At 38.9% G+C, this 243,793-nt stretch overlaps 4 protein-coding genes and 1 long non-coding RNA gene across 5 annotated transcripts; 2 read left to right on the top strand and 3 right to left on the bottom strand.

Moving 5' to 3' along the window:
* Positions 1-225: 225 nt before the first annotated feature.
* Positions 226-1,399, top strand: LOC5565923 (KRR1 small subunit processome component homolog). The gene has a single exon (XM_001650195.2). It carries the CDS (start codon positions 332-334, stop codon positions 1,379-1,381), a length of 1,050 nt encoding a protein of 349 aa, XP_001650245.1. The 5' UTR covers positions 226-331; the 3' UTR covers positions 1,382-1,399.
* A 7,054-nt stretch (positions 1,400-8,453) lies between these two features.
* LOC5565878 (NEDD8) lies at positions 8,454-9,150 on the bottom strand. The gene is made up of 3 exons (XM_001650196.2): positions 8,990-9,150; positions 8,802-8,932; positions 8,454-8,742 (listed from the first exon to the last, which is right to left on the bottom strand). Exons 1-3 carry the CDS (start codon positions 9,005-9,007, stop codon positions 8,655-8,657), a joined length of 237 nt encoding a protein of 78 aa, XP_001650246.1. The 5' UTR covers positions 9,008-9,150; the 3' UTR covers positions 8,454-8,654.
* Positions 9,151-16,390: 7,240 nt separating this feature from the next.
* On the top strand, positions 16,391-53,965 carry LOC5565889 (transport and Golgi organization protein 6). The gene is made up of 4 exons (XM_001650197.2): positions 16,391-16,598; positions 16,663-18,098; positions 23,982-24,857; positions 53,183-53,965. Exons 1-4 carry the CDS (start codon positions 16,541-16,543, stop codon positions 53,555-53,557), a joined length of 2,745 nt encoding a protein of 914 aa, XP_001650247.2. The 5' UTR covers positions 16,391-16,540; the 3' UTR covers positions 53,558-53,965.
* Positions 22,144-22,624, bottom strand: LOC110677201. The gene is made up of 2 exons (XR_002501020.1): positions 22,521-22,624; positions 22,144-22,451 (listed from the first exon to the last, which is right to left on the bottom strand). It is a non-coding gene; the product is annotated as an uncharacterized LOC110677201 (long non-coding RNA).
* A 972-nt stretch (positions 53,966-54,937) lies between the features above and the next one.
* On the bottom strand, positions 54,938-214,080 carry LOC5565905. The gene is made up of 4 exons (XM_021848154.1): positions 213,009-214,080; positions 67,115-67,343; positions 66,861-67,045; positions 54,938-56,684 (listed from the first exon to the last, which is right to left on the bottom strand). Exons 1-4 carry the CDS (start codon positions 213,148-213,150, stop codon positions 55,750-55,752), a joined length of 1,491 nt encoding a protein of 496 aa, XP_021703846.1. The 5' UTR covers positions 213,151-214,080; the 3' UTR covers positions 54,938-55,749.
* Between the last annotated feature and the right edge of the window lie 29,713 nt (positions 214,081-243,793).

Raw genomic sequence — 243,793 nt, 5'->3', positions numbered from 1 at the left:
TGCAGTATATGATTGTAGTTTATCAAATAAACTGTTAGGTGAATAAAACTCAATTTGTTTACTTTTGTCAGTTAGGCCGTTGTTCTGGTACTGTATTGATTTGTGCGCGGCTCCGTGAAGAAAGTTTCTGAAGGGCGGCGATGGATTCTGCATGCAGTGCATTTTGCATTTTCACATAAAGTGACATCCAAAATAACTTCACACCATGCTTCACGCCGAATACGGCACATGTAAATAAAAACAACGTGCGCTTCGCGAAGACTTCGTCGGTACTTTTTCCTGAGCTGTTTAAAAAAGTTCTATTCTTGTTAATTAAAAACCTCGTAAAACAATGAGTGACTCGGAATCGGATACCAACGATCAAGCCGGGGACATCGAGCACTTCAGCGGACCGGTGGAGAATGCGTGGCTGCTGAAAATCCCCGAGTTCAAGAAGGAAGATAACCCCCAAGGACTGGCCGAAGAAAGTTCCTTCTCCTGCCTGTTCCCGAAGTATCGGGAAAAGTACATCAAGGAATGTTGGCCACTGGTCGAGAAGGCTCTGGACGGGCACCACCTGAAGGCGGAACTGGATTTGATTCAGGGTAACATGACGGTGAAGACCACCCGAAATACATGGGATCCATTCATCATTCTGAAGGCCAGGGATTTGATTAAGCTGTTGTCCAGATCGGTTCCCTTCGAACAGGCCGTGAAGGTTTTGGACGATGAAATAAGCTGCGACATCATTAAGATTAAGAATCTGGTTCGGAACAAGGCCAAATTTGTTAAGAGACGAAATCGATTGATTGGACCTAACGGATGTACGTTGAAGTCTCTGGAATTACTGACCAATTGTTACGTTTTGGTCCAGGGAGCAACGGTATCTGCTATTGGACCATACAAGGGCCTTCAGTGTGTGAGAAAAGTCGTTGAGGAAACGATGAAGAACATTCACCCAATTTACAACATCAAAGCTCTGATGATAAAACGAGAACTGATGAAGGACGACAAACTGAAGGAGGAGAATTGGGAACGGTTTCTTCCGAAATTCCAGTCCAAGAACACGACCAAACGTAAGAAGCCCAAAGAGCAGAAGAAAAAGAAGGAATACACACCTTTCCCTCCGCCACTGCTTGAAAGTAAAGTCGATAAAGAGTTGGCTTCCGGTGAATATTTCCTCACCGAAGCACAGAAAAAGGCGAAACGGATGCAGGAGCGACGGGAGAAGGAACAGAAAAGCTCCAACGTCCAGAAGCAGCGGCGAGAGAAGGACTTTGTGGCTCCGGATGAGAGCAAACCGAAACCGAAGGGTGATGCGAGGAATAGCGATAAGGTTGATGTGAAAGCGTTGAAGTCCAAAATTGCTAAGGCGAATAAGAAAGCGAAAATGGTTAAATAAAAAGTTATCAGTCTGTAAGTTGTTAGAGATAAAGTAGGTATTTCGTGTGATGACCATCAAAATGTGGAACTATCAGTTTGTTACTCACAGTGGCATTTATGCACTAATGCCAAATTAAAACAAGTTTTTCACAACACCTTGGCTGTCTTGGTACTGTTATTCGAACTAGACACCAAGCCGTTGCCATAGGGGACGTTAACCAGAAAGAGGGACGTTTCAAGTAAGGTACCGCGGGGCAAGTGGGTAAATGGGATAAGTGAAAATAATTGGTATATTTAACTAAATATGCGAATTAACGTTTTAAACTCATGAGTAAACCTTTGAGAACATTACGTTAAGCAAGAGATTTCTGAGATTTTTCAGCCATTTTTGCATAATAGAGAGAAAAATTGTTAGCCTGTCAATTATCACTCCGTAACAAGTTGGTGGCGTGCAATCTTATTTTAATATTTTCAACGGAATATATTTTTCTGTACCACTTCTAAGTTGTCCCTTCTGACAGTATTAAACTGCAATAAAAAAAAGTTTTAGAATTAATTCGACAGAGACCTAAAAATAACTAAATTGAAACACCGTCAATTTTCTACTCACGTGGGGCAAGTGAAAAGTTTCTCATTAGAGACTGAAATTGTGTTTTCGATTTAGGTAGCTATAAGTAAACAAGGTTCGCAATTATCATAGAACAACAGAACGTGCTGATAATTTAAGAAAGACTATACTCAAAGTGTTAAAAGCTATTATCATGGCCAAATCATGGAACTAAAGGAAACCTTACTTACCTTACCCAGTCAGGCTAAGGCCTGGGTGGCCTCTGCTGTACGTAGGAGACGTCTCCATTCGACTCGGTCCATGGCTGCCCGTCGCCAGCCACGCATACTGCGAAGGGTCCGCAGATCGTCCTCAACTTGATCGACCCATCTTGCTCGCTGCGCACCACGTCGTATGGTGCCGGTCGGATTGTTTTCGAGAATTATTTTCACCGGGTTGGTATCCGACATTCTGGTGACATGCCAAGCCCACCGCAGCCTTCCAATTTTTGCGAGGTGAACAATGGTTGGTTCTCCCAGCAGCTGGTGCAAGTCATGGTTCATCCGCCTTCTCCACGTTCCGTCTTCCATCTGCACTCCGCCGTAGATGGTCCACAACACCTTCTGTTCGAAAACACCAAGGCGTTGATCCTCTGCACGTAGGGTCCATGTTTCGTGCCCATAGAGGAGTACCGGTCTAATCAGCGTCTTGTAGATGGCCAACTTCGTGCGATGGCGATCTTTGCTCGATCGGAGCGTTCTGCGGAGTCCAAAGTAGGCACGATTTCCAGCAACGATGCGTCTCTGGATTCCTCTGCTGGTGTCGTTGTCGGCGGTCACCAGTGAGCCCAAGTACACGAATTCTTCGACAACCTCGATTTCATCACCGTCAATATGAACTCGAGGTGGGGGGCGTGCCGTGTCTTCTCCTGAGCCCCTCGCTATCATGTTCTTCGTCTTTGACACATTGATGTTCAGTCCGTGCGTGTTGCGTGCAACAATATCAATGTCGTCGGCGAAACCAAGTAACTGAATGGAGTTTCTGAAAATCGTGCCACTCGTGTCTATCCCCGCTCTTCTTATCACACCCTCTAAAGCAATGTTGAACAGTAAACACGAAAGGCCATCGCCTTGCCGTAACCCTCTGCGAGATTCGAAGGGACTCGAGAGAGTCCCTGATACTCGGACTACGCACATCACTCGCTCCATCGTCGCCTTGATCAATCTTATCAGTTTGTCCGGGAAACCATGGTTGCCAAATATTACGATATTAATATGTTTACTTCGGACAGTCGATTAAAAGGAAGACGTTGATTGAAAAGAATCCCAACTATGCGAAATCCATTACCCACTTGCCCCACGGTACCTTAATATTGTTTCATATGGTATGCCCTCTTCAACATCCCTGCCCTTAGGTGATGGGATTGACGGTGATTTATCAAGCGATTACATATTGTTGATATTGTGAAAAATTACTCTAATGCTAATATATTGATCGCGAAAATAATCGTAATTATAACTTATGAAATGTAAGTTAGTCGAATAGTTTTAAGTTAAATAATGAGCTGTGTTTCAATGCTTAAATATATTTTACACTTGATTTATCACACCTTCAGCATGAGTTTAGTTACTGTCGCATGATCTAACACCAGATAACTACGCGTAATGCTGGAGGGACCGGCAGGGCCTACTACCAGTCTCTACTAACACTCAAATCACTAACAAGACTGGGAAACCAACGATCACCTTCTTCAGCAGCACTATTTCTAATAGTAGTATTAGTTCAATATACATAAATCTTTTTCAGTAGACCACGAGGCGCAAGAGTGGGTGCGGCTGGTCTCTGCGTCTCACAGGTCATTGAAAATAGACATTTATGTTAGGTTTACTAACAATGTAGTAATTATTACCTTAGTAATACCGCAAAGTGCCGTAATTCAGCGCATCGCCTAAATCCGCGTATTTGGTCCAAAATTAGTCAAAATTTAAGAACAATTTTGAAATTTGCCCATACCGCTATTTGTATATGCTGGTAATGCATCATAATTCCAATTAAAATTATCATTAACAATAATTTACGATTTTTGAGAAATATTCCAAAAGGTTTTGAATTACGGCATTTTACGGTATTGCGTTATTTAGCAAGGTAGGTTGTAGCGGTATTAGAGATAGTTTAGTAGTGTTACTGATATATGTATAATAATTAGAAAACTGATGACCCTGTTGTTACTGAAATGTTTCATTTTTAAATATCTTTTATAATATAATATAATATTATTGAACAAAATGCTGTAATTTACACCTTATTTAATTCTCTACGCATTTTTGCACTACTTTGCATTCATTACACCAACACTGGCGACATTAGCGTTCTTTGGGTAGTATTTCTGTTATCTAGTAGTAACCTCAATCGTTTTTATTCTAACGATCATAACATAATTATCGCGAGCGTAGTAGTGGAAATAACATAGAAGTAGCTTTTGTATTTGTAGTTAAGGTATCATGGTTAGTTCTCTGTCCTTTGGTTCAGAAAGGGGTATGGGCGCGTTCTGCCAACTCGGTCGAGGCAGATTTCTTGTGTGAACAAGTTACAACATGGACGTTCTAAAGTTCCAGAATGAAGTGTTGTGCATTTGAAGATGGGATGGATTCACGTTCGTAAGCACTTCTGCTTATCTATAAAGTTATATGCAATAACCTACCCTTAGCTTAACTATTTAAATTAACAGTTGTAAATATAATAATCGTTTTGAGCTTACTAACATGTCGTCGCGTTAATTTTATCATAATGATCTTTTATCTACATCCATCGAACCATTCTGAATGGCCGTTGTGAGAATATCACCAAGAACTTCTCACATGCAATAAAGCTGGATTGTCATACATTGAAACATCAAGGTTCTCGCTCTTTCGGATTCATTTTTTGTTGTTTATCATTAGTTTCAGGGATTGTTATCGTGGGAATCCAAAGAGCGAATTTTGTATGACTTCAATGTACGCCAATACTGCCATAAAGCATGTAACAATCACTAACAGTCCTTCTCTCTTTATCCTTGTTTTCATATCTAACCCGCTTCGCGGAATAATTCATCGAAGAGGAAAGGCAACCTTATCATGGCAGCGTAATGGCCGAGAAAACGTCGGTTTGCGGTCGCATCTCTCCATCCTCGGTTCTGCCCTACGCTCGCCAAATCGATACGCACTTGATCCGCCTACCTAGCTTGCTGCACTCCACGCCTTTGTTAAGTATAAAGTTTCTGTAATCATTGAATACTAATTGAAAGGTAAATCAAATGAACTTATTATTTAACTAATAACAAATTTGTTCCACAGAGCGATTTACAAAACACCACACAAAATCCCTCCTTTCGCATATCCTTAGGCAAAACACTTCACTACCGTTATATGTATGACTGATTCATGTTCTTTCGACCTTGCATCATTCATACGTGTAGGGGAAGTCTAGAGTAAAAGCAAAACTTAAAGAACCTTCTGGTCAAAGATGTTGCGTTGCCTACTTCCCAAACTCCAAAACCCCCGGTGTATTATGGAAGGTCTTCTTCTTCTTCTATGGAAGGTGTGAGTTTTTAAACTTATGCTGGAGACTTGGCCCCTGACCCCCTTGTACATCAATAAAATAAAATAAAATATGGTATGCCCTCTTCAACATCTAAACCAATTTATCTCGCCGTTCCCTTATGGTATCTATCCATTTAATATTTATTGCTTTCTTCTCCATGCTCCTTCTTACAGTTGTCATGTCTACTTATATCAAGTGATAGTCATTACACTACCCTATGACTCTGGTATATTTTACTTGTTCGTACCTACTGGATTTCTGAGCTATAAATACTGGCTGCTGTATGCGCAGAAGGGAGAGACTTCCCGGACTGTGGACAGATTAACATATTATTTTATTCTTTATTTGCAGGATATAAAAGTGGCGACGAGGATCATGGAAACGTGTGTTGAAGATAATCGTTTTTCTTTGGGGTGGCGAATTGCCAATTTCATTTGTTTTTGAAAAGTGTGGTGAAATTGCCGATATGAGTTGAACGAAATTGTTCTTTAGAGCTGACGAAATCGTCGTTTATTGTGAACAAAGTTGTTCTTTAGTAAAGCGATTGCTGTATTGAGATGAACGGAATTGTTCTTTAATGTTGACGAATTTGTCAAATGTAATTTTGAGCAGTGTGAATCCAATGGTTCGAATGTTTTGTTGTAATCAAATTTGTGATTTGAAGATGAAATTGTGGAATTTTCTTGGTATTTTTTCGATTGTTCATTGTATGAATTATTGTAACGTGTAGGTGTCTTTTTAAAAAGTTATTAGAAAGTTTCTAAAGGGGAAAGGACTGTCATGTCTACCTATATCAAGTGATAGTCATTACACTACCCTATGACTCTGGTATATTTTACTTGTTCGTACCTACTGGATTTCTGAGCTATAAATACTGGCTGCTGTATGCGCAGAAGGGAGAGACTTCCCGGACTGTGGACAGATTAACATATTATTTTATTCTTTATTTGCAGGATATAAAAGTGGCGACGAGGATCATGGAAACGTGTGTTGAAGATAATCGTTTTTCTTTGGGGTGGCGAATTGCCAATTTCATTTGTTTTTGAAAAGTGTGGTGAAATTGCCGATATGAGTTGAACGAAATTGTTCTTTAGAGCTGACGAAATCGTCGTTTATTGTGAACAAAGTTGTTCTTTAGTAAAGCGATTGCTGTATTGAGATGAACGGAATTGTTCTTTAATGTTGACGAATTTATCAAATGTAATTTTGAGCAGTGTGAATCCAATGGTTCGAATGTTTTGTTGTAATCAAATTTGTGATTTGAAGATGAAATTGTGGAATTTTCTTGGTATTTTTTCGATTGTTCATTGTATGAATTATTGTAACGTGTAGGTGTCTTTTTAAAAAGTTATTAGAAAGTTTCTAAAGGGGAAAGGACTGTCATGTCTACCTATATCAAGTGATAGTCATTACACTACCCTATGACTCTGGTATATTTTACTTGTTCGTACCTACTGGATTTCTGAGCTATAAATACTGGCTGCTGTATGCGCAGAAGGGAGAGACTTCCCGGACTGTGGACAGATTAACATATTATTTTATTCTTTATTTGCAGGATATAAAAACAGTGAGTAAAATAGACCGATATGCCGGCGAACAAATTAAATAAATATACAATTCGTGCTGTAAAAATCATCTTACTGCAACTTGTTGTGTAAACTATTGCGTTTGCGTTTCGGTTGCTGATAAGTAAGTATTACCTCTGGCGAACAGTTGCAAGTTCAGACGTTGTAAAGTTTGATGGGTCTGCTGTTTTGTGTTGGGTTGCGGTTCTTACAGCAGAGCCCACAGTAGATTGAGGTTGGAAATACACTTGCCGTTGCGCAGATTTTCGCTGATCTACACTGCCCAAGTGCACCCAAGAAAAACGCGATAGAAGTCGTGAACAGTTTCATGCTTACTTTGCTACAATTATATTGAAAATGCGATGTTTTCGCACCCAAATGGTGCAATTAAGGCGACACGGGAGACCGTGTTGTTTTCCCTATCTTTCGTCTCACTCTAGCAATAATCATCAACACTTTGTGAGAGCAAATCTCGAGTTTTAGTGAACCGATGAAGCTGAAAATGTATTGGGATGTGCACTACATATATAGAATCATAGTGATACATTTTCGCATCGATATATGGAATGGTTCTTGGGATTTGCTTCTTGAAATGGATAGGGTGATTATGATGACGTCCCGTGCGGCCTTAACTATTGATTACAGTATTACATACATTTTGTTTAGTAATTTTCTTAAATATTTATTTAAGGTGAAGCTGAATCGAAGCCAAGCCTCAAATTTTCAAGAGCTCAAATCTAGAGTACCGAATATCCGTTTGAGCTAAAAACTTAATCGATCGGTCACTCGCTGGTGGTGACCAATCGATTAACTTCTTCTTCTTTCTGGCGTTACGTCCCCACTGGGACAGAGCCTGCTTCTCAGCTTAGTGTTCTTATAAGCACTTCCACTGTTATTAACTGAGAGCTTACTATGCCAATGACCATTTTTGCATGTGTATATCGTGTGGCAGGTACGAAGATACTCTATGCCCTGGGAAGTCGAGAAAATTTCCAACTCGAAAAGATCCTCGACCGGTGGGATTCGAACCCACGATCCTCAGCTTGGTCTTGCTGAATAGCTGCGCGTTTACCGCTACGGCTATCTGGGCCCCAGTTGCATATCTGAGGTTTTTCTTCCAGTAATGCTCTCCCAGAAATTTTTGAAGAAGCTGAGGGGTTAGTTGTATAAAGATTTCACTGGGACCACTGCAAGAAGAATAAGGAAAAAGTAACTTAAGAAACAATTTTGATTTAGGTTAAAATAGATAATTTAGAACCTTTCATACGAAAGAAAAACTCTTGAGGCTTACATTAAAATAGTGATCAAGTCTTTGAGAAGGGATCTACTTTCAAACCTGGACTGCTAAAAAATACTGAACTAAATTCCAATTAAACATAAATTTAAAAGATAAAGCCGCATTACATTCCAATCGGATCACTTTCGAACATTTTTTATTCTTCAGCAAATTACGATAAAACAATAATTTAACCTTATCAGAAAAGAGAATCAAAGTGAGCTTTCATCTTAGTTCCGGACTTTTAAGTCCTGCTGGCTGTTTCTCACATGCATCACAAATTATTCCCGCTTCCGGCTCCGGACGATTTAACGGCCTTTCGGCTTCACAGATGACCTCCGCGGAGGGCCAGGACCAAGTGGAGCACCGAACCGCCCTGCACTTTGTAATCCTGGGCTGTTTTATCGTCATTCCTGAATTGAATCAAACGATTAACTACAAGGAATCCCCAACCATTATAGAGAATGCTTACATTTGCTTGCCCGAGAAAATGAGACGCTGCTGCTGAGGGGGAATTCCTTCCTTCTCCTCGACTCGTTCCTTGATCCGGTCCACTTTATCCGTGGGCTCGATGTCGATCTCGATTTCCTTTCCGGTAAGGGTCTAAAACGTAAACATTTCACATAAATCCCTCTCTTCTAATAATCAACCGAAACTCACCTTCACTTTGATCAGCATTTTGGAGTATTTTCTGCGCTAAATGTTGGATGAAAAAGCGATTTCTTGCCGATATTTGGGCCGAGTTCGAGTTTTTTGACTGATAGATTTCTGTCGCTTTTATGAAATCAGCGCAAAAGTGACAGTTGTGGCGATGATGGCGCTTTGTGTGCAAATCGAGTCGACATAGGAATGCTCCCTTCAGAATCGTCCCACAACTCAAACTCAAAGTCGACTTACACGCTAACACAAAAGTGCTCATCAAATGGGTTTCTTGGGCTTCTTGTACCCTTTTCTATAGAGGTCCCCAAGCAAACTGCCACGAACACCAACGCACAATCAATCTTACACAAGTCGATTTCCTCAGAATGAAAAGGTATCGATGTTTGTTTGACGTTATTGAGCTTTCGGTCAACAGCAGGCCAACAAGGAAGTAGTTGTTTTGCAGCAATTCTGTTTATATTTGGATTCTCACAGCAAACAAAAGCAATGTTGTGACAGTTCTCACAGCAAACAAAGAAAATTTTGTCAACATTGCACTACTACGCAGGCAACTGGATTGGTCTATAGTCCGTATATGAAGTTGGGGTACATTCACATTCATAACACTGAAAATGACCATTTTTAATACCCACCCACCCCCTTGTAACGCTTTTTGTATGAATATTCTACGAAATTTGTATGAGCTGTAACATTCAGCGTTATGAAATTTGCGAACAGGCCCTTGTCAGAAAAAGAGTTTTTTCAATGATATATCGACATTTCTTGTTGGAAATCGTTGCCGCTCGGTGTATTAAAAAAGCTGTGGAAGTTTCTCCCAATGTGATGGACGAGAATAATCGCATCTCTTCGACACATAGGGTTTTGTTCTTCTTCGTCGTAAGCGCTACTATTCGTCGTATCAAACTTTAAATGTTCCACTACGGCGGATATTCATGTTGAAAGGCTAGTCCGCTATGACCACGCAGATCCTAGCGAGGCTAGCCCGTCCACATCCGATTGCAAATCATAAAGAAATACAATACAGTAGATGTCTCCTTCAACTGGGCAGCTAACTGACTGATACCTCAATCAGCAGCTGCAACTCTCTTTATTCATTCCAGGTATCTATTTTTACAATTCAAAATCCTACACAAATATTATACCTCTCTCAACAAATCTTCCACACTTTTACCTACGACGACGCATGCTTCTCAACCGACGATTCTTCTACCTGAGGTGCGACACTACCTCTATTCCAACACTCCTCCTTAGGGTCGCAACCTCTACTCCCGATCGTCTCCTCCTATCTTGGAACTCCTCCTCGTTCCGAACTTCGTACATGCTCCGTCCTCCATCCGAGCTCCTCCTGACTTCGATCCTGTCCACGAGCTCCTTTGACCAGCCAGCTGCCATCCAGTGGCCTGTATCGCCTACGTTCCCGATAGATCCCGTCCTCCGTTGCGGCCAATCCATCCATCCTGAGGATTCCGTACTGCGCCACGCGGCTTATGCGGCCAATCCTCCTCCAGAACGATACATGCTGTAAGAACACGTTCCTGGGCCCATAACCTGTTGAAAGGCTAGTCCGCTATGACCACGCAGATCCTAGCGAGGCTAGCCCGTCCACATCCGATTGCAAATCATAAAGAAATACAATACAGTAGATGTCTCCTTCAACTGGGCAGCTAACTGACTGATACCTCAATCAGCAGCTGCAACTCTCTTTATTCATTCCAGGTATCTATTTTTACAATTCAAAATCCTACACAAATATTATACCTCTCTCAACAAATCTTCCACACTTTTACCTACGACGACGCATGCTTCTCAACCGACGATTCTTCTACCTGAGGTGCGACACTACCTCTATTCCAACAATTCAAACTTACCTGCAACATAAATTCATTATCCAAGTGTAATTTTGTGAAAGCTGTTATGGTTTGTACACTTGTACACCAAAAATGCAATAAAACTATTGTAGTTCGGTAAATAACTTCAGTTCAATTATCCACTTCGCACTTTTTCACCGAAATCGCATGGACGAACACGATTTGAGAGAAATGCTTAGCGATCGACTGAGCCACACCACTTTCCAACACTAGTTTCTTCCCGCCCTCGTGGGTGACTTACTTCGCCGGGCACTTATTTTCACTATGGAAAACCTTCGTACTTCTTCACTGAAGGATTTCATTCCAATCACACGCCGTAAAACTTCAATAAATCACAAAATTTTACGAAATTTCCTCAACCGCCGCGTATAATTGAGAATGTAAACAAAGTTTAATCCGTCGTACTGAGAAAAAGAAAGCTTGTGCGCATCAATGTGTGAGCGACGCTCGATGTAAAAATACGGTTTCTTTGATTGTGTTGTTTTCGCTGTACTGTGAGCAAATGCCATAATTGTATGGTCATAAGGAATTCTCGCGTAACTTTTCAAAACGTCCTAAGTAACGAATGTAAACAAATCGAGATTATCATTGCAAATCATTTGCGTTGCACCACTTAGCAGCAGACTAGAACACTCGTTCTGATATATTATCAACAAATTAATCTATTAAAAGTTTAACAAAATGACCAATGTTCAAAACTGCATCGCTTTTAATCAATTGTTACATTGGACATTTGATCAGATAACCAACCACATGTCCTTTGTAACATTTATGAATAAACACGATTCTAATGTTACATTGGACATTCCTGAATAAAGCTTTGGAAGGGAGTTTAAAAGGTAGAATGATTTGTAGAAGCGTGTCTGAGACACTACTTAGATGTATAGAATGTCATAATAACTGCTTCTCAATCATTTCAGTCGATATTTTCAGAGTCGCACTGCCTCGCAACATTGAAAACGCTCAAGTGACAAAAGGAGAATGAGTTACACAAAACTGTATTTTGGTCTTTTTGCCAAACCATGTTTTACCGTTTCGCTGGATTGGATCAGTTGCAACTTCTTTTTTCATATTATTAGCGCATTGCGTGCATATAGGGGAATGATATTGAGCACAAGATTGAGCATCATGATGTCATTGTATCAATCTGATTCAGATGCATGGTCGATCAAGCATATAAATATGCTTCCCGGCAGCAACACGAGCAACGTACATGCGCGACTTGCTCACACATAATTGCAGAGCAATCAATCACCGGAGAAGCTGTATGTATATGTTAGGCGTGGGCTCCTTTCTCAAGTTCCTACAACAAGATGGACGGCGTCGTCATCGTCATCATTCCCCACCGCAATTTCTTGTTTCAACCGACGGCTGGTGCTGCTTGCAACACAGCGGTCACCACAAGGGGTGGATCACTTCTGATGCATTGGAATAATTTTATGCATTCAAATGCATTTAAATGCACACTAGACAGATTTTCAGTTCATGGCTTGCTCCAACAATGAACTGTTGACTTTTTTGAAGTGTCAAACTCTTTTTTTCACAAACTCAAGAGGAGTTGCCACCTCACCAGAGTTCAGATTCAAAGTGGGATTGAGACATTATTTACAGCCCCTGTCATATCTAGGACTCTTGCAGATTCGGGAATCGGCCGGCACTTGGGTCATACCAAGAGGCTTCAAATTTCTCCCTAGACAGTAAATCTAGTGAAGCATCGTAAAGGCGGCATTTTGGCGAAAAAGCAAACCTGTCCACAATAGCTTTATTAGTTTGGCGAAACTGTTGTTTCATTGACAGTAGGAGCAGTCTGTATAGGAAGGAGTTCGAAATAGTCTGTACTACGTTTTTTTTTATTTAATTCCAGCCTTTCTGTCAACAACGGCAATGCAACTCCGACATTTAGCAAAATGAAAACGATGTGGGTGCATTGTAGCTCACATTTTTGATAAAAAGACACCGATTACCACTAATTCTATATGTCATGGGTACTCCATCCACATGGAAACCACGCAGATGAATTATGTCCTACCTCGGAGGATAGCTGTAATCGTGTTCACTACAATGAATAAATGAATCAAACCTCAGGAGTTAGTTGTTCCCAATCTGTTCCAAACCCAACCAGAAACTGAAGAGAAAAAAAAAAAACAATTTATTTTAACAAATAATTTCCGAAAAATTTGCATTGATGTTTGGATTTTCAAATTCGATGCGGATTTATAACCGCCAACAGTAATGAGACCAGAAAGGCTGTCCGTTTCTCGGGGAAGAAGTTCCGATGGATCCTGATTCTAAATGGTACTGTCTACGGGGAAGTCAGTCAATGTATTCCCCATTATGTTCACTGTGTGCTCACTGAAATCACTGAGCCGCATTAATCATGCTTCTAATACGAATTAAATGTATCTTCAGTTTTGAAATTCAGCTTGATAACCTAAAATGAACGAAGTTTGTGATTAGCGGCAGAACATCAAAAAAAGTTAATTCTTGTTTGGGAAATTGAACCTTCAGATAAACAGTTTTAAAATTAACAACAAACAATGACTCGTTGCTATAGCTCAATACGCTGGTACAGGTCAAAGGTAAGTTGATGTGTATGTCTAAAAAATGCATTTAATGCAAATCGATGTGCATTTGATGTACACCGAGCAAGTGATCCACCCCTTGGGTCACCACCACCACGTCATGCAGTGGGAAACTCACACATGATCATGTGGGCGAAACCGTCATAAAAACGGGGGGAAAATTGAGGGAGAATCAGTGAGAGAGCAAAATGTCCTACATACAGCTCAACGTTTCCCCTCCTTCTATTGTTACATAGGACACATAGACGGAGGGGAAGAAGTGACATCGTGGGATTGAATGAATCAAAACAAAGCACAGCTGGTGTCTCCGATTAGGGGCGGTCCATTAATTACGTAAGGCAAATTTCGGGGCTTTTCAAACCCCCCCCCTTCCCCATGGTAAGATTTTTTGTATGAAAATCAAAATTAAATTGTATGGTGCGTAAGAATTCTCAGACCCCCCCTGCCCCCATAAACCCTTACGTAATTAATGGACAGCCCCTTAGCACACCGCAACAAAATGTCGATATTTTCAGAGTTGCTCTGCCTCGCAATATTGAATACGCTCAAATAACAAAAAGAGAACGAGGTACACAAAACTGTATTTTGGTCTTTTTGCCAAATCATGTTTTAGGCTTACGCTGGATTGGATCAGCATTCGCTCAGCTGCCAGTTCTCTTTTCATGTTATCAGCGTATTGAGTGCATGTAGGGAAATGATATTGAGCATCAAGATCTTATTGTATCAATCCGATTCAGATCCATGGTATGCTTCACGGCAGCAACATGAGCAACGTGCATGCGCGACTTGCACACATATATTTGCAGAGCAATCATTCACCGAAGAGCGGAGAAGCTGTATGTATTTGTTTGGCATTAGTTTCCTACAACACAATCGACCGCGCCGTCATCGTCATCATTTCCCACCGCTATTTCTTGTTTGTGCCGACGGCTGGTGCCGAATGCAACACAGTCGTCACCACCCGTCGTCCAGTGGGTAACTCACACACGAACAAGTGTGGGCGAAACCAGCATTGAAACGGGGGGAAGATTGAGAGAGAAACAGCGAGAAAGCAAAAAGTCCCAAATACAGCTCAACGTTTCCCCTCTTTCTGTTGTTACATAGGACACATAGACGGAGGGGAAAAAGTGACGGCGTGGCATTAAATGAATCAAATTGATGTTGTTTGTGAGAGACTTTAACCCGAAGGTCATTCGTCCCTTCTTCAAATGAATCAAAACAAAGCACAGCTGGTGCCTGCGATTATCACACCGCGACAAAATGAGCAGTTCAACTTGAATGTTGAAGCAGTTCAACGCACGTGGATACAAAATGAAATAAAACATGCTTGCTGTGTGCTCAAATCAAAATGTCCGATGTTGCTATAACTGAAAAAAAAATGACCGAAGTGAATGTCCAATGTAACAATTGTTGAAACAGAACGACCTATGTGATTTATCCTATGTACATATTTTTGGTCAAAACGTCCTATTTGATGTTTTTATAGATTTCAGTGTAATTTCCAAATAAATTGACAAAATTTCATTTCTTACGTTGAACTCTATTACACTGCTTCCCTCTACAAGCAACACAGTAAGGAAAAATTGTTTCATTTTGATACAGTTTCAAAATATATTTTCACAACCTTCAAGCTCGATTTACTCGAAATGTGTGAATTGTTAGATAGGTCGTTTTGAAAAGTTACGCGAGAATTGTGTTCATATGTTTGGGCTGAATTTTGATAACGAACAATGAATTTTAAAGGAAATTAGTATATTCCATCATGCTGAAGGAATGGAGGGAGATGCCAGTAGATCTATATTCTAGTAAAACATTTTATTATAGCGTTGATATGTTGTGTTTTAACCATTCAATACACACAGTGAGCCGTAAGTTGTGAGACGAATCTGGAAACTGATTGTGACGGAGTTGAAAATGATACGACGGACTGAGAATACGGTAAGATGCATTTTCTTTGCATTATATCCAAAAAGAGATCAAGATTTATCAAAATGTTATTGTACAATGCATAAGCCGTTTTGAGAAAGAATTGTTTGGCATCGGTTTGTGTCAGCATCATTCACTGCAATACTGGGAAAATTGCAGTTCTCACTGATCAATGCTTAAAACGATGGATACTAGCACATCACCCTACAAACTGAAATCAGAATGCTGATCTCAGCTGTGAAAATCTCGTTTAAAGTTCGTTTGCTGACATCTCAGCAAAAGAGACGTTTGATGTCAGTGGCACCCAATGGTGCTGCTAGAAAACAAACTTGATTTTTGCTGACATATCAGTTTAAATCACGCTTAATCTGGGACAACGCCCTAAAAGCCATTGGTAGCCGCGTGTGTAGCTCGTTGTTTCTGGGTATATTAATGAAAAAGCATCCAAACCAACACCACTGGCAGGTTGAGAATGGTCCTTTCTTCTCCATAGCGTTGTTGAATTACGAGTAAATCCATTCAAATGCTCAAAACCAACGAGCTACACACATGGTTACCAATGGCTTTTAGGGCGAGATCATAAATTATGCGAGAAATATACACGCAAAAAAATTGTGCGGTAAAAACTACCATTTTAGGGGGTTAACTTAAGCGCTCGCACCGGCAATTTTCAGCAGACCAGAAATGCGCTTGATTTTACCATGTTTGTAGTCGAAACCAGATTGTTGTAAATTATTTCTGTCAAATGTACCACTAATGTGGTGGGATGTACCGTAAACATAGTAAATTGGTCTGAAATTGCATGGTAGTTTCAAGAATGGGCGTAGTCAGCTAAAATAGTAGTTTTTACCATAGAATTTTTTCCCGTGTAGTTGCTGATCGCTCGACTGTGCGGAACTTGATAAATTTGAACGTTCAATTTATTTCAGTGCAGTCAATTGAACCCTTCAAAAACATCTGCACGCTTGTGTGAATTTCTCCTAACGTGCTCTGTGTAGTACCTCTAAGAAATGGATACCTTGCGCTTCGTTAGTAAACAAACGAGCATGATCGTTCTCTTTGTTCTCTTCACGCAGATTTTACGCGATTTCTTCAAAATTTCATGAAATTTACGTCCTTTTATCAGTGTTTAAAGTGAAGATTCCCTTTCAGTTTGTTCTCCACTGCATTGTACCATGGAACCGAGGGCAATAGTTAAAGTGTTGAACGATCTGGTTGCAGCAAACGTCCAAGGTAAGAGCCCGGCAAATTCTTAATGTCACTTTCCTAATCTGGTCTCACGAATTCCACTTTACAGATTTGAATATCCAGCGACTGCATGGTATCTTGGAACCGATGGAGAAAGATTTGACCTCTTGTGAGGCCGGGGATCGTGATTTCCTATGGAAGTTATCCGTCGGTTATCTGGAAGTTCAACAGCGATTCGTGACCACTTGTCTTATTCAGAAGCGGAACCCTTCCGCAAGTGATGAGGAGCTCATCAATCTTCCCGAACAGCTGGTCTTTTTACAGGCCGTGGACCGCATACGACAATTCACGCTGAATCTTTATTTACCGCTGGAATTACGGGGATTGACCAAATGTGATTTGAAAATGGTCGTCCAGTTAGAAGATGCAGAACGGATCAGACGGTTAAAGTACTGCCTGGAAGCTTTCCGGAAGCTGTTCGAGTTTAAAATCATTGCCCTCCAATCGAAGCTGGAGAATTGCATCCTGGAGTACATCGCCGGAGTATTCAGCTACCATGTTCTAGAAGGAAATTTTACGGAAATGAGGGAGAGTATACTTTTCAAAGGCATCGAAGTGTTTCCTGTGGAGCAAGTTTTCAAAAGTTTACTGATCATCAAAGGTGTTCCGAATCTGGCTCTTGAGCTATCGAAACAGATTCACTTGGAGCTGCTCCGACTGACCGGAGAGCCAGGAGGATTCCCAGTGCTCTGCAGAACCCTCCTAGCAAACGTTCCTTCGGATGAGACTCCCTCTTGGAAGAAAAGCGAAATCATTGCGAAGATTGTGGCCAGCAAAGGCCACACAAAGAAGTTCTATCGTCAGGTGCTGCAGGATGTGTTCCAGTTTTACGAAGCTTCCTTATTTGGCCAAGAACAGGAACAGTTACCCTTTGTGGGTACTTGCATTGAATGCATGAGGCAAATCTATCTGCTTCCTCCCGCTTATCGAGAGCTTCGGGCAACGATAGACCAGTATTTTGTGGGAAGGTTTGACCAACTGGTAGAACCACAAGAGCTTCTGAGTGGGACCATTCTTTTGGAACGCTCACAGTTGCTAACATCGCTTCACATAAATTACATGGCCTTCAGTGGCTCTTCCTGTAGTTCCCTCTGTTCGTCAATTCTAATCCCTTATCTGCACATATTCCTGAAGTTGTACTCCATGATTCCCATCGAAGCAGAAGAGCGAAAATACCTACAGACTTTAATCGTATTTTGTCTATCGAATCGGGAAAAAGCTGAACTCGAATCCCTGTTGGAAGAACTGCTCCTCGAAACTGGAAAACACGCGATGAAGAGAATCCATCCGAGAATCTATCTGAAAGTCGCGCCAAGAGAGGAAGAAACATATTCGCTGCAGATTGGACCCCAGTCCGAAGAAGACAACGACGACGAAGATAGTTTGGCTCCGACGTTGGTCGAGATTCTGAAAGCCTCCAACCGAAATCTGCTGATCTACGATGTGTTCATTGGACTGTTGAAGCTGTTCGAGCGGACTAGTTTAGTAAGTGTTATGTATTCAGGGTTGGTCCCTGGGCACGTAGCGGGTCTCTTTTTAGGGCTGGTAGCGGGTCTCTTTTTAGAGACTTGGTCATTGTGCTAACCCGTATAGGCCTGAGAGAAAGAAAAAAGCTCGTCGAATACTTAATGGATTTTAATTCGAGTTGCTAACAGTGGCCAAAGGATATCGGGAATATTCCTATGGCCTAGATCAAGTCGGGTGAAAATCTATCGATAAATGGCTAAGTTTTCAAACCCTAACATAATTTCGTAACGTTCGCAAAATTTTAGATTTTCAATTGACACCCAGTATATTGTCGTAACGTCAAATGGACAAAATATTGAAATTTTGAGTGTACCTACAATAGTAAAAATTTCCAAATCTGGCTTCCAATAGCAGGGCTGGTAGCAAGTCACTTTTTAGTGACTTGGTTACTTTTTTCGACCTGGTCACTAAAAAGTCACTATTTCCAACAAAAAGTCACTAAAGTCACTTTTTTCAGAAAAATGGTCACTAAAGTCACTTTTTTCGTGATCTTTATGAAATTTAAGGCTGGGATAGCTTTTTTAACACAAACAAAAAGAAATAGATATTTGTTATTATAAAGACAAGAATAGTGTAATTTTGAAATTAAAAAGTCAATATTCTTGACTCAAGAAAAATTGGGATTATATTATTATTGCCTCTTTATTATGGGGAATTTCAGCCATGCATCCCTGCTAACTTTCTGGAAGAATTCAAGTGAATATTTGGTAAACATTTAAAACAGAAAATTTAAAAATTTCCTGGGAAAAGATTTGAAGAACATTCTAGCAACAACATTCTTCTTTTTTTTTTTTTTTTTGTATGGTATTCAGTTGGAGCTGCCTGACAGCTTAACTTGTCAAGGCTGAACCCTCGGTCTGGCTTTTGCCAAGTTTCCCCTCTACCAGGGCCAATACTCAGACGGACTAGGCAATGGCGCCCACATGAACACTGTTTTTTATTAGTATTGTGAAGTGGTAGTTTTTGAAAAGTGCCCATATTCCCTTGCTTCTGAGAAAAGGAAGCATTGTGAAAATCAGCAGCTCCATCAGAATTTGTTTGAAATAGTTGTGTAGTAGTGTCATTACTAATACTGTCTAGTCGAAATGGTTTTGAATAATTTGTCATTCAAGTGCTATTCTGATTACTCCTGTCTTTTACGTAAGATTAGAGTCTTAAATGTCAATTGTCGTCAAGTTTTAACAAAATTAGGCTGTTTAGTAGTAGTTCTAGTTAATTTTATTTTTTGTTGTTAAAAGTGTTTATTGGTCATTACGTTCATATATCCTTAAAGAAAAAAGTCGCTTTCCTTGTCTGTTCAACAATTTTTCGAAACTAGCAAGTGTACCCTAATGATCGATCTCAGCGTCTTACTTTCCATAGTCATTTTATAGTGAATATTGAAGAGTAAAGTTACCTTAGGCTTCTATTACAGTCTCCTACATGATTCACTTTTCGGTGGCAAATGCAATGCTTCACAACGCCTACTTTCTACTTGTAAATTTTGCGAAAATGAAGCTAGAATTAGATTATTTATACCGTTGTTACAAAAGAGGTATTTCTTTTTATGGCAATGTAAAAACCATATTAAAATATGATTGTCGCCACTTATTTCTACTCAGTGAATCTACTAGTCATTTTCCTAAGAGTTCCTAAGTATTCCCTACGTCGTATATGATAACGATGTATCTAACTAGCTAATAGTAAGAGTGGCTACGGATCATTCTGGTTAGCAAAAGGCAAACTGAACGTCACCAATAGTATTAATGTCCACTTCGAATAGATTAATTATTTGAAATGGGCATCAATTCTATCAATGACGCAGAATGTCCGTTGGATCACATCCGAGATATTATTGCGTCTATGCCATATGAATTATGACGCGGCTTTAAGCAAAAAGTGCCAAAATGTGATACCACCACTACAGGTTACGCCTTTGGTTTCCATCATATGGGCTAATGGATTATGCCCTCCCGTCGCGGCAAGGTCGCATAACCAAGGGGAGGGTACATTCTAGCAACAACATTCTGGAGTTTTTACGAAAACCAGAACCAATATCTGATCTGAGTAATCTACGGCTATGGAAGGAATTCAAAACCAGATTTCTGAAAAAACATCATCAAAACTCACCCGGAATATAAGCCAGAGATGACTAGGAATAACAACAAAAAAAAAACAAAGATTTGTCAGAAACTCGTCCAGGACTTCAAAGGAGAGTAATAATTTTGCTGGAACTCATTTCAGACATTACATTAGAAATTCCAACAAATAAACAAAACATGTTTCTATTGATTAACCTTTGACACTGTTTTTTTTAGTCAACTATTTCTATACAAAAAAACATGTTTCTATAATGAATGCTAGAACATTGTTGAACGATAATAATTAAACCCTCTACCGGCAGCTTCATATTTTACCGCAATAAAAATATTCAAACCTCAATAACTTCTTTTGTTTCTCGATATTTTTGCACCATTCTTTTACTAGTTCTCAAAAAACTTTTCTGGGACCAAATCCACCTGTTTATGAATTTCAGCAACAAATATGCAATTTCTATCGTTTACTGTTTAATTTATAATCTAAATTTGCAACATAAGTCATTTTCAGAGTCGCTGATCAGATAATACGTGAGGTTACGAGTCTTCACTGAGTGATATGATTATTTTCAATAATTCATTCATTGAAATGTTTCGTTTAAATATAGATATTTGAAGTACGCATGGAATTAGAACTTTATGCACGACATTCATCTAATTTGTTGCGTCTCGAGTCCGTCAATATTTTATTGTGTTCTGGAGTTATTGTTTATTTAACTTCTCAATTGTACAGAAATTTCACCACAAGTTTAGCATTAGTTTCTACTTTTGATGTTTGAATTATGTCAGGATTTTTTTCAAAATGTTCTGAAATTTGTTCTCGATTTCCGCCATAATTTTGTCTACAACCAAACATTTTCCCTTGATTTATTGCACAGCTTTGTTAAGAAATGTAATTCGTTGTGTACTACCACAGTGAACACTTGATTTGCTATATTGCTATTAGAACAGGTTCGACCCATTAGGTGTACACAACAATCTAAAATATAACATAACAACCTATATAAAGCTAATGATTGTCTCGTAAAAAAATGATAAATGAAATCTCTTTTTTACCATTCATGACAATCAAGTCTCATATCGGACAGATAACTGTTAAGAAAAAAAAAAATGCAGTTCTCTACATTCTAAATTCGCTTAATATGCCCGGATAACTATCAACAATATTATTACTGTTTCCCGTAGTGTGCACAACCATTTGCGACTGTTTCAGAATCGTTTCAAATAACATCGTATCTAACAATAAGCCAACTCTACGGGAAACGATTTTAACCGTTCGGGAAATTGTTATTGGGCAAATAACAATGTGGGAAATGGGCGGTTAAGTTATGTAACCATAAAAAATCGCCGATTTTCCAGAACAAAATTTTTCGTTTACAGTTTGCCAATTAGTCGACAAATTGTACATTTTTTGTCAAATTTCCTATAAGGCAAACAGTTCGGATTTAGTTAAAACAATAAAGATCATGAAAAACGAATAATGTATATGAAATTATTGGTTTATGATACTGTACAGTATTTTAACCCTATGCTGTTTTGCTCTGTTGTATTTATACTATATGTGAAGAAATTGAGAGTGCATTTATGAGAACCAATGAAACAAGTAGTGCGTGTGTTCTAATTGTACTTCTATTGAATCATGTACAGTTCATTAAAGTAAATACTATGCACTTTGAAAATTAACTGTAACTGTTCGTTTCAAGTAAAATTAGAAAGTTGCACTACTTGTTTGTTTCTTTCTTTTTAAAGTAAAAATAACTTGTCAACTAGTTTTGGAATTAGTGTTCTTTTTTTTCATAATCTTAAGATAAATTTGTCTACTTACATGAGTTATAATTTTTTGCCTTATGTTATAAATTGCTTCGATGACTTATCATAAAAAGTGTAGAATTTCGTTGAATAGTTTTGATGCCTTGACTTGCCACTTGCCACTTTTATTTGTCCTCTGATGTTGAAGAAGCGCCTATCCGCCGATCCGGAAATCATTCAGTCTAGCTGGTATGCAGCAGCAAATCCGGCAGAAAATGTAACAGGAACATCGAGAGTCCGATCATCCTTCCAAACGAAACCAGCTTTCCGCGATATGTGTTGCTGGGAGGGGCTGCGAGAGCAGATTCAGCTAGTATTTTCGGTTTCCATTTCCAGTCCCGGACGAGGTCCCGGATACCTTATTAAGTCAGGTCGAATGCGTTGCTTGATGGAGGCTGATCGCTTTGATGGAAGCCGCATCATGCTCCTTTGGTCCGATTAAGTAAAAGAAATGAGTAAAATTGATTGGATTAAAGTTCCACAAGATTACACTCACCAAGTGCCCCGAATCTGGTATCAACTCAGGCCGGAAATTTCCTCACAAAAGGTTTTTTTTAACGATTTGAATTTATTTTGCACCCTGCGGTATATTTTTTTTCTTTTTTTGAAAGCATACTGAGCAATAAACAAACACGCTAAAAAAATAACACGTTAGATGTGTGCACAGCGATTGAACAGTTGTTCGTTTTGCACATATGTTGACCTCGATTTCGCATATAAAATGTTAGCAGTATGATTTTTAGTTCATATTTTTCATGTTAATGACTATAGTCAAGATGATCAAATATATAACAACACTAAAGATTTCCCCATCGAGTTTTAAAATTTACCAACCTCCGTCACTTCTGTGTAACTTTTCAAGCGTGTACACAACAACATATAACTATTTCTCAAACTGTTCAACATGGGTTGAACAGTAAAACGCACATGTGTTGGTGTGCAAATACGTGCACAGCAGCACTAACAATTTCGCAAAAGGTGAGTCCATTGCAACTGTTTCTCGAGTGTTTTAAATATTATACTGTTGAACCTAATCTGGATGGTATAATAATTTGTCACTATTTGATATAGATGACTGAAAACGTAGTTTATGGTCAAGAGCTTTTGATTTCATATCGTCCCCTTAATGCTACAACTAGATAACTCGAAAATCAAAATTTTGAGATGTGCAACTTTGAAAGTATGACCGTTCAACAAGGTGATGGTTAATCGCAGCGATTATGATTTAAAAATAATCTTTAACTTGTGTATTTTGAATCACACGCTTAAGACCTGTGGATATTTTGCAGATCTAATTAAGAAAAATGTTTTGACATATTGAAGTCGAAAATTTCAAATTTCGAGTTATCTAGTTGTAGCATCAAGGGGACGATATTATCCAACATAAATACAACCGCTTGTGATACATTAACCATTACAGCTAAAAGAAGCTTATTGTTTGCAATGTACGACAAACTGTGTTTTTCTATGCGGGTGTAGATTTATTAATATATACATAAAATGTATTTTCATTTCTAGTCATATTTATGACTAATACTTGCAGTTTTTTAGTCACTTTTTTGATCATTTTGGTCACTAAAGTCACTATTATTTTGGTTTCCGACTGCTACCAGCCCTGCAATAGTACTCAACTGGACCCAACCCTGTAGTAGATCACCTCAAATGTTGTTGAGTAATACAGTGCAATTGAACTGAAATTTACGTGATTGATTAACTTTCAAGATACTTTTAGGGCCGATTTCTTCACCTTCGCTTAAGCCGTAAACCACGTTTACCCATACGATTAAACCAGGTTTAAGGCCTAAACGGTGGTGAAGAAACCGCTTATTAGTCACTTTTTTGAAACCCGTAAGTCATTGTTTACCTAAATCTAAAATAACTATTTTTGGCACCACTTTGCTACCAGCCATAATCATTTAATTCCTATTTATTAAATTCAACTTTCCACTCCTTTCAGGGCACTGATCAAAATCTGCTGCTCGGTGCCGATGAGCGGGACGCTTCCCAGTGCAAAGCATTCCTAAGGAAATATGTCATTATTCAAACCCTTATGGAACTGGTCACTCACAAGCACTTCCACAGCCAGCTCTACGAAAACCCTTCGGACGTATTGGCCTTCATAAAATCGCTTCTCACTAGAAGCGTCGACCAGGTGCAAGCCAACGAGAGTTTGATTGAAATAGTCCTCTCGATTTTCCAGGAGTACCTGCAGCGGTTACATTCTCGGGACGATGTTCAGGAAATCCTGAAACTCTTGCAACACTTCAAACGTTCGGCTCAGTGTGGCGACCAACTAAGGGCACAAATCGATCACATTTGCAACGGAAGCAAACCGAAGGACGATTCCGAGCTGACGCCCTACCAGAATGCGTTCAGCTTATGCTCCGATAAGGAACCGTACTGCAAAGTGTACGGAACAACGTTGATGATCGGCTTGCTGCGGCAACGTGACACGGAAACTCTCACGCAGAAGCACGCGGTTCTGATTCTGGCGTTGAACAATCTGCGGAGCGTGGAGAGTTATGCCTTTCTGAATTCGGTTCGGTTATTGGTGGCTTTGTGCGACGCACTGGAAGCGGAAACGATCGAAGCTCTGGTTAGGGAATATCAGAGCACTAGCAACGAAATAGATTACCGGTTGAAGATTGGCGAAGCAACTGTGAAAACGGTGGAAGCGATTGGACCCATCGCATTCAAATATCGTGAGCAATTGATTAACTGTTTCCTGCACGAGTGCAAAAGTCCGGTGGATGAGTTTCGGGCGTCTAGCTTGGCCAATCTGGGGAACGTGTGCAAGATATTGTCCTATCAGGTGCACACGTTCTTCTATGAGGTAGGTCTATTTATTAATTAACTTATTTTATCAAAGATGAGTGTAATCTAAGTGGACGGTCCCCTAAAGTGCCTACAGTCTGCTGTTTTGCTATAAACTGAAAGTCAGGAGCTACAGTTCGATTTTATCCAAAATGGTAGAAAAAAAATAGTTTTGTTTAAATTTAATCTCCATTGAACCTAAATAAAGGAAGGATTATGAACCTTTTTACATAAATCGAAAACTATCATTCACAGGAATAATATTCCTATTTACAGCTACCTGTAAAAATCAGATCACGCTTACGCCTTGAAAATGATGCTACTAAAGGAACAAATATTAAAACGCGCAAGTATAGGCACGTGTAATACTTGTTGTTTAGAAAGCAGAAGCAATTTGAACGGCATTTCCCTACAAATCACCATCACCCCACATAACACACGGATAGACTGCGCAAAGGGTATAAAGTCCCCCTCACACACGGTTGGCAGCAATAACAACAACAGCAGCAGCATCGCACGTCTGTCAAGCTCTACACTCACTGAGCGCCTTCCAGTGAGTGACCAAGCGCATCGCAGTGAGTGACCGTCGCCAGTCCAGCATACACATGCATCATCAATCATCATCGCCGTCATCGTCGTCATCATTTGCGCCTGGAAACAACAGCGGAAATGTTCTACGCGTTTCTAGAACATGTGGTGCGGGATATAAATACGCGTGATGTGCGCGGCTGAAAGTCAGTTATATTTTCAAATTCGAAAAGTGAAGTACAAGTGATATAAGTAAAGTGAAAAGTGTAAAGTGTAAGTTTAAAGTAGTGCAATAAAGTGAAGTGTTTTTGAAAGTAACCTTGCCTAGTGTCTTCTTCGCGTGCGGAAAGTGTCGTTTTCGTACATTTGGTCCTTCGAGCCGGATCGCGCGGATCTAGCAAGTCAGAAGGCAAGGCAAGTTTCGCGTTCGGTCGTAGTGTAAGTAGTCGCGTCGCGAGTCGTTTTAGTGTGCGCGAAAGTGTGATAGTCGCGGGACCGTCGTGACAGTGTCCGTCGCAGTCAGCGGAACTGTGGGTCTCGACCAGTCGACTAGTTCGTCGTTAGTCGGTTTACTTGGTAGCAAGACAGCTACAGTGCCCGATTTAGTGCTTCGGCGCGCGTCAGTCGTCGGTTGTTAATCCAGTCAGACACAAGCAGCTGAGGATTTCAACGGCGTCACCGGCCGGCGGTACATTTGCATTTAGTTTGGAACGACGTATCGCAACAGCTTTCGGCATGGCGGAGCTTAAACGACAGCGTGGAGTTATTCTCGGACGCCTGACACGGATCGAAGTATTCATCCGAGACATCGAATCCAAGCCCGGAATCACAGCAGAGTTGGTTCAGGCACGACTGGATGTCGTCAATCAGTGCTGGGATGAGTACGACACCATACAAACTGCCATCGACGCGGAGGAAGGAGTAAACGTCAAAGAGGAAGAAGAAAAGCGTGCCACCTTTGAAGAAAGGTGCATGAATGCAAGAGCTGCAATGCGTTCCATCATCGAGAGGATGCAGGGTCCAGCAATAGCGGCTGCAAACGTGCACAGAGGCCAGGCCTTGATACCTATTCACCACCAGCAATTCCCCATGGTGCAACAACCAGTAGCTGTACGGCTGCCTACATTGGAATTGCCAACGTTCAGCGGTGATTATCTCGGTTGGCCAGCGTTTCGTGATGCTTTTGAGGCGCTTATCGACAGAAACACGCAGCTGTCTGACGTTCAGAAGTTGTTATACTTAAAGTCGAGCCTCAAAGAGGAAGCAGCGTGCATGTTGGATGCGATGGACATCACCGATGCCAATTACCGAGTGGCCTGGGATTTGCTGATTGAGAGGTTCGAGAATCGCCGGGTAATCAAGCAGAAACATCTGAAGGCATTGTTCACCACGAAGCAAGTGTCACAAGATTCGCCGAAGGAGTTGCGTCGCTTGTTGACTGAGTGCCAGCGAAACATCAATGCACTGAAGCAACTAGGTGAGCCAACTGATCAATGGAGCACGATTTTGGTGTACCTGATCTCCAGCAAACTCGATGGAACATCACGTCGTGATTGGGAAACCCAAACCCAACAAGAGGAGTCACCAAAATACGAAGACATCGTCAAATTCATCAACGGTAGATGTCACACACTAGAGGCGTTGGCAACGGACAAAGAAGAGCTTCGCAAATCCAGTCGTTTCAAGCCACAGCTATCTCATGCTTCTACGAGTTCTACTGGCTGTAAAATCTGTGAGAGTGGTCAAAACCATCCACTGTGGAATTGCAAGAAGTTCATAGCCATGAGTCCAGAAGCTAGATTCGACGAGGTGAGAAAGTGGAAGCTGTGCTACAACTGTTTCTCGTCCAAGCATGTAGTAAGTAAATGCGAATCCAGAGGTTGTAAGTCCTGCAGCGAAAAGCACAACACCTTACTACATGGACAGCAACATCATCAGCAGGAACATCGGCCATCTAGCCGCGTGTCATCGTCGTCAGAATCTGTCCCTCAGGATCAGCGCATCGTTAATGCGAGTATGGCGAGTCAAGCAAATCACACCATGCAATCATCGAGTGATATTTTGGCTACTGCTATGGTCTGCATCTACGATCGAGCTGGGAGCAAATTACCGTGTCGCGTGCTGTTGGATTCCGGATCACAACCGAATTTCATAACGCAAGCTTTTGCTCGGAAACTTCGGTTGAAGGAATGCAATACATCGATCACCGTCCACGGAGTAAGTGGAGTAGAAGCTCAAGTTGGAAGGCAGGTGACGGCTACTATCGAGTCTCGTGTGAACGGAAAGCAGTTTAACGTTCCACTGCTGGTGATGAACAAGATCACGAATGTGTTACCATCTGACAACATTCAATGCGATAGTTTTTCCACTAGAAGAGAAGAGTTGGCAGATCCGACATTCAGCAGACCAGGAAAAATCGATGTTCTACTGGGAGCCAAGCTTTTCTTCAAGCTTTTACTTCCGGAAAAGATTGAAGTTGGTGACTTCATTCTGTGGAACATTGAGCTAGGCTGGGTAGTTTCCGGAAGCTGCAAGCAGTATTCGCGGGATCACGTGCAATCGAATGTGGTTACTTCGATGACTGATGCTGAGCTGCTGCAACAATTGGAAAAGTCCTGGAAAGTAGAGGAGCTGCAAGTTGAAGTAAATGGTGAGGCCAAATTGGATCCAGCGGAAAAACACTATCTCGAACACGTCAGACGCTTATCAGACGGAAGGTACGAGGTGAAGATCCCATTGTCTCAGCCTTCTTCATTGCTTGGTGATTCTAAGGAACAAGCCCTACGAAGATTCCATGCTTTAGAGCGCAGGCTACATGGAAACGACCAACTTCGAGAAATGTATACAGATTTCATGAGAGAGTACGAATCTTCTGGACACATGAGTGTTGTTCCTGACGGCTTGGAAGAGGTGGGTTTGTTAATAAATTACCTCCCTCATCATGCAATCCTTAAGCCAACGAGTACTACAACTAAGCTAAGGACTGTTTTCGACGCATCCAGCAAAACATCATCAGGTTTTTCACTCAACGATATTATGATGACTGGGCCGAACATCCAAGCAGATCAGTTCTCGCTTTTGTTGGGATTCAGATGTTGGAGATATGTTGTCACAGATGACATTGCCAAGATGTATCGGCAGATTCGAGTAGACCAGCAATCATCGAATTTACAGCGAATACTGTGGAGAGAAACACCATCACAACCACTGAAGGTGTATCAGCTGAACACAGTGACATACGGTACACGCGCTGCTCCATTTCTTGCTGTTCGTACGCTGCATCAGCTAGCCGCAGACGAGAAGGACACCTATCCGAATGCCTGTCGTTCTCATTGCAAACGATTCTACGTGGACGACTTGTTACATGGATCAAACAGCAAACAGGCTTTACTGAAAACGAGAGATGAGTTGCTCGCAGTGCTGCATAAGGGCAGTTTCGAGCTGAGGAAGTGGAGTAGTAATGATCCAGAATTGCTGAAGGATTTACCGGAAGGCTTGGTGGAGAAAGGCACAATGTGTGAGATTGACGACGACGAAATCGTCAAGTCTCTGGGATTGAGCTGGGACACCAGGAATGATCAGTTGACATACCGTATCCATCTAAAACAGTTCCAGGTTTACTCTCAACGTACCATTTTTTCTGCGATTGCATCTCTGTATGATCCCGTGGGATTGATAGCACCGATCATCGTATCAGCTAAAACTTTGATGCAGCAACTTTGGCTCTTAAATGTCTCCTGGGATGACCCACTCCCAGACCATATCGTGCAGAAGTGGCAGCAATTCTATGATAGTCTGCGGCATCTTCAAAATCTTCGAATCGACCGATGGACGTTTGGATGTCTACAGCCAATCGCCGTAGAAATACATGGGTTCTCAGACGCTTCCATGGTCGCATATGGAGCCTGCATTTATGTCAAAACCGTCGACGTTTCTGGAAATGCATACGTTCGTCTGCTGTGTGCCAAATCACGCGTAGCACCATTGAAGAAGGTTACACTGCCACGGTTGGAATTATGCGCAGCAGTTTTATTGTCTGAACTCTTGACAAAGGTTCCAGATTCTGTGGAATTGAGCGTCGACAGCTGTTTTTTGTGGACGGACTCCATGCTAACGCTTCAATGGATTACCGCACCTTCAAACCGCTGGAAACAGTTTGAGGCGAATAGAGTCAAGGGAATTCAGAACTCCACTATTGGATGTCACTGGAGATACATCAGTGGAAAAGACAACCCAGCCGACATAGTATCACGCGGACTTGCAGCAGAAGAACTTCTGGAATCAACGCTCTGGTGGAATGGCCCAGCATGGCTTGTGAACCGATCACTTTGGCCTGAACAGCCCGAGCTTCGAAATGAGGATATTCCAGAGGCGCGTAAGGTATGTGGTGTTGTCATAACAGAACCGATATTCTTCGAGAAGTACTCTTCCATGACGAAAATGAAGAATATACACGATCAGTTTCGAAGATATGCCTCCTGCTCGATCCAGACTCACATTGTTGAAGGCGAGCCTTCAAGGCCGGCGGTATGTTTAGAAAGCAGAAGCAATTTGAACGGCATTTCCCTACAAATCACCATCACCCCACATAACACACGGATAGACTGCGCAAAGGGTATAAAGTCCCCCTCACACACGGTTGGCAGCAATAACAACAACAGCAGCAGCATCGCACGTCTGTCAAGCTCTACACTCACTGAGCGCCTTCCAGTGAGTGACCAAGCGCATCGCAGTGAGTGACCGTCGCCAGTCCAGCATACACATGCATCATCAATCATCATCGCCGTCATCGTCGTCATCATTTGCGCCTGGAAACAACAGCGGAAATGTTCTACGCGTTTCTAGAACATGTGGTGCGGGATATAAATACGCGTGATGTGCGCGGCTGAAAGTCAGTTATATTTTCAAATTCGAAAAGTGAAGTACAAGTGATATAAGTAAAGTGAAAAGTGTAAAGTGTAAGTTTAAAGTAGTGCAATAAAGTGAAGTGTTTTTGAAAGTAACCTTGCCTAGTGTCTTCTTCGCGTGCGGAAAGTGTCGTTTTCGTACACTTGTTTTAGTATTTCATTGATGTTTCATAAGAGCTTACTTGCGTAGTTCGATTTTTGTTCATCGTTGCATTATTTTTTTTTTTTTGTACCATAAAAGAACACGAAACTTTGCATCGTGATCTGCAAAAGATTACGGATCTATTTGTTTTGACGAAGTTATTATCGAAAGAGAAGATCGATGAAGAGAAATCGAACAAGTCAGATAAGCTCTTATGGAACAACAGTGTCGATTTGACATACAAACCCGAAATCAAAAGGTCCAAATGACGTGGAAATAATAACCCTGGCTTCATTATTCGATTGTATACAACTAGTTTTTCTTAGCTAATGAGCTATTGCTCCCTGCCCTTCGGTTCAGAAAGGGATATGGATACGTTCTGGCACGGTAAATGGCGTACCATTTGTATCTCGCGTACCTCCAGGAATAAAATATACCCCTTTGTCTGGTCCTTAGCCTCTTGCCCAGCAACTCCTATCCCTACCTCCTCGTGGTACTGGCCGGGGTGCAAATAACCTTAGGGAAGATCGGGTAACCAACCCCCGTTGGGAGCTTTGGTCGTATGCTGACAGAGAAAGGGGGGTTTGCTTCTGCAAACCTGGAGCGTCTGTACTCTATGTTAGGAGCGGCTCACAGCAGTGTCTGTTCCCCATGTCAGGGGCGGCTGATCATCGTCCGAGTGCCAGAGAAGGACTCTAAGCTAAACTGTGCACTATGGTCCTCCGAACATTTAGGGGGAATGGTCCTCCGGAAATCAAGGGGGTTGGTGTCAGGCCCTGCAAGCCAGCCGTAAAAAACATCAAGCAACGAATAATCAACGAGAGAATACGAACCGGGACAATCGGCGAAGACCACAGCGACGTAAAGGGACTAGCGATTGGAAGCTCGGTACGTGGAACTGTAAATCTCTCAACTTCATCGGGAGCACACGCATACTCGCCGACGTGCTGAAGGACCGCGGATTCGGCATCGTAGCGTTGCAGGAAGTGTGTTGGAAGGGATCAATGGTGCGAACGTTTAGAGGTAACCATACCATCTACCAGAGCTGCGGCAACACACACGAGCTGGGAACAGCTTTTATAGTGATGGGTGATATGCAGAGGCGCGTGATCGGGTGGTGGCCGATCAATGAGAGAATGTGCAAGTTGAGGATCAAAGGCCGGTTCTTCAACTTCAGTATAATAAACGTGCACAGCCCTCACTCCGGAAGCACTGATGATGATAAAGACGCTTTTTACGCGCAGCTCGAACGCGAGTACGACAGCTGCCCAAGCCACGACGTCAAAATCATCATAGGAGATCTAAACGCTCAGGTTGGCCAGGAGGAGGAATTCAGACCGACGATTGGAAAGTTCAGCGCCCACCGGCTGACGAACGAAAACGGCCTACGACTAATTGATTTCGCCGCCTCCAAGAATATGGCCATTCGTAGCACCTACTTCCAGCACAGCCTTCCATACCGATACACCTGGAGATCACCACAGCAGACAGAATCGCAAATCGACCACGTTCTGATTGATGGTCGGCACTTCTCCGACATTATCGACGTCAGGACCTATCGTGGCGCTAACATCGACTCCGACCACTATCTGGTGATGGTCAAACTGCGCCCAAAACTCTCCGTCGTTAACAACGTACGGTACCGACGGCCGCCCCGGTATGACCTAGAGCGGCTCAAGCAACCGGATGTCGCAGCGGCATACGCGCAGCACCTCGAGGCTGCATTACCGGAAGAGGGTGAGCTGGACGAAGCCCCTCTTGAGGACTGCTGGAGAACAGTAAAAGCAGCCATCAACGATGCAGCTGAGAGCAACGTCGGGTACGTGGGACGGAGTCGACGGAACGATTGGTTCGACGAGGAGTGCCAGGAGGTTTTGGAGGAGAAGAATGCAGCGCGGGCGGTCATGCTGCAGCAAGGGACCCGGCAGAACGTGGAACGCTATAAACGGAAACGGCAACAGCAGACCCGCCTCTTTCGGGAGAAAAAACGCCGCCTGGAGGAGACGGAGTGCGAGGAGATGGAGCAGCTGTGCCGGTCTCAAGAAACGCGTAAGTTCTATCAGAAGCTCAACGCATCCCGCAACGGCTTCGTGCCGCGAGCCGAGATGTGCAAGGATAAGGATGGGAGCATTCTGACAGTAGAAGCATTAACCTAAGAATGCTAATGTCGCTGCTGTTCGTGTTACCAACATCTAGTTTGCCACGAACTGACAGCCTGAGTACCGGGCATCAAAGTGTCAAATTAATCATAAAAACATAAACAACGACAAAGCATTGAACAAACAATGAAAAACCATAATTAAAGGTAAGAATAATTAAAATCAGTTTTGTGACAACAGCGCTACCAGCGTTCTACTACTAATATTTCTATTATTCTGACGGACGAGCGTGAGGTGATCGAAAGGTGGAAGCAGCACTTCGACGAGCACCTGAATGGCGCTGAGAGCACAGGCAATGAAGGACGGGACAACGGAAGAAATGCCTTCGTCGGTACTGCGGAAGATGGAAACCAACCAGCCCCCACTTTGAGGGAGGTTAAGGATGCCATTCACCAGCTCAAGAACAATAAAGCTGCTGGTAAGGATGGTATCGGAGCTGAACTCATAAAGATGGGTCCGGAGAGGCTGGCCATTTGTCTGCATCAGCTGATAGGCACAATCTGGGAAACAGAACAGCTACCGGAGGAGTGGAAGGAAGGGGTAATATGTCCCATCTACAAGAAAGGCGACAAGTTAGATTGTGAGAACTTTCGAGCGATCACCATTCTAAATGCGGCCTACAAAGTATTATCCCAGATCATCTTTCGTCGTCTGTCACCTGTAGTAAACGAGTTCGTGGGAAGTTTGTCACCTCCCCAGGGGAAAGGTCGCATGAGACGGAGACAAAGATGGTAGAAAGGAGAAGCGGAGACATTGGTTCCTAAACCCATGAACCAATCAACCTTACTACCGGGTTCGAATACAGGGAAACCCGCTGAAATCATTACGAGTCATTCCATGGCAAAATCAAAGCATAAATTTAACATAGTAAAATTAGTGATGGTTTTATTACTTACGGTTAGGGTGTGTACTTAAACCTAGGTGAAATGGGCGTCAGTGTTCTGTGTATCCCTCGGCGACCGCAGAATCAGGAGCTTGTCCGGACAAACCGTATTGCCGGTAGGACAGCAACCACTCCGCGACAAAGCCCACTATGGCCGTCTGGGATGCCCAAGCACTGAGCCATGCTGATGGTCTCCACCGCCATCGATTTAGGGGTTGAAAAGAAAGGCCTGAATAGAGGTAGTTGAAGAAGGGAGCACATAAGTTTCGGCTTAGAAGCACAATTTGGGATATGCCGTAGAACTAATTTCTTCCACGCTTACCGATCTCAAAACAACGTATACGAACTACTCCATCATGGCATGCATCGACATGCAGTTAACTTGGGTGTTCTGGGCATTTAGGCGGCTGTAGAAAACAAGCACTTCTTGTATATCACCTGCAGAACTTCATCGACGAATTTTACCTTTCCAGCCCGCACTTCTAAATTTTCTCACCACACCACAGATGCACTTAATACTCACTACAAATCACAAAAATGCCAGTCAGGCGCAATAGTAATTATGCCTAGGACTTGCCTGACACTGCGGTTCAAGACCATATATGAGCGTAGCTAGACAACAGTTCGGTTATCTGTTGGCTGTGTGGTGATAGCCAAACAAGAATCGGGCTCGGATGCTGTGCTCTCCCTTACCTCTACACAGATCAGTCAGTGGTGTCCAGAGGAGACGGAGATCATGATCAACTATGGTCGATTATCGCTGATCGGAAGATGTGTTGTGTTGTTCTGTTGTGAGTGTGATGAGGTTTTGAACATGGTAAGATAATTTTTGCTCTCATTCATTGTGGTAGACCTTGAGTTCCATAGGTACTCACGCGACACAACAGTGACGGTCATGTGTAAGGTTACAATACCCCCACACCAGACTGCAATACAAGGATTGAATCATTGTATAGCAGTGGTCTTTTCTTACCATGAGCAAATCCACTCATACGATCGACAAATATCGACATAGTAAAGTAGTGTAAGGTGTCGTCAAGTTTTATCTGTTTTCCAACACGAAGATCATTCTTGTCTGGGCAAAATTTTCAACTCTCATATGTGAAAGGATGCTTGTTTACTAGATATATATGCTGTATATAGATATGCTTATTTCTACTGGCTCGATTTCAGCTCAACTTGTCCTTTAAGAACAGGGACTTACTTGGTCCAAGAACAGATCAACGACCATTCGCGATGAACTGCTGTGTGTACATAGAGTTTGATTACATTCCAATTAATTTTGTTTTGCACAGATAACTGAAGGTGGTTCTGGCTTAGCTGAGGAGCTTCAAACATTGGGCAAAGAAAATTATTAAGAATACAAATCGTGCAAGCAACTCTAACATTCATTGATTATAACTATCCACACATTTTCCCTATCAATACATTATAACACAACAAATTCAAACACGGTCATACAATCTAATTGAGTTTCACTCAAACATATACTCTCAGTAACATTTACGCAAATAACAGATCAACTCAAATTAACATTCCTCAAACACTATCTTAAATCTACGCGAAATCTCGTTTACGCTTACGCAAATATCTTATTGACTCAAACTCTCAAATACGAACTTTCTATGCTTAGGCTACGCGAACTCTCGGTTTATTCTACGCAAATATTCTTTCAATTCAAACTTCTACACATACACGAACTTTTTATGCTTAAACTACGCAAACTCTCGGTGATCACCAATTCCTCGAGCATCCTCTACCAATGTATCTCAATTATTCAAACGCACGCGATTTCATTTATACAAACTATTCAACAATTTCTCGGACATTACACGAACTAACATACTAATTTCAGTAAGACATACTTCTCGAACTTATTCTCATACAATCTATTCAGGAATCAAATCTTGTGCCGCAAACACACCTAAATTCCTTCCTTCCTCATCTTCTAGCTCATATGATGTTGCTCCTCTTCTAGCTATAATTTTACAAGGGACATAAACGGGGCCAAGTTTGGCTGAATAGTGATCAACAGCACTTGAAATTTTGAAATTCTTCTTGTAAACTTTTTGACCAATGGTAAAAGTGGGTGGCAGACCTTTGTGCTTGCTGTCATAGTTCTTTTTATACTTTTCAAACTGTTTTTTATTGTTTTTAACTACTTCTTCATACACGGTGCCCATAACTTCAGTCCTGCGTTGGATGAATTGATCTGATGATGGATCAGAAGTGTACCTATCCTGGAGATGGTCCCTTCCATCAACTATCGACTCATAGCCATGCACCAGGAAAAAAGGTGTGAATCCCGTCGATGAATGTTTGGTATTATTGATCGCGAATTCTATTTCAGGGATCCGAGAGTCCCAAATACGGTGATCATTTTGGCAATATGTTCGAATACACGCCAGAATGACTCTGTTTACTCGCTCAACAGGATTGTTTTGACAATGTCTCCTGCTATTTTTAAAATGATGAACATGAAACTTAGACAACAAATCTTGAAACTTATTAGCTAAAAACGTTACAGCGTTATCTGAAATTAACACTTGTGGAGCCCCAAATTTCAAAAACCAATCACACTTAATCAACCGAGTCAAACTTTCAACACTAATCTTTTTAACAGGGAACAGACGAACATATTTAGTGAACACATCCAGACAAACTAACAAATCACTATTTCCAGACTTACTACGCACAAAACCACTAATATAATCCATAGCAATCATTTGAAATGGACGCGTAGCATCCTTTTGCTCCCCCATTGGAGGAACAGTAGCAATCGTCGAATGCTTAGATTGCTTACAAATGCCACACTTAGATAAAATCCTTTTGACATCAGATTTCATCTTAGGCCAATAATATTTTAATTTTATTCGCTCAAGGGTTTTATCTGCTCCAAGATGCATTAGTTTGGCATGTTCCTCATCCACTAGTTGTGTCATTTTGTCAGGTGGCACAACCACTTTCCATTCCAGTCTGCCCATGTCAAGAGAAGATCTGGAAGTGACAAACTTGTACAAGTCGCCATTTTCAATTTTAAAATTCTGGTATTTTTCTGGTGTGTTGCTCACTTTACTTTTCAACTCATTGTACCATTTTGAAGTCGAGTCATCAAAGATGGCACAAACAGCACGACTAAGGGCATCGCAAACTATATTGTCCCGCCCCTTTCTATGCTTGATGGTCATGTCGAATTCTTGTAATTTAACTGACCATCGTGACAATCGTGAACTAGGACGCCACTTCGAATTGCAGATGAACGTCACTGCAGAGCAGTCCGTTACCAGCGTAAAGTGTGCACCCTCCACATAACTTCTGAAATGCTCGATTGCTTCGAGTGCAGCTAAACCTTCCTTGTCGGTGGGCCCATACTTCTTTTCACAAGAGCTCAGCTTCCGTGAAAAATAGGCAATAATGTGCTCTTTACCATCCAACTCCTGCGTCAGTATGCCAGCTATTGCCACATCACTGGCATCGGTTTGAATAGTAAATTCTTTTGCCCAGTCTGGGTTGACTAAGACCGGTTCCGATATCAAACATTCTTTTAGTTTGATAAATGCCTGTTCTGCTTTATCATTCCACCTAATCTTCTTGGGCTTGCCTTTTAACAAGTCAGAGATAGGGGCTGATATACCGCTAAAATTCGGGATGAAGTTGCGGTAGTATCCCGCCATCCCTAAGAATCTGCGAATCTCCTTTGGAGTTTGCGGTCGAGCAAACTTGGAGATCGCAGTAACTCTTTCAGGGTTCGGCTGGTAGCCATTCTCTGAAAGAATAAAACCTAAATATTTTATTCTTTTCAGGCAGAATTTACACTTAGCCAAATTCACAGAGAGGTTAGCTTCTCGTAAGCAATCAGCGACAATTTTTAGATATTTTATGTGATCCTTGAATGTTCTGGTTGCAATTATAATATCATCAAGATAGGAAAATATGAAAGGTTCGTAGAGCCCTTCTTTCAAAACTCTGTCAAGGATACGAGACATGGTAGCACTGCTGTTGATTAAACCAAAGGGAAGTCTTTTGTATTGAAAAAGACCCCTGCCAATTATTTTAAAGCTTGTATATTTCTTGGAGTCTTCGGCAAGCTTTACCTGAAGAAACGATTCTTTCAAGTCCAGCACCGAAAAGTAGCGATTTTTGCCTAAGTTGTTCAAGATTCTCATGGAACTTGCCAAAGGATATGCGTCTCTAACAGTTTTAGCATTTAACTTGCGAGCATCTAAACAAAGCCTCATATCACCATTTTCTTTGGTAACTGGTACAACTTGCAAGGCCCAATTTGAGTTTGAGGGTTCAATTATGTCTAAGTCCAATAATCGATTTATTTCTTCATTGACTTTCTTTTGAATCGTGGGCGACCATGGATGAGGATTCAAATGAATGGCATTATTATCTGTAAGTTCAATGCTATGCTTCATAACATTGCAAGCTTCTAGAGTGCCAGGCTCTGATATTTTGAAAGTACTTTTAACGGATTCTAGTAATTCAGTCTCTTCTGCATCAAGGAGATGAGAGGCTGGCTGAATTTCATTGTTTAATTCCACATTATAGTTAGCCAACGTACCAAACACTTCAACATCTTCGAAAGTAAGCTTAATATTAAATAATTTGAAAAAGTCCATCCCTAGAATGCATCGAGCACCAAGTTCAGGCACAACTAAACAAGGTAAAATTCTAGTGGTTTGCTTGATTGTAAATGGAACGTGAACAAATCCTTTGATCTGCATTGGTTCACCACTGGCAGTTGAGATTTTAACGTTTTTGTTCAGATCTTGAATTTGTAAAAAGTTGGTTAAATTTCCAAAGTGTTCTCCAACTAATGACACATTACTCCCACTATCCAATAATCCATGCAGCTGCAATCCTAAAACACTAAATTTCAAAAAATATCTTGCATCGTTATTTAAATTAACAAAAACTGTTTCAATTTGATGAAAATAACCAACATAATTTGTTATATCATCAGTTTCGTGTTTCTCAATGGTACAATCTGTATCCTGGAATTCTGAAACGATTTGTTGAAATGCACTTATGATTTGAGGGTTACGACTCAAATCTGGAGGAATTTCTGAGGTTGGGGAAACCACCTCCTTTAATCTCCCCTTCTCTGGTTTTTTGCCTCACAGAATGGACATTCCTCGTAATGAAATTCCGGGAGTCCACATATGTAGCAAAATACATTGCGCCTTGAGAAACATTTAGTGAAATGATGACCAAATTTTCTACAATTAAAACAAATTCTGCGATCTGGAACTTTATAGTGCCTCAGAATATTATCCAACGACAACTCCCTCCATCCACAATCTGGTTGGTATTCTTGCTGAATAATTTGATTATTGTTATAATTAGAATTGTTCCTTGGTCTATTGCCTTGCGGGTTGAAATTTTGATTTGAGTTGCTTTGGTTATTTCTACTATTATTTTGATTATGTTGTTGAACTCGTTGTTGATTGGTTTGATTACTATTGTTCGATTGTGGTCCGACAATGGAATGAAGATTAGTTCTAGGATTGCTATTAAAATTGATTTCATTAATTTTTTGATTTTCGAATGAGAGAACAAACTTATTCATGATTGATTCATTATTGTTATCAATTCTAGTGCAAAGTTGTTCAAGAGTGTGTATATCTTTCACGTCCACTAAGGCCAATCGGTCTCGGTAGATGGGCCTCATCGTGTGCCACATTATGTCGAATTTGTCTTCTTCAGACATTGGAGTGGTTCTGCACAAAAAGAACTGTTCCATGCGAACCAAAAAGTTCGAAAATAATTCTGCTTTCGCCTGAAACATTGAAAATGAACGCACTTTGATGTAGTGGTCAATGTTGCTTGGCAAAAACTGGTGTCTCAAGGCTTGGATAAAATAATCCCAGTTCTTGTTGCGTAAAATCGGCCATTTCGCAACAAACCAGTCTTGAGCAGGCCCTACTAAAAGAAAATGGGCTGATTCAAACAATTCTTCTTTTGACATCTTTTCAGATTGTGCAAAGAATTCAACTCTTCGAAGGAAAAGATTCAAACCGATTCCATTGTCATTACCTGCGTACTTGATCGGCCATTGAGAAACCGGAAGCGATTTTCTGTTTTGTGAGCTTCTATTTGGAAGGTTGAAAAATAGGGGATTGTTCGAAAAAGCTGGATTTGAAAACTGAGAAGTAATGTTGAAACCCGGTGGAAGAAATTCAACCGAATCCTTCTGGTCTTCAACTAAAATCACTTCAGGATTGAAATTCAAATCTAAATCAGGAGCACCATTTTGTTCTTGAACTACCGACGAAGTCTTCTTCTTAGTACCCGTGTACTTGTCACCTGCTATTATTGGTTCGCGAATGCTATTTAAATTTTCACCGCGCGTAACTTTTTCACGCTGCATTTCCGGTGGCGGCGGGGGAGGAACAATTTGCCTCTCATTATCCGGATTTTTCTCGCGCTCGCGTTTATCCCGTTGATTTTCCACAACCGAATCCGCAGTTTGCTTCGCTTTTTTCTCATAAACCTCGTTTAATCTGTCCTGAAATGTGGGAGAGATTGTGAGTCTACGAACTTGCCGCTGACTCATTTTATTTATATTCATCACCGGACTAGTTTCACTATCAAAATCGACTAAATTATCCGCGATATCTTCATTTCCTATGCTATGCGCCATTAGTGTCCTTTCACTTTAATTTCACTTTAATTCAATTAACGACAAAACGATTACTTTTGAGATCGGCCAATCTCTTCATTATCCTAAAAACTGAAACTGTGTTAAAATATGGAAAAATGTATGGAAATTCAATGAAACGTAAATAAAAATGGGAAAAAGTACTTATAAATTCTCCACTAAATTCAATTCAATATACTAATTCTATTCATTAATACTAATTATCTATTTACATATTTACAACTCCTTGCCAAAACTCCAAAAATGCAAGGCAAAATTCAAATTTATTTATTAATTCCTTTTAAGAAACTCAACACAAGTTCAAAAGGTTTAATTCAAAGAAAATTATTCTAAAGGTATTTACAAAAGCCATCCACCATTGCACATGAAAATTCAAAACCTGCTTTGTTATAAGCGAATGACTCCATAATTGAAAAACTTCGTCAAGAGGGTAATCCACTGTACAGTTACATTTACGTTGGGCGCCATTTGTCACCTCCCCAGGGGAAAGGTCGCATGAGACGGAGACAAAGATGGTAGAAAGGAGAAGCGGAGACATTGGTTCCTAAACCCATGAACCAATCAACCTTACTATCGGGTTCGAATACAGGGAAACCCGCTGAAATCATTACGAGTCATTCCATGGCAAAATCAAAGCATAAATTTAACATAGTAAAATTAGTGATGGTTTTATTACTTACGGTTAGGGTGTGTACTTAAACCTAGGTGAAATGGGCGTCAGTGTTCTGTGTATCCCTCGGCGACCGCAGAATCAGGAGCTTGTCCGGACAAACCGTATTGCCGGTAGGACAGCAACCACTCCGCGACAAAGCCCACTATGGCCGTCTGGGATGCCCAAGCACTGAGCCATGCTGATGGTCTCCACCGCCATCGATTTAGGGGTTGAAAAGAAAGGCCTGAATAGAGGTAGTTGAAGAAGGGAGCACATAAGTTTCGGCTTAGAAGCACAATTTGGGATATGCCGTAGAACTAATTTCTTCCACGCTTACCGATCTCAAAACAACGTATACGAACTACTCCATCATGGCATGCATCGACATGCAGTTAACTTGGGTGTTCTGGGCATTTAGGCGGCTGTAGAAAACAAGCACTTCTTGTATATCACCTGCAGAACTTCATCGACGAATTTTACCTTTCCAGCCCGCACTTCTAAATTTTCTCACCACACCACAGATGCACTTAATACTCACTACAAATCACAAAAATGCCAGTCAGGCGCAATAGTAATTATGCCTAGGACTTGCCTGCTTTGGGATTAACTGGCTACTGATCGAGACACTGCGGTTCAAGACCATATATGAGCGTAGCTAGACAACAGTTCGGTTATCTGTTGGCTGTGTGGTGATAGCCAAACAAGAATCGGGCTCGGATGCTGTGCTCTCCCTTACCTCTACACAGATCAGTCAGTGGTGTTGACGTCCAGAGGAGACGGAGATCATGATCAACTATGGTCGATTATCGCTGATCGGAAGATGTGTTGTGTTGTTCTGTTGTGAGTGTGATGAGGTTTTGAACATGGTAAGATAATTTTTGCTCTCATTCATTGTGGTAGACCTTGAGTTCCATAGGTACTCACGCGACACAACAGTGACGGTCATGTGTAAGGTTACAAGTTATCAAGCCGGTTTCGTTGACGGCCGATCGACAACGGACCAGATCTTTACTGTACGGCAAATCCTCCAAAAATGCCGTGAATACCAGGTCCCAACGCATCACCTTTTCATCGATTTCAAGGCGGCATACGACAGTATCGACCGCGTAGAGCTATGGAAAATCATGGACGAAAACAGCTTTCCCGGGAAGCTCACGAGACTGATAAGAGCAACGATGGAAGGTGTGCAAAATTGTGTGAAGGTTTCAAGCGAACACTCCAGTTCGTTTGGATCCCACCGGGGACTACGACAAGGTGATGGACTTTCGTGCCTGTTGTTCAACATTGCGCTAGAAGGTGTTATGCGGAGAGCCGGGCTTAACAGCCGGGGTACGATTTTTACGAGATCCAGTCAATTTGTCTGCTTCGCGGATGATATGGACATCGTCGGCCGAACATTTGAAAAGGTGGCAGACCTGTACACCCGCCTGAAACGCGAGGCAGCAAAAGTTGGACTGGTGGTGAATGCGGCCAAGACAAAGTACATGCTAGCTGGTGGGGCCGAGCGCGACAGGGCTCGCCTAGGTAGCAGTGTTACGATAGACGGGGATACTTTCGAGGTGGTCGACGAGTTCGTCTACCTTGGATCCTTGCTGACGGCTGACAATAACGTTAGCCGTGAAATACGGAGGCGCATCATCAGTGGAAGTCGGGCCTACTATAGCCTCCAGAAGAAGCTGCGGTCGAAAAAGATTCACGCCCGCACCAAATGTACCATGTACAAAACGCTCATAAGGCCGGTAGTCCTCTACGGGCATGAAACGTGGACGATGCTCGAGGAGGACCTGCAAGCACTTGGAGTCTTCGAACGTCGGGTGCTTAGGACGATCTTTGGCGGTGTGCAGGAGAACGGTGTGTGGCGGCGAAGGATGAACCACGAGCTCGCCCAACTCTACGGCGAACCCAGTATCCAGAAGGTGGCCAAAGCTGGAAGGATACGATGGGCAGGGCATGTTGCAAGAATGCCGGACAGCAACCCTGCAAAGATGGTGTTCGCCTCGGATCCGGTTGGTACAAGAAGGCGTGGAGCGCAGCGAGCTAGGTGGGCGGATCAAGTGCGTATCGATTTGGCGAGCGTGGGGCAGAACCGAGGATGGAGAGATGCGGCCACGAACCGAGTATTGTGGCGTGAAATTGTTGATTCAGTGTTATCTGTGTAGATGTTAACTAAATAAATGAATGAACTAGTGATCCATAATATGGACCAGGAAATGATCGTTTACCACGGTTATGGATCACTTCCAAAGAATGTAGATTTCTGCTATTTTGTGCATTGGATTCGACATTTTCAGACAATAGCACTAAGGATAAAACTAGTAAAACATCAAGGTTTGTACACAGACAAACAGACGTCACACTCTCATCATTGTCCATCGACCACCTTTTTAACGGTCGATTCAAAAATATGGTAGATGGCCAATCCACCACCCGCAGCGCTCGCATCGTTTTTGTTCGCGTTTGACGTTTACACACTACCGCCATCTGTTGGCCCGTCGGCCAAACACACTAATTTTAGCATTGGGCGTACATGTCCTCGCGACTATGATTTGGATCGAGATTTGTTCTAAGTGTTACGTCTGTTTGTCTGTGGTTTGTAAATTTCATTTTTTAGCAGACAAAAATGGGTGGTAAACTTGGTGTATAGCGAAAACAGTTCATGTCTCAGTTACTACAATGCAGTATCACAAAAAAAGGCCATTTTACCCTTGTTTCCAGCTCTAACACTGCTATTTTTTGCAGTAATATATGACACATTGTTAACTTTCGCTATACCATGCAATACAGATGCATTGAGTTGAAAATCTCTTGATTTTGCGCACTGATCCGTAATATGTCACATTTTGATCCATAATATGAAAATTGATCCATAATATGGTTTTCAGGAACCGATACAATTTTTAATTTTTATGCAATCCTATGTAAATATTACACTCAAAACAGTTTACTAACCGAAGTTCCAATTTGAAACGATTCGATTCGTGCTTTTATATTACAATTTTACGTTTTCCATGTCGTTTTATTGAATTTAATAGGTTGGACTCCACACTATTTGATCCATAACTGTGGGGTCATGGTACATCTCTTAATTTGCTACTCATCGCATCTTGGTTGCACGTGTCTATCTCAAGTAAACACTAGCCTGCTAATTCATCTTTTTGGTCTTATAGTGCAATTATTCGACCAATTAAGCGTGTCCGCTGTATAATGCTAGCACGCAGAGCGAATTAAAGTGCTATTTGGTTACTTGGGATGTACGAAAAAACCCAAAAATCTCAAGTGAAAAATAGTTGTAGGGCGAGTTATTTCGTAAAGCGTCATTTCTCGAGATTGAGAACTTTCCTCAATAATGTATTTGGAACCTATTGGTTGTGCGTAATGATGAAGAATGTGTCAAGAAGAAAAAAAAAAGAAGAAGTATGGAGCCACATAGTCCTCTACCCATCATATAACTATACACGGAGAAAACAAATTTGGGTTGTTTTGACCCAACTCGGCACGTTCGTGCGTTACCCCAAATTTGAGTAAGTAGCCTAGTACTCAAATTTGAGTAGCTGCATTGAATTATATCAGTAGGTGATTTTTACCAAATACAACCTCGGGTGAAAAAAACTCAAAAATGGGTAGTTTGTTAATGGAAAAGCTTTGCTAATGAAAAATATAGTCAAAATATATGAATGTAGTCATGGTTTTGTAATTAATGAAAACGAACAGAGTTAAATCATATTTTATTTTACCTTTACTTCATGATCACATTTTTCTTTTTATTTATTTCATCACATTTGAATCATATTGACTGTAATCAGCTTGTTGATTCCGACAATCATCCACCGGTAACCGCTGCAGGACAGTTCCGGAAGAAAACAACTATTTTTAACCGAAACATTTGCTGATGGATGATGGTGGATGGGTGGTTGGAACGGCAACAAAAACAATTGGAACGGCCGTCTCGTTTTTTCATCGTTCATGACGGGCGGCAACTAACGGGAACAGCTCAGTAATGTTTAGCTGAGACCAGGACCTTTTTAATTCCGACAATCCTGCACCAAGAACAATTGTAGACCCAGGGCAATGGAACTCCTGAAAAAGAAAAGAACCATTGAACAATATTTGTTTCTGCTCACCTAACTCTTCAGTGCACTTTACCTTTGATCAATTTGGAATATTTCCTAGCTGGCTTTCAGAGCTTCCTATAAAACGACGTCATGCAAGTAATTCCACCAACTTTTGGACTTATTTTAAATAAAATTTTGGTTTTTCAGCTGCTACGTCTAACACCGACGACGACTAATTCAAAATGATCAGCGTTGACGTTTCAAAATGGCTGACACATTTTTTCAACCAAAATTGAGTTTAAACAACTCAACGGCTAGTACGCAGCCTAAATGTCGGGCGATGAGTTATTTATACTCAACTTTGGGTTTTCGAAGTGTTTGGCAAATTAATGATCCATTTACATACTTTTGTGATTTACCGGTTTTGGGGAAGTTTAAAATACGCTGAATACCATCAGTAGTATGTATAAACAAAACAATCAAGGTATTTTTGTAACTCGGACAATACACTAGTTCAAAATAGTAATATTTTGTAATTAGGAGTCCAATAAACAAAACAAGTATTTTTTTACTCAAATTTGAGTTTACATTAAACAACTCAAAGGTTGAGTTCAATGTATTGGAAGGAGCAACGATCGAGATGCTCTTACCAACAAGGCTGTGCTGTCAACTGTGACGCACATCAGGCAACACGCGAAAGCATCACCTACTGTTTTGGCGAAAAGCTTGTTAAGCGCATCCAGCGCGCCATTCATCCCCACTCTCATTCATAAGTGAAAGCGCCATTGAAGTGAGAGCATCGTTTCTGAATTTATTCCCGTGTTTATTTCCGTTTAATAAAGTTTATAAGTATTTCTACAGTATTCTCGTGTACTAGTTTCCGTTCTTGAAAGACATTTTCCAATACAATGTACGTATTTGGCAGAACGAAAATTACCCAACTATTCAGTTCGATTGCCTTTACTTAATTTTGAGTATAAAAAAACTTATTTTTGAGTACTTCGTTTCCTCCGTGTAGGGTAATAAGAGTCATTGATGAAACTTCCTCTAAGTAAAAGGGATTCTTCTTTCTGGCATTACGTCCTCACTGGGACAGAGCCTGCTTCTCAGCTTAGTATTCTTATGAGCACTTCCACAGTTATTAACTGAGAGCTTACTGTGCCAATGACCATTTTTGCATGCGTTTATCGTGTGGCAGGTACGAAGATACTCTATGCCCTGGGAAGTCGAGAAAATTTCCAACCCGAAAAGATCCTCGACCGGTGGGATTCGAACCCACGACCCTCAGCTTGGTCTTGCTGAATAGCTGCGCGTTTACCGCTACGGCTATCTGGGCCCCAAGTAAAAGGGATACTCGTGGATAATAATGACACTATCGACATTTACGACTACTAATGATGTATTATGAATCCTACTATAGGTTTTATCTGCCACCACCTGCCACCCGAATAAATACACGGACCTCAAAAATGACTTTTTTTTGTACTTAAATGGTTATAACTGCTTTTCCTTGATCTTTAGAAACTTAGTGTCTTCTAGAGAATGATTCATTTTGACCGTTTACACAATTTTGTAGAACACTGTTGCTACCGGAAACTTCGCATTTTCAAAATATACGAGAAAAACTAGTTTTAGGCGGTCGTTCATAAAATACTCCCGTATTTTGGAAATGCGGCTGAATACACACTAGGTGTCTTTGGCAAAGTTGTTTGTATTTGAATTATCTACAACTTTGCCGAAGACATCATATTTAAAGATTGTCATTTCAAAAAAAATAGTTTCGCAACGCCGCCCGTGGCAAAGTTGCGAACTAACATGTACCGTCAATATATGCGCTATATTTTTAGAAAATTTTCGTCCGAAGACACTATTCCGAAAAAATCACGTTTAAAAGTGCTACAGAATTAAGTTCACGATTTCGGCCGATCGAAATACTGTGCAGCGTCTGTTCCCCATGTCAGGGGCGGCTGATCATCGTCCGAGTGCCAAAGAAGGACTCCAAGCTAAACTGCGCACTAAGGTCCTCTGAACATTTAGAGGGAATGGTCCTCCGGAAATTTAGAAGGTTTGTGTCAGGCCCTGCAAGCCAGCCGTAAGCAATGGATAATCAACAAGAGAATACGAACTGGGACAATCGGCGAAGACCACAGCGATGTAGAGGGACTAGCGATAGGAAGGTTTATGATTATCGCCGTGACCGATAATTTCACTCCCTGGCGGCAACACACACGAGCTGGGAACAGCTTTTATAGTGATGGGTGATATGCAGAGGCGCGAGATCGGATGGTGGCCGATCAATGAGAGAATGTGCAAGCTGAGGCCCAAAGGCCGGTTCTTCAACTTCAGCATAATAAACGTGCACAGCCTTAACACCGGAAGCACTGATGATGATAAAGACGCTTTTAACGCGCAGCTCGAACGCGAGTACGACAGCTGCCCAAACCATGACGTCAAAATTATTATAGGAGATCTAAACGCTCAGGTTGGCCAGGAGGAGGAGTTTAGATCGGCTATTGAAAAGTTCCACCCACTGGCTGACGAACGAAAACGTCTTACGACTAATTGATTTCGCCGCCTCCTAGAATATGGCCATTCGTAGCACCTACTTCCACCACAGCCGTCCATATTGATACACCTGGACTAGAGATCACCACAGCAGACAAAATCACAAATCGACCTGATCGTTCTGATTGATGTACGGCACTTTTCCGACATTATCGACGTCAGGACCTATCGTGGCCACTATCTGGTGATGGTGAAACTGCGCCAAAAACTGTCCGTCGTTAACAACGTACGGTACCGACAGTCGCCCCGGTATACGTGCGGCACCTAGAGGCTGCTTTACCGGAAGAGGATGAGCTGGATGAAGCCTCTTTCAAAGACTGCTAGAGAACAGTGAAAGCAGCCATCAACAATGCAGTTGATAGCAACGTCGGGTACGTGGGACGAAGTTGACGGAACGATTGGTTCGACGAGGAATGTAGGCAGATTCTGGAGGAGAAGAACGCAGTGCGGGCGGTCATGCTGCAGCATGGGACCCTCTTTCGAAAAAAAAAACGCCGCCTGGAGTGGACGGAGTTCGAGGAGATGGAACAGCTGTGCCGGTCTCAAGAAACACATAAGTTCTATCAGAAGCTCAACGCATCCCGCGACGGCTTTCAAGTGCGTATCGATTTGGCGAGCGTGGGGCAGAATCGAAGATGGTGATATGCGACCACGAACCGGGTATTGTGGCGTGAAAATGTTGATTCAGTGTTATCTCTTTAGATGTTAACTCAAAATAAATGAGATGAAGTGCACTAGTGACAAATTTTATTCAATAAGCACAGAGAACAGACATTGAAGCTCGAACAAAATTTCATAACAAGCATGTGTAAAGGTTAGAGTAAATCATCAGCGCCACCAACGCAGACAGCCCGACATACAAACTCGTTTCAACCACACGATGGCACTAGTGAACGTCAACATGCATTGCACACAAAGCAACGCTAGCAATTTTCGAGTATGACACTAGCGCCAAAGTGCATAAAGCGGTAAAATTGAAGCCCTGTTCTAATGCCAACAGGAGGAGCATAACGACATACTTTCAAATGACCAGTACAAAGCTTTAAACACGCTGACGATTAAAGATGAACGTCTGTCCTCTGTGCTATAAGGTTTAGCAGATGGCGGTGGGGAAATGGGAAATGAAAAATGTTGGCGCTAATGTATGGTAGACCAGAAATTATTACCCATGCGATTCAAACAGTTCTGAAGTGTGCCATACCCTAAAGCTGACCATCTTAAAACACTGATCAGATTTGGAATGGCTGTTCAAAACCTGATTGGACACATGACCGTAACAAATCAGCAATAACATGCAACAGTATTGTTGCTCTAGATCTTTATCAGCTAGATGGTTGGAGTCTTATGAACAAATGAGGTAATATTACTAATCATCAATACTCGAAAGAATTAAAGAAAAAAGAAGTTATTTTTTCTATAGAATCCAAAATAATCAATTTTAGCATACCGTTCGTAACCTAAAAGCGAACCAGTTGGATTATTTCAAGCGATTCGCGACGCGGCTCTGAAGGCCAAGTGTTCCGCCTGGTACGTTCAGCGAATCATGAAACGAGCTGGGCTTCGTGTGTTCAAGTTCCGGAAGGCAACGAACCGGCGTGATCAACAAAACACGGTGGCAAAATCCCGCGCAAGGAAGTTAAATCGAGAGTGGTTAACGAAACCGAAATGTGTGGTTATGAATGAAGAAACCCAGTTCTATGTTGCCAAATCACGGTTTGATGTTCCGGAAGCCATAAGGAAGAAAAAATGAACAAATTCGCCAAAAAATACTTGCTCTGGCAGGCCGTATGCCAATGCGGTAAACTGTGTAAATCGCACGTTACAACGGTTACCATCAACAGCGAAATTGACCGCACCGAGTGCCAAAATCGTCTGTTGCCCATCCTGCGATCTCACGAAGGCGAGACATTATTTTGGCCGGATCTGGCATCATTCCATTACGCGCAATCGATACCAATCCAATACAGAGACAATAACGTTGTTTTTGAACCAAAAACCGCCAACCCCCCAAATTCATGAAAATTCGTCCAGTGGAAAAGTTTTGGGCTATAATGAAAGCGAAAATTCGCCAAGGTGTTTAAAAACGAGCTGGAATTGAAGAAAGCATGGATAAAAGTGACCAAAAAGGTTGGCTCCACCATTGCACAAAAAGTAATAAGGGGTCTTAAGGAAAAGGTGCGGGCTTTCAGCGAAGGAAAGGACATTGAATAAAGTAATTATGCCGAAACATAATCTATATGTATTAGTTCGTTTTCTGAAAGTTTCAAGAAAATCCGACTTAAAATAATTGTTTAGCATAAGAAGGTATTTTAAGACTCTTCTCAACCAAAATGGTCTCTAAAGCCACTTTTTTGCTTCTCACTTGCAGTGAATCCTAGTTCTACAGGCTCCAGAGAAAACTGCAGAGACTATTACCCGACTATTCAACCAGAAATCCATTCTCAGAAATTTTTCGAAGATTTATACAGAAGTTCTTACAAGAAAATCCATAGGGGTTCCAGAATTTTAAAAGAAATTCATGTAGAGATTTAACAGGAAACCCCACGAGAGTTTTACGGCAGCTCCAAAATTTGTTTCCGAGAACTTCTTAATGAATACGACCTGGAATTCTCCATAAAGAGCCTTCAAAAATTTTCTTAAAAAGTTCCTTTGAATTCTCACACAGGAAATTATGCCAATTTTTCCTCCGATTATTCATTAACAAACATCTTCAGGAATTCCGCTGTTTTTCAAGGAATCCCTTAAGAAAATATTGCAGGATATTATCACGAAGTAAACCCCATAGGAGAGATCCACGAAAAAAGTACTGGATAAATTCTATGAAGACTTTCTTGGGAAATTTCTCTAGGAATTACTGGAATAATTCATGAATGAATGTATGCAATTTCCGAAGGTATCTTTAGAGAAATACCAGTTTGGAATCTTAAAAAAACTAATCAATAATTTTCGAGGCAATCCTGGTTGAGTCACAGAGTTTCTTGAGATATCCCAAACGATTATCTAGGAAGAAGTTCTAGGGAAATGGATAGAAGAATCACTTTAAAAATCTTTAAATGAATTACTGTTGGAATCTCTGAAGTAATTGCTGAGTTTATCCTTAAACAATATCAAGATGAATTCTTAGAATTCTCATGATTTATAAACGAAAATCTTGGATAATGAATGAACTGCCTAAAAATCTTGGGAATAATATTTGAAGGAAACTTTTGGCAAACATCCAAATTTTTGATGAAATTCTTGAATTCTTGAAAAAATACAGTCGTTACCTCACAAGGAATTAAAAAAAGCTTTTAGAGATGTTTTTTTTATGAAATGCCTTGTTGGATTATCTGATAAAACTTAATGAAGACTCATATCCTGGTTCCGTTTAGTTTCTTTCTGTTGCTTGATTCCTGCTTGGTTTATTCTTGGATTTTTTTCAGGCATTATTATCTCTATTATCTCTAATAGGGATGATCGGGACAATATAATAAATGTTAAAATCAACTTGAAAAAGTTTTAGGAACATTTTTGAAAACCATGTTTGCTAATGATGGTAGAACAGTACAATATTGGAAAGGTTCATTAGCTTTGCTTGAATTAATAATTCTTGGCAGCTTATTTTTGATAGATATATTAGACATAGTAAACAGACCACGTAATTCTAGTATGAAATTGCGGCATTTGGTACAACCTATTTTCTAGCAAAGTGTTTGACTTGTAATGGTGCACCACCAAGATGACTATGTATTAAAAAATAATCTAATATGTTTCGGCAATTGATATTTATGTTCAAAACACTGTTTTGCTCAAATCTAGCTGGCTCATTTTGCCCCGCCAGTTCACTTTTTAAAACAATATTCTGTTTTCCGATAATTTCGTTTACGAGTAAATTTAATTTTGCTCTCGAATTGTTCAGTATTATCAGAAGTTTGAATGGATTTGTAAAATTTAACTGAACAATGAATATGATTCTCTTATAACCTTAATGGAACTGCTAGAATTATAACGGTTTTTATTGTAGTGATTATTGGAAGCATCCGCTAGCAGATCATAATGACACTAGACATTAGTAAACTGTTTTTGATCAAATCCAGTGTGGCTCGTATTGCCCCCAATGTGCCTATTCTAATTTTAACCTTTCGGTCGTCGCGCAAATTTTTGTAACGCGAGTAGTCGCGCGTTGTACTTTGTACAACACCCTTGGTTTTGCGAATATCCCAGGAGTCTGACCACTTAGAAATATGACGTATTCGGCAAAGTTGTTCAGTAGATCAAGGGCTATCATTATTTTAGCCAAGAAACTCGGGATTTTGCCACTAGGCGACGCTAGTGAACATGAAACTTTTGTATCACAGATCTCAGGATCCTGATCATTTAGAAAGATGGCGTCTTCGGCAAAGTTGCTCGGTAACTTATGGACTATCATTGTTAGAGCTAGTTGATTCAAAATTTTGCCATCAGGCGGCGCTAGTGAGCATAAAACATTTGTTTCGCAAATATCTCAGGAGCCTGATCACTTAGAAAGATGGCGTCTTCGACAGAGTTGTTCAGTAGTTCAAATTATTCCTTTGTTCAATCCTTAAAGTTCGAGATTTTGTAAAATAATGATAGTTCTTGAGCTTCTGGACTACTTTGCTGAAGTTGCTGTTCTAAAATTCAATATCCTGCAGTATCCGCAAAACAAAAATTTTATGCTCTCTAGCGCCGCCTGGTGGTAAAATATCCTATTTCTTGCCTCAAATAATGATATTCCTTGAGCTACTGAACTACTTTGCCGAAAACACTATCGTTCTAAGTGGTCAGGCTCCTGAGATATCTGCAAACAAAAGATTCATGCACACTAGCGCCGTTTTGTGGCAAAATTTTTAATCAACTAGCTCGAACAATGATAGTCCTTAACTTACTAAACAACTTTGCCGAGAACGCCATCTTTCTAAATGATCAGGATCCTGAAATATTTGCAAAACAAAAGTAAAACTTCCATGCCCACTAGTGCCACCTAGCGGTCAAATTCTGAATTAAATGCGATACCATCAGATAGCGCTTCACCTCCAAAACAACTTTACTAAAGACCCCAAGTTTCTAAATTATCTGGATTTTGAGATATACCAATTTAAAACTGTGGTTTACTCGAACCGTTTATAGTGCGTTCATTATTATACGACTTTCATGTACATTTGTTAATTTTACTGCATTATGAAGGGTAATACTGTATATAAAAACCGTCGATTATTGTTCTTAAGAAGATTGTTAAAGAATACATTCTGGTTTGGCGTCGATAGATATCTTTGTTGCAAAATGATAGCATAGAAATCACAACTGTTGTACAAAGTACAACAGCGCGACAGCCCGAAGGTTAAAGACACTTAAACGTTACTAGCCCTGGTAAAGCAATATGTAAAATTATTCAAAAAATTCTAGAAATTACTCCAAAGTGAATGAATTTAAAATGTTACTTTTTATTTAAATTTCAATTATATAAATTCATATTATTAAAATTCCCAAACGTGTTGGATAAATGATAGTTAAGTTTTGTTTGAGTTAATAAGAATAAGAATCTGCTCCTGAATTATTCGTTAAATTTGAAAATACTTGAAAATAACATTGAACATTTTATAGTTCCAAAGATTTAGGAAAATGAAGATTTTTTTTCAACATCTTAAACATTTTCTGTTTTAGATTTATAGCCGTTCTAACCCTGATAGGTTTGGAAATGGCATTGATACCTAGCTTTGCACAACGATTAATATATGTACTTTTCTTAGGGGTATGCTGAAATAATTATACCACGTCTTTTTCTCTCTCAGATGTTCCTGGTCATAAAGTCCGTCATCGAGACCGATAGCTACCTCCCCGCCCGACGAGCGGCCATCCTGGTGCTCTCCCAGCTCATCGAAGGCATGGACAACCTTCTGGACCACCAAGAGTACCTGCTGTCGATCTACCGTTTCCTCAAGTTCATAGCAGAGACGGAAAAGGACGACGTCACTCGATTACAGGCTGCCGTCGGACTGGATCACCTAAACGCAAAGGCAAAGGACTTCTTCAACGCGGCCAACACCGCACTCGCTGCCGGGAAGCTCGAGAAGGAGATTCGGATATTTGGCATCAAGGGGCAAGAAGCGGAAGAACGGCGACGGAACGCAAAGGGCGGAAGCATACTGACAAAGATGTTAGACTAAAAAAAATGTTTATTACAATGATCGATTTTTGTTCTTACATAAGGAGGATGAAGATTTAATAAAGTTGTAAAATCATAATCGGCCTAACCCTTGTAGATATGGATTTCACTTATGGGAAATGTATGATAATGTAAGTTTTCATGACAGCAAATTGGTACAATCAATCGACTTTGCTATGAATCTTATTAATAATTAGAATATCACTTCATGATGACGATATAGGAATCAAAATAATTGATTTTGCTATTCTATTCAGTTCATAGATCAAATTGCGGTAGGTGTATTTGTTCTTACGAAAAGCAGTCCTAAATTTTTTGTACACTTTCTTCACAAACACATTGTTGCGTTTAGATTTATTGTGCCGTAAAATAAAAGCTTCAGCTCAGATTCAACACGTTAAAACACAAACTCAAAAAAAAAAAAAAGAAACAGAAGAGAAAGGTTGCTCCGCGCATCGCGTAGCGAAAACCCCTGCCAAACCTCCCTTCGCACGAGAAACTAAAGCTGCTGCACACGACAACCATGCTATTCAGACCAATATCGTCGTCTCTTCTTCGAACGACGACTACGCAGACAAGCTTCGGGAGCAGCGAGCCAAGCCATTGAGAGAAGCAAGGCTTGTCGTCCACAATCGGCAGCACTCACGCCGTTTTCCGTAACCGCAGAGCCGTCGGAGTGGAGAGACAAGTCGTGGTACTGAGAAAGATCAGTTCGGGCTAGTGCGTGAAATCGGTCGGTCGCACGCAGCACGTTATTCCGTGGTCGCCGAATCGAGAGGATTCCCTGAACATTGGTGATTAGAATTTGGAAGAATCCGCCGGTGTGGACGTTTAATTAGTACACGTATCCAAAAATAAGAAAACCTCCTCTCTATCGGGGAGCACCTTGCTGCGAGATACATCGCGCGGTTGGCCGGATTGGATTCCATTGCGAGGCAATCACGTGGATAACAGGTGAGCTCAAATTTTCTGGCGGCTATAGAAATCGACTGAGCGGGCTATCATCAAAGCTAACTTCGGCCATTTTGTTAACCATATAGTTGGAGAGCAAGCCCGATTGACGCACGTTGGGATAGCTGTCCACGTTCACCCAGAACAACCAGGGTGCAACAATAGCGACTTGGTCGCCGACCACACTCTGTGCGGGAAGGAGAGGTACTTCACCAGGTGAGCCAAATCGATTTGACGTTCATTGGAACCTGGCTCTAATTAGCTTCTCTGCTATCGACAGGAGGATAAGCGAAATCACACGTCGTAGATTTAGCGAGCCACGAGGCAAGTCAGGACGATACAGCGGAAGAACGAAAGCCCCTCAAAAGGGTAAGAGAGACAGTAACTACATGACTGCAGGCAGAATTCTCATGTCCAATGCCTGCAGGGCTTTTTTTTTTTTTTTTGAGTTTGTGTTTTAACGTGTTGTAGATACTTAACTCGTCCGAAATAGATTTGCTTTCAGGGATAGCTAGATAAACATGGAAAGTTCTTATTATTGAGTGAAATTTATGCTCAGTCATTTTCAAGAAATTGAAACAAGTACCCAGCAGTTGAGGGTGGCCAACAATTTCGAATGTCACCTAAAGCTAAATAGCAAACTAAATCATCTGCTCATACCACTCAATAGCAGGACTGGTAGCAGGTTTGTTTGTAGAGTCTTGGTCTCTGTTTTAATGTAGATCTCTCAAGTCTCTAGTTTAACCAAAATGATCTCTTTAGTCACATTTTGTTTTATATTATGCTAGCAGTGAGTTCTGATGTAAACTGTTTATAGGTTCTAGATACTAAAACGCGACTATTCAACAAGTTCTTCAAGAATTGCTTCTCAGGTTCCTCGAAGAGCTTCAGAATTATCTCAGAAATTTCATCTGGAACACTTTCAGGGACTTCTACAGGGATCGCAACAGATTTTTTTCTAGAGATTACTCTACCAATTCTCCCTCTCTAAAGTTCCTATTTTCAAAACACTCAGTCGCTACCAGCTCTGCAATAGGCTATCATTTCAATAAAACAAAAGAGCATCAATTTTCTGAACCGTCAAGAGACAAATGCCTATCGATTTCTGCTATTCAGTTTAAAACTTACCAGTCAGGGTTACCGTTTTCAATAAAATTATGCCTATCGTTCGCTTATCCTAACATATAGCTATCACTATTGCGTAAAATATCGTTCATTTATCGCTGTCGACAGAAAACTATATCAAAACGCTGCCATCCGATTCGGCGGTCGTTGCGTCTGTTGCGTTTGAATCTGGTGATGCTGTTGGATTATCCTCTGCTTCTTGTACTCCTTCAGCAGCACATACACGAAAGCACCAATCATTATCACAGCAAGGCAAGCCGAAATCAGCAAACTCGGCAAATCCAAGGATCGCTCCTCACTCCCAACGGATGCCCTGGAGCTGAATCCTTCTTCGTCATCATCGGAAGCTATTTCGCTTATCCCTACCCCATTATCCCCAGCGGCTGCCTTAGTTTCAAACAACCTCGCGTATTTGGCATCGCGGAAAGGTTCGCTCTTATCAGCACGTTGCCGGCTGGTACCCTTTCTCTCTGCTATCTCGTTTTCCTTGGAACTCATCGAAGGCTTCTCTGTTGCAGGGCTACTCTCTGTACCAACCTCTCCTATCACGTCGTTCTCTTCCACCTCCTTGACATGGGCTGGCTGCATATCCTCAACTTCTTCCTCGTCGGAAGCTTTGAGGACCAGGCTACTCTTGTCCACCATGTTGAACTGCCTAACGCGGGCATTTCTTCTAGTGGCCGGCCAGTAATCGCTCATCGGAACCGGAGCTGCCCCTCCACGACCCTTACCAGGCAAAGCCAGTCGTGCCCTGACCGTTAGCGTGTCCGGCTGGAAGGTGCAGACCACTACAAATCTTCTGGTGCTGTGCGTCAGAATTCCCAAGTTCTCCTGGACGGTGATGTACGTCTCGACGGTCAGGTCTTCGGGGCTCACGTGGCTGCCGCAATTCTCGTGTTCGATCCGCATGGTGTAGCTTTCCTGGGGGCTGTTGGCGTCACCCTGAATGTTGCAGTGGCCATTCTCCGAACTGATACGCCCCCCAAAGTATGGTCCGGTTTCGACTTCGATTTCCGACGCGTGCGGCAAGCACTGGGTGGCGTGGGCGGAAACTGGGTGAGAAAGGTGTAAGGAATGAAAATATGTGATTTAATCCATTTTTTTCATAGATTGTGTCTCACAAAATACAGACAGTTTAAGATGAGTAGATAATATCTGAACATGTTTTTCCGACGAAACTAATTGGGCTATATTAACAATGCTGGATGGTTCGAAATAAATAAGATCGGCGCATACAATATTAGGTACTTCGCTATCACAGTGGTCGGTGTGAATTAATATACCTTAAGGTTTGTATGTGCACACTTCGGGGAAATTAAGTGCAACGTTTTGGATCATTGTTAAGGTTTATGGGTTTTATCATGATCTGTCATCACCCCGATACAATCAGAGGTGTAGCAGTAGATGATAAACAGACTGTCATGATGAACCAAAACAAACAACTAGCGGAATGTGAAGGAGAGTCTTCTGGACCTATCAGTAACCGGCTAAGGTTCCTGCCAAGGAAAGAGGCGACCAATATCAACTTTAGTGAAAACAGTGTGGGTAACCGATGGCCCGGGACTAATCGAGGCCATGGATCGCTATAGGGAGTACCTCCCTACAATGCAGGTAGCTGCTGAGCATTTTGATGTCATCATCGAGTTTGTTAAGAGCAAAAGCAATGTCTGCAAAGACTTGAAAACAAGTCTACTGAAATTGCGACAATCAGTCCTAGCTGCAAAGCAGGACTACGAGAAATCCAAGGAACAACTTGGCAAGGTATAAGGCGAAAGAGACACTAAGTCGTGTCAGACCGAAGTGTTTTCCTTCACAAGCAACGCGAATATATCTGATGATATTATTCGATACGCGATGCGAAAGAGGGGACCTTCCGAGGATGAATACGTGGCGAAAAGACATATGGTTGCTAAAGGCCGGTTTGCTACTGACAAGAAAAGGAATCGCCTATCTCGATGCGTGGAAAATTTCTCCCAAGAAATGGTCAAGAAAATCACTTTTTTCTGATCGCAGTACGCAGTTGAGAAGAAATGTCACTTCAAAGGGGGCTCTCCGTAGGAAATTTCTTGACCCTTTCAGTCAAGGAATTTCTTTACTTTTCTTGAGCGAAACAGCATACTTAGCTTAAGGGAAAAGTGACCTACGCGGCCGTCCTCCAGAGCCGAAGAGCTGCCCGAATAAAAAATACAATACAAAAACAATATAACGTATTGTAACAGTACCATTCAATATATTGGAAATACAATACAGTATATGTAAAATGACAATACAATTACAGTACAATATATTGTTTTGAACAGTTCACTGTATGGTATATGAGATTTTTGCAATATAATGTATGAGTGGTTAAGTATCGTAACAATACAAATATAGATATTTTCTCATACAAACATTTTGAAAATACAATACGATATAATGTTCATGTATTGTCTTGATTAGCAATTCGTACAATAACAACAATACGTACAATACAAAAACAATTCAACGAACTGTATCATGGATGCATTCGTCGTTACAGCTAATGTCAAGTGACTTCTAAAAAACTACTTATTTTAATTTTTTGAATATTTTTCACCCAACATTTCTTGCTTTCTAAATTTGTTTTGTTTATTTCTTTCAGCAAAGCTACATAGAAAAAAGCAACAGTTGTTTTACGCGAAAATAGGAATTTGACCAAAATTGTAAGGTATAAAACCAATTAAAAACAATACAATGTTCTGTTACAATATATTGTATTGTTTTTGAATTGTATATCCAAACAAGAATAATATTGCTTCGACATTCAATTACAATACGCTGCATTGTATCCAATACGTTATATTGTACATTAATGGTTTATTCCATTCACTGAATGATACGTTTCTATCCGGGTGGCACGAGCCAAGCCCCGCGATCAAGAAGACATGGCAACAAAGGAGAGACCAACACCAAGCCTAAGGCCAAGAAAGCCAAGAAAAAGGAGCCACGGGATAACCCGAACTAGGCAGTGCGTCCACAGGAATCATGGGCGCAAGGCAACAGTAACCCGTGAATACGAGTTAGAAATTAAGAAAAAACAGAGGAAACCGAAAACCGAGCCCAAGGAGAGCGCTAAACCGAAAACAGCGAAACGTAGGAATTTGGGCGAAGCCCTTGTTATCAAAATGGAGGAAGCGAATACGCCGAGGTTCTGAAGGCGATGCGGAACACGGAGAAGTTATCGCCATTGGGCGCAGACGAGCGGAGCATAAGGCGAACTAGGATTGGTGAAATATTCCTAGTCTTAAACAAAGGACGCCAAGGAAAAGGGTCAGAGTCTACAAAAGGGTGTCTACTTCCTGGAAAAATCTGGAAAACATGGAATTATCAGGAAATTTCATTTAACCTGGAAAAAAAAACTGGAATTCTCAAGGAATTTCGATAACAATCAGAGAAATTATTTTGAGGCAGTAATTTATGATAGAATATGTCACGACAAAGGATTTTTGCGTCATAACCCAGAGTTACCAGAAAACTCAGTTCATTCTGAAAAAAATTCGGCTGCGCCGCTATTTCAGCTGTTCAGTGAGGATCCTTTCGAGTATGAAATTTTATCGACTTATCAGAACATGTTTGATGCTTTTAATATCTCTATATTTAATCAGTGGAAGATTAATACATCTAGGGCTGGTAGCAGATTTTTTTTAGAAACCATTTTTAGGCTGATACAAATATTAAATTTCTTTTATGTCCGAGACCACTTGGAAGGTACGAGGGGGGGGATAAAAATAAATAAGGAACAAAAAATAAAAATGAAAAAAAAGTTATTTTTTCGAAATTTTATTTTTGACGACAATTGTTAAACTTTTTTCAAACGTTTTCTGGATCATTATTTTACTTGTTTTTACTTTAAAAATTGAAAAAACCTAACTGATGTCAAAAAAATGATGATTTTTTTTTTCTCCCCTTTTAAATTTTCGGATTTTCGAAGGGGGGGGTGACATAAAAGAAAATTAATATTTGTATCAGCCTTATGTAGGTCTTTAAAAAGTCTTAATTTTTCATCAATGCATGAAGTCTTTATTTTAACTGAAATGGTATCTAAAGTCTCTTTTTTCCTTATCTTGCTTGCAGATTATTATGATGCAAAATGTTTCTGCAGAACAGCTTCATTCTATCCTAGTGGTTTCCCCAGAGGTTTCATTTAGAATTCTGTCAGGAATTAATACAGGGTTTTATCCAGAAATTCTTCAAGAAATTCATCTACAAATTCTTTTAGTAATTTTTCAAAGGATGCTTACAGGAATTTATCCAGAATTTGATTTTTCTTTGAGCACCCCAACGTTACTATCCCCAGTGTTTTTTTTTTTTTAGAGAATACTTTAAACAATTTTCCATAGACTATTCTAGGACTTCCTCCAGATATTTTTTTTACTTTTCAACCGAATACTCCGGTTGTGACTCTAAGAAAACTTCCAAATATTACCACAGAATTTCTTCCATGAAAACCCTTAAAGGTTAATTCAAGAGTTTTTGGTAAAATTCAAGGATTTTTTTTTTTTCAAGAAACTCGACAAGAATATCTACGACATTTCATCTACGATTATTCAAAAAAAAAATGCTCCAAAAACTCCTCGAGGGGTTATTCGAGTGAATCCATTAAGGAAGCATTCAAAAAGACGTCCATCTTTTGGGGGAGGGTGGGGGGTCTATGAAAGTTTTTCAGTGCATGGAAAATCCGTGAAAGATGGAGGAGGAGGGCTTCAGAAATCCCAAAAAGTGATGGACGTCATATTTGAATCTTTCCTAAGAACATTTAAAAAAAAATTCCTTAAATTCGGCCTGTGTTCCATTATTGAGCTTCTCTAGAATTTTCTCCAGCATTACATCCAAGGATTACTGGAACTCTACCAAATATTTTTCAAGGATTTTCACACAATATACACATCGAATATTGAAAAGTTCATTTAAAGTTTCGCACCAGCATTTTTTTTCAAGAAACACTAGGGCAGATCAAAGTACAAAAAAGTTTGAAAATCCAATCTTCTATATCTTCCTGACCATCCTCATGATGAAAATAGTTCCCTTTGATAGTTTCTGCTTTTTCGGTGGAGATTTAAAGGTGCCTCAAAGTCGATGTAGGTTTATATGGAACTTACTATGAAGAAATTAAAAAAAAAGTTCCATACACGTTTGTACTTACTTTACAGTGTAACTAATGGGGCAGTCTCCTATCTGGCATCAATGAGACCCCCTTCTACACTGCCTCAGGGTCGGAATATGCGCTTGATAAACCGCGACCAAGAAAACACTTCAATATTCGGAAGGATTCCCATTATTCCTGACCAAGGTTAAACGAGCGGAAAAGTGCGAAGCCAACAAGAAGAACAGGCTACACCGAAATAAAAAAAAAAAACTAGCTACCATGCGATCCAAGACGACGGAAAGTAACTGCGTTCCTACTCAGAATGTAGAACCCATTGAAGATTTTGTAGTTAATCGTTCGACGAAGCAGTTCACAGTGGAATAATTAACACACTTCAACAAGGGGTTAGACTACGAAGCCTGACATGGAGAAAATCATCGTAGACATGGAAACAGCGATTATCCAAACCGTACCAATGAAGGACCAGAACACAACAAGGAACATCGTAGGCCATTACAACACGACAACGCAGCAGGGCAGACAAGGATGGGACGAGGGTCATTAAAGAACTTAACGTGAAGATGCATCGAAGCCAAACCTCGAATTTTCAAGAGCACAAATCTAGAGAACCAGACAACCGTTTGTGCTGAAAATGCTACTCACTGGTCACTCGCTGGTGGTGACCAATCGATTAGATTTTCAGCACGAACGGTTGTCAGGTTCTCTAGATCTGTGCTCTTGAAAATTTGAGGTTTGGCTTCGATGCATCTTCACCTTAAGGATAAACCAGTGTTCTTCATCAAGGCGGATAAAGGCAACGCGGTCGTCATCATGGACAAGACGGATTACGTCGAACAAATGGCGAAAAATATAAACGAGGGCCCCTACCGACATTTGAGAGTGGATCCACTACCCGGATTCATCAAGCTTACCGACAAAACCCTGAAGGACTGCAAGGCGATCACTAGCAAGGCTCGCTTGAAAGAGTCAAACCATATTCTTCCACGGATTAAAGGACTTTCGAAGATTCACAAGTCGGGAAAAGAAATGCGAGAAATCATTTCGGCCGACGGATCTCCCACTCATAAACTGGCGAAATGGTTAATCAAGGAATTCCAGAGCATACCGAATCCATTCCCCACTAGGTCAGTTAAAAACACGCAGGAGTTCTCCCAGAAACTATAAGAGTCAGGACACATCGAGGATGACGAGTTGATGGTTTCTTTCGACGTAGCGGTTCTTTTCCCCAGCGTTCCAGTTAAGGATTCCCTAAATCTTCTCGAAGACTGGTTACTACCCCGACGGACAGATGCAGCATTGAAAGGAAAAGTCAGGACATACATGAGGTTGGCAAAATTGTGCATGGACGAGAACTACTTTCAATGGATCATTGAAAGTAACTCTTTCGGCACTCACCGCATCAAAACAGCGGCGCTACCGTATATGGGATTTAACATTGTGATAGCATCCCTGTTATGTTAAACACACAAGACTACGGTGGCGCTATCTGTGCATTTCATAGCGGCCGTTTTGGTTATTTCAATGATCCATTTCGAGGAAACAAGCAGATGAAAGGAGCCCCCATGGGAAACCTTCTCCCCCCCGTTTTTGTGTGAACTATTCATGGTGAATTCATGGTGAAGAAAATTTAAAGAAACATGAAGCATTACCGTATAAATGGTGAAGAGACGTCGACGACATTTTCAGCGTTATCGAGCGAAACGATTTGGCTAGAATGTTGGATACAATCAACAGCGTACACTAGGATATCAAGTTTACCCACGAGGAGGAGAGGGATGGAAAACTATCGTTTTAGGATCCAGAGTTGCTTGCTGTCACTATCAACACGCGAAATTTGCTGATTTGTACAGGCCGACTGCGATACAATTCGGATCATTCCATATCACATCAACGTCATGCTCTCTACTCCATCACCAGTGCATTGATGGCGATAGACTATGGATATCACTGATGGCCCAAGTTTAGCCTTAAATAAGGATATATCCAAAGCAATGATTGATCGTGATCTAGCCTACCGAGTGTGGAAGGTCTCAAAATGTGATACTGACTATTCGTTGTATAAAAGCTTAAGAAATAAGGTCACGGCTTTGATAAATACAGCTAAGAAGGAGTATTGGAACACAAAAGTTTCAAATGCTTCTACCTCAAAAGAATTGTGGAAATATTTTGGACAAATGAACGTCAATTCTAAGAAAACAAACGGTGATACACGTTTTTCGCCTGATGAAATCAATGTTCATTTTTCTAATTGCTACAGCACTAGCAACGATGTTGATGCGAATAATCCGTCTTTGGTTGATTCATTTTTTTCTTTTAGTGCTATTGAATTGAATCAAATAATAAATGCAACTTATGAAATCAAGTCTAATGCAGTCGGTTTAGACGGAATCCCAATAAAATTTGTGAAGTCTTTTTTACCTCTCTTGTTGAAGCCAATGCACCATATTTTCAACAGCATAATAAAACTGGGGGTCGTGCCGATAAATAAAAAATCTAATAGCAATTCTTTGGATAACCTCCGACCCATCAGCATATTGAGTGCCATTTCAAAAATATTCGAAAAGTTGGTTAAGAACCAAATAGTCACCTATATCTCGAATAGTAATTTACTCTCTTCCTCACAATCTGGTTATCGTAAAGGGCATAGTCCAAAAACAGCCATGATTAAAGTATGTGACGACATGGGCTTTGTCCTAGATAGTGGCGGCTCAGTAGTACTTCTGCTGCTAGATTTTTCAAAAGCATTCGACTCAATTTGCCATGAGACTCTGTGTCTCAAGTTAGAGAGTCAGTTTGGGTTCGAATTTGATGCTGTAAGTCTCGTTCGTTCGTATCTGACGAATAGATCGCAGACTGTGTTCGTGAATAATCAGTTTTCAGAATATTTGCCTATTACTTCAGGTGTACCACAGGGCTCAGTACTTGGGCCGATATTATTCACGTTATATATCAACGATCTCCCAATAAGGTTAGCAGGCTGTAATGTCCACCTTTTTGCAGACGACGTACAAGTGTACTTTAATTGCTCAGGGCTTACTACTGACGCTGCTGCACAATAATTTGCAAAGAATTTTGGATTGGGCTGTGGAGAACTATTTAATTCTAAATGCACGTGAAACTCAGGCTTGTTACATCAGCCGTTTTAAAAGGATGGTCGAAAAACCAGAAATAGTTTTGAATGGTAATCGAATTTTGTACTCTGATGTTGTAACGAGTCTGGGAATCATCGTTCAACAAAATTTCGAATGGGATAGTTTCATTCTACACCAGTGTGGGAAAGTTTATGCTGCTTTACGTACTCTTAGATCAAACGCATATTTTTTGAGTTCGGCTACGAAACTTCGATTGTTCAAAAGCTTAATACTCCCACATTTCATAACTTGCGACTTTATTATGACTCAGGCATCCAGAACTACAATGGATCGATTGAAAGTTGCACTTAATTGCTGCATTCGATTTGTCTACAATCTAAATCGCTACTCGCATGTTACTCCGCTACAGAATGCTTTGATCGGTTGCCCTTTTAACAAATTTCCTTCAATTAGATCTGTTTTATTGTTACATAACATAATACGAACTCAATCTCCTAGTTATTTATTCTCAAAATTGATTCCTTTGAGAAGCGTACGAGGTAAAAAATTTGCTAAAACGCGCGTAAGAACTTCTCACTATGCCAGTTCACTCCTAGTTAGATGTATATCTTTATGGAATAATTTATCATCGCATATTCAAAATATGAATTCATCCTTAGGGTTTAAGAAAACATGTTTACAATTCTTTAATCATGAATAGATATTAATTTTCGTAGAAAGTATTTTTTAATGTGTCATCTCATACTATTAATCTACGCTTAACAGAAAAGACTATGTCTTATGTTTATGGAAAATAAAAATGAAATGAAATGAAAATTAAGCATCTAAATTGGCAATTTATCAGTACGATATTCTTGATAGTGCTGCAGAAGGATTGAAACTGTGAAAAACATTAATAGCGTGGGTAATTACCACGTGATCACTCATTCTGCTGTGATTGTGATCTAGAGTGCGATGTCGCATCACAGCTGTTGGTTGTCAGATCTAAGTGATATTGATAGTTCACAACTGATATTGATAGTTTTAGTCCATCAGCCATCAGCTGATATGATCGATATTGTGCAACTCTGTTTGGATCTACTTGTCACCAGGGAAGAAAGATCATCTTACAACTTCGAAATCTATAGGAAGCCTACAAACACCCAGCGAGTCATCCCTTACACATCGAATCATTCTTTCCATGGCAGCGTTTCACCACATGATCCACAGGATGCAGGCTCTACCCCTCAGCGAAGACGGAAAACCCAAGGAACTGGAATATATCTACGAGACGGCAAAGATAAACGGATACAAGGAAAGAACGATAAAAGCAATATTCGACAAAAAGGAAAGACAGCATATTCGGAGTGCTTTGACGACACTCACCCCCTATCGCCGTTCCCATGAAGATAGTCTCCATCCCATACGACAAACACATCAAACAACTTCGCCCAGAGCTAAGGAATTTCGGAAACGATTTGGTGTTTTCCAGTAGAGACAACCAACTTAAGACTTCGTTAGGCTCTACCATGAATCCGGTAAACACACTGGACAAGGCTGGTGTTTACAAAATCAGTTGTTCTCACTGGTTTACGTTCAAGAATGAAGAATGGACAAGAAAGGACCAAATTTTATATAGAAGCAGATATTTGATCAGTACTGATCAGTGAATCAAATTATCATCAAAATAGACGAAAAACAAACAACAAAGCAAGCTCGCTCACAACCGTTTGTCAAAACAATAAGGACAAAATCAAAAGCAGAATTGTCAAGACAATCACAGAGTGCAACATTGTTGCAACCTTCTCAACTCGCGATTAATCTGTAATTTTAAACACAAAACCAAATTTGTTTTATGGATGCTGTTTGATAATGTGTCAATGTTTATCAACACGGAAAAAGTTCTCGAAAATTGCAATGCGAATCCCAAAAAATCGCCGCGCACGTGGTGATCGATCTTTGTCATATTCTGTTCAAGTGACGATAAACTCATGTTGCGGAATAAAATTGTTGCAACAAGAATAGGAGGTGACAATGTCTTTGTTGCTGCATGTCGGGTGACAATTTATTCACTGGTACTGATTGTGGAAAAAACGTAAGGTACATAATTTAAAATAAAAGGGGAGAAAGCAGTAATTAAATTAAGCTAAGTATGCTGTCCGTTTCTTACATTAATAATAAAATACTAATATTTGAATTCCATCAATGGTAAAAATGAAATAATTACTCACTGACGTCAATAATACAAGGAAACACTCAGAGATGACGTGCTTAAAACTTTCTGGCAGAGAGATCAACCGTTCGTACTATGACGCATTCGCAATGGGAATCTTGATATGGTTAAACACATATTCCAGTATAGCCTATTTAACTTGCTCACTAGTTTATGAATGAGTTTGGTTCACCAGTGAACAATGTAATAATTATTATGCAATGCAATTAGGGCTTATTCACAAATTTGATCACCCTTGAGAGTTGATGGAGGTCTTTCGTATGTTGCAGCTTACATAGAATTTGTAAAATATTCATAGGAAAAAGCGTTAATGAAGGTGCGTGGGTGTCATTTTTGGCGTTATGAAATTTGTAAATGAACCAAAATCAAAACAAAGACGCGAAAGTTATTACCGAAGCATGCTGTCAAGCTGATGTGTGAGGTGTGCAAATGTTCACTGTGCAAAAATGTTCTGTGCAGTAGTCTAATAAGGTGCAAAATGCACAATAATTAGCCTAAAAACAACGAGCTACACACTTGGTTACCAATGGCTTTTAGGGCGAGATCATCATGATGATGCGGGAGATACTTCATTATTTTATCAGCATATTTTAGCTGTTTGCTCTTGGGTGCAAATTTTTGCGAAGCTGCCTAAGAATCGTTTTGAAAAATGACTTTCAAAGATTCTAACTATTTGAATTAAGTCCTTTTAGGTCACCTAAGCTAAATCAGGTATTTTAAATTAATCAGGTAATATAATATAACGTATTACTGCAATGGTGATCAAAATATTTCCGTACGCGTTTGGTGTCATACTCACATCCCTTCGTTGGAATGATGATCGTCTGGCCGAGGTTGATTGAGTTCCCGTCAAACTCATCGTCGTCGTGCTCCGATCGGCCACTGACCTTCTGATCTCCCGGTCTGGTTTGAGGCTTCACGTGGAACGAGTACTTGGTGGCCATTCTCAGATTCTTCACTGTCATGGTGTACTGTTTGGTGCTCCTGAAAAAAATGGGACAATATGAAAATTCATCTTCTTCAAACAATTTTCGAATGGTTCTCCAAAATCACCCGCTATCCTCCGAATCGTCCGTCAGAGTTTTGGACCGGCACCGATGGGGTCCCCAGTTCTGCATCTCGCAGTAGTACACGTTGAAGGCCCGCTGCCGACGACCTCCACGAGCTGCCTTGTGCTGCCTGCGCTGTTGATCATCTCGTTCGCTTCCACCGCGCAACGATTCCACCTCCCAGGTGAGGTTGACAGATTTGTAGTCGGGCTCACCGGATAAATATCGTACTTCTGCAATGGAAAAATGGAAGAAAACAAAAAATACGTCAAGGGACGAGGGAAACATTGTGAATGACCTATTCTCAATCAAGTTTATGTGGCATTGTTGGCTTCTTCCGACGCTCCGGTCGTCGGTACTCTTTGTGTCTGTCTGCAACAAATGTGCAGAGGGTCATAGGCATTAGCACAATAATCTAATTAGCAAACACGACGGCATCAATGGCCAATTGTTTTGAAGATCGCAAAGGAAAATCAAGTCCATGTTTTAAGTAGTAAATTATCCGTAAATTTGTGGGTAATCTATTTCCTTTCGTATGGGTATCTACCGTTCACTTTTTCTATATATTTTGTGCCCTCCATGATTATTACATCATGTCTGGTACTGAGTATGCTGCTCAGCTTTGTGCTCTGAGGACTACTGTAGTTATCAACTGAGAGCATAAGATAAGCAGAGCAGCAATTTCAGATTTATCACTAAGATTTTTCACACCAAGCTTCTGTATTCAATCCACGTCAAAAACGGTTATGCTGAAAAAGTTCGGTATGGATCTTGATAGATTGATTACTTGAGATATTTCTATTTAAGTCCAATTGTGAACTGTGAGTAAATAAGGTTAAACGAATAGCTATGCTTCCCAATCGCTTCCACCTTGTTCACTGCAATTATGTATCATTCGGTCAGCCAATGGAATTGAAATTGATTGAATTGTACCGAAAAATTGGGTCCCAGCATCCCATCATGAGAGTAATCGCCGACCGACTTTTCCAACGCCAAGAAGCTACCGCTATGGGTTATTACTCAACTGCGATTTAATTTCCACCAGCCAACCCTCTCGTGGCTCTGCTCTGCTCCTTCTGGTAATATGGTAGGGCAAACAACAATCATCACCAAACAATTCCATTATGCGGGTCGGTACTCATATGCAATCAATTATTTTTGCAAAACCAGGCTGCGTTTTTTCCTTACTTTACTTCCACATTAGGGAGTCCCAATATGGAGGGAACTCTTATAATTGACGTTTAGAGGTTACCCGTTGAAATATTTAAATGATGTTCGATTTTCGCGACTAGTATCAATAAAATATTTGGATTTCAACAAAATTTCGTGGTATGTACCTAATGCAAAATAATCAGAAAAATCGAAACAAATCACGATTAGAATAATATTAGTTCCTCATTTGTCACTCACTAAAAAGTTCATTTTACATTATTCTCATAGGCTGAACAGCTAGAAGAAGTTGTCTTTTTATTTCTGTGTTCACTTACTCTGTGAAATATTCATATTAATACAGTAAATGTTTTTTTTTTTCAGATAGTCTGGACCCTGAAGGATACGCGAAAATGTTAAAATAATAGGTATCACAAAAAGTAGCAGGCCTTGGAATATTGTTTTCTATTATTCACGAAAATAGGACTTTTTTCAAAAATATCAACGGGGCAAATTCTAAACGTAATTTCTCAGTTTTCCATACATACAAATGTTTGATTATCATATCTCTAGCTACCATTTGAAGATTGAGCTCCCAAGTTTTCAGACATAGCTCAATTTTGGAACACCCTATTCCACCTTCATTACGCGTGTGTCTTTTTCGCACAATGAAAAACCATCTAATGAATGAACTTGAACATCCACTCGAATGGGCTCTGCCTCCGTCTTCTGATTTCTGTATCAATTACCGGAGACCATGGCCGGCACATAATACAGGAGGAGGCGGTTCACTCGTCAGTTGACTTGGGGCCTCAATCAATCTGTCGTCGGTCTGCCGGCACGCGATCTTAGGTGTGATGGATGAGATTGAGAGTGGCACAACACAAAACCCCATGTTGCGCAACCGGAGGCGGAAGTGTGGAGAAGAAATGCATCGAAATCTTTTGTGAATGATACCTACTTCCACCAACATTAGCAGTCCCCAATCTTTCCTTTGAAGAGTGGCAATCTGACGCTAACGGGACAACTCACTTAATTTATTTAATGATACAGATCTTTAGGTCGACACGGAGCGAATTTTTACCAGCTCAACCAAATCAGTAAGTATTACCACGATAAACAGACGGAACATTCTACTTATTGGCCATCGATCATGATACTTTTAGAATTGGGCGGTAAGACTGCGGATCACGTTTTTATCTCAATCACCAAAATATCGCTATTTACTTAATTAAGGGTTGCTGAATTTATTTTAACAGCTTGTATGGCAATTTATTTGCTTAATTTGCCACAGAATTCAAACTTCATGTGTAAACCGATTATTATCAACATAGTTGATAATAATTTCGATGCTCAAAAATATTTTTTTTTATGATTCAGAAAAGTTTTGTATTTTTACAAGAGAAACCTATTATGTATGGATTGCAAGCATGGTGAAAAAGTTGAGTAATTTAAATGTTATTATCAAAATTATACCTTAAACGAAAACTTAAGTCCTTGAATGCTTCTTGGATTTAATCACTTAAAAGCTTGATAAATCATACTTTATATTTATTGTAAACATAAATAACAGTGTTATACACAAATTTTGGCGACCGGTAGCTCAAAATTGTAACGTGCTGGAATATTTCTGAGAACGGAAGCAGATTCAGCAATACCAAATCTACTAGAGACACATAATTTGATCCTTAAGACACGCAAAAATGTCATTGTTGTTAAATTGTGTACTGTCATTACAACGATAATTTTGATTGCAGAGTTTTACCTCTGTTTGTATGAAGTATTACTCACGGTGATTCAAAATATTCAAAATATCGTGTTTTCTCCACCCAGTTCATTATATTCTAGGTCAAGTTCTGAGTATCTTTCCAAATTGTTGGCTTTTCTAAGCAGTCTTCATCTTCATCTGGTTTCCATGTACGGCGAAGAACCGTAGCATATGGGATTTAAGCTGATTGGTCACAGACAAGGGATTGAAGATGTTAAAAAAACACGGATCTTTTCACGATTATTCATAAAAGAAAGACATCATGAAGAGTAGGGTTGGTAACCATCAGATTCGTCACTGACCAATGACGAAAAATAAAAAATAAATCAGCGAGTAAAAGATTGTCCTTTTTTCGTCTTCTATGACTATAAGAGACACCTCGACGAAACAGAGCCGTAAAAAGATAACGAGCAATATTTTTCGTCACTCTTCGCGTCACTCCTCCCAAGTAGCACAATAAGGCAGAATAACTCTTATATGACCAGATCTGGTCATATAAGAGCTTTTCTGCCTCAATTACAACATGTGGGCTACTCGGGCTTTGCACTGAACCAACATAAGCTCCTAATCGTCACCAATCGCACAAATGCAGGCAACACGAATCTGAGCTACGAACTGCAAGCCAACAAGAAGTCTTGTATTGGCAATTGAGCAACCACACTCTCAATATGTTGTGTTAGCCGTGTAGGCAGGCCCGGGCTACTAATATTCCAAAGTTTTTTATTCAACTTCCACCTGTTCTACGAAAACGGAGGTAGAGAGAAACGGCATAGATTTTCCGTCGTGACGAGGAGCTTGGTTGATGGTAGTTGAGCGTCATTGGTGGCGCTGAGCTAAGACAGTAACGAAAACTTTTTATTGTTTGTCACCGTCACAAATAGTCTGTCAAATTCGTCGACGTTGATGAAGAGAAATTGGCCTTGTACCTTACAAAAATAAAAATATTCAAGTTTCAATTTAGTGTTAACTGAAGACTACTATAATTTTAACCAAGTCCATGTATTATTACAGCAAGATAAAAATAAAACGAAACCGCACCAATAACTTTTTGAAGCACAAATGCAGCAAAACAAAAGGTTCTCTGCGTTCAAAAATTTGATTGATAGGGTCATCAAGATCTGTACCACAGATAACAGACGTTGAAGTCCGGCTGTAAAACTGTGTAAGACAATCAATGGTCATTTTGAATGGCAACACAAGTGCAACACAATATTCACAACACAAGGCAAACACAATATTCACCACTGATTTACGCAATTCGCTGTGTGGCGGCGCTAGTGATTGCAAGGAGTTTCAATTTGAATATTTACACAGGTTTTCAGATTTTTTTTTGTTCTAGCATAGACATCTGTTATCTGTGTCTGTACCAAACACTTAACACTTAACCTTAGGCCGCCAGAAACACATACTTACTCAGTTTTCAAATTTCCAGGCTACAATGGAGGAGGGGGTGTCAAAAATCTGAAAAAATGCTACGTCATTTATGAAACGTTCCCTTACTAAGAGATCGAAGTGTATTTAATAGGGTCCTGTTCTAATTTTAGTACCAAACGGTTAAGCTTAGGCCAGAAACATATGTTTACACAATTTTTGAATGCTTTTCATTGGTTTACGGCCAAAAAACTTTTTTTTCTGATTCTTGAGATTTTGTCACACCCTTTGGTTTAAACTCAAATTTTGAGTGTGTTTTGTTTCCCGTGTCCCTTCCGAAATGTCAAATAGGAACAACCCCAGTGTTAAAAAGATGAGCCCCTGTGGCGTTTTTGCCGACTCAGTGAATGTCAAACATGATCTAAAATGTCAAGGTTCAAATTTGAACCGATTTTTTAAATTAAAATTTAAATGTGATATAACCGTTATTTTAACAGGAAAAATTGCTAAAGTGGTTGCAAGATCATGGTCTTTCGTCTTATGGAATTAAAACAAGATTTCATTAAAAATTTTAGGACCCTATTGAAGAGACTGCGCATTCCATCGAGTTAGGGGTTAGATTTTACAGATGTTTTTATTTGAGTCACGTCATGTCCTCATGGAAGGAATGTTAGTTAGACTAGCATTGCATATTGGTCCTAAAGCCATATCTAGGAAGATGGAAATGATTGCGCCTAAACCGTCAGTTTCAGATAAATGGTCGACCCATAACTGCATAACAGTCACATTCGATATTTTTGACAAATTGGAGTTAATACCACGGATAGTCATCAAACGATAAATACTTTCGATCAACTTACTAAAATCTGTGAGATTGTTCTAGAAAATTCGAAACAAATACCAAGTTGTTTTGTCACATTGGTAATTATAACCGCATAATAGCCACATTGAAATTATAAAAAGCCTCGTAATGTAATAGCAATGAAATTTCTATCAGGATTATTTTCTGACTATTCACCTCGTATGCGATATGAGTTGTACAAAATATCAGCCTCAAAGAAACACTTTTGAGTTTCTGGTATTTTTTAAAACTTTAGTTTCATCCCATACTGCCATAAAATGCACACTTGGTATCCAATTTACTCAATGCCTACTTTTGTCGAATATTACAAACATGCAGTTACGGGCAGTGGTGTCTTCGGGCAAGTTTTTTCACATATTTCAGTGATGTGAAATTAGAGTGGCATGGCTTACGAGATCAGAATAACAATACATATCAGAATATAAACTGTTTTAGTGATGCATTTAGGCGTATACAATGTTCTACAATGTCTTAGACATTGGCGTAAGAACAGGAAGGGCCAGGGGGTCAGACCAACATCTCCATCCTTGCATGGGACGTATTAAACTATTCATAAAAAATTTTGTAAAAATCTTCCTTAAAACTTTTCTTCAGAAATAGTTGCATCAATTATTGGCAGAATTCATATTCTGAGATTGAATCCTTTTGCAACTGCAAGACGGAATTTCTAGGGGCTTTTTAACAGAGCTCTGGAGAATCCAAAAATATTCTTAATGAACTGCTTGTTATTCAATTCATCAGAGGTTTTAATTATTCTAAAATCATTCACTGGTAGAGAAAAGATTATGAATAATCAATTATTTTTCGTTGTCTCGAAACTTTTGTCAAGAACTTCACATAAAAAAAGAAAAAAACTTAAAATAATCTGAAGGAAAAACAAAGGTAAATTTTTGAAAAACTGCAGAACTCCTATACGTATGGTTTCTGCTTTTTTAAATTCCATTATGAACTCCTCAACAAATTTTCAAAGTATGTATGTATATGTATGTAGGTAGCCACCATCCTAGCTTGAGTCTTGCTCTGCATGCGGTTCCACTTAACAGTACAGTCAATTTTCATTATCAATCTGAATTCAACATACCATTGTATGAAGGGCCAAAATGGGGTGTGGCGGATCCGTAAGCAGAGACACTTACGCGAAACCCGCGGGAAATAGAGAATCTCCTTTCAATAATATGATCCAACGGAAAGAATGATGAAATTTGCAATACCTGTCAAGTTATCCACGGGATGGTTTGTCATAAGAAGGGTGCGTCAAATCCATTACAACTGTTGGGATAGAAGAACCCATCTACAAGGATGTTACGGTTACTTCAACCCTGACTCCGGCTGGCACTCCATTCCATTGTCTAGCTGTAACTTCAATGATGCCCTGATGCACCTTCCTAATATCACCCGTATTATATGGTTCAATTAACTGATTTAAAATATAGGAAATCATGCAATAACTCGATGATTTAGAATCGTTGAATGATAGATGATGAATGCAGAGGTATCTCCTCGGTCTCTAGAAGCAACAATCATTACACCCTAACATTCCTTTCCCTTTCCAACTGACTGTAAGGACTTGGTCGGCGACGTTATTGATATCACTGCTAAAATGTGCACTCCGAAAGTAAGCGAAAAGTCCCATCCCTTATTCATTTGGATCTATGTGCAATTCTTAGCAGTCCTGATCAATCACGGAATAGCAACCATTGACATGTACAGTCAGTTTATGCTATACAATGGACCAATGCACGAGTTCACTATTTGACATTTGAGCGGTGCCGTGTTACTTACGTGACCATGGTAACGAATGAATTCGGCACCGCTCAAACGTCAAATTAGTGAACTCGTGCATTGGTCCATTCATTCAGAGATCCGTTTGAGGATTCTTCTTATTTCTTGTGTTACGTTCGAACTGGGCTCACTTCTCAGCATTGTGTTCATTTGAGTTCTTTCAATAAAGTAATTATTTGAAAGTTTTCATTGTATGGCCATTTGTGGAATTGTATCTATATCGTGTGACAAGCACGGAGATAGTCTATGTTCTGAAAAGTCGAGAGAATTTTCATTACGAAAAGTTCCTCGATCTTGCAACAAGAAATGTTTTCAAAACATGTTTGATACATTTATATCCTCTCTGGTGCAGAATAGTATAAATCTCGGAGGTATGAAAGGAGCAAAGCCATTGAATCGTGTCTGTAGTCCGAGTCTAGAGACTCGCATTTGTCTGGTGCCTGGAATAATTTTATTCAATCAAACGAAAGGAGAGGAAATTTAAGAACCCACGAATCATACCTCGACTCAAAAGGGGTCGTCCATAAATGACGTAGCTTTTTAGGGGGGAGGGGGGTCTTCACGAATTTGTGACGATGTGTGACGAGGGGGAGGGAGGGGTCCTAGCTAGTGGACGTAGCATTTTGAATCACGTCGGTAAAAAGAGAGGCGCTGAAAAAAATGACACACAATTTTTTTTTATCAAACTTCTTTTTTCTTTGTTTGACTTATAAAGATGGGTTCTAAAATGATGATTCAGCTTTAAAACATTCATATGACAGATTGTGTAATCAAACAGATTTTTGAATGCTTTAAATAATTATGTGAACATTATATTCATGTATTAATAAATTAATTTATAAATATATAAATTAAAAGATAAATAAACAAATTAAAAATCAAGGCTTTAACGACTTGGAAAACATTGTTTTAGTTTGATTCATATTTTCTGTTAGAGCTTAATTCTTTAAAAAAACATATGTTCGCTTTAGCAAATATAGCATTAAAACAAGATATTCATTCCGTGAATTATACTCTCAATGTTGCAGAAGATCTCCACCCAATCAACTCATCGATTTGCTTTGATATATCAATGCTCTCGATGGAAAAGCCTGGACAACAGACTCGAGTGTTATCGAAGTTGTTCTTTCATTCAATTTTCTTAATAACCCGGTAATTTGAAGAAAGATTATTTATAGTATTTAATTGTTTCGTTATAGTTTGTGTAAGATTATTTCAGTATGGGGAACGATAATGAAGTTAAGCTGAAATATTATAAAGTTGAATAACTTGTATACTGCCCATAAAAGCATAACAAGTGTAATCTTTTCTACATCTGGCACCTTATTGCTAAATGGATTTGAATTTGGATAATAATGACGAATATCCATTTCAAATAAAATATATTTTATCTTGATCTTTTTCATTGAAATCTGTTTCCTAACAACGAATAATTAAAAAAACAATCCTCTAATGTAACTAAATGTCTTTTCAACATATTATAAAATCTATTGTACCCTAACTCGTTACTGTTAGCTTCATCAATTCAATAAAAGATTTTTCCTTTTTCTATATTTTCAGCTGTAAATGAATTTTTCATAGTAACAACAGCAAAAGTAATACAATTTAGCCAACAACTTAAACAGGAAAAGCTGCTACAACAAATCAAACATTTATTCGTCAGATTGTCCTTACGTTTCAGTCAGTAATTGATATCGAAACCTGTATTGAACTTCTGAATTCCAATTTTTTGTTTCAACCCAATTGCTAAGGAAAACAAATAAAAAAAATGTAGGGGGGGGGGGGTGCTTGATATGCTACGTATTTTCCAAGAGGGGGTATCAGTATTTGTGACGAAATGCTACGAGGGGGGAGGGGGGTGTAAAAAATCATTGAAAAAATGCTACGTTATTTATGGACGGCCCCAAAGAGATATGATCTGCAAATTGTAGTGTGTAGTGCAACCGCCTCATGTTGTATATGTAGTGCCATCGGCAGTTTCAATCCCAGCAAATGTACCTACCAACCGACACCATGCAGCATGTCGTGAGAAGATGCAATCGAGCTGAATCTGCTACTGTTGGTTGCAAGCTGCATTGTTCGATCGTGTGCATATTTCATGTTCGCCCGCGCTGCAACGATGAAATCGCTTCGAAACCGAACCGAGATTATGCTCACCGACAAGAACAATAAAAAATGATAATTATATGTTGCGTTTGGTACGAGAGATGTTAAGTCTGAGACCTCGTGTGGTGTGATGTGTCGTTTTATGAGCCTTCCTTCGGATGGTTTGATGGGATGTCATGCGTTTCGTAGCTGCTGGCGTGTAGGTTGGGCTCGGGCATGATGAGTGATGATCATCACAATTTGCTGTGCAAATTTATGGTTCGGTAGCTAATGAGATGAAAACTCTGTGATATTGACGTATATTATGAGGATTGCTCATATGTAATGTTGGTGTGGTATATAGGGAGGTTTTGTAATTCAAATACCCTGCTTCAGCAATTATTCAAAAAACGGCAAGTGCCGTTTCACGGTTCTTAATTGTTATGTGTGACGAATAATTTGCACAACTGAAGTGCGCAAAAAGAACATCAGAGAAAAAAAACGAAAATAACAAAATCAGACGAATAAATAGACATGACAATCATGTCAATTTCCGTCCTTATAATAAGTTTATTTGACTGTTGCCGAAGTTTCACCTATGGGAAATGGGCACACACCGTTTGAATTTTATATGGAGATAACTATGGAAAACGTATTATTTTTTGTAGAAACGTATTATTTATTTGTAGAAATTATATTATACATGCTTCAGCAAAGTTGTTGAGCATTCAATTTCAAGCAACTTTGCCTAAAAAAGATTTTTTTGTATCTCTTAAATTGACAGATTTAGAGCTTTTTTCCTACGGTGACATAGGGTGGTCCGAACAAAACTGGTTTTTTGGCTCTGGCGTTTTCAATTCAAATATCTCATCAAAGTAGTCTATGAAACACTTTTAGAACTTTGAAAAATGCGTAATTTGGTGAGTGAAGAAACTCGCTATCCCCTTCCGTTTGGGAGTAATTGTTGTTTTTCTCAAAAAAACATGCCTACTTTGATTGTGAATATCTCTGATTGGGACAAACATAAAAATATCTTTTGACGGCATTCAAAAGACAAAATTAAATTGTGTATTATACAAAATAAATACAGATGTGTTATTTTTGTAACTCTAATAAAATGCCTTGAAAAACAAATGAATTTTATCAAAACCACTTTAATAACTTTTGAACTAGAATAGATATCAACAATCCTTTTGCATTCAAATTTGCGTTTTGTTAAGTTCTAAAAGTCGTTCATATACGACTTTGACGAGAAGGTAATAACTAATAAACTAGAGTTGAAAAACTCTAGGAAAAAAACTTTAATTCGGTCAAGTTAAGAGATACAAAAAAACTTTTTTAGGCGAAGTTGCTTGAAATTGAATGCTCTACAACTTTGCTGAAGCATGCATAATATAATTTCTACAAATAAGAAAATTAGTTACACAATTTCTTTGATAATGTGACCCACCCTAATTTTTAATAACACCAAACATAGGGCTTAACTAATGCCAACAACTTTGTAGAAGACCGTTTTCTCTAATGTTTCATTCTAAAGCTCAAAATTCATCTTTCCGCGTAAAACTAATTCCTGGTCCACTGTGCAACGGTTTGGGCGCTAAGGAGCGACAAAAAAAATCAGTGCAATCCGGATTGCATGTTTTCTTAGATATCTAAAGTACTTTTACAACTTTCGATGCCACATTGGAAGTTACCCGAAGTCATGGGGGTTATCTACAACTACACTGTGTAACAAAATATAACATGTTTTTGTGTCTTGAGAATTCAAATCGTGAGGAGTTACTGTAGCAGATACTGACTCCGCTCTCAGAAATGTTCCAGTATATGACAATTCTGTGGCTTTTATGTTCACATGAAATTTAAACTATAATTTATTAAACTACTGATCTAAACATCTAAGCATGCGGAATAGAACTTAAACGGATGGATTTCGATTTAATCGATTTTTTTACCATGCCTGTTCTCTCCATACGACCTTCTGCATATGAAGCAGAAGCGGTAGCCATTACACCACCAAGCCCGTCACATATTTTCAATGATTTTAAGGGAAATTAAAGTTGTAAACCACGCAGGCTTCTAGATGTGGTTAGAATCAGAGAATTTGTTTATAAAAGAGAAGCACGAATACTGAAGCCAAAGGTTCCAATTGTACCGTCAAACGTGGTTCCAATCGAACAAATTCAATGAGACTCAAAACGATGTTACACAGAAAAGACGATGGATGTGTGTTAGTGAAAAGCGGACGGATGTGACGTCATTGACAAGCTTGGTTTCTTCTGGCGACAGACGGGATGACACGCACACTTAAATGGTGTTTAAATCACCTTAATTATTGATGGTCATATTGTTTATGAACAAAATTAAAATGCTCTCCGCGCTTCTCTAGTATAATCATATTCTCTGGTTGAACCTTACTCTCTATGGACAATAATACATCGCATCTTCACTCTTACTTTGCACAATAGAGCCGATTTATTGGAAATATCAATGGCGTTTACGTCACCTAGGCGATCATGGACAGTTTAGGTTGAATGCCATACATGAGCCCACGGTATACACAACAAGGTAGGCTATTCCCACGTGTAAACAACGATTTTCAATAAAAACATGTGTCGTCATTCCTATCGCCAAGCATGGGGCTAGAAGGATAGTAAAAGAAAGCAGGCTTTGCTTTTTCTTGTACTCGTTCGAGATTGCGATAGGAATGACGTCACTGCCAAATGTCATTTTTCGGAATATAATACCATGTTTCTTTCTATCGTGACATGAGCCAATAGAGGCTAGTGACATTTGAACTCACGAACATTCGCATAAGGTAAAAAGGTCAACAGCGTGGTAGAAACACAGACAAACAGACGTCACACTCTCATCATTGTCCATCGACCACCTTTTTAACGGTCGATTCAAAAATAGGTAGGTGGCCAATCCGCCACCCGCAGCGCTCACATCGTTTTTGTTCGCGTTTGACGTTTGCACACTACCGCCATCTGTTGGCCCGTCGGCCAAATACAATAATTTTAGCATTGGGCGCACATGTCCTTGTGACTATGATTTTGATCGAGATTTGTTCTAAGTGTTACGTCTGTTTGTCTGTGGTAGAAATGTTCACAAGGAAAATTCCACCATCTGCTAAGCTTTCGTCCATTAGCTTTCGTCTTTCGGTAAAAGTTTTTGTAATAATTACAATAGTAAAGAATGGGCTTCATCCACCCTGAGGCTTGATTATCAGAAGCAAAATTTTAAACCAAAAACCTGATTTTCGATAATTTTAGAATTTCTATTAATTGTTCATACTTCTAAAAGAACATATATTCGCCACATCATTTTTCGCGAATAGTTAAGATATGCAATCATATTAACGTGTAAAAGAAGCCTCAAGCCGTGAAATTGAATTGGGGCGTATTACACCGAGTTACTCTACGCTCGTCATACACAGTTTGTTTTTGTTTTCCTCTACGAAACTTGCACACTCTTTCCACCCTAACCAACACGCACCTAACCATTACCCAAATTGAAATATTTACACCCAGATTCTGGGTGTTTTTCTGGACAGAGTGCATATTGTATTCCTCTATGTTTCACAAACACTTCTACACTAGGGAACTTATACAATTGAGCGTGATAACCACTATGAGGTTCATTATGAAGACGAGATAAAGATCTCCATGTTTCTTGTAGGTGCCCAAAACTTTATGGTGTTTAGGGTAATAGAGAAAAATATAAAATACCGTAGAAAGTGTACTGCAACCTGTTAAAAAGTACTCAATTTTTGTAGTACCAATGGACCAATTATTGTAGTACTAGGAATGGCATCCACCCTGAGCCCAACTACTATGTGTTTATTTCGATTTTGACAACATGCAAAAAAAAAATCTTGTTGCCTAAATCGAATCGTAGTTTTTTTTTCAAAACTTTAATTACCGTAATAATGACCTATTTTGAACATGGTAAACCACAAAAAGGCTCAAACAGCAATAGGGGATCGCCATGAGGACGAAATGCCAAGAATAAGAAGAAGAAGACGTAGTGGTAAACGCACAGCTATTTAGCAAGACCACGTTGAGGGTCATGAGTTCGGATCCCACATGTTGAGGATCTTTTCGGAAAGGAAATTTTCTTGACTTCGCAGGGCATAAAGTATCTTTGTACCTGATAAATGATATACAAATGCAAAAATGGTCAAGCTCTCAGTTAATAAATGTGAAATTAATCATAAGAACACTAAGCAGAGAAGCAGGTTCTGTCCCATTTGGGAAGTAACACCAGAAAGAAGAAGAAGCCTTAAAAGGCATACACAAACGTTGAGATTAACAGGATTGAGTGATGATTGACCCATGTTTCTTTTTCTTAAATATGCATTTCCATGTAATCAAAATCGAATGGTCATGTTGTCAAAATCGAACGGGCACATTGAATTATTTAACCTAAGACACGTCGCATGCGTATACCGAGTACATGCACCCTGAAAAAAGCTCGCTTTTCATACATAGATCGAGTGATGGTGATGGCAGAATGCGTGACCGCTCTTGAGTTCTCCATACGAAAGCGAGTGTTTGAAGTTTGAGACAAATGGTACACGGAAAACAATCACAGCAACCAATAAGATTTTTTGAAAGATTCAAATTAATCATCAGTAAATATTACCAACAATGACAGACATCGCAGATAGACATCGATGCAATCTACCGCAAAATGCCGGACCTGGTTTGGCGCCGAACGGCTCGGAATCATCCACGTGGCGCAACATACGACGTCGACTACGGAAGGTTACACTGCTCTCTCCGGAGCATCCGGACACGGAAACGTACTTCCGTAGTTTCGCCCAAATCACCAACGAGAACAAACGACTGCTGGAACAGTATCCGGCATGCATAATCCATCCGCTGAGTGCGTTCCACTTCTACTGGGACATATTGATCTTTTTCGTGTTGCTAACCCATCTGCTGACCCTTTCGTTTGTCGTTTCGTATCTCATTTACATCGACGTGGACAGCTTCCCTGCTATAATTCAGTTCGATTTGATCCTATGTGTAGTGCTAGGCGTGGATACTATTTTAAAGCTGTTCACCGGATACGTTGTGAAGAAGAACAAAACCGTCGTATTGGATCCAAGTAGAATAGCGCTGCATCGTTTCAAGTACTTGAGGATTTTGTACGACTTGATCGGAGCCATGCCGTTTATTCTGCTAATCTACAAGCTCGATCGCAGTTACTACCAATCGGAACAGATCTTCTTTTTGATTTTTGCATTTTTCCTCTACTTTGCCAATATTCTCCGCTTTCACGAGGTCAACAGACGTTTCGAGACAATTCCGAAATTTTTCAAGGCCAGTGAAAATCAAATCACGATCATGAAGTTGATCATCGGAACGATTTATGTGCTACATTGGACATCCTGTATTGCTGATATCATTCCGATGCTGGTGTTCTACGCACATGACCATGGGGCACTTCCCGAGTGGAACAATACGGAATACCTGGTTGGAGATTTCCTGGTGGACATGTACTGGAGAACTTACCGCGCGCACGATGAAGTACCTTACGACATTGACAGAACTCGATCGGATATGGATCGTCTGGAGTACAGCCAGTACAGAAACTACCTTCTGAACAACAGTATCACTTTGGCGTCGAGAGATCAACGGTACGTCCTGATGAAGCTGGATGACGCCTTCAGGAACGAGACTCTGCTCTCGATCTACGTGCGATCGATGATGGATTCGATACAAATCGCCATGCAGTCCAGTCACGTGGATTCGGCAGGGCCAATGGCGACAAACAGTTGGCTGACGGCTTACGCTGTGCTGTCCGGCTGGTTATGGCTGTCGTACATACTGTTCACCATGATACGGATGGTGATCTCGACGGATTTGAGTGCGTCCAAGTATGACGAGATCGTCAATGAACTGAAAGCATACGCCTACAACAAGCGACTGAGTCCTGAATTGAAGGAGAAGATGCTGCGCCATTTCGCCAATCGGTACCGGATGAGATATTTTGACGAGGAGTCTATTCAAAATACGATTTCGGTGAACTTGAGACGCAGCATCAGGATGGAAACTTGTCAGCATTTGGTGAATAATGTGGAACTTTTTCGGAATCTACCCCACGCACTGATTGAAGATATTGTCGATCGTCTCAAATTAGAACTGTTTTTGGAAAACGACGTGATCATTCAAGCTGGTAGCTTCGGCGATGCAATGTACTTCATAGCCAGTGGGACGGCAGCTGTCTACTCGGTCAGCGGAAAGGAACTTGGACACCTGGTTGATGGAGCTCACTTCGGAGAGATCTGCCTGCTGAAGAAGGACCAAAAGCGAACGGCCAATGTGGTTGCGCTGGAGGTGTGCGAAGTGTACAAACTATCGTTTGCGGATTTTCAAATGCTGATCGAACCCCACTCGTATTTGTTGGAACGAATGCAGAAGCTTGCCAACAAACGGCTGGCCAAATCCCAAGGCATGAAGGACAAGATTTCCGAGGAAGATGTTTATGATAACTTTTTGCAATAAATATAGAAATTTACGACCAGTTTAATAATTACCTTTGATTGTGAGTAAGGCAAGAATTATAAACCTCGTTATGCGAAGAGTCTATCAAAAATCTGTTGAGGATCTTGCCAGATGAACTGCTAGTTATCTTTAAATAAATTCATCAAGTTTTTCTGGGTGGATACATGTTAAAATTATAGATTTGAGGAACTAAAAAAAAACTTTACGTAATCCAAAGCCATGAAGGACAAGATTTCAGGGGAGTATGTTTATAATAACTTCTTCCAATAAATATATAAATAACTAGTTAGTTTTATAATCACTTATATGCTGACCAATAAATTTGCATACTATAACTCAATTGTCGTGAATTGTATCCCTTGTGCCTCAAAGGTCAATATCTTCCCAGATGCTCATCAGAGTATAAACAACATTACTCTTTCCTTCTTGATTTATGGCAATGTGCAGAATATTTCTCACTGCAAGATATCTCTTGATTCGATACCATAACCATCGTCCAGCCACATGGAAATGAGGATCGAGTAACTATAAAACTAGTTCCACCCAGAGGCATGCACCGACACCGACTAAAATCGCATCCCGTTTCGGAACTTCTCGCAGCAAGAGAATAATCATGATGAGAGGGAAAAAGGAGCTGTGCGGTAATAACAGTGTGATTAAATAGAGCCGGATTAGGTTGAGAGAAATATGATAGTTAATTCCCGCGGCGAACCGTTTGCATACATATGCGAAGTAGGGTGTCCCAGAAATAATCGATGTCTGAAAAGTCAGTTGCTGAACCCTAGAATGAAAGATATGCTTATTCATAACATTTTCGTAGAACATATGAACTTAAAAAAAAACGTATTGAGGTTTCGAGCGGTAAATATTAGTTTTTGAACGTGTATATTAATTTTTTTCTGTCTACAGATTTTTTTCAAACTTATGAAAAATTGATTTTTTGATCAATTTTTGCAAAATACCAAATCAAAAAAAAGTGTACGATTTTTTATTTAAAAATTGGAGACCCCTCGAACTTCAATTCGATTTTAAGTCGAGTATAGTACACGACACTGAAGACGGCCTTACAATTGAAGTCGAAATACGCGTATGGTAGGGGAATTAGGGGCACGTTAAGCAAATGTTCGTTTTAAGATATTTTCAATTTACTCCCGGCTAGTTTTAAAGTTTGATGTTAGTACGACGTGCTACATTCATTAATGATGATAAAAATCGTATCATATGTCAGAAAAGCGAGATAGAAAATTGGGCAGAAAACAAGGGTGGCAAAAAGGTATCGGGGCGAAATGAACACTTGCATGAAATTTAGTGATTCAAATATATTAAATGACTGTCAATCGTTTCAATATGTAAAAGGGCTCTTCCTCAATCATAATAGCTAAAAAAACCATTCTGGGTTCGTTACTTTGCTCAACAATTAGATTCTTCCACGGCTTTGCTTATATGCCAATTTGAAACTGAAAAAAAACTATAAGTCAAATTTTGAAGGTCAATTGCAGCAAAAAATAAACTTTTATACCGTCAAACATTTCAAATGCAATACAGATTTCATGCAGTGTATGAATTTTTGATGAAGTATGCATATTCTCAGAAATTGAGGGGGTGTCCATTTCGCCCCGTATGTTCATTATGCCCCTAATCCCCTTACAGTACTAAATCCGGTTTTTCATTTATCTATATATATATATATATATATATATATATATATATATATATATATATATATATATATATATATATATATATATATATATATATATATATATATATATATATATATATATAAATAAAAAAAAAATGGAATGGTGTTTGTATGTCACGAAATGGCTTACGAACGGGTCACCGGATTTGTATGATTTCTTCTCCGTTTTGTGCGCCAAGGGTTCCGACGTGTTTGTGTGTATAAAAATCCCAGGATATTCACCGGGAAAGTTGAAAAAAACGATTCATAGCGTTTTTCAACAGCCTACTTGATGGCAAGACGAAGTTTAAAATAGTTCTATTCTCGAACATTGTTTTTTTTTCTGAGACACCCTAATGCGCGAATGCGTCATCGTATCGGTACGACTTAATCAGAGTCCGATCATCCGGCCGGGACTGTGGTCCAGCCGGAATATCGCATCGCATCGGTCCATCAGAAGCAAACGCTGTAGAAAATTATGCTCCCGCGCCCGTTCAAAGGTTAAGTGAGGACTTTCTATGACTGTTGTATACCGGACCGGGTGCCGCTATGGGATCGGGTGCCTGCTACGTGCCCGGGGATTGAATTGCAAGGAAATGCTTTCAGACGGCGGTCACACAGTTCAACAAAGCATAAAATAATAGGTTTTCATTCTGGTAGATTGGATTCGTCGGCTCGCCAGAGCGTGAGTCAGCGCTAAAACAACCAATGATTTTACGGCGGTTGCATCGAAAGCGAGTGAAATTCGGCAAAGCAGTTATGCATTTTAAAGAAGGAATGTATCCTTCTTATTATATTGATAGTCCATTATGCCGAACAGACGTATGCCTAATTTAAGGGAAATGGAGTGATACTTTGTTAAGAGAATACACTGAAACCACGTTTTACGAAGCTTTTTTACGTCAATTCAACAAACGATACTGGGTCATCCAAAAACTTGCTGGAATATAAATCTGCTAAATTCGTTATACAAATGCAGTATATGCATGATTGACCGCCCGCAGATGCTACTTCGTTAATGCAAGAACAACTGCGTCCGAATGCAGGTCAATTTGGGGATGGTAGGGAAATGTTGACGTGTTACTTGCTTTATGAAAGCCGAGGAGTCCTCTGCACATCCACAAGTAGACATTGGGCATCCACAAGTAGATTGTAGGCTTCGTGGCCGTGTGGTTAGTGTTACCCAGCACTTAGCCGCATCGTGTCAAGGGGCGTGGGTTCGATTCCCACTTCAGTCCGGAAAACTTTTCGTCAGAAATGTATTTCGACTGTACCACTGGGCGTTGCATGCTAGTCCGTTGTCTAGTGTGGTGCTTCCTTCAAAGGGCAAATCGTCCACTGGAAGCATTAACGTGTCAGTGTCTTTAACGACGCGCGACATGTTTGATCCTGCCCCCATCGCCCGCCCCCACCGGAGCAAGCGTCAAGATCAAAAGATCAAACATAACTCCGTTATATATTGAAGAATGCAGTGTATACAAAGACAAACTATTTCGTTTTTGGTAAATATTCAGCATGGTTCAATGAAAGAAATTCGTAATGTATTAAGTATAACAAAAATTTTCGATCCTAAAATCTACTAGCCTTATCGGTTTATGGACAAAAGGTCGAAAGACAAAAGGTCGAAAGGACAAAATGTCGAAAGACAAAAGGTCGAAAATGATTTACTCGGTGGAATTTTTTTCCTTCTATGAAAAAAGATTTTCGACCTTTGTCCCTTCTCCTTTGTTCTTCGAGCTTTTGTCCTTTCGACCTTTTGTCTTTGGACCTTCTGTCTTTTCGACCTTTTGTCTTTCGGTTGTATTCGACGGGGGGAATACATCACTTCCGAACAGTTAAAATCGCCGACGACCCAGGTACCAATTTGAAGCTGCTGAAACGCTTTAATAACAAATTCATTTCAGCCTTTGTTTGAACAAAAGCTGTTCATAGCCTCCACACACTTTTGTACAGCTTTTAAACATCTAATTCTGGCGATTTTATTCAACCTTATGCCTAATTGAAGCTATAAGGCTGAATAAAGGTCTAGTATGCGCTTATTCAAGTCCCTTTCAACAACGATAATTCTATTTTAAGAACAGATGGCAACCATCGATGGCTTAACGATCGCTTTTTTGCCCAAAAAAATTTTTTTACAAATTCAAAGTTTTTGGTTTTATCCAGAGTCTATGAATAAAGGGTTGCACGAAGACTGAAACCAAGTCTACCTATCGAACCGTTAAATCGTCAACCTATCGAGAAAAATAAACAAACACGTTTTGGGACGAGAGAAGTATTGTTATCGTGACGAAATAAAAAAAAATGCTGTGGTTTAAGTTACGGTGTGATACGATGATGTAACAAAATAATTGCTCTTAAGGGCCTATAATTTGTGAATGAACTTCCATCTTGTTACATGTAATGTAAGTAATCTCCCTCCATCAGTGGAAATATATAACTCTGTTTCATAGTTGAAATGCACCCAAAATTTAATAAACCATACAAAATTATATATATGTTATTCAATCCAGATTTACGCTACAAATGCGGCTGATTTCGGTAAATTCCCAGAGAGCAAACGGCTAAGAGAAATTCACTGTTTCAATAGACCATTTCCGTGAAAAAAATTTATTGGCTTATATGCTTTCTGACAATTTACTGAACAAACTTTCCTAAGGAACCGATATGGTTTGGAGCCTTTGACTATTAGAAAACGATGAAAAACTTGCGGCACGTTAGTTCACCCCTCGGTCCCCTGCAATTTGTTTCACCTCGAAAAAATGCAGACCCCTTTTTCCCCTATGGTATTGCCACCACGTTGTGGTGAATTTAAGATCAGCTGGCATAACCAGATGATTTTTGTTTATGTTTTCATTCATCATAATGGGCTCCGCTGGTTTCGCTCCCCCTTCCTTCGCGGTTTCTGAATCACCGCGGAAACCACCTTCACCGCTTCGGCCGAATATGACCGCACCCGGCGAACACTACACGGTTCTGTAACGCAAGGATTATAGTCGACAGATGCCTGATCTCTCTGTTTTCTGCTGACGAGGATTGAATAAGCCGGATGATTCCCGCCTAGAGGACACAACAGCCGCGCAAGGAAATTTTGAGCGGCTGTTGCTGCCTCTAGGCGGGAATCTTCCGGCTTATTCAATCCTCGTCGGCAGAAAACAGAGGGATCAGGCATCTCAAAATTTGCTTGCGCGACTGTTGCCGCCTCAAGGCGGAAATCTTCCGGATCAACATCCAACAGATAGATTTAGGCATTTGCCAGCATGAATAGTAAAAATAGCCTTCTACAGAACCAGCGGTACCGTAACTGTTGGGTGGATGAGAGATTTGTTGTTAGGGGGTGGTTTTGAATTTTGAATATGTGGAGGAAAACATATTTTCCTAAACCTGAATCGGGTTGGAGTTGAAACTGTGATTCAGAACGGGTTGCGCCAGTTCCAACCTGGTTTAAAGACGTTTGTTTGAGTACTTTCAAGTTAGTTTCGTTGGCGCTCCTGTTTGGGGCGCCCTGACCGGGATCACGGTCAGTTTGAGCGCGCACCTGATTTGACGTTTCCAAATGTAAACAAGCATCCCAATGCAGGGGTGGAATCGAAAAACTGTTGCAAAATCACCACGCTGATTCCCATAGGGTTGAACAAACTGTGCCGCATCTCGAATTATTTTTCAAAATATGGTGAGTATCTATGTTTTCAAAAATTTGAAAGAAAATCAGGAGTGCATATAAACAAAATCTGAAAGCGGTTACATTCATTAAAAATGATTGCCTTTCGAAGAAAAATACAAAAACTGGGGGTTAGATCTAACGGAAATGGTCTATTGCTCGTCACGCGGAAACCGAAAAAGATCAAAATTTTGAGTTCATGCTGTTTGTTGTATGTGCTGTTGCAATTCTATATTAAACATTTCATTGTTATTACTTTATAATTACAAAACCAAAGATCTATTTCAATTTAATTCTTTGCGACTTTGTAAAAAAAACGAATTGAGAGTGCATTTGAGTGAGGTCACTGGAAAGCGCACACAGTAAAATAGGTGGCCAGAATAATTAAATGATATGTGATTGGCGAACTTGTTGCCAGTTCTTTTTGCGCAACTCTCCATTCATAGGCTCTGGTTTTATCAATGCAACTAACGATTTCAAACACATAGTGGAGATGTGTGCTGGGTTTTGAAGATGACGATTAGTAAATGTGAACAAATGAGAATTGAACTGGGAATCATCGATTTATAACCACTTACCTTGACATCTGCTTCACACGAGACTGTGTGAGCATCATTTAAAGCAAGGGAATAACTTATTGAATTGCCTGAATAAGGGCTATGTTGAAGGTTGTATTAAGGCTGAAGAAGTGATATAGTGCTATGCAAAAACACTTAAGTTAGCTGTCAAAATTATGTTGTGATTTTTGTTTGGGTATAAAATCCTCGATAATCTTTAATTACAACGGTTTATTTGTTGTCAACGCAAGTTGATAATGATATTGGTTTCGTACATACAATTAAAAAATGTGACAAATAAATCTTCGTGCTTGAGTGTGGAGTTCTAGCTTTTTTTTTACCGAAGGTCATCGTTGCCGAATTCAGGAGATTTTTTTTCGACAAACGATAGGCCTGTGTGCGTTTGAAACATGTGCGCTTCGGGACGTGAAAAATTGTTGTTCGATGAGTTCAATGAAACAGTTTTATAATTTTTTTTTAGGTTTGGGCATACCTACAAACTTTGATGAGTATATTTTTTGAAACCTACAGCTGCACAATTTTTCGACAAAGGCTATTGATTTGATTAAAGCTTCAAATAACCTTTAATCAATGTCATTCAGGTTGGCTGAACAAAAGTGCAAACTGCAGATGGAAAATGGTTTGTTCCTATTGATGTTCAGCTTTGAGTATACTGCTGAACATGCATTGAAGACGTGAGCGAGCTTGATGAGCATGATCATTAAACAATCAAAGCGACCTTATGCTGCGAGCGAACTGCGCTGCTCAGTTAGGTTGTAGTTAGCGATCATGAAAGCTCACCGTAGGGATAAACAATGAGCATGGAATATCACTTGGCAACCCCAAAGTGTATGGCTATCACAACTTATGTGTAGGACGTTGAAATCAAAGCAAACTATGGACCAATGCATGAGTTTACGAATTTGACGTTTGAGCGGTGCCGAATTCACTCGTTTCCATGGTCACGTAAATAACACGGCACCGCTCAAACGTCAAAGAATGAACTCATGCATTGGTCCATATTGATTTCTAAACGTCAGTGGTTTTGAAAAGACTGGATTCAAAGAAGTTCAATTTTAAAAAATCGACTTTGATTCCAATTTATTACGCATGGGTTTGAACGTTTGATAATTAAACAAATGTTATAAGGCAGCATGGATAATTTTATACCTTCTTCCGTTTTCCTTAACGCGATTTGTATAAAAATCTTAAAACTTGTTTATGAGCAGTGACGCGGAAGCCTATATAATCCTTAAACCTAAAACATTTCGGCAGAGGCGCCTGGGTTGTATTTGCAATGCATTATAATTGGGTAAATCTGGAAACGAAATTCGTGCGGCGGTTAACATTCCCACTACTTACATCAATACACCAAATATTATAATCTATATCGCAAAAACTCGTTTTCTCATATTAGAAAAAAACAGACTATTTAACTTGTCACCTTAATCCTATATAGCACTATGAATGCTTTATATACTGCAACAACTTTATGAACAACTTCAATTTGACCAATGCCGTGCTCAGTTAATTTTTATTGCTGATCTGTGCATATCAGGTTGATCAATGATCGTCAACGCTCAACGAGCTTGACAAATCACGGCCTACTCCTTCGATGAGCATCAAGTTACCCTAAAATAGGCTGAACTTTGCTCATGAACTGAGCTTTTTTTTTGCTGAATAAGAGTGTTTAAAAAGCTTTTATTCAAATTTTTGTTCAGCTGTCACGGTGTTCAGCCTTGTACACCATTAATCGGCCAATGTTCAGCAAATAATCTTGTTGTTCAGCCTTCATTGTTACTTGGGGAGCTTGTCAAGCAAAATCTTCACTCAAAGTCAAACATTACCCGATTCTGCAAAGTCAGGAGTACATTATGGAACATCCAACAGCTCCGGCAGATTAATTGTGTCGTGAAACAATGTGGGAACTCACAGGAATTTAGCCAAGAATGTCATCGATATAATGGCAAGGTAACGAAGAGTTTAAACTTTTTCAAAAACAAAACCTTTTTTTATAATTTCACTAGAAAACATCACCGATCGCCATGAGACACGTTGACTATGGTGAAGAAAGTGACAGTTGGACTTGTGTAACGCCCTGAGCATACGAATTCTTGCATAATAGTCACGATTTCATGACTTTTAGTCATGATATCATGAAACATAAAATTTTATGAAATCATGACTTTTTGTTCATGAATCCGGCAACGGTTTATTTTCCGTGCAGACTACGCGGAACATCAGTATAAACCCGGAACCGATCATCCGACTGAGGTTCCCGGTATCGGTCACGAAACTTGAATATTGTTGTGGTGTTTTGTCAAAATTTTATTGAAATCGGCTTAAAATTATGGCATTCGGGACAAAGGATCACGAAAATTTGGTTGTAAAACAGGCCAGGGACGCAAAGATTAAAGTACTCGCTTCCACAGTATTTATAAAAAATAGACAATTATTAGGATACCTGTTCCCGAAGGGAAACCAAATTTTTCGACAGCGGCTGACTTGTTTTCAGCAACGCTTAAAACTGAAATTTATTTCATTTTATTATAATTATTCATCTTATAAGACTAACATGTTACTCACAAGAAGTGGTTTCCTTGTACTTCCTTTTCCACTGTGTGATGATGTTGGGTACCGCTACCCTAACTGAACTACTTCTCTGCGGATGCCTTTCTAATGCATACAAATTCTTATTAACACAATATTCTTCTCTATACTTTTCTACTTACAGTTTATCAGCGAATCTTTTAAACTTGATGGGGATAATCCTTCTCTTTTTCAGGTAATTTACCGGATATTGATTGCAATCACCACGGCTGCATAGTAGGGCTAGTAAGTATTTACATTTTAATATACTAACTTCGTTATTTCATTTCAGGTCCTTACCAATAGAATCGTGTCACAGATGTTGCAGAATCTAGTCTTCCTTGCTTAATAATCACTTAATATAAGGCCCTATGGAATAAACTAAATGCTCACTGTAATCACAACGATTTATTGCGATGGCGAAACTACTTTTTTTCCAATATCCGACTGGTCAACTTCTACTACATTAACATATGTTTTTTTGTTTTGCTTTTTCCCTCTCTGTCTACACTACCACTTTACGGGAGCTGTCATGTTGTGTTTATGCTGCGCCGTTAGGACTGTTCAGGCAGTAGACCTGTTCAAGCGGCGTCGCAACAATACCTAATCCAACGGTAAGTAAAACCATTAGTTTGAAACAATTGATTGGACAATTGAACGATGATTGGGTATACTGAACATTAGAAACAAACATACAGATATAAGGGGAGATCGCACGAGCGTTTTTAATTTTGTGTCACATTTATATCGGTTCGCGTTTTTTTTTTGTTTCAATTCGGCTTGCGAAAATTAGATTCGGCGAATGGTGCTATCCCGGATAAAAACGTATCATTCAGTGAATGGAATAAACCATTAATGTACAATATAACGTATTGGATACAATACAGCGTATTGTAATTGAATGTCGAAGCAATATTATTCATGTTTGGATATACAATTCAAAAACAATATAATATGTTGTAACAGAACATTGTATTGTTTTTAATTGGTTTTATACCTTACAATTTTGGTCAAATTCCTATTTTCGCGTAAAACAACTGTTGCTTTTTTCTATGTAGCTTTGCTGAAAGAAATAAACAAAACAAGTTCAAAAAGCAAGAAATGTTGGGTGGAAAATATTCAAAAAGTCAAAATAAGTAGTTTTTTAGAAGTCACTTGACATTAGCTGACATGCAACCATGATACAGTTTGTTGAATTGTTTTTGTATTGTACAACAATACACGAATTGCTTATCAAGACAATACATGAACAATATATCATATTGTGTTTTCAAAATATTTGTATGAGAAAATATCTATATTTGTATTGTTACGATACTTAACCACCCATACATTATATTGCAAAAATCTCATATACCATACAGTGAACTGTTGAAAACAATATATTGTACTGTAATTGTATTGTCATTTCACAAAATACTGTATTGTATTTCCAATATATTGAATGGTACTGTTTCAATACGTTATATTGTTTTTGTATTGTATTTTTTATCCGGGATGTCACGTGCAAATTTTCTGTGAAAACATATGATAAATGTGAAAACATGTGATAAATGTGTTTTTTATATCAGTTATGATTGAATGATTTGATGGTGCAGCTTGAAGCTTTCTGAAAATAGTTATTGCAAAGAGCTAATTAAAGTGTGATAACCGCATTTTATAATGACCATTGGGATAGGCAAAGTTGAATATTTCAAGCCAGAATTAACTGTCCAGTTTTGCACCGCCATATTATGTGCGTTTTGACGGTTTTGACGACCGAAAGCATAATTATGCACGCATGTCCTAGTTGTACTCAGATACGGAACCGTCCAGAGGATGTGGATTCAATTTCTCAACAATTTGGGACGGATCTGGTGTAGTGGTTAGAAGACATGCCTCTCACGCTGAGGACCTGGGATCGAATCCCATCCCGAGATAATCACTAAAAAAATCAGTGACGAAATCCTTCGGAAGGGAAATAAAACCGTTGGTCCCGAGATGAACTAGCCCAGGGCTAAACATCTCGTTAATAAAGATAGAAAAACAAAAATCCCAACAAAATGATTGATTTTTTTTTGTGGAAACGACTTTTTTACTAGACGTTAGAACAAATGAACGGATTTGAAGAGTTTGTTCCAAACACACTGCTTATATTGTAGGCTCTGTGTAGGGTAAATTTATTTTCTCGTTTCAGAGAGCGCCATTACTTATACCAGCGCTGAACACTAGGTATACACTCCCGTGCAAAAGTTTGGGTTCAACCCCTCAAAAACATACAAAAGTGTTCAGTCCATATATCTGTAATTACACGTCCAATTGTATATATTTTTTTCAAAAAACATTTTTTAAAATTTTGTATACTAAATTTTTACTTTACTTGTGACATTTTTACAGAAAGTACACTATAAAATATAGCAAATTTTCTCAGCATTGGATCGACCAAAATTTTAAAACAAGGTGCAACTAGAATCGTTATCTTATATTCTTTGAAGTGCACTCTCGAAATTTTTGCGGAAAAATCTGAAAACTATTCAAAATAAATGAAATAATCAAGTCATCGGGCAAAAATTGGGTTCACCCCCTAGTATGATGCAAATCGTGCAAAACTTTGTGTTTGGGGTGAACCCAAACTTATGCACGGGAGTGTATATATTTGTTCCCCATCCCTGGATGACAAACGCGCATGGAGTGACATGACTCCCAACGATTACAACATTACATTCACACTCACACCCAATTACAAAGATATACTATATTACACATACCGTAAAACGGGGTAACTTTGATAATGCGGGTAACTTTGATAATGCGAGACTCTTAACATACTAAACGAAATAACAAAGTTCCTGTTAATCTGTTAAGCAAAACGAATGCAAAAGTAAAGAGTATTAGTATGACACTTCATGTTAAAGCTATTTTCGTTGGAATCAAGTACATTTGAGGATTTATATGCATATATGGAAAATTTATAAGATTTTAACAATTTTGAAATGCTCTCAAACAATCTGTTCTACGATCACTATTTGATGAAGTCATAATGAATTCGTCACTTATACTTGATAGCCTAGTTATAGTAGAACTCGAATTCGGTCTCAAAACTCTTAGCGAATACTATTTTTACAAACTGGGACCATTTTTGTAATCTAAGTCAGAAATTTCCATATAGCGTTAAACGCCTAAAGATATGGAACGCCCTACAAATGTTCTGTAATTCATTCAATTTTGTTCGCGTGATGCTCCATTATCAAAGTTACCCCAAAACAGAAAACCGACTTTCGATTATATGAAAAATTATATATCCATTTAGAATAAATCTTTTGGAAATCTATCAACTGGAATCGATAGTTAGGATACCAGTACTTGTTTTAAAAATATGAATTAAAATTCTTTGAAACAGCATGCATAAATATTCAAGTTTTCTTCGAAAAAACTATCAAAGTTACCCCGTTTTACGGTACACTAAATTCAAATATGGTCGCATCACTCGTTTATAGTGAATCTTAAACCATTATCCTTCTCATGATCCAACTTCTTGACATCTTTGAGGATCTCATTATTATGCTTTCTTTTCCTTGTAACGGAGAAGATGCGGGCGTGGCAATGGAAATTATCATGTCTTTTAATCTCTGACTTCCGACTGGATTTCATCCAAAATAGTTTTTCATGAGTAATTGGAAAAAGAGTGGTATAGTCACTAACATGACAGTTTTCAATCTACGAAATACTCCACGCAACGAAAACATACAGGTATATTGTAAACCTTTAGGTAACATGTTTCTGTGGATATTTTAATAAAAGTAATAAAAAATCACTCGAAATAAGAGAAGATAATCGCGTCAACCGTCATCAGAAAGCTGAAACAATACACTGCACAGGAAGCACGATTCTATTGAAATTCAACGTTAAATTGAGAAGTAACAGTTGTTAAAGATAAGCTAATTTCTACCGCAGAGTGTGTCGGGTTATGAAACAATAACAGCTCTTACGAAAATCCCAGACTTACAGCTTAAGCCATGCTATAATTCAATTCCACGCACTGAAAGCGCCAACGTCTCAAAGTCATATTTGATTGGCAAGTGCCTCTCTCGGTCAGCACCACTCAGAGTTGGTTTCGTTCTTCATCATCAGGGCCACTGCACGTTGAAGGTAGATCGCTCACTGCCCGATGAACTCGATTCTTTCACTTTGTTTGTAAAATTAATTAAGAACCCATATTTTGGTGTGAAAAAAACTTTTTATTAACGCCACAATGCCCGTTGTATCTGGCTGCTTTCATGAGGCTGTGAAATAATGCATCACTCACTGTGTGCTAAAGACCAGCATATTTTGGTCGCTCGAAACTCGAACTCCATGCTTCAAACTCCCGTGATAAATTGTTTCCCATTCTGTCGAGAGGTCGAGTGGAGCTGTGCCAGAGAAAAGTGTTGCTTCTTGCGGTGTGATGAATGGGCTCTCATATCTTTTGTAAAACCAGGGTCTATTCGTTACATTTTATCGCGAACGCCTTTTCTTCTCTCCGATCTTCTTTAGATATACGGAAGATACATTAGCAGTAAAAAGGCAGAAAGGTAAAAGAAGTATGTATTCTTAACAACTGGCAATAAATAATCCAGCTATTCAGAAACTGTGCCCGGGATAAAACAAAGTTATCATACTTTGGCATTCTATCAGCGGTCGAGTCCGCGATCCGGTTTCCATTTGAAAAGGTTCCTCTATATCAGCAGAATAGATATAGAAACCCAATTCCCTGTGGCAATATACCAAGAAATTGTATGGCCCCTTTCTGAGGAGAGAAAACTTTTGCAAAAGCTACCGGCAGCGCATGACTCAATTAGCACCATTAACCCATTTCTACTCGCGTGGTGAACTGACTTCGTCTACATTGCACACTTGGGTTGACCCGTTTCCCGACCTCATTCATTAGCAAAATGCGTCAACGGTCGAGATCTACATGATGCCGTACGCACCTGTTAGTGCTGCTTCCCTAAAGATTCGATTCGTTTATGTTGGCAGTTTTCCCACCCCAACAATGCGAAAGAGATGGCGTGGTTTCCGACATTAACGAAATCAGTGCCAGGCACATGCGTAAATTAGACATGTACGCCGATTCAGCTCGAAAAAAAAATGATAGTACATACTTCTACAAAAATATGCTCTAGTAGAAGATACTTAGGCTATTCCCACAGTGATCCTTAGAGAAATGAGGTAGAAGTATCACTCAATCTAGTTCTTCGGGGAATTCTCCCTGGATATTCATAAAAGTTTTGCCAGGAATACCTGTTTCTTCTTCTTGGCATTACGTCCTCACTGGGACAGAGCCTGCTTCGCAGCTTAGTGTTCAATTAGCACTTTCACAGTATTAACTGGGAGATTTATTTGCCAAAGTTGCCATTTTCGCATTATCTCATAATCAGTGCTGGGAATGGTAATAGTGGTAGTAGGCTTGAATTTCGAGAAAATTACGTGGTTCTCTCACTACAGTAGCTACAAATTTATAAATCTCATCAAGTAGCCTATTTTAGGTGCGTGAATTTTCTGAATCTGTAGTGTCATCATAGGCTGTAAATGCGGGAAATTTATTTCAAGATTTTCCCAATCCTGCTCATAATATCTTAACAAGATATGGTCCAATACTTATCCATACTAATTGAATTTTAAAGCCTTATATTTTCACTTTCGGTCAGCTTTGGGCCACTTTGCACCGCCACCGTTTAAAACCATCGCCGCTAAGGTCTAGTGTAGATTCAAATGACCATTGTGCTTTTCTCAAGAGAATCCCAGAAAATCCAAGTGAAACCATGTTCAGATTAAAATTCATTGCTGCACATGTAATGGGAGAAATTTAGTGCCATAACGCAAACAATTCATCTCAAGTTCACATTGTGGGAAATCGTTTCACATCTTGTTAAAAATCAGAAATGCACCTCATGCATATGCGCCAAAAAATCGACACAATCATCGAATTTACATAAAAGCTAATCTGCTTGTTAGAAAAATAAAGCACAGCAAAATGTAGCTTTCGCTTTCGTCACCCGTGATGTTAATCGATTTTATCTTGTTTCCACAGTAAAATTACAGTTTTCGGTAGTAACAATACAAACAACACCCCAAACTGACAAAGCATAGTACGCCATGGCTCCTCTCGGGTGCGCATTGTTAGCTCCATCTGCCAGCGATTTGGTAAATCGCTGCGCTTTCCTTCACTGAACCGAGTAATCATGTAAGATTTATCTGAAAACACATATAGTTTTTTTCCATATAGCTTTTCACATAACGCTCATCAATTTATCACATAAACTTGTGCGATTCCATTTTGATTAGATTCATCTGATAAAACACATACATTTTATGCAAACTCAAAATAAAAACCATTGGATTTTGCTGATGAATGTTATGTGAAATTCAGATGATAAATATTAGTATTATTAGTGACTTCTACATGATAGTATAATAAGTTTGTGACGATTTAATTTCAGGTTTTTAGTAGCATTAAGAAAACAATACAATTATAATTGAAAAACTGTTTATTTGATAAATTATCAGCGTTGTCCTAAAGGTTTAATAACAATCAATTGAGTTTGACCTAGGTAATCGAAAGTATAATGTTTCTATGTTATACATCATAATTTGTGAACAAGTGATGCATTAGGCACGTTGGATAGCCAACCACATTAATTGGTATAACTTGGAAAATCACATCCTATACGATTTTAAACACCTTCGCACGTTCTGAGTTTGCTGTTCCTTCTGTCCTTGTTTCGTCATTTTCAACTTCTAATCAAAGTGATGTCTCCTGTTCCTGTAAATTCAAATCTGAAATTAATGTACTTTTATTTGTATTCCTTTAATAAATATTTAACTTACCCTTCTTTCATACAGTATTGGACAAAACATTTGCAACTTTTTCGATTTTCCATACAAAATGACCAACTTTGGTAAGCTAGATCTCAGTTATTTATAGACCGATTCGAATGAAATTTTCACAGATCATCAGATATACCTTGAATTTTAACATACATTTTTGAATAATTTTTCCAATCACGAGTTTATAAGTAATAACGGTTTAACTAAAGTGTAATTTTCGACGAAAAATTCAAAACTATTTATCTCAAAATTTGAATGCCCTACACAAAAACTGTCTTCAGCAAACTTGTTCATCTCGTTAAAATCTACAACTTTGCTGAAGATACCATGAAGCTATTTCTTCAACGTGTTTAGTTATGTCATTTATAAAAAATTGTCAAAAAATTCACTTTAGTCAAACCGTTACTGCTTTTAAACTTGTGATTGGAAAAATCACTCAAAAATATATGTTGAAATTCAATTAATGTCTGATCTTCTACCAAAATTTCATTCAAATCGGTCCATAAATAACCGAGATATAGCTTAACAAAGTTGGTCATTTTGTATGGAAAATCGAAAAAGTTTCAAATGTTTTGTCCAATACTGTATATTTGCTAACTATTCTAAAATTCCAAAATATGTCGCTTTAAATTAAAACTTACTTTAATCCACCACAATTATATCTTGAGAGCCAAACTCCGCCATCACGAAAGTACCAACAAAAATAAGACAGAATTTTCACATCGGCAAATCACATAGCATTCATCGGATTACATACATGACTTTTGTTCATATACAATCCACAGTGTTGGTAAATGAATGGTATGAAATATCATAATGTGTTTTATGTGTTCTTTAATTGAATATCAATGGATACACATAACATGTATCGGATATCAATTATTGCAAGGGTATGTGAGGTTTTTAATACTTTCTATGATATTTATTGGTTCAGTGTTCCTAGAGCGATCTTCCCAGTCATAGCCAACTTTGATGGGCGCGTTTTGATGATGATCTGCATTTGCAAACCGTGGCGTCAATGAAACTCTAGGATGAAGAAAAGGTTTCTTTGACCTCGACCATCGCGCTACTGACCGTGTAAGAGTGAGTCAGCCAACCACAGTGGTTCAATCTGACGGCCAATTTCTCAAAAGATCATTTTGAATTAATCCATTATTTGACTGGTGTACTTTATGTATCCACGAACAAATTTTCTGAAAATGGGAGATCGCAGTAGACAGCGCGCGTGAACGGAATAGTTGAAAATTGATCTGTCACGTTTTTATCGTCTTCGCAAAATACTAGACTCAGCTGGTGCAGTTTTTGAAAAAAGTGTCTATAGCGGAAATAAAACGGTTTATTCTGCACGCGTTTTGCTAGGCAGTGCTTCGTTAAATCTCAAGCAGGTGAAAATGAATCGATGCCGAACCTCAAATTTTCAGGAGAACAGTTTGCACGCGTTCAAAATCCCATAGTGAAAACTCATTCTTCAATCCATAATAAAGAAATTTGTTGAAGAGAGCTATTCAATCTGACGGATAGGTGAAGAGATATTCATGAGTTTGTTTGCTATTAACATCTACAAAAATCCCAGAAAAAAATAGCTCAAAAGGATTTGTTCCTTCAGCAACATCCTTCATTAAGGTTATTAGAATAAGTTTTACTATGGGATGAGACTTTTGTACTTATATTACAGTACCGAAGTATTAGGAACATTTTCAAAAATTTCTCCATAGTAATTTCCATATAAACCTATATTGTCTTTGAGCCACCTTCAAATCATCACCGAAAAGTGTACATTGAAGATGGAAAGCTACATCTTTTGATTCCTTGTGCAACTTCAATTATTCTGGTCAATCACGGGATAGCAACTACAAATTGTGCGGTCATCAATGCTTGTACTTATGCTAAGAACATTTTTATTGAAAATACCATTGCTGTTGCATTAATTGGCGACGAATAATAGACTGCAGATATAAATTGCCTGGAAAAATCATGTCCGTAGTTCGCTCAAAAAGTTGTATACAAATCAAAACTTAATCAATTTGCTTCAAACTTTGACATTGAACCACAAAAATGTTACAGAAACCGAAAAACTACTCTGATTTTCGGGGTGTTGGCCACCTTAGAACCACTGTGCAGCGTTCAGTCCGCGGAAACTATGGAAATAAACTGTGCACGACCCACATTACCGTGGCGAAAAAAAGCTTTTTGTCTGCCAGTCATAATGGAGCACATCGTCGTTTCGGAAGTTTCCAAGTTCCTAGGACAAAAAATGGCTCACATTTGATGGAACGTTTCACCAGCGCGAGCTGATTTAAATGCGCGATAGATATCGATGTATATTTTTTTTTCGAATACGCTTGTTTATGTAGCCCAGCATTGATAAATTGATTTCTCATCAGGTTCGTTCAGGTTTTCAGGCGAATTCAATCTAATAGCTACCCTTGTTACCTTTTTTTACCAGCTATGTTTTATTTACTTTTATTACAAACTTTGCAGTCTTCTAATTACATGCGAGAAAAGTTTTCAATCAGAGGCTGCACAGACTGATCGCTCGTTAACATCAGGCGATGGACAACAAGGAACAGTAGAGATTTTTTCGTTACTTTTCGTACCCAACATCTTTTGCAGAAGGATTTTCAAATCAGATTCAGATTTGTCAAAATTGGCAAAAGCCACCTTATGGAATCGGTTTACATAACGGTTTCGGAGTTATATTAAATTCCATTGTGATCAAAATCTGCTATCAAATCATTTCACTAGTTAACTAATTATGTTCAATATTTCTTTGTATAAAACACATTCACAAAACTCTCCAAATTCATAAGAGAATCTGTTGAGGCAGGTTCGCGATTTCCGTTGGAATTGGAACGGTGGAGAAAAAACGGCCACTTGCTGTCAAGTAGCCAATATGCTCGGCGGAAAACGGCAATACCGGCGAAAGCACTAGCACAAAGCTCACGGAGGTGTCGCTAACAGCCACTAATTAGCTTAAGCATCTTCTTTCTGTTCACTTAGGAAACGGCTAACACTTGGAACTTTATTCGGAGGATAACTTTTATAATTACAAATTTTGGATTATTTGCTTCTTTTAGAGCTCGACTTGGACTAATTTTATTTCTTGAACCTTAATCTAACGAAACTTAACTAGCTACCACAACTGGTAAATTAAATTATATTCTACTCATTTTATAACACTACTACCATCGCCTAGCACTCAAATGCAGTACTAGAGCAGATGAGTTCGGCGCGAATCTATAGATATTTGACAATAGATATTTGGGAACTTTATGAGAACAAACAGAATCCACCAGAAAATATTTCTTTCAGTAATCCTTCCATTAATTCGAGTTTTGTTAGGAAATAAATTGAATTACTACTTTATTAGAAACATTGCACATGCTGAAACATTTCAGCCTTTCAGTTCCTTTCTGCTTTTCCTCTTTGATGATTTTCGTTTTATGCCATCGAAATGTAGTAAGTTATAATCGAGAGCTAATCACCTGTGCAATAGGCTGTCCCTTATTTTTCGAAAATGCTAAATGTTATAAGTTCGTCATTGTAAAGTGCTCGTTTTGATAAGAAAAAAAATCAGGTAAAAATTTGAAGTCCGTACGTGGACGCTAAGTGATCCCCCAACGACCCTAAAGGTATTAGGTGTAGATGACCTCCGTGTGCCAAATCGAGCTCGCTGCTCTAGTGTACGCAACATGAGTATGAAAAGCCACTCGTTCAAGAAACTTCAAGAGGTTTTTATTTGTTAAATCCTTAAGGATTTTTCAAAGGAATTATATTCTAATGTTATCCCTAATGAGTTAACATAATTAATTTTGTAGAAATTTAGAATGCCTTTGAACTTTGAATTATAAGATTCTGATTCCTGTCAAACTTTTAAAGAATTTTATAGCGTACAACCACAGATAAGCAGACGTCACAGTCTCATCGATGTCAATTGGCCACCTTTTTAACGGTCGATTGAAATATGTGGTAGGTGGCAATTCCACCTCTCAAAATGCTCGCATAGTTTCTATTCGTGTTTGACGTTTACACACTTATGCCCATCGGTCAAACACGCTGACTTTAGCATTGGGCATACATGTTCTCGCGACTATAATTTTGATCGCGATTTGTGTTTGGTCCGTTTATCTGTGGTAAAACTTTTGGTGTACTTGAAGAAATGTATAATCAATTTCCAGGAAAACATCAATAAATATCGCAGGTACAGCTCCACCATTTTTTTTTTTGAGAAATGTTTATGGAAATCCTTGAGTAATTAATTACAAAATTTATGAAGATACAACTGGTGATACTATTGCTTGTTTAGTGAATCTCCTACCGAAGTGTCATATATTGCCATTAGTTCTTATGATTGGCGAGAGTCAGAAAGCAATTTGGAGCTTGATATTTTTTGGCAGAACACGATATGAATTTCAGAAGTTCATTTTCTTAGTTTTGTGATTTTTTTTACGAAAGTTTGTACCATTTTCATTATTTAACTTTTAAGAATTGATATTCATTCTCATCCTGAAACTTCTGTTAATTTTCTCAAGTGGAATTTCTGTGGAATTCATTTTAGGAAGTCTCAGGAGAACGTAAAGAGTGGACGACGTTTGTTTATAGTTTTGCCGACAGAATTTTATAAAGAAATTGCTTATATAAGCAATTTCGTTATAAAATTCTGTCGGCAAAACTAATTCCTCATGGAAAAAATCGTAGGAGTACAGCTGTAGAAGTTTTGATATTTTCTTTTGATAAAATCTGCAACCATACGTTTGCTGCAATTCCAGAAAAAAAATGGAAAAACTCATTTGTAATTTACAATGAAATTCAATTCTGAAGGTATTCTTCTAAGTTTTTTTCATGAGTTATTCTGGCGTTTTCATAAAGGAAACACATAAAAAAGTTCTCATGAAAGGTTCTTAAAATAATTCTTTAGATAATTTTACCAAAACCATTTTCAAAATATAAGTCAAACTTATTACACCTCTTTTTGGAGCTCCAAAAGAGATATTCGATTTTTTTTCACATCGACGCTTGCCTCCTTCGCTCAATTCAAGTATCAGTCCACCGCCGCCAACCGTTCGCCTCAGCGCGAGCAATCTATTTTAGACTTTTGGATGAAATCAGTGTCAACATTTATGATAGATTTTTTTTTAATTATTTCTTGAAGAAAATACTTTTAAACTTCCTGAAGGAATTTCTAATTGTTTTCATCAAAATTGTGAAGGACTGTTCAGCATTTTTAAAACGCTTTAATTTGGTGCGCGAATGGTTATTGCAAAAACCATCGCGCTGATGCTGTGCATGAAAAGCGAGGTTTTTGCCCCATATACTGTACAAAAAAAAACATTGCAATCACTGAAGTGTTTATTAGAGATGGTCGAGTTTCACATTTTTCAAACCCGAATCCGACCCTTACCCGAGACAAAAATTGAAAAGCAAAACTTGGAACAAACCCCATCACCAATTGGTGATCTAACGCACAGTTAAAATACGAAGATGGCGCTGTCCTAGAATTATGATTAGCGTACCCTAGTCGAAGTAACTTGTGATAGCTTTGGAAGAAAAATCACCACAATCATTTAACTCAGTGATTCCCAAAGTGGGCGAATCCCAATTGGGGGCGATTTTCAGGCTCAAGGGGGCGAAAAAAATACTACTAACCTTTAGAGGACACACATTGGACGGTTAAACGAATCCAAACTTATCTGAGAGATAAACCTCAGATCGTTATATCTCTAATTATGGTAAATTCAAAGTAATGAAAACACTTGATGATTGTCAAACACAACATGAAAGTGTTATGCATTTAGGTTTTTTAATATCATGTGAGTTTTAAGAATGGAAAGGAACTTTGAGGTTCGGAAGCTAATATTCCTATTTTTGGTATCCAGCTTTTTACGGAAAAAAATTACAGTACCTATTTTGAAGTATCGGTTGCACTCATTCTTATCATTTCTTATGGTACAAATCATATTAGAAACAAATTTTGCAAAATTTAGCTGACAAAATTCGGGTACCAACGGTAAAACCGCTTAATGACGAAGACGAAAAACATTCAATTTAAAAAGAGATTTGAAGAAATATCAGAAATGCGTCGGATTTGAATCTTATGAACGTTTTTCTTGGTGTTTGAAAAAAAAAATGAAATCACTATTAACGAATCATATTACATATACGCGCCAACAGGCGACGTATTTGGAAGGGCGATACCTTCCAAAAACGCACAATTGTAAAGATATTGTAAATTTTGCACCCTATCGGACGCGACGATTTGTAATCGTCGCCGGTGAAACCGTCGTCAAAATCGTCGCCAGCCAAGCAACTGCTGTGAATTTGACGTTTCACCAGTCTTACCAACAGAATGGCAAATCACCTCCTTTGATTTATCTTCTGGCATTTGACGTTTCACCAGTATTACCAACACAAAGGCAAAGCACCTCCTTTGATTGGTTTGCTGGTGACGATTTTTCAAGGCTGCTCAAAAGTTGGCGGCGCGTTTTGTTGTGAATGAAACAGACAATAATCAATGCAGTTCACCCAAATATGACATATTCATGTGAACATAAATGCGTTTGCTCGAAAATTATTGCATTTAGGCTAAGTGATCCATTAGTTATGGGTGATCCTATAGTTGCGGTAGTGCCATTTTCACTGATTTCATTACATTAGCCACAGAGCCGCCACTGTCAATCGTCGTATTGGCTTGTTGAGGCACGAATTATTTGAAAAAAGCGTTCAAATTGCTTTAAAACTGATGAAATATCACTAAAATTGCCAAAAACTTCTTTTACTTGTACCAATAGTTGCGGTAAAGTGTTCCTATAGTGGAGGATCCCATAAGAAAACAACGGATACCGCAACTATAGGAACATAAATTAAAAATATACCACAACTAAAGGATCAGCTTACCAATAGTGGAGGTATTATTTTTCACTGACATGCCGTGGGTTACAGCGATGAAATAATTTTTCTCATTAAGTCAATGGTCGTTACTTCCCGTTACAACATTAATATGTACATTAATTGCGCTTCTCCGAATGCCAATCTCTCGAATATCCATTTCACCGAAGGACCCATTTTTCCGAAAAGTTTTTGACACTCATCATAGTCATAACTTTGTACATTCTAAGGTGGCGATATTATATGCACTCTTCTCAATTTAAATGACAGTTTTTTTGAGTCGAAAATTACCAACTATGTTCTTATTATGAATGCTTTTCTTTCTTTCTTTCTTATCACTTTGGCATTCAATTTGAAGAACAAATTTTCAGACAAATGCCATTCGACAAAAATAGCACAAATAGGCTACAGGCTATGGAATTGAGAATATCCATGTTTAGTGTAACATAATTTGAGCTAAGTAGGTATCATTGAAAGAGAATTAAAGTTGCATTGAAATTTACTGAAAAGGCCATCGAACATGGAGGATTTGGTTTTTCGGGTAATGGTACATTCTGGTAAAAGGCTTTCCGTTAAATGATCTTCTGGTAAATTGCATTCCGGGTAATGGTATAGAGCAGGGTGGGTGTACGGCTGTCAACTACAAACAAAGCTCGCCTAACAATCATCTCTCGGGCGGGCCGTCCCAAACAGCATCATCTCTCACACGGGGCGACCCAAACAGCACAGGTCGAACGCGGGCCATGCCAGACAGCAAATGCTGATGCATTTCAACACTCAAACAGCGGGATGCCTAGCAGCGTTGTGAGCCAAATGAATACACCCACAAAACATGTACGGTAGGCGAACCTCGTTGCGTATACCCCCCCTGGTATAGAGTCTTTGCCCCTACTTATGAACGTATTCTCGAAAGTATACAGTACTGACCCGATTTTGTCTGCCCCCGGTTTTGTCAGCTTTTTGACCCGATTTTGTCAGCCAATTTTAAACTTGTCAAAAAATTGTTTGCGTCATGTTTACAGAGCTCTTACCACGTTTACATTAAACTTGATGATGATGTTTGATGTCATGCACGCATGGGCGTAGCCAGAGGGGCAAGGCAATGCCTTTATTACAGGAATTAGTCTTGTGTTTGAATTCTACAAGGATTGTCTCCAGCGCACGTATTCATACAAAAATAACATCATGATAGATTGGAAAACGTATGGAGTCCACCAATCAATTCGCCTTTTGAAAAACATCATGCCCGAAATTATTCGAAGGTTTTATCAAATCTGTTAGGAAACTCAAAAAGTTTCTGCAAATATATTGTCAGCAGAAGTATTAGAGAAAGCTCCACCTTTTTCCCCGGGAGTTCCTCTCGGGATTTCATTTATATTTATCTAGATATTTCTTAAACGTGTTGCTCCAATTATTCCTGAAATTATTCTATAAATCGTTACTGAAAATTTTAAGGTGTTTTTGGAGATACTTCTTAGTATTCTTCCATAAAAACTTATATAGTATCCCGAATCTCGTCTCTTATTAAACGAGTGCATTTCATGAGAATCTCGAGTATCATAAAATCGTGTTTCGTTACTAAGCAACCTGACATTTTGCTAGTTAAAATTGAAAAAAAAGGAATTCACACAGCAGAGTTCATGATAAAAAAAAACTAGATATGTAGGTTCATTCATGTATTCCTCCGGAAACTTCTCTAAATAAATCTATGGAATCCTGCTTAACCTTTTTTTTAATGTTCAAAACATAATTTGATAAATTGTTCCAGAAACATACTGGGTACATTGAACGGGTTTTTAGCCTAAATTGAAGTATATTCATGCATTTTCTGTTGAACTTGTCCACAAACTACACCCAAAATTCCTATAGAATTATTTTATTTGTTAAGGAATGACTTCAATAATTATCTTCTTTTACTCCTTTACTTCTTCCATTTTTTTTTTCTTCAGCATGTCTCGAGAAATTCCTTCAAAATTTGGATCTTACAGTTTTATTGAGATTGTGCCTACAATTACTTCATAAAATATTTATAAGATCCCTTTAATAGGGGCCCAGATAGCCGTAGCGGTAAACGCGCAGCTATTCAGCATGACTAAGCTGAGGGTCGTGGGTTCGAATCCCACCGGTCGAGGATCTTTTCGGATTGGAAATTTTCTCGATTTCCCAGGGCATGGAGTATCTTCGTACCTGCCACACGATATACACATGCAAATGGTCATTCGGCAAAGAAAGCTCTCAGTGAATAACTGTGGAAGTGCTCATAAGAACACTAAGCTGAGAAGCAGGCTCTGTCCCAGTAGGGACGTAACGCCAGAAAGGAGAAGAAGATCCCTTTAAAAATACGTTGAAGCTTCCTTAGGGGGTATTCATAATGAAGTTGGACCTAGGCTTCATAAGAATTCTTTTTTCTATAATTCCGATATTCCTTTAAAAACTGTTTTAAAGATTCCTTCAGAAATCCATCCATTTTCCCTCCTAAGTTTGTATTTATTTCTATGCTCTATCGACGTATTCCTACAGGAATCATTTTACGAGAATTTTCGGGAATTTGACCAGAAATTTCACCAAGAACATTTTGAAGAATTTAATCGTCCCATAGGTAAAGGAATAATTTATGAGATTTATTCACGAATGCATGTAATGAAGAAGAACGCTAAGAACAAACAAAAAAAATCATGGAAACTGAAGAAAACCTTTTTGTTTTCATACTGTTTGAAATATTTTTACAAACAATCCAGGTCAAATCCTTGAAAAAATGTACAAAATGCTTGTGAATGAGTTTTAACATAATGTTTAGGAAAATTTATGTGGAAATCTCCAGATGAAATATTCTTTGTATTATACTTAAAAGAATTCAAAAAAGAGCATCGAGGCAACTATTTTTGTTATTTAGAATGAGTTTCTAAAAAAAATGAAGGAATTTTAATATGATGCTCTTTAGGAATGTTGGTGTTCTGGGAGAAATTCATAGATAATTTTACGATCATGTATAACTAGGAACTCAGGTTGATTCCGTTTCTCTTACTGGTTAGAGCAAAACAAAGGGACCAAAACGAATCGAGTCTTCATAATTTTTCCAATAGTTAAATCTACAAGACTTTAAATAGACCCGTCACTCAACATTAAAACAAGACGCGTTTAGGACTTCACTTAGCTTACTATGAAAATTTTTATGAAATTTTGTATGTTGCATGAGCATGAGCATGAGCATGAGCATGAGCATGATTGACCGCCCGCAGTTGCTACTCCGTTATTGCAAGAACAGCTGTACTTAAACAGGGAACCAACAGACACTACTCGGGATCAGTAGCATCCTCAATGTGTAAGTACTGGTGCTCTCATTATTATAACAAACAATACCGGCGCCGGCTGCGTCCGAATGCAGGTCAATTTGGGAATGGGAGGGAAATGTTTTACAGAAGCCGAGGAGTCCTCTGCACTTCCACAAGAAAACACTGGGAGTTTGGATATGGGAAAGGATTCGTTTTGGTAAACGATAAACATACAATTCGAAATGAATACGTGATACCGTCGTTGGGGGTGACAATGGGTCAAAAAGGGATATGTGCGATTTATTTTTTGAATAACTATCGCAATTTAACTCCAATAAACTTCAAATTTAATGTGTATGTACTTTGATGGTACATCAACAACTGTTCAACAAATTAAAGACAAATATTTATTCACAGCGGCACCACAAGTGAATGAAAAATGACCCAATCTCACCCCATAGAGGGGGTGACATTGGGTCACTGTAATTGAAATAACTTGTTTTTGAGAATATGATTTCAAAACCATTCACAACTGAAAAATATTGACAAAAAACGATGCAAACAAGACAAAAAGATATCTAGGGGGATTAGGGGCATAATGAACATACGGGGCGAAATGGACACCCTCTCAATATCTGATAATACACATATTTCATCAAAAGTTCATTCACTGCATGAAATCTGTAATGCATTTGAAATGCTTGACGGTAAAAAAAAATATTTTTTGCTTCAATTGTTCTTTAAAATTTGACTTAAAATTTTTCTCAGTTTCAAATTGGCATATAAGCAAGACCGTGGAAGAATCTAATTTTTGAGCAAAGTAACGAACCCAGAAAGGTTCTTTTTAGCTATTATGATTGAGGGAGAGTCCTTTTGCATATCGGAATGATTGACAGTCATTGAATATGTTGGAATAACTAAATTTCATACATGTGTTCATTTCGCCCCGATACCTTTTTATCAGCCTTGTTTTCGACCCAATTTTCTATCTCGCTTTTCTGACATATGATATGATTTTTATCACTATGAATGAATGTGGCACGTCGTACTAACATCAAACTTGAAAACTAGCCGGGGGTAAATTAAAAACATTGCCATTTAAGGGTCTTAAAACGAACATTTGCTTAACGTGTCCATTATGCCCCTAATTCCCCTAAGATGTTTCACAAGTATGATAAACCCACTTAAAAGAAAGATTATACTGAAAATTGAAGAGCTATGAGAAAAAATATGTAAACCCAACATTTATCGTCAAGTTTACATACATTTTCTTGGTTTTTCCCTCCAATTGTCTTCAAAGTCTCATCTCCATTGCTATGAAGCCCATTCAGTTTCCCCAAAGGTGTACTGAAACAGTGATTATTTTAAACTTTCGCAAATAGTTAAATTTCGGTGCGACATTCCACGATCAATAAATTTCAGGCAGAAGTTGACGTCATAATTCAAGTAGTTCAGCGATCCAACTCATTTTTACTTCCGTGAGATGTTTCTATAATATGAAAGCACTGATAAAAAATCAAATTTAGAAAAAAAAACACCCTTTTGATAAAAATTTATGATGTTGCTGCGCACGAAACACAGTTGCTGGTTCGAGAAGTTGTCAAAATGCGTTGTATTGTTATTCAATGCACGGAATACTCAAGTAGACTTGTTTGATGTTTCAGAGATGCTGTATTTAGAAAGAATAAACACATCTTAATGAAAAAAGAGAACACCCGGCACCGTAAAATATCAAAAAAGTGGACTTGGAATGTCATTTACTATCGTTCTTGCTTGACCCAATCTCACCCCCATTTTCAATGTTTTAGACATCGTACCGAAAAAAAATATTTTTTTGTGGGAAAATCAAACAGATTCCGGAAAATACCTGTAATGTGTAATGAAAAGACTTTCAACATTCTACTAATACAACGATAGAGGCTAGATTACATGCGTGATACTTTGTACAGGAGAAATTAAATGTTGTAAATTTTATCTAGTTTCAACATGCAAGTTTATTGATGTAGTAAACAAAAACTACTATTTCTAAAAATGCATATTGTTATGAATTATGTATAATAATATGTTCCCTAACATATAAATTATTAATTTTAGTAATATCAGCGTTATTAGCTGAAATATTTCACAAAACATATTTTTCCGTTTTGACCCAATCTCACCCCCTAGACCCATTGTCACCCCCATCGACGGTATGTTTCTAATTGACAACTTCCCCCAGGGCACATGGAACCTAGTTCATCTGAAGGTTCTGAATAGGCTGCCAGAAGCATCGTTTTGAAGATTGGCGCCCACTTGTATCTAGATTCAGATAATATTTAAATGATTGGTAATACAAATATGACTGATCATATTTATAGCACAAACGTCCTGCAGTTTTTTTTTGTTTCTGGCCTTTTTTAAAAACATTGTTCTAGGATCTAAAATTATTTCTTTTTTTTAGAAGTATATCACATACAATTTATATGTGTTACATGTTTTTATATCGTAATATTTGTTCATAACTGAGGGTCTCCATATTCGTGGCGGTAAAGTGGAGCTATTTAGCAAGATCGAGCTGAGAGTTATGTCCATATTTAGCGTAACATAAGTTGAGCTAAGTATCATTGGAAGAGAATTAAAATTGCACCAAAAATGGAAGATTTGGTTTTCCGGGTAATGGTACCTTCTGGTAAAAGATTTTCCGGTAAATGATCGTTCCTGCTATTTATGAACGTATCAGTGGCGTAGCTAGGGCTTTCGGGGCCCGGTGCGGAGTTAAATTCGGGGGCCCTTTAAAATACAAATATCATGTGATTCGTCAACAGGGCTAGTAGTATCTAAGAATCTGAAAATATAAACTTAGAGTCCTTATGCCTGAAAAACGTGATCAAAAAGAGGCTGACCACGAATCATGTTTTAATAGAAATTTCTCAGAGAATCCAATCAGAGGATCTTTCTTGAAATTTATTTGAGGGGTTCTCGTGACGTTATGCCAAATATTACTATATGGTTTCGTGAGAGTGAATTTCAGGTGTTTGATTAATTTAGATTTTTTCAGAAGTTCATTGAGCGATTGCTACACAAATTTCACAAAGAATTACTCCCATATTTTTGTTTAGGATACGTTTTTCAAGGAAGTGATATTTTCCGGTACTCATCCAGCGATTCTATAGAATTCAGACATAATTCGAGGAGTTTTTTGAATTTCCTTATACTACCCTTATATTCAGAGTTGCTTTGATTTTGCAACTAGAAATTTATCTGAATATAACCTTGAACTATTTTTCCCAAATTTCCCATAGGAATTCTTAAACAGGTTCTTCCAAAATTTTCCATAGAAGTGCTCAAGGAATTCATACAGGGCTTCCCTCAGAACGTCTCCAAGGAGATGCTAAAATAATGGTAAAATAGATTATAAAATCCTACTAGAGAGAAGTCTTTTAAAGATGGAAGATTTATAATCTGGATTTCTTATAGACTCATGAGAAAGTCTTGGATAAATGTAACGAAAAACTAATAAAGTAAATATTGGAAAATTAACCCAACGATAGCCATAATTTCCTGCAGGATTTTCTACAGAAAGTCCCTGGAATGTCTCGAGTGGAGCTCTTGAAGGAATTACATGAAGCATTGATGTAGCATTTTGTGGTGTTAAACCCTTAATAGTTTATTAATAGAATTTATTGAGAATTTACCTCAAAAATTTTCCAAGAAATGTTTGGAAGAACTCACAATTTTTGAATAGATGTATTTTGTTGAATAATTCTTGGTAGAATTTATAGAACAATTCCTATGATATTCTTTGGGGTGTTTCCTGAAGGAGTGGTTCTAAAATGACACAAAGTGATACTAAAAAATAACAGGGCTTCTCAAGGAATTCTTGTTTGGTTTCTAAAAAAAATCTACAGGATTTTTTTCAACCCTAAAATTATCCATGCATAGTGTCTCAAAAGGGTTTATGGACAAAAGGTCGAAAGACAAAAGGTCGAAAGGACAGAAGGTCGAAAGATAAAAGGTCGAAAGGACAAGAGGTCGAAAATTATTTGCATGGTGGGAAATTTTTCCTTCTTTGAAAAAAGATTTTCGACCTTTTGTCGCTTCTTTTTTGTTCTTCGACCTTTTGTCCTTTCGACCTTTTGTCTTTCGACCTTTTGTCATAGATTCTCTCAAAAGTATTAATGTAGGAATATTTCTCTAGATATTACTTTAGATGGTAATTATTGAGGAATTCAATAAACGGGAATTCAGAAGCAGCTTTACAAGAAACCCTGCAAGAACTTCTGGAAGAATTAGCGGAGTAATCTCATTGTTGGAATTGTGCGGAGGATCATTGCTGGAATTGTGAACGATTTGATAGTAAATTGTGAAGGATTTTCTTTTGGCATAGTTAAACAAATTATTTAAAGATTTTCGAACTGAATTCCTGAAAGAATCACTAGAGGAATCTTTACAATAATTTTTGGAGGGATCTCTCGGAGAACCTTTTCATGTATTCCCGCAGCGAGGTCTTGAATTCCTGAAGCTTTTCCATGATAATTCTGTTAACCTATGGAAAAGTCGCGTAGTAATCTTTGGAGTACGAACATTCATTTTCAAATTATTTATTAATGTTTCCAAAGCAGTTCGTCTGACTCAAATTATAGAGAGCTCCCGGATATTGTATGACTAAAATATTGTTCCATAAGGTTTAAATCAAAGTTACATTCATATAATTGGATGCTACAGGGGCCCTATACATTATCCATTCAGTTTTCCTGTATACATTTTGTTTTGTTAAAACTGAATTTCTACTGCTATGAGAAATGACTACCATGATTCCGGGCCCCTGCGAACCTGGGGCCCGGTGCGGAGCGCACCCATCGCACCCCCCTATCTACACTACTGGAACGTATTCTCATACTTGAAAGTATATTTCAATTCATATTACAAGGGTTATCCAACAATCAAATTAGGCAGCGTTTTATACATATTTGCACCTGACGACGGAACATCATGAAAAAACAATTGTCGTCCGAAAATGTTCGAAGTGGGGCGCTTTAGGACATTTTGTCGAAAGTACATGTGGTCGAAGGTAAATTTGGTCGAATGGACATTTGGTCGAATGACTTTGGAACTTTTTCGTCAAAAGATTATTTTGGAATGATTGATCGAAAAATCATTTGTTTAACAGAACTAGATTTTTTTTTTCAAAATGGATGATCTTTCGTTTATTTTAAGTAAACATAATTTTCATGAAAAGTCAATAACGAGTTTATCTATTTATCTCTATCTGATAATTTTTATCTACGCTTTATTCCTTTTTATTCCTAAGTAATTTTTGAATTGGAAGATGGAAAGAAGTTCGAAGGTAATCGTGTCCATTGATCGCTCAACGTTAGAAACCTAATGATTTATTTAGTTTAATATTATTTCGAAATATCCTTCTAAATACTTTTATCGCTCAGTTATTGGAAAATATTCTACCCAATTTCCACGAATCCCATTTCCCCGAATATCATCCCCCATTACCCCGAATTTCATCACGTCGAGTGCTTCTTTTTCTTCTTTCTGGCGTTACGTCCCAACTGGGACAAAGTTTGCTTCTCAGATTAGTGTTCTTATGAGAACTTCCACAGTTATTAACTGAGAGCTTTTGTAAGTATCGGTCAGCCAATCGGGAGCGTCTTAGAGACTCCCCGACTCAACTGCCTCAGGGTTGGCACGCTCACCTAAGTCTACCGCGGACAGGGAATGTTCGCACTAGAAATTTAGGAAAACCCACAGCACTACACTATTCAAAACTCCTACTTTATTTTCCTTCACTAGGTACAGTTTTATTGGGCTACAACCCTCTCTCTATCCACTTCTTTTCTACACTTTCCTCCCACTTTCTTATGTACTAATCTGACCTATTAGGGGCCCCTTCTTCTCGCAGCTACCACCAAACTCCTTCTTCACGACCTAGTATCGGCCTTCGGCGCTCTCCTGCTTCGGCCACGTCTGGCCACGCTCTTCTCGGGTTGGCTTGGGGACTTCGGCTGCAGCTTGCTGGGACCCTCCTACGCGTCCTAGGCTACCGATTTGGTGACGGATCGGTCTTCGGCGCTAATATTGAGGCCGGAAAGTACCTTGAATTGGGCTCTAGGACGTCGTAGGGTGGTAATAGAAATGTGGTGGTTTCTATACCAAAAAAACGGCGGGGTCCTGGTGTCCACTTTCCGCTATCTTCTTCCTCAACTCTCTGTCTGCTTTTCACTTAACTTTTTGAATTCTAGCTTAACGACTAGCTTCTTCAGCTGTATCCGGGCAAGTGCACGACCAGTAATTTATTTTCGACCGTAGAGGTTCTTGACCTAGGTCGTAGGTCATTCCCCTTAACCATTCGGGTTTTCAACGATGGCCCCCATTTCCCCACCCCTCATGGCCACCCGAACGTTATGCTACCAGACATCTGGTGGTGGGTTTTGGGCCTGCATGGTTACGGTCATTTGACATACTACTGCCCTAGTTGTATGCCTAGTGCTACTGGGAAAAAACCTAGACACCTACTACGAATATTTCCTGTCGTTTTAACGTACAAACAAAATACAAAATCACCTTAACACTAACAATTGACAAATCAAACACTTACACTTTCTTTGCCGATTGACCATTTGTGCATGTGTATATCGTGTGGCAGGTACGAAGATACTCTATCCCCTGGGAATCGAGAAAATTTCCAATACGAAAAGATCCTCGACCAGCGGGATTTGAATGGTCATGCTGAATAGCTGCGCGTTTACCGCTGCGGCTATCTGGGCCCCTCAGGCCTATACGGTTTAAAAAAAAAAACAATCAGATTCTATCTTTCTTATCTCACCTGTTCAACTGATTGTTCATTTCTACCAATGGTTTTAGACCAAATAAATGAAAGAAATAATGCTATTCTTCAACTCGAAGATATGCAGAAGAATCATTCAGGTAGCAAATAAGCGTTAAAAAAATCCTATTTGATAATTTGTTTTAGAAGCTGTTGAGCTGAGGGGCTTGCTCTATTCCAGTAGGGACGTAACGTGAGGAAAAAAAAGAACAAGAAGAAGAATAAGGGTAACGGTAGCATTGAAATTCAACATGTTGAATGCTAACAAGGTGAAAACTCATTGTACTACTTAAAACCAAGATGGCGCAAAATCCGAGATGGCCGCCAGATTTTTCACTCAAAATAATACTCCAATTCTTCATCTACCTCGAATAATACACCAACGATTGAAAACTTGTTTCTTTGTTGTACAAAAAATTTGTGCTTGCATTGATTACACTCGCCATACACGTCAAAATCGTATAACATGATTTAGAAAATCGTTCATTTGATAGAGTAAATACCATTGCTGACCTAGTTTCTGTAGCCTATCTTACGCAATTTTTCCTCAGCTTTCTGATGGTGATCTCAGAATTCAAAACTAGCGGTGCGCTAATGGTGAAAAAACGATTTTTCTAACAAAATTCAAAATGGCGGCCAAATTCAAAATGGCCGCCAAAATTTTTTCAAGTTTAAATGAAAGCTATATCCTTTCTCTATACGATGCCACTAAGTTTACTATGTGTTCCAAGCGAAATATGAGAAATATCCCGTTAAAAAATACCCAAGATTTATCAAAAAATGGGCTTTTTCGCAAACTGTTCAGCTAGATGGCGTACGAGGGGTCCACCAATTTGAGAAAACAGTAAGGACCACCCTTAAGTTTTATCGAAAACTAGTGATCAGTGACATAAAATTGTAATTCTAACGATGGGTGCCGATGGCGGCCTGGCTTCAGCGAAAATTGCTCAAGACAGTCCTAATGGTGAATTTTGTCTTCGGACTAGAGTTTGTGTCCTTCGACAGATTCGCGTATTTCGATCTTAATTGTAAGGTCGTCTTCAGTGTCGTGTACTAGACTCGAATATTTTTTTATATTGTTATGTAGTTCAAATGTTATACAGATCCCATATAGAATTTAAAATTTAATGAAAAATACCTTTTCTCAAAGAATTCTCGCTAAACATTACTAAAGGACCTATGTAGAAATGAGAGATTCTCTCCTCTCTCGCTCTCTTTCGATTATAACAGTAGGAATTATTTCTTACCAGGTTTCCATTTCATCCCGTATGTTAATTATGCCTCTAATCCCCCTACTACTTCAATGATGATTGCAACTCGTATACCTAATGGGCAAACGAGAGAGTAGAACATTTAGAACCGTAACAATAATTGCAAGTTCACGCTTTTGAGCGATATGGAATGTAAAGCATTCGATCTCATGCTTTGCATTATATGGTTTGAAATATTCATTGGAATGCATTCGAATGGGTTAGATGCAACGCTGGATTAATTCGGTGAATACATCATAACACAAAGCGCTGGTGCCTATGCATGTAAAACCACTAAAACACAATCCAAAACATTTGTATGACGAAATACATCTAATGAATTATTTCTTGAATTTGATAACTATTAAAAAAAAGTAGCAACCGTTGTGCACAAAAATGATAACTACCACGCTTACTAAATATTTCTTCAAAAAAGTTTTCATTTTCGAGAAATTTGAAGTTTGATGCATTTTCTTTCTATATACATAATAATATTATACAACTTCTGGTGATCAACTGTGAAGTTGAACGAAGCAGGTTATCCTTTGGAACTTGGGAAATGTTGTAACCGCGTTCGACCAAAAGTTCAATTTCAAATCTAATAATATTTGCATAAATGTTCGAAACAATTCAAACTTGAAAAACAAAAAGTCTAAATTTTTAGATTCATCATTTGAGCTGCTGTGAAAACTTGGATAAAACTGTCAAGGAAGATGTCAAAGATCTGAATTCTTTACATATAAAATAAACAATACAACAAGTATGCAGAAATGATAAGGTTTCCTATTTTGCAAATATCATATGAAGTAGAACGCAATAATGCAGATAAAATTATAGACATCTACATCTTTCGTAAATTAGAGAACATGTAAATTTATATTGCATTTCATTCAATTTTACACACAAGAATTCCTTGTATGCAATATTATACACAAGCATCATTCTGAAAGTAACCTGTTATTTTAATAACACATGAAAAAATGTGGTGAATGTTATGTAGGTCATTTTTTGCATGCAACTCGATGTAACATTTTTTAACTGGTTGAGAGATATCTTATCTCATTCCAGTTCAATCAATCAATCTAATCTATTTCAATACACATATCAGCATCCTGACGGTTCTATGTTCGTTCTACTCACAACATATCCATGCAGAAGTAGAAGAAGAAAAAGTTCAAGTGAAATCTGCCTCTTTAACGTTAACTTAAACTTTTTCCTGTACGGTACATCTACTCTGTGTACCTACATCAAGGTACATGATCCGACAAGACAGAGTCGGTACTCAACCGGAACAGCTTCAACGCGATCAAGCCGACACGGTTCACGTTCTGTGCGATATGAATCTAAACAAGCAGCTCTCTTTCTCCTTGGCCCGCGCTGAAACCACTCGTTGCAGAGCATGATACAGTTTTTCAGTTTCGCAATGCTCCAACCATGGTTTGTTGGGGTCTTAGAATACCTATCAGTCATTCGTTGTCTACAGCAGTGCTGCTGATGATTGGCGCAATCAAGATCAACAAGCCGAATAGAAATCAGTCTTTCCATCGGCCAGAACAGCATTCTCGTTTCCGGATGGGTGACTTCGGTTCGTTTTATGGCTGTTGAGTCTCAACTCATCGGTGTAATATTTGATTACTTAGGGGCGTTTGAAGTACTGCTACTGATTAATAACGTTTACGAGTTTCTAGAGCATTGGGTGGTGGTACTTTGCTATTTTTATAAGTAATAATTTTAAGCCAACCGATCAACATTTGAGAATTATTCTTACAGAAAGTTTATTAAACTCTATCACATTATATCTACTTCAGAATTTGTGGAAGCATAACGCAAATTCTCAAAGCGAAAACCGGCGAAATTATCATGGCCAAAGTTTGTAATTCCAAGCATGACGACAACACAGCTAGTTTGTACCATTCAAACCCATAAACCCGAACAATCGAAAGAGATGCTCACAACTAATTAACCTTTCCACCGCGCCAGTTTCATAACAAAACACATTCATCGCCGTGAAGCTTGCGTTATACCTATGTGCATTACGGCGCTGAGGTAACAGATCGTCATCCGCTGGCACTGTCAGCAATTTGTGCGCTCATTATCACAATGCGTGAAACTAGAACTGGTAAAAAACGGTTCCGGCAAGCCTCGTCATGCCGCCGACATAGCTGTTGTGCTAAAACATCAAAGGCCATGTCAGGCCGCGTGTCATGTGAGCCACATGCTGCTCGTTTATCTGTCTTCCAGCGAACGGTATCCACAATTTTTAACGTGTACGTACACTGAAACCTCCATTTACGTTGTGGGTTGAGGGTACAATTTCACATGATAGGAATTTTTTCGTCAATGGATTTATTTTTCTTCTGTACTTATGTACGTCTGTGCTCATGCACTTCATCACTTTCAGCCTCTAGCTGTTCTGCTAGTTCGCTGTTGGAGCTTAATGTCGATAAAAACGCTGGTCACTACGATATTTCTACGGTGTCTCTGCGACTTCTTATTTTGCCCAATTGGCAGTTGAAGATCTCGCCGGGGTTTTGGACAGCTTTCTGTGCGACGATGCATACTTCTCTTATGCCGTCCTCGCGTCAGAGCCCTGTTGAACTTCTACTGGACGCTCATGTGCATTTTGTTGCTCTACTACGACTCGTTCTCCACTGCTGGTTTTCGAGCTCTCCTGGTTGACCAGTTGGATGCCGAGGCAATGATTCCGGTTGTAGGATGACTTCCGGTTCACTGGCGCCCCGACGAGCCAAAACTGGTTTGTGACGATCGATGCTACTCGGCCTAGCCCCCGACGGTGGAGCTAGCCTGCTGCGGCTACGCGCCTCTTCATGCTTCGATACTGGCCGGTGGAGTGCCGAAGTCGGTCCAGCGATTCCGGTTGGAGGATGGCTGCCGGTTCACTGGCACTCCGACGACTCAAGTGATATGCTACAATCCTACTCCGACGAACATTTCCCAGGTGGTGGAAGATCTCCCGAACCGATGCTATCCGGGCAGATGCCGAGGTCGGTTCTGTGATTACGATAGTTTGAAGCTTCCGGTTCACAGGCGCCCCGACGATCATTTGCCGGTGCTGTTTCTCGAATTACTGAGCTAGACCCTGGCAGTGGACTCAGCCTACTCCGACTCGACGTTGTTCGGCCAAGGGTCAGTTCTGCGATTCCGGTTGGAGGATGACTTCCGGTTTGCAGGCGCCCCGACTACTTATTACCGATACTACGCTACACCCCATCTACTGGGTCTAGTCCCCGACGAAGGATCTAGCCTATTCTGATCGTGACCCGGAGCTCCAGCGATAACGCACACTGCCTCCAACGATATAGTGCGGCAGGCACTCGCCACCCGTATAGCCGTATTCTCGGTTCTCCAATGTTGGGCATGATCCTAGCTAGAGTGTTAGCTGCTTTCGCTGTCTTTTCGCAGGCATAGTCTACGTGGCTGTTAAAGTTTAGTCTGTCATCGGCCATTACTTCAAGGTGGTTTAGAGAGCGTTACGATGGGATTGCGGAGGACACGCATCATATTGTTCTCAAACTGCCGAACCGCCTTGCAGTTACTGACCAGCACTATCTCCGTTTTGTAATGAGCAAACTGCAGTCATCCACGATTCAATGATGTCTAGCGATTGCGCCGTCAGCATCTCCACCTCCTCCGCAGTCCCACCAGTTATCTCAAGAACAAAGTCACTTGCAAACCCGACGATCTTCATTTGGCAGTGACAAGGTTTGCACTCCTTGTGGAACTCCCGCCGTTACGTTCGTTGATATCCGCCCCTGGTTTGTGTCATAAACCAGTGCCTGGTTTAAAAAGTAGCTTTACAGAACTTTACACAGATATACGGGAACCCGCATTCTGTGTAGAGCTGCGGCGATAGCCTCCCAACTGGCACTGTTGAACGTAATTTTAACGTCTATTGTTACCACTGCACAGTATCGATTGTCTCTCCTCTTCTGCTTGGACGCTTTCTCCGCGCACGCGATGACTGTCCGAATAGCATCCACCGTCGAAGTCTTTTTTGCGGTATACGAACTGCCAATTCGACAATTCAGCCTGCCGAAGATGACCTTCTCCAGAAGTTTACCAAGAGTATCCAGCAAGCATATTGGTCTATGTGAAGCAGGATTTCCCGGTTATGGCAGCAACAACAGCTTCTGCACCTGTCTGGGAAGCAGCCTTCCGTTAGACACTTCTGCAACGCTGTCCTAAATATGTCTGGGAACGCCAAGATTGCTGCCCTTAGCGCTATGTTAGGGATACCATCTGGACCGGGAGCTTTGTTCAGCTTCAATCCTTTCGCAACCGTTATCAGCTCGGCGTTGGAAACTTTGATACTGGCATTTTCTTCGTCTACGTCACGGCCACGCGGTGGGAACATGCGCAGGAAAGAGACCGTCCACTGTCAACTTAAGATTGTCGGGGCACATTTCAGCTGGTGTTACTGGGCCATCACTATTCGATAGGTGTTGCCCCAGGGATTAGTGTCAGTCTCCCGGCACAACTCCTTGTAGCAGTTCGATTTACTCGTCACTATCTCCCGTTTGAACGCGGCTTTGGCCAGCCGATAGGTTACCTCTCGCTCATCACGCATCTTCTGGCTCTTAAGCAGTATGCAGGACGCCGTTGGTTCCTTGGCTCCAATTTTTTCGGAATAGTTGCGTCACACGCTATCGCTACCGCCTATTCTGTCAGCTCTCCTGCATGTTTCCATGTTTGGAACGTCGCTTACTGATCGGAGTGCTTCAACGAAAAGATCCTTGTCGAAATGCTTCGTCTTCCACCTACGTTCTCCATTCCTCCTCCTGCCATACTGCACAACTTCTCTGGCCAACGCAGTAGTGGATCGCTTGATGGTCACTGTGGGTGTATTCTTCGCTAACTCTCCAGTTCATATCGGTGATCAGCGACGGGCTGCAAAAGGTCACGTCGATGATGGATTCCCCACCGTCTTTGCGAAATGTGCTAGCGAGACCGTCATTGCACAGCCTAGCTTCCAGCAAACTGTATTCTCTCTCGTTGGTCAGTGTGCTGCCCCATTCCACTGCCCAACCATTAAAGTCTCATCCGATGATTACCAGCGTTCAACCGATCAGCTTGTCGGTTAGCACGTCCAACATCTGGGTGTAAAGCTACATATGAATAATAAATCTTCGAGCTGTTTAGTAGAATACCTATAAGTAGATGAGAAAACCGAATTTAGTACTATACCATTTAATTCCTCTAGAGTTTGTATCCTTTGACAGATACGCGTATTTCGACCTCAACTGTAAGGCCGTCTTCAGTGTCGTTTACTAGAGTCGAGTCTAGTATACGACACTGAAGACGGCCTTACAGTTGAGGTCGAAATACGCGTATCTGTCAAAGGATACAAACTCTAGTAGAATTAATGGTATAGTACTAAATTCGTTTTTTTCATCTACCTACATATGAAGATTCCGTTAACTTTAACAATCACGAAACCCTCGTATGAGCGTTTGACTACTTCTTTTAGTTAGTAACTGTGGAAGTGCTCATTGAACACAGGCTGTGTTCCAGCGAGGACGTAATGCCAAGAAGAAGAAGACTTTTAAAATTCATCTCAAAAATCCTTTGAGTGCAGGGGATTTTTTTTTATTACCGTACGGGTTTGGGCCGAAGGGTCTCAGATTTTCATGAAACTTTTTCCACAGGCAGGGCTCATGGATATATGAATAAAAAAAATTGAGAAAAATTCAGGGTCGCCTATTTTTCCGGAAAACTCAGGTGGAAATTTTTTGTTTTCCCTTGACACTACTTACTTTGAAAAATCATAACTCAAGAACGAAGCATCGTAGAAACATAGTTTTTATATGAAAATTTAAGCAAATTTTCTCAGAAATTCAAAAAAAAAATAAGAACTGGAAAAAGGTTTTCACAAAAATTTCCACCGTTGGGGAAATTTATAAAGAAAAGCTGGAAAATGTATGCCCGAACTCGCGGATTTTTTTTTAATAAAATATTTTTAAGAAAGAAACTTTATAAACTTCAATTCTGGTAAGTTTTAGGATGTACTTTTCTTTAGTTCCTGATCTATGGTCAATTTTGTAAAAAATGCAAAGATTTGCCATGCATGCCTTTTCGTTTAAAAATCATGACTCAAGACTCATCATGACTTGTCGAACCGGATTCAAATTATCTCAAAAAATATGAAATTTTTGAAATGGAATCAGTTTCCCAGGACATTTTTCACTGTTTATGAAAACAAATAATGAAAACCCGATTAGCTATTCCAACTTTCAAACAAAGTATATTTGGAAAGAGCGATCAATAAAATCCAATCCTACAATATTTTTCAATACGCTCATTTTTCGTTCCTAAAACATGATCAAATATTGCTAGGATGAGCTGTTTGAACCATATATTTACAAATTTATAAGTTCATAAACAAAATTTCTTAAGAACGAAACTACTTAGAAACAAAGTTTTCTTCAATCAGAATGTAGACAATTTTTTCCTGTTAGGTAACTACAAAATTGACAGTTAAATAAATGGGTAGACAATATGACAAATAGGTATTTACCAATTCAAGTTTAAAGCGTTGAAATGGCTTGAGAATCATAAGTTTACCAAAAACTAACAAAGAGCAGTGAGAAAGTGCAAGTGTTGTCTATCAGCTGTATATTCCTCGTTATTAACGGTGGAAATTTTTTTGGAAAACTTTTTCCAGTTCATATTTTTTTTTTTGGATTTCTGAGAAAATTTGCTTAAATTTTCACATAAAAACTTTGTTTCTACAATGTTTCGTTCTTGTGTTACGATTTTTCAAAGAAAAGTCTTATATGGCACATCTGGACATTTTTCACAAAATTGGCCATAACTCAAAAACGAAATAAAAGTGCATTCCAAAAATTTCAGTGATTAAAGCTTATAAAATTACCTTCTCGAAAATATTTTTTTGAAAATTTTCCACGAGTTCGAGCATAGTTTTTCCGGCTTTTCTTTACGAATTTTCCCAACGGTGGAAAATTTTGTGGAAAACCTTTTCCAGTTCATTTTTTTTTGGATTTTTGAGAAAATTTGTTTAAATTTTCATATAAAAACTATGTTTCTACGATGCTTCGTTCTTGAGTTATGATTTTTCAAAGTAAGTAGTGTCAAGGGAAAACAAAAAAAATCCTCCTGAGTTTTCCGGAAAAATAGGCGACCCTGAATTTTTCTCAATTTTTTTTATTCATATATCCATGAGCCCTGCCTGTGGAAAAAGTTTCATGAAAATCTGAGACCCTTCGGCCCAATTTGTACGATAATAAAAAAAATCCCCTGCAGTTTGCTAGATCTTTAGTTTTAGGACTGATGAAGGTTATCCAAGAACTGATCGGAGTACAGATCATCAGATCTACAAGCAATACGTCGAGTTAGGAAAAGTCGTGAGATTCACGATACAGTAGCTAAGCAAAGCAAATCAAGGCAGCGAAGCCAGCTAAACTCACGCCTACCGATGCTGTAGGAAAATGCCTTCAGAGTAACAAAACACCCATTGCTAAAGACCATCCAAAACTACTGTAAAAAATGCTCTATTTCCTGTTGCATTTCCCGCATTTATAGACTGCGATGATACTATTAATTTGGGTCATTCATGTACTCAACAAAGACTACTTGATGGGATTCATAAATTTAAACTACCTTAGTAAGGTTAGTTTCACGAAATCCAAGCCCACTATTATTATCAATCCCAGCCTACTACTATTATCATTTCCAGCGAAATTCAAGCCTACTACTAGACTGTTTCCTGGATTGTGTGGAAACTGGCGCTTGCCTTCCATGAAACAAATTTTCACGAACGAAAACGGTATGCGTTCGCCGCAAAATCTGTTAAGGTGACACGGGAGACCGTGTTATTTTCCCTATCTTTTGTCTCACTCTAACAATTTCCATCGAAACTTTGAAGAAGCAAATCTCGAGTTTTATAAAACTGAAAATGTAATGGTTCGTACCAAGGTTCGTCCACTACATAAATAGAATTATATGATAAACATTTCACATCGATATATGGAGTTGTATATTGCTTCTTCTTCTATTGTGGATTTGCTTTTTCAAATGGATAGGGCGATCATAATGACGACCCGTGTGCCTTAACGAACTGAAGTTGCAAGGCAACCGATCAGATTTCATTCGCAATCCCTATTCGTAATCTGCCACTCATGCACTCAAAATAATCGACACGTCATTGCAACGTGGAAAATCACGGAGATCATTTGAAATTCATTTTCTTTCGACTTCACCTGGCGGTAATGTTTACCGTGGTTAACCAATCAGAACTACATGAAATTCATATCGGCTCTTGAAATCATTTGGACAACCGCATTTTGCATTCATTTGGTGTTGTGCTCAAATGCGAAGAAGATGTCCGCTGTTTTTTTTTTCTAAGAGCTTGAGGAGCTGCCGGACTTTACAACATTTTTAAAATCAATTTCATGGTAAAAATAGTTTGGATTTACAAGGTTTCCACATTAATTAATGTTTTATATCTGACTTTACTCCACACATCGGCAAAGTTACCTGGAACATGGATACTTTTGAAGGCGAATTAAGCATAATCCCTGAGTGTTCTGATTTAACTACGACTTTAACTTGCTTGATTTATATACCGTCAGTGCACCAGACCCGTGAGCGAATCACTAGCAGTGATAGCATAGAATAAATGTCTGAATTTCTCGTTCATTTAATATTCTTATTGCCAAATTGAAAGATGAGAAACAGTACCAGGGCAGTTGATATCAACATATTTCAATAACTTCTATTGAAAAATCATCCCGATTCTATTGAACCGCTTTGTAAAAAGTACGGGAAAATCCACGTAGCTCTTACGTGTATCGCTGGTGGAACGGACGAGGTTCAATAGTTCATGCGTTCATTCTGTGGTACCTACGGTTCACGTAAGTGCTACGTGAAAAGTACGAAGGAAAAAACACGGATTATTTTGAGTGTACGTATGCATGATTGATGCACATCACCGATCGTTCTGTTTCTTGCAACCCCTTGAAGAAAGCGCTAGTTCTAGAAGCCGCCATCATCTGTGTGGCGCTAGTGCTGAGTAAACAAATGTTAGACTTTGCCCTCATTAAGCCCCGCGCGGAAGTGACAAATGTCGTATGAGAAAACATATATTATTGATATTCGTTAATTTAATTGTGCCTAATAAAATGTGGTAAAATTGTCTAGCAGTTACAGAAAATTAGATAAAGTGCTATGCACTTATAACCAGAATGATAAGTAAAATATTAATGTCGCATTCCAAAACTAATGTGTCTCGTGCCTGAAACGGTATTTTTGGACGTGCTGTCAAATCAACCCCTTCTTCAGCACCAAATTTTTGGCTTCACTCCACACGGAGAAAATGAATTACCTACTCAAAAGTGAGTTCATTCCACTCAATAAATTGATGGGGTAGAAGTTGTTTTCATTTGCAGCCATGCGAAAAAATACCTACTGGCTAAGTTCTTTTCACTCAACCGGTAGATCAGATAACTCAACGCATAGTCATAGTTTTTTGAACACGCATTTCATTCATGCCCTCACTAGTACAACCGAAGGATGTGCGTGTTCGCATCATATTCGAAACAATTCGAACATAACCGAAAAGGAGGATTCGCAAGCCCACACGTCGCAAGGAAAGTTCGTCGTGATCAGAACAAATTACGAAAACACTGAAACATTCAAGACCTTTTTTACATTGACACATGCACGGAATGAAGCACTTTATGTTTATATTAATAACGCAGATTTTGTACACCACAATGCTCATATATCTATGTTCTCCCAAATTTTAAAACGACTGTTAAAGGTTACTGGTTACGATTGTTGATCTGAAGTCCTGTGTTCATCGCAGTTCTTCGATAACCCGCGTATGCCATTGGACTCCAAACTTGATAGACTATCTCTTTTACATATTCCTACATACCTTCTGAGCAAAATCTCAATAAAGCGCATTAAAAAATAGATTTGAGGATTGTGTCATGAAGATGTTCCTTGGGTTAAGCACAATCCTTAAAGTTATGAATTTACAAAACATTCATAAGTATGTATTAAACGAATCACGCGTAGCCGCAAATGTATACACATTCCATTTAAGCAATATTTAGTAAATGGAATTACGTAGATAAAACTACGTAAAAGAAATTCGTGTAAATGGATGTGAAGTACCGTAAATGGAGGATTCAATGTAGATACCTAACGTGAAAGGAAGGAAAAAACGTGCTGCTATTTTATGCACGGACAATTTTTTCTCTCTCGTCAAGTTATCTGGATATCTTCTCGAAAAGTAAAGTGGCCCTACTACCCCTAGAGCTCCAAGTACAAATTCCGCAGAGATCACCGAAGGTCTCCCATTTTCAACTAGTTCATGAATTGTGCTACTGCCATTGTTAACTCAGAAGCAATTGAGCCACACCACAGAAGATCTAACTGTTTCGGCTCGCGTTATCTACCGCTTCTCTTTAAATTCCCTCTCGGCGCGGGGGCAACGAGATAAAACACAGATCTCCCGGGTGTTCGCCAACAAATCATGGCTTTTTATTTCGAGCGGCCGTCTGCTGCTGCTGCTGCTACTGCCTACTTCACACCTCTTGTCGAGTTTGCTGGGTGAAACAGTAATTCACTGGCATCCAGCAGCGTTTTGCTGCAATTAACGCGATGATGATAGTCATTTTTATTGATTTAAATATCTCAACTCACCGCTCGCATTTCTCGGTATTTATCTCCGTTCAGAGTTCGGACGAAAAAACGAGCGATGAACAACGCGCAAAATATATTTTTTCATAATTTTCAGCCATATGGGGCAAAATTGAACGATCCTAATATATGCAAACCTCTTTTATAACTACATCAGATAGTAAAATGGGGCATATTCAATATATCTTTTATAGTATAATATGTTCAATTTCACCCTAGATAAGTAACAACAATCTAAATATGCTTATTTCGTAAGGCTCGTTTTTGCCCACTGTGCCGATGGACGGAAATTTTCCGCCCATTAGTAAGTGGTAAGTGGCGCGAGAAGCGAAAGAAAAACAACTATCCTACACCGGTGGTGACCATGACGATTGCATTGCTAAATTCTGGAGCAAGCCGCTTCTTGGTTTTGTGTCCGCACATGGACACAATCAACTTGTTTGGCTAGTAAGTCAACAAGTGGAATTGCGGTTTCTTTCTTCGTCTGCGCGCGGAACCAAGTTTACTAATTTACACCTCGTCGTGACTCTGATGACTGGCGTGATCGTGGTCAAATCGCGCCGAAGAACCAGCCACTTCTGAGTGGCTTGCGAATTACGGTTATTGAGGTTTATGTCATGATGGAGGGATGACATCGATCTTCTTTTCCGCATTCAGTCGGTACATGACAGAATTTATGAGTACTTATGGCATAATTATGATGCCCGACCGGTTTGTGTTTTAATTGCATGTGCCTAACATGATATGTGTCATTATACAATTAATGCTGTAGATGGGTATTATTTTCTAGCACCTGTAGTTGTTCATTATAAGTATATGGGTGGGATCGCATATCTGTGTTTCGTATGCTCTAAAATAAGTTTGAACGATCATGGGCATGAGCATAGATGACCGTACAATTCGTAGTTGCTACTCCGTGATTAACCATTCTCAATGTGCATAAATTGAGTGCTCAAATTTAAAAATCAATAATGGCGCCAGCCATGCTCCTACTATCATCGAGGAAGGGAAGGAATGTTAGTTAAAAAAGCATTGTTACTAGAGAACGAAGAATCTCAAGTGTTCGTCGCCCACTCCCGCTGATTGGAAAATCTTTGAATCAAAAATGAAAGAAATCCATCAACTTGGAACTCAACGTCTTTTCCATACATTCCCGTTACATCAAATTTTGATCGATTTCCTCCATACAAACCTCAAACTTGTTAGCCCCTACGCTTGGTGGGTTTCAGTTAAAACTTTCACAGTAGCTTTTGGGGTCCACATGAACGATTTAAGATTTTTACCTGGACCTATTTAGTCGGCAAAGATCTTCTAATATCTACGAAGCTCCACGAAGGTTCACTAAGGTCAATTACGATAGGCCGCGATTTTTGCTAAATTTCGAATCTATTGTCATCTCCTTAATGGTCTGGATAGATGCAGAAGTGGATCACCAGGCTGAAAACGTAATCTAAGGATACTTAATACTTACAACGATGGCATCTTTGTAGCTTTGCCAAAGCAAGTCAAGCACATACATATGAGATGCAGTTCAGTGTCGTTGTATAATTAAAAAAAAAACTAGGGTAGAATGTCTTCCAACTGTAGGAAACGGGTACGCCATAAAAATTACCTGAAAATAGAAAAGAATAAAACGGAAATAACTATTAGTTTAAGTAATAGATAGCTACAGAAATTAATTGAATACATCAATGTAAATGTTCATTTTTGATCAATATACCATTTCATTAAAAAAAACTTATAATTTAGGAAAAGTCTTACAAACTTTACATTTATAAAAGTAATCAAAGATCTCTAAAAGTTTTTTATTGCAATTGAAATTCACATGGGCCCAAGCAATTTCAACCGTTTTAGGTTATCGAAAAACTAAAGTTAGAAATTCTGTTATGGTTATTTTTGTCAATTGTCAATGTGTGTTTATTTACGAGAAGCAACCAAACAACTGCAGTATTGTGACAGAAATCTAAGCAGATCGTTTACTCCAAATACGTTTTATTTTAATATATACACTAGGGCAGTTCAAAATTCAAAAAAGTTTGAAACTCCAATCTCCCATTTTTTCTTGCTATCCTTATCATAAAAATAGTGTTCTGTGAAATTTTCAGGTTTTTCGGTGGTGATTCAAAGGTGACCCAAAACAATGTAGGTTTATATGAAAATGACTATGGACTGAAATGTAAGTACAAACTTAACATCCCATAGTGAAAACTCATTCTTCAAACCACTATAAAGAAATTTGTTGAAGGGGTCAGTTCAATCCGACGGGTAGGAAAAGAGATGGAGTTGTTTGCTTTTATTTAGCAAACTTTCACAAAAATCCCAAATAAAATTATCTTAAAAGGAAATTTTTTCTTCAGCATCATCCTTCATTAAGGTTTAAGTAATTAGTTTCCACTATGGGATAATAAGTTTGTACATACATTCCAGTCCTAACGTGTTTGGAACATTTTTCAAAATTTCTTTTAAATTTTGGATCACTCTAATATATACCTTACAAATAGTTGACAATATTCGCCAGATTGATTGGTAAAAGGATGGCATAGATGCATTTGTTTGTATGTACAATAATGTGGGACAAAATTTAGATACTCGCTCCAGTCCACTTTTCGGATTGCATTTAGGTCCCATAACAACTGTGCAAAATTTCAGCTTGATCGGAGAAACTATATTTTAGCGCCAGCCGTTCAAAGTTTGTATGGGATTTACTATGGGAAAACTTACTTTTGCAAAGAAAAATCGCCAGAGGTCGCCCATTGACCTCTATAAAAATTCTGAACGAAGACCTCGATAGGTATTTTTACGATGAAGAATATTGCCCAACACCGCGAAACAATCCGACACTTGTGAAAAAAGTTATTCAATGAAAACCTATTGGCAAGGCGACGTTGATTAACACGTAAAGGAATAACAATAATAACAAAATCGGGCAAAATTTCCGAATAATCTACGCTTAATAACTTTTTTCACAAGCATCGGATTGCTTTGCGGTTTTCGGCAATGTTTACCGTAGAAATACCTATCGAGATCTGTGTTCAGAATTTTTATAGAGGATAATGGGCGATTTTTCTTTCTAAAAGTAAGTTTTCCCATAGTAAATCCCATACAAACTTTGAACGACTGGCGCTAAAATATGCTTACTCCGATCGAGCTGAAATTTTGCACAGTTGTTATGGGACCTAAATGCAATCCAAAAAGTGGATTGGAGCAAGAATCAATTTGTTTTCATATAACCGTGTCCCAGGCTAATGTACAGCGCATTTACTCAGCGTGAAGCCATATAAACATATCTTCGAGAATGTTAACATTTGCACTAAATTTTAGTAGGGAAAAGGCTATACTATTGAAAACACTTTGTAAAGGACAGTTTTTATTTCAAAATGCATCTTTCTGCGTAAATCTACTTTCTGGAGCACAGTGTGTAAGATTGATTCAAGTATTGTTTTGTGATGATTAGTGACTACATCGTGATTCCGAAAATTAAAGGTTCTAAAAATGAAGTTGGTTCAGAGTAGAAACTAGAAACTAAGTTTTTTTTACTCATACTGTTCAAGAATTTTCATCGTTTTTAGGAAAATACAGAAAATAATAAAATTTGTAAATTTGTTTTAATCAAGAAAATCTTGCCTAGTATCGTTTGATAATAAGCATATTGACATACGAAGTATAAATTGGGAATGTAAATCTACATAGGGAGAGATATCGCCATGTAGAAAATCGAGATGTGGAGAGACGACAGTAGTGATACAATAGTTTTTGCAATTACAAAATTTGTCGAAATAGTTAGATCATTTCTAGAAGCATCGTTTTTTTTCTCAGAATCCCTCACCTGAGTTGAATTCGGATGTAGAATTAGAAGCTAGGTGACTAAGCCATTGACAAGTCCAGAGTAATTCGATGGAGACACACTGATATTGATTTCTAAAACAGAACTTAAAAGTACTACTTTACAGAATCGTTATAAAACAGAGCTGAAAAGTAGCATTTTTCAGTATTGTTTTCGTTGGTGGGAAAAGTAAGCCATTATTTTTTTTTTTTTTTTTATAAGAAGTAGACTGATATGTAAAGAAAAAAGTGGCTTTCCCTAGCAGCTACAAAGCAAAGTCATGCTGAAGGTGTCTGGGTTTGATTCCCGGTCGGTCCATGATCTTTTCGTAATGGAAATTTCCTTGACTTCCCTGGGCATAGAGTATCATCGTGCCATCGAAAATGGCAACTTTGGCAAAGAAAGCTCTCAGTTCATAACTGTGGAAGTGCTCATTGTACACTAAACTGAGAAGCAGGCAGAAATTATATCGGAACGCATTCACCATTATTTTACAATTTCTCAAAAATTGTTGTGTAATGATTAATTACGCAACTCAAAACAATTGGGTAATGAGAAAGCGTTGCGTAATAAATCATTACAGCACTGGTTTTAGTTGTGTAATGACTATTGCCGCACAGCATACTTCAGTGCGGGAAAGTAAGCCGTTTCATGACAGATGGGTGTGATGAAAAACAGCCTATTACGATGAGAAATTGCAAAAAACATTTTTCAATACCAGTATAATACCAAATTGAGGCATGTACTATTGAAATAATTACACCAAAAAATGGTAAGCATAGAATATTGTTCCTCTTCGGGTACTCACACAAAGAACGCTTCAAAATGTAATTACATTTGAGTTATGTTATTTGTTCATTTTTTATCATTATTAACGAGATTTTTGGCCCTGGGCTAGTTCATCTCGGGACCAACGGCTTTACTTCCCTTGAGTTCTAACTACTACACCAGGTCCGTCCCCCAAACTTAACTTATGTATTTTTCTTTATTTTTAGGTGGGGTCTGAGTATTGAATAAATCATGTACCACGTTGCATTTATTATAACAATTCCTCTACAAAGTTTGTTCTGAATTCCTGAAAAAACCCTTGGAGGTATTTCTGAAGAATTTTTGAAAAAAAAAACAATAATTCCTTGGTAGAATTTATAAAGTAACCTCTGGATTAATTCCTGTAGCAATGTCTGCAAATATTCTTAAGAGAATCCATGTAGTAATTCCTGAAAATATCGTTAGAAAATCGTTAGAAATCATAGGAGAAACTTTTAAGATACTCCAAAAATTGAAGGAAATATTCTCGAAGGTATTTATGGAGGTATTCCCTAAAGTAGCCATGGATGATAGGTAGAAGGGGGTTGTTCTGTCCAAATACCACGATCCATACAAATTTCGGGTCATTCAGAGGAATGGATTGCGGGGAAAACTGTCATTCGAGTAGCTGGCGTTCGTGGAAATGACATTCAAGGGAGAGACATTTGGGTAGAAGTAGCACCATCGGTTTTTTTATATTGGATCAATATTGCAGTACATGAAAAAGTATTCAAAAAATAGTAATTGAATATCGCTACTTGATTGGGACAAATAAGATTTCTCCATCCTTCAAAAACCGTATGGTCTTGTAAATTCTATAACTGCTTTACTTGTCGGACAGCACCTGAAAGTTGTTTATAATAAATATAACTTTGGTTTGTGAATGAAGGCGTTAAATGCTTTATTGAACAGATGGCACAAATAGTTGCAATGTATATTGAAATTTTGCAAATAACTAATAAACTAGTCCTTAAGAAGTAACGAAACTTCAAAGCACAGTTTATGATTAAAAGAAGGGAGAATCTTTTGCGAAATCTTCCAAACCATAATTCTTCGTACAACTTATATTGGAAAACCATTTTAAATGAAACTGAAAAATCAAATGGGATTTATAATCTCATGTTATAATATCTCTTTTTGAAATTTTATCGATAATACTTGCAACGTAGATCATAATCTCGTAAATATCTAATGTACTTTGAATTTTGTAGAACAGCTTATGATGAAAAGAAGGTAAAATCTCTTGGGAAGTCTTCCAAACAATAATTCCTTGTACAACTTATATTGAAAAAAAAAACCCTTACTTTATTTTTCGTCATGCTGAATATCAAATCATTACATCACTAAGCAGTATCTTTTATACATAGTGGAGCACCTTTTAATGAATGAAATTGTTATTCTATTGTGTGTTCTTCTTCTTTTTTCTAGTTCTACGCTTCCTCCGGATTAAGCGCTGCCTGTTCAATTCATATTGATAAAGTTACAAATGTTGATGTTGATCACTGAAGCCCGAAAAGTCGATAATGTTTTAACCGTACAAAAGTCATTCATACCTAGCCCAAGATCTCAGTATAACCACACTACCCAAAACGGATATTCGAAGCTTGCTTACTAAGTCAACTGGAGATGATCTCCAAGAGACCATTATCTCACAAAATTTGTTGGCGCTCTGGTTCGTTAATTTCTCCTACAATTGCAAACTTGTTTTATCTGAAAACATAAAAATTAAAAAAATAAACTAGAGGATGGTCCATTCTGGGGAATGGTACTTTCTGGCGGATGTCATTCAAGCGAAAAATTTTCTGGCGAATGGTTTTGTGGCTAATATTGTTTCTGAGAACCTTTCTGATACAAAAGTGATGCCAGCTCGAGCAGGAACAAAGTTCTGACCATCAAATCGATTTACGTAAAACATAAAAGATCCGAAGATATTATCTAAATTTTATTTCTGGATGGTATTTTAGAAGTAAATTTAAGATACCAGTTTAGGATATTCTATCTCGTATATCCATGAAAAAAATGCTATTATTAAGCTTTTTTCACCTTCTCGGAAGTTCAGAAGGTACATTCAACGAAAATTTTGAAAAATATGTTCATCTATGCCGATTCGATTATTGATCAGAATATCACTTATTTGAAATAAAACTATAATCTTACACAGAAAAAAATATTTAATTTTCAATGAGATGTAAACTGAAGTTTACCGTAAACATAAATCAAATTCGTGTGTTATTACAGCATCATGTAAATTTAAACGAATATACATTCAATTTTCAACTAAAAATGGTTGAATATTACATGATCGTGTAAATTTTAGGTGAATTCAATTTAAGAATAATGGATTGGTCGTTGAAATTTAGGTTTATTTTGATGCTCCAAATATATGCATGAAAATAAACTTAAATTTACAACATATTTTTAGCTGTGTAGGTATATGAATTTTGAATAGAAACAAAATATCCGATTCCATCTGTGGTCGATTTTAAAATGGAAAGAAAAAGGTCTTTATATTTACCGTTTTGTCTCAAATTCCGAACAGACTCATATTCCGAACACTCGGTTTTCCAGAAATTGGTAGTCAAGCACGTTAAAGCATGTATAAATCCAAAATGTTCGTTGTCTATCTAAAACAAATGGTGGGACAGCATTGCACAGAGCAACTCTTTGGACACTGAGCAAGCTTGAGTTACTCGCATCACGGTGTACTATATTAAGTAGGTGATATATTCCGAAAAATGACAGCTACTTAACGACGACATTCCTATCCACCTCGAACAAATTTGCGAAAAAAATGATCTAGTGGTTCGGAAGGTATATGGTACGATAGGAGTGACGTCACATGTTTTCAATCAAACTTGATATTCACATCAGTAAAGAGCCTGCCTTGTTAATTTTTATGCCGTGACTCGCATTTTGCTCAAGATTATGTACGGTTACTTTGATCTCAAAACCATTCGACATCAATTGTGCACGGTAGTCAATATTTATGTCATGAAATTTCTTCGAAGTTCGGCGATGGATTGAATTCCCAGCCACATTTCTAACTATAATGCAACACGTCAATTGCATATCTATTGTATAATTCGTGGCAATATTTTTTCGCTTCAGCCAATGTAAGTAACAGCCAACGGTCATCATGAATCTCAGAGGTACCTAATTATACATTTTAAAACTGATCCAACCTTGTTCATCTGTTATTTTTCAGCTGTCTTAAAATCCGATAATTGATCTGTGTCGGTCTTAACAATAGAAAAATAAGTAGTAGAACGCTAGTGGCACTGTTATCACAAAACAGAATTATTTTATTAATACTTACTATTGACGTCTTTGATAGTTTATTTTGGGCCATATTGTAGAGAATGGTGTATTTTGGATAAACAAATTGATTTGACACTTATAGACCCGGTACTCAAGTTGTCAGAGCGTGACAAACTAGATGTTGGTCACACGAACAGTCGCGACTTTAGCATTCTAAGGCTAATGCTTCTACTGTCTTAACAAAGGCCATAAAACTACCTTGCTGAAGAAACTACAATACTGGCTGGAATCATAAGGTTAAAAAATCTGATCGTTTCGTACCAATAGAATCCAAACCGACATGGTCCGTGAGGTCATTGTTCATGTCCCGTACGAGAAACGAGGCAGTTGCTCAAGATGTTTAAAGATAAGCGTTCTCTAAGATTCTTCAAGGGCAACCTTGGTTTGCACATCCAAACTAAGCGGAAGCATGGAGAACTGTCTAAAGTCTTGGCACATGTTGAAAGCCGCTCACAAGTAAACAGAGGCTACGGTGTTTATGTGTGAGAACTTATACCGTTCGCTTTGTAGGAACTATTGGATTATCAAAATACACCATCCAAACAACTTCTACGAAGAGAATAAAAAAATACTCCTAAAATATAAAGTATATATTTAAACAATTTAATTAAATATCCTGAATGAACGATAAATTGTGCACAAATTCCATTCAAAACTAAGATGGATTTTTTCTCTCATGGAGATCACATTATGAAACGAAATGTAATTTACAATTCTTGGCAAACAGGTTAACCCCACAATAATTAATAGATGAAGGTAAATGGATTATGTACTCAGCTGTCGTTAAAATAATGTATAAAAAAGTTTAGGTTCAGGGAATAATATACTTTTCAAAAAAACTTACAATTCAAGGGCAGACCTTTATATAAAAAAAATCCCGCCTGAAAAGTGATTGTTATATGTAGACCCGGAATATATCGGGATTTTACGTTGAATCATTCAGTTAGAAAAACGGGTCTAAAGCAGTGATACCAGAAAGGAATAGTTCCTATGTTCGTCAGTGCACCTCAGGAAAGATATTGTTTTCAACACACTAACGACATGTTACTACACGGGTTGTTATGTGCGCTTGAAATCAAACAACGAGAGTTGCTCGGAGTTACTCTCAATCTTGCTTGCACAAAAGCAATAGCTGTCCCGCTCCTAGATATAAGAGTAAAAGGATTTGACTTAAGTGAATGTGAAGTACGTTTTTTTTTAATAACCTTTACGTACCCGACCCCCGACAAGCCTTTTTTCAAATACAGTCATCTCTCCCTTACTCGATATTGAAGGGACCATCGAGTTAGGGAGGTATCGAGTTACAGAACACAAAAGCAGTGCAACTGCGTTCCAAGGGACCATCGAGTTAGCCATGAAAACCAACTTATACTATGGTTCTCTAACTCGATATCGAGATACGGAATATCGAGCAAGGGAGAGTTAACTGTAGCTGCCATTTCATAACTCTTAGCTTGAGCTTGAGCTTGATTGGTCGTCCGTGGTTGCTACTTCAGTTTCGTCAGATCAGCTGCACTTACACAAGAAACCAACCAGATGACTGCTTGGGATTGACAGGCATCCTCAGTGTATAAGTGCTGGTGATCTTCTATCTTTAGGCAACAATGGTGCCTGCCACATCAGAATGCAGACCAATGAGGGGCAGGGGAAGGAATTGATGATGCATTGAACTGGCTCCCACGGTTGACCGTATATACCACTGCGTCAACGCCAGTTCATGCGGGAAGGGTGAAGGGTGGGGTAATTTTTATAACAGAGAGGCTTGCTGGTTTGGTTAGCAGACTGCCTATTAGAGTGGTTCAAAAAATCGGTTTTGCTCCACACCGCTCATTCGATTCTAAATCAAATTCTGAGTGTCCTCCCAAAATTTGAACTCATTTGGGTGAAAACTGAGACTGCACAAGTCCTTTGAAGTTTATATGGGAATTACTATGGGAATAGCAAGCAATTCATTCAATCGGTCATAGTTATTACCCATGTGCTCTTAGGGATTAGAGCTACATTGATACTGTGAGATACATTCATCAGCTACAACTTTACTGAAGACCGTTTTCAAATCGGACGCCTCAGTAATTAGTTATTGATTTATATACAGTCACAAATTCTTCAGCAGTGCTCATTTAACTTCTGAACAGGCAACATTGCTGCACCTGGCGCGAAAGATAGCACGCACAAATCATGGCTACTATGTTTTACTGCACATATGCAGTGATGTCCGCAGAACAGCCCAATAATTATAGTTAAAGTTTTTCAACTCATTCAAAAATCAATAACTAATTACTGGGGCGTCCGATTTAAAAACGGTATTCGGCAAATTTGTAGCTGACTATTGTATCTCACAGTATCAACGTAGTTCTAATCCCCAAGAGCACATGGGCAAACAGTATGAACGATTGAGTGAATTGGTTGCTTTTCTCATAGTAATTCCCATATAAACTTTAAAGGGCTTGTGCAGTCTCAGTTTTCATCCAAATGAGCTTAAATTTTGGGAGGACACTCAGAATTTGATCTAGGATCGAATGAGCGGTGTGGAGCAAAAACGATTTTTTGAACCACTCTACTGCCTATGTATCAGGGCGTAAAGAAAGGCGTGCTATAATGATGAACGAATAGAAGCGTAGGGAAACGGTTTATTTCTGTCCGTCTCGGGTTCTAGCAAATGCTATGAACTGTGATAGATACATCAACTGTGATATATTTAGAAGCAAGTGAAAGATACAACTACAAAGTATGAGGAAAGGGACGGGCCTGGGAATGAACCCATGCGCTTCTGCTTATGAAGCAGAAGCGGTAGCCATTAGACCACCAACCCCGTCAGATGCCATTTCATAACATAGAAAAGAAAGAAAACTGATCAATTGTTTACTTTTTTAAGGGGAGCTGAAAAAACGTTTCGAATAAACGGGCTGACAAAATCGGGTATTCTACATAAAAATCTATCAGAGTCGTGTCAATACATTTCTGTGACACCCTATATTGATCTGACGTAATTTCAAGCGTTTTTTTTTAAATAAAAAATACAATCGGGTTTTATGACTCTATTCTCGAAAGAATACCTTTTGAAATTCCTTAAAAAAACCCCTGAGAGGATTCTTAAAAGGATGCTAGGCGAAATTTTTGAAGAGATCCTTGGAGCTCTCCTGAAGAATTGCTAAAGAAACCCCTGGAGGAATCCCCGAGAAAATCTTTGGGTGAATTTTTTAAGCAATTCCTCGTGCAGTACCTGGCTTAAATATTTAAACATGTCGAACAAGTAACTGTATATTTTTTAAGGCTTACTTCGAACACAAAAATTGTTCAACATTGTACTTAGATGCGTTTAAGAACTGCAATGCGGAAGAGCGCTATCATCACACAATTTCATACTTTAGGCAGTTAAGTAAGCTGTTTGGCTTTGGAAACTTTATTGACCAAAATTGAATCGATTTCAGAACAATAGATGAGACTTTCGTTTCCCTGAAAAGGAAGATATAGGGAGTAGCTCAAACTCCAGTATAGAGTTGCAATTAATGACAGAAGCAGGCTTTTATTATTCTCCGCATTGTCCACCATATAGTAAGGCATATAATTTCAAAGCGTAAAGAAGGCAAAGTCCACCAAGATCAAATTGAGCTCAATTAACTGCGGGACAGGCATACGACAGACAATGTACCAGAGACGACAGTCTAAGATTGCAACCAGGAGAGACTACTGTTGTCTGACAACGCATTGCTTCGGGAGGTAATAAAGAGTGCGTGTCGCGACCTATTTCGCACACTTTCTGTGGCCCCCGGCTGGAAAAGGGCAGATCTGCTTGCACGTAGAGCGGCACCACCTCCCGCAGACAGACTAATAATAATGAACGTTATTGATCCATTTTTCAATTTCCTTAACGTTTGCTGTTTTTTTTTTCGCTCTCATGTAGGTTGTAATTAACTCTGAACGCACGACCCACTGCGTATAAATACAACAGCTCAGCCTGGCGAAGATGAAACAAGCTTCGGGCTGATGCTGTATAGGATGATTGTTACATGTAAGTGCAAGCATAATTGCTAAACAGTAGGCACTCTCTTATGAGCGCTCGGTTCATGCTGTGGCTAATGTTGAGATGCAAGAACGACGTAACGGTGTGGTCCAGTCTTACTGATGATGCTCTCTTGACCTTCCCCATAGAAACGGTTAGAGGTCCATCATCTCGAGGTCTCGGAGGGGGGATATTGTTGACCAGTAAAAGGGTAATAATTTTAATGCTTTTGGAATGGGCCTTGAGAAGCCTATGGAGAGTAATTCATCATTGGCGGCTGTTATGGCTATATCTCAACCCATGTTCCTTGGGAAATGTACCGAAACCACACACATGTTATGCTATAGTCGTTAGAGAAACAACGTAAGTACCGTGAAATAGGGTGAAATTGATGAATGTGGTACACGATATAATTTCTTATCAATGGAGTGCAAAAATGAATATATTTTGTGGAACATGAGCGCACGACGGTGGCTATTGCAATATCACCAGATGGGCTACACTCACACAAGGAATCAATCAGATAACTGCTTGGGACTAACAGACACCCTCAGTGTATAAATGCTAGGGATCTTCTATTTTGAGGCAACAATGGCGCCTGCCGCGTCATGAATTGATATTGTAAAATGGTTCACTGTAGACCGGACATACCCCTGCATCTACCCTAATTCATGCGGGGAGTGTATGGATATTGGGGGTAAAGAAGATAGGCTTACTTTGATTAATTGACCGACTAGGCATCAGGCATAAGGAAAGGCGTGCTATAATGATAAAAGAATGGAAACGGTTTCTTGTCCGTGTGTGGTTCTAGCAATGGCTATGAACAAACAGTTCAAGTGTGATAGATTAAGAGTGGAAGATAGAAGCAAGTGATAGATACAGCTACAAAGTACGAGAAAAGAGACGGGCATGGGATTGAACCCATGACCTTCAGCTCACGAAGCAGAAACGATAGCTATTAGACCACCAACCCCGTTCTGTGTAGTTTGTAAATTTTTATATGCAAAAAAATAGGTAGTTCAGTATAGAATTGCACATTTTCCAACAGTTTAAGCATGACCCATATGGTAGCACTTGTTAGAAATGCAATGTTCTATCTATATAAATATCTTCTCTGCTTTCGTTTTCGTAAGGAAATTTTCATTTCTGCAATCGAAAGGTAAACATCTACCAGGACTGTCACCGCAAGAAAACTCTCACTGGGAACCATTATTGCTCTGGAAGTCGATTTCACCTTTGCGTGCATATCAACACAGATCAGCTTTCAATTTACATTATTGAATTAACATGCATCCCAGGCTATAGTCGCTAGTTTCAACTAACCACGTACCGAGCCAACCGATGCAACCACCTAGAGCTAGAGGTAATTAATTGATATGTTATTTACTCCAACAGCCACCGCAGCCACAAGAAAGACTAAGCTTTGCCGTTCGTAGCCTGGCGCCTTCTTCCTTTTGGCGTTGCAACTTACTTACACCATACAGATCGTGCTGGGCTGCCGCCTAACAACTCGCAACACGTCCCATCCGATTCGCCGTAGGTTGATACTCCGGAATAATTGGGCCAACCGTGGCCATGCTGTGGTTCGACCAACCAGATTTTCCCTCTCATTTGTTCACGCACCTCAAAGAGCACCTCTTATAACCGGTCATTTGAACTCACAGTAATCGGTACGCCCGATCCACAGTGGCACATGGTCGGACAAAACTTATGTTCTCAATATCGTTTGTAAACACTTTTCTGTAGTCTTCTGTGTTAATGAGTAACAGAGTAACAGTTTCCCAAAATTTCAGATCGATCAGTTTTGTTTTCGATTTTTTGCTGCATCTTAAATATGAAAAAATCAGGAAGATTTGATCGCATTTTTTAATTACTCATTATTTTTGTAATAACTTAGTATTATTTAATTACATTCATTTCTTGTGATTTTGAAAGTGAATTGTTCATCAAGTATGAGTCCTAGATACTTAATCACATCTGACCAATTTATTGGAATCCCTCTCATAGTGACAACTTATCCACTTGAAATAAAGAGTTTTTTTTGGTTATGTAGGAATATTATAAGAATTTTGTAAGCATTAGGAGAAACCTTCCATTTTTACAAGTATGAAAAAAATATCCAATTTTTTTTGCAATCGACTACGGATGACACAAAGACTTCGTCCTTTGGCGGAGGCTTGTGTCATCCGCAAACAAGGATTTTTGACATCCCTGAGGTTACTCAGGTAAGTCAGATGTGAAAATATTGTATGATATTGGTCCCAAAATGCTGCCTTGAGGAACACCAGCTCTTACAGGAAGTCTTTAAGACCTGGAGTTCTGATACCGTGATGCATCAATACCCGGAAGCTTAAGAGGACACAAATCTTCAAATTCGAATATGAGTCTGTTGTTTTTGAAAAGCCCTAATGTAATATTGTTTGAAACATTATTTCAAATAAGATCTTCACGAAAGTGATGAACTTTTTAGTAAAAACAATGATTTTATCATGAAAATCATTAAAATATAAGAGCATGTCTTGTCTATAAATCCGGACACCTGATGCAAACGATGTCTTTAAATCCGGACACTTTTGAATCGAAATCCGGACATCTGTATTGTAGCATGTAAAATTCGTAGAATTTTAATGAAAACGTGATGAATCAAAATCCGGACGGTACCAATATCCGGACACTCAATCAGTATTAATTAATTTAACGATGAAAATCCATAAAACTCTGGTTTTATTTTCACATATCCTTAGATTTAATCTTATTTTATCTTTTAACGATAATATGCAATCTAGTAATCTGTGCAAAAAATAATAAAAATGAAAACAAATTCAGTACTTCAGTTCGGCACTTTTCCTGCGGCATGCAAATTTTAGCTTTGTAGTTTTCGACTGACTTACCGGTATTGGATCAATCGCAAAAGTATGGATAAATGTTAGTTTTTCTACTTGTTTTATTAAAAATCGTGAATGTGATGATAGGTTGTGCAGTTAAGTGGGCGATAAGTAGTGATTTAATGTGTAAATAAGTTATTTCAAGAATATCAAGATGCTGTCCGGCTTTGTGAGCCAGTGATTCTATAGCCGGACATAGAATTATATTGTCATATATCTGCAGTTCAAAAGAATTTTTGTCAAGCATTTTGTGGAAAATTGGAAGTTTAAGCTGAAAATATATATAAACAGTGATAAGGAAAAACCGATAAAAACTATATTCATTTCAGTAGCTTAACACTACAGTTTTTGAATCAAACCGCAAGCAAGGAATTGAGGTAAAAAGTCAAATGACATAAAAAGTTGTGTTCTAATAGTATATTATATGGCAATCGCATGTACTACATTCTCCGAAAAATCATTTTCTATAGTGTACAAGCTGATTTTAATGTGTTCCGTATAGTTTTGGCCTATTTCATTGAGCCTGTCCGGATATTGATTCATTAGTGTCCGGCATATCGATTCATGTGTCCGGACTTAAAAACAGGACATGCTTCAGTATTTCCGCAATTTACATCCTATTTTTTGCATTTTTTGCTAACATTTTCGTCATTTACATGAACATATGACCCTAAACTAACTGTATGAAAACCCAACTACAATTAGTTGAGTCAATAAAGTAGTGAAAATAGAGCTGGAATATTTGGAGCCTCTTAAGTGTCCGGATATTGATGCAGCACGGTACACAATCAAATATAAATCCTCAATAAACTTGAAGTTCGCGTTTGCGTTACAATGTCAAAAAGAATAGCACATCTGAAATATTAGTGGTTTGATTACCTGAGCCGATGTGCATATGGCTGGAACTGTAGTCGACGCGGCTCGAGCTGTTATTATTAAAATTATACACTATTTATTTCACAATCAATTGGATTTTGATTACTCACTAGGCTTCCTATAGTTATTTTTCAAGTTTTCTCTTATTTTTTCTTGCTTGAAATTCACTTACACTATTTAAAGGTGGCTCTATTAGACGATGTCCGGATCTTGAAACACTGGCTCGTAATCCCGGACAGTCTTTTCACACACCAATAAATGTTTATTTCTAGATTATTCAATAACAGTGCACTCTCCAAACTTTTAAAATATATTTTCTCAAACACTTATGAATAAAACTTGCTCTAAAAATACACTTCACGAACTTTTTCTCCAATCAAACGATGTTCGCGCGTTCATCGATAGTCAAACGTGAGTTAGAGTTGGGCCGCGACGAAAAGACGTCGAACTCGAATACATTATTTGTATTTATTTTTATTAATTATTTGACGATGGTTACTAGATCAAAATTATATGTAAAATGATTAGTTTGATTAATATTGAAAGGAGGGAATAAAAACCAAACATATTGACACTTAATTGTAACTTTAATTAACTAATATATTCAGAGTGTTCGGATATTGGTACCGTCCGGATTTTGATTCACCACGGTAATTAACCTGAAGTGTACGATTTGACAGATAACTTTGAATTATTCTAACAATGTATACCGTGATGAATCAAAATCCGGACGGTACCAATACCCGGACACTCTGGTAATATTCATTAATTATTAGATTTGAATGCTAATGTGTTTGGATTTTATTCAAACTCTTTACTTTTACCATTGTAGATCATTGTACTATAATTTTAAATCTAGTTACCACAGGCAAATATTTGATAAAAATAAAAACAAAATAGTAGTTTCTGTTGAATGTCATTTCGTCGCGGTTCATGCTAATTCAAGTTGAAAAAATTATTGACGCGTAAGGCAAAGCACAAACAACGATTTGTTCCAGAAAAAGTGTGTGAGACTTTTTTTATGCAGTGTTTTGTACATAATTGTTTATATAAAGGTTCTTTTAATGTTCGGCAACACAACTGTTGAATATTATGCTGCAAATATGTATTTTACGGTGTGTTAAGAGACTGTCCGGGATTACGAGTCAGTGTTTTGAAATCCGGACATCATTTAAAAAGCCTGATTTTCACAAGAAAAAGTGATTCTTCTGAGAAAAAAATTGGGGAAGAATTGTAAAACATATGTGTGAAAAGTAGTGAAAGATAACAGAAGACAATCAAATGTAAAATAAACCGTGTAAACCTTTAGTGATTGACACTCAAACCACATGTAGTTCAGTTCAAGCTGCATGCGCTCCAGTTCAGGTAACCAAAATATTATTATTACTTACGTGCAACATTATAAGGGAAATATTTTCAAAGATTCTGTCAAGGAGCGATATTTCATTGAGTTTGACATGATTCCCATAAGCGATATTTAAATATACCAAGCTTTAACACGGATGTCCGGATTTCGATCCAGCAGTGTCCGGATTTAAAAACACTTTTTGTATCCGGTGTCCGGATTTAAAGACAAGGTAAGCATTAATATTTTTATAATTTTCTTGTGAAAATCGTGGTTAATACCGGAAATTTCATCACTTTTATAAAGATTTGGTTTGTAAAAATGTATTGAACAATAATATTCCAAGAATATTCCAACAAAACATACTTACATAAGAGTTTGAACATGTGTATCGCCTTAAGCGTCCGGGTATTGATTCATCACGGTACCGTGCTGCATCAATACCCGGACGCCTAAGGTGATACAGATATTCAAATGCCTGTATGTAATTGGGTAGTCAGTATTCGTTCATGAATTAGTATAAAACGATAACTGTTAGGGTGGAACTTGATAATTTACATAAAATTTACAATGAATTTTATGAGAATATTGTGAAAAGTGTATTAATTCTGCACCATGTCGCGCTCACAAATCCGGACACTTGAATCAAAATCCGGACATCGATGCATCGAAATCCGGACATTCATATCAATACAGCTGTATTTCATATAAAACCATAAAAAATGAAACTTACCTTGATGTTACGAGACACAAATTAAAGGATTTATGATAAGTATTGCTGCTTATTTGTTATAGACTCCTGGAACAGCTTTATACACTGTTTTGAAGACTTCAAAAGATAATATGTGTGCGGGGTAACGATCCCATTAATAACCCATAATTTGCACTAATTTGTAGTTTTCAATTTTCAGAATCACAATTATATCACTTTGAAACATTCCTTCATGTAATTATAATGCTGTTTCTGTTGTTAAAACTTGTTAAATTTGATGCTTGAGTACTGTGTCCGGATTCAAAACCACACGAATCAGTATCCGGACAGTCTTGTTTTAACAGAGAAATAGGTTATTCTTCATTAATTTCACAAAACTATTCAATGTAACGAGGAAAAAACTTCAAAAATTCATAGCAAAACATGTATCACATTCAATTATTACGTAACAAATACCTAATGAATCGCTAAATTGCGATAGTATAGTGCATCGAATTCTCCCGGTTTCCGAAAATTTTCGAAACGAACGCGTCTGAGTGAAACTGACTTTTGTTTTCGTATTTAACAGTATTTTACAAGGCTAACTTGATGTTATTTCAGGTTACAATCAACGATGGTTGTTAAAATTCACCGTATGAATGATATTGTTTCGTTAATACAGATATTTAATATTAAAATAAATGAATTTCACTAGAGTGTCCGGATATTGATCCCGTCCGGATATTGATTCATCACGGTATTGAAAAATTAAAGTTTTTTTAATTTTACGATCAAACCATCATGCCAAACACTGTCGAATGCTCTTTCTATGTCTAGAAGAGCAAGACTAGTAGAATAGCCTTCAGATTTGTTGGAACGAATCAAATTTGTTACACGTAAAAGTTTATGAGTGGTCGAATGTCCATGGCGGAATTCAAACTGTTCATTGGCAAAAATTGAATTTTCGTTGATTTGGCCCATCATTCTGTTCAAAATGGCTTTTCAAAAAGCTATGGACGATAGCTAGAATCTTCGGCAGGATTTTTGTGTATTTTCAAAATTGGTACGACCTTGGCATTTTTCCATGTATCCGGAAAATATACCAACTGAAAATATTTGATAAATATATCAACTAAAAATGATGAGCTACTGTCTGACTGGAAGTTTCTTGATGAGGATGTTAAAAATTTGTCCGGCCTTTGTATGAAAACGTGCCACTGTGACGACCGGGAGAGAAATTACCGGCTGAATGATTTTAGTCCCACTTGTATGAAAAAAAAAAAAAACAACCAGCCTATCGAACGACGACGGGTTTCTAATAACCACCTCTATTGCAGACGCACCCATCCTGAGAGGAAGGACAGCAATGAAGTTTATTGCAAACATCGAGAAAAAAAAGGAACATCAATAAACGACACGAAACGAAAGTGAATCATCGTTAGGTCTTTGCAGCAACGCAGTCGAATCCGGATCATGTCCTGAGGAGTACATGCACTATACAGCACTATACAATTAATATTGCTGTCTTCTAAATTAATTGGTTCACGCCCCCCCTAGTGGAGGGTGACTGGTTAATAGTTGATCGATCATTTCAAGTTCATTAACAAACGATACCCAATAAACAAACCAGTTTACTCCAGTTTTTACAATCCCAGTAGGCACACCAAAACGTGGTCGCATCATTTATAAGATTTTAACTACATTTACATTAGCAGGCAAGACTTATTGCCTACTGTTCAGGAAATCTACAGTAACGCGTCCCATATGTGTAACAGCATGCTGTTGGTAAAAAAATGTCAGAAACGAGATAAATTTTGCTGCATTTAAATTATGTGTCATTGGGTCGCATCGTGACGAATCGCAACTGGGATGACAGCATTGACTCTCCAGTAATGTGACATCTGTCTACTTCCCTAGATGTGCCTATCGGTTTAGCTGTACGTCAATCGAGCTATCTGGACACACTTTTCGCACGTTTGAACGGACAACTTCACGCCTCCTTAGATGTGTCAAGATTGCACTCTAACTTTAAATGCGAATCGAGCGTGTCTAAGCCACTGCGACGAGATTTCGCAGCGATTTTCGTCGCGTCAGTCTAGATGATTTCATATAAGAGTGCTTGTAGCAACTTAACAACGAAATCTTGTTGATTTTACGTTTATTTAGAGACCTTAAACCGAATGAAATGTTATCTATGAGCCTATGCATGCTATCAAACGTTTGACTTTTACTGTGCGCTCTGTTTTCAAGTTGGACGTGAGAGAAAGCGAGGCAGCACCAACACACGGCGCATAGTAAAAGTCAAAAGAACAAAAGTAAAAGTCAAAAGACAAAGTGACTTAACCACGAATCAAAACAAAACACGAACGTGAGCTGAGTGTATGAAAAATTTTAGCGAAGTACACGGCAAAAAAATGTTAAAAAGGTAATTCATTTTAAAACAGTTTTAGAAGATAGATTGTGATTTTTCCTTATTAATTTTCTCAAAACCGTATAAAAGTTACTTACGTCGATTTGAAAAAGTAATCGAGAATTTATGGCACACACATTGCCGTGAATCGCAAGTAAGTCCCATCTGCATTTTGGTCAAAATTGAGTTGATATCAGTTTTCATCATATCTTCCTATGATCTTTCAGCTGCACTAACGAGACACCACATTTTGTTCAGTAAAATAAGGAAAAACCACCAAGTCGGATTGTCCCATAAAGAAAAGTAACCGCATAACAGTCCCACTACAGATTTCCATACCGTGTAACACAAAAATAAACCGTGTTTCGGTCATCTTTATATTTTTCACGGAAAGATATCAGAGTGAAAAGCAATTTCTGAAAGTTTCATCAAGATTAGAACATGTTTCAATATCCTGGAATTTTTGGAGTATTTGTATGGAAAACGAGTTTGGAAACTTCACAGCCCATTTTCTCAATGCCTACTTTTTACAGATGGGACTGACTTGCGATTCACGGCAGTACAGAGGTTCATTTTTATCAATCAAAAAATTGTCCATGGGCTATCACAATATTTTTTAAACAAATACATATTTTTATATTTTGTATTTTAACTTGGGGCATTTTAAATGCTGCCTGTGAAAATTTTGTTTCAATAAATAAACTTTAACATTGAAATTTTCAATTTTAGAAAATCAATCTAGCCAGCACAGACCAAACTTTTGTGTTTTGTTGGAACTTAACTAGTAACAAATGTTTTTATCAAAATCCTTCGATGTGGCGAGTTAAAGTACACAAATTTTAGGTTTTAACATGTTTTATTCGATATACACGGACTTGCTTATGTTCCTTCCAAAAATCGTCCATAGCTGAAATCGGATTTTTAGTTTCCATTCACATTTCACATTCTTAAGTTTATAATTTCCAAAGAAATAAGTGATAGCCTGATCATTTATCGTATTGGCAATCATAGATATATTTTTCAGATTTTTATTGTACCGTAATCCGGGGTAACATTGATCATTTTTTTGAATGTTTCTTAAACATTTGATTTACAAATGCATGTGTTGTTAATTTTATATTAAAAAAAAAGTACTGGCACCAATTGCTCGTGTCTATGTACTGTATTTTGTTTTCTGAAAGTTTAAAGCATGTTCAATAAAATGTTTTAAGTAATTTTTTTATTTAGCTGATATGGGGTAACATTGATCACCCATGAAAACATCGTTCGGTAATATTGAAAAGATCATTACTTACTAAAATCATGGTTCCTGAAGCCGAATATGAAGGCCAAACTCTTGCAAGTCATTTACTTTTTGAGTTATTTTAAAATTAAAAACACCTTAGATTGCGGAATACGCCTAAAGGTAGGCAATTTCCTAAGGAATTTTTGCACGCTCTATAGTAATTTGTGAATTATGCTATTTTGAACATATTTATGAAAGTTTTGACAACGGAATCGTTTTCGGCGATGTCATTTTTGGTAGCGACCGCTTTTCTCCTGCTCATATCGTTTTTAGAACTCATGTGAGACATGATTGTTTGATGGTGTTATGTATAATCATAAAAATCATTGTTTCCAAAAGTTCACAAATTTACGCATGACCACAACTTAATTTTCGCAAAAATATTATTGTTTATTAGCTCATTAATAGAAGAAAGAGAATGACCATTCATGCATTGAAAATATTTCATCAATAAATGGTGATTCGAGCTTTTTACGAAGAGGGTCATTGCGATCAATTTTACCCCGCTGATCAATGTTACCCCGGATTATGGTAAGTACTTTATGACCCAGCACAAATTTCGTACAACAAAGTCACTCATCAATAACGCGATTTGTGCAAAACTGATAAGAAGAGCTTCCAGAAATGTATCACCATCAACAAACAGGTAGCGAAAAAAATCGTTAAAAATTCAAGATCTACTGATAAGTAAAAGAATAAAATATGTGAAAATCAGATTTTTATCTGCATTAGTTTCGAAATGGCTGTATGGTAAAGTCGTGCCCATACTTTCTGGGACACCCAGAACAGGCTTGAGTGATTTACTACACACAATCTTGTTCCTTTTCCTTAGTGTTTTGAAATGGATAATCATTTGCATTGTAAAGGATATCCATATGGAATTATGATGTTTTTGGAGATATTTGTATCTAACATCTTAGAAAACGTTTTGCATGAACTCCGAAGTAACATAGTACTATGGCGAACAGTTCCAAACAAACTTTTTTGGAGGGACTATTTTTTTATTATTGTAGTAGGAACTGTAGAAAACGCTAAAATATTGGCCGTATTTTTTAAGAACATTGCCAAAAATGTCTTATAGTAAAATTCTAAAATTAAGAATCTTGGTGGAAATGTTTGTATCACTTTGAAAATTTGTTGAGGAGTTTCTGATGGATTTTTAGATATCAGGAACCATACGCATAAGAATTCTGCATTTTTTTTTAAATCCTAGAATTCACTTTATTTCTTTAGATTATTTTAATGGTAATTGTAGTTTATTAGCAAAACGATAACATGTTAGTACAGTGAAACCTCCATGATTCGATATTGGAAGGGCCAACGACTCATGGAAATATCGAGTCATGGAACAGCAATCCTTTGGAAAGCTACTTCTAGGGACCATCATAGTAACCCTGAAAATTTGTTTTTAGTATGGATCAATGCACGAGTTCACTAATTTGACGTTTGAGCGGTGCCGAATTCACTGGTTTCCATGGCCACATAAATAACACGGCACCGCTAAAACGTCAAAAAGTGAACTAGTGCATTGGTCCATGGTTCCATGAGTCATCGAGTCATGTAACATCGACTCATGGAGGTATCACTGTCTTTACAAATTTAAAACATGTCAAGTAATAAGTGTTTTTTTTTTATTTTTGGTGAGTATGAAAAGTTTTTTGTATTAACCTTCTAGTCGTCGCGCAGTTTGCCACTGTCAGAACCACCACGCTGCCGTTGCGAACGAAAAGTGAGATTTTATCAACAGTGTTTTACAAAATAAAGTGTATGGAGTTCTGTTTGATCTTTCGACCTTGACGCTTGCTCCTACGGGGGCGAGCGACGGAGGCAGGATCAAACATTGCGCGCGTCGGTCTAGTAAGTGGAAAAGTGGCGTGATCGGTTAGTTCGGTTAGAGTAACGTGCCTATTCTGCACGGCGTGTGAGGTGACACGAGTCGAATGAGGTGACAATTGTCGACTCGCTCCCATTTGATTAACATTAGTCGTCTCACGTCACTCGCGGTGAGAGCGACTCGTCTCTACTCACACGCCGCGCAGAATAAGCACGTAAGTGAAAAGTGCCCCGATCGGTTTGTTCTGTTTGATCTTTCGACCTTGACGCTTGCTCCTACGGGGGCGAGCGACGAAGGCAGGATCAAACATGTCGCGCATCGTTCTAGTAAGTGAAAAAGTGGCGTGATCGGTTAGTTCTTTTTGATCCTTTGACCTTGACGCTTGCTGCTGGGCAGTGCCAAGTTTTTTTTTCCTTTTCGGGTCGCGCGCCTATTTTTTTCTGAGTGCTTTTATATAGCCAAGCAAACGAGTGAGGCTGAGAGTGGATTGTGGCTGCACAGTGAAGGATAAAGGATCAATTGGTGAGCTCGTTTCATGCTACTATTTCTAATCTATAAAATATGTATGACTGCACATTTAATCGTTACAATTGTAAGACGTAAATATGAATTTTCAACAAACTATGAATTGTTTGTCACTGTGAGTGTCGACACAAACTCTGATTCATGAATTATTTATGTTTCATTTTTTTTTTCAGAACACCTTTATTTTTGTAATTAAAATAAAAACTTTGAATGGTTCGACACTACAAGTGTAGACTTGCGAAAGGTTCACTTTATTCAACAAACTTTGGATGGTTCGCCACTGTAAGTGTCGGCATAAGAATAAGAGTGTTCTATGATGTTCCAATCAATCGAGTTTTTTGTTTCTTTTCAAATAAGTAAAGTATAATAACACATGCTTTCATCCTGACAGCTGTAGGAATGTTTCATTTAGGTATTTGTTCAACAAACTTTGAATGGTTCGCCACCTCAAGTGTCGGCATAATTTTCCACTGCATAGAAATTGTTCATATCAAATGAAAATATTATATTTACAAATAAGCATGTATATATCTCACAAATCATTATTTATCATGGTCTAATCGCTTATCAAAGTGAATCCTGTGACCCAACGATCCTTCCCATTAACAAACATCCCTCCCAGTAACCTTTGTGGAGATGCAGAGGCAAACACGGTCTCCAAATAGCAAAGGTTACACACTAACATTCCTTCCTCCAATCCCACCTGACTGCAAGGACGTGGCCGGCACCGTTATTGACCATGTATAAATAGAGGCACTGAATTATGCACACTGAAGAAGATTATGGCCAATCCCAGCCGAACTTCTAGTTGATTCTTTGTGCATTTTCACTGACTTCGGTCAATCACGAAATAGCAACCATTGATATGTGTAGTCAGTCTAAGCTAAGCTAATAACTATGGAGGTGCTCTTAGATCAATAACCTGAGCAGCAGACTCTGCTCCAATAAAAATGTAATGTCAAGAAGAAAACGAAGAAAAAAGTTACATAATAAACTTTTTAAAAGCATAACAAAACCGCTTAACGCTGATCAATTTTAAACCAGTGTTTGGATTTCGATCAGAATAAGCCGATCGAACCATGTTCGGAGAGTGTTACAGTTCGCGAACCACAACAGTTCGTGGCGCATCGCATTCGGAGAGCCCTATGAATGTAAACATTCACTCTCTCGTTTGGTACGTGGTACGGGAGCGTTCGCGAGCAGCAACTCTCACAGACTGCAACAGTATTCAGTCGTTCGGGTGATTTCTGTTTTGCATAAAATTGGTACTAACTTTCATATTTATTGATCATGCAACCTTCAACAAGCTAATTATAATCTAATGGACCATTGAACACCCCTTGTAATGCAAACATAGCACAGAAAATAAAAAATATATTCGCCTCTGTTTCTTGATCGGAATGAGTGTGGGTCAGCGAATGTTACTAATGTTGACACACGGTGATCGGGGCCAAACAGTGGGTGATGTGTGTATCTCTTGTTTTCATTCATGGTTCGTAATCTTCGACGAACGTTAAATGTCATGCATGTTGTATGAATGCAGGTGGATAAATGGGCTGAAATTATGGCTCGTGTGTTAATGATCGTTAAATTTTCCAAATCCTGTTTTAAACAGAATTCATGAGATGTGAACCAACGTTCGACTGAAAACATCTTAAATAAGGACAAAAAAGAGAATTTCAGAAGTAACATAAATAAAACAACATTTAAAAAAAATCATTTAAAAGCTTGCAAAGACTACAAAGAAGTATTATTAGCAAAATATAAAACTGAATAAATGTTGAAATTGCAGAAGTTTAATCGCAATAGGTATTTGGAATTGTGTAAGCCTTCTTTTAGTGGAATTTTTGTAATCATTGCTGGTAGTGCATTTGGAAAAACTCTTCAAGAAATTGCTGTCCTATGATAGGGATTATTTTTGATGGGTGAGGAATCAAAAATCAAAAGGAGAAAACCTAATTTAGCCATTTGATTACATATTGAATTCGCCAAGATTCCCAGAATGTATGACAAAAGATCGAAAGGGGCAACGCCAATAAAAGACAAAAAGAAGAGACAGAAAGTTGAAAACCTTTTTTGAAGCACTAATCAAATCATAATCGACCGTTTGTCCCTCTTGTTTTTTTTTTGATACCTTGTCATTTTGATTTTCTGTTCCTGAACTAGTTTTCCATTAGTAGTTTGTCCTGAAACCTTTCTCTATTACTTTGTCTTACAGTTTTCTTCGAACTCAAACATTGCAGAACGCAGTCAATCATATGATCCGTTTTCTACCGATTCAAATCGAATTTATATCGCAAAAAATAAGCATTTTTTTCAATCTGATTGATTACAACCTATCGATTTGATTGAGCATAGATAATAGATTGTACTGTATCGAGCCGAGCGAAACTTTTGGGTTGGCCACGCGACCAGGTTGCCAATTAAGATGCCCGGTTCGGGTAAAAATATCCAATTTTGCTAACCGAGCGGATATATCTTCTGCCGTAACGAACCGTGAGAAAGCGTCCCTCGGGGCAGTGCGGGAATAGCCAAGAACAAACCCCTTGACTACACGCCTCGCAATCACACAACTTGGACGTAGAGAAAATGAAACGGAAGTTTGCCAATACGTCGAACGGTGCCCGATTAGTTGCTTCATTCCTCTCCGCTTTGATAGATGATTGACGGTAAGCAATCACCGGACAATCTATTCTTACTTTCAGCCAGAGGAAAAGTTCCGTTGCTTGTCCAGCTCTGTACCGAATCAAGTCGGCTCCACTACTGCTGGCTGCGATTTGGAGCACCGATTGAGACGTTTGGTGGATGGTTAATTGGGAAATTGGATTCTCGGTGGAAAATTGGTACCTGTCGATTATAGGCATTCCTGAAGGCAGACGATCTGGTCACTGGAAAGCGGGTTTTGAATACATTTCCCAAAAGCAGGGCTGGTAGCGACTGAGCGTGTTCAAAATAGGAACATTAGTCGCTTCGTGTATGATATCTTCCTAAAAGTTATTGGTAACCAAGTGTGTACCTTGTTGTTACTGAGCAAACAAATGAATTTACACGTTATTTAACAATGTTACGATGAAAAGAATATCCTTCTTCATCTTCCAGTGGTGATAATTTTTATCTTAGACCATTCATTGGCTTAAAAACAACCAGCTACACACTCGGTTACCAATGACTTTATGGGTGAGATCATAAGTTATGTGATATAATGAACAATAAAATAAAACAATCAGAGACCATACAGAACATTAATAGAAGCCAAGCATGAACCAAGAAAACTAAAAGAATCCAAACAGAAGATAAGAGTTTTCATAAATAAAAACCTGAATAACACATCCAAATATTTTTCGAAGGATATTGCAATATTCTTATTTTGTTATTCTCCTCTACTGGGGTTTGATTATTGGATGATAACACTGCGAAACACGTTTTTGTCTCAAGCATAAAAATATCGCTATTTACTTAATTAAAGGTTGCTAAAATCGTTGCCGTTTTCAAAAACATCATAGCATGTCTAGTAGAGTGATGCAAATTTTGAAATGTTTGCTCCCCTATGCTTAAACGATTTTAATTATGGTAAATAGCATCCTCCCAAAGTTTGAAGTGATTCGGAATAAATTTGACTGTGCACACGCCATTTGAAGTTTATATGAAGATTACTATGTATAACGCCAACCTTTTGTGCTCAGCTCTCTATCTTTTCGTCATAATATTTTATGAAAAAGTGAACAAACTCTTCTTATGTGAAATCTTCCCAGCTACAACTTTGTCGAAGACCACATTTTGATTGGACGTCAGAATAAATTGCTATTCATAATTGTAAAGTGGGTTCGCATTTTGCATGCTTCATCAACAGCTCGGCAGGCAACAATGGAGCTCCTGGCGGGAAGAATAGATCAAAGTAATCCAGGCTACTATGTTCTACAGCAAAAGAGCAGTGTTGCTCTGAAAGTAATTGAATGATCATCTCGGCATGATGTAGACTTTGTTATCAATAATAACAAATTATCCTTACGTCCCATCGAAATGTGGTCTTCGGCAAAGTTGTAGCTGGGAAGTTTTCACATGAGATGAGTGTGTCACTTTTCCATAGATTATTATGACGAGCAGTTAGAGGACCCAAAGGTTTGCCTTTCCCATAGTAATTTCCATATAAACTTCAAACATCGTGTGCACAACCAAATTTCTTCCGTATGACTTCAAATTTTGGAAGGATCATTTTCATCATATTTGACATCGTTTAAGCATAGGGGAGCAAAAACTTCAAAATTTGCATCAGTCTAATGTCTAGTCTTTGAGATGTGGGCTATTTGGTTGAAAATGCAAAAAATGATTATTTCAGCCAACTTGCATGCACGTTTGCAAGCTCGTGTGTCAATTTATTTGCCTAATTTGTCTCAGAATTTAAATGTCATGTGTATAACACTACTTATCATCAAAGTTCATAATACTTTCGATGAAGAAAAGTATTTTTTATGGTTAAGGTGAAGATGCATCGAAGCCAAACCTCAAATTTTCAAGAGCACAAATCTGGAGAACCGAATACCCGTTTGAGCTAAAAACTTAATCGATTGGTCACCACCAGCTAGTGATCAATCGATTAAGTTTTCAGCCTAAACGGATGTTTGGTTCTCCAGATTTGTGCTCTTGAAAATTTGAGGTTTGGTTTCGATTCATCTTCACCTTAAGAAAAGTATTGTATTTTTCCTTCAAAGATATACAAAAAATATGTAAGAAGACTGCAAGCATACTGAAAAAAAATATATAATCTGAATTTAATTGTGCAATTAAAATTATATATTATATGGAAGTTGAAGTCCTATCATGCTTAGCGGATTAGGTCACAAAACAGTTTAATAAATTATATTATAAAATGTATGTAAACATCAATAAAACCAGTGTTTTATACAACTTTGGTGACCTGTAGCTAAAAATTGTGACATGCTAGGACATTTTTAAGAACGGCATCAGATTCAGCAACCCCAAATCTACTAGCGGCACTTAATTTGATCCTTGGCTCAGAGGAATTACTAGAATGATTGCCATAGTATTTTATGGTGTAGTACTGAAAGCATCAACATAACAGTCGTACCTCCAAGAAAGTTACTTGCTTCTTAATTTGATTATATTATGACCCCTACCGCCTAAAGGCTATATTATTTGTAACGCGGTTCATAAACCAATATTTACACGCCAAAAGTTGATAAACAGGAACACAAGTAAAATGTCCCGATTTTGTCAGGTTCCCCATTGTACAAGCCTAAAATTCATCTAACGACTGACAAAATCGGATCCTTACTGTAGTACTGTTTAGAACATACGCGTGTCTTCTCAACTCTGAACTCTAGTCGGATGGCTATTCACTCCAAAATAGCTCTCCATAAGAAATCGGAACACGATTGAAAAAGCAAAAACATGAAAGCTCTCAGTATGCAATCTACGAATTACCCATTACTACGCAACGCAATAAGAATCGCTAATACCGTTTAAATAAAAAACTATCTCCGGTATTTAACTTGGATGAACCTCCTTTTTTTTTTTGAGGAATTTATGGATCCTAGGAAACAATAACAAAATTCTCTAAAGAAATCCCAGAACAAATTGCTCGGAAATTTTTACGTTTGTTCGCGCGAAAGATTTTTTTGGAAGAACATTTGAACGAATTTCGCTAGAAATATTTGGTCATTTAGAGTTTTCTTAACCCATGTTTTATTGATTTAGAGTTATTTCATGAAATATGAGTGGTCACATGCCTAATTTTGCCAATTATATATGTTTGTTTCTGATTCACCGGGACTGACATCGTAATTCGGTCATTGTCTGATCATGTGACCGAAGTCAAGTCCATACAGGCAGGAAGCATGTTCTTACAGCTACGCTAGGGTTATATCATGAAGTCTGAGCGGTCGCATGTCTAGTTTTACCTGATATTTATGTTTGTCTCTAGATTCACCGGAAGTGACCTCAGAATCCGGACAACATTTGACAATCTGGTCGAAGTGTCCATATAGGGAAGAAGACTGTTCTTACAGCAACGCTGATGCTATTTCATGAAGTTTGAGCAGTCGCATGCTTAGTTTTGAGCTTCATCCATATTTGCCTCCTGGTTCACTGGAAGTGACCCTACAACCCAGCCTTGGACACATGGTAAAATTGACGATATTGAGAGTTGATGTCTTGCATTGGCTTTCTGAAATGATTTCTTGACGTTCAAGTAGCCGCATATGTTGCATCTGGTTAAATTTACATGTATTCGTTGGTCTCGGCTCCTATTCGTAAAGTACTTCCGGAACCAAGTTCCGGTTTTCGTCCCATGCTCAAAAATCAACCAAATAGTGTATTCATGCCTTGGTCCGTTACATAATGTCTAAAAATGGCCAAAACTGATCGTTAAATATTGGTTTCGTTGTTGAAGTTGTAAAATATGTGACTAGGGAACACTTATTTCCGGTTGAGAAACATGTCCAGACCTGAACTTCCGGTTTGAAACCCCCCTCGCAGGAAGTTTAACTCATCCCATCGATCATAATGAAAACCGCATTTCGTTGAACTTATTTGTTTCTGAGAACCAGTCGATTGAAAATAAAAGGTCTGTCCCGGGGCTTTGAGGGTTAAAGGTAGGCATTTTGAATTTTAAATATTATTTTCGAGAAAGTTTTGAAGAAATATGGAACATTAATTTGATTTCTAGAGAAATCTTAAAATGCAGATGCAGATAGATTTACGGAGAACTTCGTTGAGAAATCGCTAAGAACATTTTCGCAATTAAATCCAGTTTTCAAGCAATCCTGGAACAATTTCCGAAGATTCAGAGAGATTTTCCGAAAGATTTGTTGAAAGAATCTAAAGAAAAACATAGCAATAACCTCAAAGGCAAAGCTGGAAAAACTGTAAGGTAATTCTCTGAAGAATTTGTTGAAAGAATCCTTAGTGGGTGAACTTGAAAATAATTTTGTTGTACTTTTTCTTGTAAAAAATGCTTAGTCCAAAAATTCATAAACAAATCAATAATGAACAACTGGATTATATTTCAAACTAACAATTGAAATTTATATGTAATGACTATGTTGAGGATCTGGCAGGAGAGATGTTTAAAAGAATTAGACAATTTGATAGAGATAATTCGAGAAATGTTCTGGTAAGATTAGAAAGCCAAAATTCAGGAAAAATCTGTTGAATATTAACTACAAATCCCGGGGAAGCCCAGGACGAACTCAGTAAAAACTAGCGATGGAATTCTTGGAGAAAACACTTAAAAGTACGGAAATAATTAATGAAGAAATCCCCGTGGGAATTTTCAGAGGAATCTCTTAAAAGTACAAGGTAGAGTATTTGAAAAGTTTGTGGAAGAATCACAAGGGATATTGCTCGTGAGTTCTTTGGAAGGTGTTTTTACTACAAATCTACAACCGGGTCTCCTATCAAACGTATTCCTATAACGTACTCCTATTACGCAGACTCCTATAAGACACACTAGAGCGTTATATGAGACCCAGGGGCCCAGATAGCCGTAGCGGTAAACGCGCAGCTATTCAGCAAGACCAAGCTGAGGGTCGTGGGTTCGAATCCCACCGGTCGAGGATCTTTTCGGGTTGGAAATTTTCTCGACTTCCCAGGGCATAGAGTATCTTCGTACCTGCCACACGATATACGCATGCAAAAATGGTCATTGGCACAGTAAGCTCTCAGTTAATAACTGTGGAAGTGCTCATAAGAACACTATGGTGAGAAGCAGGCTCTGTCCCAGTGGGGACGTTATGCCAGAAAGAAGAAGAAGTCTTTGCTCACTACCGCTGCCTAGTGGCAAAATTTTGAATCTTTCGGCTCAAATAATGTTAGCCTTTGTGATACTGAGCAACTTTGCCGAAGACGCCATCTTTCTAAGTGGTCAGGCAACTGAGCTATGCGCAAAATGAAAATTCCATGCCCACTAGCGCCGCCTGGTGGCTTAATTCCGTATCAGAATTACCACCGCATGTTAGCCCTTGAGCTACTGAACAACACTTCCGAAGACACCAACCTTCCAAAACATCAGGATCCAGAGATATCATATGTTCCAAATTTTGCATTCTTATCCTTCATGGTTCATATAGAGTAAAGTGGGGCAAAAGTTCGAGTGGGGTAAGAGTTTCTTTTTAAGATTTTAAGCTCAATTCAAAACAAATCTTATAAATGTCATGGTGGGGTGGTTCGAATGCTATTCAAGTAAGAGACTTTCAATCCAAATATCATAAAAATCGATTGAGATTTGGAAAAGTAATGGCTATTTGTTGTTTTTTGACGTGAATATTGTAATTTTTGGTCAAACTTTCGTTGCACGAATCAAATTGAAGATAAAATCTTTTTCAATATGTAAGGGCATTTCTAGGCCTATCTTAAGATTGGTTTGAGGTGTATTAGTTTTTGCATAGATGCTTGAAAACAATTTTTGACCCATAGTGGGGCAAAAGTTTGAATCACGGAAAAATTTGCAAATTGCCTAAAATCCACATATTATCTTCAAATTCAGTTAAATTTGTCTAATCGTGTGAAAATTTTCACCAAAATTTTTCATTTCCACATAGTTTTGTGAAAAACTGCTATTTTTGAGTACATTACAATTAACCCGGTTTTGGGCAATATTTTGATGAAAATTGAGTGTGTATTTTTCGTCAAACTTAAGTTTACGGCTGGTGTAAAGTATGCCTATCATAAAAGGATCGATATTTTGTGTTTTAGCCAGCGAACTTTTGCCCCACCGAATTCTTGCCCCACCGGTGGGGTAAAAGTTCGAATAAGACAATTAATTTTGAAACTGTTATAACTATAATGAGTAAATATTTTGACACAAGTTTGTTCAGCAAAATTATAGCCAATACGTTGAAGATTCAATGTATGGTATTTGTTTTGTTTCAACTGCTATTGTTTTCCTGGAAACTTTGATTATACCACTAAGGTCGAACTTTTGCCCCACCTTACTCTAGTGTAAATAAGAAAAAGCTCCCCTACCAACCAAGTTCTAAACTCAAAGGATGATTCTCAACTCCTAAAGGTAGATCGTACTTAGCACTGAAACTTCGCCGAAGTCAGTACTGTGCTATCTCTTTTGGCATACGATATATTCAACAACACCCCCATAGCGATGAAATCCCATAAGCCCTGGGTCAACTATAACGTTTAAGGAAATCCAGATGAAATTCAATTGAAAAATAATCATTAATAATAACTGTAGGTCCAGCAATAACTGAAAAAATCGGAGGAAGATTGAGACGAAAAGTCTCTAGAGGAAATCCTGAAATGGTTCCTGGGAGAATTTTCAGGGTAATTTCTGTAGAAATACTAGTGTTAGAGCATTCAAGGATTTGCAGGGATTGCGATCAACTTTTTGAAAGTCGATGAAGAAGTGTTTGAGCGGGGATAATTTTCGAAGGGATCCACGGATTAGTCCCTGAAAGTATTCGAGAAGAAATCTCTGCAGTAAATCCTCGTAGAAAAACTCCTGAAGCCATTCGTCGAGGAAATGAAGAAGGAATTCGCGAAGAATGCCTAAAATAACGTTTCTGAGGCTATAGAATTTTGAATCACGATTCATCTCAAGCGGAAAAGGGAGAGTGACTTTAGGGGCCATTTTAATGAAAAAAGAGACTTTGAAGACCTCCCACTATAACAAACTTAAAAAAATGACGATCAGTTTTCAAAAGTGAGACCTGCTACCAACCCTGCAAATTATTATAAAAAATGCAACACACACTTTCCTTGAGGAATTTTCGAAACAATGGTCATCATTTTGGCAGTTGGCTACGCTTGAGCGTCATCACCAGCGGTCATCATCACTCGAGCGATTTTCTCTTATTTTCGGTACATTTTTCGGGCCCAACTATCGTAAAACGCTCGCGCTCGTCTGCAATTTTAAACAAAGAAAGGCATAAAAAACAACCGCACACATAACTCATTAAAATTGAACAGCTTAGTCGAATATATCAAAGGAATTTGAAGATTTGCTAATCAGGTGAAACGACGCTCACTCGAATGACCCGGTTTGCGGTGGGTTTTTTTCTCTTTACTGTACCTTCAAAAGGCTACATCACTTTTACCTCTTGACCAGACCAAGTCTCGTTATACGGTCGAGTGCGCAAAAAAATGAACGAGTCCAGCCTCTCATATTGTGCGCGTGTGACTTGGTCAAGACCAAGACGAAGCTCTTGAAATCTTACTTCTACGCGTTTGCTTGCTGCAACTAAATGGGTCGAAAGATGACTAGAAGGTGGCAAAACTCATTTTCCAGCTATTTGCCAAGAGGTCTCGAACACGACAACGATGATCCTACTTCAACCATATGCTGCCAGGAAGGTGGGTAGATCGCATCTATGCCATGCAAAGTACCAATGTCAAGAGCTTGAGCTAAGGCACGTAAAAATAAACGGAACGAAAGAAACTCGACGGTTCATTGGCTCCTCAATCTATAAACCTCTAGATACACTAGGAGGATGGACGATCCATCATTTTTTGGCAACTATTGTGTGTGCAGATTATTAAAATTGGCATGGATAGCGCAGGTTGGACCTTATCCACCTAACCAGAGCATGAAATTAGCTGTCCGGTGTCTTAAAAATATGGAACATTTGAAGCTGTTTCAGACATTGTTGCTAAACATTGTGTGATAGCAAGTAGGTTCGCGCCAAAGCTGGTTCATTGTACTCCGTAGCCAGGAGCAGAACCCGCCTTGGTTCGCGCTGCTATATTGTGAAAAATAATATGAAACTGTGAAACGAAAAGAGTAATCTTTACCTGAGAAATGTTGCCAAGTTTGTAATGCCTCAATCATCTAGGTCTTGGGCAAACCTTGTTTCTGACTAACTCAGGAACTCGTAAAAATGATATCTAAATAAATGTAATGTTATTTCGTCTATTTTGTTACATCAATTTGGAAGTGATTCTAAACTATATTTACTACATCATTGATGTGCTGTAAAATCTTTGACCTATACAATAAGCTGGATCAAAAAATCGGTTTTGCTCCACTCGATTCTATTTCAGATTCTCTCAAAATTTAAGCTCGTTTGGATGAAAAATGAGACTGTACATATTACATATAATCAATTGATTGTAATAAAAATGTTGACACGACATAACTCGACTACTTACGTCAATTCATACAAATAAACCAATCTGGATGCAATTTTTGCGCGGTTCTATCCTGTTAGGTCGAATCTCGTTAGACCGAAAGCCATTAGGCCGACAATAATGTTAGACTGAAAGAGTCATTGGGCCGAATATGGTTGATAGTTTTGAAGGGTCTTAAGGCCGAGCAGTAGCGTAGCTAGGGGGGTGCGGTGGGTGCGGTCCGCACCGGGCCCCGAGTTCATAGGGGCCCCCAAATCGTGGTAAGTGTTTCATTTACTATAAAGAATTTGATTTCAAGAAAACTAACAGGTTACAAGTAGATGAAAACTCAGTTTGACGGTGACCTTGATCGGCAATGTGTAGGGACCCATAATCAATGGTATTAGTGGTTAGAAAAGCTTTAATACCTCAAAATTCATTCTCGATAACTCGGTTTAATTTTGAAATTCGTACGGGTCTACCTAAATGTGCGGGGCCCATAACAGTATCTGAAACTGATTTGGAGGTATGTTACAGACCTCACCGTATTTCATTTCAATTATAATTTAGAATAGAAATCAGTAACCATCTTCGGGACATGGTTTGTACATATTCAAGGCTGGTAGAAGATCTCTTTTTAGAGGCTTAGCCTCTATTTTAATGCAAGGCTTTATTTTTAGAGGCTCTATTTTTGAAAGATCTTAAAAATAGAGCCTTTTTTGAAGAAATTTTTTTCACTGGTTCTTTAGGTACCTATTTCTTTTCAGATTCCTCGAGAAAAAACTTCATAAATTCTTATAGTGATTTTTTTCCATAGATTCTATACAAATTTACAATACCCAATTGCCTCAGACATCTATTTAATGGTTTGTTGATTTAAATTGATGATTTGACCTTTCTAACTACGATTTCCATGAGCTGTCCGGAATTCGAATCAAAGTGTCCGGAATACGAGGCAAAAGCGAAGAGGCGTCCGGAATAAGAATAATGAAAAGGCCACACATTTCCATTTATTTAAAATCATTCCTGTTGCGGAATCAAGATCTTCACCCAACATTCGAAAGTTAAGTGTTTTGAAGGCTCGATAACGCAGAAGAATTAAACATAATGATTTATTTTATATGCTTTCTGATGAGTTATACTTCACTGAGGCCTTAAGTGTCCGTAATATGAATCAGAACGGTATAGGAGATCTTCCCTAGCTTCATAAAGGAGCTCTTTAAAAAATACTATACTGTTCATTTGCATTTAAGGATTTTTCAAAGAATTCCTAAGAGAATTCCTATGCCAGTTTTTCCAGTTTGCCATACAGGACTTTTTACAGCAATACTTCGATATAACATAACTCGATTTTTATATTCGTTACGTTACATCGAGGTTACGTTATATCGAAGCAAGTTTTTTTTAATCTAAATTTCGTTCAACATGTATACTTTTATTGGAAAATGGATCATGAATTGATGTTATTGACCTAGCAAGCATTTTCAGTCTTTTTTACATATTTTTGCGTGTTTATTTTTTTTATTTTCCTTTGAATTTATTTTTTTTATTGTTACGTCTCTATTGCTGCAATCTTTGTAGAAATGTATTCCAGAAATATCTTTGGAGGAATCCTTGAACACTCAGAAAAACTCTGCAAGAAATTCATAAACGAGATCTTTCAGAAACCCTTAAAAAGTTAATGTTGAGCCGTCCATTAACAGTTCTAGTAGGGTCGATGTACCAATAACCGCATAGTTAAGAACAAAAATTCGTATAAAATCGAAAAATAACGCTAGAGTCATTATTTTTACATCATCTGAAAGCTTTTTATCTTGGTTTTATGGCAAAAAAAAATAACGAAAACTCAAATGTTTGTATTTATTATCGCGTGTGCCACTATAGGAATACATGTGCCTATAGTAGCACTATTTCTAATTTCTGTTCCTATAGTAGCACTAGGATGACGTCGTTGGCAAAATACTTATCAAAACAGTATTTTTACAAAACTTCTATATTTTTCCTACAAAAAGTGAATCAAAAGCTATCGTTTGATTTAAAAAAAGTTCTTAATTCATCAATTATTTCGTAAAACAAAAAAATAGTTTCTCTCAGTAGTGCTACTTTAGGGACAATAGGTTTACTATAGGCGCAAGGGAGCTCAAATTTTAAGCAAAACTAATTATTTAGATCATTTTTTGAACAAATTCAATCTGTGTATCAATGGTACTTAGATAAATAGCTCCTGACCTTCATGTCAAAAAATGTTTTGAAAAGATTTATATCAAAATGGCCATAAAAGCCACTAGTGCGACTATGGGGGACTGAGAAACACCGACTCTAGGCAATTATGGGACTTGAAGAGTTTTGTTATGAGGAACTCTTGAAATACATCCTTTTGTTATTTCTTGACAGAATTTTAGAATAAATTCCCCAAGAATTCTTTAAAAAACGTATCAGTAAATTGATGAAGGAATCACTAGAAAACTCCATTCAAAGAAGAACTAACGTTGAGAGATTTTCCATGGAAAAGAGAGTATCGGCATTATTCCAGGAGAATTCCCTACGGGATATGGAGATCTTGATAAGTTTTTGGAATAATTCCCGAATATATTGTGTAATACAAAATATCAGTAGGATTTTCTATAGACGAAAACTTTAAAGATTACTTGGAGAACCTACTGAAAAAAATCCTAAAGAACTTTCTTAAGACATTCCTGATGGAATCAAATGGAAGGATTTCGTAATTAATTTACTGACGATATTTCGAGAAGATTGTTTTTTTAGGTTTTTGGACGAATACCTGTACGAGTTTTTAAAATAATTGCTAGGACATTTCAAGAATCATTACTGGATAGTTCTTCGAAAGAGTCGCTGGAAGAATTCATGATAAACTGCTGGAATAATTTATGAATTTCTATACTCCGGAAAAATTAAAGTATCGTAGGCAGAATGGTTTGAAGAATTTATAGTTGAATCTTCTTTATATCCTGGAGAAGTCACTTGGTGAAATTCTTGATCAAAGGCATAGAAGAATTCATAGATATATTTGAAATGAAAAAGAAACCATTGGAGAAATTCAAAATCCTTGAATTTAAAATCCCTAGAATCCTTCTTTGGAAACAGTTCTTGGACATATTCTGGATAAAATCCTGGAGGAATTAAATTACAATTTTCTTATGAAATTTCTCAAGAAATCCTTGGAACGGGAATCCGTTAAGTCAATACTAATCAAATGTTTCTAGAAACTCTTGGAGCAATCTCTGAAATCGCTTTGAAAAAAAAATCTGGTGGGATCCCTGGAATTATTTTTGAGGGATATCTCAGAAGTTTTTATGCATGAATATCATGAGGATTGACTAGTGGAATTCCTAGAAGATCACTGTCGCAATTAAAAAAATCTCTAAGAACTCTATATTCTTTAATTCCCGAAGTAATCTTAGGGACAATCTCTGGAGTAATTCCTAAAGGAATTCACTGGTTAAAATCTGAACGATAATTTAAAAAAAAAATTCTAGAAAATCCTTTGAGAAAACACTATTTGAAATTATAAAGATATTGTAAACGGGAATCTTGTCGGAAGTTACGAGTGAATCGATTTTTTGTTTCGATTCAATGTGGTGAAAATTTTTAGAATGTTCTAATAAATTGTTGAACCATCAACCTTACTTTGAATTAACCTTGACGTGTTTGATGTGTTATTTTTCATTTCCGAGAGACGATTCAATAATTAGAATCAAAACTCGAATCCATTAGCATCTTGTATTATTGTGTGTGTTTACAAACAAACTTGAAAATCGAATCGATTAAAAAACATCGATTCAAAGGATTCGATTAAATCGGTGAATCGATTCGTCATATCGAATTTGAATCGATTCAGTAACATCGATGTTTTGCTCAAATTTGCCCAACGCTAATATGAATCATTGCTTCCCAGAGCTACTCCGCCAACTAATATATCAACTTACATGGCAATTCACTGGAAGTCCTCTCGATAATTTTAAGTAAACTAATGTATTTTTGAACAAGAATTAAAAAAGAAGAACTGTAGGCTCATTAGCTGACATTTGTGTCATTTAACGACTACAGCAACATTATCAACATATCAACATAAGTTCCATCATTTTAGTCATAACTCTATAAAAGCTATTTGGTCATCGTTTTTTTTTCAACAGTTGATTTCACATTAGCGTACGCATTTGAACGGCGTTCACATTACTTTATTGAGGGCCCCTAAATGGAACACCGCACCGGGCCCCAAAAACCCTAGCTACGCCACTGAGGCCGAGTCATTTTTGTGATTCTACCTTATTACCCCGAATGCCATAATCCCGAATGCTATTTCCCCGATGACATTTCCCCATGATATTGGAATTCGGTGTAATGCCATTTGGGGTCATTCTGGGATATTGAACTCGAGGTAGTGGCATTCGGGATAATGGCATTTAAGGTAATGAGGTAGAATCCTTCTTATTTTTCTTTTCCTAATTTTGACAGTTAGGATAATTTGCACTAATTTCCAATAGTCAACTCTTCATAAAACGATGTTCCGTTCCGGTTTTTTCAATGTCGTTGTTACAGAGAGTTGACTATCGGAAAATAGGTTCATCTAGCAGAGAAAATTATTCCCCAAACGCCGTTTGTCTTCACAAAGCTTCGCGCTTCCTTCTTTTCCACAAATTAGTGCAAACTGATCCCACGTTTTGTTTGAAACACTTCAGCAGCCCGGCAATCCGGCAGAGCTGTGAGTTCCCATGTCGAGCTTGTAAACAGGGGCACCGACAAAATTGATCCAATCGGAAACTAATTTAATAAAGGTTCGTGCCGCACAACCTCGTCGTGAAGGTTGGGGCTCCAACTACTGGCGGGGTGGATAAGACGGTGGCGGCTTTTTAAGTTACAGCCAATTCAGTCATGCGCAACACTATGCCTTTTGCAATGAGCTGTAATGAAGATCTCACCAAGTGTAAGCCGGCGTGCGGTGTGGGTTCCTTTTGGCAGATGAAGTTATGGCGACTGCTAGTGAAAGTTTATAAGCGTTTCGATTTGCTGCGGAGGCGGGCAGCGATGTAACTCGATGCGAGGAAAGTTTTGTGTGTTTCAATTACCATTACAGGAAAGGCGGCGGCGCTCGATGATCTGTGCGGCGTAGATAAAGATAATTTGAGGGATTCTAATGAGTTGATATGGGTTGAGATTTAGGATATTGCAAAAATAATGGCGTTTTACAGTAAGAGGTCGAACGTTATTAGTTTCATAGAAAATTCGCGTCAACTTCCACTCAGAGCTGGTAGCGACTGAGTCAGGGGTCTTCCTTAGCTGAGTGGTTAGCGTCCGCGGCTACAATGCAAAGCCATGCTGAAGATAGGCGTGGGCTTCGTGGCCGTGCGGTTAGTGTTACCAAGCATTTAGCCACATCGGGCCAAGGAATGTGGGTTCGATTTCCATTTCAGTCCGGAAAACTTTTCGTCAGCATGCTAGTCCGTTGTCTAGTGTGGTGCTTCCTTGAAAGGGCAAATCGTCTACTGGAAGCATTAACGTGTTGATGTCTTTTAAGATGTCTGGGTTCGATTTCTGGTCGTTCCAGGATCTTTTCGTAACGGAAAATTTCTTGACTTCCTTGGACATATTGCATCATCGTACCTGCCACTCGATATATGAATCCGAAAATTGCAACTTTGGCAAAGGAAGCTCTCAGTTAATAACTATGTAAGTGGTCATTTAACACTAAGCTGAGAAGCAGGCAAGAAGAAGAATAAGAAGAAAACAGACTAAATAGGGACCAAAAAGAGATCAAATAAAAACCAATCAGGAAAAAAGGAAATAAAAAGAACCCTAGCCTGAACCAGGAAATGATAGATTGATTCATCATATAATTTGACAAGACATTTCTAAAAGAGTAGTTCCAAGACTTTTTTGTATTCCACGTGAAATAATGACTAGCATTTCAGTAATTTTTCTAGATATGTCTTTATGGATTTCTTAGGATTTCCTACAAAATTGCCGTTCAGGATTTCTTTAAGATCTCAATCAGGAACTTCCAAGAATACCTTCATGAGTTAGTCCAAATATTCTTCCGGAGATTCCTTAAGATATGTGTTGAGATATTTTCCAAAGAACCCGCTGAATATTTTTTCATACTTTCTTCCAGACACGTTTCTAGGGAAATTTCAGAAATTATTTCGGGAGGCATTCCTAGAGAAAATCCTAAAGTAACCTCTAATGAAGCTTGGGTAAGTTCTAAAGTAACCCTTGCTGAACGCTTACAAGGATCTCTGACTTAACTCCTAGGAAAAACTTTTGAGGAGTTTTTGGAGGATCTCCTATAAAATAGTCGTTAGGATTTATTTATGATTTCAATCAGGACCTTCCAAGAATACGTTCAGGAATAAGACCAAGGATCCTCCTGAAATTCCTAAAGAAATTCCTAGGTGAATTGTTACTTTAAAACATCAACAAATATTTGGATAATATCTTGCAAAAATGTCAGACGGATTCCTTGAAGAAATTATCGTAGTAGAGCGGTTCCATTTGAATTCGAATGTCGGTTTACTTTAGTATTTTTTGATTTGGCTGAAATTTGGCATATGCTTTCTTTATACCCAAAAATGCCTATTTGCATCATCGGTTCGCCATTTTTACCCTAGCGTTACTTTTGAGAAGGGCCTAAGATAAAAAGCCTTAACAATTTTCAAAAAATTGAAACTCAGAAATTATTTGTCTGATCGGATTGGTGTCTTCCGCAAAGTTTTAGGCAGCTCCATCGGACATGGAATAAATTTTGTTCAAATTTAAGTGCTTTTCTTGGCGTATAAAATTAATCATTTTTGAGATAGAATCATGCCGCAAATCTTCGGAAATTACTACAAAGCTTAAATGAAACAAAAATAATCGATGTTGCTGACGTTGCTTCTAATTTCTCCTTACTAGAAACATTCAAGTTGAAGTTCGTTGATTCTATTGAAGTTGCTGACGTTGCTTCCAATGACTCCTGACTAGGAATATTCATATTGGAATCCGTTGACTGTACTGATGCTGATGCTTCTATTGTTTCCTCCTCCATGCAAACATCTTCCTCTTCACTACTTGATAAGTCATCACTGCTTGATAATGCTGTTCTTTTGGCCAATTGTAAACGACACGAATCGCAAATTTTAAATTGTTCATTATGCTGATTTTTATCTGCAAATCCTAGTTCAACTAATTTGGAAATATTACTTTCCGTGAGATTTCGGTAACTTTTGAACACTTTTTTGAAAACACATTTACACTACCTTTGTTGATGGTGTTCATTTTATACTTCATTGTTCTAAGCTATCTTTTACTTTTCACTTGATTATCACTTTCTTGTTTATCACTTGCTTGTGTCTTTGCTGCATCAGCTCTTTTTTATACCAACATAAGTACTTGAATCAACTATTAGGTACGTTTTTGTCCGACCACAAAAATATACCAACGTGCTGTACTTTAAGAAAACATCAGGTATATTTGTGTGAGACAACTGGGCACGTTGATCCTCTACTCATAAAGCTTTTGTTTTCGAATGGAAATATTTCATTATCTTAAATCGATATAAATGCATTTCGCGTATTGATTGCTTTATATTCGTTATTTTGTTATTTTTTTAACTTTTAACATTTTGTTCCATATTTTCTTGATAATTGCATATCAAAATTTCACAATGTTTAATGTTGAAGTTGTGTTTCGTTAAAAAACTAAATAAACCATTTTTAAAGGGCACATTTTTTATTTCGCCTCATGCCATAAAAAATTACCAAATCAATATTTTTTCAAACATTTTAGTCAAAAATTATCTGCTCTTTCAGACAATGAACAAATTTCTAGGCTTATGAGCCTCGAAAAACATTCGAAAATGACCGAAAATTGAAAATTATATCATAATTTTGTATTAAAATTGCTGTATCTTAAAAAATAAATCCCTGTACAGTAAAAGTAAGCCTGATTTCCCCGTATACCTTTTTTGTTGTAAATTTTGCGTACTTTCAAAAAATCGAGTTAAAAAATATTTAAAAAGTTTATTATGACCATTTTCAAAAATTCACCTTTTTTCAAAAAATCATTACTTTTTTGTCCATGATAAAACATTGATTTTTAAGCTTTATTTTCGAAATTTAAAAAATTAAAACATTATTTTTTTACAGTGTATATTTTTTTCAGATAGTCCCAACAATAACCTAAAACTTTGCGGAAGACACCAAACTGATCGGACAAACCGTTTCTAAGTTATATTTTTTTGAAAATTATTAAGGATTTTTTTCTTGGGTTCTTCTCAAAAGTAAGGCTAGAAAATGGCGAACCGATGATGCAAAAAGGCATTTTTGGGCATAAAGAAAGCATGTGCAAAATTTCATCCAAATCAAAAAATATAAAAATGAAATTTGGGAAAAAAAGTCGTCATTTTCTGTGGAACCGCTCAGTAATTATTTTATCGCATTGCTGGAATAGCTGATGTGACATTCATGATTCACATTCACAAGTATTCATAAAAAAATTGTTCTTTGTCTCGATCTCTCCCTATCTCGATGGTCCCTTCGATATCGAGATGTGAAGAGGCGACTGTATTTCAAACGGTGCAAAACTATTTATAATGTTGAATATCAGATCTTAATGATTCTTGCAAATTAAAATGATTGTCATTGCAAATAAATAAAGGTAACTTGGCATGTCCCAAAAAAAACCCTATTTTACCCGACTTGACCCAGTGACCCACCGGAATAACTCCGGCCACACGAATATTTCCAAGTTCCTCTGGCCTCTTCTAGAACCTAGATATATGGGCCAGTGAACTGACAAAAAATCATTTGAATCCGTTAAGAATTCGTCGAACGGTGAGGGTTTCAGGATTTTTGCTTTCACTCAGGCCTATACGGGTTAACGAAAACCACAGTAACACGAGACGTCACATCTATGAACTCTAGATTACCATCACCACATCATCTTCGATTAGAATTGAGTTAATGGTAAGGTTTAGATTTTAAAATATTATTGTATTTGTAGAAAAATTGCATTAAATCGATCCAATAGTTTTCGAGACTTATGATATACCAGAATTTCCCCGTGTTGACACCTATGCAATGCCAATGGAGTTTTCAATCGAATTGATTTAATACTCTTAATTTAATAAATAATAATTAGTTTTCTAAAAGTGGAGTAGTCTGTTTCAGAGTTGCACAATATCAGTCACTGATATATATATCATATCACCAGATAAGGAAGACATTGAAGATGTGTTGGGTAGGTTAGATTTGCGATTACATGCTCCGTTTCTTCAAATTATTGAATTCACGCTTGTCCGCCTCGTTTTCTTTTTCGTTGTATCGTTACAGGTCGTTAAAGTCCACCGTATGATGAACAGCATCATACCACCATATTGCTGCTGATTGTCATCAAACAAACCTTTAAATCCCATCCTTACTTAAAGATAATTGTATTCCCTAACCTCAACCAAACTGCGAGTTTCACGGTTCTACAAAACTAACATAGATGTTTAGGAAGAATGAAGCTCAGAATCGTTGTTGGCAAGCGGGAGCACCACGAAGAACCTTGCATTCCATTCTGACATTACTATAGGTCACTTCACTGTTTTGATTTTGTATGGGATTTTGACATTTACTGGCCTTGTTGTTTACTAATTTCATGGCAGAGTAAAAGAGAGAGGATGATTTTTGTGCAGAGCCCCATAGGAGTGGGGCGTCGAAGTCGTGCCATGCCTACTAGATCGTTTGATGTCCGATCCGATGTTACATTCTCGGAGTTCTTTCAACAGGCTTTTGATTGTCAACCATCATAACAGGGTTGGAAGACAAGATCTATGACAATGTTCATTCAGTACCACACATCCTCCCTCTTCTCAGGAAAAAAAGTTTGAAGTGATGAGTTTTCACATCGTTTCCGTCATCACGAAAGCTTTCAGGAACTCAGGATATATATTTCACATCGCTAAGAACTTCACCGATGTATACTGTTTCATATTTCAACTGTTCACTTGTACATGCGACTATGAAACATTTTTCCGCTGTAGGATACCCACGCAATCAGAACGGCGTTGAAATTATTGATCGGTTGAATGTCGTTCCAAACATTAGAAACGGCAAGCTAATTATATGAAATGACATATCTAAGATGAATTTTGGACAAAATATTGCTATTAATAAACTGACATATATGCGTTCAACAAAGTAGCATCAGTGTTTGACCAGAGACAAATAGAGACATAGCACTCGGGCTCACAACGGGTACCTCTTCTAGTACTACATTTCGTCCCCGGTACCCAAGTTTGACATTTGGTCCTAACACCTAATTTTATATCAGCTTTGCGATGTTACTGCTCATGATAACAGAAGGGTAGTGTGTGTGTGGTGTCATTTCCTTGTGAAAATTCAACCTTCCGGTCGTCGCGCGGTTGACCATCACCAGAAGCACCGCGCTAATGTTGTGTGCAAAAAGCGAGATTTCAAACTCCCTGCCGAAGTGAAAAAGGATTCGACCATCCAATCCAGTTAGAAAAATCCAATGAAACTACAATAATGAATCTTACATTGCTTTGGTATATTTCTTATATATAAGTATAGATAAACAGTGATACAAAGAAAATTGCAAAACGGATCCTTCAAGCATGATGCATCAAAATGCTGAGAACAAATTCGGCAATGCTTTTGCTTTCCTTTAACCACCGTGCCGTGTTTACGGCAGAATTCTTTCCAAACGGTAAATCTAAAAATAAACGGGTGATAAACTAATGTATAAAGAAGTTTATAAATGCGTTAACTTACTTGTCGTTGTTTTCGAGAAAACGGTGTAGGAAAACCACTGGCGAATCTACAATTGTTTATTTATTATCACATGGCAACGCGGATTTGAATTTCGCGGGTAACGAGATGAATTAGATTTCAGCTCTGCAAGACAGATACAAATGTAGGTGTTGTGTTTGCTATTCTAGTACTTCATGATCCCAAAAAAAGTCATTTTATATGGAAGTCCTACGTCTTTATTTCGTCTTTGGTTTGACTTTCATCTTGTTGTACATTCAATCCACCGTGCTTTCACGGAAATACTCACTCAAAGACTTGTTTGACTGTTGTTACTTGTTTTGATATAACATATCTACTAAGTTGCTAGCCATCATTGGGCTTACATATCTTATTCTATAGATACAGTCGCGCATGCATGTGAACATCACTTTTATTAGGAACCAATTTGTGACCACTAGTCGCGATAGTAAGTGTACACCACCATTACTTAGAGCAAATATACGACCACCAGTCGAGTTAACAACATCAATAGCAGTTACTATGAACAAGTATGCGACCACCAGTCGCGGTAGCAAGTGTACACCACCATTGCATAGAACAAATATACGACCACCAGTCGAGCTTACAACATCAATAATACTTGCTAGGAACAAGTATACGACCACCAGTCGAGTTAACAACATCAATAACAGTTACTATGAACAAGTATGCGACCACCAGTCGCGGTAGCAAGTGTACACCGCCATTGCATAGAACAAATATACGACCACCAGTCGAGCTTACAACATCAATAATACTTGCTAGGAACAAGTATACGACCACCAGTCGAGTTAACAACATCAATAGCAGTTACTATGAACAAGTATGCGACCACCAGTCGCGGTAGCAAGTGTACACCGCCATTGCATAGAACAAATATACGACCACCAGTCGAGCTTACAACATCAATAATACTTGCTAGGAACAAGTATACGACCACCAGTCGAGTTAACAACATCAATAACAGTTACTATGAACAAGTATGCGACCACCAGTCGCGGTAGCAAGTGTACACCGCCATTGCATAGAACAAATATACGACCACCAGTCGAGCTTACAACATCAATAATACTTGCTAGGAACAAGTATACGACCACCAGTCGAGTTAACAACATCAATAGCAGTTACTATGAACAAGTATGCGACCACCAGTCGCGGTAGCAAGTGTACACCGCCATTGCATAGAACAAATATACGACCACCAGTCGAGCTTACAACATCAATAATACTTGCTAGGAACAAGTATACGACCACCAGTCGAGTTAACAACATCAATAGCAGTTACTATGAACAAGTATGCGACCACCAGTCGCGGTAGCAAGTATACACCACCATTGCTTAGAACAAATATGCGACCTCCAGTCGCGCTAGCAATATCAATAACATTGATTGCTAGGAACAAGTATGCGACCACCAGTCGAGTTAATAACATATTCATTGCAACCATCTGTCGCGTTAAAGACAACCAAATACCAAACCAAATGCAACCACCAATCGCGGCAATAATATTTTTTTTAATTGCAACCACCAGTCACGTTAAGGACATTTTTTTTTTTTTTTTGCATTGCATACACCAATTGTGTTAAGGGCATTTTTTTTCATAGCAACCACCAGTCGCGTTAAGGATATTTTTTTCAAACATGTTATTATTATTTTTTTTAACATGGCATTTATTTAGAAATAATAATGAATATAGTAGATTTGAATAGTTTGGATCTCACCGGTTATCGACACAAAATTCACAAATTTCACCAATTCAGTATGCTTCACACTTAACTTGTTCGTTAAACATTACGGGATACACAATGTACTGAAGCAAATAGGAAAGAAAACAATCATGTGCATTATAGGTCAAACGTGACCAAAACATCGATAATACTGAATCGATTAAAATTCGATTCGTCCTTTGTATCGATTCGATTTCTTCACTCGAAAGCAAATTTACAAGAACAACGACTCAAAATAAGATCAAATTCCTTGTATTAGGATTTCATGTTGTTTCAACATCAAAAAATCGATTGATTGGAACGAAAAATCTACTTTTGGAACACCAATTCAAAATCGCCCTTGGTTAGGAATATTTGCACACAGTTACATTCATTTTTCACCCTATTTTATTTTATTGAAATTATTTTGTTTTTATTTGAAAGCAGGAGAGATAAGATATAGAAATGTGTGTATCATCCAAGGGGTGGATCACTTTCTCAATGTGCACCGAATGTACATCGATTTGCATCAAATGCATTTTTTCGACATTCGCATCAACTTAGCCTTGGCGTTAACAACATCATGTTATCAACGAATCGTTCTATGGACCGATGCACGAGTTCACTATCTGACGTTTGAGCGGTGCCGTGTTATTTACGTGGCCATGGCAACGAGTGAATTCGGCACCGCTCAAAAGTCAAATTAGTGAACTCGTGCATTGGTCCATAGCAACGCGTAGGTTTTTGTTTGTTGTGAATGGTCAAAATTGTTTTTTTTTTCTTTCTTATGTAATCCATTTGCTTATTTTTATCTGTTTCAGGTGATCGAGTACATATTTCAGTAGGATATTCGAGACATTGTGTTAAGGAATACATTTGTCTTAAGTCTTGCCCTGAATCATAACAGAAACGGAATTACTAGCAAGCAGGAGTAGTTAGAAACTCGTTCTCGGGAAGCCCGTAATCTGTAAAGCGACTCCGCCCTACTGAAGGTGGACCGGTTTCATCAGCTTCATTTCATTGTGCAAATCTGTATCGACTTGTAGAAATCAGATTGATCGAAATGAAAAATACAACAAATCGTTATACTTTGACCAAATAGTTCATTTTAATTGCTCCATTTAAGGAGTTGGGAATATGAAAGACACTCAAGTTGAGATTTCTATTTATCGTTTTCTTCTGCTCGATTCTTTAGTCAAACTGAACATATTTCCTACGGAATGTATGTGTGTGTATGAGTAGTTCAATTTCTTCATGTCCTGTGAACATTTTCCACAACTATTCCTTTAGCTCCAGGGTTGATTGAAACCTCTCCGTACGAAGCTTTGTCTCGAACTTGCGTCAAATACTCTTTCGGTCAGCGGAAAAGATCCTTGACTGGAAAAAGTGTATGACCAACCAACAGAATGAAGAAAGTTAACAATACTGGATCTTCAGAGGAACTGGAAAGGAAAAATAGAGGTAAAGATGAGGATCACTTCCACGTCAGTGCCTCGAAATGGCGTTACTTTTTGAATATGCGGTGACGAACATTCTGTGACCAAGTAAACTCATTTAACCGGTAGATAAGTGGTGATGAGACGCTCTTCCCCCTCTAAACGTTCGTAGCCTTCCAACTGTCCTCGGAAAATATAGGAGCATCGTTATCTATATATTTAAAATCAATATTCGAATACTGATATTCTGGAAGTGCTACAAAACCTTGGGTTGAACTTTTTTTGGATGAGATAGCAGCTCTTCTAGAATTTGTGACTTGTTTGGTTTGACACTTTGACAAAGACAACAGCCAAACATATGAGCAAGCCATGATTTACAAATTTTCTGGAGATGGGCATTTAAGGCCGCACGGGACGTCATCATAATCACCCTATCCATTTGAAGAAGCAAATCCCAAGAACCACTCCATACATCGATGCGAAAAATGTATCACTATGATTCTATATATGTAGTGCACAACCTAATACATTTTCAGCTTCATCGGTTCACTAAAACTCGAGATTTGCTTTCACAAAGTTTTGATGATGATTGTTAGAGCGAGACAAAAGATAGGGAAAATAACACGGTCTCCCGTGTCCCCTTAAATGCATTTGAATGCATTCAATTTTCTGGAAATATCAAATGCATCAGGAGTGATCCACCCCTTGGTATCATCACAGAAGAAACGATGAAATGATCACATACAACCGAAGCGAAGTTTTATTGTTATTTATATAGAAATTTGCACAGTTGATAAATGTTACGGGAGTTTTTTTTTCGATTGAAATAACTAATTGATAAGTTATACAAATTGATAAATATTCATGAAAACCACTAATAACTTTAACACTTCACTTCTCTTTTGCAAAATCACATCATTTTACAAATTATACTTAATTATACGATATTTTTTTATACACGTTTTGTACGGATATGTTCAATTGACTTCTGCAAAAAAAAAATAGTTCAGTTCCTAACGTTATTCTTTTTTCCGTTCAACCTATGCAGAAAATAGGTCCCTGATAAAAGCAGAATGCGCACTTCATAACTTAGATGAATTAGCTCGAAATGATCATAATCTTTGAATGGGATAAAATAGATGAAACACTTTCTATTACATTCAAATATTTCCATCGAAGCAATCTGTTTGAATTCAAATGCAAAACAAAATATTCACTTCAAAGCCTGCATCGCGCAACTCAAATAGTTGAGGTGATGCTGGTGTTCAATAAGAGCAACAACAAGAACAGAGAGAAACATTGCTGCTTCAGCGAGTAGTGAAGCGGCTAATGCATATTAATGTCATATTTCCTCTTCAATCAGTTTTCTATTATTCATAGAAAATACCACATTGCTGTTTACTTACAGATGCCTTTTTTATCAGATTCAAACTTCACTCCACAATCACTCTGAATACATATTTTCACACGCGGTTTAAGAAGCACTCGACACAAACACATTTCCTAGTGGACACTCCCGCTTGCTATCGAATCCAGGCTCTCCACGAAAAACGAAAATGTATTTAAAACTCCTGGCAGGATCGCCAAATGTGAAGCTCAGAATCGTTGTTGGCAAGCGGGAGCACCACGAAGAACCTTGCATTCCATTCTGACATTACTATAGGAGTGGGGCGTCGAAGTCGTGCCATGCCTACTAGATCGTTTGATGTCCGATCCGATGTTACATTCTCGGAGTTCTTTCAACAGGCTTTTGATTGTCAACCATCATAACAGGGTTGGAAGACAAGATCTATGACAATGTTCATTCAGTACCACACAGGAAGCAAACAAGAGTCTGTAAACCAAATCAAATTAATTCAGCTCCATTATGCCTGACGGCGCTTGAGCCTTCCAGACAAATAAATAAAAAAAGATCTATAAATTGATTAGAATTTTTAGGATCTTTCTTGCGCTTAGAATGCTGTAATATCGACTCATGGAGACTTGACAGCAATTTGATTGAAACTAAATTGAAAAACAGGAATAATTGGACTTGGTAAGTTTACGCGCTAGATCTGTGACAAAGCTACAAAATTTTAATACAGGCTTTTCCCATCATATTTGATTGAAAGCTTGCTTGAAGTTCAATTTTTCTTATCGAGCAGAAATGACTGCAAAGACTTGATTGTTACAAAATCCTGTCCATTCATTTCATGGAAAATTTGAGCGAAATTCTCTCATAACCATTAGCAGTAGGGTAATTGTGGAACGGTCAAAATGCTCGCTAATTGTTGAACACGCCATAAGGAATACACAGACTGTTCAACAATAGGCGACGTTTTTAGCCGTTCAACATTAGGCGAATTGTCCTAGTTTTCAGAATCCTCAAAATCGAAATCAGGGCAGGGTTTCTAAATAACCTGGATGAGTTTCTGACCGAAACTTGAACAGGATTCATATAAAATCCTGAACATATAGGGCAACTGGGAATATACCTGTTTATTTTACAGTTTCACTATCACACAGATTCCAAGACAGGATTTTAAAATTAAGATTCTTAGTTTTCTTACAGAAACCTGCATTGCATGATCCGAACGTAAAATTTAAAGCAGGATATTGAATTATGCATGAACTTAATTAAGACGCAATCTTGAACACAACTCTTTTGCAAGAATGTTATAGGATACTGAGAGGGATTCCTACTGAATCCTTACTGATTTTTTCCAAAATAGTTTTTTATTCGTTTTGACAAAAATATTGGAAGTGCTTTGGCCCACCACGCAATATTTGTGCTTATTTTACGAGGCGTGTGAGGTGAGACGAGTCGATTGAGGTGACAATTGTCAACTCGCTCTCATTTGATTGACATTAGTCGTCTCTTGTCATCCGAGGTGAGAGCGACTCGTCTCGACTCACACGCCGCGCAGAATAAGCACAATCATTCTTGAAAATTGGCCTGCGATTCAAAAAGGTTGGGCAGGCCTGCCTTACTATTTTGAAACAAGTTCAATTGCAGGCAGAATTATGAAAAAAACAGTGACTTTAGAGAGCACTTTGATTAAAATAGAGGCTTTAGGAACTTCTCATTCAAAATATAGTCTTTTTAGAGACTTATCAGAGATGAACTGATGGAAAGTCTCTCAAATAAAGATAAAAAAAAAATCATTGAGACTTGCATTAAAACAGAAATAAACCCGCTATGTCCATAGCATTAACTTTCTTACTTCCAACAAATAACCAAAATTGCTTAAACACAAAATCATTTTCCGCTTCAATCGAAACCTTACAGACTGATTTTATTAACAAATAGCAATATTTTAATAGATGATGATAGACAGCAGCTGCAGCGTTTAGTTTAAACAACCATTGATGAGGTTCAATCACCATTCACATTGGAGTAAGACTTATGCAATGGTTGCTTCGTTTTTCAGAACCGGCGAGTTCATTGCGCATTCGAACACCGATTCATTATGCATACGCACAGCAACCACCTCCTCTCCAGTGTAGGTATATTATATCTTTATCATAACGAAATTGGCCGGCACAATATAATAACGAACGAAGAGAGGTGCTTGTGGAACCAAGCCGTGACAAACGAGAGTGAGAGTTTCCACGTTCGCCCACAATTATCACACAAATTTTCTTATTATTTCATGTTTGTGCATACGATTGGTACTCGTGTAGAGGAAGCGCCTTTTTAGCAGAGGCCTCAACGTATTCGACTAATCTGCGCATGCATATGTTTATTGCGTCATGAAAATCGCATGCACTTGATTCGCAGCTTGTTGAATTGTTTTCCAGTGCTTTTACACGTTCAAGTGCAACTACCATCCATTTGTCTGTGCAGCGGTTATTGTATTAACTCTTGAACCCTTGGCGCATAAATTGTATGCTAAAAATTCAAACGTAAAAAGTGCGTTTGCAATCATCTGTGACTGATGTTAATGCCACGGTAGTAGAAGCGGAAAATGTGCGTTAATCGACCTAACCTTATAACGATTTCCATGGCCAACTTTGTTATTAACATCAAAGCAGGCGGATGAGGTAATAATGATGTCTAATGAACTTTCGATTTTTTTTTCCACCTTACCTCGACTGCTTTGATCATGATCGTTTTGAACAACCGCCTCAATATCAAAATTCGTCATAATAACTGTGACATAATAACAAGCTTGATCTTTACCGGACGTCGTGTTAATGAACTTCAAAACGTAGCGGTAAACTCGCGTGATTTGGACTTCTAATCTATTCAGCGAACGGGGAAAAAAGAATTTTCATACCTGCCGGAGACAAGCAAATTAGCTGAAAATGCCCATCTCTATCTCTGGAGTTGCGTGATTCTACACTGAAGAATAATGAATAAAATGCCGACACGCTTTCGGTGTATTAGCACCCCCTCGGGAGCGTTGTGTGAGAAAACGTCTCATCAACTATTCATTAATTCCATTGGTTCTACGGACACATTATCAACCGAGATAAAACAGCCGTCGTGGTATGTTCTTTCTCCTCGCAGTATGTTTTCCTTCTAATGATTCAGCGCGCATTTCCGCCCTCAGAATTGTTCCGAGAGGGGGTCTTCAGGAACCATAAAATCAGTTATTTTTTCCTCCGGACAATGGGTCCCGGTGACTCTCTGGAGATGTGGCGAAGTGCAAATTGTGGGAAAATGGAATTCGTAAATGAAGGCGCACTAAAATGAGGCGTTGGTACGAATAAAATAAACCGATTATGCGTTGATGTGGCCGTACAGATTGTTTTTATTGTTTAATAAGTAAAGTGTGTGGTCTTCGTTGGCTTAGCAGCGGTGAAATTTAATTTTACACTGTGCGTTTGAATATTCAAGCCTTAGAGATACAGCTACTAGCTTAACTTCCTGTTGCATACTTCACGTTACTTTGATGTTATGGTAAAAAGTGTGTAGAAGCATACGTGTTCTATTACAATCTTTAACCATTAAATTAAAAACTATTTTTGTGGGTATGTGAAATAATGAAAGGACAACTTCTTCATATCGAATAGACCACTTCCCGCGACACAGTGATTCTCTCCATACAAGTTGGAAAAAAGTCTAGAAATAGATTTTTCATATTTTAATGTAGTTTATTTACACTGATAAACCAGATTGTCCATTTTTTGGAGCTATTTATCATCCTCTAGCATGGTTAACCCGTTTCTAGGTGATTATTTTATGTCATTTATCCAGCATAGCAGTATACTACCAAAACGTACGAGGTATGCGCACCAAGATTTCTCGACTCCGTTTGATACTGTCTAGTTGTGATTATGACGTGCTTGTTTTCACTGAAACCTGGCTCCGTGATGACATAGATAGTACAGAAATTTCTCCCGACTACACGTTCTTCCGTTGCGACCGCAGTAGAGTAAACAGTCAGCATGCACGTGGTGGTGGCGTGCTGATTGCCGTTAAGCATCATCTTCGTTATGAAATGTTCCCACTGTCGGATTGCGATCAATTAGAGCAGGTTGCGGTTCGGATGAAGTTGGACAATCGCTCACTCTACATTATTACTATCTATATTCCTCCTAACTCGTCCGCCGACCGATATTCTGCCCACGCAAATGCAGTACAGGGCCTCGTAAACAGTGTTTCAGCAGATGATATTGTTCTCTCCGTGGGGGACTTCAACCTCCCAAACTTGCGATGGCAGATGGACGACGAGCTGAACGGCTACATTCCCTCGAATGCTTCATCGGAACAAGAGAAATCTCTCATCGAAACCCTTTTCGCTACAGGCCTGCGACAAGTGAACAATTTCGAGAACATCAACAATCGACTCCTTGATCTTGTTTTCGTAAGTCTGCCAGAGCTACTGGATCTAGTTCAACCTCCCGCCCCACTATTACCCATTGACAACCACCATGCGCCATTCATTTTACTTCTCGACGTGAGTGTTAGTATTCCAGCCACACTCGATGACGATGCTGACAGAGTGGAGTATGACTTCAACGTGTGTGATTTCGATCAGCTGGCTATAGCTTTAGGAAATGTTGACTGGAGTATTCTCGAGCAAACCGGTACGGTCGACGAATTGTCTGCAGCGTTTTACAACAAGTTTCTCGAAATTTGTGACGCTTTGGTCCCGCGCAAACGACGTACGATTAACTCACCTTCCAGCAAACCGTGGTGGACTTCCGAGCTGCGTCGTCTCCGTAATTTACTGAGGAAAGCACGACAACACTTCTTCCTCTCGAAGTCTGAAGGCGACAAAATCGCCCTACGTGAAGCCGAGGCAACATACAAGTCTGTTTTGCAGACTACCTACGACGACTACATATCCGGAGTGCAGGCCAGCGTCAAGCAAGATCCAACGCGCTTCTGGGGCTTTGTAAAGAAACTGAAGTCATCCACCCGCATCCCTTGCAATGTAAGCTATGACGAAACTCTTGCCAGTTCTAACGAAGAAGCCGCTAATCTCTTTGCTGAATTTTTCGAAAGCGTGTTCAGTAAATCGTCTCCTGTACCCCGTCAGGACTGCTTTGCGCATGTTCCTTCGCACAACATTAACTTCCCCATCATGCAGTTCACCGCCGATGAGGTGCTGAATGTCATTTACACTCTGGACTGTAAGAAAGGACCCGGGACGGACGGCATTCCACCACTGCTCCTGAGAAAATGTGCTGCAGAACTTGTCACTCCTGTCACGCTTTTATTTAATCGATCTCTGAGCGAAAGAACATTTCCTTCCGTGTGGAAGACAGCTTTCATCGTTCCAATCCACAAGTCAGGGAACATCAACCGAGTCAGAAACTACCGTGGTATTTCAATACTGTGTTGCTTGAGCAAAATTTTCGAAAAACTTATGCACAATGCCCTCTACACCGTAGCTGCACCGATAATATCCGAGTATCAACACGGATTCATGAGACATCGCTCAACAACAACAAACCTGATGTGCTACGTTACCTCGCTGTCACGGGAGATAGAGTCGGGAAATCAAGTTGACGCAGTGTATGTTGACTTCGCAAAAGCGTTCGATACGGTTCCGCATATTTTAATCATCGATAAACTCAAGCGAATTGGCTACCCGGATTGGCTCACGGAGTGGATTTTTTCGTACCTATCCGCTCGTACTGCGCAAGTAGTGGTCAACTCTTCAAGGTCCCGTCAAATCAACGTAACGTCTGGAGTGCCCCAGGGTAGCGTATTGGGTCCACTGTTATTCAATATCTTTGTGAACGACTTGTGTTTGTGCCTTTCATCTTTCAAACTCTCGTTCGCCGATGATCTCAAATTCTACCGTATCATACGTTCATCACTTGACTGTTTTGCGCTGCAAAAGGACATCAACACTTTGCTGATCTGGTGCAGCGACAACGGTATGCGTGTCAATAATGATAAATGCAAAGTTATAACTTTCACTCGCTCCAACAACCCCGTTACCCACCAGTACCACATGGAATTTGCACATCTAGAACGTGTAGCTTCGATCTGCGACCTGGGAGTTACCATCGACGCTAAGTTACAATTTCATGAACACGTTGGAATCACGACTGCTAAAGCTTTTTCAGTCCTGGGACTAATCCGGCGCCACGCTTCAGAATTCACTGATATCTATGCTTTGAAAACACTCTACTGCAGTTTAGTGCGGAGCATTCTTGAATACGCGGCCCCTGTCTGGTCACCGTATTATGTTGCACCGATACTCTCCATTGAACGCGTTCAAAAGAAGTTTGTTCGTTTCGTACTTCGCTCCCTTCCTTGGAATGATCCGGACAATCTTCCTCCGTATCCGGATCGCTGCCAACTGATAAGTTTAGAACCGCTGACTGTCAGGCGTGTAAAAATGCAACGTCTATTTGTATTTGACATTCTTAACGGTGCTATAGACTGTCCTGCGCTTCTCGAGCAAATATCTCTGCATATCCCTTCTCGACGACTGCGAAACACTCCCATGATTGCGATTCCTTACCATCGCACTAATTATGGTTTCAATAATCCGTTCGACTCTTGTCTTCGTTCCTTCAATGTTGTTTCCGATCAATTTGACTTCGATATGTGCAAAAATGTGTTTAAAACTCGAATAAGTAGAATTGTTTAGATGTTAAGTATGCGTAAATTAGTGCTAAGTGGTTCAGTCTGTACGATTTTAATTCGAAGACGGTGATTATAAATAAATAAATAAACATTTTATATTGGCTTCGTCAAGCACTTAAGCCAAGTTAGTGAATGATTTGAAAATGGAATCCTCTAGTATTGTTATATTATTTTCTTTTTAAAATATTTTGAAACTTTAAATTGGCATCCAAACTGAAGTATTCATTACACTTATTAATATTACCGTGCTCAGTATTGTCGCATCTAATCTAATTAGACAAACGGTAAAAACCTGTGTTACGCAAGTTTGCAAAAGATGAGGCTATGGCTTACCAAAATCCGGCAGAAAAATCTTCAAATGAAGACTAGTGTAATATATGTGCGAATGTGTGCTCCCCATAAATTTTACAAAGGAGCATTAAATACCGTTTTGTCTCAAATTCCGAACAGACTCATATTCCGAACACTCGGTTTTTGTATGGCAATGAGGTTGAAATGTTTCGCTGAAATATATCATCAAATTACCAGGAGATGGCAGTCAATTACAATTCAATTTAATCATCTTTCAATTTATTTTATACCTCGGGAGTAGTGATGATTCTCTAGTTCGAGACCAGTATAAGTAGCTCAGATAAATTTATTTGCGAAATTATTCATTTGAATACGTTTTATTCGTACTGTTCGGAATTTGAATCAAGGTGTTCGGAATATGAGACAGAATGAACGCAGTGTTCGGCATTTGAATCAAAATGTTGTTCCATACTTTTACGTGAAAACAATACTAAACAAATTTAAATAAATATTTTTATCAGTACACTCAACAGCTAACAGTAAGGCATTGCAAAGAAACTAAAATTTTCATGAATATGAGCTAATTTGTGTCCACCAGGTGCATTTGAAATCACTGTTGGCCTTAAGTGTTCGGAATAAGAGTCAAAACGGTACAATTACGTCGTTCATGTTCCTCAAAATGCGCCAAAAAATTCAATTTCAACTCAATGTACGTGAAATCTTGGAAAAAGACTATTCAACTATCGTATAAAAATACAAAAATATTTTGGGAATGAATAGTGAAAGTTAGTTCTTTGCCCATTTTCCGCTCTCGCATCCATCATGCTCGAATGCTTTTTTAAGTCAATGAAATCGATCAGAGAAGAAACCTCTTGCCCAAGCTTGCCTAAACATTCGTTTTGTAAAAAAGTGGAGAACGTCAAAATGTATGGAAAACGAAAATTTTGTTGTAAATTGTTTTTCTAAAAATGATGAATATGCCCAAACCAAGGTACGCAGCTCTAAAACATGTTCCACAACACCTGTAATGATCAACACTTGTTAAATATTGAGATTGCGTAATTTTTACCATGATCTTTCAAACAAACAGTGTGACAGTGTTGACAGATTCACACACAAACTCAATGAATGAGCTATCCCGCGAGAGAAAAACCATTAGAGATCTGCTTCGAAAATCTCATGCTTGGGTTTTTCGTACAAAATCACTTAATCACATTCCTGACTCACATTACTTGGATAGCATCATCATCTAAATGCATGGTAACTCTAATCGCTAATCTTGAAGGATTTCTAGTAAAATCATTAATATACATATGTTACCTTTTCATTAGATTCTCAACAAATTCCTTAGAGATTCCCAATTTGATATTAGTCGGATTCCACAATCAGCTGGGAATCACATAACAATACATTTTAGAAATATTCTCGGAATTCCTTCAAAGAATTTATCCGGATAATGGTCAAGGTTTTTTTTTTATTTTTGGCAATAACTAAAGTAATTCCTGATCAAAGTTCTTAAGATATTTCTGAAGAAAATCCCGAAAACCAGCCCTGTCGTCGTAAAATTGGAGCTACTTAGTTGTCTTGTTTTTTTGGGGGCGTTACTATAGCTCAGAGGGCGCTACTTCTCCCAGGCGTTTATGAGGTCGTTTGTAAAGTCTAATTTCTGATCAAGAAACATTAAGCTGTTTAGCTTTATTAAACAGACAAAATAAATAATCTAAATCATGTTTTATTCTTCTAGTGCATTGTCCCTACAAGGACAGAGACAGGTTTTTATCTCTTAATTTTAAATGGACAATTTTAATGCATTATTTGTTCAATCAAAAATTCAATCAAATCGATGCGTTGTAATTTACTTATTTACCTTACCGGTTAGGGTGAGGCCATGACGGCCGGAGACATCGGGGTCCATGGCTGCCGGTCTTTAGCCACGCATTTTATGAAGAATCCGCAAATGATCCTCAACTTGATCGACCCATCTTGCTCGCTGCGCACCACATCGTCTTGTGCCGGTCGGATTATTTTCGAGAACCATTTTCACCTGGTTGTTATACGATATTTTGTTGACATGCCTGCCCACCACAACTTCCCAATTTTTGCAATGTTCTTCCAGCAGCTGGTGCAATTCATGGTTTATTCGCCTATAGGACGTCTTCATTCTGTACTCCACCGTAGTAATCTACAAAATCTTCCATTCGAAAACACCAAGCGTTGCGATTGGCGCGTTGGTTCTCTGTACGAGGGGTCCATGTTTCGTGCCCATAAATGAGTACCGGTCTAATCAGCGTCTTGTAGATGGTTAACTTAGTGACGAACTTTACTCGATCAAAGAGTTTTGCGGAGTCCAAAGTAGGCACGATTTCCAGCAACGACGTGTCTCTGAATTTCTCTGCTGGAGTCGTTGTTGGCGGTCACCAGTAAGCCCAAGTACACGAATTCTCCGACCGCCTCGATTTCATCTTCATCAATATGACCTCGAGGTGGGGACATGTATCTTTTGAGTCCCTGGTTATCGTACACATTGATTACACAGCGTAACAAAAATGACGTTTTTGCGTGTCTCAAGAATCAAATTATGTGTCTTTAGTAGATTTGGGGTTGCTGAATCTGATGCCGTTCTCAGAAATGTTCCAGCACGTCACAATTTTTAGCTACAGGTGGCCAAAGTTGTATAAAACATTGATTTCATTGATGTTTATATAAAATTTTAACAATGATTTATCAAAAAATATTATGATCCAATCTACCAAGCACGCAAAATAGGACTTCAACATTCATTTCAGATATAATTTGATCGAAATTGCACGATTTAATTGAGATGAAATCGATTTTTTTCAACATGCTTGCCGTCTCCATACGAAATTCTTCGTTTCTCTTATATGGCGAAATACAATACTTTTCTAAACCAACAAAAATAAGTTTTGAGCATCGGAAGTATTGTGAACATTGATGATAAGTATTGTTATACACCTGCAATTTGAGTTCTAAGGCAAATTAAGCAAATAAATTGCCACACAAGCTGGAAAACTTGCATGCAAGTTGGCAGAAATAGTCAAATTTAGCATTTTCAACAGCCAATATCTCAAAAACTGGGCGTGCTATGATATTTCTGTAAATGGCAATGGATTCAGCAACCCTTAATTAAGCAAATAGCGGTATTTTGGTGCTTGAGACAAAATCGTGTTCCGCAGTGTTATTCGACACATTGATGTCCGATTCACCTAGCTTCAGACCTCAATCAGTTATACGTATCCGCCATCTTCTCGAAGTTCCGTGCTAGAATATCAATATAATCGGCGAAACTAAGTAGGGTAGATGTACCAATAGTAAAGGTACTAAGTACTGTTGAAATTCATTTAACCGCCTAAATTCAAGAAGCGCAATGAATGTAAATGGTAATATTGTAACGGGAAGTAACGACCATTGGCTTAATGAGAAAAATGATTTCATCGCAGTAATCCACGGCATATCAGTGAAAAATAATACCTCCACTATTGGTACACTGTTCCTTTAGTTGCAGTATATTTTTAATTTGCGTTCCTATAGCTGCGGTATCTGTTGTCTTCTTATGGGACCCTCCACTATAGGAACACTTTACCGCAACTATTGGTACAAGTAAGAAACGTTTTGCCAATTTTAGTTATATTTCATCAGTTTTAAAGCAATATGGACGCTCTTTTCAACTATTCCGTGTATCAACAAGCCAATACGTCGATTGGCAGTGTCGGTTCTGTGGTTAATGTGATAAAATCAGTGGAAACGGCACTACCGCAACTATAGGAACACCCACAACTAAGGGAACACCTACCCTAGCTGAACGTACTTTCGGAAAATCGTGCTACTCATGTCTGTAGGCCTTTTTACGAGTCGTTTCAAATCAGCTTACTTTAAAGAAATTTGACAGTTCTTCTATGGAGATGACTGCGCGTTTGAACCGGAGCTCCACCGATGTAAACTTTTGCATAGACGGACTTGTCGCATGGAAATGCCTATCCCCGCTCTTCTTATCACACCCTCTAAAGTAATGTTGAACAGCAAGATTCGAGGGCGTCCCTGATACTCTGGAAATGCACATCACTCGATCTATCATCGCATTGATCAATATTAACAGTTTGACCAAAAAGTTGTATATTTGCATAATCTGCCATAGCTGGTCTCGATCATATGTATCGTAGGCCGATTTGGAATCGATGAATAAAATTTGTTTAATGATGTGTGGTTACATTGTACTCCCGGCAATTCTGCAACAAGTCGCCTAACGAATATCTGAACCAGATGTCTCTCGTCCTGTGTTGGTGTTCCTGGAGTTGTAACTTAATCCTGTTGTATGTTAAAGAATAATAAACATATTGTTGTTATCATCTGTCGTTTTATTTTTGCAAAAATAAAGAAATGTAACAGTTTTAGAGGTAAAACCCTTAAAAAATTGCATTCCTCTTATCAGTTCAACAATAGATTTTAGCAGGCATTGAAACTTTCAACACTATATGGACAATATTTTACTTGAACAATGTTGTTATAAGACTGAGATGCTAAATATCAATTACCATTCCAGGTTAGTTGATTAGCGAATTTATAAAGAGATCGTATATTTTCGTAATACATATCCCCAAACCCTCTTTTAAAGGTCACACCGTTGTAATTTCTGAACCTTTTTTTTAAGTTGGCGCCATGCAAAAGTTTGTTAGTAAAATGCACATCTAATTCAAGAAGGCTCCAGATTTCCTGACACATTCTTAATTTTCGTTAATAAAGTATTGAATTGCATGCCACAATTTGATCAAAAATCAAACGAGATATAAGAGCAACTTCACTCAGGAGTTTATTGTCTACTGCGTTCTTGTACAAATTTTGGTCGCCTTCAATAGTATACAAATCATTGTCGCCGACGCGGATTTATTTGGATTGACCCAGAAATTCTTCTTGAAGTCCTACAAAGCATTCTGTCCATAAACCACTTTATTTGGTTCTTGTCCAAACATTTTTCAATCGTAGTCTTAAAGACTACGTGTTTTTTTTCTTCTAAATATCTGTTCAGATAATTGAACCATAAATTTATTAAATGATTATGAGAAAATCAAGGGATCAGGTGCATTTTGTTGTCCAATAAACAATCATATATTCAACTATATCAGCACACTGGGATAATATTTTCTTATCTTACGTAGAACTGTGCAGAACTTTATGCAACAATAAAATTTCCGGAATGTATTAGGGCGTTAGCATGCTCATAACCTCGAGAAGATCTGTGTGAAGCAATATTTAATTACTGAGGGACATTGATACAACTTAACAGCATCTACATGATCTACGAGAGATACGACCACGTTACTTCAGGGCGTGGATAAAGCTTAGAAATTTCGACTTATGGTTTTCAGGACATTACGATGCACCTGGTCTACTTAGGATAAGATCAAATAATTACAGGGCCTTGATACAGCTTGGAATTTTTAATTGCTATCCTCAGGGCGATCTGAGTTACGGCCAAATAACTTCAGGGCATGAATATCCGGATGCCAATGATACCATACATGGCGCCAAGTAGACGTTGTTCACATGGGATAATGTCGAATAACTCCAGGGCGTTGATGCAGCTTAGAATTTTCAATAGTTGTCCTTAGGGCATAATGATGTACCTGATGTACATACGATAAGGTCAAACTACTCCAGTGTGTTTATACAACTTCAATCAATGTCTACAGGGGTTGAGATGTAGATAAGCTACGTGGGATGAGCTCAAATTACTCCAAGGCGTTAATATAGCTTCTAATTTTCCACTGATGTCATACAGGGCGTCAAGAGGCGCCAGATCTTCGTGGGATAAGGTCAAATAACACCAGATTACTGTATTACTCCATTGTTGATACAACTTGATCTATATAGGATAAATTACTCCAAAGCATTGGTACAGCTTTCAATTTTCAATTAATGTCCTCAGGAGGTTGAAATGCATCTGATCTATATCAGTCGAAATAAAATTACTCCAGGGCGTTGATACAACTTTGAAATTTTGAATGATGTCATACAGGGCGTTAAGTATACTTGGTCTTCGTGAGATAAGGTCAAATCACTCCAGGACGTTGATACAACTTATAGTGTTCAACTGATGTTCCACAGGGCGTCAAGTTACTTGTGATCTACATCTTGTGATGTTAAAGTAACGTCCTCAGGGCGTTGAGGTGCATCTGATCTATGTGATATCTGGTCAAATTATTCTAAAGCTGATGTCTTACAGGGCTTTAAGATCCATCTGGTCTGCGTACATTAAATTTAAATTACTTCAGGACGTTGAGATATCACATAATTCCCATTAGACGTTCTACAGGGCGTCAAGATGCATCAGATCCATGAAGCATAAGATTTAATTACTTCAGAGCGTTAATACAGCTTGGAAAATTAGATTGATGGCTAACAAGACATTAAGATGCACCTAATCTATTTAGGACAAATTGCTCCATGGCGTTGGTACAGCTTAAAATTTGCTATGTTTGTCTTCAGGGGGTTGAGATGCATCTGATCTACGTGAGACAAGGTCAAATTATTTCAGAGCGTGGATACAACTAGGAAATTTCCATTGATGTCATACAGGGGGTTATTTCCATCTGGTCTACGTGAGACAAGGTTGAAAAACTGTAGGGCGTTCATGCAGCTTATTATTTCGAACTGATGTCGAACAGGGCGTCAAGTTGGTTTTGATCTACGAAGGATAAGGTCGAATAACTACAGGGCGTTTATACAGCTTAGAATTTTCAATAGTTGCCCTCAGGGCGTCAAGATGTACCTGATTTACTTAAGATATGGTCAAATTACTACAGGGCGCTGATACAACTTGGACATTCAATTAATGTCTTCGGGGGGTTGGGATGCAGCTGAATTTCATAGAATATGGTCAAATTATTCCAGGGTGTTAATACAGATTATAATTTGCAACTGATGCCCCACAGGGCGTCAAGATGCATCTGATCTTGGTGGGATAATGTCCAATTACTCCAGAGCTGATACAGCTTGAAATTTTGTATTGATGTCTAACAGGGCGTTAAGATACACCTACTAAGGATTAATTACACATGGGCGTTGATATAGCTTGCAATTTTTAATTAATGTCCTCAGGGGATTGAGATGCACCTGATCTACGTAAGACAAAGTCAATTACTCCAGGGCGTTGATTTCGATTGATGTCATACAGGGCGTTAAGTACATCTGGTCTTTGTGGGATAAGGTCGAATTTCTTCAGGGCGTTGATATGGCTTATAATTTCATTGATATCTTAAAGAGAGTCAAGATACACTTGATCTACGCAGGGTAAGGTTGAATTATTCTCGGGCGTTAATACAGCTTATAATTTTAAACTGATGTCCTACAGGGCACCAAGATTCACCTCATCTACGAAGGATAAGATCAGATAACTGCAGGGCGTTTATACATCTTGGAATTTTCAAATAATATCCTCTGGGCGTTGAAGTGCATCTTATTTACGTATATAGTCAGCTTATTCAAGGGCTCATGTCATGTTTTAGATGCATCTGGTCTACGTCAAAAGTCAAATTACTCCAGGGCGTTGATATAGTTTGAAAATGTCTATCGATGTCTTACAGGGAGTTAGGATGCACCTAATATCGCTATGACGAATCACTCTTCCTATATTTTTAATGAATCAGGGTGAAAAATTGTAAAAAAAAAATATGAGAAAAGCTTCTTAGTCGTCGACTAAGCGCGACTAAGCAGGACGACAGGGCTGCCGAAAACTCCCCAAGAAATTCCTGTTAACTACTGAAAAGATCTCTAAAAGAAATCTTACGCTCTTGAGGATGTCTCTAGATAAATTTCTAAGATAATTATTTTAAAAATAATACAGCGAAACAAAAATGACATTTTTGCGTGTCTCAAGGATCAAATCATGTAGACGATTTAAGATATAATTTAAATTAAATTTAACGATAAAACATAATTAAAATTGACTTTTTTCACATACTTGCAGTCTCCATACAAAATTCTTTGTTTCTTTTATATGGCAGAATATAAAACTTTTCTGAGCCATCAAAAAATAACTTTTGGGCATCAAAAATATTATGAACATTGTTAATAAGTATGGTTAAGCACATGAAGTTCGAATTCTGTGGCAAAATAATAAAATAAATCGCCATGAGAGCTGTCAAACTTGCATGCAAGTTGACTGAAATAGTCAAATTCTGCATTTTTAATATCCAATACCTCAAAAACTAGACGTGCTATGCTATTTTCGAAACCGAAAATGGATTCAGCAACCCTCAATTATGTAAATAACGGTATTATGGTGCCTGAAACAAACATGTGTTCCACACTGTAATGAATCGAATTACTTAATAACATCCCGCCACATTTTCTAAAGAAATTCCTTGAAAATATTGGATAGAAATCTTCAAGAAATTTGGTATGGGATGATCGGAAGAATTATTGGAAAATGTGTTTACTGGTGTAGAACCTTAAATAAACTTTTAAAGAATCCGAAGATTTTTCCTGGAAGAAACTGTGGATAAATGATCAAAAGGCTGAAAAAATAATTAAAAATGTGCGCGGCAAAATTTTGTTGGGACCCCCTAAACGAATTTCCTCAAAAAAAAAATCTGCACCAAAACTGTATTTATATATGTATAATTTGCTTGGAAGTACTCCTGTGGGTAGCATTTTTTGGAACTTGTTCTCCTTGTGAACCAACAGGAGAAATCGGTGAAATAATAACTAGAAGAATTGGTGAATAAGTTGAGTGCATCAAAAGATAATCCCTAGGATAATTTATAGAGTGTTCTACTGAAAATGTGGAAACTACTGAAAGTAGTAGCATAGGAATGCTGAAGAATCCTGAAGCAAATTCTGGAGAAACTGTTCTAAGCATCACTTGAGAAATCTCTATAGGAATTTCTGGAGAAATCAATAGAAGAATATTTTGAGAAGAAGATAAATAGTGGCTTAAAACACCATTTTGTAAAAAAAACTGACTTTAGAGACCTTCTATTGAAAATACTTGAAAAGGACCTGCCTCCAGAACTGCTTTCTGTGCAAGCCTGACAGTAAACTTCAATTTTTGTCAAGTTCCTCCTGAATGATTAAAACCATTGTTCCGACGATAGCTCAGGGGAATTTGGGTTTCCTCCGGATTGGATTGAAATTGCACTGAAATGCGTGGGTTGATTTTCAAGATAACTTAACTTTATTCACATTGATATCTTCGTGAGAACTTTACTCCGCGAAGCCTGCTAGTGGACTGTTGCATGATTTAACTTGTTTGCTCCTCAGTTGCCCTTTCCTTCTCGTAGACTGTACTGTTCCTTTTCTCCCCATCTTCTCGTAAGCTTTCAAACTAGGTGCGCAAATATTCTCCACAGAGAAAGCTCCTACCTGTCCCTTTTTGCCTGCGGTGCGCCAAGAACAAGAATTTTCTCAAACAACCAGTATAGATCAATTAATAGTTAATAACAAGCTAGATTATTGTCAATGAAATTGTAACATATCGATGTAATCTGAGATCAATACCACAATACACGAGTGGCAGAAACCATCATACAGTCAACTCTCCATAACTCGATATTGAAGGGACCATCGAGCCAAGGACGTATCGAGTTATAGAACACAATATCAGTGCAAATGCAATCCAAGGAACCATCGAGGCAGCCATGATAGCCAACTTTCACTATGATCCTATAACTCGATATACAAAATATCGAGTGAAGAAGAATTGAATGTACTTTTCAATTCGGATGACGCAAATCACACAAATCTTAAAGTTCACCAAAAAGCCCACATGAAAGCGTACACCGATAAAAATGCTAATCAAAGTTACCCAGCCAACCGACTTTTCATACGATTATTGGGCGCGTATGGAAGACTAGCTCACAAGCCCACAGAAGGATAAATTCGCCGCTTACTTTGATAATTGAAATGTTCGAATTATAATCGTAGGAGAGCGCGTGCAACGGCGTCATACAAAATGAGGGTGAAACGATGGCGCATTTAGTATTTTCTTCTTATAGCCGTACCCCACCATGTGGATAAATGAAAGTAAGTTTAAAAAAAGATAGTCAATACTTTCATCTGTGCGTTGCCGCGTATATGTACTGGGAAGTCGCCGGGGCTGCCGTCAGCTAATGATGATTGAGTTATGAAATCAAATCATGCTATTTGCTTTCATAGCACTATACATCAAAAAAGTGTTACACGCCAAAACTGCGGCATTATTAGGCCAAATGTTTATGATCAGTGGCGAAGGGGTTTGATTTGGAAAACTCTTTGGGTTCGTGTAAAATGATTTAGACGATCATTGCTGGCTTCTGTGCGGAAATTGGTGATCGTTTGTTTAACGAGGCTCTTTGGGCAGCATTCATCAGCGTTTTTCTAACAGTCGTTAATTTCGTTTAGGCACATGACGATTGAAGTATTTTGGACCATAAGTATCAGTCTTAGGGCCTTCCTTAGCCGAGTGGTTAGAGTACGCGGCTACAAAACAAAGCAATGCTGAAGGTGTCTGGGTTCGATTCCCGGTCAAATCTATTTGTAATGGAAATTTCCATGACTTCCCTGGGCATAGAGTATCATCGTACCTACCACACGATATACGAATGCAAAAATGGCAACTTTGGCAAAGAAGGCTCTCGATTAATAAGTGTGGAAGTGCTCATTGAACACTAAGATAAGAAACAGGCTCTGTCCCAGTGAGGTCGTCAATACCAAGAAGAAGAAAAAAACTGAATTGGCATTACTATAAATTTATAGTCAAAGATCGATACACAAAAAATCGCACAAGGAAAACAAGTTTCCACCAATATTGTATAACGCTTGTTCGAGAGAATGTGCCTACAACACATAAGGCCCTTGGAATCGTTCCCAAAACCACTTCGGTAATCGGCATCCGAAGAAAGGTCTGAAAAGTATGCATAAAATTGACGTTTCCAATCGAATGGACTTCTGCCGACATTGCAAAGAGATCACTAAAGCAATCACACTTTAGGCTCAACGACCTTGAGATCGATGGGTGTGAACTTCACAGCCGATATAAAATGAAATACCCTTCTGCTAGTCGGAGGGCTGATGCGATGGAAAGCATGAAATTGTTTGAAGTCACTCAAAGAAACCCGAATTTCGTCTGATGACATGGGATCAGTTTCTCACTTTATGGTCGATGAAGAAGCGTGACAACGCTAGGCTAGCCGAGCGATATTTTATGCTTTCGCGCGGTGTCGATGTTTACCGATCATCTAGATCGAATGTAAATTGAACGGTTTGGAGTCTACTTAGCTATGGTTGAAACTTGCCTGAAATCGACTGCCGGCGTTTGATGCTAGTGTTATTTACTTATGAGCATGCATGCATTCGTGCTAGACAACCATGAATAGAAATGTTTGGCGGATTGTAAACAAATGGTAACAATTTTCAACCAAATTTAATGGATGTGTGAAAGTCTGTTGTCGGTCTTACAACATCAATTTTTCCGGACTTTGCCAGACAATAATGAGGTGGATATTAGCTCAAATTCCATTGTTTGGGTGAGGTGTGAAGCATTTCGCGTAACTTATTGATAGTCGGGCGTCAGACTGTTGTGGTTTTTGTCATTGCATGGCAGGTAACTAGTATGTGTCTTAAAAAGAGGAACTTTATAAATTTAAGTTTGAAAAAGAGACCAAACAGGAATCAAAAAGATACTGAACAGATACAACGAAACAAAAATATACCAAACGCGAAAATATGACCAAAAATTTCTCTAAAGATATGTAAATTAAAAAAAAACATTTAACTCTTAGAAATGCGTTTTTTTTTACATAGACAAGTCCAGTGGCGCAATAAATAAAAAGGAACAGGTAGGGCAAGTCCTACGCACAGGAATACATACCTGGGTCGAACATTCAATTCATGTTTGTATGTGACCTTATAAGTATAGGGGCCTTCCTTAGCCGACTGGTTAGAGCCCACGGCTACAAAGCAAAACCATGCTGAAGGTGTCTGGGTTTGATTCCCGGGCAGTCCAGGATCTTTTCGTAATGGAAATTTCAATGACTTTCTCGGGCATCGAGTATCATCGTACCTGCCACAAGATATACGAATGCGAAAATGACAACTTTGGCAAAGAAAGCCCTGTGGAAGTGCTCATTGAACACTAAGCTAAAAAGCAGGCTCTGTCCCAGTAGAGACGTCAATGCCAAGAAGAAGAAGAGTCCCAATCGACTTATATACCTCGCTTTCATGTTTTGCTTTTTAGACTTAAGTGTCGCAAAACTTACAACTTGGAGATTTTTGAAATTTGTGTAAGATTACTCCCATTTTTCGGTAGTTTAAATCGTGATTTATATGAGAATGATTTCGATTTTGTTCCATGTTTCTCATTGAGACAAAACACGAGGATCGCAGCAGGCTGTGCGCGCGAGCAGCTGCGTTTTTGAATTCGCTGTCACGTTTATCTCAGTTCCAACGAATCGGCCGATGAAAGAGCAAAACGGCTGGTAGTGCTATGCCACCCGACATACATTTAGAAGAAAAGTGCTGCTTTGTGAAGTTTTATCGGCGTAATCCGTGCGAAAATAGTGTATCTGTGAAGTTTTTGACTATCGGTAGTGTATTGTGTTGGTGTACGGCTGATTTTGAAGCTCTAATTTAGCGATTGTAATACATAGGTGGTTTGGATGGTACTATGCCACCCGGAATCAATGAAGCTTCGCAGTGTTTAATGCTTTGAGCCAAATTGTGTATCACGTTTGATGTCTACCTCGATGTTTATGAGTTAATCACGACAAAATTCACACAGTAATACCGTTTGCGCCTGCGGTCTAGCGATGACCGAGTGTCTTGTTTGAATAAGTGAAAATATGAAGGAAGTGCTTCGAATTATTGGGTCGACAGCGTCGTAGTCAAGAAATTTGGTGAGATTGTTCTGATCTGTATTGTAACCTTAATAAACTAAATACGTGCCAGTTTCAAAGAGCATATCTTTGGATTTGGAAGTGTGTTTGTATTATCATTATTCATTTGATAACGGTAATGCACACATGCGGGGCTTATTGTTGGTGAAAGTGACTTCTGAATGGACGTGTCTCTCCAGCCATTCTGAAATGGGTCACTGGATCTGCAATAGAGCTATCACCTTCTAACTCCTGGACTAAAGCTATTTGCAATAGCATCAAAAAGCATTGCAGAAAGATTTTTTCCATAATATCACTGCGAATCCCACACAGTGCCAAACCATACACTGTGGCATGAGCATGAACAAATACAGGCCAGTCTTGAGAAGATTTTTTTAACTCCTAGAGATGCATGAAAAAAAAAAAAAAAAAAAAAAAAAAAAACACACACACACACACACACACACACACACACACACACACACACACACACACACACACACAACCGGAATCGCTGGATCGACCTCGGCACTTCACCGGTCAGCAGCAGTGATGCGGGAACAAACGCGTAACGTTATCGGTTTCGGGAGACATTCCTACGTCGGGAACTCTCCGCTGGAGTAGGCTAGCTCCACCGTCGGGGACTATGCCGAGTAGCGATCGTGACAACCACCAGTTTTGGGTCGTCGGGGCGCCAGTGAACCGGAAGCTACCCTCCAACCGGAGGACCGCTGGACCGACCTCGGCATCCAACTGGTCCAACCTGGAGAACTCGAGAATCGGCGGATTAACAGCAGGCGCAACAGTTGCGCAGGGCTCTGGCGAGATGTCAGCCCCAAACACGTCGCAGCAGAGCAACGAAGCGTAGCAATGACAGAAGCGGTAGTAGAAACATGGCCCTGGCGCAATGCCAGCAGTACGAAGAGAGCAAGGGAAGTACAGGAGCGTAAGAAGCAAGGAGCAGTGCAGTGCTTAGCACAATAGCCTCCCCCATGAAGTAATGCCAAGAGGCAGTTCCGGGGGGAATGGCTCGTGGGCGAAGGTGGACTTTAGTCGGTATAAAGGAGTCCGACACTCTGGCGCACGATGGACGAATTCGATATGACTAGCCTCCATATCGAACGTGAAACGCTGGGTTAGTTCGTAAATGTAATTTACCACCTTCTAAAACTAAAACTAAAAAAAAAAAAAAAAAAAAAAAAAAAAAAAAAAAAAAAAAAAAAAAAAAAAAAAAAAAACACACACACACACACACACACACACACACACACACACACACACACACACATGTTATGAGCGAAGAGGCACCAGAAATGTGAGAAGGATCGTTAGAACGGACTCGTTGGCTAAGTGGCAGCAAGAGTGGAACAACGCGGAGAAGGGAAGGTGGACTTACCGTCTAATTCCAAATGTGTCACTGTGGGTTAATAGGAAGCATGGAGAAGTGAACTTCCATCTGACGCAGTTTCTGTCCGGACACGGCTGTTTCCGGAAGTATCTGCATCGGTTCGGACATGCTTCTTCACCTTGTTGCCCGGATTGCGAGAATGTGGAGGAAACACCGGAGCACGTAGTCTTCGAATGTCCTAGGTTCGAAGAAGTGAGGAGGGACATGCGAGGAGTCACTGTCGATAACGTTGTCGAAGAGATGTGCCGAGAAGAAAGCATTTGGAACGCTGTCGATAGCACGGTATCGAGAATAATGTCCGAGCTTCAGAGGAAGTGGCGTAGCGACCAACGATCTGCTAGCTAGAGTGAACGCACGAAAGGGAAGAATGGCTGCTCGGTTCCGGGAGATATTCCTTTGCCGGGGAACTCTCCGCCGGAGTAGGCTAGATCCACCGTCGGGGACTAGCTGAGTAGACGCGACGTAGCACCGGTCCCGGGTCGTTGGAGCACCAGTGAACCGGAAGTTAGCCTTCACCGGAATCGCTGGACTGACTCCGGCACCCTACCGGTCGGCCCGTAAAAAAATTGAAGAGCAGCAGTAGCAGCAGCAGAAGAAGAATCGGTCTCGGAAGAACTTCCATCGCCGGGGAATTCTTCGTCGGTGTAGGCTAGGTCCACCGCCGGGGACTAGTTGAGTAGACGTGTCATAGCGCCGGTTTTAGGGTCGTCGGGGCACCAGTGAACCGGAAGCTAGGCTCCACCGGAATCGCTGGACTGACTTCGGCACCCTTCCGGTCGGCTCGAAACGTAGAAAAAGAAGAATCGGTCTCGGGAGAATTTTCACCGCCGGGGAATTCTTCGTCGGTGTAGACTAGGTCCACCGTCGGGGACTAGTCGAGTAGAGTGCGTCGGGACGCTGGTAATGGGTAGTCGAGGCGCCTACGAACCGGAAGTTATGCTCAACCGGAATCGTTGGACCGACCCCGGCATCCTACCAGCTGAACAAAGAAAAGGAGAAGGTCGTCGTAATTGTGTGAGTACGCGCTCTGAATGAGTGCAGAGTAGTGTACAAACTGGAGCCGAAGGGCTCAGAATGTTGCATGTAGGTACTAACAAATTGACGGGTCGCCAATGGGCGAAAATAGGTACTAACAAATTACTAACGGGAGGAGGCGAAGGGCTCAGCATGAGGCACAACGTTGAACGGTTTTAAAACTGCTAACAGGAGCCGAAGGGCTCAGGAGCCAAAGGGCTCAAGAGCCGAAGGGCTCAGGAGCCGAAGGGCTCAGCATGTAGAATAACAAATTGAAGAGGTGCGCTCAGCACGTTAGCCTCCCCTCCGAAGTAATACCGGAAGGTGGTTCCGGAGGGTTATGGTACTAAACCTAGGAGAGTGTTTTTAGTGGGGAAAGCACTTTGTGGATCCCACACCGCGCCAAAAATTACACTGGCATGAGCATGAACATATACAGGCCAGTCTATGAAGATTTTTAAACTCCTAGTTGCATGAAAAAAAAAAAAAAAAAAAAAAAAAAACACACACACACACACACACACACACACACACACACACACACACACACACACACACACACACACACACACAAACACACACACACACACACACACACACACTTGTGATTGTTCAGTCTGTGCAGCCTTGAGCTGAAGACGGTGTAAATTGTCTTGCCAAATTGGTCGTCAGGGCACCTGTGAACCGGAAGTCATCCGTCAACCGGAATCGCAGGACCGACCTTGGCACCTATCCGGGCAGCATCGGTACCGGAAGAACTTCCACCTCCGGGGAAGTCTTCGTCGGGGTAGGGTAGATTCACCGCCGGGGACTATCCGAATAGTGCGCGAGAACCTGGAGTGCTAAATGGCATGCGTCCAGCACCGAGAGAACTTCCTTCGTCAGGGAGTTTCTGGCACCCATGGTATCGTGAGCCGAATGGCTGAATATGGCATGTTTAGATCACAAACTAGGAATACTAACAAATTATTAATGGGAGCCGAAGGGCTCAGCATGGCATGGATTAGGAACTAACAAATTAATGATGGAGCCGAAGGGCTTAATGAAGGGTGCGCGTAGCATGTGTCGCCTCTTCTTCGAAGTAATACCGCAAGGTGGTGCCGGAGAAGAATTCTTTACGGTGACGGTGTACCTAGGAGACTGTTTTTTAGTGGGTAGGCGCCCCATTGCGAATCCCACACAGTGCCAAACCATACACTGTGGCATGAGCATGAACAAATACAGGCCAGTCTTGAGAAGATTTTTTAACTCCTAGAGATGCATGAAAAAAAAAAAAAAAAAAAAAAAAACACACACACACACACACACACACACACACAATCGCTCTATTCCACTTCCTTAGTAAGAATGGGTGACACTATTCTGAAACGGCAGGTGGGCTAATGGAACGGTTGCCCCCGTCCCGTTAAAACCGTGGCAGGCCTCCTAGTACGTTCAAAGCTCGCCACCTTAGCTGGTGGAAGTAGGCTCAGATGGATATTCCTGACTAGCGTCGATCTGGCTCTGAACCCGGTACCCCATGAAGGACCGTGTCAGCCCTCGCGTGGACCTCACTGCAAGCAAAGGTACCCATGGGATCACAAGGACGACTACTTACGACGGGTGGAGATAGCGGCTTGGAGGGGGGACCCTTAAGCATGGAAGTTAACAACATCAACGTAGGTGAAACAGCGAATCCGTTCGCAAAAAGTGGCTTGCCGAGGTCGCCACCGAAGCAATGCCAACAGCAGGAGCTGGAACAGCAGCAGCTGGAACACCAGCAGAGCGAAGATGAACTGCACGAGCAGCGAACACGTGAACAGGAGCGGCGGGATAAGTCGCAAAGTGAGCAGGAGCAGCGTGAGAGACAGCAGCAACATCAGCTGCAAAGTGCGTGGAAGTTACCCCCGAGGCAATCGAAGGTGGAAGCGGCGAAAACCGTCGTAGATGAGCTTCGGGAATTCGTCGATAAGAGGCACAACGTGCACAAAGACATTAAGGACCTCGTGGCAAGGATTCAAGGAACCCTCGGATCCGCCGTCAAGGACTGGAGGAAAGTGATGCAGAGGATTGAAGCTGTTGAAACCGAGTTAGCGGCGACCAAAAAGGCCCTGGCAGCTGCGGTAGTGCAGCCGGAAAAAACCGGCATAGCCCCTCGGAAAGACAGCAAGGGGAAAGAAAGGTCAGCGGGAATAGGAACTACGCCAAGTTTCACCCCCAAAAGACATAGGTCGTCACCAGGAGACGAAAGACAGGCTGTATCCAAGAAGCCGAAAAACGTAAATCCAAAACCGGCGGATGAAGTGCTCAGAGGGGGACCTGGCGATATCCCATGGCAAGAGGTCCGGAACAAGAAGAAGAGAGGCAAACAGGAGAGTGCCAGAAAGCAAAGGCCAATCAGGAAGAAGGCAAAATGCGAAGCTGTTGTCGTCAAAACTAGCGAGGACACTTATGCTGAAGTCTTGCGGGCCATGAGGACGGACCCTCAACTAAAGGAGTTTAGTGCCGACGTTCAGAAGATCAGACGCACCCAGACGGGAGACATGCTCATCGAGCTAAAAAAAGACTCGGTGAACAAAAGCTCGACATACAAAGAGCTAACCGAGAGAGTCATGGGCGAAAAGGTGCAGGTGAAAGCCATGTGCCCTGAAGTGACACTCCAATTGCGGGATCTGGATTGGATCACCACCGAAGAGGAAGTGAGGACCGCCATAAAGGAGCAGTGCGATCTGGAAACGGTGCAGATGACAGTACGGCTAAGAAGAGCACCGCTTGGTACACAGGCGGCGTCCATAAAGCTCCCAGTAGACGCAGCCAACAAAGCGCTGGAAGTCGGGAAAATTCGAGTCGGTTGTTCAGTATGTCCACTGAAGATCTCCCAGAGACCGGAGGGATGCTACAGGTGCCTGGAATACGGCCACCTGGCACGGAACTGCGAAGGACCAGACAGAAGTAAGCTCTGTAGATGGTGTGGCGACGAAGGTCACAAGGCGCAAGATTGCAACAATAAGCAAAGGTGCCTGATCTGCAAGGACAAAAGTCGCAACAGACACGCGACGGGAGGCCCTAAGTGTCCGGCCTTCAAGCAAGCGAGAAATTCTAAACCGCAGTGGAGGTAACTCAGCTAAACCTCAACCACTGTGACACAGCGCAACAGCTGCTGTGGAAGTCCGTATCGGAATCGAAGTGCGACGTAGCTATCCTTGCCGAGCCGTATCGAGTACCAGCTGGAAACGGTAACTGGATCGCTGATAAGGCGAAGACAGCGGCAATCTGGACGATGGGGAGGTATCCTATCCAGGAAATAGTGTTCCAGGCGGACGAAGGCTTCGTTATTGCAAAGCTTAACGATGTGTACGTGTGTAGCTGCTACGCACCCCCCCGCTGGACATTGGACCAGTTCAACGAGATGCTGGACGAGCTAACCGATAAGCTAGCCGACCGGAGACCAGTCGTCATCGCTGGCGACTTCAATGCTTGGGCAGTTGAGTGGGGCAGCCGTCTCACCAACCCAAGAGGGCGTAGTCTACTAGAAGCGCTGGCAAGGCTGGACGTAGACTTGGGTAACGAAGGAACAACCAGCACCTACCGTAGAGATGGCCGGGAATCAATAATCGACATCACTTTCTGTAGTCCTGTGTTGACGGGAGGCCTGAACTGGAGAGTCTGCGATGGGTACACTCATAGCGATCATCAGGAGGTCCGGTATAGAATTGGTGGAAGAACACAATGCTCACAGAGAGCGAGTACACCTCATGGGCAGATGTGGAAAACGAAACGTTTTAACGAAGAGCTTTTCGTGGAAGCCCTCAGAAGAGAAGAGCAGGTTCTGAACTTGAGATCGGAGGAGTTAACGGCTGCGATGGTACGAGCATGCGACATTGCCATGCCACGGAAGGTCGAGCCGAAATACAGACGTCGTCCGGTATACTGGTGGAATGAGACACTTGGCAACCTCCGCAAAAGATGTCTCCAAGCCAGGAGACGGATGCAAAGAGCCAAAACCGATGGTGAGAGGGAAGAGCGAAGAGTAACATTGAGGGCGGCGAAAGCCGATCTGAAAAGAGAAATTTCGCTGAGCAAGAGAACGTGCTTCAAGGAGTTGTGTCGCGATGCCAATGCAAATCCGTGGGGAGATGCATACAGGGTGGCGATGGCCAAGATCAGTGGTCCAGCCGTACCCGCTGAAACATGCCCAGAGAAGTTGCAGATTATCGTCGACGGGTTGTTCCCACAACACGCGCCAACGGTCTGGCCACCGACACCGTATGGCCAGGAAGGTGAAGAAAGAGCAATCATTACCAATGAGGAGCTCATAGAGGCGGCCAAGAAAATGAAGCCGAAGAAAGCGCCTGGCCCTGATGGTATCCCCAACGTAGCGTTGAAAGCTGCTATCACGGCCAACCCAGATATGTTCCGGACATCACTCCAGATCTGCTTAGATGAGGGACATTTCCCAGCACAGTGGAAAAGGCAAAAACTGGTTCTGCTACCGAAACCGGGTAAGCCCCCCGGTGAACCAGGCTCGTTTCGGCCGATATGTTTGCTTGACACACTCGGAAAGCTGTTGGAGAGGATCATCCTCAATAGACTGATGGCGTTCACTGAGGGAGAGCGTGGACTGTCGGAGTGGCAGTATGGATTCCGGAAAGGAAAGTCAACGGTAGATGCCATCAAAACAGTGATTGACACAGCCGACAAAGCAAGGACAAAAAAACGTAGAGGTAACCGTTACTGTGCTGTCGTGACGATAGATGTGAGAAACGCCTTTAACAGTGCAAGCTGGGAAGCCATTGCTGTGGCGTTACATAAAATGAAGGTTCCGGATTATCTGTGCAAGATACTAGGAAGCTACTTTGAAAACCGGGTCTTGAGCTACAGCACTAGCGAAGGACAGAAGACGAGGTCGGTAAATGCGGGAGTTCCACAGGGCTCTATCCTGGGTCCAACGTTGTGGAATGCTATGTACGACGGAGTGCTGACGCTTAGGCTGCCAACAGGCGTCAAAATCGTTGGATTTGCAGACGACATCACGCTTGTGGTCATTGGTGACTCACTGGAAAGGGTGGAGGTTCTCGCTACAGAAGCAGTGGACGCAGTCGAAAACTGGATGTACGAGAAGAAACTGGTGATAGCCCACCAAAAAACGGAGCTGTTGCTTATCAGCAATCGAAAAGTGGTGCAGAAGGCTGAGATTACAGTGGGAGAACACACCATAGCCTCAAAGCGGGAGCTAAAACACCTCGGCGTAATGATCGACGATCGGCTGAACTTCAACTGCCATGTCGATTACGCGTGCGAGAAAGCAGCAAGGGCAGTCACGGCGCTGTCCAGGATCATGCCGAATAACTCGGCGATTTGCAGCAGTAAGCGGAGGCTATTGTCTAGCGTGGCTACGTCGATCCTGAGGTACGCTAGCCCGGCGTGGGGAACCGCAATGAAGACGAAGAGGAACCGAGTCAAGCTTAGCAGCACGTATAGGCTGATGGCCATGCGGGTAGCGAGTGCCTACCGAACCATATCTTCGGAGGCAGTATGCGTGATTGCCGGAATGGTCCCTATCGGCTACGTTTTGGAAGAGGATAAGGAGTGCTACGAAGCTAGTAGTACTAGAGGAGCCCGGAAGATTGCCCGAGCCGACACGATGGTGAAATGGCAACGCGAGTGGGATACCGCTGAGAAGGGAAGGTGGACTTATCGCCTTATTCCAAATCTGGCGAAATGGGTGAGCAGATCCCATGGAGAAGTCAACTTCCACTTGACGCAGTTCTTGTCAGGTCACGGCTGCTTCAAGAAATATCTGCACAGGTTCGGCCACGCAGAGTCGCCGCTCTGCGCTGAGTGCCCAGTCGTAGAGGAGTCGCCGGAACACGTCATTTTCGAGTGTCCACGTTTTGCTGCGGAACGTAGCGAGATGACAGCGGTCTGCGGTGCTGACGTAACCGTAGACAACGTAGTGGATAGAATGTGTAGCGATGAGGTGATGTGGAACGCGGTGAACATGGCGGTGACGAAAATAATGTCATTGCTTCAGCGGAAGTGGAGGGAGGAACAAGCCGGTGAACCGGAAGTCAGTCTCCAACCGGAATCGCCGAACCGACCTCGGCACCCAACCGGTAGGTAAGCTTGATCCACCGTCGGGGACAAGACCGAGTAGATCGTGGAAAAGCCCCGGAAATTGTAGGCTTCGTGGCCGTGCGGTTAGCGGCGTCAGTCGTTTAGGCATATTGTGCCATGAAGTGTGGGTTCGATTCCCACTCCAGTCGGTGGAAACTTTTCGTCAAACGAAAAATTCATCATTGGGCTACTGGGTGTTTCGTGTTGTCCGTTGCCTAATGTTTGTGATTGTTCAGTCTGTGCAGCCTTGAGCTGAAGACGGTGTAAATTGTCTTGCCAAATTGGTCGTCAGGGCACCTGTGAACCGGAAGTCATCCACCAACCGGAATCGCAGGATCGACCTTGGCACCTATCCGGGCAGCATCGGTACCGGAAGAACTTCCACCTCCGGGGAAGTCTTCGTCGGGGTAGGGTAGATTCACCGCCGGGGACTATCCGAGTAGTGCGCGAGAACCTGGAGTGCTAAATGGCATGCGTCCAGCACCGAGAGAACTTCCTTCGTCAGGGAGTTTCTGGCACCCATGGTATCGGGAGCCGAATGGCTGAATATGGCATGTTTAGATCACAAACTAGGAATACTAACAAATTATTAATGGGAGCCGAAGGGCTCAGCATGGCATGGATTAGGAACTAACAAATTAATGATGGAGCCGAAGGGCTTAATGAAGGGTGCGCGTAGCATGTGTCGCCTCTTCTTCGAAGTAATACCGCAAGGTGGTGCCGGAGAAGAATTCTTTACGGTGACGGTGTACCTAGGAGACTGTTTTTTAGTGGGTAGGCGCCCCATTGCGAATCCCACACAGTGCCAAACCATACACTGTGGCATGAGCATGAACAAATACAGGCCAGTCTTGAGAAGATTTTTTAACTCCTAGAGATGCATGAAAAAAAAAAAAAACACACACACACACACACACATGTTTCTCATTGAGACAAAACACGAGTGCTTGGAGAAGCCCAAAGCAAACGGGTTGGTTTTAACGCGTCATCGGAGTGTTTTTTTTTCCTTTTTCGCGTGTTTTGCGGGGCAGTTAAGGAAGCCCAAAGAAAGCGGGTTCGTCATGACGCGTCATCGGAGTGATTTTATACATATATAAGCCTCTGTATGTTTAGCGGTTCAAAGTGAAGCTCATTGAGACGAACAGTGGATTACACAGATGTTTCAATTTGGTGAGTTTGTTCCGGTCTTCAGCCAATATAATCCACATGATTGCCAGAACGTCTACCTAACGTATCCTATGGCCTTACCCTTCCCATTAACACTCCACAATATCTCGTAACACTTATGAGAGGTCGTAGAGTTCTCTGCATCTTTCTTAAGTAGGCGTTCAATTAACCCTCTAATACCCAATTTTTTATTTTCGATTTAAGTATTATTTTTCGTTATCTAAAATCGTTCTAAACACGTTTTGGGCATTTATTTATTTTTATTAGCAAATTTTTAAATTTTGGTTTTTGATTTTTATAATTTTTATTTTTGAACATCCCTAGCTTTTTTCATTTTTTCTTGAAGCCTTTTCTAGTTGTTGATTTTTGGCAATAATGAAAATTTATATTGTTACAGTATTTTTAAAAATATTAAATTTTTAATTTTTTTTTCGAAGCGTATTTAATTTTTCGTGTAACTAACGGAAAAACAGGTTTGAAATGATTTTAATACCACCAGGCTCTTCTTTTGTGATAGGTTATTCGTAGAAAAATATATAAGGTACGATTTTTTATATTAAACGTTAAATGAAGCCCAGGCATTTGTAGGTTATATAAGAATGCAATTTTTCAAACAATTTCTAAAAATACAAAAAAGTTTCAAAAGTCATAAAAAACTTTTCTTATATGCGTGTTATGAGTCAAGGTATAAGCCAAAAATAAAATCATTTTGATTTCCGAGCTACGAAAAAATACACAAAATTCCAAAGTGTACCCCGTCTAAAGGCGGGGTTGGGTATTAGAGGGTTAACCTCTCCTTCTCATTCCATAGCATTCGCAAGGACGTGGGCAGGACAGCTCTCGACTGTTGGAGGATGCATCAATCTTGTCTAAGAGTCAGGGATTAGTCCCAAATCCCTGGCTTTGGTAACGGACGGGAAGAAGGCAACCCTCATATAATGGTCTAGGACTGTACCACCTACGAATTTGTGGGAATTGCTTAATGCTAGTGCAAATGCCAGTTTCTTATTGAGACAAAATACATCTTAGCAGCCTGCATTATCATCGTAAATCTCCTTGAATCATTGAAATTAAATAGTAGTTGGTTCAGTTTAATCAATACAGTCGACTCTCCACATCTCGATATCTCTCCCTATGTCGATGATTTCTTCGGTCTCATCATTCTGCACACATTTTTTCTCTCCATATCTCGATATCCTCCTTATCTCGATATCTCCATTTCTCGATGCGTTCTGTTTTGTTGATTTTTTGTTCCCAATTTTCTCTCCGTATGTCGATATGATCGAAGTCAAAGGTGACTAGACTAGATTTGAATGATTCAAAACAATTTTGGAACGCTTGTTGACATCTGCTTGTTTATTATTTTCCTGATAACGGAGTGATTTTCAATCTAGTATTCATTAAAAATTTGTTCCTTATCTCGATCTCTCCTAATCTCGATGGTCCCTTCAATATCGAGATATGGAAAGGCGACTGTACTATCAATTAATGGTAACATTTTAAAAGGAAAACGATTTCGTAGCTAAACCAAGCTGAGGGTCATGGATTTGAATCCCGTCGATTGAAGATCTTTTCGTAAAGGAAATTTGTACCTGCCTCACGATAAACACATGCAAAAATGATCAATTGGGAAAGTGGAAGTGCCCATAAGAACACTAAACTACGAAGCAGGCTCTGTTCAAGTTGGGACATAACGCCAGAAAGAAGACATGCTTGTTTCTCAACGTCGTTATAACCAATAATGGGTTTTAATCCGGTATAATGATACTTTAAACTTAAATGAAATCGATGAATTATCGAAATGAAATAAATAAATAAACTTTGAAAAAACAAACTTTCGAAATTGTACTGTGAGATAGGGTAAAGTAAGCAAGTGGTAAAAAAATATAAGAAGTGACAAAAATATCACAATCCTTTGCATATTGTAGTTGCTTGCATTTGTTTCGATGCGTATAGCAGGTATTTGAAACTGCAATAATCATTTATTATCTTCAAATTAGTAAAGTCAGTTATCCTGGGCCTTTAAAATGCTATGGTAGAGTCTGCACCCTGTGAATCATGTGGTCAAATGCTGCCATCTTATGCTGGAACGAATGATTCGATGTGTAGGGGATGACTCGCTGAGTTTTTGTAGGCTTCCTATAGAATAGCAATGAGATCAAAACAAGAGAATTGTCTTCTGCTCATGTTTCCTACTGGCTTCCAATAACTTAAAATGGATTAGTAGAATTTTACGTTTGTTGTATTTATTTAAAAATAGTAAAATATTTTATTTTTAACACCATATTGTTTTGTGTGAAAATACATACAAAACCATATGGTGTTTACCAAATACATATTTTGATATATTTGAGACATCTGAATTTGATTTTTTTTTTCGTACTAGTTGTCCCGGCAAATGTTGTATTGCCTAGCAGTAGACTGTGAGGTAGGCCATGCAAAAATCACTACACTTTTTATATTAGGTATTTGGTCACCTTAGTGATTTTAGTATTTTTTTTTTTTTTTGCAAAAAGTGAAGTGTTAAAGTTCATTAGTAGTTTCATGCAAAAATCGCTTACAAAATGTCAGTGTGTTGCATTCTGATTGATTCCCTTTTTCGGTTGATTTTCGCAAATGTTTTAACTCATAAACACGTCGCATATCTTGTAGAATCCAACAGTGAAAGAATGACGTCAATCTGTATACCCGTTCTCGAGCCATTTTGTGACATACAAACACCATTCAATTTTTGTTTATGTGGATAAATCTCGTATAACTTGTGATGCCGCTCTATTAATTCTACCCTAGATTTTGTCAGCCATTTTAGAAAAGAATATGTTAAGTCGTGTTCTACCGTGTTTACATTGAATCTGATCCCAGGGGAATATCCTTTGAATTACGTCACGCAAAATTCGGCTTTTCAAAATCTCTCCACCGACTCCATATAAAACACTTCAAAAATGTAATATGGATCGTCACGTTTCGCTGAATTTTCTCTCTAAAGCGCGTGATGTATGTTACGGATGACCCTTTATGTTGGATGTTATGTTATTTAGCTTAATTTAGTTCAATATAGTTCAAAGTGGGCAAAAATATTAAAAAAATATAGATTTTTCTCGAAAAATCACAATAACTCGAGAACGGTTAGAGATAGACAAAAAAATCGTTATACCAGAGGGAAATTTGTTTTTGATATCAAATACCCTTTTGTCTCAAATTTCTAACAGATTCATATTGCGAACACTTTATTTTGTTGCAATTTTCACCAAAATACCTATGTTGAATTTCCTAGAGATGTTGATCAATTATTACTCAATTTGATTGTCTTGAAAGCTATTTGAGATACCGGAAATGGTAATTTTTGGAAAGTTTGAGGCCAGTAAAACTAGTTTGGCTCCACTACTTCTCAGCTTTGTATTCTTTAAAGCACTTCCACAGTCGTTAACGAATTAGTCATGCTGTTCGGAATGTGACACAAAATGAGTGTTCAACATTTTAAGCAGATACATGGGTTCTGAGTGGATCATGGGCAGAACAGTATTAAAAAGATAAATTATTACTTTTTATCAGTACACTCAATAGTTTAAAGTAATATTAAGCAATGAAATTGACTTTGCCAAAAATTAGCTGATTTATGGCTATTAGGTACATGTGTTGAACTGTAAGCCCGAAATGCTCAGAATATGAATCAAGATGGCATTAATAGGTCCTTTTGAAACTGTATTCAAGGAAAACTAGCTAGGTTCAAAATACCAAAAGGCATATTCGACAGGTACTGTGACCAAAATTTTAATCAATTACCTCCTCCTAACATAAACCCTTACGTAAATGATGAACGATTCCTTAATATATTTTTCATCCTCTCAAAGGTCTTTCCCCTCAAATATTTAATATTTGCCTGTTATTTTTTTTTTAATTTTATAGGAGGGCTTAGGCCCTACATGTGTAGAATTTAGCCCACCCCCTCAATGGTAAAATGTCAGCTTAATATTTATCGATAGGTTGACAAAATCGGGTCTTTTTACAATACAATACAATACAGTAATGCTTTTTACAATATTTGCCCAATTATTTTTTTTCAACTATAAGATTTGATTCATACATAACATACAAGTGGCAACATTCATGGTGTTTAAAATGATTACATTATATTTACATTACAATTTTTGAGTACAAAAAACATAAGATCCCACTAATTTTTACATCTTCTATCATTACTTAGTTATTTGGTGTCCTAAAACTTTGGTGGCTTCGACAACTTGTCATATTTTTGACGTTCTAAAACTTTGCCGAAGACGCAAAATCTCTAGGATGCGAAACAAATAAAGTTTGCTTCGCAGCACCACCTTTGCGGCGAAATTCCCAACTAACTTTCATCATCAAATTAAAGTGATTCAAGATAAGGTTTCGAAGGCACTTACCCGTGAAAATGTGCTCCAATAGCGCTAGAGCTGTCTGACTAAATTCTTTTCCTGTCCCAGTGTGCACCGAAGTGCTCAATTTGCCCTGCCTCAATCTTCGTTTAGGAATAAGACATGATACGGCAAATGTGAGATTCAACAAAGTCAAACAAATTTTTTTACCACTTCATTTGGTAGTACGAAATAGTGGATAACACGATGTATATAATGAAAAATATATATTAATATTAGTTATTTAACTGCAATTCGTGACCAAATGATTAATATGCTCTTTATGCCAAGCCTACCCTTACACTGAAAACTTCGGACAAGTTCGATTAACGTGTTTCACCCGTAGATTTTCACTAATTGTAAAACATGTCACCCAATTCAAATGTCAAACACGTTAATTGACAAATAATCGAAAACTTTAGGGGAACTGCTGGTAAAATGAACACCGTTTCAATAAATTTTTATGACGCACGGTTGATTTAGGTTGATAAATTTTCATGACACACGGTTGATTGGAGTGTTCGGGTTGATACGGAGGTCAATTGAAGTGAAAATTACAACGAAAACTTGGATTTTAGAAAACCACGTTTGAAAGTTAGAACTGACGTAACTTTTAGCACGGACGTCTTGAGGTTTTTCAGTGATGTGAATATCGTTATGATATGATGTCAAATCTGATACCATTTAATTTCGATATATTTTCGGAAATGCAATGAAAATTTAAAAAAATATTTGTTTTGCTCACGTTTTTTGCATAATGTTCATTTTACCTCCAACAGCTGTTCATTTTACCCACATAGTGCAGGTAAAATGAACATTTTCATCGTTTTTGCTAGTGATAAAAATATGTGAACATTTTGCAATTCAGACTGAAATTCGTGTCGTGGGATATTATCCCTATTTTTGATTTTGTGCGATAGAGCTACACAAGTTCCTCGTTTTTCTATCAGAAAAAAGATAATATCCTTAAGGTGTTGATTTTACCACCCCTTCCCCTACTCTAGAATTGTGTGATTTTCTGATACCAAGCGAGCGCTCGGATTCCCCAAAAATAATATGCTATTGAACATGTCACGCGTGAATGAATATGTGAGTCCTTATCATGATAGGCAAACTAGTTCTATCATATGCAAAAGACTTTGCTATCGAACTAAAGTCAATCCTCAACAGAATTATATGTTTTACACGCTATTCCACCTTGCCAATCAACACGACAGATCCACGTTGAGAAGAATATGGATCAAACGTGTGGATTGTTTTCAGTGTACGGATAAATTCAGAAATCATGATCCAATCAAGATGCTTTATGAGAAGAAAACTATTTAAGCTCATCATCACCAAAATTCAATGCTAAAATTCGTATTTATATGTATGTATAAATTGAATTTTGTGAACATCAATATCGTTGAAAATATTTATCATTTACGGGTAACAAGATAATATAAAATCAATAATTTCAGAGATATAAATTTTCCAGCTTAGGTTCCGGTACAGGGGGTTCTCCCCTCAATGTTATGGTGTCCTTGCTTGGGAAGGCAAAAACCCCTTTAGAAAGAACCATGTATCAAAACACAATTTACGTTTTCATGATCTTCGCCCTTTATATTTCTGTGTTACACAAACTTTAAAGGTGTTTCGAAGATCATACGAGTGACCGTATTATCCATGTTGGGTATTGTTTAACTTGTTCTGGATTCGCAACTAGATGTTGACTGCGCAGTTTTGGCCACTTCATCTGCGGTGTATTCAGCAAGCAATCAACGAAAATTTCCAAACTTTGCATAATTGGCGTTGAAATAAATGAAATCACGTAAATTTTGATTAAATTCTTCCCGAAGTTAAATCAAAAGAAAACGTTGAAGCAGCCAATACCCGTATACAACTACAGTAGAGATTGAATCAGAACAATCTATGACCAACTGGTTCATAGCTCAAACCGTGTGCATTTATTATCAGACTTCCCAATCACACTTTTTGTTGGGTACTAGAGAAGCCGAACAGTACGATCCCCGCTTTACTTACAGAGTACAAAAGCCAGTAGACTTACCGAAATCTTGTGCTGGAGACTCTTGGCCAGAAGCTTCCGGTACACGCATCAAAGCCAGCATCAAAACCGCCGAGCTAATTATCGCCAGAAGATGCATTTTCGACCGAGGCCATCGGTTCAACATCGAGCTGCTGGAATCCATACCGCCGTTGTTTTAATTTATACTACTTCTCACTTCGAAGATGATTGCTTTAGAGCCGTTGTTTTGTTAAATGACCGATAAGAGCATGAAACTACTTTTCTTCTATTCTTCTTACTCTTTCGTCGATCTTAGCTTAGCACGTATTCTCAACAAAAAAACGAGTAAATTAATTCAATTTCAGATTTGATTCTCTATCCACCCGCAAGCTCGATTGAACTAGTTCAGCATGATCATTATCATAATTGCGCTTTTCTCTCGCGAGAAACGGATGTTGAATCAGAACGCGATATGATCATATTTCACTACAACGGCAACGATTTAATTTCCAACTGAATTTCCTCCGAACCACTCCAGCATACAACAAAAACTGCAGTTATTCCTGCTTTCCTTCCAAGCCAGTCAGCGATATCAACAAACAAGAGGTCATCAAGCGACGAACCTCACTAATTAATCCTTCTTCTCAGCGTGACACCAAAGTCCCTTAATTTGTCCTCATAAACTTCAGCATACTTCAGCACGACGGTAGCCAATAAGTAACTTCTGGTTAATCCCGCTATTCCACGGTGAGCACTCGTTACTTCTACTTCCACAGCATCATGATCAATGACCGGCAGACAGAGTGTCTTGTTCTTCTTGGTCTGGCACTTGGGGGTCCCTCAAGGGATAGAAGGGAGCGTACAACCGGCCAAACAGCACAAAAACAAGAGGACCAGTCGTCGTCAGTTCATTTGGGGGCCACCGAGGGTCTGTTCGGAACCAAAGGCACACGAGAGAGAGCAAATTATTCTATCACGTCGCTTACTGCTTGCTTCTGCACGCGTCGGCAACCATACTGGAACTGAGGAGGTCTGTGGAACCGTGTTTCAAACGGTCGGTCGGTCCGTGGTGCATCGCATCGCAAGTTTGAACCTATTTCTCTTTGGTTGGGCGCGCTCTCACTACACTCCGTTGCACAGTGCTTCCTGGGGTCTTAATTTGTGATCGAAATTTTTTAGTCCCTATAATTTGGCTTTACAAGAATAACGTCTCCGAAGAAGATATTCGGGATATAGAGAACCTTCTCATGAAAAGGGTGAAGCTATACATGATTCTTAGGCAGAGCAGAGTAGATAATTTCACTACATACAAATTTGCTGAACATAGTTTAGTTTTTTAATTATATTTTGACTTCAATATTTTTTAGATTTTTCTCGTTTTCTACTAAGTTGATCGAATCAATAAAATGCGAATTTCGGTAGAATATTTTATGCTAAAAATCTGAATTTAGTACTATACCATTTAATTCCACTATAATTTGTATCTTTTGACAGATACGCGTATTTCGACCTCAACAGTAAGGCCGTCTTCAGTGTCGTGTACTAGGCTCGAGTCTAGAGAAAGCCAAGGACAACTTGGCAAGGTAAAAGACGAAAAAGACACTAAGTCGTGTCAGACCGAAGTGTTTTCCTTCACAGGCAACGCGATATTATTCGATACGCGATGCGGAAGAGGGGACCTTCCGGGGACGAATACGTGGCGAAAAGACGTATGGTTGCTAAGGGAAAAGTGACCTATGCGGCCGTCCTCCAGAGCGGAAAAGCTGGCACGAGTCAAGCCCCGCGATCAAGAGGACATGGGAACAAAGGAGAGGCCAACACCAAGCATAAGAACAAGAAAGCCAAGAAAAAGGAGCCACGGGATAACCCGATCCAAGGCAGTGCATCCACAGGAACCACGGGCGCACGGCAACAGCAACCCGTAGATACGAGTTGAAAATAAAAAAAACCTGACTTAATCCACCGATGGTGAGACTGAACCCTTCTTACATTTCCATACAGGTATGAGATAATTATTATTCATCATTCATTTGGAACCTTGTACCAGTACAGTGGGGATTCGCTCGTTGGGGTTCCGCTACATGGAATGACTCGATGGTTGGAAAATATTCCAACTAAAAGCACTCAAATGTCAACAGAAAATGTCAAACTGACTTTGACGTCTGAGAATCGTCGCTTTGAAGTCTCCATATATAGAACAAATGCGTATGTATATGTGCGTTTTGTGGCGATTTGCTGTCCAGATGCGTTCGTGTGGAGCATTTCCACCAGCTGTCAGTCTTTCCTACTAACGGGTCGGATTCGCTAGATGGAAGGCAGTCGTGTTCCAACCAGCGAATCCCCGGTGTATATAGCTAAACTTTAGGATGTTGTGACTATGTTCTATCTGCCCTAATAGTTTAATGGTTTGCGAAAAAGTCCAGGAAACTGCACGTCAAAAGGCGGATATCGAACTTTATTAGTTTTCATACGCTTATTATCATATTTTAAGAGGGTCTATAAACCCATGTTGCCATCCTGTAAAATAATATCGAAAAATGAAAAATTGATGTCCTAAAATGATTTTGCCAGCGATTTTTTAAAGATTTATGTGCAAGTTTAAATTAAAAAAAGGGGAATTTTAGAGATTTTTGAAAATAATGATTTTTATCTCTGTAATTCATAATTCGATTGCCATATGATTGTTAATGATATCCGAGCTTTCAATCGACGAAAGAAGAGCTTAAATTGGATTAAAAATAGCTGAGAAATTGATCAAAATGTAAAAAAATGAATATTTCAGAGAAATTTTTTTTTTCCAGTACTTTAGAAAATTCTTCCATTGATATCTCTGAAACTAGTAATCCGATTTCAATGAAAATTTGAAGGCTTATGATTGAATGTCAGAGCTTTCATTAGCCGATAAAAGAACTTAAATCGGTTCAAAAATGGCTGAGATATCGATCAAAATGCAGACAGTTGAAAATATTAGAATATGCTTTTTCTAGTACTTCACGATACTGTTTGAATCATAACTCTGTAACGAAATGTCCGATCGCAATGAAATTCAATAGCGTTCTATGGGAATGTTGTAGCTTTCTTTTAGAGCTAAAAGTGTTTAAATCGGTTGACAAACGGCTGAGATAATTGAGTGACATTTTTTGTAACACACACACACACACATACACACACATACACACACACATACGCACACACATACACACACATACACACACACGGACATGTGCTCAGTTCGTCGAGCTCTATCGATTGGTATATGAGACTTGGCCCTCCGGGCCTCGGATCAAAAGTCGGTTTTTCAAGCGATCTTTATACCCTTCTTATGGTTGTAAGAAGGGTAAAAAGAGGAATTTTAGAGATTTTTTTTGGATAAAATCGATTTTTATCTCTGTAACTTTTCGTTCGATTGCAGCATGTTTATGAATGATGTCAAGATGTCAAAGCTTTCAATCGATGGAAAAAGAGCTCAAATCGGATTAAAAATAGCTGAAATTATAAGATTTATGTGCAATTTGAAATTAAAAAAACAGAGGAATTTCAGAGATTTTTTTGAATAAAATCGATTTTTATCTCTGTAACTTTTCGTTCGATTGCAGCATGTTTATGAATGATGTCAAAGCTTTCAATCGATGGAAAAAGAGCTCAAATCGGATCAAAAAATAGCTGAGAAATTGATCAAAATGTAAAAAATTTAATATTCTAAAATAAACTTATTTATTTCCAGTACTTTACAAAATTCTTCTATTGATATCTCTGTAACAAATAATCCGATTTCAATGAAAATGTGAAGGGTTATGAATGAATGTTAGAGCTTCCATAAGTCGATAAAAGAACTCGAATCGGTTCAAAAATGGCTGAGAAATTGATCAAAATGCAAACAGTTGAAAGTAATAAAATATGCTTTTTCTAGTACTTCACGATACTGTTTGAATCATAACTCTGTAACGAAATGTCCGATCGCAATGAAATTCAATAGCGTTCTATGGGAATGTTGTAGCTTTCATTTAGAGCTAAAAGTGTTTAAATCGGTTGACAAACAGCTGAGATAATTGAGTGACATTTTTTGTAACACACACACACACATACACACACACATACACACACACATACACACACACGGACATGTGCTCAGTTCGTCGAGCTCTATCGATTGGTATATGAGACTTGGCCCTCCGGGCCTCGGATCAAAAGTCGGTTTTTCAAGCGATCTTTATACCCTTCTTATGGTTGTAAGAAGGGTAAAAACAGAGGAAACTGAAAACGGAGCCCAAGGAGAGCGCTAAACTGAAAACGACTCTATGACACTACCCCGAACGCCACTACCCCGAATGCCATTACCCCGAACGCCATTACCCCGAATGGGTCATTACCCCGAACGCCACTACCCCGAATGGGTCACTACCCCGAACGCCATTACCCCGAAAGTATAATATTGTGAGATGGATCGTGCGAATATTAGGCTGAGAAGCAGGCTTTGTTACAGCTGATTTGTTACTTCGTCTTCCTGACATTACGTCCCAACAGGGCCTGCTTCTTAGTGTTTCTATTAGCACTTTTACAATAGTTAACTGAGACTTTTCATTGCCGATTGAATATTTTTCAATCATGTAACAGGTACGAAGATACTCCAAACCCCGGGAAATCGAAAAAAAAACTTCCAACCTAAGATGATTCTCGACCGGTGGAGTTCGAACCCACGACCCTCCGCTTGGTCTTGCTGGATAGCTGTGCATTTTCGAGTACGGCAATCTGGACCCGAAAGATATTGAAGATAATATAAGACCAATGTTCCAAAGAACAGCCTATATTGAAAAGAAGGGAAAATTTCTTATGAAGTTAAAAACTATGAAATTCCAAAAAACACCATTTAATCAGGTCCATAAGCCACTACTGTCTAATTTCCTTAGCCATTTTTTAGTTCTGAACCATCTGAATGAACAATTTGACTAAAATCGCTGGGTTGTAGTATAGAAAGGCTGGGTAGCTTGTGCTAGCATGGACACCACAGTAAAAGTTCTGAACTCATACCTAACAAAAATTCCAAAAGAAATAAAATATTCTGATCAAAATAATAGCCTCTTCAGCATTAGTGGAGAAAAAGAGCTGCTTAATCTCTATTCAAACATCCTTACAACTTGTCTATGGTACAACTTATTAAAAATAGTTTGTTCCCATTAGAATTAGCAGTATTGGAAAATATCTGTGGCTTTGTGACAATAACTCAATAGAACAGCCTATTTTAGAAAGAAGGGAATATTCCTGATGAAATGCTTGCAGCTATGATGACAATAAGCACTAAGATGAACCAGGCTTCGGCTAAAATTGTCGTTATAAAAATAATAATAATAATGCCAATAAACATTACAGAAGAATTGATCAATCAACCAATAGAAAATACAATCTCTGTAGTGGGGTATTGCTACCAACAGAATATTTCGAACTAACAATCAACATATGGAGGAAGAGATAATTTTACGTCGTTTTTTTTACGTACCGTTGCTTACCAGCTGTAATTTAACAGCCGTATACCTACAAGCCAAGTTCAGTTATATTTTATTGCCCACAAAAAATACTGTACTACCTATATTCTGAACTATTCGGGGTAATGGCTCATTCGGGGTAGTGGCGTTCGGGGTAATGACCCATTCGGGGTAGTGACCCATTCGGGGTAGTGACGTTCGGAGTAATGCCGTTCGGGGTAATGGGATGGAGCCCTGAAAACAGAAGGACGCAAAGGAAAAGGGTGCAGTATAAATTCGGTTTTTCATCTTCTTATAGAATACTACTTAACTCCTGAAATACAAGAGACTCTTTTGACGAAGAAACACATACAGGTATGTTCTGTTTTTGTCAACACGATCGTCAGTTTCCAGTTGATAAAAACGGAACCGTGACAAAAACGGAATAATGTTCATAGACAAAATATTTTACAAATTTTAAAACAAAATTGTAGTTTTGCCAGGTTAATACACAATTTCATCATATACATACACAGTATTGATGTTTCGGAGCTGTGATTGGTATTAAGGTTGTTCATTCGTATAATATCGTAAATAAAGTTGATTGCAGACTCCAATCAATAAATATGATTATTTAATGCGATAAATCTTCAATAGTTTAAGTTTTGTTGGTTAGACATTCATTGTATTTAATATGGAATATTAAACCGATAATCACATAAATATGCTTTACATAATGAGATGCGTCATATTTGTAAAAATAACTACAAGGAAGTGGGTCAAGCTGATAATTGTATTTTTTTCAAGAAAGATTTGACACGAAAAGATTTCTTTTTCTTCTGTCCATGCTCATCCTTTTGCTTTTTATAAGAACAGTAATCTGAGAAAAAGGCTTTTCCTCCGTTGGGATGTAATGCCATACAGACATTACATCCCAACTGAGAAAGAGCTTTTTTCTCAGCTTACTCTTCTTATAAACACTTCCGCAATTATCAACTGAGAGTTTTTTTTATTTTGCTTAGGTACATTTTGCACACATTGAACATCCGATTAGTGATTAAATGTGGGGATATGTTGCGATAGTGGTACAAGCTTAAATGAATATTTATGGTTTCCTGTGCTTTTAATTGTCAAAATCTATCCTGTAGAATGATTGGGTGATTTTTCTTCACTATCACTACCAACTTCGACTGGAATGCACTAATCGCCATTCTAGTACAGCGTCACCTTTACCGTCTAGCTCTGCGTTGAATCACGAATTGGCTAGCACTAACCTAAATTAAAATCCTACTATTTTGTTTGGCAAAACAATGTTGAATAGGTTTATCAAGAACACAAAAGTGTACAAACTCCAGAACAAGCATAACCAAAATAGAACTGTTTGGTTAGAACCTCTTTTGCTAAGGTTTATGAATGAGCGTAAGGTAGTTGGTATAAGCTCTTTATTAAAATTTTGGTCACCACGAAGAGGTGCGTGTACGCTCAATCAAATTTGGGATGGGAACGTGCGTGACGTGAGACGATTCAGTATCAACAGTTTCTCAAACTGTTAGCCATCAGCCCTTTTCTATCTTCCCTGATGCAAGCTTATTGTATGAAGATTCCAAATATTTCAATAGATTATTAAGTTTTGCTGGACATCTTCCCCTACCCTTGAAACAGGACCTAATTAAAGGCTAATGCTATAATCTGTGTAATGTTATCGAGTTTGAGAGATGGAAGATGTTGTACAAAATATGACGGGATCGACAGTATTGTTGAGTTAATTCTCAGGTACATTATTTATAACAAAAAACTGATCATTCTCATTGATATATGCCTACCACATTCACATAGATAAATTACATGATGCCATGTTGTATGAGAATTAGGAGAGGTCTCTGCAACACGAGTTCCAGACGATGCTAGCAGGCTTGATCATACTCCTGTACATCATCGGAGTTCAGTAACATACTCTAGAGCAGCGTGCTGCCGTTACCTCTTTGCGTGAGCCTGAAAAAATACTAAGCAGAGAGGCATCGAAAAATTAGCGAGGGAGATGCAGAACAGAGCAAAATTCAATAACAAAAGTGCCATAACAACTCCGCGAGTGCTGTTTTGTTCTTGCGGGACACTCAAAGAGTTCTTTCAAAGTGTGAGAAAATGTGACCTTAGCAACAAGAGAGAAAGAGTACCAGAAAAAAAATCCGCCTACTTTTTTTGCACTCTCATTCGGATCGTTTGAGGAGTTTGATGAAAATGTTGAGTGCAATTTTTACTCCTCAATAAAACATCAAAATCGCCTCATTTTTGCATCGCAGAGGAGTTCTGTCAAGCCTGATTGCTAGGACGTAACCAGATCAACTCTCGAATGTTGAAAGATGCATCAATCTTGTCCATCAGCCCATGCTAAATTTGAAAACTCTAATCTATTAGCGGATAGGAAGGAATAAAACCTTATTGAATCGTATATGACTTGACACCTACCATGTATCGTAGGTGATCAACACCAACATAATGTCGAAAATTCAACTCTGAGGCTATTGAAAAACATTTAAATAGCTTCAAATCAGTTTTGTGTTTATATTCCAAGCATTTTAAAAAAAATTAGAAAAAAACATTTTTTTGTGTTGATAAAAATGGAATAATTTGTCGACCAAATCGGAACGTGACAAAATCGGAACGTGATAAAAACGGAACATACCTGTATTGTATGAATTTGAAAAACTTTGTAGATAATAAAAAAAATCTCAAAAAACTTCGCTCACTAAAATAACTCGATATCTTTTGAAATTCAATAGGTAAAGCTAAACTATGCCCATCAAATTTACATGTAGTGAAAATATCCACAATTTTGTCGAAGACAAAAATAAAATAGATGTTTTTACTAGGTAGGGTTAGTAGGGTTAGTAGCTGAAATTCATTCTCGACGTTTTTGAAACATACAAAATCATTCGATTTTTCCAGCGAAATATACATTTGGAAAACTGTTGTCCGAATGCCATAGTCCTCCTGGGGTCCATAATAGGAATGTTTACCAGGGTAGCCACCAAATATTTTGGAATTCCCGACTTTTTCCCAGTTTTCCCGGCATAATTTTCAAAACTTTCCCGGTTTTTACTTGAGGACCCAAAGGTGGTCCTTTGATTGATTTTTTAATTTACTGAAAAATTCAAGCTTTTCAACTGTATTTATAGTTTGTTTTCCGGACAATATGAAAAACACTATTATTCGTAGAATATTGGCTTGTTGTTTTGGCTCCTATGCAATGGATTGCTGAAAAACCTTTAAAGTCTATTTCCTTAAAACTAGGTTCCTGTACCCCTTTACTTCTAACTCACTCAATTGTGCCAACAGGACGGTTTATAATCATGACACTTTTGATTCACTTCGACAGTAAATTGATAAAGTTTTATCAGGTCCGTCCGACTCGGGCTCAGATTGGGTACCACTTCTAGTACTGCATTTGGTCCCTTGGTAAAAAGGTACCCAAGTTTGACAGATCACAGTACACTTTTCACGGCATTCTAGATTACCTTATGAGCCATAAAATTTTGGGCAACTGCAAGGGACATGGAGGTCTTTAATGTGTCTTTGGTTTTATCTTTATTAACGAGACTTTCTGCCTAAAGCTAAGTATGCTATTTCGCTCAAGAAATATAAAGAAATTTCTTGACTGAATGGGTTAAGAAATTTCCTACAGAGAGCTCGATTTTAAATGACATTTCTTCTCAAGTGCGTACTGCGATCAAAGAAATGCGATTTCCTTGACCATTTCTTGGAAGATTTTTTCCACGCATCGAAATAGGCGATTACTTTTCTTGTCAGTAGCAAACCATCCTCAAGGCTAGTTCATCTCGGTATGGTTTTAACGGCTTCCAAACCCATATTTATCAACAGCTAGCTGTCCCGACAAACGTTGCATTGTGTAGGCCGTGAGAGGCTTCGAAAAAAAAATCCCGAAATTTATGTCAAATATGCATATCTCGTTTTCTCAACTTTATCGGAGGATTTTCAAAATTATTATGCCTCGCAAACACGTCGGAGCCCTTGAGGTATACAAAAGTGAATTAATTGTTCAAATAAATCTTTCTGCATCTTACTTCTTTATTTGAAAGTATTTCAATTCCTAATCTTTTAATATTTTCACTAAACAAATAAGTTTAAGGTAAGGATGGAACAAAACCACACATGTTGAAGCATGTATCTCACCTCACTTATTCAATTTTTGATCGATTAGATAACTAATGATATATTTGAAAGCTCTTATAATTAAAGCATTGTTGTCAAGAATATTTGGAATGAATGAATGAAAGAATCCAATATGTTCAAGTGTTTAAACCTTCTGTAAGAATTTTTGGAACTCTGATTCAAAACTTTGAGTCAGATAAATTAGAGAAAAAAATAAGCCCTGATAGTAAGAGAAAAACAAAACAAAATATTTGGACCAATGAAAAAAGTGAAACATTTCTAAGAAGTATAGTGTAGCAAAGTAGACTATTTTTACAAGAAATTACATTATCAATGTTTAAATGTTTTTGACAAAGGTTAAAGATGCTCAATGGCAATATCATCAACCATATCAACTACAACTTATTGTTGGTGGTTTATAGATTTAGAGCTTGAAGATGTTCATTCAAAATTATTTTCCCGGTGACCATCTCAAATTCCCGGTTTTCACGTCTTTTTCCCGCTTTTCCCGTTTTTCCCTCCATTTGATTCCCATGTAATCCAGCTCCGCTGTCGACGCGCCTATTATGGACCCACCAGGAAATGCTAGAGTAGTTTCATTTACAAAACAGTTTGAATATCTATATTTATGCGCCTTAAACCAAATGTTTTGCCAGAAACTGCTGCCTGACAATGCAATCGAAGCTCTGCTGCTCATAGAAATAAGGTTGCTTTAAGTGTTAATTTTACGTTTTTTTGTAGGGGGTCCGTAATACGCAACGGCATCCGGCATCCACTCCCTGCATGAGCTTGTAGGGCGATTATTGCGATTTTTTTACCACTTAGACTTTAATGATATGAAATTCGTCTTTCTCAGATATCGCCTTAGATTTCGCTGCCCCTTTTCGATCACCGCCGCCCATGCAATTGTTCTGATGTTCATGACAGTTTACTCCAGCCGGCTCAGAGTTTAGGGGAACATTTTCCAATACGCATTGATGGGGTAAAATTGCTCACCTCATTAAATCATTCGTACAACGTTTCAATTTGTTGTATTCTTTGCCAAACGACGTTGAAATATGTTTACCCAAGAGTTGCCGCTACAACCCTTGGACATAAACTCATAGATTTTTCCTTAAAATCCCGGTGAAACTAAACATTTTTTACTTTTTCGCCTAAATATTAAGGTTTTCCGATGATTTTATTAACGAATAAGCGTTTCCTTACCACAGAGAAAACTCATGGAGAAACATGGTTGCTTACTCCTAGTTCTCCATATTAAATGGCATTCTACCGCACCCATTTGGTCATTTAGAACCACCCCCATTTTTCAACCAACTTTTCTACACGATTTAAAACCGTGAAGGAACTCAAATTGTGGAAATGTTTTCAAAGTGGTAGCTAGCAAATACTGTAAAGTTACTGTTAGGACTTCGAATGGCGTAAAAATGTAGATATCATTAAGAGAAAACGACACAAATCCTTAAAGAGGCATTTTGGACCATGTTGCCCTAACATTTTCTCTTTGTTCTCGACACACCAGCTGGTCTGATTTACACAACAAACCCAGCGGCTGCTCCGATGTTTACAGTCGTCGTCATTGTTCTCACGCTTCAGCTTCTCAATTTCGTCATGAAAGTCTAATCATTCGTAAAAATCACAATAATAATAATAAAAAATGAATATTTTAAGAAGGCTCGCACATTCCGAAAAACTTCTCTGAAGACATCATACCTCTGAAACTAAATTTTCAGATGTAAAACAATTTCGATCACGAATTTAGGCCTCAAGAAGCACTGTGCATTGGTTTGTTGGTGGCTCGGAACGATGGACGGGTTCGTTGCGGTGATGGATACCGGGAGTGGCGCATAACCGATGATATTTCAGCTTGAGCATCGCGCATCGCGTTTTGTCCGTCGCAAAAGAGGGGTCTAGAAGAGGAGCAAAAAAAAACATAAATATGAGGAAAACCGCTGAGAACCCACTCGAGATAGATGGCTGTGAAGGGGTTTGGAAGAAACCGCACGGAACATGCCAAGATGCGAGAATAACAAATCAGCTGCGATGTATGAACCGTTTTATTGGTCAACGCCTGGTCCGATGGAATAGATCGGGGATGGAAACTCTCCGAGGAAGCGTTCTTTAAATTGAAGGCCGAAGAAAGTTCAATGCGCTCGCGGGTTGGATTCGAGAATGGCCCATTTCCATAAAGGCTGTCATAATGAATAAGTTGGCGTTTTTCAAAAATGCGTATTCAATAATTAATCTCGATTTCAACTAAATTATGTTTTTGGAATAGTCTCTAATTGGTATGGGCGTACTTTGGCTTATGGAGCGAATTATGATTGGATTAGTATTTGAAAAAAAAATCTCCAGAGATTCGAAAAACTCTGTAGTAATCCTTCCTGGGATTCTTCCATAAAGCCATCTAGTGTATCTTCCATGGATTGCCTAAAAACATTACTTCAAAATATCCAGGATTCCTTCAGATATCCACTAGAAAATACTCACATGCTTGGGAGAAGGAAGCTCCCTGACATAATATTAGGTCATTTATCAACTATGCCATGAACTGTAAGCATGTCTATACCATTTACGTTTAATCTAGTATGGCTCCCAATATTTCAATCCCATCGCATCCCCAATAGTTCTATTCCCCCAGCATCTTCAACTACAATAAAAACGCCCTCCAGCCACAATCGACGCAGTCATTCGTTCCTCTCTGTTAACGAGAAGCATTTCCAATTTCAATCAACTGCCTTGATCAAGAACTTGCGTTTACCCTACAGGCTGTGGTCATTTTGCGTGTCTTCTGTCTGGGCTCGCGAATCACCTCTCCCCCAGTCTGGTCAGGTCTAATTGGACAAAGACGAATACTGTTAATCCTGCGTGGATGGACCTTCGATCGTCTCGAATGCGATAGACACGGCAAAACCGCCATCGAATGGTCACTTCGCGCAAGCAAAGGGAAGAAAAATGATCAAAGTCGAATCGATAAGCACCTTAATGGCAAGTTTGTTCAGCTCTCCATTCCCTGGACGCAGTGAGGTGATGATGATTGATAAACTGCACACGCATAAGATGACTACTAGGGCGATTCAAAATTCAAAAAAAGTTTGTAAATTCAATATTCTATATCTTCTATATACCATCGTTACGACAAAAATAGTGCTCTGTGAAATATTCAGCGTTTTCGATGTTTTTTCAAAAGAGGCTCAATTTAGGTAAAAATGTAACTTACTGAGGATAAATTTTGGAATACGGTCCGAAGACGTCAGTACTGAAATGTAAGAACTAATTTATCATATCATAGTGAAAACCCATTCTTCAAGCCATAATAAGATATGTTGCTGAAGAAAGCAATTTAATCCGACAATTTAGCTCCATATGGGATTAAAGCCCCGCAAACTTCTGTAAAAATCTCAAACAAAATTAGCTAAGTTTCTTCCGCATCTTTCTTCAATTTGGTTTGAAGAATGAGTTTTCACTAAGGATGATAAGTTTGTACTTACATTCTTACTCATTTGGAGTATTTATCCAAATTTATCCATAGTTTTTTCCTTATGATTAGATTAGATACATCGTCTTTGGGCCACCTATAAATAATCACCGAAAAAGCTCAAAATTTCACAGAACACTATTTTTCTCGTAAGGATAATAAGTCAGATATTCGAAACTGGATTATCAAACTATTTTGTAATTTGAACCGCCCTAATGGGAACGCTTGCCAGGCCTCCCTGAGGGATAGACAGTGGTTTCACCGTTCAATTGACCCGTGGTAAAAAGAGTCCCGTAATCGTTGACTCGTAAATATCACAAGTTGAGCAAGATCCCCAGCCGGGTTGCAGCGACACATTTATAGAACCGGATTGAAGAAGCATTGCATTTGACATCCTCTGAACGACGACGCCGCTGATGCTAGATAGCTGCGATCCCATGTGTCGCACTTTAATGCTACGATTAGTTGCGGGATGATGTTGGTTTTATGTATGCGGTATTATATCTAGTAATCGATTCCGCACTTTGGTGTGCTTAGAACGGTACTGGCCTCAATGGGCTACTGTAAGTGAAGAATCGCGGTCAAGTAGTGACGTGCACTTGTTCATGGGACTCTTATGGCGAGCAAGTGGAATAAGTCAAAGATAATTTGAAACGCCTACAAATCAAGCATTTACGGACAACTTAACCTTCCTTGTGCAATGGAATCATTTTTGGCTCATTAAAGAAGCTAAGCTAATCTATTTCCTGACTTCTCCTAACTTTTCACAATGAATATTTTCATGAAGAAGAAACGGTAAGGTCATTTCCAGCACATCACACAGCGCTATCATTCGACAGTAAAAAAATAATGGCTTTTCATCAAGATTTAAATAGACACCATGCCATACACCAAACATAAACAAGGTTATATCCGAATACCCAGAACCAATTCCTATCATACCAAGTTAGGAAAACTTGATAATAAAACAAAACGATATCATTCGCGGAATAAAGTTCATGATATTTTTTCTCTAGAAGTAAAGGATTCCTAAAGTAAAGTAAGGATTCCTCTTGTGATTCTTTCAGCGTTTTCCACAACCTTTTTTCAAAGATTCCTCAAAAATAATACTTCAGATACTCCTCTAGAAATTGTTGGAACAGAGCAACCAAAACAGATTCTACCAGTGGAACACCCGTCCTCTCACTCAACGCAACGGGACTTTCGCGTACAAAAGAAGAGGAAGTGATACCGTAATATTTTAACAATAATATATTTAAGAACTTAAACGCATATAAAACATAAGCAACTTGCTTACAGAGCGTAACAAAATAGGCTGACCATACGTACCGTATTTAACGGGACAGTACCGTTTTTAAGACCTTGATGGTCTGTCCCGTCGTTTTTATGAAAATTCTCAATTTGTCCCGTATTTCAAAAAAATATGGGCTCAAAACAAGATGATCGAATAATTATGGATAACCTCAACACGTAGGGCCTCAGCACTATTCAAATATTATCGGCAACCGAATTTCAAACGTAAAATACACAGTGTTTTTCTATTAAATCACACCAATGAAAACATTCCTATGAATCAGTCAGCTTCCCGCTGACGCGATTTCCAAGACTGAACAAACAGAACAAACAATGTCGCCAGAGATCTTATCAATTATCTGCAGTTCTTATGGGAAAACTGCCGAATAGAATGAAGCTGCCGACAATAGATACACTGAAAAGAGATGCTCGAAGGGCTGTATAAACGCTTCCAAAAAGCTTTTATCAAGTCTGTCGTTGTTGAATCGACAAACACGTAATTTGTCTGCTGATGTCCGAGAAAATTACAAAAGAAGCGCGGCATTGGCTTAGACTGTCGAGAATATGTAAATGCCCCTATGATGCTTTGTTTTCCAGAAGTTAAATATTATTTACTTTAATTCAATACTTTTATCAAATAAAGTTATCAGATAAAAGTATGCTTAAAAGCCGGATTTGTCCCAAAGGATCAAACATTAAAATAAACAAATCGGCCGCTATGAAAACATACAGTATCGGACATATAAAATGCACCAAACCCGTTTTCCCATACAAAATTGTCAACTTCAAGTAGCTATATCTCCACCGTTTCTCAACCGATTGTTTTCATTTTTCTGTAACGAACTACAAATTTCCTCAATTTTCGAAAAGTATTGTAAAAGTTGTGTGAAAACTATTAATTCAAAAGTTACAGATAGGTTGAATTTTGACATAAAAATGCACCAAGACACAAAGTTATGTAGCAGAAAAACAACGCGTCGTAGCATCATGGTGTCTTCAGCGCATTTGTTCAATGAGTGATAAGGATCAAATGCGCTAAAGACACCGAAAGGATACGACGCATAGTTTGTCTGGAACATCACTTTTCATCTTGGTGCATTTTTTATGTCACAATTCAACCTGTCTGTAACTTTTAAGCCAATATTTTTTACACAACTTTTTCAATAGTTATCAAAAATTGAGGTAATTTGTAGTTCTTCACACAAAAAATGAAAAGAACCGGTTGAGAAACGGCGAAGATATTGCTCTCTGAAGTTGACCATTTTGTATGGGAAAACGACTTTGGTGCATTTCATATGTCCGATACTGAAAATAGCGCCACCGAAGTGTTGTGTGTTTGACAGAACATCAACGCTATCACAATGTCAAATCCCATATACGGTGGTGTCGTTATTTTGATGCGGCGAATTTCGAAAGAGTTGCCTTCAATGATCTATTGGGATGTTACGTTTAAAAATACAACGATGTTTTAAACGAAAAATCTAAGGAATGCTGTTTAAAAGCGTTCAGCAAATATATTTCTTCAGAAGCTTTGGATTTATTTTTCAAACAGATTAATAATTTTAAATTTTATTTATGAATTATAAGGAAAAACTTCTTAGAATACGTTAGAGGTAAGTTTTTCCTTCAGCAGAATCAAATGATAACTTTTTTGTTTTTAATATTTTTAACCATTTTTTCTAAAATTCTAAAAAAACTCTTTAATTTTTTGAATACTTACCTGTAAATGTATAGCCCACATTTTTATAAGTTGGCTTAGAACAAACTGATTGCCAAAAAAAAGTTAAAAGGTAAATGTTGATCCCCCAATCATTAAATGATTAATATCGACAATGAGTTATTTGGACCTCGTTGAAAATTTGTGCAAAAATATCGAGAAACAAAAAAGTTATCGTGATTTATATATTTTTTGTGATAAAAAATGGAGCTGCAGTTAGAGGGGTTAAGACAACTACACTTGATGATTTGATGAGATTTCACAGGAATCCATGGAATAGTCAATTTATACACTTGGCTTGAGTTTGAGTTCTAAATGACAATTGAAATTAATTGAATTTAAACTTGAAAATACATAATTTTTACAATATAAAGTTATATTGGACTTTTACAACCATATCCCGTTTTTGGACTTCATTTGTCCCGTTTTTCTTGTATTATGCTATGGTCAGCCTATAACAAAAACACTGTTGTGATCGCACAAACAAAACTTCAGTGAGGGGTCGAATACTTCCTACTTTACACGACTGGCTTCTGAGGGTCAGACACTATTCTACTTCCAATAGAAATTCCTGAAGAGATGTCTGCAGGGATGCTTTCAGGGAATCCTCCTGAAAAGCTTATTCTTGAGTTTTCTTCAGTAATTTTTCTAGAAATTTCTCCCTCCATCTCTCAAGGATTTCTCCTTGATATTCTTTCGGAAATTTTAGAATATTTTCCTACGATCCTCCAGAAATTCTGGAGAAGCAATGCGTTGCTGGCTAAATCACCAGTAGGATCATAAAAGGAATCTTCCGAAATTATCCTCATTCTTAAGGAATTCCTGGAGCTCTGTCGGAACTGGTTCCACGAACCCTTCAAAACTTCCTGATTGGATATCTTCAGGGATTCCTTCACATACTATTTTCTCAGATGAATTATCCAGATAATTCTTTAGAGATTCGTTCAAATTTTCTCTTGGAAGAATTTCCCCAAAAAATGCTTCAAAACGATTTCCAGGGATTCCAAAAATTACTTCAAATCAAACAAATCGATTAACAAGAATCAATTAAAAATAAAGAGAATTCTACCATAATTGCTTAAATCTAGACAGATACACATATTTCGAATACCACTGAGATTATGCTCAGATGGTTCCACGAAAATCATGTGATTTTACGCCTTTTGGATGCACATAAAATATTTTTTATTTTATTTTAATGATGTACAAGGGGGTCAGGGACCAAGTCTCCAGCATAAGTTTGAAAACTCACACCTTCCATAATACACCGGGAGTTTTGGAGTTTGGGAAGTAGGCAACGCAACCTCTTTGACCTGAAGGTTCTTTAATTTTTGCTTCTACTCTAGCTAGACTTCCACTACACGTATGCATGATGCAAGGTCAATAGAACTTAAATCAGTCATACATACATATAGCGGTAGTGAAGTGTTTTGCCTAAGGAAATTTGAAATGACGGATTTTGTGTGGTGTTTTGTAAATAGCTCTGTGGGACAAATTTTCCATTAGTTAAATAATTAGTAAATCTGATTTACCTTTCTATTAGTAATAAGAATGTTTACATAAACGTGGTACTTATCCTTTTCTCGGCCATTACGCTGCCAATCATTTTCATTTCCAGGAGGAACACTTAGAGGAATCTCTAAAGGAACACCTGCAGGAAGCCTAAGGGATGGTACACAAATTATGTCACGCTAAATTTCAACTTTTTCGTCCACCCCCCCCCCCCCCCTTTGTCACACTTTTTGTATGATTCCTTCGAAAATTTTGTAAGGCTTGTCACGCTTGGCTCGACCTCCCCTCCCCCCTTGGAGCGTGACCTAATTTGTGCATGACCCCTAAGATGAATTCCAGGAGAAGCCTTGTTATATTTTGTGTAGGAATCCCCGGCGGAATTCTTTGAGCAATCTCTGGTGAGATTCCTGTAGAAACCGCAGGTAGAGTTCGTATACGATTCCCTGGTGCAATTCTTGCACAAATGCATAGTGGAGTTCTTGAAAAGGACTCCTTCAAGTGGAACACCTTGATGAATTCCTAATGAAATCCTTGGTCGAATTCCTGGACTAATCCCTGTTGAGATTCCTGAAGGCATAACGGATTGAATTCTTGGTGGCATTCCCAAAAGAAAGCCTGGTGGAATTTTGAAGTAAAATTCCTGAAGGAATTCGTGGTGGCATTCCAAAAGCGTACATGGTGGAAACGGTGAAGAAATTTTTAAAGAAATCCCAAGAGAAATTCCTGAAAGAATCCCTGGTGGATCCTTTTTGAAAAAAAAATCATGAATTTTGGATCGGTCGAATCATATTTTGCGGTATTTTATTGCTGTGTGCGTTTGAAATGCAAATATCAAATGCGGAAACACCAAACGCGGTAAAATTTTCCACAAGAAATGCGATGTCAAAGATACTTTTTTCTTGCTAGGTCGGAGGTGATTTAGAATATCGTTGCTAGGTGTCCTTTGATTGTTTTGTGTTACCGCATTTGGAGGATGTTTAGTCAAGCTTTGCAGCTCAAATGCAAACAGCAATATCAAAATCTCTCATAACTTATGATCTCATCTTGAAGCAATTGATAACCGAGTGTATAGCTCGTTGTTTTCAAGCAAATAAATGGACACAGGTAAAAACTATCACCACTCACACTTAATTTAGAATGCCGAGTCTCGACTAAATTTAACCGAGATCCGCACAGCCGGGTAGCATAACATAGCATAGACTGATTGTACATGTCAATGGTTGCTCTGTTTCTGTTTATGTTCGGGATGAACCACTGCGACCCGTTTTCTTTGATCTTTTGTGGTATACCCGTGTCCTTTCTTTAGTGCATGTCGTTCTACTCCATTACTATAGAGAAATAATGAAGTAGGTAGTCATTTTTTATACAAATATCATTCTTTACCATTTTGCATAGAGCCTCTTTAGAAAAAGATACCGCTATTTATACCTTTTGGAGAAAACAGTTAGTCACCATTAAACTCTCAAAAGCGCGCCCCTTATTCAGGTTCGGCCACTAAGCTGATTGAATGATACTGATTTTGACCATGCATCGGTACTCTAGCGTATCAAATTATTACTTCTACTTATAGGGTTCAAAATCGTTTTTTTAAACTGGGAACAGGATTCATCGCATGAGACATTTAGATTCCTTGAAACAAAAAGCTTATTTTAGAAGTTAAGCGGTCTGCTACTCCACTGATTCGGAATCGTTTCCCTCCTAGACATCGAAAGAACATCTTGAACTCGGAAAGAAATTGTCTCATGAGTTGAACCAACCTCAGATGCTGATTGAGCCATTTTTCCACTTCGACCTCCTCATCATCTAGGACAAATAGGTGGGTCTTAGTAGCTTACTCTCTTATACTCTTCCGACCGTAACTTATAAGTATTCACAAGAACAGATACAACAGGAGTACAATATGGTAGATCTTACCCCGTAACGCACCTCGAAAAGGTGATCTACCCGCGTTACGGGTAAATTTTGCTACTCCATGATTGATCGGAACTGGTAATAATTGCACTGCGATCCAAATGAATAAGGGATGGGAGTATCCGCTTACTCTCGGAGTGCAATTTTAGCAGATCTAATATTATTGATCAATAACGACGCCGGCCAAGTCCTTACAGTCAGTTGGGATGGGGAAGGAATGTTAGGGTGTAATGATTGCTTCTAGAGACCGAGAATACCTCTGCATCTCCACAATCATCACGGGAAAGGTGTTTATTAGTGGATCAGGAAAAGATCTGGGAGTCACCTTTGGTCGATGATGCGATCCATGGATAAGGAGGAAAAATACGACTTATATTTAAAGCTAGTTTTTATTTATGCGTCGAGAAGTTTTTGGTAAAAGATTTAAAATAAACGTCAACATCTATAATATCGAACCATTCAAAAGAAGTTTTTATTAATGGCGAAAATAGAAAAATATATGCATATATTATGAATTATATGAAACAGGAACAATGCCGACACTTGTAGTGACGAAACATACATAGTTTGTTTGAAAATTACATAAGTGTATTGCTGTGCATTTTTGTCTCAAGAAGAAAACTCTTTGGTAGAAGTTTTAAAAAATACGACAACAATCACAATGTCGAACATTCAAAAAAGTAATTTTAAGTAATATCAAAAATTTTATATGTTTCTTAGAATTGTATAAAACAAGGATAATGCCGACACTTGTAGTGACGAAACATTCAAAGTTTGATTGAATATTACATAAAATTAACGCTTTCATGGAAAAATGTGTTATCATAAGCATGAAACGAGCTCACCAGTTGGTAATCCATCCTCGATTGAACACGAATATCTTTTCGCACTCACACGTACAGCAAAACTTCTCGGTGCCCCGAAAACGAACCGTCTTGCTTGGGCTTTTCAAAGCACTGCCCAGCAAAATGCGCGAAACGAACCACAAAAACAAACTCCCGGCGACCCGAAAACGAAGCGTCTTACTCGGGCTTTCCAAAACACTCTTAACCGAGATCCGCACAGCCGAGTAGTCGGCAAACAAATTTCCTGGGATCTCAGGAAATAAAAGCCGAGTATCAGTAAATCGTACTTCGTTGCCAAGCAACCGGACAAGTTGGTAGCTGAGTCTCGGTTAAAATTGAGGAACCGAGAATCGCTCAGCCGAGTTCGTGCAAAAATCTTAGTGTGTGGGAGATAGAAGGGGATCTTTTATTCATCGTAGCATTGTGAAATAGTCCATTTAAAATCCATTCGATTGCTCAGTAACAACAAGCTGAAACATAAATTAAGCGAGAATTGTCATAATTTGGCAGGATCATAATCGGTTCAGGGTAACCGGATATATTGCTGTTTGCGTTTGACGTGCAAATCTAACCGAGCTTCAACTGCGGTAACTCAAAGTAATCAAACTTCGCCTTCCTTGTTTAGTGCTCTCGCATTTGATATTTGCATTTCAAACGCACACAGCAATATCGTTTTTCATGTTTGATCTATAGCATGGCATCTATTTGATTCAGGATGAAAAATGAGAAATTTTGAACTGCCGAGTGATGGTACCATATGATGTCCTGAAAATGGCATTACCAGAACCGGTTTTGAATTATTCCAGTATGAAAAGAAGAAAATCGAATTTAATACTTTATTTCAATCTCAACTGTAAGGCCGTCTTCTGTATTAACACACGACTCGACTTTTTATTTGTTTTTTTTTTTCACAGGAGGGAAATCTGCAAACAGATCCCCTGAGAAGGTAACTCAGGGAATGCGGGGATGACGCACCGACGACGACCCACTAAATCAGCCCATGCAATTGCTTAAGTGGTGTACAGTGCATCGACATGGCCCTTGGCCTCAGACCCTTATCTCCCCGGAACCACCTTACGGTATTTCTTCGAGGAGGGGTCAGTGTATATAGCACAACACATGTAGCAGAAGTAGCCTAGGCAAACTGCTTCTCCTAACCGGCAGGGCTAATCCTCTGCAGCCAACTCTTGGGCGGCGCACCATAGGCGCTGCAATTCTAACATAATCTGAGTGACAGCCGTAGTTACTGCATTCCAGCACTCGGCATCCGCACACATTCTCTCTATAACATTGTAGGGGGACGTGTCCCCTCCGCATGTAGCGAGCATGCGACCTCTCACAACAATGAAACGGGGGCAATCGAACACGACATGCTCCGTTGTTTCCTCCACATCAGCACAATTGGGGCACGCAGAAGATTCTGAGGCCCGAACCATGTCCTGATAGAAACTGCGTCAGGTGGACGTTCACTTCCCCATGGTTTCTACCATACCAATCTGACACATTTGGTATTAGCCGATGGGTCCATCTCCCTTAGTGGAGTTATCCCATTCCTGCTGCCAGCTTCTGAGCGTTTCCTCTTTACACGTGTCGCGGACTTCTCTGGTACCCCTTTGGTTGAAGCATTGAACATCTTCCTTGATGATGAGCCCGATGGGCGTCATCCCGGCTATGATGCACACGGCCTCTTTAGATACCGTCCGGTATGCACTTGCTACTCTTAAGCACATTATCCTGTACGTGATTTCCAACCACTTTAGGTTTCTGCTCGTTCCAAGCCCTTTAAACCAGATTGGTCCTCCATACCTTAGTATGGATAGCGCCACGCTTGCCAGTAGCTTGCATTTGCTGGCAATTACAGCAGAGCTATTAGATATCATCCTCGAAAGCGCCGCCATAGCCGTAGATGCCCTTTTACATGCATATTAGACCTGTTCATATTTAAAAAAATGTGTGGAAATCTACCGGTCAAGCAGTATTCGGAATTCTCATGCTAAGAGCAATGTCTGGTCAAATTTTCAGCTCATTTGATAAAGATTTCAGTATGCTTCAAGTTGAAAATGTGTTTTTGGGCTTATTTCAAGGTTTGAAAAATCATAACTAGCATGTGGAAATTCAAAACCACTTGCTATTACCACTATTTGAAAGCTAATTCTCTTCTGTTAAAGTTTGTCGAACACGCTAACAAGATTATACAGGGTGTTTGGTTCCGGACTTTAAGAATTTTGAGGATAGATAGATCTCCACGAGTTATGAAAAAGTGCCTAAGGAACATAGGGTCGCAAGTCACTGCTAAGTGAATTAATCACAATTTAAAGTTTTTCAATTTTCTCATCTTTGATGCTCCATATCTAAGTAACTATTAGTCGTACATTCAATCTCTGCGCACGAATCGAAAGCTTATGACCTCATCTTTCTTAGCTTCTTTGACATGAATTTTGTAGAAAATGGTTAACATGCATAAATAATGAAAAGTTTGCAAAAAGTGACGAAAAAATTAGCATTTTTTCAGGTATTTTCATGAAATTTAATATGATAATGAAACTTCCTTTAAAAAAGTTCTTATACAAAGTATGCATTATCTTGTTAGCTGCCAAAGTTTCTTTGGGAGCAACATTGTATGTTTTGTAGATTCGCCACAATATCACTTTTAATGTTGTGCACCAAACAGTAATAAATCAATCAAATAATTGCCGGTTTACCCTATTCGTTCGTATGTTCGTTGATTGCTGCCTTCGCGTGGGAATGAAGTGGACGGTGACGACGGATGTTGGTCGTGCCGAAGCGGAAGGAAAATGATTTCGCTTTGCAATTCGCGCCATGTCATCTTCGCTGCGGCGTTTGGTTTGTAAACAGTTGCGCATACAGATTCAATGCGTGCGCCGCATGACTGTCGTAGTAGCGAATGTGTGTTTATAACGACCCACCCCTTTAAATTCTTCGCACTAGTAGCTGAGCTACGGTGCAGAGCGGATGGGGGGTGTGCGTGCGCGTGCAGCGAGAACTCAATTTGTGCATTTCTTGTGTATGACGTTGCACTTTTAATGCATTATTATGCTATTATTAGTCCTTTATACTTGAATTACATGTGGGATACAGGGATTAATAATCTTGACCCATATTGTTAGCGATACATAAAGATGGGCGAGGGAGTCATACAGGGGGAGAGGTCCGTTTTTAAGGAACCATATGGGGGGAAGGGAGGTGTGCACAATGAACACGGTACAAACAAATTCTATTTTATGTTTTTGTATAAATCACGTGATTCATGAACAACCTCTTTTCACGCACCACGCGCGTCGTTGTAATGTTGTACTTGTAATGTAACCTCGTAAACCTCGCTCGTATTACACAGCACAAGCGAGGTCTTAGGTCAATTTCTCAATGCAGTGGAAATTAGAGAAAATGTATAACCCTAAACGACCTTCAATTGGCGGGATTCGAACCCACGATCAACAGCATGGTTCGCGGAATTACCGCTACAGCTGGCATATGGTATGATATGTAGGAATATTATAATCGCGTAGAACATAGTTTTGCATAATGTGCCTTGCTAGAAAGTCTATGAAACGAATTTTTTTCCTCTTGATAAATCTCATATTTTTTGAGAGATTTTTTTTTCTAGTGTTACGTTTCAACAGGAACCTGATCCTCAGCTAAATGCTAGTACTTCCACTGTTATTAATCGAGTGGTTTTCTTTCCAATTGATCATTATGTGCATTTCTAAGTCGTAAAGGTTCCTTTCAAAATCACAAGCAGCATTTCCAGAACTTTCAATAGAGATTGCTTAAGCAATTTTCTGCTCTTTTTCACGAAGAAAATTACAAGGAATTATACTGGAGATAACTCAAAACAAAAACATAGTAATTCGTTTGAAGATTGCTCCAGGAATGATTTCAAGAATTATTCAAGGAACTGCAACGAAGGTTTTTTCAAAAAAAATATCTGGGAGTTTCTTGATCTCCCAATTTTTATTTCTGGAATGCTAGAGATAGTAGGGTCTCGGGTTTCAAACCCGACGGGTTCGCGTTTAAAAAAAAATGAGTTCAGGTTCGAGTCGAGTATAAGAGATTTAGGTCGGGGTTCGGCTTGGAAAATGTTAGTTTTCGGTCGGGTTTGAGTCGTCTTTGGTGATCATTATGAACAGAGCAACAATCGCCAACGAACATTTCTGCTAAATAAGAATTGAAAAGAACTCTCTCAAGCGTACTCCAACGTATATCAGAAAAGTTTAATTTACTAGTAATTTCAAACAGGGCTTTTAGAAGGATTTTCTCAAAAATTACTTCCAGAAAATTTAGGGATTGAGTTTGGAAACAAATTATTATTTCGGGTTTGGGTCGGGCCCGGGTTTTAAAAAAAATAAAATATGTCTGGTGGGTTTGGGTTTATGAAATTTGAATTCCGACCAAACCTACTTTCTGGAGTTACTTCAAAAGTTACATTTCAAATACCTCCAGGAAATTTGTCTGGAAATCTTCAACAAAAAAAAAATATTTTTATTTCTGTAGAACACACTTTTGTATTTTCCAAGGACTTGTTTAGGTGAATTTCTGAAATTATTGCAAAAGTTCTATTGAGAACTTTTCAAGTTGTTCCTTTTAGAATTCATGAAAAAGTTCATGATTTCTTCAGGCATAATTTTTGGAAATTCTAGATGAGTTCTATCTGGAATTTCTTCCTCCAGAAGTGTACCTTCAGGAAGTTTCGAAGAACCTCCTGATCATAGTAATCCTGGTACTCTGCATGAAAACCTTCGGATATTCCAAGTGATACCTCTGGGGTTTTATGCAATATTCTTCTTGAAATTCCTTCACGGTAATTTGACTACGAATTGATACAGAAATGCGTATAGAGATGCTCTCAGGGAACAATCCAGTGATTACTTCCAGGATTGCTTAAAATATTGCTTTAGAGACACCTCCCGGTGTTCCAGAAAGGATTCCTTAAAAATGTTTCTCCAGGATTTTCTAAGAAACACCCTTCTTTGATTTTTCATCTGTTCTCTCAAAAACATTAAACTTATTTTCATTATTTTTTTCTACGGTTCATTCACAATAATAGAGGATACTTCAAACATTTGCAAAATGACTTGAATAACTATTTTAAAATTTTCAGTGGTTTTCAGGTTTTTCCTCCAAAATTTTGCAAGTACCCTTCTGGATTAAATTTCCAATGCCTCATTGATTCAAAATATTAGTCAATTCAATGCTGAGAAAATATGACTTGTTTTTTTCAGTTTAGTTTTTAACATGTGTCACAAACTCAAGTATAAATTTGGTAAACAATATTCAAACAATTCCTACAAAGTAAGTATTATTCATTCGACACGTCAACTGACCAAAAACTTATGTATGTTTTTTTCAGGTGGTGACTTAAATTTAAACTTAAACAACAAACGTAATCATAACGAACCAAACTATGTGTCTTTAAACTATAAACTTTATCATGAAATTCATTACCACCAAAATTTTGCGGGATTAATATAGTTACTACTTTAAAATACGAAATTCCTATTGCGGTTTTCCCAGGAATGTATCACAGGCTTTTTTAGGTATTTTACTAGAAATTTATTCTATTTTTTGTTCATGAAATTTTCAAAATAATCATCCAAGAATTCTTCAAGCAACTTCTTGAAGTACCAGGACTCCTTTTGCTTTTAATCAGAATATTTTTAAACTTGCACCCTGCTAATCTGCACATTTTTCAAATTTAAAATGATTCAGACGTTATTCAACTTACTAAATGGAATAAAGCGAATGAAAAATCATGAAACAATATGCAGAATCAAAACAAATAGCCAACCAGAAACAGGTGACCAGAAGTTTAAATTTAAAATGAACCCTGATGGTTGGTATTAGCTTTCATTTAAATAACTGGAGGTACACAATACATCTACATGAATTTTGTGGTGGAATTCCTGGTAAAATCCTTCAAGAATTTTTAGGTGGAACCCTTAAAGGGAACCTTGGAGGTAGAGCAGGGATACTTGGAGGCATTCTAGGAGAAATCTTTCGAGCCTCCATGAGTCGATATGAGGATGAAACCATCCATTCATGGAAATATCGAGTCATGGAACAGAAATGCTTAGGAAGCTAATTGAGGGGACCATCATAGTAACCATGAAATTTTGTTTTTAGTTTGGTTCCATGATTCGATATCGAGTAGTGGAACATCGACTCATGGAGGATTCACCGTATTGCTTTAGAAATTTTTGCAAGTATTTCTGATGGAGTTCATGGAGGTATTCTTGAAAAATCTCTGGAGGTATTATTCAAAGAATCCTTTGAAATATTACTGGAAAAAACCCTTAATGTATTCCTGTAGAATATCTTGGAGGTATCCTTAGTGAAATGCCTAGAGATATTCTACAGGAATACTACCAGGTTCTTATTGCTAGAGTAATCTATGGAAGAACTTCTGCAGGAATAACTAAAAGAGAAATTCCTGGAGAATGTCCCTACAAATCTCTGAATAAATGCCTTAAACAACTCTCCAGGAGGAATTCTAAGAGAGATTGCTGTAGGAAAATTAAAAGTCATTTTTGGGAAATCTAGCAGGTATTCCTGGAGGAATTCTTGAAGGTTTTCCTTGAAGAATCTTTGTAGTAAAATTTTGGAGAAATCTCATGTTCCTAGAAAAATTCCTAGTGTTTGGTTTAATCCCTGGAAGTATTCCTGTATGAAACCTTGGAGGTACTCCTAGAGGAATCGTTAGAGGCATTTTTGTGGTATACGTGCTAATATTCCCTAAGGTATTTATGAAGGAATCTTTGATGGTATCCCTCGATAATTTTCTGATGGCATTCTTGGAGATATTTCTGAAGATATTATCTGAGGTATTTCTGGAAGGGATTCAAGCAGTATTATTTAAGGCAGTGGTCACCAAACTGCGGCCTGCGGCTCTCAGTTTCTTCAAGACTACAAAGTTGCGATGTTCCAGTAGCTTTTGTTTTCAAAAAAGAAAGTGTTTTTTCCTAATATTTCTACTTTAGTTCCAAAATTATGCTGAAGTTTTAGTTTCGCTGTGGCTAAGGATTTTTTTAAAACATAAAGGCTAATAGTTGATATTATACTAGTGTTGCAATCATCAAATTGGGGAAAATATTAAAAGTTTGTCAAAGATTGTTTAATATTTGAAAAAATAATCCACATGCTTTATCTCTTGAATCGTAACTGGATTGATTGTGACCATAATGTTTCACTTCCGGAAATCGAATAATTTTTGACATTACATGTCATTGTATTGTCATTGACTTTATATCTTTGCACGAAGGACGAACTCTTGACAATCCAGGGACATCGGTGTTATCAGAAAAGAATATTGAAACGGTTAGTAACTGTCGAACACAATAGGTATGCTTATTTAAGAAGTCACCTGTCGACCCCGATAGAAACCCAGTAAAATTGTGTGTCAACTATCGAAAAACTCGACTGACAGAGTCGTGCAGAGCGAAATTTTTGGACGACAGAAACTCTAGTCGAGTCGTTTCGATCGGATTTAAAAAAAATAGGAGTAAAGTGATGGCCCGCTTACCCAGTTATGCTGAGGACCACTGCTCTAAATCGTCCGTGCGTGATAAAAATTCAATCAAATTTGTTTTTTCTCGGTAAAAGGCACGATGTTCATCTTGCCACCCCTATTCATTTTGCCACCACTTCCCCTATATCTCTCTACTGACTTATTGTTCATGATTCTTGAACAACTAATGGAAATGTCCTATTTAATAATTAAAATTATACATTTTTGCATTAGGCTTGAAATAACTAGAGTTTTCTAATTTCCCGGGATTTGATTTCTCGCAAAATTTTGGAGGGAAAACCTAAAAACCACTGAAAATTTTAAAATAGTTATTCAAGTCATTTTGCAAATGTTTGAAGTACCCTCTATTATTGTGAATGAACCGTAGAAAAAAATAATGAAAATAAGTTTAATGTTCTTGAGAGAACAGATGAAAAATCAAAGAAGGGTGTTTCTTAGAAAATCCTGGAGAAACATTTTTAAGGAATCCTTTCTGGAACACCGGGAGGTGTCTCTAAAGCAATATTTTAAGCAATCCTGGAAGTAATCACTGGATTGTTTCCTGAGAGCATCTCTATACGCATTTCTGTATCAATTCGTAGTCAAATTACCGTGAAGGAATTTCAAGAAGAATATTACATAAAACCCCAGAGGTATCACTTGGAATATCCGAAGGTTTTCATGCAGAGTACCAGGATTACTATGATCAGGCGGTTCTTCGAAACTTCCTGAAGGTACACTTCTGGAGGGAGAAATTCCAGATAGAACCCATCTAGAATTTTCAAAAATTATGCCTGAAGAAATCATGAACTTGTTCATGAATTCTAAAAGGAACAACTTGAAAAGTTCTTAATAGGGAATCAAACATAATACATTTATGAATTCATTGACCATCAACAGATTACATGTTGCTAAAGGCAATAAATTACAATAAATGCCCAAAGATCGAGCACCACATCGCAACCTGATGATAGTTAAATCATGCATGACACATGTACCGGAAACGAGTGAATTGAACAAGTTAGCATTGCTTTTTCTTTCCGAGTGATGATTGTTTTGATCGCATTTCACTGATCATTTAGAACGATTTGAAAACAATCATCATCATCGACTGAGAAAAGGCAGTGCTAACGTGTTCATTTTTTGTATTCATTGAAGCTCACGGTGGTGCTCTTGGCTCACCAACAGTGGATTTACAAATGTGCTTCATAATTACCTATTTTTTACAATTTATTTTTGTAAGATAAATGGTTACTTTGAACGGGATTGACTTTAAGATATGCATTGTCATCATGTCTGGAAATTAAAAATCCGAAATTTTCATGCAAGCATGCTGTTCAGTGAAAACAATTCCCGAAAAAAGAGATTTTCTAGAACCTTGAGATACAAACCTCAACCAAACTATGTTAAAACTTGCTCCAATCATGAAATTGTGTTCGGCAAAAGTTCGTAGAATTGGATAAACTACTATGTAGAAGTATTTCCGATAAATTTTGATGCTTCGTTCGGTAGTTATGATTTTTTAAAGCTTGAAAATAGCCCAAAAACACATAATTGATTTGAAGCACAACTAAATTTACTCTAAATTGAGTGAAATTTTGGCCAGAAGTTCATTTCGCAATGAAAAATCAAAGTATTGGTTGACTGGGGAGTTTCCAGACATTTTTGAAAACATGAATAGGTCTAATGCATATGCAACGTGGCTAGCGAAGCTGAGCTTATCATCGATCATTACCCCAAAATGCCTAAGGATCGCTTGGACTCTTTGGTGTAATAGCGTACCGAGATAAGCGCCCGTTACTCGGACTTGCGGTTGTTGACCACCACCAACTCAGTCTTGTGACGGCCCAGTCCTAGTTTCCTAGACTTCATCCATTCCTCAACTATGGAAATAGACTGCGCTCTTGTCAACTCTACTTCCTCCATCGATTCACCATAGACCACTACGGTGATACAGTCGGCGAAGCCAACAATCTTAATACCCGTCGGATTGAACCTTGAGGTACGCCCGCGGTAATTCCAACGCTTTTCTTCCCCTTCTCTGTGTCATACAGTAGAATGCCACCATCAAAATAGCTTTCTAGAAGCTTACACAACTGCACCGGTACCTTGAGGCGGTGAAGTACATGTTCTATTGCTTTCCAGCTTGCGCTGTTGAACGCATTCTTCACATCCAGAGTGACAACCGCGCAGTAACGGATGCCGTTCATTTAGCACTCCAGCTATCTGAACGACCGACTGGATAGCGTCCACAGATACCTTTCCTGAATCCATACTGGTTGTTGGACAGGCCGTCCTCACTCTCCGTATACGGTATTAGCCTGTTGAGAATCAACCTCTCCAATAACCTCACCAATTTCTGTCGCTTCCATGCATCCGGGAAGATTCATTGCTCAATGCAGCGTTGCATAGTGGTTCTGAACATGTCTGGATCCGCATTCACTGCCGCTTTTAAGGCAACATTCGGGATACCATCGAGTCCCGGTGCCTTATTTGACGCGAATGATTTCACGACTTCTGCCAGCCCTTCGTTCGTTACTCTCATTACTTCTTCTCCATCATACGCCATGGCGCTAGGGGCCATGGGTTTATGGGAAGGTGCGGGAAGAGTACATCGTTTATCGATCGCAGCAACTCGGGCGACTTCTCTTGGGACGCTATGGCTCCTTTGGTCTTAGCCATTACCACTCTGTAGGCGTCACTCCATGGAATCGAATTGGCATTCCCGCATAGACTATCAAAGCATGCCCGTTTTCGACACTTGATTTCCTTTTTGAGAGCCATCTTTGCCTTTCTGAATGCTGCACCGCGTTCTTCTCTTTGCACTTCTGTGCGTGCGCGTTGCATTCTTCGTCTAGCCCGAAGGCAGATTGCTCGAAGATTAACGATTAATTCGCACACCAGTACACCGGCCGCCTGT

The sequence above is a fragment of the Aedes aegypti genome, chromosome 2 (assembly GCF_002204515.2).
Source record: "Aedes aegypti strain LVP_AGWG chromosome 2, AaegL5.0 Primary Assembly, whole genome shotgun sequence".
Taxonomy (NCBI): domain Eukaryota; kingdom Metazoa; phylum Arthropoda; class Insecta; order Diptera; family Culicidae; genus Aedes; species Aedes aegypti.
This window is presented reverse-complemented; position numbering and strand designations above follow the sequence as displayed.

Coding starts and splice junctions, on each gene's coding strand:
- LOC5565923 (XM_001650195.2), top strand. CDS start 332: ATGAGTGACTCGGAATCGGATACCAACGATCAAGCCGGGGACATCGAG.
- LOC5565878 (XM_001650196.2), bottom strand. Junction 8,743..8,801: donor ATTTTCTCGGGCAAGCAAAT/GTAAGCATTCTC, acceptor GATTCAATTCAG/GAATGACGATAAAACAGCCC.
- LOC5565889 (XM_001650197.2), top strand. CDS start 16,541: ATGGAACCGAGGGCAATAGTTAAAGTGTTGAACGATCTGGTTGCAGCA. Junction 18,099..23,981: donor TGTTCGAGCGGACTAGTTTA/GTAAGTGTTATG, acceptor CACTCCTTTCAG/GGCACTGATCAAAATCTGCT. Junction 24,858..53,182: donor TGCACACGTTCTTCTATGAG/GTAGGTCTATTT, acceptor TTTCTCTCTCAG/ATGTTCCTGGTCATAAAGTC.
- LOC5565905 (XM_021848154.1), bottom strand. CDS start 213,150: ATGGATTCCAGCAGCTCGATGTTGAACCGATGGCCTCGGTCGAAAATG. Junction 67,046..67,114: donor GACGATTCGGAGGATAGCGG/GTGATTTTGGAG, acceptor CATTTTTTTCAG/GAGCACCAAACAGTACACCA. Junction 56,685..66,860: donor CATCATTCCAACGAAGGGAT/GTGAGTATGACA, acceptor TTTCTCACCCAG/TTTCCGCCCACGCCACCCAG.